Consider the following 285260-nt stretch of genomic DNA (forward strand, 5'->3'; position numbering starts at 1 on the left):
TGGGTGGCTCAGTCCTTAAGCCTCTGCTTTTGACTCAGGCCATGATCCCAGGGTCGTGGGATCAAGCCCCGCGTCGGGCTCCCTGCTCCGCGGGAAGCCTGCTTCTCCCTCTCCCACTTCCCCTGCTTGTGCTCCCTCTCTCGCTGTGTCTCTCTCTGTCAAATAAATAACACCTTTTTTTAAAAGATTTTATTTATTTAATTGGCAGAGAGAGAGAGAGAGAGAGAGAGAGATCACAAGTGGGAGAGGGAGAAGTAGGCTTCCCGCCAAGCGGGGAGCCTGATGCGGGGCTCGATCCCAGACCCTGGGATCATGACCCGAGCTGAAGGCAGTCACTTAACCGACTGAGCCACCCAGGTACCCCTAAATAAATAACATCTGAAAAAAAAAAGAAAATAGGAAAAACTGATACACAGTGGTGTTCAGCAAGGCATTATTTATGATACACAAAAAATTAAAAAGGAGCAGCGCTAATGATTATACCAATCGGATCCTACCAAAAGTAAACTATTATGTGACTATCCACTAAAGTGATGTGACATTGATGAATAATTTTTAGTGACAAGGAGAAATGCTGTGTATATAATAGCAAAAAAAGGCAGATGTAAAAATACATTAAGAGCATGATGTCAATTATGTATGAATACTCATGAATGGAAAGAAATTGAGGCTGTCTAGTAAAATGATGAGAGCATTTATTTCTGTGTTAAGAACTAAGAGTGATTTACATTTTCTTTTTTTATTTTTTTAAAGATTTTATTTATTTATTTGAGAGAGAGAGAATGAGAGATAGAGAGCACGAGAGGGAAGAGGGTCAGAGGGAGAAGCAGACTCCCTGCCGAGCAGGGAACCTGATGTGGGATTCGATCCCTGGACTCCAGGATCATGACCTGAGCCGAAGGCAGTCGCTTAACCAACTGAGCCACCCAGGCGCCCTACATTTTCTTTTAAAAATTTTTTAAAATGTTTTTTTAAAGATTTTATTTAAGTGAGAGAGGGCGAGAAAGCACAAGAGGGGAAGGGTTAGAGGGAGAAGCAGACTGCCCGGCGAACTGGGAGCCTGATGCAGGACTGATGTGGGACTCGATCCTGGGACTCTGGGATCATGACCTGAGCTGAAGGCAGGCACTTAATCCACTGAGCCACCCAGGCACCTGGGGGGCACAGTCAGTTAAGCGTCTGCCTTCAGTTCTCAGTTCATAATCCCAGTGTCCTGGCATGGAGTCCAGTATTGGGCTTCCTGCTCATCTGGGAGCCTGCTTCCCCTTCTCTTCCCTGCTCCTGCTCTCCCTCGCGATCTCTGTCGCTATCTCTGTCTCTCTTAAATAAATAAATAAAATCTTTAAAAAGATTTTATTTAGGGGCGCCCGGGTGGCTCAGTCGTTAAGCATCTGCCTTTCGGCTCAGGTCATGATCCCAGGGTCCTGGGATCGAGCCCCACCATCGGGCTCCCTGCTCAGCGAAGAGCCTGCTTCTCCCTCTCCCACTCCCCCTGCTTGTGTTCCCTCTCTCGCTGTGTCTCTCTCTGTCAAATAAATAAATAAAATCTTTAAAAAAAAGATTTTATTTATTTGAGAGAGAGAGAGCATGCAAGAGAGAGCAAGAGCCAGGGGGAGGGGCAGAGAGAGAGAGAGAGAAGCAGGTTTCCTGCTGAGCAGGCAGCCCCACAGACTTGGGGATCCATCTCAGGACCCATGACCTGAGCCGAACACAGATGCTTCACTGAGCCCTGATTTTCATTTTCTTCCTAATCTTGGTGTACAGCACACAAACTCCTCACCATGAGTATCCTCACCTTCCTTTTGCGATCATAAATAATACTGCATTTTAATATAACAGCTTATTCATCTTTCCCTCTGGGGGCTCTAGGACACTTCAGCCTCTTATGGAGAAAACATCTTACTAGAAAAGCCTCAGCCATGCCAAAAAGTTCTCTAGTGCACAGATAGGCTTTCTAAAGTGCCATGGACATTACAGGCTCCTGTTTATCCAACAAGGATCATACACCTTTAAATCGCCTCCTCTCACTGCCTGTCATCTGGCCAGGCCTTGTGTTTATTATACATTAGCAGAAGGGGCTTGGTCAGTGCAGATGGCAGGCAGCATGCATTTCTCCCTGCCACCCATCTTTATCCTCTTAGTCACTAAAGAAAAACAATCACTAGGTTTGGACAAGAAACAGCCAGGGCCATGAGTGATTTCTCAGGTCTAACACCTCTATAATTCCTTTCAAAGGTTGCAAGGAACGCTTGGGTGGCTCAGTTGGTTGGGCATCTGCCTTTGGCTCAGGTCATAATCCCAGGGTCCTGGGATCGAGCCCCGCATCAGGCTCCCTGCTCAGTGGGGTTCCTACTTCTCCCTCTGCCTCTGCCTGCCGCTCCCCCTGCTTGTTCTCTTCCTCTCTCTCCCTCCTCTCTCTCTCTGTCAAATAAATAAATAAATAAAATATTTTAAAAAATAATAAAAGGTTGCAAGAGAATGTTAGAATTCTTTTTTGTTTCTTTTAAAGATTTTATTTGGGGCGCCTGGGTGGCTCAGCCGTTAAGCGTCTGCCTTTGGCTCAGGTCATGTCCTGGGATCGAGCCCTGCATTGGGCTCCCTGCTCTGCGGGGAGCCTGCTTCTCCCTCTCCCACTCCCCCTGCCTGTGTTCCCCTTCTCCTTGTCTCTCAAATAAATACAAATCTTAAAAAAAATAAAGATTTTATTTATTTATTTGAGATAGTGGGAGCACGCTGGGGGGTGCGAGGGGCAGGGGGAGAGGGCAAAGGGAGAAGCAGACTCCCTGCTGAGCAAGGAGCCCAATGTGGGGCTCAATTCCAGGACCCTGGGATCATGACCTGAGCAGAACGCAGACACTTAACCGACTGCGCCACCCAGGTGCCCTCTTTATTTTTTAATTTTAGCTTTTTTTTTTTTAAACTAATCTCTACACCTAACGTGGGGCTCAGACTCACAACCCTGAGATCAAGACTCGCATGCTCCAGCAACTGAGCCGGCCAAGGTGCCCCAAGAATGTCAGAATTAAATTTTGTCACCTGAGACTAAGCTTCTGATTCAGGCAAATTTCTTGGTAAGTCTCTTAACTTCTTTGAGCCTCAGATCCTTTGGCTAGAAAATGGAGCTGCTGCAAAGGTAAAATCAAATTAAGTTTATAAGGCACCCAGGCCTGACTCTGCCCCTTCAATGTTAGTGTCCCTGAGCCTCTAGGCCTTAGGAAACCAATCAACCACAGGCTGATGCTCTGTGGCGCTGATCTATTTTCAGAGGGCCTCTCTTCCCCACCTTCAACACACACACACCACCACCACCACCATTTCTTAAGCAAGAATGATGAAGAAAAGAAAAGGTAGTGAACCTGTGGAGACTAATTTATTTTCTCTACGTCTGAAACCAAACAGAACTTGAAAAAGTTACAGAGTTGAAGCCAGGGCTGCCCAGGTCTTCAGGAAGAAAGATTTATTTTCAAAAACAGTGGAATGTGGTATATCCAAACAATGGAATACTACCTGGCAATAAAAAGGAAGCTAGGCAAACTATTGATGGATACAATACAGATGAATTTCAAAATCATTATGCCAGATGAAAGAAGCCAGATAAGAGAGTACATGCTAGGGCACCTGGATGGCTCAGTCGGTTAAGTGTCTGCCTTCAGCTCAGGTCATGATCTCAGGGTCCTGGGATCGATCCCCACATAGGGCTACCTGCTTGGTGGGGTTTCTGCTTCTCCTTCTCCCTCTGCCATTCTGCACCCCCCCACACACACATTTGTGCTCTCTGGTTCGGTCAAATAAATAAATGACATCTTAAAAAAAAAAAGGAAGAGTGCATGCTGTGTAAGTCCATTTACATGCAATTCTAGAAAATGCAAACCAATGCATAGTGCTAGAAAGTAGGAGTGCCTGGGTGGCTCAGTAGGTTAAGGGCCCAACTCTTGATTTCCACTCAGGTCATGATCTCAGGATCCTAAGATCAAGCCCCAGAACAAGATCCAGGCTCAGCACAGAGACTGCTTGAAATTCTTTCTCTCCCTCTGCCCCTCCCCCTGCTCATGCTCTTTCTCTAGCTCTCTCTAAAATAAACAAATAAAATCTAAAAAAAAAAGAGAGAGAGAGAAAGAAGTAGGTCAGTGGTTCCCTGGGTCCAGGTGAGGATGGAAGGATGGATTACAAAGGAACACGAGAAATATTATAGGGGTGATAAAAATGTTCTTTGTCTTAACAGAGCTGGTGATTTCACAGGTATAGACAAGTGTCAAATTTCATCAAATTGAGCCCTTTAAATCACTGTGGTTCCTTGTATATAAATGGTACACCTCAATAAAGTTTCTAGTTTCTTTTTTCTTTTTCTTTTTTAAGATTTTTTTAATTTTTTGACAGACAGAGAGAGAGCGGGAACACAAGCAGGGGGAGTGGGAGAGGGAGAAGCAGGCTTCCCACGGAGCAGGGAGCCTGATGCGGGGCTCGATTACAGGACCGTGGGATCATGACCTGAGCCAAAGGCAGATGGCTAACGACTGAGCCACCCAGGTGGCCCTTTTTCTTTTTTTAAAGTAGGTTCTACAACCAACCTGGGGCTGGAATTCACGACCCTGAGATCATGAGTCACATGCTCTATGGACTGAGCCAGCCAGGCGCCCCTCAATAAAGTTTTTTTTTTTATTAACATATAATGTATTATTTGTTTCAGGGGTACAGGTCTGTGTCAATAAAGTTTTTAAAAAAGCAATGGGGTGTGTGTGTGTGCGTGCGCGCACCTGGCTGACTTAATAGGTAGAGCGTAGGACTCTTGATCTTGGGGTTGTGGGTTTGAGCCCCACATTGGGTGTAGGGATTACTAAAAATAAATAAATAAGCTTAGAAAAAATTAAAAAGCAATTATAACAGCTGGGGAAGGACAGAATGGAGAGTGACTGCCAATGAGCATGGGGGTTCTTTTTGGGGTGATAACAATGTTCTAAAGTTAGGTTCTGGTGCTGGTTGCACAGCTCTGTGAGTATGCTATAAACCACCGAACTATATCCTTTAAATGGGCGCATGTGTGGTATATGAGTCATATCTCAATAAAGCTGTTAAACAAAAACCAATTGTATAGTGATAGAAGTCAGAATAGTAGTAGGTAACCTTTGGATAGGGTATTGACTGGAAAGGGATATCAGGGAGCCTTCTAATGTGGTGGAAAATGATGTAAGTGGTAGTTGTAGGTGTTAAGCCTGAAACAATTCTTTGAACTGTATGTTTGAGATGTGTGCATCTTGCCATATATACACATTATACTTCAAGTTTTCAATTTTGTTTTTTTTTTTTTAATTTATTTATTAGAGAGAGAGAGAATGAGAGATAGCATGAGAGGGAAGAGGGTCAGAGGGAGAAGCAGACTCCCTGCCAAGCAGGGAGCCCGATGTGGGACTCGATCCCGGGACTCCAAGATCATGACCTGAGCCGAAGGCAGTCGCTTAACCAACTGAGCCACCCAGGCACCCTTCAATTTTGTTTTTTAAATTTTTGTTTATTTATTTAAAGATTTTATTTATTTATTTTTAAATAAAGTCTTGGCCCAATGTGGGGCTCAGACTTATGACCCAGAGATCGAGTTGTGTACTCTACTAAGTCAGCCAGGCACCCCTCAATTTTTCACCTTTGAATTTGCTTTAGAAAAATTTACATAAAATAACTTGGAACTTTGAAATTGTCCAGTTCTTTGAGTTTTGACAAATGCATACAATCATATAACTATCATGGGATGCCTGAGTGGCTCAGTTGGTTAAGCGTCTGCCTTTGGCTCAGGTCACGATCCCAGGGCCCTGGGATCAAGTCCCACATCAGGCTGTTTGCTCAGCAGGGAACCTGCTTTTCCCTCTGCCTGGCAGTCCCCCTGCTTGTGCTTTCTCTCTCTGACAAATAAATAAATAAAAAATCTTAAAAAAAAATCATATAACCAGGAGCCTGGGTGGCTCAGTCGTTAAGCGTCTGCCTTCGGCTCAGGTTATGGTCCCAGGGTCCTGGGATTGAGCCCTGCATTGGGCTCCCTGCTCAGCAGGGAGCCTGCTTCTTCCTCTCCCTCTGCTGCTCCCCCTGCTTGTGCTCTCTCTCTGTGAGTAAATAAATAAAACAAAAACAACTGATGCCTAAATACTATCCTCAGATTTTTTTTTTAAAGATTTTATTTATTTATTCATGAGAGACAGAGGGAGAGAGAAAGAGAGAGAAGCAGAGGGAGAAGCAGGCTCCCAAGGAGCAGGGAGCCCGATGAGGGACTCGATCCCGGGACTCCAGGATCATGACCTGAGCCGAAGGCAGTCGCTTAACCAACTGAGCCACCCAGGCGCCCTAAATAAATAAAATCTTAAAAAAAAAAAAAAAAAAAGAGGGCCTGTCTGGTCAGCATGAGGGTGATGGGAGATGTGACCACAGAAGTAAGACAGGTCTGATTAGGCAAGGTAGTAATCAGTGGAAGCCATTTTTCTTTTCCTCCACCTCCAGAGGGCAACCCATTTGTGGTTCTAGGCCTGGGATGTTCCTGATCAGCAGGGTCTGTGAGTATGAGTTTCTATTTTTTTTTTTAAAGATTTTATTTATTCATTTGACAGAGAGCGAGAGAGAGAGAGAGAGAGAGAGAGGGAGAAGCAGGCTGCCCGCTGAGCAGAGAGCTGGATGTGGGCTTGATCCCAGGACCCTGAGATCAAGACCTGAGTCGAAGGCAGACACTTAATGGCTTAACTGACTGAGCCACTCAGGCGCCCCGAGTATGAGTTTCTAAATCAGTTTCTTCCTTCAAATGATTTTGAGAACCACTGAATTAGGGGCTAGTTTCTCACTAAATGTTTGATGAATGAATTCATGCTTGTTGGGCCGAACATGGTGGCAAGACATTTTTGTGCAGCCTCTTTGGCTGGGCAACCAATTTACAGTATATGATCTTAGGCAGTTAATTATCTTCCCTTCTTCCTTGCTTTCTCCCAGACTTAAATCAGTAAGCATTTCTTTCTCTTTTTTAGATTTTTCATTTTTTTATTATTCTTTTTAAATTTATTTATTTTTAAAGATAATACATTTTTATTTTTATCTGGTTATTTTTTAAGATTTTATTTATTTATTTGAGAGACAGAGGGAATGAGAGATAGAGAGCACGAGAGGGAAGAGGGTCAGAGGGAGAAGCAGACTCCCCGCTGAGCAGGGAGCTGATGCCAGACTCAATCCTGGAACCAGCATCATGATCTGAGCCGAAGGAAGTCGCTCAACCGACTGAGCCACCCAGGCACCCCCTCCATTCATTTTCCATTAAATTATTTTTTCTTATTTGTTTATAGGTGTTCTTTATTTATTTTGAATATATATATTTTATTTTATTTTATTTTCCTAAAGATTTTATTTATTTATTTGAGAGAGAGAGAATGAGAGATAGAGAGCACGAGAGGGAAGTGGGCCAGAGGGAGGAGCAGACTCCCCGCCGAGCAGGGAGCCCGATGTGGGACTCGATCCCGGGACTCCGGGATCATGACCTGAGCCGAAGGCAGTCGCTTAACCAACTGAGCCACCCAGGCGCCCTGAATATATATATTTTAGATTTTATTTGACAGAGAGAGAGAGAGAGAGAGAACAAGCAGGAGGAGTAACAGAGGGAGAGGGAGAAGTAGGCTCCCCTTTGGAGCAGGGAGCTTGATGTGGGGCTCTATCCCTGGACCCTGGGATCATGACCCCAGCTGAAGGCAGACGCTCAACCAACAGCCTCCCAGGTGCCCTATTTACTGTGAATATTGATCCTTTGTTGAATATGTTGCAGATATTTTATCCCTGTCTTCTGCTTATAAAAGAAAGCAAAGTTAAAAGAACTTTATTGTGTTTTTGTATATAGAGGAGTTTGGAATTTTTTTAAAATTTATTTTTATTTATGTATTTATTTTTATTTTTTAAACTTTTAAAATTATTTTATTTTATTTTTTTTAAGATTTTATTTATTTATTTGAGAGAGAGAGAATGAGAGACAGAGAGCATGAGAGGGAAGAGGGTCAGAGGGAGAAGCAGACTCTCCGCCGAGCGGGGAGCCGGATGTGGGACTCGATCCCAGGACTCCAGGATCATGACCTGGGCGGAAGGAAGTCGCTCAACCAACTGAGCCAGCCACCCAGGCGCCCTTTAATTTTTTTTTTTAAAGATTTTATTTATTTAACAGAGAGAAAGAGCACAAGTAGGCAGAGTGGCAGGCAGAGGGAGAGGGAGAAGCAGGCTCAGGGAGAGGGAGAAGCAGGCTCTCCGCCGAGCAGGGAGCCGGACGTGGGGCTCGATCCCAGTACCCCAGGATCATGACCTGAGCTGAAGGCAGCCCCTTAACCGACTGAGCCACCCAGGCGCCCCTATTTTTATTTTTTAAAGATTTTATTTATTTATTTGACAGAGACAGACACAGCAGAGAGGGAACACAAGCAGGGGGAGTGTGAAAGGGAGAAGCAGGCTTCCCGCAGAGCCGGGAGCCATGATGCGGGGCTCGATCCCAGAAACCTGGGATCATTTCCTGACCCCAAGGCAGACGCTCAACGACTGAGCCACTCAGGCGCCCCTATATATGTATTTATTTTTAAAATAGGCTCCATGCCCAATACGGCGCTTGGACTCATGACCCTGAGATCAAGGTTGCATGCTCTAACTGAGCCAGCCAAATGCCTGGAAGTTTGTGATTTTTAATCTCGTTTTAATTTTAATTCTTGTTTTTGAGTCTTTGGGAGGCAGAATAGTTCAGAGTAGCTCAAAGTACTGGGTCTGAAGTCTGAAGTTTCTAGGTTCCAATCCCATCTCTGCTTCATGTTAACAGTAAGCAGTGGGCAAGTTGGTTAGTGGGAAAGCCCTTTCTGCATGTATAAAAAAGGGAAAATAAGACCTCTCTCCCTCATTGTGAGGATTAAATGGATGAGTGTATGTAAACACCTGAAAATGATAAAGAGCTCAGTAATAGAAATGATAACTGTTATCAATACCATGATGACGACATTTTAGACATTTGGCACAGGGTAGGCTAAAAGGGGGAAGTGACTTACCCAACGACACGGTTTGGGCGACCAAGCCCTAACCTGGAGAACTCAGGTGCAGCGCTGTCCCCTCCCCCGCTAAGCTCCACCCTCTAGGGCCTCACCTCCTCCTCTAGGCCTGGGTTCCTGCCCCGGCCACAGCCGGAAGCCCAGCGCCAGACGCGTGGGCCTGGCGCGTGATGGGCGCGCGTGACACAGGAGGGGCGGGTCTGAGAAGCTGGATGCGCCTGGATAGGGCCTCAGGTTCGCGCGGAAGGGGCGTGGCAGGTCAGGGGGCGGGGCTTAGCTGGAGCAGGCCTTGGGGCCGGGCTTCCGCGTGCGTTTGTCCGGCGGGCGAGGGCGCGCGGCGGGGGCGTGCCCGGCGGGCGGGGCGGAGCCAACCGGGGGGCGGGGCGGCGCGCGGCCTAACGGTGGCGTTGGGGGCGGCTGCAGCGGCCGTGCTGGGGCTGTCGAGCGTCGCGGCTTCAACTCCCGCGGCGGCGCCTGCGAGCGGCCCGGGCCGCGGGTGGAGGCAGGCGGTGCACGGCGGAGGCCCTTGGCGATGGTGGGCGTCCCTGGAGCGGCCGCCTTCCAGCGTAAGCAGGGCGGGAAGGCGGGAGGCTGAGGGGGGCGTGTGAGGGGCCTTCTGCTCCACAGGCGCGGGCTCCTGAGAGGCCCCCGGTGCGAGGCGGGGTTGGGGAAACTGAGGCCTGAAGCAGGCGGCAGATCCAAGGTCACGCGGCGGGTCGGGCCTTCCCGCGTTCTCGAGACCGTCCGGGAGCTTCATGCGCCCGCCGGAGGGCTCGGGGCTAGCGATGTGAACGAAGCTGTGGGGACCGCGGCCTCGGAGCCCAGGCCCGGCCGGCGTCCATCCGATTTCCCGGCGGACAAGGATTGTTTTGTTCTCCCGGCGCTGGGGTCACTAAGTCCGGCTCCTGGGGAAGTATTACACACGCCCAATTTCAAGGGGTGTGTAGTGGATTGTGGAGGAGGCGAGGATGGCCTCTTTGAGGGGGCCTGTTGAGTGCAGGCTCAGGGGTCAGACTGCCTGGGTTCATATTCTGGCTCCCCTGCTTAGGGGATGTGACCTTGGGTCTTTCGGAGCCTCAGTTCCTTCTGCAAAATGGGGGTGTGAAGAGCATTTCCACCCCCATATCCCCCGCCAGGGTTCTTGGGTTTTGTGGGGCCAGTAGAATGCTTGGCACAAACTGGGACATACAGAAGCGTGAAAACTGTAATTACTGGAATCGCTGATAAACCTCATTCGGGTTGAACCTCCTTCGGAAAAGCCCGAAAATGGGCTCTGGTTGTGTATTTGTTTAAGATGTTGTCTTCGGTTAGCCCTGCTTTATGATCCAGTTGTTTTTCTTACCTCCATTTCTTTATTCCCGCATTTGTCTAGTGTTCCTCCTAGAATTTTGAGATCCTTGGGGAGGGGGGTGGTATCTCTTAATAACAACAATAAAATTTTAATTGTTTCTTGTTACAATGACAGTCATAGTCAACAATTTTTGAGCAGCAGGCATTTTGTATTCTATTCATTCAGTATTTATTAAATTATTTATTAAGTAAAAAGTACCATTCTCGACCCTGGGGATATAGCCAAAAAAATGGATAGGCCAAACTCAGTCTTTGAGTTTGGTTTGGGGAGGGGGGGGGGGGATACAAAGTAAATGAGGAAACAAGACCATTTCGCTTGTTTTCTCTTCATTTAATCCTGGTGATAGTGTAAATAAGAGTTTAGTATTTGAATATGCCCATTTTGCAGCAGATGAAACTGAGGAACACTGATCTAGCCTCAGAGCCCTCAGGCTTTCATATAAAAGGGAGGCTTTAGGGCGCCTGGGTGGCTCAGTCGTTGAGCGTCTGCCTTTGGCTCGGGTCGTGGTCCCAGGGTCCTGGGATCGAGCCCCGCATCGGGCTCCCTGCTCCGCGGAAGCCTGCTTCTCCTTCTCCCACTCCCCCTGCTTGTGTTCCCGCTCTCGCTGTGTGTCTCTCTCAAATGAATAAATGAAATCTTAAAAATAAATAATAAATAAATTTGCACAAGTAAAATTAAAAAAAGGGAGGCTTTACCTGGCCTCTCTTCTTTGACACTCATTAAAAGTTGGATTGAAGAAATGCAAAGTAGGTGCATCCAGCAATGCCTCTTCATATCAAGCCTGCAGTTGCTGCTTTTGATATTTTGAGCCTTTCCTCTTGGAGCTTCTAACAAAAGAGAGGCAGGGGTAACCCTTTAGGTCTAAGATGCACCATCTCTGTAAAAGAAAGAACTTTCTTTTTTTAAAGATTTTATTTATTTGACAGAGACAGCGAGAGAGGGAACACAAGCAGGGGGAGTGGGAGAGGGAGAAGCAGGCTTCCCGCAGAGCAGGGAGCCCGATGCTGGGCTCGATCCCAGGACCCTGGGATCATGCCCTGAACCAAAGGCAGATGCTTAACGACTGAGCCACCCAGGCACCTCAAAAGAAAGGACTTTTAAACTCAGGTTTTTTATGTCCAAATCTGTTTTATGCAATTTTTGGTTTAAAATATACCCCCAAAGTACAGTTTTTGGTTCTGTTATGTAACAGATTTATTTATTTATTTTAGTGTTCCTAATAGAATTTTATATTACATTTTTAGCATGCTTAGTACACTTTTTCTTTTAATCTGGAGGCATATATAGTATGTTGCATTAAAATATTGAGAGGATTTTTTCAGTGACGTTTCCATGATACAGTTAGATTCAGCATTGACCATCTGCTAAGCACCAGGCCCTGTGCTATTATAGGGCTTACAAAGATGAATAAAGCAGATTCTTGCCTCTTGGAGCTTACCTATAGTCTTGATTGGTTAATGTGTCTAACTGAAGTGCTGGGCAGAGAGTGGAGGAGCTCACAGTCCTTGGGGGAAGTCGTCTACAGCATTGGCTTCAAATGTTTTTAGTATAAGAACAGTAGATAGGGTTGAGTGTGCACGCATGTGTATTTTTTAAGTTACTATTACAGTGGTAACTGTATTCTATGTTATGTACATTTTATAACATGCAAAAATGGACGTTTTGCAAAGGATGAACTAAAACAAATATAAGAAGTTCCAGTATTGTCTTGTCTTTTTTTTTTTTAAAGATTTTATTTATTTATTTGAGAGAGCGAGGAAGGGGGGGCACATGAGGGGGGAGGGTCAGAGGGAGACGTTTCCCCGCTGAGCAGCAGGGAGCCCGATGCGGGACTCGATCCTGGGACTCCATCCTGGGACTCCAGGATCATGACCTGAGCCGAAGGCAGTCGCTTAACCAACTGAGCCACCCAGGCGCTCAGTATTGTCTTTTCATACCCTGGTGTGAATAATAACTGCATATTGGGGGTGGGGACCATTTACTTTTAGTGGGACCTTTTCAACCCATGAGGTCTATTAGGATTCACTTCTGGAGTTGTGCCTAGGTTGAAATCTTGGGTTCCAGTCCTGTTAACTTTGAGACTTTGGGCACATTATTCAACCTTTCTGGGCACTTTATTTTCCTCATCTGTTAAAATTGAGTTGATGAGAGTCTGCCCCATTTACAGTTTTGTGATGATTGATAATGTGTATATAATAATGTATATAATATATGTAGAGTACTTATACTGTGCTTGACCCAATATTTTGTGCCTGAGGATACAAGGAAGACTTAGGATGTAGCGGCCCTGCACTCTTGCATAGATAATAATAAAGTGCTTTAAGTGCTGGAAGCAAAGTCTTTTGGGAATACAGGGTAAGAATAACTAATTGTTCTTTGAAGGTCCAAGTAAGGTTTAGGAAAGGAGGTGACATTTGAACCAGGCCTAAGAGGGAGAGGGGATTTTTCCAGGAGGAGGAATGGTGGACCTCTTTAGGTACCGAGCAGATACTTGGATTCGCTTGAGGGCTTAGTGTGTAGTTCTCCAGATTTGGACCTGCGGGAACCTGATTAAAGCTTGTATACCTTGTTAGTGAGTTCTGGCTGGAGTTGTTCCTGGCACGGGCCAGATGGGCAAGGAAGCCTATTCCAGAATGTTTCACAGCACTGCAGCTCTTTTCTTTTTTTTTTAAAGATTTTATTTATTTGTTTGAGAGAGAATGAGAGATAGCACAAGAGGGAAGAGGGTCAGAGGGAGAAGCAGACTCCCTGCTGAGCAGGGAGCCCGATGCGGGACTCGATCCCGGGACTCCAGGATCATGACCTGAGCCGAAGGCAGTCGCTTAACCAACTGAGCCACCCAGGCGCCCACTGCAGCTCTTTTCTTTCATGACACTTACCTCATTCTGCCTTCTTGATTGTCTAGGAATATGAACTCCTAAATGTAAGCTCCTTAATAGTTATAGTATCTGCATGTTTTTGATCTTATTTGCCTTAACAGGGTAAGTGGGAAGTCCTTAAACATGGAGAAATGTATATGCCATTGGCCCTTCAAAGAATTCTGAACAGTTACAAGTAAAATGGTAAATGACCATACTTACTAGTGAACAGCTTGATTACAGATATGGCAGATGGGCCCTGTGCATTACTATTCAAAAGGGGTGAGTTTTGGGGCGCCTGGGTAGCTCAGTTGGTTAAGCGACTGCCTTCGGCTCAGGTCATGATCCTGGAGTCCCGGGATCGGGTCCTGCATTGGGCTCCCTGCTCGGCAGGGAGTCTGCTTCTCCCTCTGACCCTCTCCCCTCTCATGCTCTCTCTCTACCTCATTCTCTCTCTCAAATAAATAAATAAAATCTTTAAAAAAAAAGAAAGAAAAAGAATTTGCAGGCCGACGTTGGGTTTAAGGCCCAGTTCTGGGAAGTTTTTCAACTTCTGAGACTGTTTAATCTGTAAATGAGGATAATTCCTGCCTAGTAATAACTTCATAGTGAATGTTTATTTTGGGCTAGATATCATGCATTTACCTTTTGCCTTTTAATCCTCCAGTCTTCTAGGTAGGTATATATCCTGATTTTATAAATTATGAAATTGACTCAGGTGTTATAGAACTAATAAATGACAAAGCCCAGATTAAAATCTAGATCTGACAGCAGAGCCTGAGCTCTTAACATTGAGGTAGCTGTTAACTTAAAATGAGCTGACTGGGGCACCTGGCTGGCTTGGTTGCATGTGACTCTTGATTTCAGGGTTGTAGGTTTGAGCCCCATGTTGGATGGAGAGATTACTTAAAAAAAAAAAAAAATCTTAAAGTTGACCTTCGGGGCACCTGCCTGGCTCACTTGGTAGAGCATGTGACTTGATCTCAGGGTGTTGAGTTCGAGCTCCACTTTGGGCATAGAGATCACCTTAAAAAAGTGTTGACCGGGATGTCTGGGTGGCTCAGTCAGTTAAGCGGCTGCCTTCTGCTCCAGTCATGATCCAGGGTCCTGGGATTGAGTCCTGCATTGGGCTCCTTACTCGGCGGGGAACCTGCTTCTCCCTCTGCTTGCTGCTCCCCCTGCTTGGGCTCTCTCGCTCTGACAAATAAATAAGATCTTCAAAAAAAATGTGTTGACCATCAATGAATGGGAAAATCAAACCCTCATTTCTGTACTCTGATACTGTGAAGTTCCTATATTTGAAAGGTCATCTAAGTTCTCAGAGTATAGCATTTATAAGGGAAGGGAAGCAGTTCTTACAGATATCTAAATACTACTGCACTACAGAACTTTTTCTGGTTGTTTCTCCCCTCTTTGAGGGAGATGTTTAGATCCTTTGTTGCCTCATGTTGTATATACCCAATCGCATCTCCCACCTCTACCCCATGACAGAGCAGTGTGAAGTGAGCTGAAGGCTTTGAGAGTAATAATATTGCTACAAAACTTTAATTACTCAGTCACTTGCTATCTGCATGTTAATTTAAAGTTGATACTTCAGTGAGTTCTTGTGTAGAATTGGGTATAAGTTTTCCTGTCAGTAACAAAGTTATCTGGACACCTGGCTGGCTTAGTCACTAGAGTGTACGACCCTTTATCGCAGGGTCCTGAATTCAAGCCCCACGTTGGGCATGGAGCCCACTTGAAACAAAACAAAACAGGGGCACCTGGGTGGCTCATTCGTTAGGTTCGGCTCAGGTCATGATCCTGGGGTCCTGGGATTGAGCCCACATCAGGCTCCCTGCTCCGCGGGAAGCCTGCTTTTCCCTCTCCCATTCCCCCTGCTTGTGTTCCCTCTCTTGCTCTCTCTATGTCAAATGACTGAATAAAAACTTTAAAAAACAAAAAGTTATTCTTTGATTTTAGCTGTTTTGAGGATTATTGACTGGTTATTTTGAGAATTGGGACTTATTAAATTGAATCACATTTTGGATACTTGTAATGATTTTTGTCTTCATCTTTGACTGTTGAATGCATTTGTGCTGGTTTGGAACTCATTGGCTTTCCTATATATAAATCGACTTTACGCTTGTTCTTGAGTATTAAGCCTGTTGTGGAACATGCAGATCTAGACTTTATGATTAGTTATTTGAATTTAGTGAATGCTTTTAGGCAGAAAAGATCATTTAAAAGATGGTGTACAATAAATGAATGCAGCACTAGGATCAAGATGAGTTAATTCACTAAGTTCATACCTCTTCCAGGATAAGGAAAAACTGGGAGGAAAGAGGTGTGGAAAAAAGATTTCTCACCTGCCAGTTTTATCCTTACTCCTTAGTTTTATTTTTTTATTTTTTATTTAAAGATTTTGTTTATTTATTTGAGAGAGAATGAGATAGAGAGCATGAGAGAGGGGAGGGTCAGAGGGAGAAGCAGACTCCCTGCTCAAGCAGGGAGTCCAATGCGGGACTTGATCCTGGAACTCCAGGACCCTGAGCCAACTCCAGGACCCTGAGCCGAAGGCAGTTGCTTAACCAACTGAGCCACCCAGGCGCCCCTCACTCCTTAGTTTTAGAGTATTGTTTTGAACCTCATATTATAGAAAGCAGTCACTGAATTGTAAAGATTTACTTCAAATTTGTGAAAGCTTGAAGGCTTAATGAGGGACAATCTCTCCCTGGTTGTTGTTTCTGCTTTGGTAAGATTACCAAGAAGAGGGGCCACACTCTTGCTATACTGACTGACCCCATGTGCAATATGAGCTAGTATATGTACATGTGACAGATCCTGTCTCTGGGTTGTATTATGGCTGTTTTTGCCTGTCTCTGGTTTCTTTCTCTGGCCCCTTGAAGGCCTTGAGGCTACCTGGAATTATAGGGGCTGGGGTACCATAAATTAAACTTGTGAAATGAGTCCATTGCAGATGTGTCAACTGAATCAGATTTTAAGTCCAGTTGAATTCTTTAAAAAGGGGGTCTTTGCTAGGTTTTCTGCTGGGCGTTTTTCATGTATGTCATCTCATGTAATTCTTGGAACAACCTTGGGAGGGAGTTAGTATCTCTGTTTGATGAGGAAGTAAGGCTCAGAGCACTTAAATTGCCCAAGGTCACACAGTTAATCAGTAGCAGATGCACTATTCAGACTTAGTTCAGTCCTGGTGTTGAGTTCATTTTCCATTGAGACCTAAGTCCAAAACCCACTGTTTTTTACTATCACATGGCTTCTTTTTACTGACTAGACTAGAGGTTTTTAGACATGTGTTCCTTGGACCCTGGTGTTCCCCTGAAGTTACTTGATTTCCCATCTTTCTTAAGGAACTTTATTCCTCTAACATCTTTTTTTTTTTTTTTTAAGATTTCATTCATTCATTTGACAGAGACACAGCGAGAGAGGGAACACAAGCAGAGGGAGTGGGAGAGGGAGAAGCAGGCCCCCTGCCAAGCAGGGAGCCCGATGTCGGGCTCGATCCCAGGACCCTGGGACCATGACCTGAGCCAAAGGCAGATGCTCAACGACTGAGCCACCCAGGCACCCTTAACATCTCTTGTTTAAAAAAAAAAAAATGTCCTAGGGGGGCCTGGGTGGCTCAGTCGTTAAGCATCTGCCTTCAGCTCGGGTCATGATCTCAGGGTCCTCGGATCGAGCCCCACGTTGGGTTCCCTGCTCTGCCGGGAGCCTGCTTCTCCCTCTCCCACTCCCCCTGCTTGTGTTCCCTCTCTCGCTGTCTTTCTTTCTCTGTCAAATAAAATCTTTAAAAAAAAATGTCCTAGGAATTGGAATATAATTTAGAGGCCACTACTGTACTAGATCTTGGTCTTGTTCAGAGGTATCCTGAATTAGCTTTAGAGATGAATTAAAAAAAAAGCAACAGAAACTCTCAGCATCGTTTACCAATTCATCCCATATGTTTCCTGATCTTAGCAGTGAAACAGATGATGGCAGTGAACATCAAAAGCCCAGGAAATGTCCAGATTAATTTTGCATGGCCCTGTGAGGAGCTGTCAAATATGGATCATCCAATATAGTATATGGACTTAACGAAGTGAACCTTTAGTTTGGAATGTGGCTCTTGAAGATTTGATTCTACTTTTCTGTTTTGTATTCCTTAATTAAATGCAGATAATCAAAGTAAAATTTAGAATAACCCAGAGCTAGGTATCCTTCTGTCTGAATTTATAGCTTTGGAGTTGGCTAGACCTTTCAATTAAATTAGCTGATGGCGACAAATATGTAATCTGACCTCTTCAGCAGCTCAAGTGAGATGTTAATACCAGGCATAGCACAGCTCCCTTGACACGCTACTTTGATCTTTTCCTCTCTTACAAATGTTTCCCTTATTTCTTTGTTAACTTAGCCATCTCCATGCAGAGGTCATGCTTGCTTTTAATTTTTTGAATCCACATGAGAACAGACATTGAACAGCACAGATTTATTCATTTTTACCTTATATCCCTAGAACTACACTAATCAATACAGTTATCTCTAATTCCCATGTATTTTTTATTTTCTATTTTTATTTTTTTTAAGATTTTATTTATTTGCCAGAGATAGAGTACGAGCGAGCGAGCACAAGCAGAGGGAGAAGCAGGCTCCCTGTTGAGCAAGGAGTCCGGTGCGGGCCTCGATCCTAGGGCCCTGGGATCATGATCTGAGCTGAAGACAGACACTTAACTGATTGAGCCACCCAGGCATCCCTCCCATGTATTTTTTTTTTTTAAGATTTTTATCTTTTATTTTTTTTAAAGATTATTTATTTATTTGAGAGAGAGAATGAGATAGAGAGAGAACATGAGAAGGGAGAGGGTCAGAGGGAGAAGCAGACTCCCTGCCGAGCAGGGAGCCCAATGCGGGACTCGATCCCGAGACTCCAGGATCATGACCTGCGCCGAAGGCAGTCGCTCAACCAACTGAGCCACCCAGGCGCCCCCTTCCTGTGTATTTTTTAGGTAGTTTATATCCTTACCACTGCCTGCCCTCTGCCTCCCCTCTCTATAAAATCTTAAATACTAGTAACATTTCTCCCAAAAATGTGCCAAGGTTTTTTGGTCCTTAATATTGAGAAAGTGATTATGCCTTTGTTTCCCTCTAGAGAAGTGGAGCCAACCTTACAGGGAGAAAAGGCAGGCATAAAGCAAGTCTTCGTTATGACTGAGAGTAAAGGTAGGGATGGTTTAGGAGAGGGAAGTTCTGAGTGGTGAGGGAGAGGTATGGGAGAAGAGGGTGATGTTGGTTTTAGTTCCTCCAGCATTCATTCTTTAGCTGCCTAGAGCGGCTTAGGGTCCGCTGCTCCAGTTGTCTTAAGCTTCACCTAATTTTCCCTTGATGGGTTGGTCTGGCTAAGTGTTTATTTTTTTGTTGTTGTTGATTTGTTTTTGTTTTTTTTTTTTAGGATTTTATTTGTATATTTGTGTGAGAGAGAGGAGAGAGCATGAGTAGCAGGAGGGGCAGAGGAAGAAAAGCAGACTTACCTGAGCAGGGAGCCCATTGCGGGACTCGATCCCAGGACCCTGAGATCATGAGCTGAGCCAAAGGCAGATGCTTGAACAACTGAGCTACCCAGGCATCCCTGGCTAAGTGTTTTTGTTTTAGTTTTTATTAATCAATTAAATTTAATTAATTTATTTTAAGATTTATTTATTTGATGGGGCGCCTGGGTGGCTCAGTCGTTAAGTGTCTGCCTTCGGCTCAGGTCATGATCCCAGGGTCCTGGGTTCGAGCCCCATATCAGGCTCCCTGCTCAGCGGGAAGCCTGCTTTCCTCCCTCTCTCTCACTCTGAGCTTGTGTTCCCTCTTTCGCTGTATCTCTCTCTGTCAAATAAATAAAATCTTTAAAAAAAAAAAGATTTATTTATTTGAGAGAGATAGCACACATGTGCGCTGGAGAGGGGAGTGGCAGAGGGAGAGAATCTTAAGACTCCCTGCCCCGTGTGGGGCTCGATCTCAAGATGCATGAGATCATGACCCAAGCTGAAATCGAGTTGGATGCTGAACCGACTAAGCCACCCAGGTGCCCCTATTTATTTTTATTTTTATTTTTTTAAAGATTTTATTTATTTATTTGACAGAGAGAGACACAGTGAGAGAGGGAACACAAGCAGGAGTGGGAGAGGGAGAAGCAGGCTTCCTGCAGAGCAGGGAGTCCGATGTGGGGCTCGATCCCAGGACCCTGGGACCATGACCTGAGCCGAGGGCAGACACTTAACAACTGAGCCACCTAGGCGCCCCGCCCCTATTTATTTTAAGTAAACTCTATGCCCTATAAAAAGGGCTTGAACTGAACAACGACCCTGAGATCAAGAGTCTCATGCTGGGGGCACTCGGGTGGCTCAGTCAGTTCATCTGCCTTGGGTTCACATCATGATCCCAGAGTCCTGAGATCAAGCCCCAAGTCCTCCTGGTCTCTGCTCATCAGGGAGCCTGCTTCTCCCTTTCCCTCTGCCTGCTGCACCCCCTGCTTGTGTACTCTCCTTCTCTGTCAGATAAAGAAATAAATAAATCTTAAGTTGGGGGGAAGTTCTCTTGCTCTACCAACTGAGGCAGCCAGGTGCCCCTGGGTAAGGTTTTAACTATACTCTTACCTCTTCTTAAATATGGTACATAATACTGTAAGTTGCTTTAGAAAAACACAGAAATATTCAGGGATGGTGATTTGCATTATAAAAACATTTTTTGTACTTTTAAGTTTGTATTTTGCCATAATTTTATACTTATGAAAAAGTTGCAAGAGTAGTATTCAAATTCCCATTTGTTCATCTTGATTCCCCAGATGTCAACACTTTACTTAATTTTTCTGTTTCTGTTTATATTGTAGATTACTTTTCTGAACTTCTAGTGTAAGTTACAGCTGCGATACCTTTTTATCCTAAGTAGCATAATGTATTATTTTCTGTAAACTAGGACATTCTCTTATATAACCACAATATACTTACCAAAATCCAGAAGTAGTCTTGATATAATAGTATTATTTAATATACAAACTTCTTTTGAATTTTTGAATATTGCCATTTGTTCCAATAATGTTCTTTATAGGAAAAATTTTTTTTTCTGGTCTAGGATCCAGTCCAGGATATATACCATATTTAGTTTTCTTGTCTTTTTATATAAATATAGGTTCTTAGTCAGTGGGTTATAATCTGTTACTTATTTATGTACAAAAATGTGATTTTATTTTATCTTTATTTTTAAAATACTTTTTTATATTTTATTTACTTATTTGTCAGAAACAGAGGGAGCAAAAGCAGGGGGAGCAGCAGACAGAGGGAGCAGCAGACTCCCTGCTGAGCAGGGAGCCCCATGTGGGCCTTGGTCCCAGGTCTGCGCCAGGATCATGACCTGAGCTGAAGGCCGACTCTTAACCAACTGAGCCACCCAGGTGCCTGTGGACTGGCAGTGTATTTACATAATTAAACATTTAAAAGGTCACGAAGACTTGTTTAGTGAAGTTTCCCTCACCTCTGTGTTCTAGCCACTCTTCCCTTCCTTTGAGGCAATTACCAGTGTCTTCTGTATCCTTTTTTAATAAAGATTTTATTTAAGATTGTATCATTTATTTGACAGAGAGAGAGCAAGAGCAGGAACACAAGCAGGGGGAGTGGGAGAGGGAGAAGCAGGCTTCCCGAGGAGCAGGGAGCCCAATGCGGGGCTCGATCCCAGGAGTCGCTTAACGACTGAGCCAGGCACCCTGTATCCTTTCAGATATATTCCTGTAGGCCACATAATAATATGTATAAAAGACCTTCATTTTACACTGTATTTCGTTGTATGGGTGCACAGTACTTTTTTTTCCTATAGTCCCCTATGGATGGACATTTAGATGCCAGTCTTTTTGTGTTACAAACAGTGCTGCATAATTTTGTTAAAAATGTTATCTCAGCGGTGCCTGGGTGGCTCAGATGGTTAAGTGTCTGCCTTCGGCTCGGTTCATGATCTCAGGGTCTTGGGATTGAGCCCCGTGTCGAGCTCCCTGCTCAGTAGAGAGTGTGCTTCTCCCTCTTCCTCTGCTTGTGCTCTCTCTGTCTCTCTCTCTCTCAAAATGAATAAATAAAATCTTAAAAAAAACACGTTATTTCATAAATTTGTGGAATAAATTCCTGTAAGTAGAATTGCTAGGGTAAGGAAAATACACTTTGTGTAATTTTGATAGATGTTACCAAATTACTCTGGAGATGGTATATCAGTTTTTGTACTCTTACCAGCAAAACATGCGACCCAAGTAAAGAAGGGGTAGGAGATGGGGGAAGTTAAGACTGGACCGGGTTTGGAGGGTACTAAAAGCAGTTACTGAAGGATAACGTACTAGGGGAGGAATGGCAGGAAATAAGAGAAGCAGGCAGGGGTCGGGGTTTTATTCTTGGATTTTATTCTATAGCTAATGGAGAGCAATAGGATGACAGAATGACGTAGTTACGATTGTGTTCTAGAGTTTTCTGGTGGTCTTTTTTTTTTAATATTTTTTTAAAATTTTTTTTAAAGATTTTTTTTTTATTTATTTGAGAGAGAATGAGAGATAGCATGAGAGGGAAGAGGGTCACAGGGAGAAGCAGACTCCCTGCTGAGCAGGGAGCCCGATGCGGGACTCGATCCCAGGACTCCAGGATCATGACCTGAGCCGAAGGCAGTCGCTTAACCAACTGAGCCACCCAGGCGCCCTTTTTTAATATTTTTTTATTTATTTGACAGAGAGAGACACAGCAAGAGAGGGAATACGAGCAGGGGGAGAGGGAGAAGGAGGCTTACCGCTGAGCAAGGAGCCCGATGCAGGTCTCGATCCCAGGACCCCCGGATCATGACCTGAGCCGAAGGCAGACACTTAACGACTGAGCCACCCAGGCACCCCTGAGTTTTCTGGGGGTCTTAATGAAGATGGATTCAAAGGGGCAAGGCAGGAAGAGCAAAATAATTAGGTTAATGCAGTAGCCTTCTTGTCAAACCTTGCATCTCTATTTTCTTTGGAAACTATCCCTTGTGACTCCAAAAGGGATACATTTAAAAGAGGAAAAATATGTATCATTGAAGGTAGCAAGAAAGGCTTCACTAAATAGTCAACTGCATTTTGATGGATGGGTAGATCTTGGATTGGTAGATACGGAGAAATGGGATAAGGAAATGATTTCAGGTCCTGAGAAATGGAGTAAGCCGGGAGTAGGCAAACTTTCTATGAAAGGCCTAATAAATACGTTGGGCTTTGTGGGACACATGGTCTCTGTCATATATCCTCCTCCCTTTTTTAATGTAAAAACTGTTAGCCCACAAGCTTTACTGAAACAGGCTGTGGGCAGGGCTTGAAGAGGGTGGGGTGGGAGATGACTTTAGTTGCCAACTCTTGGAATAAGCAAAGGCATCCAAGCTGGAAGGTTCAAGATATATACTTAGTAAAACAGGGGTAAAGGCAGAGCTATGGAAAACTTTGAATGTTAGGCTAAAGAATTTGTTACACCTGTTCTATTGATACTAATAGTGGTGACATCTTGCCTGGTACTGTTAACTTAATACATTAACAGCTATAAAAATTCTGGCTGGCAGAATTGCCTTGTGTAGATGGTTGTATTGCACATTAGTACTGCTGACAGATTACCATTAGCATGAAATACTGAGGTCTAAACTACTCACTGGGACGTTGAGTGTTTTAGTGAGTGGTTTAACTCAAAAGAATCAAGTTAAGGAGGGGCGCCTGACTTGTTAGTTGGTAGAGCATGTGGTGCTTGATCTCAGGGTCCTGAGTTTGAGCCCCACATTGGGGGTAGAGATAACTTTTGTTTTTTTTTAAAGATTTTATTTATTTATTTGACAGAGAGACACAGCGAGAGAGGGAACTCAAGCAGGGGGAATGGGAGAGGGAGAAGCAGGCTTCCCATGGAGCAGGGAGCCTGATGCGGGGCTCCATCCCAGGACTCTGGGATCATGACCTGAGGCGAAGGCAGACGCTTAACGACTGAGCCACCCAGGCGCCCCTAGAGATTATTTAAAAAAAAAAAAAAGAATTAAGGAAGTAGAAGAATAGTATAGCTCAAAATTTCAGGAATTCGATAGGTATTCCTCACATTTTTTTCCCCCTAGTTCTGAAGACTAGGAAATAAGGTATACAACAATTCCACTGATTGTTCCATTAAACAGTTTCCCCAACTCTATCCTAGTAAGCTTTCCGTTGTTTTAAGTCTCTGGTTCTAGATGACTGGAAGACTGGTTTTCCTCTGGGGTAAGAGGATGGGTGGATTAGCGGTGTGTGATCAGAATTACCTTGGGGAGTTATTAGAATATTAGTGTGACACCTAGATTATGATACATTCTGTGAGAGGGTGTATGTTTTTGGTAATAGCCTCCCAGGTGGATTCTCTACCATGTCTTCCTGGTTAACAGCTATTCGAAATAATTTCTGTCCTTTCCCTCCTGCCATCACCTTATATTCAGTGATGTTGGTAGGATTACACTCCTTTGTGTGTCTTCTAGTGTGAAGGAAAAGTTGAGTTGGAAGTTGGTATCCCATAAAGACTTCTGACATATAATGCATCTTTTGATAGCAAACATGTCTTAACTCATACTGTCAACTTGCTGATCAGCTTTTCCTGAGGAACTCTGGCCTTATGTTATTTTCAGTTATTGTTGATTATAAACTTTGTGCTGTATAAATAGAAGTCAGCTTTCTTCTCATTTTTGTGAAACTGCCTTTTATCAGCATAAAAACATAGACAGTGATTGGATACTCTGCTTTAGCTGCCTCTGTGTGCTTGAACACATTTTCAACATCTATTGTAGTATACAGATTTTTTTGAGAAGGAATGCTCTAAGTACAGGAAAGGCAAAAGATAAAGGGTCTTTGAAGTCCTTCTCATTCCACAGTCTCTGGTTCCATGAATTAAAAGACAATAAATTGAAGGACTCCTAAGAAAATCCTCAGACAACACTGTACATGGTATCTAAAACCTTTAGCAATTGCTTATTTGTTTTGGTGGCTGCAGGTAAAGAGGATAACTGCAGATTATTAGTACATGCAAAGTTTGGAGACAGCAGTTAGATCAAATTTAGTTTATCAGTCACCTTTTTTTTTTTTAAGGTTTTATTTATTTGCCAGAGACACAGCCAGAGAGGGAACACAAGCAGAGGGAGTAGGAGAGGGAGAAACAGGCTCCCCACTGAGCAAGGAGCCCGATGTGGGGCTCAATCCCAGGACCCCGGGACCATGACCCGAGCCAAAAGCAGATGCTTAATGACTGAGCCACCCAGGCGCCCCACCTTTTTCTTTCAAAGATTTTATTTCTTTGACAGAGAAAGAGCACAAGCAGGGGGAGCGGCAGGGAGAGGGAGAAGGAGACTTTCCCGATGAGCAAGGAGCCCCCTGTGGGACTCAATCCCAGGACCCTGAGCCAAAGGCAGATGCTGAACCGGTAGGACCCGTATCAGTCATCTTTTCTAATTAAGGCTCTCATTTCCTTTTTTTTTTTTTTTTTAAGATTCCACTTATTTATTTTACAGGGAGAGACACAGCGAGAGAGGGAACACAAGCAGGGGAGAGTGAGAGGGAGAAGCAGGCTCTCCGCTCAGCAGAGAGCCAGACGTGGGGCTCGATCCCAGGACCCTGGGATCATGACCTGAGCAGAAGGCAGATGCCCAACGACTGAGCCACCCAGGTGCCCCTCTCATTTCCATCTTTAAAGCAATTGAAATTCTCCAATTTTGTTTTATTTTTGAGGTTTTAATTTTTTAAAGTAATCTCTACACCCAGCATGGGGCTTGAACTCACAACCTTGAGATCAGGAGTTGCATGCTCTACCGACTGAGACAGCCAGGCACCCCAAGATTTCCCAATTTTTAAAACTACATGTTGGTTGGTTAGAGTGAAAGCTCTAAATGCAATAATCAAAGCTTTTTTGATAATAGGACATAATTCATAAATGCCAATTTGGAACTGTCCTTTCCCTAAGTGACAGGATTATCTGGATGCTTGATAGGGATTTGTATAAATCTAAGAGGGGTTTATTTAAACTTCTATCAAAAATAGGAAATTGGGGGGCACCTGTGTGGCTCAGTCAGTTCAGTATCTGCCTTCAGCTTGGGTCATGATCCTAGGATCCTGGGATCTAGTCCCATGTCTCCCATGTTGCGCTCTCTGCTGCTCGGTGGGAAGCCTGCTTCTCCTTCTCCCTCTGCCTGCTGCTCCCCCTGCTTGTGCTCTCTTTCTCTCCCTGCCAAAGAAACAAATAAAAATCTTAAAAAAAAAAAAAAAAAAAGAAATTGGTATCCCATTAGGGCTTAATTGGTTGACTTCAGTTTTTGAGTTTGGAGGCTGTTGAAGAGTTAATTTACTGTGTGAGGGTTTAGCCCAGTGTAGAGCACAAACTTGTTTTAGGAAAAGGATCTCTTTGTATATTCATTTGCCAGATCAGTCCTGTTTACATGTGAACTCCCTTCTTGATTCCAGGGAAAACAGGCAGACAAATCCATGCTAATTAAATACTAGAACATGACAGATTGATTTTGATCCCAGAGATTAAGGAGGGAAAGAAGGCTTCAGGTTTTATTAAATTTATCCTGGATGATATTTTAAAGAACTGTCAGTAACGAGTAAATTTTTCTACTAGGTTCTTGTATCTAGGTAGTATGGCATAGTGAGAAAGCATCTTTGGATTCGTTTTCTCAACTCTTGGATTCTAGTTTATAGGTGGCTGAAGGTATGGCTTTATAATTCACTTAATCGTGGATTTTATTTTATTTTTTTTAAGATTTTATTTATTTATTTTGATACGGAGAGAGAGAGTGCACGCACAATCAGGGAGTAGTGGCAGAGGGAGAGGGAGAAGCAGGCTCCCTGCTGAACAAGGAGCCCAAAGCAGGGCCTGATCTCAGGACTCTGGGATCATGACCTGAGCTGAAGGCAGAGGCCTAACTGACTGAGCCACCCAGGCGCCCCAGTCGTGGATTATATTTTTAAATGAAAGGAATTTTAAAAAAATTTTATTTATTTTAGAGCAAGAGTGAGTACTTGTGTGAGCAAGTTGAGGGGGAGGGGCACAGGGAGAGGGAGAGAGAGAATCTCAGGCTGACTCCCTGCTGAGCATGGAGCCCATTGTGGGGCTTGATGCCATGACCCTGAGTTCATGACCTGAGCTGAAACCAAGAGTCGTCTACTTAACTGAGAGCCACCAGGTGCCCTGAAAATAATTTTTTAGTAAAAAATTTTTTTTGCTATAGTTGTTAGTAGAAGGATGTTTATTTTTTTATAAAGATTTTATTAGAGAGAGAGTGAGAACCTGTGAGTGAGCATGAACAGAGGTGAGGGGGTTAGAGGGAGAACCAAACTCCCCACGGAGTAGGGAGCCCATCGTGGGGCTTGATCTCAGGACCCTGGGATCATGATCTGAGCCGAAGGCAGCTGCTTAACCAACTGAGCCACCCGACCTCTGGGTGGCTCAGTGGGCTGAGCCTCCGACTCTTTGATTTCTGTGGGTCATAATCTCAGGCCCTGGTGGGGCTTGACCCTCAGCAGGGAGTCTGCTTCTCTCTTCTTTCTCCTTCCCCTCCCCCCCTTGTGCTGCTCTCTCTAAAGTAAATGAATAAGTCTTAAAAAAAAAAAAAAGAAATGAAATATTAGTTGCAATAGCTGTTTGGAAGATAACTTGACAGTGTTTCTTTTTTCCTGTTATTTTTCTCTTTATGCAAATATTTTATTAAACAAAAAAACCCTAAATGCACAGCTCAGTGAATTTTCACAAAGTGATCATACTTATGTAACTGCTATCCAGATCAAGAAATAGAACATTAGGGGCGCCTGGGTGGCTCAGTCGGTTAAGCGGCTGCCTTCGGCTCAGGTCATGATCCCGGGGTCCTAGGATCGAGACCCGCATCAGGCTCCCTGCTCGGCAGGAGGCCTGCTTCTCCCTCTCCCTCTGCCTTCCTCTCTGCCTACTTGTTCTCTCTATCTCTCTGTCAAATAAATAAATAAAATCTTGGAAAAAAAAATACAACATTAACACAGCTACTTCAGAAGCCCATCTCTCACCCTCCAGTTACTGTTCCTCCCTCTTCCTCAGGGTAGCCAATATCCTGACCTCTTTCACCATTTGTTTGTTTTGCCTTTTTAAAAAAATGAACAGTATATATAAATAGTCATATACTGTGTTTTCTTCTGTATCTGGCTTCTTTTGCTCAACAGTAATGACACATGTTCTTGGGTCAATAATTCATTCCCATTGCTGTATAGAATTCCACTGTAAAAATATACCACAGTTTATCCATTCTCTTGCTGATGGATATTTTTATTGTTTCCATTTTGGGGTTATTAGGAATAACGCTGCAGGGGCGCCTGGGTGGCTCAGTTGGTTAAGCGACTGCCTTCGGCTCAGGTCATGATCCCGGAGTCCCGGGATCCAGTCCCACATAGGGCTCCCTGCTCAGCGAGGAGCATGCTTCTCCCTCTGACCCTCCCCCGTCTCATGTACTCTCTCTCTCTCCCCCCCTCCCTCTCTCTCTCCCTCCCCCTCTCCCTCTCTCTCCCTCCCCCCCTCAAATAAATAAATCTTTAAAAAAAAAAAAGGAATAATGTTGCAGGGAACATTCTTCTATGTCTGGGTATATGTATGTGTGTCTTTCTTTTGGGTACTTACCTAGGAGTGGAATTGGAGGTTCGTTGATTGTGTATATGTTTAGCTTTAGTAGATACTGCCAATAAATTTTCCAGAGTTGTATCAGTTTATATTTGCATCAGCAGTCTTTGAGAATTCCATTTATTCTACATTCTCACCAGTCTTTTAACATTTGCTGAGCCTCTATTTTGTACAAGGTCTGAGGGATATAGTAATGAACAAAATGAAGCCCTTTCACAGATCTTGAAATTTAATGTCATTAAAAATATATTTTATAGGGGTGCCTGGGTGGTTCAGTCAGTTAAGTGTCTGCCTTTGGCTCGAGTCATGATCCCACAGTCCTGGGATCGAGCCTGATGTTGGGCTCCCTGCTCAGCGGGGGTCCTGTTTCTCCCTCTCCCTCTGCCTGCTGCTCTCCCTGCTTGTGCTCTCTCTGTCAAATAAATAAAATATTTAAAATATATATTTTATACATACTTGTTTAATACAGTTAGGTAGCAGTAAAGTAGAAAGGGTGTGTTAGAAGAGGATGATAGTGCTATTAGAGCGGTTGAGAAAGACTTCTGATGAAGTGACATTTGAACAAAGATCTGGAGGAAGTAAGCTAGCCATATGGATCTCTGGGAAGAGGAGTCGTCCAGGCAAAGGGAATAAATGGTAAATGTCATAACCCTGAGGTAGGAGCATGCTTGATAGGTCCACAAAACAGCAAGAAGGCTCTTAAGACTGGAGCATATTGAGTAAGGGCGACGGTGGTAGAAGGTGGTCTCAGGAGGTAAACAGGGCCAGACCATGGAGGACCTTAAGGGGCATAGAAAGGATTTTGGATTTTCTAAATGAGATGGGAAGCCTTTGGAAGGTTTTGAGCAGAGTGACATTATCTCCTTTACCTTTTAAAGAGCTCACTCTCCTCTTGGGGAAAACATTCTTCATGGAGCAAGAGTGGCAGTACGAATGTGAATTAAGAAATTATTACCGGGGCGCCTGGGTGGCTCAGTCATTAAGCATCTGCCTTAAGCTCAGGTCATAGTCCCACGGTCCTGGGATTGAGCCCCGCATCAGGCTCCCTGCTCCGCGGGAAGCCTGCTTCTCCCTCTCCCACTCCCCCTGCTTGTGTTCCCTCTCTTGCTGTGTCTCTCTGTGTCAAATAAATAAATAAAATCTTAAAAAAAAAATTACTACTGTAGGACAAGAGAGAGGAGGTTGGTGGTTTGGACTAGAATGTTACCAGTGGAGGTAAGGAGAAATAGTTGGTTTCAGGATATTTTGAAAGTATAGCTCATAGGATTTCCCTCTGGATTTGATATGGGGGGGGAGGTTGTGTGTCAAGGATGACTCTAAGATAATTGGCTTAAGTTGCTAATTTACTGATTTTAGAGAAGACTTGGGGAGACATTAGGAACCCCAGATAGGTTTGGGATAGAATGGTGAACCAAGAATTTGACAGAGGACTTTTCTGTATGTGAGATGTCTTATGTTGAGTAGATAGTAGAATATACAGATAACATGGTGAATGAACATAGAGGTTGGACCCAACATGGCCTTTGGAGTGAAGTAGGGGGAATAGATAAATTCTCTTCATCATTCTTTCGAATACTTGTAAAGCTCCTCATTTAGAATTTAGATTGTACAGACTTTTCTTCTATTCTTGTGAGAGCTGTTTGACAAGGAAGTAAAATTTTAGGAATTTATTTATTGAGAAAGTTCCTGGGTACTTCTTTGAAAGATTTGTGACTGAAATTTACTAGACTTTGTGTAGATTTAGTCTAGTCTACCGTAGTTTCTGTATCTGTTACTCTATGTAAAATGATCATTGCTATAATGACCTTAGGAGTTCATTATGACTTGTATATAGTATTTTATACATAAACTATGTACAGAGTACATTGTGAATATCTGAAGAAAGCTTTAACCATATAGTGTTTCACATTGTATTGTATTTTATTTTATTTTTTAAAGATTTTATTTATTTATTTGACAGGGAGACATAGCGAGAGCAGGAACAGAAGCAGGGGGAGTGGGAGAGGGAGAAGCAGGCCTCCAGTCGAGCAGGGAGCCCAATGTGGGGGCTTGATTCCAGGACTCTGGGATCATGACCTCAGCCGAAGGCAGATGCTTAATGACTGAGCCACCCAGGCGCCCCTCGCATTGTATTTTAAAGCATATGTATATATATTTTTTAAAGATTTTATTTATTTATTTCACAGAGAGAGAGGGAACACAAGCAGAGGGAGTAGGAGAGGGAGAAGCAGGCTTCCCCACGAGCCAGGGAGCCTGATGTGGGGCTCGATCCCAGGACTGTGGGGCTCGATCCCAGGACCCTGGGATCATGATCTGAGCCGAAGGCAGATGCTTAACGACTGAGCCACCCAGGAGCCCCGTATTTTAAAGCGTATTTGTAATACATACATAGTTTGAAAAATAATAGTTTATTTGGGGATTTCACATATATTATTCAGTGCTCAAAACAGCCTGGGAATTGAGTAGTAGTATTACCACCTACACTTTACCAGTTGCGGAAACAGGTTGCATGGATTATGAATTGACTCATGCAGGGCCTGTCTACTCTGATAAGGTAAAGAGATAAGATTCCATAGCAATATATAGACTGTGTTAGCTACCATGTTCTATTTCTCAGCCACGTTGAATGATTGATCATTTATTTTATAGTATTCTGCTTTGACAGTAAAATTTTTGAAAAGTATTTTACAAAAGTAATTTAAGACATTCTTCCAAAAAATTTGTGACAAATAGTGTAAAAAGTAAAAATTCCCTTTCACCTCATGACTGAAAGTTTGTATTTCCAGACTTTTTTTGGATACCTTTGCATACATCTGTAATACACAAATGTACAGTGTTTTTTCATAAGTGGAATCCTACACTACGTAATATTTTGCAGAGTCTTTATAATTTCTGGTCAGATGGAAAGTCCACAAAACTCTTCTGCCAGATCTTTGCTTTAAACAAGAGCAAAGACATCTCTTCAGTTGTTTACGTACCTTGGAACAGATTTTATGAACGACAGCAACATTCAGTATTGATTTTGTTCAGTGTTAGTAGTGAGATGTCTTTAAAGCGATCACACCTTTCATTTCAGAGAACTTGCCAAATGCTCTGTAAAAAGGCAGATATATGATTGACCGCTTCATGAGGCTGCCAGGCACCACTCAGATCTTTTTCGCTTTCACAGAAAGTGCAAGGTCATCCATTTTGGAGCAGTTGGCTCTTGTAGATCCACCTATTACCTGTGGTTGTAGGAGATGATGTTTCTCCATCCGTCTGATAGTAGAAAGAGGAGTTAATGAGCCTATAACTGGACGGAACTGTACTGGAAATGAAAATAAGTCCCTTCTTCTGTTGGTGACATAGAGGAAGAAAAGCTTCAGGTGGATCAAACTCTCCAGGCTTAAATGATAGAAGCCTTTCCAGTTTTTAGCTCATTTAATGCCACAAAGATATAATATTGGTGGATTTTTTTCCCCCCACCAATGTAAACTGATACGTATGACAGATTATGTATTTTCTTTTGATGTCTAACTTCATGACGCATTCATCAAATTATCATCAAATTCCCATGCTATTAATATTTTCATCAGAAGGAAAAAGAAATCTAACTGCCTTTGTGGGGTAAGTTCAACATTTGCATAAGACCTGCTTTGGGCCAGTCAGGGGACTGAGGAGACAAATTGGGGAGATAATGAAGTAGACTCTTGCTGGAGACAGGACAGACCAAACAGGAAACGAATTTGTATTTCTTTCAGAATTCCAGAGTAATGAAGCTGAATAATGTCAAGTAACTGGTATATGTAAGCTTATATTAAAATAATGACTAATGAGGGAAAAAGTACCATATGCAGTGTACACTTTGGTGTGCACCTCAAGCATCTGGGAAATTCGTTAAATGCAGCTCCTGGGATTTTACCTCCCAGAGATTTAAACTGGAGATTGGGGTAGGACCCAGGAATCTGCATTTTCCTCAGGCTTACTAAGTGGTTCTCTTAAAGGTGGTCTAAAAATGACTTTGGGAACCATTGCCTTAGAGGGTGTAAATCTGACAAAAAGACCATCTAAATCTTGATGGAGGAAGCATTACAGGGAAGAAAAACTTATAGGATGCTTTGTGGTAAAAGTGATAAATGGAGATATTTAAGAAAGTATTAGGGAGAGAGACTAGTTAATCCTGACTGTGATAGGGAGGAGGGACTGATGTTAGATTTTATTTTTCACCTAAGGGCATGTAACTTGAATCTGATTACTTTTTATATACCAGATAATGCTGTGTTGTCTTTCGGTAGCCAACCTCTCATTGTCTGTAGTTTACTGTATTCCTGGGATATCCCTAATTTCCAGTATTTTACACCATTTTCTCCATAAGCCATCAAATACTCTAAAAAGTATAACTTTGCAACATTCAAACTAACTCATGGACTATGGCATGAAATCATGTATCACCTCATGAGTATTTTTGGGTTTTTTTGCACAGGAACTGATCACTGTTTTTAGTTTACCAATATTGATCAATCTTCTTCAATGGGGAGAAAATTCCTCTGATAGAAGAAGTTAATTTAAGGTCACATGGGGAGAATAAAAAATTTCTCAGTTGTAAAGTTTCTTAAGTGTAAAATTCGGAAGAAAGTCTCATTTCTCACATGAGTTTTAGTTTGTGTTTATTTTATTTATTTTTAACTTTTATTTTTTTCACATGATTTTAATTTAGCAGTATCCATTCAGCATATTTACTATACTGACATTACCATTCTTAAGAAAAGTACTGGCTGCTGGTGGTTGAGCTTATTTTACTAGGATTATCTTACTATAAATGTTCTAAATTAGGGAGTTTGGAAAGTGGTTAATGACAACCAAATTTAATCTAGGATTGTCACACTTTATAACAGTTCTTTGACATTATTCCTTTTTTAATTCTTTGACATTATTATTGTAACTTCTTTAACACTGTTGTATTTGTGCTTGGGAATGAAAGGCATATTTAGCATCCTATAGTTGGCCTTAATCTGGGCAATAAATGAAAATGCTGACGGGGCTTGCCTGATCTGCAGCTAGCATTGTTCTAGCAAACTGCATGGAATGGATGTACAGAACCAGGTGTTTTACTTAAGCTGCAGCTGTACCATCTGTGGGAGCAGGTGGACAGATTCTGTGTCATCAGGAAAACACAGCTGGTGAGACTTAGGAGAAGAGCTAATTGATTGCTTTTCCTCAGCTATAGCTCTCCAGTCACATACACCTAAGCACAGCTTTTTTTTTTTTTTTAAACTTGCTTACAGGTGTTGACTCTGGTCAGGATAACAACAAAAGTGAACAAAAACAGTGTACATTTTGGTGGTTTGTGTTTTTATTGGATTGGCACTGAGAAGATAATTTAAAGGTTTTTTTAAAAAAACTTTATTTGGGGCGCCTGGGTGGCTCAGTCGTTGAGCGTCTGCGTTCGGCTCAGGTCATGATCCCCGGGTGCTGGGATCGAGCCCTGCATCGGGCTCCCTGCTTGGCGGGAGGCCTGCTTCTCCCTCTCCCACTCCTCCTGCTTGTGTTCCCTCTCTCGCTATGTCTCTCTCCGTCAAATAAATAAATAAAAATCTTTAAAAAAAACTTTTTATTTATTTTAAGTAATCTCTACACCAAATGTGGGGCTTGAATTCATGACCTCAAGTTCAAGAGTCACGTGCTCTTCCACCTGAGCCACTAGGTAGGTGCCCTGGGTTTTTTAAAACTTAGTTTTCATTTTTGACTCCAGTTACTTCAGGATATTTGCAGCTCTTTATTTGAACTTCTCTGAGAGAGTTCCTTTAAGGATAAGTATAGTAATGTATATATAGTTTATGGCAGGCTCTTTGAAGAGCTGAGAAGTAAGCAAAAGGGCTTTTTTTTTTTTTTTAAGATTTTATTTATTTATTTGACAGAGAGAGACACAGTGAGAGAAGGAATGCAAGCAGGGAGAGAGGGAGAGGGAGAAGCAGGCTTCCTGCCGAGCAAGGAGCCTGATGTGGGCCTCGATCCCAGGACCCTGGGATTATGACCTGAGCCGAAGGCAGACGCTTAACGACTGAGCCACCCAGGCGCCCCCAAAAGGGCTTTTCATTAGGCAAAAAAGCAAAATAAAAGTTCATACATCTCCTATAGTATAAAGGGAAGAATAAGAGGGAAATACAGACACTAGAGTCATAGATTCTTGGAAGTGAGACTAGAAAGCAATCATGACCTTTATCTCTATTCACAGATGAGAAAACTAATACCTAGAGAAAATACTTCTCAGTACCAGGGCTTGGTTCCTTGGAGAATTGGGTTAAAATTCAAACTAAGTTTAATTTTTTTTTAAAGATTTTATTTATATATTTATTTGAGAGAGAGAATGAGAGAGAGCATGAGAGGCAGGAGGGTCAGAGGGAGAAGCAGACTTCCCACTGAGCGGGGAGCCCGATGTGGGGCTCGATCCCGGGACTCCGGGATCATGACCTGAGCCGAAGGCAGTCTCTGAACCAACTGAGCCACCCAGGCGCCCTTAATTTTCTTTTTTTGTAAAGATTTTATTTATTTATTTCACAGAGAGAGACACAGCGAGAGAGGGAACACAAGCAGGGGGAGTGGGAGAGGGAGAAGCAGGCTTCCCGCCGAGCAGGGAGCCCAATGCGGGTCTCGATCCTAGGACCCCGGGATCATGACCTGAGCAAAAGGCAGACGCCCAATGACTGAGCCACCCAGGCGCCCCAAACTAAGTTTAATTTTCAAATCCATTGATATTTAACAAAATAGCAAAGTGAGTAAGCCAGTTTATATAGGGGAGCAACTGGTCATGTACATAATTTCATCTCATCTGGGCCTACAAACTAAAATGAATATTCATGTACCTCGGTTTAAGAGATCTGTGTGGCCAGCATTTGAGAGGGTTCAAAGAAGATCCCCAATTATGATTAAGGAAAAAGCCAGTTGAGGGGTGCCTGGGTGGTTCAGTCATTGAGTGTCCAACTCTTGGTTTCAGCTCAGGTCATGATCTCAGGGATGTGGGATTGAGCCCCACAGCTAGCTCCACACTTAGCACAGAGTCTGCTTGAAATTCTTTCTCTCCCTCTGTCCCTCCCCCCCACTCGTGCTCTCATTCTCTCTCCCTCTCTGAAATAAATAAGTAAATCTCGGGGCACCTGGGTGGCTCAATTGGTTAAGCAACTGCCTTCAGCTCAGGTCATGATTCTGGAGTCTTGCATGCATCAGGCTCCGTGCTTGGTGGGGAGTCTGCTTCTCCCTCTGACCCTCCCTCTTCTCATACCCCCCCCCTCTTTTAAATAAATAAAATCTTAAAAAAAAAATAAGTAAATCTTAAAAAAGGAAAAAAAAAACAGTTGAAAGGTTCAAGAAGCCATGCCTGATGAACAGAAAGCATAGAGGAATGATGAGCCTTTAAGGTTCATTTGGCAGCAGTCCACTTGTTGTAGTTTTTAGAACTAGATCAGAAGGGGTGGGGCAGGCAGCATCAAATTTACCTTAGCCGTGAGGAAAGTAGATACACATTGTATATTCGGGAACTAGCAGCATCACCTAGGAGCTTGTTAAAAATGCAGACTCTCAGGGGCGGCTGGTGTGCTCAGTTGGTAGAATGTGTAGCTCTTGATATTGGGGTTGTGAATTTGAGCCCCATGTTAGGTGTATATTATTAAAAATAACTTAAATTTAAGATGTATTGCGTTAAACCATGGACTTTGTAATGAATTGAGATGACTAATCCTCGTTTGCCAAGAGCACATTTAAAAAAAATGGGATGAAGTTTTACATTTTTTTTTGAATATTTATACTCTCCTTTGAGAAGAAGCAAGTTGTAGAGTGAGAGGATAAAGGGAAATTTTATCATCCTGAGCAAAAGCACAGTAACTGAATATGAAGCTGATGAGGTTCCAAGCAAGGAAGGTAAAGTGGAAACCATTATGAAAACTGGGGGTTATACCATATGTATAGCTTCCCTTTTCTGAGTGATGACCCCACACCAGCTCATCTTCCTGGCCATGAATTCTAAAATAAATCCATTACATTGGCCTTTAGGAGACTTTGAACAACTGTGGATTATTTGGAATTTTAAAGAAAATGGAGGAAAAATAAGTGCATGGTTGTTTACTTATTTCTCCCTCTTAGGTGCAAGATTAAAGTGAAGTTCTATAAAAATTGTAATACAGGGAAGCCAGAGAAAAACATCTGATTGTTTGACTTCATTCACAAGTGTGATTTATTCACAGAACTCAAATTTTACTGAGTGCCTCCTGTGTGCCAGGTACAGTTTTTAAGTTTTAGAGACCCTAGAGCAATGATCAAAATGAACGCCTTGCTCCTGTTGGGTTCAGTCTAGTGAGGAGACAGCTGGTTAACAAGCAAACAAATACATATGGGACATGGAGTTGATACTTGGAGAGTCTTCTGGATTAAGAGCTAATTTATTTCACTAGTCTCCCCCCGCTCCCCATGTTATTACCTGTCACGTTTTGAAGCCGACTTCAGTTAATAGGACCATTAAAATATATATAGATATTATTACTTTTTGATTCAGAGAATTAGGTGTAACTCAGTGCCTGGCATATAGTTGGCATTTAATAAAAATCTGAATGTTTCCTAGTAAACCTCAAGACCTTTTATTAAGAAAATCAAAACTATACTGCCATGAGTCACACAGGCTGAATTCTTGGTTGGGTAGGAAAGAAGGATATGGAACCTAGGTAGACTAAGTGACCTTTACGTGACCTTTTAAAGTTCTTTCTTTTGTTCTCTTTATTATTGTGACTTTTGGATCTTTGAAAAGGTTGCTGGAATTCAGAATCTTGAGAGTTTTTTTTTTTAAAGATTTTATTTATTTATGTGAGGCAGAGAGAATGAGAGAGAGAGCACATGAGAGGGGGGAGGGTCAGAGGGAGAAGCAGACTCTCTGCGGAGCAGGGAGCCCGATGCGGGACTCGATCCAGGGTCTCCAGTATCATGACCTGAGCTGAAGGCAGTCGCTTAACCAACTGAGCCACCCAGGTGCCCCAGAATCTGAGAGTTTGAACAGAGAAGTGGTTTCCTCACTCTGTTGCTTATGTAGCCAGCTAGATGGGTATGACTTTAGAATAACTAAGGGGTTTTCAGACTGTGGGTTCTTGAGTGGTAACATTTTTCTCCCTTTGTTCTTCTGGTTGTTTTCTTCTGGAAGTTGCTTAGATGGGCATGCTACAAACTTACCAATGTTCTTATAGTCAAATAAAAGAATTTTGTTACAAATTAATTTTTTTCTTTATCAAATGTTCAATTACCTTTTTTTAAAGATTTATTTTTTTTAAAGATTTTATTTATTTGACAGAGATAGAGAGACAGTGAGAGAGGGAACACAAGCAGGGGGAGTGGGAGAGGGAGAAGCGGACTTCCTGCGGAGGAGGGAGCCCTATGTGGGGCTTGATCCCAGGACCCTGAGATCATGACTTGCGCTGAAGGCAGATGCTTAATGACTGAGCTGCCCAGGCACTCCATTTTTTAAAGATTTATTAGAGAGAGAGCAGGAGCAGGAGGGGCAGAGGTAGAGGGAGAGAGAAACTCAAGCAGACTCTGTGCTGAGCGTGGAGCCTGATGAGGGGCTCGATCCCACAACCCTGAGATAACAGGAGCTGAAGCCCAGACACCTGACTGTGCCACCCAGCTGTCCCTTGGTTCATTCTTTGAAAAACCAGGATCAGTCCTCTTTTTTTTTTTAAAGATTTTATTTATTTATTTGAGAGAGGGGGAGAGAGAGAGAGGGAACAGCATGAGAGGGGATAGGGTCAGAGGGAGAAGCAGGCTCCCCGCTGAGCTGGGAGCCCGATGTGGGACTTGATCCCAGGACTCCGGGATCATGACCTGAGCCGAAGGCAGTCGCTTAACCAACTGAGCCACCCAGGCGCCCTAGGATCAGTCTTAATAGAGAACTTTGAGCTTAGAGGAGGGTTAACTGTATGCTTTCTCTGCTATAAATGAGCTGGTTAAGTTACACCCAGGTAAGAGAGTATGATAAAGTATATATTTTTGGAGGGTATTAATTTGAAAAAGTCCTGTGTATGACTACTGTGCGTGTCAGGAAATAACGTGAAAGATAGGCGTTTTTTGGTAAAGAGCTTTATTGAGATAAAATTCACATACCATGTTCTTATAAAGTGTACAGTTTAGTGGATTTTAGTATATATGTATGGTTGTGCAGCCATCACCACTGTATACCGGAATGTTTTCATCATCCCTGAAAGAAACCCCATACCCATTAATAATCAGTCCATATCTTCCCCTTTCCCAGCCCCAGGTCTACTTTCTGTCTCTGCATTTTTCTGTTCTCTGTTTTTGACATTTCATCTAAAGTGTTAGAAACATTCTTTGATTTGAATTATATTTAAACTCTCCTGAGTTAATTGTCATTATTTAAAATTGGGGGAAAAATACAATATGTGGGCTTTTGTGACTGACTTCTTTCACTTGGCATTTTTTTTTTTAAGTATTTATTTATTTGACAGAGAGAGACACAGCGAGAGAGGGAACACAAGCAGGGGGAGTGGGAGAGGGAGAAGCAGGTTTCCCATGGAGCAGGGAACTTGATGTGAGGCTCGATCCCAGGACCCCGGGACCACGACCCGAGCCAAAGGCAGACGCTCAACGACTGAACTACCCAGGCGCCCCCACTTGGCATGTTTTGAGGTTTATCCATGTTGTAGCATGACTAAGTACTTCATTCCTTTTTATGGCTAAATAAATATTCATGGTATGATACGCAATTGATTATCATAATCAGAATCAATTTATAGATTCTGGGGTGCCTGAGTGGCTCAGTCGGTTAAGCTCCTGCCTTCGGCTCAGGTTATCATCCCAGGGTCCTGGGATCGAGCCCCGGATTGGGCTCCCTGCTTTTCCCTCTCCCACTGCTACTCCCCTGCTTGTACTCTCTCTCTCTGTCAAATAAATAAATTAAAAAAAAAATCAATTTATAGGTTCTGTATTTGCAGATTTGCCTACTTGCTAAAATTTATCTGTAATCCCCGAGTCAACATATAGTGGTCATTTGTGGATGTGATCAGAGCAGTGAAAATTTTGAGTCCCCTAACACATTCCCAGTTAAAGCTGAACAAGGTGACTCTCTGCCTTTTGCTTCAGCTCTTATATTGTAAACCAGTCTTTTTTATGGTTACTTAGTGCCATATTTTTCACATTTTTGTTCTTTTTGTTGGTGATTTTACTGTTTAAAATGCCCCAGAGTGGGGAGGGGTATGTGCTATGGTGAGCGCTGTGAATTGTGTAAGACTGATGAATTACAGACCTGTACCCCTGAAACAAATAAAAGAAAAAAAATGCCTCAGATTGTGGCTCCTGGGTCATTCACTCCTTTAAGCTGCCAACTCTTGATTTTGGCTCAGGTCATGATCTCAGGGTCCTGCGCCTGCAGGCGCCCTGCAGGCTCCTCACTCACTGTGGAGTCTGCTTGAGGATTCTCTTTCCCTCTGCTGCTCCCCCCATGCTTTCTCTTTCTCTCTCTGTAAAAATAAATAAATAAATCTTTAAAATGCCCCCAAGTATACAGCTAAGTACTGTCTAGTGTTTCTGGGGGGGGGGGGAGGTGGGAGGTGGGGAGAGGATGGGGAAAGGGAAAAAGAATTTTTTTTTAACATTTTATTTATCTCTGAAACCAATAATACATTACATGTTAGTTACTGAACTTAAATATTAAAAAATAAAAATTAAAGATTTTATTTACTTGAGAGAGAGAGTGCATGTATGTGCGTGCAAGTGGGGGGAGGGGCAGAGGGAGAGAAACTCAAGCTGACTCTGTGCTGTGTGAGGAGCCCAATGTGGGGCTCTCTCCCATGACCTGGGGATCAAGATCTGAGCCGAAATTAAGAGTCCAATGCTTAACCAACTGAGATACCTGGGCATCCTACCAGAAAGCTTTTGTTTTTCTTTTTTTGTTAAGATTTTATTTATTTATTTGACAGAGAGAGACACAGTGAAGAGAGGGAACACAAGCAGGGGAGTGGGGGAGGGAGAAGCAGGCTTCTGCTGAGCAGGGAGCCCTATGCGGGGCTTGATCCCAGGGCCCTGGGACCATGACCTGAGTTGAAGGCAGACGCTTAACTACTGAGTCACCCAGGCGCCCCTTGTTTTTCTTTTTTTTTTAAAAAGATTTTATTAGAGGGCGCCTGGGTGGCTCAGTTGGTTGAGCGGCTGCCTTCAGCTCAGGTCATGATCCTGGAGTCCCGGGATCGAGTCCCACATCGGGCTCCCTGCTCAGCAGGGAGTCTGCTTCTCCCTCTGACCCTCTTCCCTCTCGTGCTCTCTATCTCTCATTCTCTCTCTCTCAAATAAATAAATAAAATCTTTAAAAAAAAATAAAAAGATTTTATTAGAGAGAGAGAGAACACAAGCTGGGGGAAGGAGCGGGGGGGGGAGGGGGAGAGAGAGAGAGAGAGAAAGAAAGAAGCTGACTCCCCACTGAGCAGGAAGTCTGATGCAGGGCTTGAACCCAGGATGCAGAGGTTATGACCTGAGCCAAAGGCAGACGCTTAACCAACTGAGCCACCCAGGCAGCCCCCAGCAGAAAGCTTTTTAATGAAACCAAAACTCTGTTTGATGAATAAATTTATTTTATGGCAGAACTAAAAATGTGTTTTTTCCTTAAAGTATTTAAGTAATCTCTACACCCAGTGTGGGGCTCAAACTCATGACACAGAGATCAAGAGTCACACGCTCCTCTGACTGAGCCAGCCAGGCACCCCTAAAAAAAGTTTTAAATTGTCAAATCCCAATTCAGAATTATAAATTAGTTCTTTTTTCTTTAAGTTTTGTTTAAGTAATTTCTGCACCCAACCTGGGGCTCAAAGTCACAACCCCAAGATCGAGTCACATGTTCCTCTGATTGAGCCAGGCAGGTGCCCCATAAATTAGCTTCTTATAGGATACTGATATATTGTTGTGGGTACTCCTACCTTTTTTCAGTAAGGCCAAATAAAAATTCCAAATTGATTTTAATAAAGGAAGTATGCGTGTAAGGCCTATTTCCATGTGGGGAGGACTGTTCTCTGAATACCACTTTGAGAGGAGTATATCCCAATCTGCTGCTTTGTGGTCAGAAGGCCTTGAAAGTTCTCCTAGTTCTGCATTTTACTCATCTGGCTTGCTTTGCAATATTAGGGTAAAAGTTGGGCCACAAAGTCACATCGTCAAGTGAGTGCAGGTGTGCATTTGAATGATCGTCTAAGCAGATTTCCACACCTGTCATTATCTGAGTGTGTTACCATTGCAGTGTTTCCTAATTTTACAGGGTAAGTTGGTAGTACACTGCTTTTGTTCAAGTGCTCAGCTACATTACAAGATTTTTTTGCGTTAGCTCTCTGTTACATATTTGGTAAAGTTTGCTAAATCCAGAAGCCTTACTAAAAATTATTATTCTCCTCGATCTCCTGGGTACAATTATTATACACCATTTAATTTGTATATACTTTATAATAAGTATTTGTTTTCTGGTTATTTTTTAAAGGTTTTTATTTATTTAAGTAATCTCTACACCCATTGTGGGCCTCAAACTCATGACTCTGAGATCAAGAGTTATGTGCTCTATCAACTGAGCCAGCCCCAGAATATATTCATTTTTCATGAAAGGCAGAGAGGCGTTCTGCGTAAGGCAAGTTTTCCAGTTCTTAAGAAACTTGATAGCTTGTGAGAGGTGTATGGACTATGCATTCAAGTAACTGTGAGACAAGTTAAGGTGAGGACATACGAATGGAGTAAAGGAGATGATCAGTAAAGGTTGTATGTGGAAAATGTCATCTGAACCAGGCCTTTGAAGGGTAACAAAATTGATGGAAAGAAGAGCAGATCATGACTTGAATCCTGACTTTTTTGTTTGGCTTGATTTGTTTGGTTGGCTACCTTTCTCTCCTTGAAGCAGAGGCTGAGGCCTTTATCAACCTTTGACTCCAGTGTAAGTTATACTTCTACCCCCAGTTCTTGGATGTGGAGTCAAGGATATGAGTTATAAGTAGTCTCTTAAGCTACTCTACACCTTTTTACCAGAGTGTATATATGATTATGTTTGACCTTCTTTAATATGTCCATCTTTGGGGGGCAAGAAACAAGCCTATCTGCCCAAGAACCGACTTAATCTGTTCCACCCAATACCAAGTTCTGGGCTCATGGTGCCACCAGTTGGCTGGTGTGAGGAGGTGTTGTAACCTTTTCTTTTCCCCACTGGGAGTTTTTACTGCCTACAGCTAAGTTATTTTCATGTAATGCCATTTCTTGTTCTTTTTAATAACCTATTCCTCTTTCCTCTTTCAATCCTAGTGTAACTACTGTAGGAGATCTTCCCATTTCTTTCCCCTTTACTTTGTTCTCTCTGTGAGTGGTGGAAAAAAAAAACAGGCATAAGATTACTCCTAGTATCTTTGTATGAAGAAAGAAGAAAGCAGTAATGCTTTAAGTTTTATTATTTTTTTAAATTTTATTTATTTATTTTTAATGAAAAAGAGTCAGATATTACTTAGGCCACTGTGTAGGTATAGAGGAGAATGTTAGCAAAGACTCAGAGGTGGAAAGGTGGGAAAGCACAAGATAGTTTACAAAATGGCAAATGCTCTCATTTAGGCCAGAATGTATCTCACATACTGTTACTGTATATCCCCCTCATCTTGTATCTGGGGATTTTGATAGTGCATTTTTGTTTTATTATTGTCCCACTAGAAAAAATTCTGATCTATTGCAATTCCACATTTGAAACTGCTTCCTTTTGGATTCCATATCCTTAGCTCTTCCTAATAATTTCTGTGGTTACACTGGATCTCATCTGTTCCTGTGCTAAATGAAAGCTCACAATCACAAAACTGTGTAGGCATAAATGAGAGGCATATGGGAGTGGTGTAAAAGGAAATCTAGGAGTCTTCATATGCCTGGGTGGGCGAGCTAAACTAATAGCTCCCAGCAGTTCTTTTGAATCAGACATTGTGGAGCCAAGAGTCTAGCATTTGGAATTCCACTGCTTGTGCAAAGGGTCTGTCTTTTATCCTCCAAACCGCCATTGGTTAAATGGCTAATGACCCAGTGGACCTGTTGACAACAAAAGGGGGAGGCTGGCAAAGATCAAGTTTAAAGGAAAAAGGAAAGAAAAGTTCAAAGGTAGGAAAGTGAGAACAAAAAGTTTGATCAGTTCTTCATCTGCCTTTTATTATTTTTTAACAATTTATGTGGAGAAATTTGAATATCCACAAAGTAGACAGAATAATGTTATGAACCCCTGAGTACCCATCCTCTTATACCCAGTAAGCTAAAGTTTCCACACTTAATCAAGGGAAACCAGAACTCTGGTGAGCCTTGGGTTTGCTCTCAGCCTCTTTAGGTCTCGTCACCTTTGGTTTTATGCCATCAAACTCTCTCTCTCTCTTTTTTTTTTGTTTTGGATTTTATTTATTAGAGCACGCATGAGTGGAGGTTGGGGGCTGGGGGCAGGGAGAGGTGCAAAGTGAGAGGGAAAGCAAACTCCCTGCTGAGCAGGGGGCTCTGTCCCAGGACCCTGAGATCATGACCTGAGCTGAAGGCAGATGCTTAACCTACTGAGCCACCCAGACGCCCCCAAACTCTTATTTGTTTTAGCACCTAATACATACAGAACACTGTGTTTAGGGTTTGTGATGAATAGGACATCTGTTAACCTCTAATAGCTTAAGGAACTAAGTGCTGTTGTTCAAGGGGCAGAAAAGTGTAATTCTGTCAAGGGAGCACAGTGAGGGAGGGGACTTAGGAAGCCTTTACTGAGAAGGTGGCATTTGTAGGTCAAGGGGGGTAGGGCCTGGATCCCTGATCCAGACAGCAGTGTAAGTGGTCTAATAGCTCTTTTCACTGGGCTGTTTCTTTAGAACAAGACATTTTTGTCACATTTATGACACAAGAATACTTCTGATAAACTTTTTTAAGCAATTTAGAAATATGTTAGTTTCAGTATTTTCTGCTAAGTGATGTGTCTCCTTGAAATGCTTATTATCAAGATGAATTATACAAGGTGTGTAAGACTCTTTTGAGAAATACCATTTCAAAGCAAGCTGAGCCAAGTTTGATTGTCTGGACAGGACCCACGAGAGAATATGGGCTTTGTCTTGATCTCTTGTTTCATTTGTATTTATCAGTGAAATAAGCCAGGAGAGCCGTCTGACTTTTGCATTTTAAAAAGATGACTGGCCAAGGGGAATGCACCGTAAATAGTGTGTTATAGATTAATGAGGTATTGAGCTAACCTGGCACCTTTCTCTGACTTGTGCTTTGTCCTCTGCTCTTTCTCAAGGAATGATTCCTGTTTGTGTTTCATAGCTGTTTCTCACTGCCTGCAGATGATGTTTGGCTTGTTTCACTATCTTAACATCCAGTGGTTTCACATTGCATGGACTCCTCAGGGATCTCTCCACTCCCTCCTGGACAAACAGTGCTTCTTCCTGACTCTTCTTAACCATTATCACTTTTTCCCTTTCTCTATTCTTTGTTTTGTTCTTTAATTTTTTAAGAAATTGAAATATAATGGACACACAGTATACTTTATATGTTTAAAATGCACAGTTTGATAAGTTTTGACATGGATGCACCTGTGAACCATCACCACAATCAAGATAGTGAATGGTCAGTCATTCCCACGTTTCCTCATGCCCCTTTGTAATCCCTCCCTCTTACAATGCTACCCTGTACCATTTCTAAACACTGATCTCCTTTTATCTTTTCATTATTTATTTATTTATTTTAAAGATATTTATTTATTTATTTGACACACACAAGGGGGAGAGAGAGAGCACAAACAGGGGGGAGTGGCAGGCAGAGGGAGAGGGAGAAGCAGGTTCCCTGCTGAGAAAGGAGCCCAATGCGGGGCTTGATCCCAGGACCCTGGGATCATAACCTAAGCTGAAGGCAGATTCTTTTTCTTTTTCTTTCTTTCTTTCTTTCTTTCTTTCTTTCTTTCTTTCTTTCTTTCTTCCTTTCTCTTTCTTTCTTTCTTTCTTTCTTTCTTTCTTTCTTTCTTTCTTTCTTTCCTTTCCTTTCCTTTCCTTTCCTTTCCTTTCCTTTCCTTTCCTTTCCTTTCCTTTCCTTTCCTTTCCTTTCCTTTCCTTTCCTTTCCTTTCCTTTCCTTTCCTTTCCTTTCTTTTCTTTTCTTCTCTTTTCTTCTTTTCTTTCTTTTTCTTTCTTTCTTTCTCTCTCTCTTTCTCTTTTTCTTCCTTTCTTTCTTTCCTTTTCTTTTCTTTCTTTCTCTTTCAGATTTTATTTATTTAACATATAATGTATTATTTGTTTCAGGGGTACAGGTCTGTGATTCATCAGTCTTAGACAATTCACAGCGCTCACCATAGCACATACCCTCCCCAGTGACCATCACCTAGCCACCCCATCCCTCCCACCCCCCTCCTCCATTCCAGGAACCCTAAGTTTGCTTCCTGAGATAAGAGACTCTTACGGTTTGTCTCCCTCTCTGGTTTCATCTTGTTTCATTTTTCCCTCCCTTCCCCTATGATCCTCTGCCTTGTTTCTCAAATACCTCATATCAGTGAGATCATATGATAATTGTCTCTCTCTGATTGATTAATTTCTCTTAGCATAACACCCTCTAGTTCTATCCACGTTGTGGCAAATGGTAAGATTTCATTTTTTTGATGGCTGCATAATATTCCATTGTATATAATGTATATACTATATATATTATATATTGTATAAATATACCACATCTTCTTTATCCATCCATCTGATGATGACATCTAGGCTCTTTCCATAGTTTGGCTATTGTGGACATTGCTGCTATAAACATTGGGGTGCAGCCCCTTCGTTGGATCACTACATTTGTATCTTTGGGTTAAATACCCAGTAGTGCAATTGCTGGGTCATAGGGTAGTTCTATTTTAAACTTTTTGAGGAACCTCCATACAGAATCAGCTTGCATTCCCACCAACAGTGTAGGAGGGTTCCCCGTTCTCCACATCATCGCCAAAATTTGTCATTTCCTGACTTACTAATTTTAGCCATCCTGACTGGTGTGTGGTGGTATCTCATTGTGGTTTTGATTTGTATTTTCCTGATGCCGAGTGATGTTGAGCACTTTTTCATGTGTCTGTTGGCCATTTGGATGATGTCTTCTTTGCAGAAATGTCTGTTCATGTCTTCTGCCCATTTCTTTCTTTTTTTTTTTTAATATTTATTTGTCAGAGAGAGAGTATAAGCAGGGGGAGAAGCAGGCTCCCCGCTGAGCAAGGAGCCTGGGATCATGACCTGAGCTGAAGGCAGTTGCTTAACCCACTAAGCCACCCAGGTGTCCCATCTTTTGCCCATTTTTTGATTGGACTATTTGTTCCTTGGGTGTTGAGTTTGATAAGGGATTTATAGATTTTGGATGCTAGCCCCTGAAGGCAGATTCTTAACCAACTGAGCCACCCAGATGCCCCAACACTGATCTTTTTAGTTACTATAGATTACTTTGCATTTTCTAGAATTTTATATATACATATTTATATTTTATATAAATGAAGTCATACTGACTGTATTTCCTCCTTCACTGTCTTCCTTTCTTCTTTCTGGGTTCTTTCAGTATAACTATTTTAAGATGTTGTATGTATTAGTTGTTCATTTCATCTTATTGTTGTAGTATTTCCATTGTTTGAATATATTACATTTGTTTAGTTTTTATTCACCTGTTGATAGATGCTTAAATTGTTTCCAGTTTTTGGTTACTACAAATAAAGTGACCTTTGTAAATACATAGGAGTGGTATGGCTGGATCATTTGATAGATGTAGAATTATTTCAGAAATTGCCAAACTATTTTCCCAAAATATATATATTTTTTAAAGATTTTATTTATTTAAAAAAAGATTTTATTTATTTATTTGACAGAGACACGGCGAGAGAGGGAACACAAGCAGGGGGAGTGGGAGAGGGAGAAGCAGGCTTCCCACCAAGCAGGGAGCCAAATGCGGGGCTCGATCCCAGGACCCTGGGATCATGACCTGAGCTGAAGGCAGAAGCTTAATGACTGAGCCACTCAGGCGCCCCTCCCAAAATATTTTCAAGTGCTTATTTTGATTTCAGTTTTCAAAAGCATTGAATCCTTGGGGTAGAATTGGCATCTTAACAATATTGAATCTTCCCATCTTTGAACTTAACATGTCTCTCCATTTGCTTAGGCTTTCACTACTTTTTCCTAGCAAAGTTTTGGAGTACAGGTCTTAAACATCTTTGTCAAATTTCTCTCTTAATTTTTGAAATCACTGTAGTTGTTTTTGTTTTTAATTTCAACTTTTGTTTGCTCATTGCTACTATGCAGGAATACAGTTTTTTTTTTAATGTTTTATTTATTTTTTCATGAGAGTCAGAGAGAGAGAGAGAGGGGCAGAGGCAGAGGGAGAAGCAGGCTCCCCGCCTAGCAGGGAGACCGATGTGGGACTCGATCCCAGGACCGTGGGATCATGACCTGAGCCGAAGGCAGATGCTCAGCCATCTGAGCCACCCAGGTGCCCCTACAGTTTTGTTTTTTTTTTTTAATACGGTTGTTTTTTGTATATTGATCTTAACATCCTGCAACTTGGCTGAATTCACTCAAATAGGTTTTTTGTGGCTCCCATTGGATTATCTACACTAAGTAAGGGCAGTTTTACTTCCTTCTAATTATCACTTTTTTTTTGTTTAGATTTTATTTATTTGAGAGAGAGAGAGACAAAGCGAGAGAGGGAACAGAAGCAGGGGGAGTGGGAGAGGGAGAAGCAGGCTTCCTGCTGAGCAGGGAGCCTGATGCAGGGCTCAGTCCTAGGACTCTGGGATCATGACCTGAGCCAAAGACAGATGCTTAACAATTGAGCCACCCAGGCGCCCCGATTCTGTCCTTTTCCATGCTTTCTTGTTATCTTCTTGGTCCTAGGCATTATATATCATATCATATCATATCTTTTTTGTTGTTTGCTTTTAATCAATTAATGGCAAAGTCTTTCTAATACTAGACATTCTTCTCTCATATCTCTCTAGTGGCTGTGGAAAGTTGCCTTCAGAAACACTGCTTGCATTCTGTTCAAGGCCATATCATGGTTCCCAGGTGTCATGAAGTCCTAACATATTTATCCCTCCGCACCGGGATCTTTTCCTTCCTGCCGATAATTGACATCTGTGTTCACCACTCCAACTTAATTCCGGTCTTCTCCCCATCCAAAAAACATAAGGTGGGGCATGAGCATCAGAGTTGAGATTGAGAGATTGGGTTTGAATTCCTCTTTTGCCACTTAATATTGTAATCTTGGGGGCACCTGGGTGACTCTTGTCGTTAAGCGCCTGCCTTCGGCTCAGGTCATGATCCCAGTGGGATCGAGCCCCGCATCGGGCTCCCTGCTCGGCGGGAAGCCTGCTTCTCCCTCTCCCATTCCCCCTGCTTGTGTTCCCTCTCACTGTGTCTCTCTCTGTCAAATAAAATCTTAAAAAAAAAAAATATTCTTGTAATCTTGGGCAAAGTCTTTAACTTCTGGTTACTCAGTGCTCATCTGTAGGAAGAGAATAACAAGAGAGAAATTCCTCACGATATGTTGTGAGGGTTAAAAGAAAATATAGTAATCCTAGCCGTGTGCCTGGAATACAGTGAGAGTAGTCAGTAAATATTTAGCCTGGCACTGTGCAAACACTGAGTGAATGAGTGAGTGCTTGCTTATTTATCTTCTTTCTATACTGTCATTTAAGCTGTTATTCCATCTCGATCTACACTCTGCTTTTTGGGTCTTTTTTTTTTTTTTTAAGATTTAATTAATTAATTTATTTGTCAGAGAGAGAGAGCACAAGCAGGTAGAGCAGCAGGCAGATGGAGAAGCAGGCTCCCCGCTGAGCATGGAGCCCGATGTGGGACTCGATTGAGCTGAAGGCAGACACTTTTAGCCGACTGAGCCACCCAGGAGTCTTCTTAATCCTTACTAATATTTCAGGATCAGTGGAGTCTACTTCAGTTTCTTATTTCCCTGCATTCTTTTCTTCTTCTGCGTTCTTTACATCCCTGTTGAGTTGATAACCTTACTAAACTTCAGGATTGGGACTTTTTGAACATCTTTGTATTCATCAAAAAGCCTAACACAGATATGTCATAGGTAACTATTAATATAATTAGTTGATTCTACGGTTAATTTACAAGCAGTGCAACAGAATACTTTGTAAAGTTTGTTGGATTTTTTTGGATGAGATTAAAATTTTAGGGGCAAATAAATTGAATTTTACATGATATAATGGAAATTTGTATCTGATTAAGGGTAGCTTTAGGGGCATCTGAGCCACCCAGGTGCCCCTCTTCAGTACTTCTTTAAGGGTATACACACACAGACACATACATATATACCTGTATATATATACAGGTTAAAAATGGTAATCTGATTAATATACATGGGAGAAACAGCCCTTATAACATGGTATTTGAAAAATAGCAAAAAAAAAAAAAAAAAGAGAAAGGGGCACCTGGATGGCTCAGTTGTTAAGCGTCTGCCTTTGGCTCAGGTTATGATCCCAGGGTTCTGGGATCAAGCTGTGCATCGGGCTCCCTGCTTGGTGGTAAGCCTGCTTCTCCCTCTCCCACTCCCCCTGCTTGTGCTCCTACTCTTGGCTCTCTCTCAAATAAATAAATTCTTTAAAAAAAAAAAAAAACCGTAGATTTTCCAGGTTCCATTAAGAAGTACTATGGTAAGGCCATGCTTATTAGAAAGATTTACTAGGCTATTTAGCGTTATAAAATAATGGGCTTTAAAACCAGAAGATACAGGTTACTTTTGCTTGTTATGTTAAATATCCACAGCAGTCATTCTAAGCTACTAGAACTTTCCTTAGTGCTTTGAATATAAAGTATGTTAATAAAATCTTGATAGCCAGGATACTTGGGAAACACAACTGGCATATGGCTGGCTGGCCAGTAACTCTTGATCACCATTCACATTATATTCTGGAGTTGTGCTCTAGGGGGTGCCATTCACATAGAATATAATGTGAAAAGTAACCCTAAAGTTGTGCAAATGGGAGGTACTAGCTTCATGCCTTTAGTTCTAATAACTCAGTAAAGCAACTTGAAAATTTCTGAGAGCTAGAGTTTCAGATTCCCTGTGGGACACTGGAAAGAGATCTGGGTTCTGGAACCAGTCACCATCTGATACCTAACCTTCCCTATGGAACCATGATGAACTGTGAGTAGATGTCTCTTTAATGGCTAGTATTTTTAAATTTAGGTGATGGGTTAAGTCAAGACTGTGGTCCAGCACTGAGGATACTAAAGGTGACAGTCAGGTTGTTGAGAGAGGTCAAGTGATTAGAGGCAGTTTAGGCTCAAGTTGAGTCATGATTTTAGTTTAGAATATGAATGGAAATCAGTACACCTGCCCTATCTCCATTGGCTGGAGTTTGGCTGTCGTTATTCTTAGATTATACTGTGGGTACGTGGAAGGGACTTGAAATTCATTTAGCTGAGCAAGGAAAGAAGAGAAATAGCTCAGTTCCTCACGTGTAGACCTTCCTAGGGCTGAAGATGTGTTTCTGCTCCTGTCTAGTGCTAAGTAGTGACTTGATTATGGTGGACCGTATGGGTTATACATTCCAGCCTAGGCTGTTGCCCTGCCACTTTGATATGTTCTCTGTATGAAATCATTTTTTTTTTTTCTTTTCTTAGTTCTTTCCATTTTCCTTGGTTATAGTAGGTACATTTCTCCCAACTCATCTGAACTCAAAACCCACCTGTCTTTTCCACCAACCTTTTCTTGTTATTTGCTTAACTGGAAGAGACTTACCCTATTTGGTACTTTTTACTTAATATCTTAATATCATTTTATCTGGTGCTATGTGTACATTTATCCCCTACTATATTAACAATCATATCGAAGGCAGGGACTTTATCTTAAGCATCTCTTAGTGCCATGATTTCTTAGATTTTAGTGTATAGAAGAATCATCTGAGGAACTTGTTAAAGTTTAGATTTCTGGACCCTCTTTTCCATATTCCGATTTGTTGGGTCTGATAAGGACCTGGGAATGTGCATTTTAAGATGTTCCTCAGGAGAGTTTTATCACGTGGGTTCTGGGCCCACGTGGTTTAAAGCCCTGTTTTGTTTGTTTAATTTTTAGCGAGCGTGCACCTGAGCAGGGGTAGGGGCAGAGGGAGATGGAGAGGGGGAGAGAGAATCCCAAGCAGGTTACTCACTCAGCTCAGAGCCCGAAGTGGGGCTCCATCCCACAACCCTGAGATGATGACCTGAATCAAAATCAAGAGTTGGACATTCAACCAACTCAGCCACCCGGGTGCCCCTGGGCCCTTATGGTTTAAACCATTTATCCAGTACTTTGTTTTGATAAATCACTGGTGAGTCAAAAACCAATAATCTTTAGTATCTCTGCTAGGAGAAATGATCTTAAAATCTCTAAATAACTAGATTTACTTTGTTCCTGGCTACCTGGTATTCTGCATATTTTGGGGAGTTATATGAACTCTTTCTATTCTCCATTTAAGGCACCCTTTGACTTTATTTTTAAGATTTCTGATTAGTCTGTTATCCCAGGCAAAAAGCTAATTATGTACATACATGCATTTGAATTTTGTCTTTAATCCAGTGTGTTTTAAAAATCTCTAGCATGGTTGTCTTACAGAAGGCTATACTTTCAGTTTCAGTCTTTGTAGGAACTAACAGAAGAGGTCTTCCTTACTAAATCTTAATTTACCCTCATTAATCATTAATTTCTAATTTTTAAATTTTTATTGTTATGTTAATCATATATTACATCATTAGTTTTTTAAAAATATTTTATTTATTTATTTGAGAGAGAATGAGAGGGAGCACATGAGAGGAGGGAGGGTCAGAGGGAGAAGCAGACTCCCTGCTGAGCAGAAAGCCTGATGTGGGACTCGATCCCGGGACTCCAGGATCATGACCTGAGCCGAAGGCAGTCGCTTAACCAACTGAGCCACCCAGGCGCCCACATCATTAGTTTTTGATGTAGTGTTCCATGATTCATTGTTTGTGCATAACACCCAGTGCTCCATGCAGAATGTGCCCTCTTTAATACTCATCACCAGGCTAACCCATCCCCCTACCCTTCTCCCCTCTAGAACCCTCTGTTTTTCAGAGTCCATCGTCTCTCATGGTTCATCTTCATTAATTTCTATTGATACAATGTTGTATTAGATATTGTAGGGGGAACAATCAAGTATATACATATTTGAGATTTTCCTGGTACAATAGGGGTGCTTAAGACAAACTCATAAAACAACTAAGAGAACACTCAAGGCAGTATGTGTTGTAGGACCAACCAAAAGGTTTGTATATAGTAAAAGCAGATGATTATTGGAGTTCAGAGAAGAGAGGGATGAACAGAGACTGGAGAACTTGGGAAGTCCTCAAGGAGAAGGTAGTAGGCACTGAACCTGAAGCTGAATTTGATCAGAGGAACAAGGTATTCTTAAAGGGAAGAACATACGAAGATTCATTTTACAGGTGAAGAAAATGGAGGCTTAGAAAGGGAAAGTGAGTGACATACTATTTCCTTGACCACTGTTCTTTGTGGTTTGTGCAATATTGGGAGGTTTCCACTGTTACTAAGCAGAAGACAGTAGTGTTTTGGTGGCCATATGTGAAAGCATTGACAATTCAGGTGTTTGGTGTTTTTTTTGTTTGTTTGTTTTTTACAATTCCAGTTTAATTGTGATAATCTCGAAGTCCAGAGCCAAAATTCTTTTTGTAAAAGAGCAATGAATTTGACAAAGGTGATATTTTATTTGTACATATTTAGTTAACTTGATGCATTTTCAGAAGTATTAAAGAGAATTTGAAATAATGATTAAGTATATTTTGGGGTGCCTCAGTGGCTCAGCCAGTTAACTGGATAGCTTTGGCTCAGGTCATGATCCCAGAGTCCTGGGATCGAGCCCCGCGTCAGACTCCCCACTCAGCAGGAGAGTCTGCTTCTCCCTCTCCCTCCCCCTGCTCATGCTCTCTCTTGTTAGCTTGCTCTCTCTCTCAAATAAATAAATAAAATCTTTAAAAAAATATTAATTATATTTTGCTGTGTATATTCATTGAACACATATTTACTATGATGAGTACATGTCTGATCTTGATAGGGGGATACCCAATAGTCAATTCTTAGTTGTCATCTTGCTAGAGCAATTGACCCTATTGATTTTTTTTTTTTTTTAAGATTTCATTTATTCATATGACAGGGGCACAGCGAGAGAGGGAGCACAAGCAGGGGGAGTGGGAGAGGGAGAAGCAGACTTCCCGCTGAGCAGGGAGCCCGATGCAGGACTCGATCCCAGCACCCTGGGATCATAACCTGAGCCGAAGGCAGACGCTTAACTGAGCCACCCAGGTGCCCCAAAACTCCTTATCTTTTAAAACAATAATTCCCCATTTTTCCCTTCCTCCCAGCCCCTGGCAACCACCATTAAACTTTTGATTTCTGTGATTTTTTTTTTTTTTTTAAGATTTTAATTTATTTATTTGACAGAGACAGCGAGAGAAGGAACACAAGCAGGGGGAGTGGGAGAGGGAGAAGCAAGCTTCACGCGGAGCAAGGAGTCCATTGCAGGGCTCGATCCCAGGACCCTGGGACCAATACCCGAGCTGAAGGCAGACACCCAACCATCTGAGCCACCCACGCGCCCCGTAAATAATGCTATTATGAACATGGGTATACAAATATCTCATCAAGACCCTGCTTTCAATCCAGATGTGCAGTTAATTGCTGGATCAATTTTTAATATTTTGAGGAACTTTCATACTGTTCTCCACAGTGGCTGTACCATTTTACGTTCTCTTCAACGATGTGCCAAGATTTTGTATATCTTCTTAGTAGAAGTGTCTTAAGTCCTTGGCCCATTTTGAATCGAATTGTTTTGTTGTTGTTGCATTTTAGGAGTTCACTGTATATTCTGGATGTTAATCCCTTATCAGATATATGATTTGCAAATATTCCATTCTGTGGGTTGCCTGTTTTACTCTGGATGGTTTCTTTTGATATACAGAGTTTAAAATTTTTCATGAAGTCCAATTTGTCTGTCTTGGAGTTAACCTTGACTTTTTTTTTTCCCCATTACCCACTTCTGATTGGTCAGGAGACGCTGTTTGTTCCACCTTGAGAATATATACAGGATCTTAATAGCATCTTTACTTCACTCCTCCCATTCTGGCCCACCACCTCTGACTGGGCTTATTGGAGCTGCATGCTATTAGTTTTCCCTCCTTTCATTCTTTTCATTCTTGCCCCACCATCTGTTTTGACCATAGCAGCCAGAGTGGTCCAATTTATTTTTATTTTATTTTATGTGATTTCATTTCATTTCATTTTTTTCTCAGAGTGATCCAGTTTAGTCAGGTATTGTAAAATCTCTACTTAGAACCATGTTAACAACTCCCATTTTACTTAAAACCAAAATTTTTTCAGTGACCTTCAAGGTTTCTATGATCTACCATCCTCCCCCACTGCCCCCCACTCATATCCTACTACTTTCCCAGCTCCAGGCACACAGATCTTGAAGTTCTTGAAATCTCTAGTTCTTACCCAGTGTCACGACTTTCACCTAGACTTCTGTTTTTTCTCCATATCCCATGGCTCATTTCTTCTCTTCTCAGTGAGGCCAATCCTGCTACTCTGTTTAAAATGGCACTCTGGGGTGCCTGGCTGGGTTAGTCGGAAGAGCATTAGACTCTTAATCTTGGGGTTGTGAGTTTGAGCCCCACATTGGGTATAGGTTACTTAAAAATGAAGTCCTTTATAAATAAAATGGTACCCTGCCTTCCCCATCCCTCTTTATCAGCTCATCCCCCTTTATCAGCTCACTTTTTAATATATTCTATATTTTAGTTACTTATTTTGTTTATTATCTGTCTCCCCTTGTTGGAATGTATGTTCCAAAGGGGACAGATTTTTGTCTATTTTGTTTATTGATGTGTCTCCATTGCCCAGAACATTGGCACATGGTAGATACGTAATAGCTATTTGTTGAATGAATAAATGAATAGAATAGGAAGCACGGTAGAGACACATGGTCTCTGTTCTCAGAAGTTTACAGTTTGTGGTTTGCTTTCTACAAACAAATGAAGCTAACCATATTTTCCATATTTTTTGTTTGGTTTAAATACATGTAATTCAAAATCTTTGTTAAATAATAGGCATTTAAACGTTGGGAAACATTATCAAAAAGAATGCTATCTTGAGTTGTGCTTTGAATCAAATGAAAACTTAAAAAACATTAAAATAGAAAAGCCATGTGCCAGAAAAGGTGATGACATGAACAATCTTTGAAAAATAGTTATTAGGTCACTTTGGACCTTCATTCATTGCTGTGGAACATTTAATTACAAAAGTGTTCTATTCCTTGCAATAAAAAGAAACGTTTCGGCTTATAAGCGGGATTTATAAACCAAGTGATTTTAGTTCTCATTAGGGTTCTTTTATTTCTTTATCCTTTGTAATCCACCATAAACCCTAAATTTCATTTAAACCCAAAATTCTGTGTTGGAAATCAAATATGGAAGACTTTTGAACAAATATCCAGTGTTGAAGGAAATGTAAATAGTAGATATCATATTGATGCCAACTGAGGGAATATGATTAGACTTAGTCAATAAATAAATCTGTTAACATAATCTGCCATGTGCCAATTTAAATAATGAAACCATTACTGTAGGAGGATGTTTTGTTAAATGTCCTACAAGGCCTGAGTCTTCTGTGCATACCTACCATGTGATAGACTCTTTTTTTTTTTTTTTAAAGATTTATTTATTTATTTACTTGAAAGAGAGAGAACGAGAGAGAGCGCGCACATGAGGGGGGAGGGTCAGAGAGAGAAGCAGACTCCCCGCCGAGCGGGGAGCCCGACGCAGGACTCGATCCCGCGACTCCAGGATCATGACCCGAGACGAAGGCAGTCGCCCAACCAACTGAGCCACCCAGGCCCCCCCATGTGATAGACTCTTAATAATAATTGGGAAATAAGAAGACTGAATTTTCTGCCTCTTAAATTGTTTATCTGAGGGAGGAGATAGTTACTCATACATAAAACTTTAATGGGACTGCTAATATATCTTTATAGTCTATTAGTGACTCTTTCTTTCCTTTTTCCTGAATATTTGCAGTGATATAATAGAACACATTTCTGTGATTATTTTTATATATAAAAAATGAGGATTAATTAGTGCACATGTAAAACTTGGCCTTAGTGACCATGCCCTAAAAACTAAAGGAAAAGAAATTTTCACTTGATGGGATTGAATTTCTTTACTCCAAAAAATTACTTTAGCTCACCAAGGCTTGTTAGGATGTATGTTCTTTGTAATTAAATTTTACCGCTTGTAATAGCAAAGAAAAACAGGTTAATATTGTCTCTCTGTTTTAGAACCAGAATTTGTTAAAAGTGTGAAATATCATGCCTTACTAAGAGAATTTTCAGGGAATGTGGTAAATAACATTTTCTATGAAAATAGAGTAAGGGCTCCTGGGAGGCTCAGTTGGCTAAGGGTCTGACTCTTGATTTCAGCTCAAGTCATGACCTCAGGGTTGTGAGACAAGCCCTGTGTAGGGGCTTCATGCTGGATGTGGAGCCTGCTTAAGATTCTCTCTCTTCCTTTGCCCCTCCACCCCTCTCCAAAAGGAAAAAAAAAAGAGAAAATGCAGAGGAATAATTAGAGTGAACTGAAGAACTTACAGGGATTTTCCAGGAGGATGTATGAATTACATATTTATCTGTAGGTTCTAAAGTTATTTTATAAAAGTAGAAAAATATTAACCTTAAAATTCTGTGTCTCTAACAGAGATGTTGACTGTGTGCTTAAAATACTGAATGGTTTAAATTTTCTTATGTCTCATTTTTCCTGTTCTATCAAACGACAGGAAATAAAGTCTGTTTGGCAGAATGTTAATTTAGGTGCATAAAACACTCCTCCGTATAGGCACTCCCACTGTTTAAAAAATGAAGGAATTCGGACAAAGCTAGTTGTAAAAACTCTCCGAAGCATTTTCCTACTAACTTTTTTTTTTAAAGATTTTATTTATTTATTTGACAGAGAGATAGAGACAACTAGAAAGGGAACACAAGCAGGGGGAGCGGGAGAGGGAGAAGCAGGCTTCCTGCCGAGCAGGGAGCCCGATGCGAGGCTCAATCCCAGGACCCTGGGATCATGACCTGAGCCCAAGGCAGACATTCAACGACTGAGCCACCCAGGCGCGCCTCCTACTAACTTCTGTTACAAAACTAGAAACAGCTTTACTGAAGAGTAAAAAGAGGAAATAATCCCAATATATAAAGCGGGAAATTTATGAGGAAAGTCATATCTCTGGATTATTCTGGCTGTTGTGTATGTGCTAGGCCGGTTGTGTTTTTTGATCTTCACCTAGAGGTTTGCTATACCTTTAGAACTGGGAGTTTGGGTCACTTAACTGTCATGGTATTTGGACTTCAGTTTCTTCTGGGTAATAGGCTTCAGCAGTAGGTAAACGAGTATTAATAAGTTATTTTAGGTATTTTATTCACAAACTTTATATATCAAATTCCATTTTGACTTAAGAATGAATTAGAAAAATCAAACCATGAGAACATAGAAGAACATATGTAGGAGTATGTTTTTATAGTCTTTCTAAACAGGATATCAAAATCAGACAAATTCCTGATAAAAGCATAATCTCAAAATATCAGGAGAAACTACCATTTAAATAAACTTGGCTATGGAAATGTAAGCTGGTGCAGCCACTCTGGAAAACAGTATGGAGGTTCATCAAAAAGTTGAAAATAGAGCTACCCTACGACCCAGCAACTGCACTATTGGGTATTTACCGCAAAGATACAAATACAGTGATCCGAAGGGGCACCTGCACTCCAATGTTATAGCAGCAATGTCCACAATAGCCAAATTATGGAAGGAGCCCAGATGTCCATCAATAGATGAAGGGATAAAGAAGATGTATATATATACAATGGAATGCTACTCAGCTATCAAAAAATGAAATCTTGCCATTTGCAACATTGTGGTTGGAACTAGAGGGTGTTACGCTAAGCGAAATAAGTCAATCAGAAAGACATTTTATTATATGATCTCACTGATATGTGGAATATAAGAAACAAAACAGGATCATCGGGGAAGAGAGGAAAAAATAAAACGAAATCAGAGAGGTATAGAAACCATAAGAGACTTTTAATCATAGGAAACAAACTGAGGGTTGCTGGAGGGGAGGTGGGTGGGGGGATGGGGTGGCTGCCTTATAGACATTAAGGAGGGCACATGATTCATGAACACTGGGTGTTACATAAGACTGATGAATCATGGACCTCTACTTCTGAAATCAATAATACATTGTATGTTAATAATTGAATTTAAATTTAAAAATGGAAAAAATTAAATTAAAATAAAAAAATATACTTGGTTAGAGAGGAACTTCCTGAATGATGGAATAAGGAGCTTGGCAAATTCTTTTCCCACAAAGCAGATTAAAATTAGGTAAAATGGCTTGATAACAACCATTTTAAATTTGTACTGGAGTGTTTCCATCAGTGTTACTCAATAACCAAAAACTGGAAATAACCCAAATGTCACAATGTGATGTGTCCATTAATAGAATATTACCCAACAATAAAAAAGAATAAATACTGATAACATGCCACAACATAGATGAACCCAGGAAACATTATACTAAATTAAAGAACTCAGAAATGGCAAGATCTTTGTCTTTGTTTGTTTTTAAGTAAGCTCTATGTCAGTGTGGGGCCTGAACTTAACAGCCCTGAGATCGAGTTACATGCTCTACCCACTGAGCCCCTAGGCTCTCTAGGACAACATCTTATGATTCCACTTAAGTGAAAAGGCCCGGAATGGCTACTTAATAGGGATCAAGTGAGCAGATTAGTTCTTACCTGGTATTGTTGGTTGTAAATAGGATTTCTTACGAGACATAAGGGGTCTTTGGGCTGATAGAAATGTTCTTAAAAGGGGATTGTGGTGATGGTTGTACAATTATACATAAATTTACTAAAAAATTAAGTTTACAGGTGAATTGAGAACAGGTGAATTTTACAGTATTTTATTTTATTTATTTTTTTGAAGATTTTATTTATTCATTTGACAGAGAGAGCACAAGTAGGCAGAGCAGCAGGCAGAGGGAGAGGGAGAAGCAGGCCTCCTGCTGAGCAGGGAGCCTGATGTGGGGGCTTTGATCCCAGGACCCTTATATCATGACCTGAGCCGAAGGCAGTTGCTTAACCGACTGAGCCACCCAGCACCCCTAAAACTCTTATTTTATTTATTTATTTTTTAAAGATTCATTTATTTATTTTGAGAGGGTGAGAATGAGAGTACATGGGGGGGTTAGAGGGAGAAGCAGGCTCCCCGCTGAGCAGGAGCCCGATGCAGGACTCAATCCCGGGACTCCAGGATCATGACCTGAGCCGAAGGCAGTCGTTTAACCGACTGAGCCACCCAGGCGCCCTAAAACTCTTACTTTAAAATGTTCACTCCATCCCACCCCAGAGTGGCCCTGCAGATGGCATTCAGTTACCTGGCTGCTGCTTTCAGCTTATTTAGTTTAGGTGTTTTGAGAGCTTAAGGCCAGCAGGAAGGACATAGAAAGAGAACACTGGCTTTGTTAGTTAGGGTTCATGTTGTGATAGGCACATCAAAGATACCAACCTCGTTTTTTTCTTTTGTTTGATTGATTGATTTGGGAAAGTACCGGATCGCATGGGGGAGGGGCAGAGCGTGAGACTCTCAAGCAGAGTCTGGAGCCTGATGCAGGTTCCATCTCATGACCCATGAGATCATGACCTGAGCCAAAACCGAGTTCGACTGTTAACTGACTGAGCTACCCAGGTGCCCTACAACCTTATTTGTTCTTAAGTTTATAAAATACAGTTCAAGAAATACCTGACTTAAATTCTTACAAGAACATCGACATCCACTTTTGTTCTTCACATAAAGCCTTCTAAAATACAGTGAGAGCTGTAGCTCGAAATAAACTGACCAGTGCATTGCTTTACATAGTTCTTGTGAATAGGTACATGCCCCTAGGATGAATATCTTATTTGGGACAGAGCAGGGGCAGCAAAAATGGTCACAATGTTTGGGAACACCAGCTCGGGGCTAGTAATTTTTAATTGTTATTAGCAAAGTAGTCTTGAAGTTTTTGCCGTTTCAAAAACACCAGGTCTCAGAAAAATTCTTGAAGAGAACATAATTTGATTTGAATACATCATATCCAATAGGAATTTTATTCAACTTTTTCAGACCTTATCCTCCCCCACCCTATTTTAATTAAATGAAGGAGCTAGATTCAATTCTTCCCTTTTTTAAAAGATTTTAGAGAGAGGGAGCAAGGGCGACAGAGAGCACGAGTGGGGGGGCATGGGAGGGAGAAGCTGACTCCCCACTGAGCAGGGAGCTCAAGACCTTGACCACGCCTAGTGCAGAGCCCTACTGAGTGACCTGAGCTGAAATTAAGAATCCGACGGTTAACCGGTTGATTCATCTAGGTGCCCCGAGATTCAGTTCTTTCTAAAGCTTATATTCTGTGGTTTGATCCTGTTGAATTTGTGTATTAAACAAATAGGATATTTTAATTTCTTTATATAAGAAATAAGCATTGAATATGTTGATCAGGACATACCCCTGCCCTCAGAATGGTAATGGAGGATCAGGTCAACAAATAAGTGAATATGTTAAGTACCAGTGTGGTATTCTATACTCTCAGGCTTCCTGGATAGCAGTAGGTGGGGCCACTATCGACTCGGCTTGCTTGCTTTGGGAATTGTCTCTCCCACAGGGAAAACCCTTGAGGTAAGTTTTTAAAGATGAATAATTTTCCAGGTGTATAGAGAAAAAGCTTATTTGACAGAAGTATTCATAGTAAAGGAAATCGATTGGTAGTCTGATTTGGGTAGAGTAATGATATGATCCCTTATGCCTTAGAATATAGGATTATATGTTGATTTATTCCAGCAAATGAAAATTTCTGCTTCATTTTCTCTGCTTCTGATTCAACTTTTTAAAAATCTGCTATCACAATTAAATTGAATTCTTGATTTTAAATAATGATCCACAGCTGCTGCAGTCTGACTTGTGTCCCATAAGGGCTGATGACTCAAACATCAAGAGAATTGTTTTTCAGTTTTGTTTTCAAGATCACTTGTGAAATTGATTGCTTCTCTTTTTTTTTAATTTGACACAAAATTCTTCCAAGCTTTGTAATATTAAGTATGTAAGGCAAAAAAATCACAAATTATAAAGTTCTTGATAACTGATAAAACAGGAATCTGTATGTTGTCATGTAAATTGGAAAGTTAGAATATCTTGTTTCTGGAGAGCCCCAAACCTCTGTTTTATTTTCAGATTATTTAACTTAATGATATTCTTTTTTTTAAAAAAGATTTTATTTATTTATTTGAGAGAGAGAATGAGATAGAGAAGAGAGCATGAGAGGGGAGAGGGTCAGAGGGAGAAGCAGACTCCCTGCCGAGCAGGGAGCCCGATGTGGGACTCGATCCCTGGACTCCAGGATCATGACCTGAGCCGAGGGCAGTCGCTTGACCAACTGAGCCACCCAGGCGCCCTAACTTAATGATATTCTTAGCATATCACATGGTCAGTTTAAAATAAGACAAAGATAAAAGAAGTTTAAGGAAGAAAGAAACAAAGCTGTAGCGGACTTCTCAGAACACCTAGTCCTATCCTCTCATTTGACAGATCAGTGGGTCAGTGATTTAGATAACTCATTTATAGCTGAATCTGAACAGTTACCCCAGCCTCTTTGTATTGAATGATGAGGGAAAATCAGTGTCTCTTAAACTGTTTGCTGTAATGATCTAAAAAGGAATATACTCCATTTTCTGATCAGTTGTATATTTTAAACTTTAAGCATTAGTTGTAAGACCCTGTGGAACTGAAAGGTGAGTGAGACAGCCTTTGACTTTGGAGGAGTTTGCAAGATTCTCTGACACGTAGAAACAGACAAATTGGTGTATGTTGTCTGCCTACTCGCTCTCAACAGTGTTCTGTGTGGTCTGTCTCTTTGCTTGTCACTCCCTTCCATCTTCTTCCTACCTGTTTAATGCTGTCTAGTCATGGTGACCTCCTTCCAGTTCTTTACTCTAGCCATGTCGCTTCCCACACCTTCTGTTCCCTCTGTCTGAAATATTCTTCATCTCCTTTAAAAAAAAAAAGCCTAGCTCAGGTCTCCTTTAATTTCACTTCATCAAAATATACTCCTGTATAATACACCACCCTTCACTAACCCTCCCTCTACCCCCTGATGTGAGGCTATAGTTCTCTTAATTACTTTCTTTTTTAAAAGATTTTATTTATTTTTCAACAGGGAGAGAGAGAGAGAAAGTGAACACAAGCAGGGGGAGTGGGAGAGGGAGAAGCAGGCTTCCTGCAGAGCAGGGAGCCCGATGTGGGACTCGATCCCAAAACCCTGGGATCATGACCTGAGCTGAAGGCAGACGCTTAACGACTGAGCCACCCAGGCACCTTCTCTTACTTTCTTATGTTGTTTTCCTTTCTAGCATTTATTGTTTATTATACATTTATTTGTATGATAATTAGTCTTTTCTAACAGACTGCAGGCTACCTGTGGGCAGGGACTATATTTTTATTCATTGTTATGTCTTTATTGCTTAGCATAATGCCTGGCCTGTAATAGGTGTTTGAATTGGTCCAAAGCTACCCTATTGGTATAAATCAGAGTTCAACACAGGTTTTCGTAAAGGGCCAGATAGTAAACATTTTGGTTTTGTGGGCTACATAAATCCGTCCCAACTGCTATTGTCATGATACTCTGGTTTCTCTACAGATCGTATAAATCTTTCGCCTTTTACCAACTGCTATTGTCATGGGAAAGCAGCTACAGAAAGACTGTATGTAAAGCAATGGGCATAGTCTTAAGCCAATAAAACATTATTTACCAAAGCAGTAGGCTATAGTTTGCTCATCTCTTTTGTAAATAATCATCTCTTAATGCTGTAAATAATCGTTTTGTTAGACTTGAAAACTCTCTTATTGAGCCACCCAGGTGCCCCAAGATGGTTTCATTTTTGTAGTGTAGATATTAAAGAGGTGTTTATAAAGAGGGAGTGGGGGGATGGGCAGAGGGAGAGAGAGAATCTTAAGCAGGCTCCATGCCCAGTGCAGAACCCTACTGAGGATTCATGACCTAACTGAAATCAAGAGTGGGACCCTTGGGGCACCTGGGTTGCTCAATCAGTTAAGCGTCTGCCTTCAGCTCAGGTCATGATCCCAGAGTCCTGAGACTGAGCCCTGCTCAGCGGAGGAGTCTGCTTATCCCTCTCCCTCTCCCCCTCTACCTGCTTGTGTGCGCGTCCTCTCTCTCTCTCTCCCCCAAATGAATAAATAAAATCTTAAAAAAAAAGTCAGATGCTTAACCACCTGAGCCACTCAGGTGCTCCAAGAGGTGATTTTTATTTATTGATTTGTAAATATTTTATTTATTTATTTGAGAGAGAGGGGGAGAGCACCGGTGGGGGGAGGGGCAGGTGGGGAGGCTGAAGCAGGCTCCCCTCTGAGCAGGGAACCTGATAAGGGGCTTGATCCCAGGATCCTGGGATCATGACCTGAGCCGAAGGCAGTCGCTTAACCAACCGAGCCACCCAGGCGCCCCCAAGAGGTGGTTTTTAAAAAGACTAATCTTAAAGTGATTTTTGATTTAAAATATAGTCTTTAAGATTTATTTTCTTCTTATTTAATGTTTTTCTTTACTTTCTGTACTTTAACCTGGTACACTATACTTTTGTTAATTTTACATTTCTGTTTAAGTAAAACATGATTGTTTTTCATAAAGATTTTATTTTTAAGTAATCTCTACACCTGATGTGGGGCTTGAACTCATGACCCCTGAGATCAAGAGTCATGTGCTCCACTGACTGAGCCAACCAGGTGCCCCAAAACATGATACTTTATAAAAAGATTGCTTTGGTTCTTGGGTAAAGTATAGATTAAAATTTTAGAATGTGTTATGATTTCAAAAAACCAAGCCTTTTATAACCTGATGCTTGAAATAATTTTAAGATTTATTTATTTTAGGGATGCCTGGGTGGCTTAGTTGGTTAGGCACCTACCTTAGGCTCAGTTCATGATTCTGGGGTCCTGGAATTGAGTCCTGCATCGGGCTCCTTGCTCAGCGGGAAGTCTGCTTCTCTCTCTGCCTGCTGCTCTGTCTGCTTGTGCTCTCTCTCTCTCTGGCAAGTAAATAAATAAAATCTTTTAAAAAGATATATTTATTTTAGAGAAAAGAGCTTGCATGGGAGAGTGGGGGGTGGGACAGTGGGAAAGAATCTTTCAAGAAGACTCCCCACTTAGTACAGAGTCCCATGAAGTTGTTGGTCCCATGACCCGTGAGATTGTGACCTGACCTGAAACCGAGAGCTGGTCGCTCAACCAACTGAGCCAGCCAGGCACCCCGATATTGTTTTTTTGTTTTGTTTTTAAAAATTTTATTTTTTTGACAGAGATAGCAAGAGGGGGAACACAGGCAGGGGGAGTGGGAGAGGGAGAGGGAGAAGCAGGCACCCTGCCGAGCAGGGAGCCCAATGTGGGGCTCGATCCCAGCACCCTGGGATCATGACCTGAGCCGAAGGCAGATGCTTATCGACTGAGCTACCCAGGTGCCCCTGTTTTGTTTTTGAATGACAGACAAATTAAGGAAGATTCCAGGTATGTATGTAAAGACTCCACAGTGAAAAGGAAAGTGACTGTAAGCATCAGTATTTCTTTTTTTTCTTTTTTTTTTAAGATTTTATTTATTTGACAGAGAGAGAGAGAACACACAAGCAGAGGGAGAGGGAGAGGGAGAAGCAGGCTCCCCGCTGAGCAGAGGGCCTCACATAGGGCTTGATCCCAGGACCCTGGGATCATGACCTGAGACAAAGGCAGATGCTTAACCAACTGAGCCACCCAGGCACCCTATTTTTCTTTTTCTTTTTGACATCATTGAAGATCTAGAGTTACCTGTATGTGCTCAAGAAATTTGATCTGATGAATCCAACTCAAAGGTCTGGATCTAAAGCATATTTGTAGAATAGTTTTTATTAATTAATATTTATTAATTTATAATTTATATTTATGCATTCTATATTTGTTTCTTATGCTTTGTTTTTTTAGCAGTGGCTCATTATAGGTATAAAATGAACATTATGTGACTACAAATAACAGTGTAAAATAACTCTGATGTCTAGAGTCATCATGGCAGTAGTGATTTTGAAAGAAACGAGAGATTGTCAGCAGCATCTTTGTTAGAACTGCATGAACTGCCGCACATGTTCACTTAATACTCCAAAGGGAAGTTTTCAAATTGTGTTGTTGCAAATGGGGACTTTTTTTCTTTTTGATAAGTATTTATTTTATGTAATTGAAAACTTAAAGGTGCAAGAATCTTTTTTTTTTTTAAGATTTTATTTATTCATTTGACACACAGACACAGCGAGACTGGGAACACAGGCAGGGGGAGTGGGAGAGGGAAAAGCAGGCTTCCCGCCGAGCAGGGAGTCCGATGCGGGGCTCGATCCCAGCACCCCGGGACCATGACCTGAGCTGAAGGCAGACGCTTAACAACTGAGCCACCCAGGCACCCCAAAGTTGCAAGAATCTTAAAAGGAACTCTTGTTCACCAACTGTTTACACAAATCATAAAAGGAACTTTTTACTGTTTACACATTGCCCATTTGCTTTATCAGTGTGTGTTATGTATATGTAATTTTTTCTGAATCACTCTGAGAGTAAGTGGAAGTGTGCCCTTTTTGCCCCTAAATACTTACATGTACATTTCCTAAAAATAAATGCATTCTCTTACTTAGCCACATTATCAAAATCAGGAAATTTAATATTGATAACAATATTGCCTAATCACAAGTGTATTCAAATTCCATCAGTTAGTTATCCCAGTAATGCCTTTTATAGCCCCTGTGCCCTGGTCCAGTCCAGTCTAATCTAGGACCGCACAGCATTTAATTGTTATCTCTCTTTAATTCTTATTCTGAAATGGTTCCTGTCTTTTTTTTATATCCTCCTTTGCCCTCTATCTTTTCAGTCTTCCTTGACCTTGGCAATTTCGAAGAGTACAGAGTGTACGGAATGTCCCTCAGTTGTCTGATGTTTCCTTGTGATTAGATTTGAATTATGGACTTCTGGCAAGAATGCTATATAAGTTAATACTGTTTTCTTTCTTTTCTTTTCTTTTTTTTTTTTTTAAGATTTTATTTGACAGAGAGAGACACACGAGAGAGGGAACACAAGCAGGGGGAGTGGGAGAGGGAGAAGCAGGCTTCCCGCGGAGCAGGGAGCCCGATGCGGGGCTCGATCCCAGGACCCCGGGATCATGACCTGAGCCGAAGGCAGACGCCCAATGACTGAGCCACCCAGGCGCCCCTAATACTGTTTTCTTAATGCTTCATTTAGGGAGGCACATGATGTCCGTTTGTCCCAGTATTGGTTATTGATGATGTTAAATAGCCTTGTTCTTATTAAGGGTGGTCTGCAAGGTTACTCTACTGCAAAGTTAGTTCTTTTCCTTTCTGTGATCAATAAGTAACTTGTACAGTATATTTTGAGACAGTGTTAGATATCCTGTTTTTTATGAATTTTCTATTCACTAGTCTGTGAGTGGTGGTTTTCTACTTCGGTCATTCTTTTTGTATTTGCAAGTTGGCATCCTTTAAGAAGGAATAAGCTTTCCTTTCTTCCTTGATGGATTCTTTTTCTTTTTAAGTAGGCTCCATGCCCAATGTGAGGCTTTAACTCATGACCCTGAGATCAAGAGTTATGCTCTATTTGACTAAGCCAGCCAGGCGCCCTGATTGATTCATTTTTTAATATTCAGTTTTTATTTTACATGTCATGCTTCAATCCATTACTGTCATTTTTTGTGGTGCTCAAATTGTCCCACAGTTGGCCATGGCAGCTCCTTCTAACTGGCTTCAGTGTCTTTTTGACATATCCCCATCATTTCTGAGTAGTCCTTTACTTTTCTTGTATAAGATACTGCATACTTAACTTGTACCTTCTCTGCCCCACCTGGTATCAGCCATTTCTCTTAAGGAGCCAGGGTTTAGTAGAGAATGTAGTTTAGAAATCAAGCTTTGGATGTAAGATGTGTTCATTACTACAAGGTGTCATTGCTTCTTGTTTTTTCTTTTTTTAAAAGATTTTATTTACATCAAAAACTAATGATGTATGGTGATTAACATAATAAAAAAAGAAAAGATTTTATTTACTTATTTGAGAGAGAAATGAGAGAGAGTGAGCATGATCAGGCAGGGTGGGGGGCAGAGGGGCTGAGTAAGGAGCCCTACATGGGGCTTGATCCCAGGACCCCAGGATCACAACATGACCCAAAGGCAGATGCTTAACTGACTGAGCCACCCAGGCGCCCCAAGGGGTCATTTCTTCTAGACGCACTCCGTAAACAGCTAGGAAGTGTATGAATGTGTGTTTCTATGTATATTTTTAAGGTAAAAATATAAATATAACCTAAATAAAAATCGTGAGGTCATATTTGATACCTCTAGTTCAAATCCAACATTCTAGGTATATTACAGTTTTCCCATAGGAGGACATTAAAAAACAAAACTTTACAAATTCTGTTGTAAAGCAACCAACTTAGCAGTTGCATTCGCTATGCTGGATATATTGCACTGTTGGCTTTGCATGTTTTATTTTTAAAAGTTGACAGTGTATCAAAAAAAAAAAAGTTCGGTGTATCAACTCGGGATGTGGTCAGTGAGGTAAATGAATGTTGGTACCACATTAAACCTCATGCCAGACTTAATTCCTTTTGTCTGAGTTTCTTTCTTTCATTCTTTTTCTTTTTCTTTTTCCTTCCTTCCTTCCTTCTTTCTTTCCTTCCTTTCTTTTCTTTCTTTCCTTTCTTTTCTTTCTTTCTTTCTTTCTTTCTTTCTTTCTTTCTTTCTTTCTTTCTTTCTTTCTTTCTTTCTTTCTCTTTTCTTTTCTTTTCTTTTCTTTCTTTTCTTTCTTTCTTTCTTGATTTTATTTATTTATCTGACACAGAGAGAGGGAACACAAGCAGGGGGAGTGGGAGAGGGAGAAGCAGGCTTCCCGCCTAGCAGGGAGCCCGATTCGGGGCTCGATCCCAGGATCCTGGGATTGTGACCTGAGCCGAAGGCCGACGCTTAATGACTGAGCCACCCAGGCGCCCCTTGTCTGAGTTATTTTAAAAAAATTGTGTCCATCTGCCAACCTCACCCATAATTTGGCATACTGCTTAAAGAAATCCAGTCTTTTTTAACTTTATATTGTGGAAATAACAAACAGCTCTAAAAATGGACTTAAATACTCATGTACTTAAACACCCAGCTACAATAATCACCAGCTCAGCTCATCTTGAAGGAAATCCTAGATGGCATGTAAATTTATCAGTAAACATTTCTCTATGTAACTCTTAAAGGATAAGGACTTTTCTTCTTTTTTTTTTTTTAAAGATTTAATTAATATTTTGACGGAGAGGACAAGTAGGCAGAGCGGCAGGCAAAGGGAGAGGGAGAAGCAGGCTTTCCTCCAAGCAGGAAGGCCGATGCGATGCGAGGCTCGATCCCAAGCCCCTGGAATCATGACCTGAGCTGAAGGCAGACGGTTAACTGACTTAGCCACCCAGGCACCCCCATAAGGACTTCTCTTAAAAAATAATCACAAATCTATTATTATGGCTAAGAAATGTTTTTTGTTTGGTTTTTTTTTTAAAGATTTTATGTATTTATTTGACAGAGACACAGCAAGAGAGGGAACACAAGCAGAGGGAGTGGGTGAGGGAGAAGCAGGCTTCCCGCCGAGCAGGGAGCCCGATGCAGGGCTTCCGATGCAGGGCTTGATCCCAAGACCCTAGGATCATGACCTGAGCTGATGGCAGATGCTTAACAACTGAGCCATCCAGGCGCCCCTAGCTAAGAAATGTTTTTTAAAATATTCCTTAATACAATTAAATATCTGATGAGTTTTAAATTTTTCCCAGTTATCCCAGGTCATTTTTTACAGTTGGCTCAAATCAGAATGCAAATAATGTTCGCACATTGTGTTTAAGTCTTTTATTTCTCTCCTGATGTATAGCTTCTATTCCAGCTTCCTTCCTCCACTCCCTCTTTTTTTCATACAAATCTGAGTTGCTTACAGTATAAATTTTCTCACATTCTGGACTTTACTAATTGCATTCCCATGCTGTTGTTAACATGTTTCCGTGTCTCCTCGATGTTTTGTAAACTGGTTGTTAGATCTAGAGGCTGAATCAGATTCAGATTTACCTGTTAACTTCGTAAGTGGTATACTTTCATTGGGCACATTAATGTTCATGTATTTCTCATCTCATATTTGTGTCAGTTGATCATTACCTAGATTAGAGATTAGCAAAATGATTTTGCAAATATACAATTTTTTCATTTTAGTTGGGTTATTTCAATAGGGAGCAGTTTTCACCAACTATGCATTTACTTAGAGGTACAATTCATATAGAAAGGTAGGTAAAATGCTCAGTTCACTAGTTTCAGCATAATGAATTGGTTCTCCAGTATCCTCCAAAAAGTGATCAGTTTTTTTTATAAGTACCATTATATGTACTCATGAATCCAAACATTTTTGCTGTGTTCTTTTTTTAAAGATTTATTTATTTATTTTTAAGAGATTTTATTTATTTATTTGACAGACAGCGAGAGAGAGAGAATGCACAAGCAGAGGGAGGGGGCAGAGAGAGAGGGAGAAGCAGACTCCCGGCGGAGCAGGGAGCCCGACGTGGGGCTCGATCCCAGGACCCTGGGATCATGACCTGAGCCAAATGCATAACGACTGAGCCACCCAGGCGCCCCTTATTTATTTATTTTAGAGAGAGAGCATGAGTGGGAGGGGCAGAGGGAGAGGGAGAGAGAATCTGAAGCTGACTCTACACTGAGTATGGATCCTGACTCGGGATTGATTTCACAACCCTGAGATGATGACCTAAGCTGAAACCAAGAGTTGGATGCTTAACCAACTCTGTCACCCACGTGCCCCCATTTTGCTGTGTTCTGATCCATTGCAATTATTGTTTTTTATTGATGTTAAATTATCCCATGTTAGTAGGAGCCTTTTCAAGTTGGCTCCTGAGTCCCATGGATACAACTCCAGAAGTCTTTGATAGCTTAATTGCTTTCTGACATATAACAAGTTTTATACATTCCCTGCCCCATACCTGGAGTCAACTATTTCTTTAATCAGCCTGGCTTCCTTGTAGTGGGAAATGGTATTTAAGGTCCATAATTTGGGAACCAGAAGTGAAAGAACCATCCTTTAAAAAAAACAAACAAACAATAAATGCTTACTCTCATGTAATTCGTATGGGTCAGAATTCCAAGGCAATTTAGCTGGGTGGTAGTAGCTAGGTATGTGAGCAAGTTGATGCTGGCATTGGCAAGAGATTTCAGTTACTTAACCATGTGGACCTCTTTTTATGGTGTCTCCATGACATGGTGGCTGGTTTCTCCCAGAGTCAATGATCCAGGATAGCTGGTAGCATCCTTTGATTCATTTTTTCTACTAGACAGTTCAGTATACTGCTCTAGCTTTGGATCCAGACCACCTGATGCTAATACCTACTAGTTTTGGGGGTTAACTAAATTACTTTTTGTGTCTTACTTTCCATAGCTATAACACTGAGATAATGATACTACCTACTTTAGAGGCCCTATATTATAGAGTCTCTTTGAAGATTCTGACAATTAGAACAGTTTCTGACACTTAGCACTGTTGGTAAGCATTCAGCCCACTGCTGTTGCTGTTATTACCACCACCACTGGGATGAACTAAAGACTCAAAACCTAGCCAGTAAGTTTCCCTTGACAGAAATAGTCTTTCTATTTGCCAAAAATTGCCATGACAGAAAAATTGTTTACAGATTCCAGATATCCAAAGTATGAAAGAAGATTAAGGGCTAAAGAATTATACCCACACCTGTTTGATTATGGAGGATCTTTCATTCCTGATCTATGTTCATGGAGATTTTTTGTGCAGGATATGTGTCCATGTAATGTGACCTCAGGAATCAACCAAGTACCCCCCCAAACCTTTTTATTTTAAAGTATGGATCCCTAGGAAGTCCCCCCCCCAAAAAATGTACAGGGAGGTCTGGTGGACCCTTCACCCAGTTTATACCCCAGTGGCAATTATTGTAACTATAGTATAGTATCAATTTTCATTCACTAGAAATTGAGCAGCTCTTATATGCTAGGTTTTTGAAGGCATTAAAACTGACTTTGAGCCGTTCAGTCCTTCTCTCTGGGTCCTCATTGTTTCATTTCTAAAAATGTTTTTTTATTTTGGCTCTTCATTGTTGAAACTTGCATTAGGAATTTCTTTAATGCCAAACATTGTTATTTCTCACATTCATATTTGCCTTGTTTTAAAACAATCTTTGCATTGTGTCCCCATCTTTCATTTATAATCTTTACAGCATCAGAACCGTGTTGCCTGCATTGTCTTATTTTAATCACGTGCCAGTTTTGCAGTGCTACCAAGTCTGGATCTGAGAGGCAGCTTGTGTGAATCATTTACATACATTTCTGTTTATATCCCCCAGATTAATTTGCAACTTTACATTTTTTATCCAATTATTCAAAGCAGAGTCTTAATAATTCATTTTAAGAAGGAATTTGTCAGAAGTAGGATTTTAAAATTGGTTCAAAGAGCAGAAGCTATTAAACAATAGCAGAAACCAGACAATATGTAGGACTTTAAATAGTAATTGTTAAGCATTTGAATGTTCCCAAAAATATGAATCTGTGTATCTATGTGCGTCTCTACATGTTATTTCACTAGGGACTTGCACAGATAGGTTTTGCACAATATCCTTGCTGTTATTGTCAGCCATAAACAAATTACACGTATTTAACAAGTTAATGTCAGATTGGCCAGGAGCCACTGGGAGGTGTGTACTTAGTGACATCAGCTGGCAAAGAGCCCTAGTAACAGGGAGGGTTGGAAGGGTAGTGGAGGGAGAGGGAGCAGTAGGGAGGGAGAAAGAGAGAGAGACAGAGAGACTGACTGTATCTGGGGATTCTGGCAAGGTGAAGAGCTGGTCTGTTTGGCAGGACCTTCCCATCTGGGATCCATCTGTGTTTCCCTGGAATGGGACAGGCAGCTCTAGTCAGTGAGAAATCGCAGATGTGAGAGAGCTGACACATGTCCAGCTAATGAAAGGAGGAGGAAGGCTGGTCTCAGATTGGGCTTTGAAGATTAGGAGGAGGAGAAGAGGAGCTTTTTTATATTTATTTCAAATAAATTTGGTATATTAAGAATCTGGATTGTTATAATCTGGGCATTTGAGGTAAGTACATTTTAATTTAGTTTTAGGGGCTAAAGTGGGCATTTGCCTTTCAAAGCTTTTTACTTCAGATTATGAGCATATGAATTTTTTTATATTTGATGTGAGTTTAGCCTTTAGCTACTCATTGTTAACTTGATGCTTCATTTTGTTCATATTTCTGTTTCATTTTTCAGTTGCCACCTTTATATTTGAATACCATGCTTTCTGAATGGAAACTTGAATCAGATGTAACATGAATTCTATGGCTAGGAAGGTAGTCTCACAAATATTTCTGTAAGGTATTCCACATAGAAACTATGATATTTTGAGGGAAATTTTTTCTCCCTTAGTATGCATAATACAAATAGGCAGTGTTAAAAAGATGGCTCATAAAATACTCTTCCTTACTGTCAGATTTTATTTCAGTGTATTCAGGTAAATTACAACTACAAGTGAATTACAGTAAAACTAACAGTATCTTTTAATTTTAATATAGTCGGCTCTTTTTTTTCTTAATTACATTTTATCCCTATGCTGTTTTCTTCTATTTACTTCCTATATACAAAGTAAACAAGTAACATTACAAATCTGACTTGAATTGTGAGTTTGGAGTAGTTTTGTCATAAAATAAATTCACATATACATAGCTACTGTATTATAGTCCTTGTTATTTGTGAAGATGGTTTAGCTTTTTGCTATTTCTGTACATTGTATTCATGTCTTCCAGGCCTCCAAATCCAGATACCTAAGGGAAGAGCATGGGTTTGGGAGTTAGACATACTATACAGCCATTTTTCACTGTTTTTCTGATTTCAAGCAAGCTATTTATTCTCTTTAAGTTTTTATGTTGTGCAATTCCTGCCTGTTAACCATTATTGGGAAAATTTGGCACATAGAAGGCATTCATGTTAGTTTCAGAAGTTTCTAGATGTTTATTATTTTGTTGTAATTGGTTCCTAAACCTTTTGCATCTTTTTTAAGATTTTATTTTTAAGTAATCTCCACACCCAGTGTGTGGCTCGAACTCACAACCCCGAGATTAAAAGTTGTATGGTCCAACTACTGAGCTAGCCAGGTGCCCCATAAACTCTTCGCATTTTTAACTGTCAGGCTAAGAATGGATCTTTTCTAGAACTCTAGTTTTCAGGGTGCCTTACTCTCACTGTAGCTACCTCCCAGATCATCTGTATCTGTTATAAATGTTATGTGCTTTCTTTGTTAAGCCTCGCTATGATTATAAATGATCTGGAAAGCATTTTAAGTATTGTAATGTAAATGAGCCCGTTATAGCAGAGCAGAACTTCTGAGAAAGTCAACAGGAGTGAGATACTGAATTATACTGCTTTGTTACAACACTGTTCAAATTTTTTTTGTTGAAAATTCTAGTTCTCAAGTAGGAACTTAAGAAAATACATATTAAAGTTCTTCAACCTTCACTTATGTCAGTTGGGTAATTGTTTTAAGAGGACAGTACAATTCAGTTTTTTCTTTTCAGTGTTGGCAGTCAGATTTCTTTTTTCTTTTCTTTTTTTAAGATTTTATTTATTTATTTGACAGAGACACAGCGAGAGAGGGAACACAAGCAGGGGAAGTGGGAGAGGGAGAAGCAGGCCTCCCGCCAAGCAGGGAGCCTGATGTGGGGCTCGATCCCAGGACCCTGGGATCATGACCTGAGCCGAAGGCAGATGCTTAACGACTGAACCACCCAGGCACCCCTGCAGTCAGATTTCTTGAGGTGGGGGAGACTTTTTAAAGAATCTTTTTATAAGTATTCTATTTTACCAGATTGGCTAAATGATGCAGTAAGCATTTTCGAGTTTCTGGGTTTTTGTTTGTTTGGGGGTTTTTTTGTTTTTGTTTTCTCTTTTTTCTTTTTTTTTTTTGAGTTTCTGTTTTGATAGGGGAACAGTTGAACATCTTTAGGGACTTGTCTGAATAGTTGAGAAGGGCATATGGAATTTACATAATACTCCTTCAGTGAGAAAGCACTAATTGCACCCTGGGAGATATGCTCCTAGGTTGAGTGGGGAGAAGACGACTCCCTGCTCAAGTGTAGGGTAGGCTGTGTCCACTGTCAAGGGCTTACAAAAGGGATTTGCATATGCTATATGTCCATACTAGGAATACTTTTGATGCTAGAGTTTCAAGAAGCATTAAAATATGGTAAATGATACATATTTTAATATGTGAAGGTTACTCACTGCAGCTAGGGGTGGTTGATTAAAAGTCCTAGGAGGACCACATAGTTCAGGAGACTAGTTGCTTGTTACTGAGGTAATAACCAAGATAATCTTTGAGTTGAATACTAAAGAAAATCATAGTACTTTCTGAAGACTGTGAAAACATTGTGACCAAAGAAGAAACCTTTTTCTTTCTTTCTTTTTCTTTTTAAGTAGGCTTCTCACCCAGTGCGGGGCTCAAACTCATGACCCTGAGATCAAGAGTTTCATGCTCTACTGACTGAGCCAGCCATATGCCCCACAGAAACCTAAATTGGTTTCCAGGAATGACCCAACCAAGGATTTTTTCATATCAAGGGACCATGTTGGACTGAAATTATGTAATACAAAATGTCAGTAAACTGGAGATGAGGATAATGACATTTAAATTAAGTTTGAATAAACATCTTATACAACTGGAAGAATTCAAGCGAATCTGAAAGATTGGTTGAATCAGTTCATTGAAGGTTACTTTAAGTCCACTCAGTGCTAGAAGTGCTCATAAGTCCCCACTGATGGCCTATGAAAAATGTTAGATTGAACATGATCTTAAGGACAATCTAATCAAATATTATTTTGTAGATAAGGAAAAATGAGGGAACGGTAGTGGAGTGGTAAAAAGTCTGCCTGGCCTAAAGTTTAATTACCCTAGTTGGTGGTTTAGCTTGGACTGGAATTGTCTAATGAATTTCCAGGACATTCAGTGTGCAAACATTTTTTGATTGCCTGTTGTATGTGATGATATAGTAAGGGATAAAAAAGTCACATAGAGGAGATAAAATGTACATGAATGCACAAAAGTGGGTAAGTCCTGGAAATACCTGCCAACTCAGGCAATCACAGCACCTTTACGAGGCACAGTATTTGATCAGAACTTAGGAGAGAAAGAGACTCCATGTCCAAAGAAGCATGGTGGGTGGATAGAAAGGTTCAGTTTCCATTAGACCGCAGTGTCTTAAACCAGACTTTGTCAAATGCATAGCTACACAGTGTTAATTTGTACAACGCTTTTGATTTTTTTTTTTAAGATTTTATTTATTTATTTGAGAGAGAGAATGAGATAGAGCATGAGAGAGGGGAGGGTCAGAGGGAGAAGCAGACTCACTGCTGAGCAGGGAGCCCGATGCGGGACTCCATCCCGGGACTCCAGGATCATGACCTGAGCCGAAGGCAGTCGCTTAACCAACTGAGCCACCCAGGCGCCCAACACTTTTGATTTTTTAAAAAAGATTTTATTTATTTGAGAGAGAGAGAAAGCACATGAGAGGGGGGGAGGGTTAGAGGGAGAAGCAGACTCCCTGCTGAGCAGGGAGCCGGATGCGGGACTCGATCCAGGGACTCCAGGATCATGACCTGAGCTGAAGGCAGTCGCTTAACCCAGGCGCCCTTTGATTATGCCTGGCTGCTGTTACCTTTCTAAAAATCTAAGAGTAATTGTGTGCTTTGAGATACTTATCTGTATATATACAGATTCCCCCACCCCTTTTTTAATCAGCAAGGTGTAATTTAAAAGGTTTTCTACTACGGACTGTGTGGGTTAATTTTCCCTCCAAGTTCAAGTCCATAAATACAGGAATTCTCTCCAGCAGAAAAATAACGCGGTATAACTGGCTTTTATATTCTCACTGGTTGATGGGCTTTCCAAACAGTGTTTAACTTTTTAAGACTTAGGTGGTGTCACATTTATGCTGGGAAACTTAAAATGCATATGGATTTACTTTTGTAAAAGCATGCCTAAACCTGCAAAAGAAAAAGAAACTCTTTGTGCTTTGTTGAAAGCAACAGCTAGTGGAAATCCTGTTATTCAGTCCTGAGCAGCTTGTTGGAGATACCTAGCAAGGTACAATTCTGTATAGTATATGTACGTGTGTGTAGTTGCTTCTCATAGCTGGAGTTCTCAAGGACATAGAGTATGTATTTGCATTTGGTTGTGGTAGTTAGGACTGGTGGAGGAAAGGCACTGAAAAGATTGTGTATAGACTTGGGCATTAGTAACCAGGAGCTGACTTACCCTTCGCCTCTAAGCCCCAGTTTGCTCACAGGTAAAATGGGAGTAAAAAAAGATGTTATTGTGGGTTCTAAGAATTAAATTAGAAAGTAACAAGCATGATGCTTCCTGCATGAATACTAAGATTTATCTTTCCATATGATTTTTCTTAGTCTCTCTTAAACATCAGAGTCACAATAAACCAACAGACTTAGTTAAAATGTGTTTTTTGCGGATTTTCAGTAAGTCTCTGACAGTTCCCTGACAGGGAACCAACCTGCTTCCTTAACTAATTCTTAGTCATGGGAGAAGGGTGTGTGTGGAGAATGCAGCAGCCTTAAAAACTCAAACCTGTTGCTGTGTGGCAAGCTGTTAATGTTTAGGGACCTTGCATTACTTACCCTGCTGGAAGAGCTGGGGGATGGGCCGCTTGGAGGGTGACAGATGTGCCCTCTGCTGCCGGCGGGCGCGTGCCGGCTCTGTCCCTCTGCTCCCAGCACCAGGTGCAGCCATTGTTCTGGCTGGTCTCTCTTCATCCGGCCTCGTCTGTTACTCTGCTCTTTCTAGCTCATTGTTTCTGTAGGAAATTAGCATTAAAAACCCATCTGAAACCCCCATGTCCCTCAACTGCAGGTGACTGTTATTGGCCCCAGCTGCCACCCTTGCGCTTGATTACTTCCATATGGGTCTGTGCAAAGAAGTAGTAGCCATTTATTGATTTCCACCACAACCCCCACCTCTATTACTCAAACTATAATACCCTGAAATCTATTAGACCCCCAATAGGCTGTATAGCTCAGTTGGCACTACAACTGTGATGAACGTTTTACAAGCAAAACTAATTACACCCTCTCCCCCTTTACCACCTCCCACCTAAATATTAAATGTAAAAAAACCAGAGTATCATAAGTGGAATAGTAAATCTTCTAAATGTCTGGAGATGAATCTTTCTGAGTGGTAAAGCTTTTTAGACTTCGGAGGGGCTTCTATGGAAAATTTTAGTCATTGGTTTAAATATTTCATATCACACCCATAACATTCAAGCAAACCATGCCCACTAAGCTCCTAGGGTGGGGGGGGGACACACAAATTTGGGCCATTTGATTTTCAGTTTATTAAATTTAATTGGGGTGGGCAGTATGTTAGGAAAGGGGCCTAGTTTAAAATGATAATATGTTTTGTGGGAAAACTGCATGCAATTAGAATTAGTGAAAACCTTTAATTTTGCATTTTGTTGTTTGACTTCTGTGTTTGCACAAATGGTTGTTCCAGTTTATTTATTAGGATAAATACCACAGTGAGGAATTTGGTGTCCTAGACTTCTTTCTTCCTTCATCCATAAACAAATTTAAGTGTTCTATTTTGGTTATTGGTCTAGATCAAGATTGTAATTTCAAACAGGTTACCAGGCTTAAAAACTCTAAATCAAAATTCTTCTTGGCTCCTGCTTGTGACCTTGACAAAGTCATTACTCCTATCAATGAAGAGAATCTGTTACTGGTAGCTTTTACAAGTAAATAGCCCAGAAAATCGCGGGCGAGGTAATTGACTAAGATCTTTTTTTTTTAAAGATTTTATTCATTTATTTATTTGAAAGCGAGAATGAGAGAGAGAGAGAGAGCATGAGAGGGGGGAGGGTCAAAGGGAGAAGCCGACTCTCTGCCGAGCAGGGAGCCCGATGGGGGACTCGATCCCGGGACTCCAGGATCATGACCTGAGCCGAAGGCAGCTGCTTAACCAACTGAGCCACCCAGGCACCCTTGACTAAGATCTTTTGATTGCTCAGTGTTTAGCTGTGCAACACAGTCTTAAAGTACAATCTTGAGTTTATAACTTTTCAAATTAAGGTTTTTAATAATTCTGATATGATATTTAAAGCAGCAATTCAATGTTTTAAGCTTAGCTATTTGGTACTTATAAATAATTATAGACTTTAAGGCCGTGTCTCTTGGGAAAATGTCTTTTTACCCTTCTCCTCCTTCTCTTCCCCTTCCTTCTCTTCCTTCCTTCTTCCTTCTTTTCTTTTTCTTTCTCTTCTGGAATTTGGAGTTTTAAAAGGTCTTAGAATTTGAAAAGCCCCTGGCAGCCAGCATTTTACCTGACAGCTCCTATGAAGGCAAGCCTCCAGGTAAAGCCGTGTGATTGCATTTAGAACAGGTTAGGATTTGTAGTTTTTGAAGAGCCTTCTATGAGCTTTTAAATTTGCTGCCTCATTTAAGCAGTGGAGATCAGGGATGGTTAAAGGCGCCTGGGTGGCTCAGTCATTAAGCGTCTGCCTTCGGCTCAGGTCATGATCCCAGGGTCCTGGGATCGAGTCCCACATCGGGCTCCCTGCTCAGCGGGAAGCCTGCTTCTCCCTCTCCCACTGCCCCTGCTTGTGTTCCCTCTCTCGCTGTGTCTCTCTGTCAAATAAATAAAATCTTTAAAAAAAAAAAAAAAGAGGTCAGGAAAGAGGAGAGTTGAGATGTGAAAGTCTCCTGGGCACCGAATTAAGTGCCTTCTTTCGAAGTTTGGAGTTAGTAAAAGTTGGGACTGATTGTAGGCATGATACTGCATCAGATATTATTGTCTTGAGGTGTGTGCAGGTGTTCTTAAAAGTTTTTTTTTTTTTTTTTTGTTCATGAAGAATGGGGTTTTCCTTTAGTGGCCTGTCTGAAGAGAAATATAGTTCTTTTATTTTTTCAAAGGAAAAGGAGTGTGAAGTCCAGTGTGAGACTGATTTTCTCTCATCCCTTTAAATGAGATGAGTTGTCCATACCATTCCTGGGTGTAAAGCCATGATGAAACTGACAGTGGCTCTTTTTTTTGTTTTTGAATGGGAACTATGTTTTCAAAAGCAGAGCATACTTCTGTTGCCCCAAATAGGGAAGCAGGGCAAATAGCCATATGTGCTTTGATTGCCCAAAGAACATTAATAGTAGAGATTCTTCAACAGAGCTGGGACTGGAGTGAGGCATATGAGGTACCTCAGCAAAAAATTTGTGGCCTCACTTCCACAAGTTGGCTCTGCACTTAAATTTTGGGCCACAAGCACCTCACTTCCACCTTCCCATCCTGGCCCTGCTCTTCAGTAACGTCTAAAGTAGGAGGAAGATGGCACATTTGGTAAATGATACAGAAATACTGTTTTCCATCTTTATTTTGGAAAGTGGATAAAATTAAAGTGTTTCTCTGTCTTACTAACCAAGGGAACAATCTCTTTGAAAAGTGTGTCTGGAGGAGAGGCAGGAGAACCATTGACTTGTCTTGGGAATTTTGTTTTCTGGAGTCACTTTCAAACACTTCAGTGCAAGTATTTGACGGTCCTTCAACTCTTTGGTTTGTTTCTTTTTACTGTGCCACTTTCTATTTTCTCACATTTTGCCTATACAAATCGATGTATCCACCTAACTGGACAAATAAAAATAGTGGAGTTTGAAGGTAGACATTAAGAGGATATTCCATACTCCATATTTTGTGCTCTTTTGAGGGTGATTGCTCATTACCCTTTAACTTTATTCTGCAGTCTCATCTTCCTGTGGCTTTACCCACATCTATATGCTGATGACTCCTAAATTTATATTAAGTCGTATTTGTCTTTTGAGCTCCAGAATTCTCTCACTGCCTAACGAACATTTCCAATTGTCACACTTGTATGTTGTTCAGATATGGTATAGTTACACTAACTTTTCAGTCTTACTGGTTTTTAAGAAAGATGTATTAAAACTTTTCCACTGTGATTGTGTGTTGTCCATTTCTCTTTGCAATTCTATCAAAATTTTGTTTTTGAACCCGTGTTGTTGTATATATTATATTTTCCTAATGAATTATTCCTTTATCATTTGGATAATGACCTTTTTTATTGGTCCTGAATCATGCTTTTTGGATTAAAGCCTATATTCGATAATATTAGAACATTTGCTAATCCATTTGCCTTTTTTCATCATTTTTGTTTAACCTTTCAGCATTTAGACCCGAGTCTTATGAATATATCAAATACTTGGACTTTGTTTGAATTCAATCTAGAAATATTCTTTTACTTGATAACTGGTCTGTTGATGTTCAGTGGGTTACTGCTATATTTAGACTATTGGTATCATTTTAGGTTTTTTATTTTCCTTTTAATTACTTTCTCTTTTCCTTGGAGATTGAAAAATGTTTTCTATATTTCTTTTTGTTTGGCTGTTACATTTCCATTATTTTGGTGGTTATTTTAAATTTTAATATGTATACAGTACTTAAAATCTAAAATGTTAACATACGCGTCCTTTTTTTTTAACAGCTCTTAGAACACTTCATGATTCAGCAACTTCTCAATGTATTACCACTGTCTAGGATTTTCACTTTGTTTTATACTCACCCCTAGTTAAGAGAATAATTATCGTAATTATTTTTACAGCTAACGTTAATTTAGGTTTATTATCAAATTATCTGCTCATTATCTCATGTTTATTATAATATTTCCTTCTAGGTTAATTTTCCTTCCTGCCAAACTACCTCTGTTAATAGTTCTTAGAGAAACAGTTTATGAATGGTAAATTCTTTTTGTTGGTCTGAAAATATCTTTATTTCACTTTCATTTAAATGATGGTTAATGGAGGTTACAGGGTAAAGGCTGACACTTTCCATCAGCACGTCGTTGGTGATTTGTGTTGTTCTGAAGATGTGAAGTCTGCTTCCAGTCAGGTTGGTTTTTGTTCCTTTGTCGTGTTATATTTTCCTCTGTGGTTATTTTTAAGATTTTCTTCTTTGGCTTTGGTGTTCTGCAGTTGTACTATGGTGAGGTAAGTTGTGGATTTATTTGTGGTAATCAGGCCTTAGTGTACTCCTTTAATCTGAGGATTCAGGTCTTCACTTCTGGAAAATTATTATCTATGACCTCTTTGAATAGTGTCTTCTTTCTCTACTCTCATTTGCTCTTTTATCTCCTAGAATTTTGCTAGATGTATGTCAGATCTTCTTACACTATTCTCTGTTTCCTATCTTTTGTATTTTTTTTTTTTTTTTTTTACCTTATGTCTCTGTGTTCTGCATTCTAGGTCATTTCCTCAGCTCTATCTTCTAGTGCTCTACTTTTAAACTCTGATATGTGCTTCAAAATGTTCATTGGGCATATCCTGTCTAGAAATTTTATTTAATTCTTGTACAACTAGCTTTAAAGAAACCCAGTTCTCTCATTATATTCTTTATCTCTGTAGTGACTTTTTAAAAGATTGAGGTTATTTATATGCAGTAAAATTCATTCTTTTAAAAGTGTATAGTTTTATGAATTCTGAGAAAAATGGATAATCACATAGCCACTACCAAAGTCGAGGTAAAGAATATTTCCATCACCCTCAAAAAAGTCCCTTGTGCCCCTTTGTAGGTAATCCCTTCCAGGAACTCCCCTCCAGCCTCTGGCAAACAATCTGTTCTCTGTCCTCATAAGTTTTGCCTTTTCCAGAATGTTATATAAATGGAATTATATGGTATGTGGCCTTTTATATCTGGCTTCTTTCACTTAGCATAATGCATTTAAGATTCGTCCTTTTTTTTTTTTTAAGATTTATTTATTTATTTATTTGACACACACACACACACACACACACACACACACACACAGAGTGAGTGCACGCGTGCACAAGTAGGCAGAGCTGCAGACAGAGGGAAAGGGAGAAACAGGCTCTCTGCTGAGCAGGGAGCCCGATGTGGGGCTCGATCCCAGGACCCTGGGATCATCACCTGAGTCGAAGGCAGACGCTTAACGACTGAGCCACCCAGGTGCCCCTAAGATTCGTCCATGTTACTGCATGTATCAATAGTTTGTTTTTATGGCTGAGTAGTATTTCATTAAGTAATAAAGTGACCAACCGTTCCACCTTGTCCTGATCCTCAGACACCCCTCCGTTTTGCTTTTCCATTTGGATTTTAGAGGAAGTCTGTAGATAGTGCTATGTTGTTAATGTCAATTATTTTGGCGATGTACTATAGTTATGCAAGTGAATATTCTGGCTCTTAGTAGTTACACCCTGAAATATTTAAGGGTAGGGGGGTATGATGCTGTTACTGCTTACTCTCAAGCAGTTTACACAAAAAGGTAGGTAGGTAGATAGGTAGATAGGCTGGTAGAATGAGTGGATAGTAGGTAGGTAGATAATGAAAAAAAAATAGGTCAAATGATAAGTGAATTCAGGTGAATGGTATCGAGGGCGTTCTTTGTACTGTTTGTGAAAGTTTGATGTTTTTTTTTTAGGAATATTTCTAAGTTGAGATAAAGGAAAGCACTGAGCAATAGATACCATTAACAAAAAAAAGAGTATTGATGGTGAATGGTCAGTTTAGGGCTGCCTGAAGAAGTAAACTGAGCTGTTGTCTGAATGACAATAAACAAGTTAGCCTAGGGGATAGCAGATGCAAGAATATTCCAGACAGAGAAAAGCAGTGCAAAGGTCTTACAGTGGGAATGAGTTTGATATGTTCAGTGCCTAGAATAATGGCCAGTTCAGCTACAGTGTAGTACATGAAGAGAAGAGGACAGAGAAGTTAAGAGATAGGAGACGGCTCCTGTAGACATTTGTAAGCCGGAGTGAGGAATTTGGATAAGAGTGATGGGTACCCGCTGAAGGGGAAGTAACATGACCTCATTTATATTTTATAAAGATCACTCTTCCTATGGTATAGAGAAAGAATGGTATGGGGACATGGCTGAAAGCAACAAAACCAGAAGTAAAAAATAGTAAGTTTGGATTAGGTTCATGGTAGTGGAAGATAGATGATTTTGGTATGTTGTGGTGGTAGGTTGAGTTTTCTGAACTTGTTGAAGAATTGAGTATTGAGAGAGGGAGAAGAGTACTTTCAAATAATTAGCACATCTGCCCTCATTGTTATTCATCCATTATTTAAATATTATTAAGTGCTCACTCTGGGAGAGACAGTAGATGATTAATAAGTGACATGTAATCTACAATATATATGTTTTATATATTTTTTAAATGCTTGATATGTATACAAAAATGAGAAATGCTGGGGCACCTGGGTGGCTCGGTTGGTCGTCTGCTTTCGGCTCATGTCATGATCCAGGGGTCCTGAGATTGAGCCCCACATCAGGCTCCCTGCTTGGTGGGGAGTCTGCTTCTCCCTCTCTCTCTCTGCCCCCTCCCTCTGCTTGTGCGCTCCCTCCTCTCTCTCTCAAATAAACAACTAAAATTTTTTAAAAGATGAGAAATGCTAAGGAGAGAGGAAAATCCAGATTATGTTGAGGAACGTATAGAAAGGGTGGGGATGGTCCCACCTAAAAAGGTGGTGATTTTGAGCATGCAAACAGATGATGGGTATAACGTTCAGCACTTTATGTGACACACTGTGCCTCTCACCTTTTGAGTACATGTTATGATGAAGGTTGGGGATGATAGTTCCTTGTGGGGTACAGTCTTGACTCTACCTGTGATGTGGTGTATATCTTTTAGAGCATAGGCAGGAAATAACAAATGAATGGCTAAAGAATTTGGAGTAAGGTGTAAAGAAGTAAAGCTCTCAGTGAGGCATGGAAAGTTACATATGAAACATTCATATGTAGTAGATAGAGTACTTTAATAATGAAAATCTACTCTTCTCTACAAATAATTTGCAAGGTCTTTTTTTACTTGTATCCAGATAGATTTTGAGGTGGCATATGATAAAAGATTTAAAAGCCCTTAAAACCAGCAGAGGATCAAGAGCCAAGAAATTTGAAGAAGGATCCTAAGTGAAATGAAGCTATTGCCACTCAGCCCTATGCTAACCTTTTAGCTAAAACAAAAAGTAAAAAACTTGTGTCCTTGTTCCCATCATCTGATTAGAGAACACCCACCTAGAAGAGTCTTTTATCCTAGCCTAGTGAATCAGGAAAGGGTATGCACTGAAGAGGTGCTACCCAGGTCAGCTGTTCATGTATGAATAAAAGTTAGCCTGGTGAAGATTAAGAGAAGGGTACCTGTAAAATACGAGGTCAGAGTAGAGGATAATAAGTCTGGAAGGGTAGTCAGTGTCTTGGTCATACAGCATATTCTGTGCTATGTTCAGGAGCATTGACGACTCAAGAGTTTGTTATTATCTTTGTTTTTGTTCTTAATCAAAGAGCTGTGACTTGATTGGTATTTTGGATGATGGAGGCTTCTGGGCAAGAGGTGAATTTCGTAGGGGGAGTCTTAGAGTCAGGGAGACCATTTTGAGATGAATAATCTAGGCAAGAGATAGTGACAGTCAGAATTTTGTGTGTTGTAGGTTGAATAAAGAGGGCCAGAGGGTTTGAACTGAATTGGGAGAAGGGTGTGATGCAAAGTAATGATTGGTTTTAAAATACACATGAAAATGAAAAGACTGAGCTGATAAATTGTTGGTTTTAATGTGGCCTGTAAATGGTTTTTGTGCTTTCAGAGGGGGGTTTAAAAAGGATGAACAAACTTGGGTGCTGTATGCATTTTATTAGACATTTGGGGGTGGCAGAATAATTTCTGAAATATTTCTAGCAACTTTATTTTCATTTTTTTTATCTGCAGGATGAAAAAGTAAATTCTGGGGTTCTTTTTGATTAAATTAGCAAACCATATGGTGTTTACACAGACTGACTGCTATGCGAGGTGGCTGTGTTATTTTTCTCTTTCAGGATATGATGCTTTACCTGATGCCAGTGTTCTGAAGCATTTATTTTCTAGTGAACAGTTTGTGAAACAATTATTCTAGTCATATTCTTTCTTTATCTTACTTCATTTTATTTCATGTATTTTTAAAATTTTAATTCCAGTGTAGTTAATGTACAGTGTTACTTGTTCCAGGTATACGGTATAGTGATTTAACAATTCCATACATTGCTCACTATTCCTCAAAATAAGTGTACTCTTAATACCCTTTACCTACTTTGCCGCCCCCCTACCTCCTCTGGTAACCATCTGTTTGTTCTAAAGACTGTTTTTTGGTTTGCCTCTCTCTTTTTTTTCCTTTGTTCGTTTGTTTTGTTTCTTAAATTCCACATATGAGTGAAATCATATGGTATTTGTCTTTCTCTGACTGGCTTATTTCACTTAGCATTACATTCTGTAGATCTGTCCATGTTGTTGCAAATGGGCAAGATCTCATACTTTTTTTTATGGCCAAATAATATTCCATGACACACACCACGCACAGACACACACACCACATCTTCTTTATCTGTTGATGGACACTTGGGCTGCTTCCATAATTCAGCTATTGTAAATAAAGCTGCAATAAACATAGGGGTGCATGTATCTCTTTCATCCCAACACTTAGTGTTCTTGTATTCTTTGGGTAAATACCCAGTAATGTGATTACTGGATTATAGGGTAGTTCTATTTTTAATTTTTTGAGGAACTTCTATACTGTCTTCCACAGTGGCTGCCCCAGTTTGCATTCCTACCAACAGTGCATGAGGATTCTTACTTCTCCACATCCTCACCAACATTTATTGTTTCCTGTGTTTTGATTTTAGCCATTCTGAGCTGTGGGAGGTGATATCTCATTGTGGTTTTGATTTACATTTCTCCGATGAATGATGTTGAGCATCTTTTCACGTATCTGTTGACCATTTATTTGTATGTCTTCGCTGGAGAAATGTCTGCTCGTGTCTTCTGCCCATTTTTAATTGGATTATGTAGGATTATTTGGGGGTTTTTATTTTTATTTTGTTTTTTGGGGTTCTAAAAAGATTTTATTTATTTTTTTATTTAAGATATTTATTTATTTATTTGACACAGAGAGAGACACAGCGAGAGAGGGAACACAAGCATGGGGAGTGGGAGAGGGAAGCAGAGAGCCCGATGTGGGGCTCATGACCTGAGCCGAAGGCAGGTGCTTAGCGATTGAGTCACCCAGGTGTCCCTTATTTATTTATTTGAGAGAGAAAGAGAGAGCATACACAGAGGGAGAGGGTGAGGGAGAAGCAGGCTTCCCGATGAGCATGGAGCACGGATGTGGGACTCGCTCTGGGATCATGACCTGAGCCGAAGGCATCCTCTTAACTGACTGAGCCACCCAGGTGCCCATTTTTAATTTTGTTTTGTTTTTAAGTCATCTCTATACCCAACGAGAGGCTTGAACTCACTACCCTAAGATCAAGAGTCACATGCTGTACCAGCTGAACCAGCCAGGTTCTTTATATATTTTGAATACTAACCTATTATCACATAGGTCATTTACAAACATCTTCTCCTATTCCTTAGGTTGTATTTTAGTCTTTTTGGTTGTTAGCTTTTTCTTTTGATGTAGTCCCAATAGTTTATTTTTGCTGTTGTTTCCCTTGCCTCAGGAGACATACCTAGAAAGATGTTGTTATGGCCAGTGTCAGAGAAGTTACTGCCTGTGCTTTCTTGTAGAATTTTTATGGTTTCAGGTCGCACATTTAGGTCCTTAATCCATTTTGAGTTTATTTTTGTATATGGTGAAAACAGTCCAATTTCATTCTTCTGCATTTTGCTTTCTAGTTTTCCCAACACCATTTGTTGAAGAGACTCGAGGCTTGATGTCACCATTTGTGTAGTGTTTAACCCTACTTTTCTATTAGTTTAGTATTTATTTTACTTTTTAAAAATTTTATTTATTTATTTGACAGAGATACAGTGAGAGAGGGAACACAAGCAGAGGGAGTGGGAGTGGAAGAGGGAGAAGCAGGCTTCCCGCGGAGCAGGGAGCCCGACGCGGGGCTTGATCCCAGGACCCTGGGATCATGACCTGAGCCGAAGGCAGACGCTTAACGACTGAGCTACCCAGGCGCCCCTTAGTTTAATATTTTAAAAAAACGAAATCTTTACTACATGTTTATATAGTGCTTTCCAACCTTTCCACATCATAGCACACAGAGAAATCGGTAAATTCTATAATTGGCCATCCCAGGCTGAGGAAATCAATATCTCAGTACACCCAGTCATTCACACCTCTTCATTGTTTCTTGGCATACAGCTTGGGAAATTCTGCTTTAATAGAAAAGGTGTAGAAACCTTTTTGTATTGCATTTTAGTTAACTGGAATTAGAAAAAGTGTTCTAGGCTATACTGTGCATCAGATGTGCTAGGTAGTTGGTATGGTTATAAAAGCAAAGAGCTGTAGGAACTCCATGGACTAGCGGAAAGAGACAGGGACAAACAAACAGAGGTACAATATGACAGATGAGATCGTGCAGGTATTTATAAGGGGCAGTGAGAGTGCAGATGTGGGAGAGTTTAATTCTGTAAGAGTGCATTGAGTCTCTGGGTGTGGGCTAATGAGGTGAGGTTTGAGTTGGGCCTTAAAGTAGTAAGTTTCCAAAGTGACTGAGTCAAGGAAGTCAGACAGTTTTGTGGAGAGGAAACAGTCTGTTCTATAGGCTATATGCCTGTTTAATTTCTACTGGAGATCTCTTAATCTATAAGTAGTTACTGGAACTTAGACGTTTGCTGTGATGGCAGACGTGGTTATTTGCCCTGCCAAAGCGCCCATCTACCTTCCATTTATGTTGTTTGGATTCAGTCCGCACTATATTAATAGCCTTATATTTGCATTGTGCTTTTAATTTTCAAAGCTTTTTATCTTCATAATAGCCCCCCAGGGATGGGGAAATAAAAACCAGGTGGTAGTATTTTTATTTCTGCAGAGGAGAAAACTGAGACATGTCATCATATCAGCATTTTTTTCCTCCAGGCTTGGTCTTCACAAGAGGCAAGAATATAAAATCTTGAAGAGAAATTGCTATGATGACTGTCAGTTCCCAGATAATTTCTTTTTCCTTTGCTTGATTCCAAAGGGTGCTTAGAACCTCTCACAGTTTTCTGGGCACAGCCATAGTGCTGACTGATGGGGCAGTGACCAGGAGGGAGCCAGCAACGAATACAGCATGGTTGCTGATGACAGAGCTAACAGCCTGACATCTGCAAGGTGCAGCTGTAGGCTTTTGCTGCAGCATATTCGTATTTCTGCTCCTACTTGCTGAAGAAGCACAGGGTTTGGAAGAAGAATGCAAGATAAACCATTCCAAACATAAGAGTATGCTCCATCTCTAGGACTTATATTCTGTATTGGATGGAGTTGTCCATAAGATCCTGGAGTTGGTACTTTGCCCAGTTCATTTATTGCCATGTTTATTCCATCTTCCCCCATACCAATTTTAGTTTAATGCCAAAATAAGATTGAGCTATCTTAACAGATGAATTGAGTTAGGTGCTAATTGCATCACTAAAATGTTTGCCAAAGAGATACTATTTTCTAACTGGTTTTGACCTGTTTCTATCCTTCAGCCTTCTTTGGAAAACAGTAGAAATACCTGGTTATGTTTTAGGGTCTCATTGTTAAAATAGTAGTTTTAATGAGCAGTGATGGCTGTTGACCCTTTATATTTGTGCCTATACATCGTATTTACCCCCTTTTCTTTTGGAAATCAGGAATTTTGGAAATACTGAAGGAAAGAATTTTCTTTAGAGCATTAATTTTGAGGACCTGTACTGCGAAGAAAAGGATGATCTTGGTGTGGAGCGAACATTTTCAAAATTATGGTTTAATTTTTCTTACTCCTCAGGCCGATTCATTTGATGGAGTGGGCCTGCTTTGTCAGAAGCCTCTCTGATTGTCAGTTGAGGACATAAATGGGTTCCTACATAATAGCTTCCACTTTTCAGTGTTTTAACTTCCCCTGGGCCCACTTCAGCTGTAGACTCTACATTTACCTTCACATTATTTGTGAAGAAAGACAGAAACCGTAGAGAAATATGAAGTCTCTTTGTGCTAAGATCAATGTTCATTTCTTTTCTCTTATGAAATCCTTGGTCACAATGTACAAACTTGACTGAGTCCTCGTCCTATAATAATTTACTCTTTCGGCATCATTCAGTGTAGATTTCTTTTGCTATAGTTACAGACTCTGAAGTCCAACAGAGCTGTCCCATCTTCTTAACTATATGACCTTGAACATAATTTAACTTCCCTGAGCCTTATTTTCTGGCTGAGTAGAGTGTTAATCATGATGGTACCTTCCATTGTTTTGGTGTCGCGTAAATAAAATATTAACAGAGTGCTTAGCACCATTCTTTGCACATAGTAAAGAAATCTTACGTTATTATTTACAAGTGAATAAATGGAAGTGGGAGTAATATTAGCTATTAGTATTATTGTAGTTGCTTCCTGACTTCTGTTATCTTTCTGTGCAAAAAGATTGCTCTACTCAAATCTTTAAATCTGAAACCTACTTTATCAGTATGGATTAAGAAAAGGTGTATTGTGTTCATGAGTAATGAAGAAAGGCTTTTAAATCAGTTGGTCACTTTCTAATGCTCTAGAATAAATGGCTGCATAATACAAATAACATCAAAATGTCACAACTTACATAAGCATAAACAGTTGCGGAAACAATGTAAGATCAAAAATTAATGGCCTGCCAACACACACACACACCCCCCACCCACCACCCACCACCCACCCACACCTGACTTTTTCCTTTATAGCTGACTACCTTGGTGTTTGTATACCGAATTTTATAAATTCAAAATTTTCGACATCTCTAAAATTTTGTGGTGCTTCCTAAGGCAGTTTATATAGGATTGAATTGATTTACATTGAGTGTTAGTTTCCTTGGGAGTATTAGTTGTTGTTTTTTTTTTTAATAATTTTTCAAGGGGAAAATGGTAGAGTTGAAAAGTCAAGGGTATGAATAAGTAAAGAATTGGGGCCCAAGTTGCATATTGAAATGAGATAAGCAGTTCCTATTAGCTAAGTTCGGGAAGAATCCCAACCAAGGGAATTTTTATTAAATGAACTTGTGCTTGCACCCATTTGATACTACTTTCCCCTTAATCAAGTCTTTTGCACTTTGTCCATATTACCAGCTTGTGGAGTTACTATACTCTGCAGTGTCCCATGAGGCTGGCACGGCAACCCTCTGCTTGCAGTGCCTACAGCTATCATCCAAAGGGGCCAAACACATGGCATTGTTGTGTATTTCCAGATGTCATTCTCTGTTTGGTTGACTTAGAGCTTAAGAAGGGCGTTTGCTTTAGAATAGAAGAAAAATTGTTACTTTGGCATAAGGCCGACCCTGGCACCATTCCCACATCTGTTATTGATTAGAAGTGAATGCTGGTCAGTCAGGATGCAAGAGCGTGGGTCTCATTATCAAGCTTACCCTTCAGGGATGAAAAACTGCAGGAAATTTGAAGGATGGCCTAAGCTGCAGTACAGAAGAGCTGAAAGAATATGCTTTCATAGCTATTGTACAGAGATCTGATGTACAGATAGCCTGAGTCATTTCTACATGCCAAAAAGACATATCATGAGAAATGTCCTGTAGAGGAGGGCAGCAGAATAGGTAGTGGAATCCCTTCAAGCTGATTTTTTTTTTTTTTAAAGATTTTATTTATTTATTTGAGAGAAAGCACATGAGACGGGGGGAAGGTCAGAGGGAGAAGCAGATTCCCTGCTGAGCAGGGAGCCCTGTGCGGGACTTGATCCCGGGACTCCAGGATCATGACCTGAGCTGAAGGCAGTCGCTTAACCAACTGAGCCACTCAGGTGCCCCCTTCAAGCTGATTTTTAGAAAATATATGTAATTCAGATAAAATGCACAGATACTGTGTTCAGTCTAATAAGTTTTTTTTATTGTTGTCTACTCTTGTATAACCATAGTTTTAAATAAAATTTAGGGCACTTAAATTTACCAGAAAAGCCATACTTAACCTCCTGCAACCAGTATTGCATTTCTTCCCCTGTATTTCCGTTTCATGTAAATGGAATCATATAGTATATATTCTTTTGTTTCTGGCTTTTTTGTTTTTGAGTTTTATTCAGTGTAACTGTGTGAATTAGTGTCTTGTTCCTTTTTAATGTTGTAGTATTCCATTGTATGGACATACATCAGTTTATCCATTCACCTGTTGGGTTGTTTCCAGTTTTTTGTTATTACGAATAAGACTGCTGTAAACATTTTTGTAGTTTTTGTGAACATAATTTTAATTTCTCTTAGGGTAGAATTACTCAGTCATTGTGTAGATATATGTTTAACTTTATAGAAAACTGCTAAGTAGTTCTCCAGCAGTCCAGAAGAGTTGTACCCTTTACACTCCCATCAGTAATGTATGAAAATTCCATAACATTTTTTTTAAGATTTTATTTATTTGTCAGCGAGAGAGAGTACAAGCAGGGGGAGTGGCAGGTAGAGGGAGAAGCAGGCTCCTCGCTGAGCAAGGTGGCTGACGTGGGACTTGATCTGGGACTTGATCCCAGGACCCTGGGATCGTGACCTGAGCCAAAAGCAGATGCTTAACCAACTGAGCCATCCAGGCATCCCTTAACATTTTTTATTTTAGTATTTTAGTGAGTGTATGATCATAGCTCATTACAATTTTAATGTGCATTTCCTTGATGATTTGTGATGTTGACTACCTGTATGTATTGGACATTGCTATATCCTCCTTTCTGAACATATATTAATCCGTTCCATCTAAACATTGTTCAAATCTCACTTTCAGAAATTAGGATATTGGGGCGCCTGGGTGGCTCGGTCATTGGGTGTCTGCCTTCAGCTTGGGTCGTGATTGCAGGGTCCTGGGATCGAGCCGCGCATCGGGTTCCCTGCTCGGCTGGAGGCCTGCTTCTCCCTCTCCCACTCCCTCTGCTTGTGTTCCCTCTCTTGCTGTGTCTCTCTGTCAAATAAATAAAAAATCTTTAAAAAAAATTAGGTTATTTGTGTTTTTATTGATTGTCAGAATTCTATATACATTCTAGATAAGAGTCCTTTGTTAGCTATATGAGCTGTGAGTGATTTTCTTTTTTAATCTATGGTACATCTGTCCATGTTCTTAATGGTATCTGTTGATGAACAGAAAGCCTTAATTTTCATAAAGTCTGATTTATCAATTTAAGAAAAATTTATGGTTTGTGCTTCTTTTGTGACGTGGCCAGGAATTCTTTGCTTACTATAAGGGTCATGAAGATACTCTTCTATTCTTTTTCTAGAAGCTTTCTGGGTGTTAGTCTGTAAACCATTTTGAAATAGTTTTTGTGGATGGAATGACAGGATTGAGATTAATTTTTTTTCTAGTGGTCTATACAGCTTCAGCAATATTCATTAATTTTCTTTCCTCATTGAATTGATTTGGCACCTTTACTAAAAATCACTTGCTGTTGTGTAGTTTGTTCTCTAACTTGCTTCTTTTTTGAGGTTGTTTTAACTATTCTGTATCCTAAATATTATCACATAAATAACTTCTAGGTGTATTTTTCCCTCTTGTCTTTTTTGCTTTTTAATGCAGAGATAGTCTTGAATTTCTAAACCTTTTACAAAATTGGAAATACACATTTTATGTAATTTCAATTAAAAGTTGAAGAGTAATATATGTAAAAGCATGGGAGAAAGTATTAAATAGAAGAGTGCTTTGGGTTATCCCGTTAGAAGCAAAGCCAGCATTTACCTTGTTTTTATTTGGGTTTAAATCAAGATTGAAATTTTGGTTCTAATTTCCCATCCAGATTGTTTGTTTTATCCTGATTGTTTTTTAACCTAATTGTCTTATTATTAGGAAAGCATGTATAGGGGCGCCTGGGTGGCTCAGTCGTTAAGTGTCTGCCTTTGTCTCAGGTCATGATCCCGGGGTCCTGGGATCGAGCCCCATATCGGGCTCCCTGCTCCGCGGGAAGCCTGCTTCTCCCTCTCCCACTCCCCCTGCTTGTGTTACTGCTCTCGGCTGTCTCCCTCTGTCAAATAAATAAATAAAATCTTAAAAAAAACAAAAAACAAAAAACAGAAATCATGTAAAGCCCACTAAGAAATACCTAAGAGTTGACTTAAACAAATTTTAAAAAATTAAAATCAAGTGTGTACTGTGTTCTGGCCACTGGACTTGGCACTGGAATACAGCAGTGATAAAGACAGACATGGCTCCAAATCTCAAGGGGCTCATCGCACGAGAGCTGGAGGCTGGCCTCTTTTGAAACAGAAATGAACAGATTATGCATTTGTGTTCTTGCGATGTGAATGAAAGTTTTTGATGTTCTTTATTATGCAGCAGCTGATAGACATGTCAAAAATATCACCCAATGGGGCACTTGGGTGGCTCAGTCAGTTACGCATCTGATTCTTCATTTCAGCTCAGGTTGTGATCTCAGGGTCTGCTCAGGGTGCAGTCTGCTTGAGAGTCTCTCTCTCTCTCTCTCTCTCTCTCTCTCTCTCTCTCTGCCCCTCCCCCTGCTCATACTCTCTCTCAAAATAAGTAAAATCTTAAAAAAAAATCATCACTCGGGATAAGTGATACAGCTTACCATTTGGGTAGGACTCATCTGCAGCATACAGATAACTGCTAATTTTCGGTTTTGTTTTTTAATGAAAATATGTCCTGAAGCCTTAGTATACAACTTGAACATTGGGATGAGTTGAGTATGGTTTGGTTTTGTCAGTTATGTAGTTTTCTGAGTATTACCTTCTAAAATTTTCTCTGCAAAGATTTGTTTTGTACCTGTGCTCAGTATTGTAACTCAAGTTCTTTTTTTTTTTTTTTTTTTTAAATAAGGGGGGGATGTTTTGTTTTAATCCAGAGGAACCAGAGGTGTTAGCCTGTGTTTTAGAACTCACATTTGATAGTGGCACAAACAGCTGTCACACTGAATAATTGTCAAGTCATTATGAGGGTTTCTGTTGCTCACTAATCTGTAGGTATAAATCTGGATTTTTAACAAGATGTGATGGGTAAAAATTAGTTATTGGGAGAGTTTATGCTGTGTGGGCCATCTGTTGCCTCTGCTCAAACAGAATGAAAAGTTAGACTAAAAATTTGTAAGCCAGTGAACTAAGATGTATGTTAAGAGGGTGGGCAAGTCTCTAGAGGAGACACTCCTGGATTTGGTTGCAGAAGCAGTATATGTGGATATACTCCTTATCTGATGGACAAGAGTCTTTGTTTTTACCTGATTCTCCACAGTGGCCATCAACCTCTTTTATCATCTAATACCATATGATTTCTTTTATAAGGATTTTTATTTATTTATTAGAGAGATAGCGAGAGAGGGAACACAAGCAGGGGGAGCGGCAGAGACAGAGGGAGAGACAGGCCCCCTGCTGAGCAGGGAGCCTGGGACTCCATCCCAGGACCGCGGGATCATGACCTGAGCTGAAGGCACTTAACAACTGAGCCACCTAGGCTCCCCTAATACAGTATGATTTGATTGTTTTTATAAGATGCAGCTAAATCTTGCCTTTTTTGTGTGTCTCCACTTCCAGTCTACTTAAGGGCCCCTCTTTTATTAAAACCAGCTCTTGGGGCACCAGGCTGTCTCAGTCGGTTAAGTGTCCGACTCTTGATTTTGGCTCAAGTCTTGATCTCAGGTTCATGAAATCAAGCTGAGTGTTGGGCTCCATGTTGGTGTGGAGCCTACTTTAAAAAAAAAAAAACAAACCAAACCCAAAAACCAATTTCTTAGTTTTTCCACATTCCCTTTCAGATTGCCTATGAATGTATATGCTTTTTACATGTTATTTCGGTGAAGTTATTATCTCCTGCTTTTTCGCTGTATATTCTATCAAGGCTTTTTCTGTGTTGCTATATAATCTGTCATTATTTCAATGGAGAAGTACACCCAGAATGTGCATTGTTTTAATCATGTAACATTTACAATTAGATTGTAAAATTTTTTTATGATTTGTGATTAGATTGTAGGTTAATTAGATTGTGTTGCCATCTTCCAATCCTTTATACAAGAGCACTGTTGTATTAATTTGAGGAATCTGTTGTTTCAGTTTAGCCATTACTGTAAAGTTGTTCTAGCCACATGATAATGGGCCTTTTCCCAGGGCCACAGCCCAAACTCCTTACCCGTTTCTGGTCTCATTTTCTGAGCATTTGGTTTTGTAGATTAAAGGTCTTCAACTGATTGGGGAGATATAATTATTTTTATGAACCAATACTTTGAATATAATGTTTGATTAGGTTTGGGGTGTGTCTTCTTTCTGAGTTCAGTATGTTTAATGAAAGGTCTTAGTATTTTATATTAAGTAAATTGTATTAGGAAATACCTTAAAATCATTCTGAAAAGGATAAAATTACAAGTGAGAATGAATTATTTGTTGAATTAAAACAGTCGTTAAGCATCTGCCTTTGGCTTGGGTCATGATCCTGGGGTCCTGGGATCGAGCCCCACATCAGGTTCCCTGCTCCGTGGGAAGCCTGCTTTTCTCTCTCCCACTCCCCTGCTTGTGTTCCCTCTCTTGCTGTGTCTATCTCTGTCAAATAAATAAAATCTTAAAAAAAATATATATAGAGGGATGTTGGTTAAATATATTTAAGTCCTAAGTCACCTTGTTTGGATTTAGGTGGTGAGCATTTCCTCAGTTGTCTTTCTTCTTCAGGGAGTGCTATTGTAGCATGCATTCATTTTCAGTACTTTCACTACCAGAGGACAGCTGTCTAAGAATGCTAGAAACATTTTCCTGTACCCTGTCTTCTGCCAACTGTACCATGCATTTTTTTTTTAAAGATTTTATTTATTTATTAGAGAGAGAGAGAGAGGGAGAAACAGCATGAGAGGGGAGAAGGTCAGCGGGAGAAGCAGGCTCCCCGCTGAGCCGGGAGCCTGATGCGGAACTCGATCCCAGGACCCTGAGATCATGACCTGAGCCGAAGGCAGTCGCTTAACCAACTGAGCCACCCAGGCATCCCTGTACCATGCATTTAATTATGGACTTGCTCTCTATTTTCTTTCTTGATTGCATAGTCTCATCTTTGCCATTAGGTTTAAGTGACATTTTTGGTTTAGATTTTTCCCTCAGCCCATTCGTTAAACTCTAGATCGCTTCTACAGCTGGCTTCTTAGTAGGTGAAGTAGAGTTATAACCTCTACTAGTGGATGATGGTGGGGGTCGTATGTTTCATGAAATGGTTTGCAGTTTAGAACAGTATTATTAACTTTATTTCTTGATGACAAAACAAGTTGGACAGAGAGGCAGACTTAACTGCTTATTTTACATAGATTCCACCGTTTTAGATGTTCTTGGTTTTTTCCCCCCCCAGATTATTTATTTATTTGACAGGGAGAGAGACAGCAAGAGAGTGAACACAAGCAGGGGGAGTGGGAGAGGGAGAAGCAGGCTTCCCTTGGAGCAGGGAGCCTGATGCGGGGCTGGAGCCTGATGTGTGGGGCTCGATCCCAGAACCCTGGGATCATAACCTGAGCCAAAGGCAGCTGCTTAACCGACTGAGCCACCCAGGCGCCCCTAGATGTTCTTTGTTTAAACATACACTGTATACCAAAAAATGGTATCTTTTAAACTCACGGTGGGATTTCTTTCTTTCTTTCTTTCTTTCTTTCTTTCTTTTTTAAGATTTTATTTACTTATTTGACAGAGACACACACAGCGAGAGAGAGAGAACACAAGCAGGGGGAGTGGGAGAGGGAGAAGCAAGCTTCCGCGGAGCAGGGAGCCCGATGTAGGGCTCGATCCCAGGACCCTGGGATCATGACCTGAGCCGAAGGCAGACGCTTAACGACTGAGCCACCCAGGCGCCCCTCACGGTGCGATTTCAACAGGTTAACTGACATGCCTTTGGTCATAGAACCAAGTTCCTGGGATTGTATCCTAGGGCTGTAGGTCTAAATTAAGAGCATGTTTTTACCTTAAACATTCCTCTCAGGTGGAGTAGGACTGGAATTCTAGGGCTTCTGACTTTCAGATTTTGGTTTTTCTGTCATGCATCCTATTGCAAATAATCTGTGCCATTTTTCCTGACCCTAACTACTTGTCAAAATTTTGGTTTCAAAAATGAGGTCACTGTAACTAGATCATACTGCTTCTGTGTGAAGAAAGACTTACATGTTAGGAATGTTTGGCAGCCTAGTGGATGTCTTACAGTTCTCCTGTAGAAAAGGAAATTTAGTGAGAGAGCATATGAGCTTATTTTATAAGGAGTGTTCCAAAAGGATTTGAGAAAATTGGTATTTACCTATTATTCCCTCGTCTTCAACTCCATTTTTGTGTTCCTTTCCATACTGTGACCACATGTATCTATTTTTAATAAATAATTGTAATTATACTGTATATATCATTTTTGTAGGAGGCCTCCCCTCACCGTTTTGTACTATATGCATTTCCTCAAGTGTTGAATGATTTTCATAATTATAATTTTTAATGCCTTTACAGTTCACATTGACGTGAAGTTCCACCATTTAACCATTCTTCTGTGGTATAAATTGCTTTTTCCCTTGAGTTTTTTTCTAAGGACAAATTCCCGGGAGTGAGGTCACACAGTCAAACTGTATGAAACGTTTTTCTGGCAGAGAAATCGTTTTTTTAACCACACTAATTGAATGTCGGTACTTAACCATACATTTATTTCTGTGCCTTTTCATCCTCGTACATTAGTAATCAGATACTGTAACTAATGGAAAGAAACAAGCATATAGGTAAAGCCTTATGGTTTGAATTGGAAATACATCATTATTTTCTCCCAAAATTCACTATCCCGTTTTGTTATGCGAGTGGCAGAGTGATGGAGGACTGCCTTAGGGGATATGGAGAAATTGATATTAAAACCTTGGCCATGGTAAATTTCAAAGTAAAGTGTAGGAGGAAAGCTTATCTATAGAAGAAAAGCAAGATTACTCTTTGTGGATAGCTATTGAAATATGAGTTTAATCCTTTTGTCCTTTGTTGTACACCAGTCTCAATTTGATACTTGCTCCACTCCCCTAAAAAGGCAGCTAATTAATGTGTATGATACTTACGTTGCAAAAGGAGTGCGAGTACATGCTCATGTAATCCTATCAGTATTGCAATTAGTAACCTTTTCCCCCTTATTTTAAAGATGAGTAAACAGAGATGGCTGTTAATGTTGCTTCTTTAACCAAAACAGTGGAACTTACTCATCTTACCCTCTCTGAAGGTTTTAAGCAGAGATGGGATTCATGAAAGCCATTCATTATTCTATAACACATTCTTGAATTGAATATGAGTTACAAATAGATAAAACCTTAAGATCCTTCACAGTCGGGAGTTTCTAAATAATGAAAGTACTTTGTGGAGCGTGGAAGGCCAAGGGCGCTTAAAAAAAGTAAAGACAGAAAAGGAGCTCTGAATCAGGAAAAGGTCCTGTGATCCTACAGAGGTATATATTTTGACTGTTAATTTTTTTTTCCGGGGAGGATTCATAATTAGGGCATAGAAATTCAGGATTGTCCTAGTCTGAAACTGGGAACTAGATTGCTAGCTTTTTAGAGTTATATAGGAGAGTCTCTAAGAATTGTCTTTACCTAAATCTAAAGTTTACTACTTAAATGTAATATTCTTTGCCTTTGTTAATTGAAATTAGTTTTAATTATATTGCCTTAGGTAGACCTGTATGGAAAACATCCTGGATGTTTCCAAGACCAAAAGTTAAATCATTTTACATGTACCTAATTTTAACTTGTTATGTCTGGGCTGTTTTGGCATTTAAAGCCATTGATCTTAACTCATGATTTCTGTCCCAAGGCGAAAGAGAGGCAGATGCTCACATCTGGACCATTTATTCTAAGCGTTGTTTCACATAGTTTAAATTGCATTAAAATTTTTGATAGTGATGATGTCATGAATTTAGAGTGAATCATTGCATCTTCCCATTGAAACGGGAAGATTGATGCTTCCAACTTAATGTAGACATAAAGACTTAAATATTATTTTTGTAGGTGTCTGTGTTTTACCTTTGTTTAAGTGTTAATTAAAATGATGAACTTTCAGAAGAAAAAGTGAATATTTTGAAGTATTTTCTGTAATCAGAATAGAAAGTTAGAAAATAGAATAGAATAGAAAATAAAAATCCCTGCAAATGGGATGCCTGGGTGGCTCATTTGGTCAAGCATCCAACACTTGATCTCAGCTTAGGTCTTGATCTCAGGGTCATAAGTTCAAGCCCCATGCTGGGCTCTGTGCTAGGTGTGGAGCCTACTTTGATAAAAAAATAAAAAAGCTGGTGCAAATAAATAAATGTGTGTGTGCGTGTATATATATGTGTGTGTGTGTGTGTGTGTATATATATATATATATATATATTTTTTTTTTTTTTTTAAACCAAGAAAGTACCATTGCTATTCAGTTTATCATGATACTTTTTTCATTTTTGGCTCATTCAAAAGACTTAAACAGGGACGCCTGTGTGGCTCAGTCAGTTAAGTGGCTGCCTTTGGCCCGGGTCATGATCCCAGGGTCCTGGGATCGAGTCCCACATCAGGGTTCCTTGCTGAGCAGGGAGTCTGCCTCTCCCTCCCTCTCCCTCTGCTTGTGCTCTCTCTGTCAAATAAATAAAATCTTTAAAAAAAAATAGACTTAAACAGCATTATTTTTTCCTTTATTCCTTGGTTTGTTATAAAGAACAATACAGTATTTAAGAGTAACACAGCCTAATCAAGTAAGATGATCCCATAATGCAGGGATGGTTCAACGTTAAGGAGCTGAAAGGAGGAAAAAAAAAATTTTTATAAGTAGATCCCTTCCCCTCATTAAAAAGCTTTTGGTTAAACTGAAGACCTATTTTTATTTCATTTTTTTAAAGATTCTATTTATTAGAGAGAGAGACACAGCAAGAGAGGACACAAGCAGGGGGAGTGGTAGAGGGGAGAAGCAGGCTTCCCGCCGAGCAGGGAGCCCGATGTGGGGCTCAATCCCAGGACCCTGGGATTGTGACCTGAGCCGAAGGCAGACGCTTAACGACTGAGCCACCCAGGTGCCCCTGAAGATCTATTTTTAATAAAAACAAGTAAAAAGTTAGTTTCTTTTTTTTTTTTTTAAAGATTTTATTTATTTATTTGAGAGAGAGAATGAGATAGAGAGCATGAGAGGGGAGAGGGTCAGAAGGAGAAGCAGACTCCCTGCCGAGCAGGAAGCCCGATGCGGAACCCGATCCCGGGACTCCAGGATCATGACCTGAGCCGAAGGCAGTAGCTTAACCAACTGAGCCACCTAGGCGCCCAAAAAGTTAGTTTCTGATAGATGAAAAATTCAAGGGTGTAAATGGAAAACATATGGTTTAAATTAGAGCTGAAACTTAAAGATGGTGAAACTCAGTACAGGATGGTTTAGGGCGGTGGGAAATGGACAAATGAGTGAATCTGACCTAGAGCTTTGGGGTTGGAAGTCCAGCCAGGCGCAAAGAACACAAGGAGGCTGAGGAGACACCTACCTGGGTCTTTTATCTGTTGTGGAGATAATATCTGCTATCACTTCTCCCAGATTCATTGTAATAAAGCACCTCAGTTACATATGCGTATGCATCTTACATTCCTCAAAGATTGAGGCCCATAAAATGATTAGTTAATTGGAATTCTCTTTTTAGCTTACATTCTGAAAAGGAAGAATAAACCAAAACTACCCTTAATTGTTCAGCCTTAATTGTGTGAGGTCATCATTGTCCAGATTTTTTTTTTTTAATTTTTATTTATTTGAAAGAGAGAGTGAGCACAAGTGGTGGGGAGGAGCAGGGGGAGAGGGAGAAGCAGGTTCCCTGCTGAGCAGGAAGCCCGATGCGAGGCTCTATCCCAGGGCCCTGAGATCATGACCCGAGCCGAAGGCAGACGGTTAACGACTGAGCCACCCAGGCGCCGCATCATTGTCCAGATTTCCCTTGAAATGACAAAAAGATGAATTTGTTCCTATGGTTTGCACTCTGTTCTAGATTATTCTATTATTTGATTTGATTATGAACCGTAACCTGGCAGCTGGACAGTATTGACTGCATGTTATATGCAAGAAACAGACTTTGATGAGGAATGATTTCTACTGTCAAAAGAGCTAGAAAAGTAGTAGAGCCTCAGTTTGAATGATCTGTCTGAATCCAGAGACCATGTTTTTTTCTATTACTATATCATATTCCTCTGTAAGAGCTGTTCATGTGAAATATAATGCAAACCACAAGTAGGGGCTACATATGTAAAATTTTCTTGTAGCTCTATTTAAAAAACAGGTGTAGTTACTTTAATAATACATATTATTATTTTATGTCTAAAATACCATTTCAGGGGCACCTCGGTGGCTCAGATGGTTAAGCGTCTGCCTTCGGCTCAGGTCATGATCTCCAGGTCATGGGATCGAGCCCCATGTCGGGCATCCCAGCTCAGGAGGGAGTCTACTTCTCCCTCTCCCTCTGCCGTGCTCTCTGTGTCTCTCTCAGATGAATAAATACAGTCTTTAAAAAATAATAATAAAATATAATTTCAGGGGCGCCTGGGTGGCTCATTCAGTTGGGTGTCTGACTTCGGCTCAGGTCATGATCCCAGGGTCCTGAGATTGAGTTCCATATCAGGCTCCCTGCTCAGCGGGGAGTCTGCTTCTCCCTCTCCCTCTGCCCCCCCACTTGTATTTCCCTCAAATAAATCTTTTAAAAAAAAGATTTCAACATAATAAACATTCTTTAAACAATTGTTATTTTATATTCCTTTTTTTTAGTACTAAATTTTGAAACTTTGTATTATTTTACCTAAAACCTATCTCATTCTAGACTAGCCACAGTTCAAGTGCTCATTAGCCACCTATCGCTAATGGCCACCATATTGAGCAGTATAGCTCTGTATTATGCAATCCTATGCAAAAATCTATACTTAAAAAATGTGAATTCATGTTAATTTGTATAATGTTTGGGAAATATCTTTGTAGTACATACGGATTTGCCAGAAGCTTTCTCTGAATAACCAGAATTAGGGTATATTTGTTGACATGACTCGGAGCACTTCTATTTATAAACTCAAAAATGTCCATAATCTCATTGTCCTGCCCACAGAGAGCTTCCAGAAGGTAGTTAAAAGAAACCATCAAACCCTCAGCTAGTTTTTGTTATTCCTTTAAAGTCCATGTTTCCCCAGAAAGAGGGTTTAATAAGTAAATTGTTAGAAACTAGATTGAATCAAACACATAGACCTTCTTCTTCTTCTTTTTTTCCCCCCTTCTTCTTGGCATCTTATGGCTGTGTGCAGCAGGAGTATGTATTTTGATGGGTTTGCACAACCACTTGTCTTTTGATTACTCTTGATAAAATCGTTTTCTTCAGATATTTGACAATGAATGTTAAGACCCCAGGAGAAAGAACTATTAGTGACGATTGCCCAGAACCACTTCTTAGTTATCTAGCAGTGGCATGTGCTGTCTTTGCAGTAAGGCAAACCCCTCAGTGCCCAGGGGTTCTTAAAAGAACCTGGGTGTCAGCCATTCAGGGAGGATGTCTAGAAGCTTCCCATTTGGAAGAGAGCTTGATCTTTGGTCTTTGATACTCCTGAGTCTGCAGTTCTGTTTTTGTGGTTATCTACCCTACGGCCGAAACTAACAGGCTTGATGGTTATTCTTCAGAGTGGAGGAACATTTGAACCAGTTACTCAAATATTAAGGGGATGGGGAACCAAATTGGAACCCTAGCACTGGCAAGCTTTTTGTAAGGTTTGAAGAACAACTATGTACAGAAAAGAGTAACTATGTACATCCAAGTTAACTCAGTATGGTAATGTATTCTAGAAAAACACCTTTTTTTTGGTTTTTGAGTCAAAATTACCTTGGTGGTTACCTTACCAATATTAGAAAGATAGGGCTGGGCACATTTACTTAAATATAAGTAAAGTAGCAAAAAATAAATAGTAAAATAGTAAAAGTTAACAGCCTTTAGTATTTAATATTTTCAGACTGAAAGAGTAACAGCCGTGTGTGTATATATAAATATGTATGTGTGTATGTATATATATGTGGGGGAGATGGATCTAGGTAAATAAAGCATCTTTGGGATGGAAAGGCCTATTGAGAGTTAATATGAACAAAAGATTCGGTGTCTGTGATATTCCCCAGCAATTTAAAAACATAGATACTCAGCTTCTTCATAGTTAGCAGGATTAATTGCTTCATGATTTTTTTTTTAAAGATTTTATTTATTTATTTGAGAGAGAGAGAATGAGAGACAGAGAGCACGAGAGGGAAGAGGGTCAGAGGGAGAAGCAGACTCCCTGCTGAGCAGGGAGCCCGATGCGGGACTCGATCCCGGGACTCCAGGATCATGACCTGAGCCGAAGGCAGTCGCTTAACCAACTGAGCCACCCAGGCACCCTGCTTCATGATTTATATAACATTATACTGTCTTTATTGTATGTGTGTTGATGCGTTAGTAGTATGTGCATTTTTTTTTTAATGCGTTAAAGTGGGTTTTTATTGTTCTGGAGTGTCCATCCAGGTGAATGAGTTAACTAGACGTATTTTAGAATTCAGGGGTCAAAGAAAACATATTTTTACCGTTGTGGCAAAATACACATAAAATTTACAATTTCATCCGTTTTTAAGTGTTCAATTCGGTAGCATTAAGCACATTCACAGTATAGTAGTAAATGTATTTTTGAGGGGTGATTTTTTTTTTTTTTTAAGATTTTATTTATTTATTTGACAGAGAGAGACACAGTGAGATAGGGAATACAAGCAGGGGGAGTTGGGAGAGGGAGAAGCAGACTCCCCGCTGAGCAGGGAGCCCGATGCGGGGCTTGATCCCAGGACCCTGGGATCATGACCTGAGCCGAAGGCAGACACTTAACAACTGAGCCACCCAGGTGCCCCTTGAGGGGTGATTTTTAAGTAGTACTGATGGAACCATATAATTTTATCTTCATACTTAGTGTCTATTATCAAGTGAAATTGTATGAAGTTTTGAGATTACTGAGACAGTCTGTGGCCTAGAGTTAGAGTAAGTATAATTTGCTTATACTTGTGCTATTAATATTAACATCATGCTTTAACAGAACTACATAGCATAATTACCTTTTACGTCTTTTTTCCCCTTGTTCATCAACTAACAGTTGTTATCAAACTACTATTCTTGAGCTTGTAATGTCCTAGACATGGTGACAGATGATGAAAGTAGGACCAACAAATTGGAACAACAGCGTTGGGGAAGATTTAAATGTATCTAGAAAAAGGAGAAGGAAAGCGTTCTGGGTAGTGGAGGTGGTATGACCAGAGAATGACCATGACTTATTGGAGACCCACCAAATGGGAAATAGAACTGTTCATGAGAACGGTTGTGGCTGGTATTGGAGTTTAACAACTGAGAATCATGAAGGCCACTCTAAGGAGCAAAAGATAGAGCGATTCTTGGGGCACCTGGGTGACTCATTCGCTAAGCGTCTGCCTTTGGCTCGGGTCATGGTCCCAGGTTCCTGGGATCGAGCCCCGCGTCAGGCTTCCTGCTCGGCGGGAAGCCTGCTTCTCCCTCTCCCACTCCCCCTGCTTGTGTTCCCTCTCTCACTGTGTCTCTCTCTGTCAAATAAATAAATAAAATCTTTAAAAAAAAAAAAGATAGAGGGATTCTTGATGAAATGGCTGCTGGTAGGATAGTGCATAATAGTTTGAATCCCAAAAAGAGTCCAGTTAGAGAGATGAGGGACTAATTTAAGGCAGTGGTTCCGAGAAAAGAAAAGGGGTTGAGGATGAGTCTGAGGAGGTAGAAATGACTAAGTCTGTACTGACTCATAGGAAATGGGTAGGTGTGAGAGGTGCCTGTATGGCCCAGTCAGTTAAGTGTCCGACTCTTTATTGCAGCTCAGGTCATGATCTCAGGGTTGTGAGATTGAGGCTTGTGTCGGTGTTATTGTTGGGCATGGAGCCTGCTTAAGATTCTCTGTCTCTCCTTCTGTGCCCCCACTCTTAAAAAAAAAAAAAAGGAAAATGGGGGTGAGAGAAAAGATAATTCATGTGCAGCCAAACTTTGGAGCGTGTGCCACTTTTGATCATGGTGATTCAGTGTTACCTACTCTAGGTGCTGAGGGTATTTTAAAGAAACAGACAAGGCCTTTATTTCCCCAAAGATGGGCATCAGTCAGGCAACCAAGTACTTGTTTATTCTCTTTATTGCATTTATTATTGTACCAGTCAAGCAAGGACATGGGATAGTCTGGTAGGGAGAATGAAGAGCAACTTCAGTTAGGGGAGCTGCCCCTGAGAAAGTGACATTTGTCATGACTTCTGAGTGATAAGGACTCAGTGGTGCAACAACTTGGGGGAAGCCAATTCTAGGCTAAAGGAATAGCCTGAGTTACGGCCCTGAAGTGGGAGTTTTGGTGTATTTAGAAGTAGAAAGGTGGTCAGCATTCCTAATGTAGAGTGAAGACAGGACAGCTAGGCTATGAGATTGGAAAGATAGGCATGGGCTAGGTCACCAAATTCTTTAGTTTCAGGATCTCTTTGCACACTTAAGTTTTTTTTTTTTTAAGATTTTATTTGTTTGACAGAGAGAGACAAAGTGAGAGAGGGAACACAAACAGGGGGAGTGGGAGAGGGAGAAGCAGGCTTCCCACGGAGCAGGGAGCCCGATGTGGGGCTTGATCCCAGGACCCTGGGATCGTGACCTGAGCCGAAGGCAGATGCCTAATGAGGCTGCCCCAGAATTTTTCTTAAAGGTATTTATTTATTTGTCAGAGAGCGAGAGCACAAGCAGGAGGAGCTGCAGAGGCAGAGGGAGAAGCAAAGGAGCCCGATGTGGGACTTGATCCCAGGACCCTGCGATCATGACCTGAGCCTAAGGCAGATGCTTAACTGACTGAGCCACCCAGGCGTCCCCTTCTTAATAGAAGATAACTGGATTCTTATTTGCTTTTGCATGGAGTCTCTTAACATTCATTGTGTAGTCCCTGGAAAAGGCCACTGTACACTCATGAAAGAGTAAGGGTGAAGAAATCAGAGAACCTCCTATTATGAAAATTGTCCCCACACACCCCCCCACACACCCCAAAGGGTCCAAAATCCCCTAGAGTTCCCAGACCACACTTTGAGAACTGCTGAATAGATCGTTGCGTTTTAAGCCAAAGTAGAGTTTGTGTTTTATTGAAAGAGCATTTGGAAGCCATTAGAGCAGTTTAAATAGATGTGTAAAAAGATCTACTTGAGGATTTTTAAATTTCTAAAAATCTTTTATTTTTTAAAATTTTAGGTAAGTTCTATGCCCAGTGTGGGTTTTGAACTCGTGACCCTGAAATCACGAGTCCATGCTTTGTCGACTGAGCCAACCAGGCACCCCTACTTGAGGTTTTAATTCAACACTTTGGCTGCTACATGCAGAATGGCTTGGAAAGGACAAAAGCAAACGCAGGATGACTAGTTAGGCAGTTGTAGTAGTACACGTGAGAGATGACAGTGCCTTGAGCTAATGTGGAATAATGGAGATGGGATGAGTGATTTATAGTGATGTATTTTAGAGTAGACTTGTCAGGATTTACTGATGGATTATTCTAGAAGGTTCTGTGCTCCAGAGAAATTGTAGCCCAGATGGATCAGGATTTGGAACCAGAGAGACTGGGCTTTGAATCTTAGGAAAGCCATTAACTAGCTGTGTGAGAAATTTTTATCATTTTTCCTTGTCTCCAGTAAAACATGTAAGAAGGATTTTATTTAACCAGGATTACAGTTAGCTTATCCTCTGACAGTCTCCGATCTCTTGAGTTATTCGACTTGGGCTACATGTGTTTGGCCAGAACAATAATGCTACACATTATTCAGAGGCTGATATTCAGTAGATTTAGATTGTGGTAGGGGTAACCTCCATGGGAAGGCTAGATGCTAATGAAATGTAGTTTTAAGTCATTTTTGTTCATGTGAGAAATATTAACTTGGTAGAGACTTGAAACAGATGGTGTGCAGTTGGAGTAGATAACTGTATTATTCCAAATAAACATTTGCTGGAGCTGGGAAGCAAAAATCCATATTTCACTTTTCCCTATTTACATTATCAAGTCAGCTGTGTTGCTGCTGCTTTTAACTTGCATTAAGGTTATCAACAGGGTCTTGATGTTGGCAGGCAATTACAACATATCTTTAAATATTAAAGTCATTAGCATTGGAGGAGACCCGTTAGATACTTTGAACATACAGTGGCATAATGATTGTTAATACATTACTGATGGATAGCTGTCTAATTATCTCCTATTTCAATAGTGTAACAGGGCACTTTTTTACTGGTTACTTTATGGGCTTTCCACATCTCTCTTTCCTCCATGTTACAGAGGAGGAAAGCAGGACTCTGGAGTGACTTGTCCAAGGTCCCACAGCTCATAAATTGGTAGAACAATCAGGACTCAAGTTGTATCTTCCAGTTTTTGTTCCAGCTTTCTTTCCTCTGCATCTGAGGCATCATGAAAGCAATCGTGTCCAATACTGAACTCATAATCTCCCCCTTCCAATATACTCTCCCTCTCGTGGCCTCTGTCTTGGTCAGTTGTCTTATCTTCCACATCTAATCAACCAACAAAGCCTATTTATTCTAACTCTAAATATTTTTGAAATTCCACCCCCCCTTCCCATTTCTATTGCTACTACGATCTCATGCCACAATCTTCTCTCACTGTAACAACCATGGAAATAGTCTCTTCCTGCATTATGATCTTAAAGTTTTTCTCATTGCAGCCAGTGATCTTTCTTTTCTTAGGAAATATTTCAAGCTTACAAAATAAGAAAAAAGCACAGTATAGCAAATACTCATGTATGCACTCTTCGCTCTATCAAAATTTAGTGGTTTGTCTTTTATTTTGCTTCAGATCTTTCAAAGAATTAAAACATTAGAACTACAATTTCTAACTGCCCGATCTAATTAATTTTCTTCCCTGTGGAGTAGTCATTATCCTGAGTTGGATATTTATTATTCCCTTGTTTTTAGGAAGATTTTACTATGCATAGTAGTAAACGTACCATATGTAAATTGATCCCTTATCATATGTAGATTTTTGTGGTTTTAGTATTAAGCTGTCCATCTTTTTCTTGCAACCTGTTCTTTTTACCCAGTATTACTACATTGTTTTGGGGTTTATCCTTTCAATACATATAGCTCTAGTTCACTTATTTCAGTAGTACTGACTATTTCATTTTTTAAAATGCTGCAGTTTGTGTGTTCTTTTTTTGCTGGACATTTAACATGTTAACTTTTGAACCTAAATTTTAGTATTTGCTCATCAAGTTACACTAAAAATCTTGCTGGTATGTAATAAGAATTGCATTGAATTTATATATTAAAATGAAGCGAAAATATTGGTGACAGTCTTCCCATCCATAAGTGTGATAGATGTTTCTATATGAATCTCTTCTTATGTCTTAACTTACATTCTTCATAAAGGTCTTATATATTTTGTGTTAGGCTTACTTCTAGATCATTTATAAATTTTTGTTGTAATTCATATCTTTTTGAAATTAGTGTTTGTTTGCCAGGATATAGGAATACAATTAATTTTTAAAATATTGAACTTTTTTTTAAAATTTAATTTTATTATGTTACGTTAGTCCCCATATAAAATATTGAATTTCTATCTAGCGATTTTGCTGAACCTGCATAACCTAATAATTAATAGATGGTAGATTCTCTTGGTTTTCTTTACAGAAAGTCATCTGTGTGTACAGAAGGACAATTTCATTTCTTCTTTTCGAATCCTTATACTCATTATTTCTTCTTAACTGTCCTGCTGCTATGGCTTAACTCTTGAATAAAATGTTGAATAGAAGCATTGATTTATCTCCATTCTGAGCTGAATATCTTGTTGCAAGCACTGCTTGTAATAATACTTCACCAATATGTATGATATTTTATATGGGTTTTTGGAGGATACCCTTTATCAAGGAATTGATCTTCTATTTCTATTTTGTTCATATCCATGAGTGGAAATTGGGTCTTATCAAGTGCTTTTTCTGTAATTATTGAGGTGATTTTAAAGGGTTTCTTTTAATCTGTTAGCGTAGTGAATTATATTGGATTTTAAATTAATAAAATTAACCTTGCATTCTTGGATAAACTCACCTTGATTGTGATTATAAAAAAATTCATTGCAGTATTTGGTTCGCTAATTTTTCTCACCTTCACTGTGGTGTAATTTCACTCATTTCATGTATACAGTTTGAGTTTTAACCATCGTATATAGTTGTGTTAGCATCATTACAATCAGGATATAGAATATTTCCATCACCATAAAAAGATTTATCATGCCCCCTAACATGCCCCTCTGTATTCCATTTCTTTCCATCAGTCCCAGACAGCCACTCATCTGCTTTTTGTCACTAATTTTGTCTCAAGTTTTGTATAAATAGGATAATATGGTATGTAGTTTTGTTGTGTGTCTGGTATCTATCACTTAGCCTAACACTTTTGACATTCATCCGTATTGTTGGATATAAGTATGAGTAGTATGTTCCTTTTTGTTGTGGTATTATAATTTGTGTTTCTTTGGTAACTAGTATGCTGAGCATCTTTTAATGTCCTTATCAGCCGTTTATAAATTTTCTTTTGGGAATTGTCTCTTTAAATGTCTCTTGCTCATTCTGCGTTGTTATTATCTAGTTATTGGGGTTATTTATATACTCTGCATGTCTCTGTGTCTGGGATCAGATGGCACTGGTAGAAGATAGAGAATAGAGAGATGCCTAGGGAGGAAATCAGCATCATCATGAAGCAAGTGATTCTTCACAGTTTGCTAGTCATCTTTGAGGTTCTTCTTTTAGGTCTGAGTTTTGGAAGAACATCAGATAACTAGCCTCATCTTTGCAACTCCTCAACTAGCTCTGACTTCATGTTTTTTTTTTTTTTTTTAAGATTTTATTTATTTATTTGAGAGAGAGAGAATGAGAGAGAGAGAAAGCACATGAGGGGGGTAAGGGTCAGAGGGAGAAGCAGACTCCCTGCTGAGCAGGGAGCCCGATGACTTCATGTTTTTTGTATTCTGTCTTAAAATAATGTTTTTTTTTTTTAAATAAATTTCTGTATGTTATTTTCCTTGGAGGTCACAAGTAAATTCTCTTATATCTAGTCTTTTTTTTTTAATTTAAGATTTTATTTATTTATGAGAGAGAGAGTGTGTGCGAGGGAGAGGGAGAAGCAAGCTCCCTGCTCAGAGGGGAGCCCGATGTCGGTCTGGATCTCAGGACCCTGGGACCCTGGGATCATGACCCGAGCCAAAGGCAGACGCTTAACTGGCTGAGCCACACAGGTGTCCCTCTTATATATCTAGCCTTTTTTTTTTTTAATTTTTATAAAGGATTTTATTTATATGAGAGAGAGAAAAAAAGCACAAGCAATGGGGAGGCAAAGAGGGAGAAGCAGGCTCCCCACTGAGCAGGGATCCCGACACAGGGCTCCACACAGGGCCTGATTCCAGGACCCCGGGGTCATGACCTGAGCTGAAGGCAGATGCTTAACCGATTGAGCCACCTATGCGTCCCTGTATGTAGTCTTAAGAGAATAAAAATGTTACTCAGATGAACCACTTCAATGGATGCTGTAAAATAGATTTTCTAGGCATAGAAATAAACTAAGAATTAGAACTTTAATTTTTCCAGTGTTTTAATCAGCTGTTGCAGGGGTCAGTAAACTATGGCCCACTGCCCATTTTTGTAAATAAAGTTTTACTGGAACACAGCCAAGACCATTCCTTTGTGCATTGTCTATATGTGCTATAACAGTAGAGTTGAATAGTTGTGACAGAGACCATATGGTCCACAAAGCCAAAAATATTTAGTCTTGCCCTTTGCAGAAAAAGTTTGCTGATCCCTGACCTATGAGAATGTATTTGATAAATTAATTATCTTTATGTATTTATGAATGTGGAATGGAAAAATTTGTTTTTTCAATCCCTGTTGTTTGTATAAAGTAAAGCATTAATTTTATTTTAACTGAGCTATGTTTTCCAAGGTCCCTTATAAAACATTTTCCGGTAATTTCTTTGAGTCCTTATGCCTCAATTTTTGTTGAAAGATAAATTATCTGACATCATAAACAGTTATTCCTGGCTGTCTCAGCATATGAAGCCTGCACGTTATTAGAAAGTTGGATGTGTTGTTGGGCTCATGGCAGAGCTACACGGATGGGAAATGCTCATCCTTAAGCAGGTGCTATGCCCACAGTCAGTTTAGCCAGCCTTACAAGCCTACAAGTGCAACAGTAATTTTGATGTTCTTTCCTCTAACTTTAGCAGATTAGAATTGTCAATTTTGGAAATGTTTCTCATCTGACAGTAACACATTCAGAACATTTCCCTATCCTTGGCAGTGGTTGAAGAGAGACTGTGGGCAAGGAAATCTTTTTTCTGATTTTTACCTTGGTTCTGATCCCAACTTTAGGGGCACTGTTTAAACTATATCTTTTATGCCTTCGTCCTTTCGCGCTACCTGGCAAGTTCATGTAGCCTTCCCACTGAACTACTTAATGCTCTGTAAAGATGTCCTTGGCCTTCATACATGGTAATGTTTCTACTTCTTTATTTTCTTAGTACTTTGCAGACATTTCAATGTATGTGTTTCCCATAACTCAGGGCCCTGTCTTCTTTTATCTCTTCCCTAAAGCTTGGCAAATACAGTGTGGTCATTAGCATGGGATCTAGAGAGCCTCAAAATTCAGCTGCAAGTGATTACAGATAATGCCATTATTTGTCAATAGGGAATTGTTTAAATAAACTATGGTATGTCCACACAGTGGAATATCATGCATCTGTTAAAGAAAAAGCGTTGTGGAATTAAGAATTTCAGGACATACTTTGAAATTGTAAAACAAAAGAAAACAAAAAACTAAGGAGAAGTACAGCTTGTGATATGTGATAAAGATCTGTTGCCTAGTAGTCTATTGCTGTATAACAAACCACATTAAAACTTGGTGGCCTAAAACATTTTAAGTTTTTTATTTTTTGTTTTTTTGCTTATGACTGTGAGTCATGGATTTGTTCTGCTCTTGGTTGTTTGTATTCATATGTCTGTAATCAGCTAGCTGCAGACCAGACTCACTAGGTTAGGCTCTTCATAGGTTTAGGGATCAGCTGGCCTTAGGTGTTAGAACTCATCTCTTCTCCATGTGGTCTCGTCTTGCAGCAGATGAGTCTGGATGTGCTTTCATGGCAGGGTCAGGTTTCCAAGAGAGGCTCAGAACTGGCACTCTGTCACTTCTATCACATTACATTGGTCAAGGCAAGTCAAGAGGGGCCTGCCCAGATTCAGGGGATAGGGAAATAGATCCCACTTCTGATGCAATGCAAAAGGTGTGGCTGCAGAGAGGCCATTATTGGGGACATTCAGCTTAACATCATTATACTTTCTTTGTATAACTGGGGGTAAGATAGGATTTTATATTTGTGTTGGCTCTTTGTCCACAGAGAAAGAATGGAAGGATACATAAGAAACCAATTAAAATGGTTATCTGTGAGGTGTGGTAGGTAGGGACAGGAGCAAGGAATATTTTTATATCATACTGATTTCTGAACCATATACATATATACTTATACATGCAGAAAAGACAATCATCTGTTTTTGCCTCTGCCCTCAAAGATAATTAGTCTAAACCTTCTCAATTGTTTCTTAGTTAGGAGTCTGATTTTTATTTATTTGTTTGACAGAAAGAGAGCAGAAGTAGGGGGAGCAGCATAAGGAGGAGGAGAAAGAAGCAGGCTCCTTGCTGAGCAGGGAGCCGGCTGCGGGACTCAGTCCCAGGACCCTGGGATCATGACCTGAGCTGAAGGCAGACACTTAACCACTTAACTGACTGAGCCACCCAGGCACCCCTGATTTTTTTATTTTTTTATTTTTTTTTTTAAAGAAGTAGATGTAATGACTTCCTTGGTCAACATGTTTGGAATGATCAGTAATTCTGTTCTGTGCATCTGAAAAATCTATATTCATCTCATATTTTTCAGTGATGATAATCAGGAGCACTGACCATATTTTCTTCTGCCCAAAACTCGGCCTAGATAAACATCTCAATGGCCAAGGAAAGTTAATAATTAAATTTTTTAATCTAATCCAAGTAAACATGGACGAGTGTCTACTGTCTATTGGCCATTATTATATATATTAAGGTACTCCTCACAGTAACTTTGTGTTGAAGTATTATCTTGAGGGACAGATGAGGAAGATCATTATCATACAAAATTAGTAAGTGATAAAGCATTTTTCACATCAAATTCATTTTTTACCTAAACATGCTTTCTCCTTGCAGTCCTGGGAGTTTCTCTTCTTTCCGGTTGTCTGGAAAGTCCTTTTTCGAACATAATTGCATTTTTCTTATCTCATATTTATACCTCTTCTATTTATTGTTCCATTGTCAGCCTCAAAGTAATTTTTTAAAACTTTAAAGGCCTTTTATAAAGATTTGTTAATGCTCTCGTTTGTGGGCACTTTAGCGTATAGGATTCTTCTCAAGTAACATTTGTCTGTGATTTATGTTTATGTTCAGTATTACTTTTCTTAGAGCTACAGAAGAGTTCTACTCTTTAGTTTTATGTCTGATTCTTTAAATTCCTATGTGGGGAAAAAAAAGCATTGCTGTCACACAGAAAGCTCGTTTTTTGTTGTTGTGGTTTTAACATATAATGTGTTATTTGTTTCAAGCGTACAGGTCTGTGATTCATCAGTCTTAAACAATTCACAGCGCTCACCATAGCACATAACCCTCCCCGATGTCCATCACCGATCCCTCCCACCCCCTCCACTCCAGGAACCCTCATTTTGTTTCCTGAGATTAAGAAGTCTCTTATGGTTTGTCTCCCTCTCTGGTTTCGTCTTGTTTCATTTTTCTCTCCTTTCCCCTATGATGCTCTGTCTTGTGATAATTGTCTTTCTCTGATTGACTTGAACGCTTAGCATGTTCCATCCACATGTTGCAAATGACCAGAGAGCTGTTTATTAATGTGGTCTCTCTTTCACCGGTTTTGTGTTTTCATGACATGCATAGCATATTGCATGATGAAGTAAAATCATTATTCAGACATACTTTTCCATGTTCGCTCCTCCTCTCTAGGTCAAATTGGTTCTACAGGGTTAGGTGTTAAAGCATCAGTGATCTTGGAAATGCTTGTTCAGATTTTATTTTTTAAGTTATATATATCCAAGTCTTCAAAATAACCAAAGCACAAACTCATATGACTAAATTATCAGTTACTTTAAATCTTAAAATCTATGTGTGTGTGTTTTTTTTAAGATTTTATTTGAGGGAGAGGGAGAGAGAGCGCACAAGCAGGGGGAGCAAGAGAGGGAGAAGTAGGCTCCCTACTGAGCAGGGAGCTTGCCGCAGGGCCCCATCCAAGGACCCCAGGATCATGACCCGAGCCGAAGGCAGACGCTTAACCACTGAACCACCCAGGTGCCCCAAAATCTATGTTTAGAATCAAGTTGAACCTTTATGACAGATTAGGTTATGAATTTCTAGGACTGAAGACGTTATTTCTCTTTGATAATCCAAGTAGTGGTGTTTATGGGTTCAAAGTCCCCGTTGAGAGAAAGGAATTTCTTGTCTTTGAAGTGTGTCTAAGGTTCTCTGGAATTGAAAAGAGCTCAAGGTATGGTTCGTTCTTTCAAGGAATTTAGCTAGAATATAATAAAACATGAATATCTGTTTTCCAGCACAATTTAGAAATAAAGTCACTGTAACAGTGATGACATAAAGGCATGACACAGTCACCAAGCAGAAGGTGAAAATGCCGACTTTGTAACATACACCTTATCCACCATCTGAGCAGCTTTTGAATTTGTCAGGGTATAAACCACTTGGATGTATCTCTCACACCATGAAGTGCCTTCATGCCACCCAGCTTCCAACAAAAATACCACCTTACATTGTACTTGGTGCTTTTGCAGCTGTTAATTCTTGAATCATTCCATGTAATATTGCTGAGAGGTTAGATGGATTAACTGTTAATAGTACACCCATTGTCCATGGAAATCAAATGATAATGTAACTCGGATATGGTCACATGGCTAATTAGGTGGTAAATGCAGAACTTGACACTAGGCTTCCTATTTTCTAATCAGTTTTCTTTCCTGAGTACCTTCTTTAACCTAGCACTAGTCTAGGCATTATTTCTTACCCTTACATCTTTCCTAACAGGTCGGATTTATTATCTCTCATTTTACATTTGTTTAAAGTGACCCAGAAAGGTGAAATGATTTGATAAAAGCCATGTTGTTTGTAACAATGATAATTCACACTGAATGTCTCAAGTCTCCATAGTTATGCTTTTTCTACTAGATGATGTTATTGAAACATAAGGAATGACAGTAGTGTTGCAGGTTTGTGAGTAGTAATGTGAACAAGAGATATGAGTAGTTTTACTCCGTAAACAGGACTCTGGGGGCTGGGTTTTGCCCAGTATCTTAAGGTTACAGTTGGTATATAATTTAGTGTTCTGCAGTTGGGCTCAGGCTCCTCTCCGTTTTTCGTTCTGCCAAGTGCTGAATGTTAAAACACATCTTGTTAAGTCCTCCTCAGGCCTTTGGCGCCCTTGCTGTAAAGGCAGGTGGTCTGAAGAAAGGCTCCCTCTAGGTTGTTGCACACTATACACAACACATTATAGTGTGAGACAACTGTCAGTTCCTTCCTTCCCTTCTCCCCCACCCTCCAGAAAGCTGGGCCCCAGATGGAAGAGCTGGAAACGTGTCAACCATTCTTTGAAGGGCATTGAGAAAAATACTGTCAAGAAGAAAAAGGCAAACGCAGCAGCTCATTAGTCCACTAATCAGACAGGACGACCATCAATTTCACAAAGAAAATGTCCTGGACAGAGAGATGGGAAGAGCTGGCGGAGTGTTGCCCGCATGGCTCTCAGACAGTTGAACATTTTGTAACTTGAGGGTATTACTTCCTTGATGGACTTTATGGATTCATTATATCTCTTACCAAAATAGGCCACTGCAGACTGAAGCATAAAAATAATATTTGGTGATATTTTCCTCACTAGGACATGATTATGAATGTGTGAAGACGTGCCTTGTTGCCAGTGTCATGAATATATTGTGTCTATGGCTCTGATCTCACAGAAAGAAATCTTTGATTTAACATTCTCGCTTGAACCTTTGGTGTGTGCATTTCTTATGCTTTGAATTCACCATTATTGGAGAACAGATTCATAGTACTTAAGCGAAAAGCTTAGAGGTTACTAAAAGGAACATAGTTCAGTTTAAAGATGATTATGGTGACCCTGGCTCTGTTATTAACCAAGTATGTAACATGTTCTCTTTAATGGTGAAAAATAACTGTTAAGATATTACTCCCCGGTACCAGGTCCTATTGATACTAGCTCAAGACTTTTTTTTTTTTTTAAGTCCGATGCAGGGCTTGAACTCCCAACCCTGAGGTCAAGACCTGAGCTGAGGGGGCGCCTGGGTGGCCCAGTTGTTTGGCATCTGCCTTAGGCTCAGGTCATGATCCCAGGGTCCTGGGATCAAGCCCTGCATCAGCTCCCTGCTCAGTGGGAAGCCTGCTTCTCCCTCTCCCACTCCTTTTGTTTGTGTTCCCTCTCTCGCTGTGTCTTTCTCTGTCAAAAAATAAGTAAAAAAAAAAAATCTTTAAAAAAAAAAAAAAAAAAAAGACCTGAGCTGAGATCAAGAGTTGGACACTTAATTAACTGAGCCACCCAGGCGCCCCAGCCCAGACCTGTTTATAATGTCATTAAGTTTAATCTGTCAGATTTCTCTTTCTTGAATTTGTTGTCCACTGTTATCAAACAGCTACTTATGAATTCTCCCCATGGTGATGTAGCCTGTGCCTAGTTTAGATTCAGCTCTACTTTTCATCTTTTTGATATTGTATATCATAAATGATATTTACATCACTGATGTCAGCGATGTTGACTCCATCTCTTTTTTTCCTACTTACATATATAAAAATTTAGTACTTCATCATTTAATTTATATATATAACTGATGATGATTCTATTTCCATGCCATGCAATTGATGCCTGCTGGTCTAGATAGTCCCACATTAGTTTTTTCCCCCTACAAATTGGATTGATTTATAAAGAGAAGTAAAAAAAAATGCAGGGGCGCCTGGGTGGCTCAGTCGTTAAGCATCTGCCTTCGGCTCAGGTCATGATCCCGGGGTCCTGGGATCAAGCCCCACATCAGCCTGCTTCTCCCTCTCTTACTACCCCCTGCTTGTGTTCCCTCTCTCCGTGTCTCTCTCTGTCAAATAAATAAAATCTTAAAAAAAAAAAAAATGCGGGCGCCTGGGTGGCTCAGTTGGTTAAGCGACTGCCTTCGGCTCAGGTCATGATCCCAGAGTCCTGGGATCGAGTCCCACATCAGGCTCCCGGCTCAGCGGGGAGCCTGCTTCTCCCTCTGACCTTCTCCCATCTCATGCTGTTTCTCTCTCTCTCTCTCTCTCTCTCAAATAAATAAATAAAATCTTTGGAAAAAAAAATTAAAAAAAAATAAAAAAAAGTGCAGTTCAGATGAGTTTGTAACCTGGTTTCTTCCTTCCTCGGCCACTACTTCAATGTTAACTTTGAGGTCATGTTACCCCTTGACCTTACTGTATTGTTTTAGTTTCCTTTGATTGCCATAACAAAGTTCCTGCAAATTGGGTCGCTTAAGACAACAATAATCTCACTGTTCAGGAGGCCAGAAGTCCAAAATCAAGTAGGGTTGATTCCTCCTTGGGACCTTTGAGGAAGGATCTAGTCCATACCTGTTCCCGAGCTTCTGGTGGTTGCTGATAGTCCTTGGCATTTCTTTGCTTATAGATGCATCACTCCAGTCTCTGCCATTGTTGTCCCATTGCATTCTCATGTACAACCACATCTTCTTTGTATAGTCTTCCTTCGGTGTATGTCTCTTTCCAACTTTTCTTGTGAGCGTGGATAGCTGAAACTGCAGATAGTACCAAACCCTGTGTGTGTGTGTGTGTGTGTGTGTGTGTGTGTGATACATGATAATATATTTTTTCCTATACATACCTGTAAGAAAACTTATAAAATAGGCATAGTAAGAGATTAACAACAATAAGTAATAATAGAAGTTACAACAATATACTGTAATAAAAATTATGTGAATTTTGTTTCTCCCTCCCTCTATCACAGTGTCTTATTATACCATATTTACCCTTCTTTTTGTGATGATGTGAGATAATAAAATGCCTATGTGATGAGGTGAAAGACATAGTCATTATGGCCTAGTGTTAGGCTACTGTTGACCTTTAGACTATACATCAGAAGGAGACTCATCTGTTTCTAGACCATGGTTTCCATGACCGCAGGTAACTGGAACTGTGGAAAGTGAAACTTGGCTAAGAGGGAATTACAGTAGATATCTTTTGGGGGCTACCATTCAGCCTATTAAAATAAGCATCTTCTTTACTTCTCAGTCTCTAGGAAAATATGTTTATATTTGAAATTATTGTCTTGATTTTTATTATAGAAGACTCTGACCTGCATTACTTTTATTCTCTATAGTTGGTCCTGAGAAAAGAGTGCCAGCAATGCCTGGATCTCCTGTGGAAGTGAAGATACAGTCAAGATCCTCACCTCCCACCATGCCACCCCTTCCACCAATAAACCCCGGAGGGCCCAGGCCAGTGTCATTTACTCCTACAGCATGTGAGATCTCTTGATTTACTTGGGTTTGTGGTTCAGACTGACATTTAGATCTAAGTGACTGATTTTAAGCCTTCTGCATAAACTGTTCAACATTTTCAAAATAACTAAGATATTTTATGTATACACACACACGTATGTACATATACATATATACACACACATATGGTTATTTCTTTTCTTTTATAAATTGCTTTTGCCCTCTGAGAATAGTACTTAGCAAATTTAGGCATATGGAAATTTAGTGGTCTAAATATTTTGTTTTCATACTGTAGCTGGTAAGTAGCTATTTTAATTTCTTGGCTCTAAAATGAATTAAAATTTTTATATTGAGGGTGCCTGTGTGGCTCAGTTGGTTAAGTGTCTGACTCTTGATTTCCACTTAGGTCTTGATCTTGAGGTGTTGAGTTCAGGCCCCATGTTGGGCTCCATGCTGGATGTGGAGCCTACTTGAAAAAAACCAAAACAAATTATTATATTGATTTATAGGAGTCAAAGTAAATTTCATGTAATTACCAAACCACTTCTAAAAGTATGCTAGGGCTATCATGGTAAGCCTTTTTTTTTCTTTTAAAGAGAGGGGAAAGGAGGGAAGGAATAGAGCGAGAGAGAAAGAATCTTAAGCGGGGTCCATGCCTAGCACTGGGCTTGATCTCACAACCGTGAGATCGTGACCTTTGCCGAAATCAAGAGTCGGAGGCTTAACCGACTGAGCCACCGTGGCGCCCTGGTAAGGCTCTTTACAAAAGTGCAAGAGTATTGTGTTAAGTTTGCTAGGGCTGCCACAACAAAATACCAGACTGGATGGCTTAAACAACAGAAATTTATTTTTTTCACAGTTCTGGAGGAAAGAAGTCCAAGATAAAGGTGTCAGGAGGTTTGGTTTCTCCTGAGGCCTCTCTCCTTGGCTTGCAGATAGCTACCCTTCCTGCTGTGTCCTCCCATGGCCTTGCCTCTGAACGTGTATACCAGCTGTTCTTTCCTTTTAAAAGGACAGTAGTCATATTGGATTAGGGACTACCCACATGACCTCATTTAACCTTTCCTCTATCTCCAAATATAATCAAATTCTGAAGTACTGGGGATTAGAACTAGAACATCGGAATTTGTGGGGGACATAATTTGGTCCATAAGAATTATATTAGCCAATAAATATATAGTAGATTTTCAGCCTTACTAGCCATCAAGGAAATGCAAACTAAAACCCAGTGTAATACCATATACATCTGAAAGAATGTTCAAAATTGAAAAGAATACCAAGTTTTGGTGAGCCTGTGTGCAGTTACCTGAACACTCCATGCATTGTTTGAGTATGAGAAAATTGTTTGGTAGTATTTACCAAAGTTGAATTTTCAGAAACCCTTTAACTCCGCAGTCAGTCCTACATATGTGTATACTTAAACAAACAAATAAAAAGTTAGAAGAAAACCCAATGTGAAATCTAAACATACATACATACATGTCTAGATTTTAATCTGAGTTTTTCTGCGTTTCCATGCCCATGATACCTCCAGTGCATGTTGACTCTCTTACAGATATTTTGCCTCATAAAGCAGAAGACACTTGCTATTTGTGGAGTGCCCGTAATTTGTCAGAGCACTGAGCTAGGTGCTATATGACATTTTCTTTTTTTAAATGTTGTTACATAAGTTTACACAACTGTCTTCGCTCAAACATTACGGGTTTTGCTTTTATTATCTTAAAAGGCAAGAGAAGAATCTAAGAAGTACAGCTTTAACAGAAGGTTTAATTATTATATTTCCAATACATTTGAAATTGGGTGGCAACTGCAACAGTCTGAGCCAGAGTGGATGAAATTAAGTTTTATATCCTTTTAAAAATTCCGTTTCTATCTTAAAGTCATACATCCTTATATAGGTACTATCTTGAAATGAACAGATTTAAACAACTAGGCTATCATTCACATTTCAAGATACAGGAAGTAGGAATATGTATATGTAAACTCAGCCCTTTTTACCTCCATAGTTGACTACTTGGTGGTAGATATGTTTTATTTTGGAAAATGTGCTCATACACTTGAACGAAAGAGACTGAAAAAGCCTGTCTTATTGTCGGAGTGGCTAAAAAAGCACAGTAATATATTATTTTTATGGGTTTCTTCCAAGGGGGCAGTTCTTCAATGGCAATTGACCTTTCTGTGAACACAAAGAAATAGCAGATCATTGCAACTAATTTTCTGGATTGCTGAGGTTGTTGAGTGTTAAGCTTTCCTTTCCAGTAGTTCTAGTGATCTTTTTTAATGGAAGATACAAAAAAAAAAAAAAAAAATTAACCCTCGCTTTCTCAGCCTGTTAGTCTTTCATGTAGTAAATCATTCAGCAGCTTTTTCCTCAACACACTTTGCTAGCTAATGAGCAAAACCTATATATATATATTATATATATGGTATACACAGTTTACAAAACTCTGCTAATTATAGTATATACAGAGGTATAACATAGTGTTCATCAAGAAGTGCACAGTCTATTAAGACAGTGCAAATACAGAAAGAACTAAGTAACATAGTGGAAGCATTTATAGGCAGCACAGAGAAGAGTTATTAAATCTACCAGGGTTTACCTTAATGTGCTGTAACAGAATCTATTAAAGGAATGTTTTCTTTTTTTCCCCTTTGATTCTATTTATTTATGTGAGAGAGAGAGTGAGAGAGAGCGAGCACGAGCAGGGGGGGAGGGGGAGAGGGAGAAGCAGGCTCCCTACTGAATAAGGAGCCTGATGGAGGGCTCTAATCCCAAGACCCTGGGATTATGACCGGAGCTGAAGGCACTTGCTTAACCAACTGAACCACCCAGGTGCCCAAGAATATTAATTAATACCGGTGATATCTGAATGTATATAGGTTGAGGAAAAGTTTGCCAGATCAAATTTCAATCAGGGCCAGTCAAGAAGTAGGAACAGTAGGACTGACCAAACTATATCTGGCTTGGAGGAAGAAGAAGGGAAGTGAAAGATTTTTCATGATTAAGGACTTGGCGTTGAGCCCAATATAAGTAAATGTCAGTTTTCTAAGTTAAGTAAAGATTAAATAATTTGGCTTAAGTCTTGACTTAAATGTTTCTGTTTTTAGACATATATTTTAATTTTACCTTCCTAGACTTTCAAGTCTGTGTATGATTAAGTGAAAAATCTACTGACACTTGGGCACCAGGTCAGTGAAGGAGATTTTTACTTAATACCTCTGAGAACTTAGCTTTAGGGTGGTGTTCCAAATTAAAACTTAGCAACAAATGACTAAGAACAATGGGAAAGTAGGAAAACTGCAATTAATCACATGTAGTATAATTTGTGCAGAAACAGAAAATTGATATGTTCTGTGTAGTATCTAGAAAATGCTTTACTGAATGACCAAGAATTTGGCAGCATTAATATAGCACTGTCGGGGCATGGAGAAACTGACTGATGGGCGTGAATATCCTCAATGGTCCATGAGGTATATATCTTATTGCAGGAATAGGTCATTAAATCTATAGCCTAGAAAAAACATTTTTCAAAAAAAAATAAAAAAGAAAGAAAAACCATTTTTCACTTAAAGAGATCTCTGGTTTCTGGTTGTCTGTTCGCATGCTCCATTTTAACTCACTCCTTAACTTCTTTGGAGCCCTAAGATTAGGAAGGAACATAAAAGATGTGTGCAAGTGTCCAGTCAATGGAAATATGTGTTCTTTTATTTGTTTATTTGCTTTTAAAGATTTTATTTGAGAGAGAGAGAGAGATATATAGGGAGAGCAGGAACACAAGCAGGGGGAGTGGGAGAGGGAGATGCAGACTCCCCGCCAAGCAGGGAGCCTGATGCGGGACTTGGTCCCATGACCCTAGCTTTATGACCTGAGCCGAAGGCAGACGCTTAACAACTGAGCCACCCAGGCGCCCCGGAAATGGGTGTTCTACCAGACTCATGTCATGTAGTACCTGTTGCGAGAAATCTTAATACTACCTACCCCTGCCCACAGGAACTGTAGTTAGATACCCGTTCTCTGTATTCTTAAAACAGTCCATACTCTACTGTTTTAACACGTCTTTGTTATTTGGTTACCAGGTTTTACCTGGTAGTCTGTCTCATTATGCAGTAGTCTCACTGACAGCAGAAAAAATTTCTTGTATACTCTTAATATGTGCGTTACAAAATTCAAATGAATAAACGATGGTTAATGCAAACACGAAGAAATTAACAAAGACCCATGTGTTTTGCACTTAAAGAGTCTTTCCTTTTGGCTTTCTTTTATAGTAAGCAATGGTATCAACCATTCTCCTCCTACCCTGAATGGTGCCCCATCACCACCACAGAGATTCAGCAATGGTCCTGCCTCTTCCACATCATCTGCACTAACAAATCAACAGTTACCAGCCACTTGTGGTGCTCGGCAGCTCAGCAAATTGAAACGCTTCCTTACCACTCTGCAACAGTTTGGCAATGACATCTCACCTGAGATTGGGGAGAAGGTGCGGACTCTTGTTCTAGCACTGGTGGTAAGTACAGCGTCACTGTCCACAGCTACTTAAGTGTGTGGCTCAGAACCAAAGCCAGCAAACCTGTAGCAACATGGCAAAATCTACAGACAATATAGTTATATAACTTGTATAAAAGTGTAGAATTGTGGGTTTCAGCTATGGATAACAATGTTTATTAAAGAAACAAATCTAGAATGTTTACCTTATTGTTTCTTAGGGTATTGATTTAATTCCAATAAGCAGCTTTGAATTTGTCTAAAGACTGAGTTTCAGCAGGCCACTGAGGTTCAACCAAGTTAATGCAAGGTTTTGTAATATAGTATATTCAGTGTCCAGTGCATTGTTTCCAAACCTGAGAGAAAAGAAAAGCAGGGAGTTTAATTTTCAAAATAATAATTTGTGAAATTATAAATCTCATAGTCTAAATAGTATCAAAGGGATTACATTCTTCAGCTCCTCATGTGAATGGAGTTTCTTTTAGAATTTTCAATGCACATCTAATTTTTCTTTCTATAGTGAGTGTGGTAATGATTTTCTGACATAGACATCTGGGTGGGGTTTGACTCTCATGTATATAAGGAAAGTACTGAGAGTTCACTATGTTTGTAAATTGAATTCTTCAAGATAACACCTCTTGAAAAAGCACCCCATGGTCGTGCATGTTGGCTTTTACCTATGATAAATGTAAATCACAGTACTAAACCTTAATGTTGTAGTTCTCGAAGTGTAATCAGGGACTCCTGGGATTTCCCCAAAGCCATCCAGGAGGTCAAAATTATTTTCTCCGCGCCCCACCCCCTTAAAAGATTTATTTATTTTAGAGAGAGAGCAATCGAGCCTGGTTGGGAGGGTCAGAGGGAAAGGGAGAAAGAATCTGAAGCAGACTATGTGCTGAGTGCAAAACCCAGTGCAGGGCTCCATCTCACAACCTTGAGATCATGACCTGAGCTGAAACCAATAGTCAGATGCTAAACCAACTGCGCCACCGAAAATACTCCATTGTAGGCATATACCATATTTTGCTTGTCCATTCATCTGTTGTTGCCTCCCTGGGATGCTTCTACCTTTTTGGTTAGGGAAGGTTTTGCATCCATATGGGAAACTGTTTATCAGCCAATTTCATAGATTCCAGCCAGTGGCCCAACCTTGTAAGCACCCTTTTCTTAGGATATCGGTTTTAAACCTGCTGTATTAACTCTTTTTCTGTATAGGCACCATTGCAAATAATGTTGCTGTGAGCATTCTTATACATGGTATGCATATGCTAGCATTGCACTGAACAATGGAATTGTGATTTCATAAGGTATGCATATATACCAATTTAGTATGTAAGGCCATTGGTTTTTCTATGTGTTATACTAATTTATACTCTCATATACTGACTGGCATTTTTATTAAGATTAGTGTCCCAGTCTGTTGGGGCTGTTGGAATACCAAACATAGGGTGATTTATAAACATGGGGTCATTTATCTTACAGTTTTGGAGGCTGGTAAGTGGTGCCAGTAGATTTTGTATTCAGTGAGATCCCACTTCCTGACTCTTAGATGGCTGTCTTCTAACTGTGTCTTCACAGGGCCGAAGGGGCAAGGGAGATCTGGATTTTATTTATTTATTTGACAGAGAAAGAGAGCACAAGCAGGGGGAGTGGGAGAAGGAAAAGCAGGCTTCCTGCAGAGCAGGGAGCCCGACGCTCGGCTCAATCCCAGGACCCTGGGATCATGACCTGAGCCGAAGGCAGCCGCTTAACTGACTGAGTCACCCAGGTGCCCCTCAAGGTCTCTTTTATAAAGGCACTAATGGCATTCCTAAGAGCTCTGCCCTCATGACCTAATCATCTCCCAAAGGCTCCACCTCTAAATGCAAACACATTGGAGATTAGGCTTCAATATACAGATTTTGAGGCGTCACAAACATTCAGTCTAGAACAATTGGTATTGAACGTATAAATTTGGAGAAGATGCAGAAAAAGAAATACTTTTTAAATTTAACACCCATTCATTATTTTAAAAAACACTTAAGAAAACAATCATTGCAGGAACTTCCTTAATCTGATTATAGTTATTTTTTTTTTTTAAGATTTTATATATTCATTTGAGACACAGAGATAGAGAGCATGAGCAGGGGAAGAGGCAAAGGGAGAGGGAGAAGCAGGCTCCGCGCTGAGCCAGGAGCCTGATGTGGGGCTCAATCCTAGGACCCTGGGATCATGACCTGAGCTGAAGGCAGACGCTTAACCATCTGAGCCACCCAGGCGCCCCCGATAGTTATTTTCTAACAAAAAATCTATAGCAGGGCTCATACTGGTGAAACTTTGAAAGCTTCCCTCTGATAGCAGGAATCAGATAAGAAAGTCCCTTCCAAAAAATAAAAAATAAAAAATAAAAAAGAATGTCTCTTCTGTCTTCTATTCAATGTGATCCTGAATATTCTAACCCAGCAAATAAGACATAAAGGTTGGTGAGAGATTAATAAAACTGTCATTATTCATAGATCAAATGGTTATCTTATGTGTGTGGCTTTTGAAGTTAAAAAAATTTTTTTAATATTTTGTGTGGCTTTGCTGCCATCTTGTTGAACACTTTGTTTAACTTGGAGGAGAATGAACATCTTTAGATTGTTTATTTCCCTATTCAAGAAAGTCGAATTTCAGGAGCACCTGAGTGGCTCAGTCAGTTAAGCATCTGCCTTCAACTCAGGTCATGATCCCAGGGTGCTGGGATCGAACTCTGAGTCCCGTACCCTGCTCAGCAGGGAGTCTGCTTCTCCCTCCTCCTGTGACCTTCCCCCATGCTCTCACACACAAACTCGCTTGCTCTCAAATGAATAAATGAAAAATCTTTAAAAAAAAGTCTTATTTCCTGTTTATAAAGGTTAAGATTTAGGCAGGCATATATGAATGGAACACTTGTTCCATGTGGAGGAGACTTTGTTAGCCAAGTACGAAAAGACTACACAGTTAGGTACCTGGAGTATAGTTCACTTGTGTGAATTTCATGTTTGTGGTATGTAAGAAGTAAAGTGCTGATAGTCCCTAACTGTACCAGGAGGCACTCATGCTCAATTTCTAATTCAGGTTAAAGGGGAATGTTCCATATTCCACCTAGATAGGGCAGTTTGGCAAATTTCAGTTTGGCAGTTCTTTTGGCTAACCATTTTCTCACCTTAAAACTCTTCTTAAGAAAATAATCATTGTACACAAAGATCATCGGTTGAACATTATTTATAATGACAAAAAAATTGAAACCAGCTAAATGTTTGTAAAATCCTATGTAAATTGCAATACATCAGTTCAATTGGATATGACATAGTCATTAAATATCAAGGTTGGTGCTGAAGCACAACACGAAGGTAAACTTCTTCCTATTCCTCCTGACAAATAGAGCATGAAATCTTGGACATTATATAGAAAACAAAAATAAAGAAGACTTAGAAAGATGGCAGATATGCTAGTGACCTTGTGACCCAAGGAAGTACATAACAGTGAGTTCCTTAAGTTCTTTGTTTTCATCATATATCCAGGACTGTGGTCTGCAGAAGCTAGTAACCTGGAAACACTTAGGAGCACTAACTACAATAATAACGAAAACCCTTTTTCCTGCAAGGACCACGAAAGAAGCAACCGAGCAAGGTTGAAAACTTTCAGACAATAAGCACACTATAGCAGCCAAAACCTTAGGAAGAACTGCAGTAATGGGTAGCCTTCCCTTTCCCATCAGAGGCCCAGTGGGAAACCCAAACTCTCACCCCTTTCCAGCAATAATGTGTCCCTCTTCTCCTCTCCCAATCAACAGAGGTTGAGTGGGGACTTGGGATTATACTCTAAAAAGGATTCTCCTTTTTCCAATGGTGCAAGTGTCAGACTTCCAAAACAGAAGTCAAAGATAAGAGCCAGAGTCTTATAACATAGAACCCAAAATATCCAGGATACAATAGAAAATAACTTATCATATGAAGAACCAGGACCATCTCAACTGGAATGAAAAAAAACAACCAACCAACAGACTTGAACTAACTGACACAGATGTTGGCACAGCATCATAAAATGCTTCAGTGAGCAATTATAAACAAATGAAAAAATAACAGGCTCTGCAAAAAATAAAAATAAAAATAGAAGATAGAAAAACTAAGTGGAAATTTTAGAACAAAAATATAAATTAAAAACAGCAATGGACTCAGCAGTGAAATGGAGAGGAAAAACAACAAAAAAATGACCTATTCTGTACAATAGAGTGAAAATGACTTGTAAAAAATGAACTAAACCTCAGGGACCTAAAAGAATAAAACAGAAGATCTGAGTCACAGAACAGAAGAAAGTATGGGGCTGAAATAATGACTGAATTTGCTCAAATGTGACTAAATCTACAGATTCAAAAAAGTAACGCAGACCTCAAACAAGGTCCCCCAAAAAAGAAAAAAATCTTGAAAGCAGCAAGAGAGAAACATCTAACTTATAAAGGAAAAATTCTAGTGACAATGGCCTTTTTCAAATGCTGAAAGAAAAGAACTGTCAACCCAGAATCTGACATGTATCAGAAATGTACTTCTGGAGCAATCAAAATATTCTCTCAGATGAAGCAAAACTAAGAGAAACTGTCTCTAAGCAGACCTCCTCTGAAAGAATGGCTAAAAGAAGTTCCTGAAGCAGAAAGAAAATGATAAAAGAAGGAATCTTGAGATATCACAGTAGATGAACGAAAAATGGAAAGAGCAAAAATAAAAGTCGATACAATAGACTTTCCTTCTTGAGTTTTCTAAACTATGGTGGTTGAAGCAAAAATTATAACATTGTCTGATATGGTTGTCTATATATATATATAAAGGAAATATGTAAGACAATTCTAAACCAGAGAGCATAAAGACAGATAAGGTTTATACACTGTATCTTTTTAAAATTTGAGAGGGAGCTAGTGACAGAGCACAAGCAGGAGCAGGGGGAGCAGCAGAGGGAGAGGGAGAAGCAGGCTCCCCAATGAGCAGGGAGCCCCATGTGTGGCTCAGTCCCAGGACTCCGAGCCAAAGGCAGATGTTTAACCAATTGAGCCACCTAGGCCCCGTCTACACTTCTGTATCTTGACTGTAGTGGTGATTACATGGAATACACACGTGCACTAAAGTGACACAGAACTATATACACATTTCACCAACGTTCTTCCCTCATGATACTACATTGCAAGTATAGAAAATGTAACCAGTGGGGGAACCTGTCTGTATTGCCTTTATAACTTCTATGATCATATTTATCTCAAAATTTTAAAAGAAATGTTAATCGATGGCCTATCTATACCCATTGTCTTCTAAGACCACTGTAGGTGTTGCCCTTGTGATCCAGAGACCAGATCCCCTGATGTTTTATATTCTCTCTGTCAGAAGCATCTTTCCCAAAGCTGCATATTCACTTCTTAGGGTGGACACTTTTGTAAAGCCTTCCTTGTCCCTCTAAGTCTGATTCAAGCATGTCTTCTCTGTGTGCCAGTTGTCTCCTGCTCACGTATGTCTTGATCATACTGTGATGAATAGCTTGCTTGTTTTCCTGCTACACTGTGAGTTCTTATAAAAAAACCACCATGCTCTTATTAATTATCTGAAGGAGAGGGAAAGATAATGGAACAGTGGCTTATCATCCCTCTCAGATAGAGGATTGCCTTGCATCTACAGTATATATAGTCCTGTGTCAAGTTTCTGTGGCCTACGTCACTGTTTCTCTGGCCACACAACTCATTCTTTCCCTTCTTTGTCCATCCACAAGAAAATTTAAAAATCATTCATACAGTTTTTTCATGTATTTACTCTATTCGTGTTTACTTTTTGAGCCTGATTGCATTCATTGCAGTAGAGAAAGAACGTTCTTTTTATTCCCGATTAGCCGTACCTTTGGTTGCATTGTACAAATGTCATGTACTTAAAACAGAGAATCAGTTAAATCTTAAAAGAATCTTGGTGTTGGGTGAGGACCTGGGTGGCTCAGTCTGTTAAGCATCTGACCCTTGGTTTCAGCTCAGGTCATGATTTCATGGTTGTGAGTTTGAGCCCGCATGGTGCTCTGTACTCAATCAGGAGTCTGCTTCCCCTCTCCCTCTTTGCCCCCCCCCCCCCCCCCCCCAGTTCATGCACTCTTTCTCTCTCTCTCTCTCTCTCTCATAAGTCTTTTAAAAAATAAATCATCTCAGGGCACCTGGGTGGCTCAGATGGTTGGGCGTCTGCCTCGGCTCAGGTCATGATCCCAGGGTCCTGGAATCAAGGCTCTGCATCATGCTCCTCATTCAGTAGGGAGCTCCTTATTCCCTCTTCCTCTGCCTGCCACTCCTCCTTGTACTCTCTGTCAAATCAATTAAAAAAACCTTAAAAAAAAAAGTATATAAATGTGTGTGTGATTTCCACAAATGACTTACAGAAAACCATACTATTCTTTTTCTGGTTTTTCATTTAGCAGTATGTTATAGACACATTTCCTTATTAATGCATACAAATCTGTCCCCCCTCCCTTAATATTCTGATGTATGACTACCATAATTTTTTTAAGATTTATTCATTTGAGAGAGAGAGAGAGACGAGAAGGGGCAGAGGGAGAGAGAGTCTTAGGCCAACTCCATGTTGAGTCGAACACAGGATTTGATCCCGTGACTCCGACATCACGACCTGAGCCAAAACCAAGAGTCTGTTGCTTAACAGACTGTACCACCCAGGCACCCCTGTACCATAAGTTTTAAATGCAGATTCCTGGTAGTCAACCTACATGCTTTCTATTTCTTATTGTTAAGAAGCAATATTGTACAGGGCACCTGGGTGGCTCAGTCGTTAAGCGTCTGCCTTCAGCTCAGGTCATGATCCCAGGGTTCTGGGATCGAGTCCCACATCGGGCTCCCTGCTCGGCAGGAAGCCTACTTCTCCCTCTCCACTCCCCCTGCTTGTGTTCCTGCTCTCGCTATCTCTCTCTCTGTCAAATAAATAAATAAATAAATAATCTTAAAAAAAAAAAAAGAAGCAATATTGTACTGATAAATAATTTGTAGAGTACTTGTTAACATCCTTGAACTCCTGATGATTTTGTAAAAATAAATCCCTAGAAGTGGTAGTTGTGCAAGAATTCAGATTAATGCTCAGTTTTGTTTTGTTTTTAACTCGTTATTACACTGTGTTTTAAGGAATTGAAATAAAAATATTTTGTGAACTTTGAAGAAAATAATTTTATTTGTACATTCCCCTTAGCAGAGGAACTGACAATCTATTTAAAGCTAGACTTTTGTTGGAGCTCCTGGATTGTTTAGTTGGTTAAGCGTCTGACTCTTGATGTCTGGTTAAGTCTTGATCTCAGGGTTGTGAGTTCAAGCAAGTGCCTCGCTGCGCTTCACACTGGGCATGGACCCTATTTGAAAAAAAAAAAAAAACACAAACAAAAACCTACAGTGTTGGAAAAATACAGGGGAAGTGCTAATAACCTTATTGGAAATTAAAACCTTCCCAATATGAGTTTGTCTGTTTCCAGGTACTGTAATATGCAAGCCGACCATTTGAAGGTAGAAGGCACCTATTGTTCTGCTTTGTTTGTTTGTTTCTTTTTTTTGTTTTTTAACTTCTATTTAGAGGATTTAGGAAACTGATACTAGTAGGAGGGCAGAACCAATGAGGAATAAGTTGATATCCTAGACTCATTCAGGATTGTTCCATAAGGGAACATTGTAGGGTTAGTTTTCTGTACCTGAGGTGACTTTCCCTGAACTCCTCAATACAAAGGACCTGAGTGCCTCTCTTACCAAATAGCGAGGAAGGGAATAACCTATTCTGCCCCCCAGGCTGCCACTGAGTACAGAGGAGAATTTAGATTTGGAGTACAAGAGAAAAGAAAATTAATGAGGCCAAATTTCTTTCATAAGGGAAACAGAATTTGGTTAATCTTTGAGAGGGATCTGAGTCTATAGTAGTGTTCTTAGAATTATCCTTTTCCTTGATTTTATGTGATTTAGCAGAATTAGATTTATATTAAGGGGACAGTATCCAGTTTTAGATGTTGAGGATGTCATTTATCTTTTCAGAACTCAACAGTAACAATTGAAGAATTCCATTGCAAGCTCCAAGAAGCTACAAACTTTCCTCTTCGTCCTTTTGTGATTCCATTCCTCAAGGTAAATTTTATGAGATAATTACTGAATGTAATTTATCTTCAGCATTTCCTCAAGATCTGCTGCTGATCCCTGTTCTGTGATCTTGGGGTGGCTTGCCATATTTTTATATCTTACTTTATTTGGGTCTGCTAGAGAAATGTGAGTGGTGTGCAGATAAGCCTTACTTATACTTGGTGGCATAAGAATTGCAAAAGCCTTGAGTTGTGGTCCATATGCAGATACTCCTGGTAACACACAGGAGCAGGTGGGGGTAGCAAATGAGTGGGCTGGAGGTGAGTGTGGGGATGGTGTGGAGACTAGGCTCTTAGCAGAGGAAGTAATTGGGCACTAAATCTTTCATGTGTGGCCAGGGGGTGAAGTGTCTGTGTTTTTCCCACTTATCCTAAGGACAGAAGATCATGTGGGAAGGCAGTGTTGCTGTCTCCCCAACCCCAGGTAGTCTAGCTTCTGATCATGTCCTCTGGAATTCATGTTCCCTAGAACATAACTTTTGGAGACATTGTTCAGAATTGTTATAACTACCTGAGAAATCAGGCAGGATTAACTTTATATCTAATATTCCTTCTTAAAAAATTTATTTGAAAATAATTTCAGGGGCGCCTTGTGGCTCAGCAGTCAGTTGGGCAACTGCCTTATGCTCAGATCATGATCCTGGAGTCCCATCATCCAGTCCTGCATCAGGCTCCCTGCTGAGCAGGGAGTCTGCTTCTCCCTCTGAACCTTCCCTCTCTCATGCTCTCTTTCTCTCTCTCTCAAATAAAATCTTAAAATAATTTCAGACTCATAGAAAAGTTGCAAAATGGTACAGTAAAATTCCTGTATACCATACCATATCTTCATTCACATTCTCCAAATGTTAGTATTTCATCACATCTGTATTACTATTCTCTTTGTCTTCTATTTATCTTTTCTTCAGAAATATTTGAGGGGTGCCTGGCTGGCTCAGTCAGTAGAGCGTGTGACTCTTGATCTCAGGGTTATGAGTTCAAGCCCCATGTTGGGTGTAGAGATTACTTAAAACTATCTATATCTATTTATTTATTAATGGTTATTTGAGAGAGAGAGTGACAGAGACCTTGAGCAGGGGGTAGTGCAGAGGGAGAGGGAGAAGCAGACTCCCCACTGAGTAGGGAGCCCGATGTAGGGCTTGATCCCAGGATCCTGAGATCATGACACCAACTAAGCCACCCAGGCGCCCTCCAGGTCAGGATTATTAATATGAATGTGTGAACGGAAGTAAAATTGGCTTCTATAGAGAGGGCAAGGGAAGTCAATTTAACCTCTGCTGGACATAATTTTATGCATGTTTATAGATACCAATTATTTTGCATTGCTATCAATTATTTTTAATTAGCAAAGATATAAATTAGCTAAAACGCAATGAAAGACAAGAGTCAAATACCAGTGTGCTCTAGACCAGGCATAGTTTGGAAACCTGTGTCCCAAATCCAGCTCACTATATGGTTTTAAACAGCTCTGGAGAGGAGAATTGTTTTTAAACTCTATGCCCAACTTGGGGCTTAAACTCACCATCCTGGGCACCTGGGTGGCTCAGTTGGTTAAGCGACTGCTTTCGGCTCAGGTCATGATCCTGGAGTCCCGGGATCGAGTCCCGCATCGGGCTCCTTGCTCGGCAGGGAGTGTGCTTCTCCCTCTGACCCTCTTCCCTCTCGTGCTTTCTATCTCTCATTCTCTCTCTCTCAAATAAATAAATAAAATCTTAAAAAAAAAAAATCTCACCATCCTGAGATCAAGATGAAATGCTCTACTGACTGAGCCAGCCAGGTGCCCTAAGAAGAATAGTTTTTATAGATGAACATTTGTAATCAATTTGTGATAGGGAGCACAACTCTGAGCCCCAACTAAGGTAAATGTTATCTTCAATCCAACCCCCCCAACAAAATGAATTCCATTCTTTCTATTAGCAGTAGACTAATATTACAAAAAATTATTTTCTGTTATGTTGTTTGACTTTTGTCATACAGTGTTGTAGAAATTTCTTTTCTCTCTTGTATGTGAGTTACCCACATAATATCTTCAGTTCTGCTTCTTGACTCACAAAGCCTAAAATATCTGACCAAATAATTATGCCCCTTTTACCTGCTTTTATCTTGACTTCCTAAAAAAAATACAGTAGCATAGGGGCACCTGGCTGGTTCAGTTGGTGGAGCATGCAGCTCTTGATCTCGAGGTTGTGAATTTGAGCCTCATTTTGAGTGTAGAGATTACTTAAAACACACACACACACACACACACACACACACACACACACACACACACACACACACACACACACACACACAGCATCAAAAAGATGGGTCATGTTACGGAAGTATTGATACCAGTTTCTTAAATCTTTTAAAATTAGAGTAGGGGTACCTTGGTGGCTCAGTCAGCTGAGCGACCAACTGTTGATTTCAGCTGAGGTCTTGGTCTTGGGGTCCTGGAATCAGGCCCCATGTCAGTCTCCCTACTCAGCAGGGAGTCTGCTTCTTTCCCTCTTCCTCTGTCTCTTCCCCTGCTCGCATGCGTGTGCACTCTCTCTGAAAAATCTCAAAAAAAAAAAAAAAAATTAAAATTAGAGTACAGCAAACAGGAAAATGTGTAGGTGTCAGGTACCCAGGCTGTGTGTGGCTCTGTTCTGATAGGATTGAAACCTCGCCTCTCAGAGCGGTCTGTAGCGCCTTTTTCAGGCTTGAAACAGCTGTGCTGGTTCTATCTTCGTCTCTTTGCTGTATGTCAGAGCCAATAGACAATTATTTCCCCTAAGACTCTGGAACCAAGAAAGATTTGTGAAATTTTTTTAATAGAAAATAATTAAGGGGCGCCTGGGTGGCTCAGTTGTTAAGCATCTGCCTTCGGCTCAGGTATGATCCCAGGGTCCTGGGATCGAGCCCCACATCAGGCTCCAGGGAGCCTGCTTCTCCCTCTCCCACTCCCCCTTCTTGTGTTCCCTCTCTCGCTGTCTCTCTCTCTCTCTCTCTCTCTGTCAAATAAATAAATAATTTTTTTTTTTAAAAGGAAGTTAACATTTTTAAAAATTCCATCAAAGGGCACATGTCACAGATGTAAAAATCTGACGTATTTTTTTAATTAAGTTTTTTTTAATAGTTGCTACAAGTTTGAGGTTATAGAACAGACTTAAAAAGTGTTTTATATTGTCAAATTCCCTATTCTTAACTCTGTTATTTTGAAAACAGCATGAGGTGGGTTGTTATGGCATTTCGTTGGCTAACATTTGGATTTTGTCAATTTATATCTGCTTTAACACAGTCACTAATTATGGTGCCTCCTAAATTAACCCTTGGTAAAGGAATGACTACTTGCATGTGTTAAAATTCTCTTGTATTTGTTCATCTGTTTCCCTTGAGATAAAGAGTTCTGTTATGGGCTCAGTCTGAATTGTTTCTTAAATTTGGGGAGAATAATATAATTATTTTCTTTTAATAAAAGGAATATAGGAAACATACATTTTACATATGAAGGAGTTACGAGTGAAGTTTATAAATGTATAGGGTTTTTTATATGATTTGTCCCCATTAAAGATTTTCTAAGTTTGAGAGGAAAATACAATCAGTATATAGTTAATTACCCTTTTACAATATAAGGAAACATATCCAGCTAGGGTGCCACAGTAAGAAAAAGATTTTGCCCATGGGTCACCTGTGCATCCTCAGAGCCTAGTCTCATGCTTCCAGAATTCCAAGACAGCTGTCCTAGAGAACATGAAAGGAAGGTTGAGCAGTACTACCAGTGATCGGTTGGAATTTGAAAGAGCGAAACCAAGACTTACTGATAATGATAGAGGAAAGAGTGAATTTCTCCTACCCCTTTTTAGACAGGGCTAATTCTCTAATTGACCTTTTCAAAAATACATGTTAAAAAAAATTTCATTTTTTTTAAATTTTAAGTTTGCTCCACCCAACGTAGATCTTGAACTCTTGATCCTCAGATCAAGAGTTGCATGCTGTACCAACTGATTCAAGCCCAATGCCCCCAAAATGTATAAAATTTTAATTTATTATGTTAAACAAACCTTCATTGAGCTTTGACTCTGTACTAGGCCACAAAGGTAAATAAAGCACAGTGTTCCCCATTAGGGGATTTACACCTTGTGGGGGCAAAAGTCAAGTTAACCAGTAGTTCAAGGTCTGTATTATAGATGTCACTTTACTCACAGAGAGGCATATAAAAATCAGGCTGACAAGGAAAGAAGGGCTTTTGTCTTGTGTCATCTTCTTTGTTAAAGCCTGTTCAGGTGCTGAGTCCTGTTGTGTGGGGCCCAACACTTGGAAAACTGCCTTCCAGCCCCTGCCTCTTCTTTTCAAGGCCAATCTGCCCCTGCTGCAGCGAGAACTGCTGCACTGCGCTCGAGCTGCCAAGCAGACCCCATCCCAGTACCTGGCTCAGCACGAACACCTTCTGCTCAGCACAAGTATTGCATCGCCTGCTGATTCTTCTGAACTGCTCATGGAAGTGCATGGAAACGGAAAGAGGCCCAGTCCAGAAAGGTGAGTAGAGAAGTGATTTGTTGTCCTTGCTTTTCTAGAATTATTCTGAGCTTCCCCTTTGCTTGTGAAAGAAAGAGAATTTGATTACTGTGATTATATATAGGTATGGACTCAGAATTTCCAAGGTTAGTTTTGCTTTTTCCCAACATCTGACAGCAGAATGTTTCTCAAATCTATACGTATAGTTCCCAGACACAAGTATTTTTCAAAAACTCTTCAGATGACTCTCTATGCCCCTGCTGAGAGACTCCACTCTAGGGCATTCTGTGGGTCCACTGTTCCAGAACCATAGGAAATACAGTCTGGGGGCGCCTGGGTGGCTCAGTCAGTTGAACGTCTGATTTAGGCTCAGGTCATTATCTCAGGGTCCTGGGATCGAGCCCCGCATGGGGCTTCTTACTCGGTGGTTAGCCTGCTTCTCCCTTTCCCTCTGCCCCTGCTCTGCCTGCTTGTGCTCTCTCTCTTGCTGTCTTTCTCTGTCAAATGAATAAATAAAATCTTGGGGCTCCTCAGTGGCTCAGTCATTGAGCATCTGCCTTTGGCTCAGGTCATGATCCCAGGGTCCTGGGATCGAGCCGCACATCGAGCTCCCTGCTCCACGGGAAGCCTGCTTCTCCCTCTCCCACTCTCCCTCCTTGTGTTCCCTTTCTCCCTGTGTGTGTCTCTGTCAAATAAATAAATAAAATTAAAAAAAAAAAAAAAAGAATAAAAGTGTCTTTAAAAAAAAAGTCCAAGGCATTTTTTCTGATGTGTGAAATCTAATAATAAAGTATAACAATAATTGATGCTTGTTAATGAATCACCTTTATTTTGATGATTGAAATTGTATCAGTTTCTTCTGGAAATTCCATGGGGTGCCTGGGTGGCTCAGATGGTTAAGCATCTGCCTTTGGCTCGGGTCATAATCCCAGAGTCCTGGGATTATGACCTCCCTGCTCAGCGGGGTGCCTGCTTCTACCTCTCCCTCTCCTTCCAACTCCTTCTCTCTCTCACTGTCTCTCAAATAAATAAAATAAAATTTCTTCTGGAAATTCCAGTATGAGTTGAAAGTGTAATTCAAGGAAGCAATATTTTAACACAGTGGAAAATGTGTGAAAATTGAAGCAAAATGACTGGAAGCAGTACCAATTCACAAGTGTATTAATTATGTGAGCGTTTTTTCCTCGCATGTGAAGAATTGTTTTTTTGCATAAACGGACCTCCAGAGCAGCACATTTGACCTCGAAACATTGCTGAACATAGTTGAGCCCATAATCCTTTGCATCCTATCATGTAAGAAAATGCTATAATCTCTACTTTGCTTCATGAGGTGTGAGATGTTTCTGCCTGGTTGTGGATAGATTTAACCTCTCTTCATGCTGGAATAAATCACAATTTTGCTTATCTACCTGGCCCCTGGAGAAATTTCAGTGCATGCCTCATGTTACACCTTTCTTTCTTTCTTTTTCTTTTCTTTTCTTTTTTTTAAGATTTTATTTATTTGAGAGAGAGCACAAGTAGGCAGAGCATCAGGCAGAGGGAGAGGGAGAAGCAGGCTCGCTGAGCAGGGAGCCTAACGTGGGGCTCCCAGGACCCCAGGATCACGGCCTGAGCCGAAGGCAGCCGCTTAACCAACTGAGCCACCCAGGCGCCCCTGTCACATCTGTCTTTATCATCTTCCTGTTTGTGAAAGATGGGCTCAGATATGTGCTTCTGGTTCTTCTACAGGAGGGAAGAGAACAGTTTTGAAAGAGAAACAATTCCTCCCGAGCCTCCAGCCAAGAGAGTGTGCACCATCAGCCCTGCTCCCCGGCACAGTCCTGCCCTCACGGTGCCCCTCCTGAATCCTGGGGGCCAGTTCCATCCTACTCCCCCACCTCTTCAGCACTACACCTTAGAAGATATTGCAACTTCACATCTGTATCGTGAGCCCAACAAGATGCTAGAACATCGAGAAGTTCGTGATAGACACCACAATCTTAGTAAGTGACTAATTGGTAATGTTTTAAATTCAGATTAAATCTTTGGGTTTCCTTCCTACTCAGTTATAAAGCAGAATGATACATCATTGCTTTTTTCCTCTGATAAGATAAAACAATATTATACATAAACAAGGATATTAGAGTTGTAGTGATCTTGTTGCTATTACCCTTATGATAAAACTGGGCTTGAGTAAATTTTTAGGAAATGCATATGAAACATTTAAGAATAAAGAGGTATCGGGCGCCTGGGTGGCTCAGTTGGGTAAGCAGCTGCCTTTGGTTCAGGTCAAGATTCCAGAGTCCCAGGATCAAGCCCCCACATCCGGCTCCCTGCTCAACGGGGAGTCTGCTTCTCCCTCTGCCCCTCCCCCCTCGTGTGCGCTCGCTCTCTCTCTCTCTCTCTCTCTCTCTCTCTGTCACTCTGTCAAATACATGAATAAAATTGTAAAAAAAAAAAATAAAGAGGTATTTATTTTCATGGTGCAGAAAACTAGCAAATGTTAAAACAAATGAGCTAAAATACTAATATTTCGGAGATCTCGGTGAAGGATATATGAGAATTCTTTATACTATTCTTGCATTGTTTCTGTAAATCTGGATTTATTTCAGAGTAAAGTGTTTTTAAAATTAAGATATGAAATATGTGTCTTAAAAGTGAATGTACTGGGGTGCCCGGGTGCCTCAGTCGTTAAGCATCTGCCTTTGGCTCAGGTTATGATCCCATGGTCCTGGGATCGAGCCCCACATTGGGTTCCCTGCCCAGCAGGAAGCCTGCTTCTCCCTCTCCCACTCCCCCTGCTTGTGTTCCCTATCTCACTATCTCTCTCTCTCTCTCTCTCTCTCTCTCTCTCTCAAAAAAAAAAAAATCTTTAAAAAAATTGAAAGCGCATGGATGTTTAGGTCAGGAGCTGAGGCATATCTAAATTTAAATCTTGGCTCTGCATCCTAACTAGGTGTGTGATCTTATGCAAGTTGTTTATGCTCTCTGAGCCTCAGGTTATTTGTTTCTAAAACAGAGATGATACTACCACTTGTGCTGGGTCATTGTTAACATGTAGAATGCCTGGCGTGTGCATCTTTAGTATCCATAAATTTAGGAAGAAGCAAAACAGCCCCTAACAAGCATTACCCAAGATCAATTTTGAACAAAGCTTATTGTCATATCCTCATACAAGTTTCCTGTAGAAGGTTTCTTTGGAGTAACTGCTGATCACGTGTCAGAGCAGAGAACCAAAGGGCTGCTAACTTCCAGAGATTTCCCTACATTTCCATTTGTGGGGTACCCCAGGGAGTAAAAAATTGCAGCACATTTGCTTGTCCCCATTTTGACTTAGGCTCAGCTCACTGGTAGTTTTCAGAGGAATGGACCATAGTAGGGCTTGGGTTCACGCGGTGGTAGCTGAATGGTGAGGGCCATGACAACAGTCTCAGCTACCAGCATTTACAGGTACTGCTTAGATTGTGCTACATGCACATCATATGTACATTGTCTCGTTCAGTCCTCACGGTGGTCCCATGCAGTTAATACCCCCTTTTTGCAGATGAGAGGTGAAGGAACTGTGGCCAAAATCATGTAGCTAGAGTGGCAGAGACAAGATTCAGACCCCAGCTATCTGATGCCCTAGGTTTGCCTACATTGCTGATTTGCTGTGGCACCTCCCTTGGCCATTGTTCTGTGTAGTCTAATCCGTTTTCTCCCATGTCCCTCTTTTTATGTTAAAAACAAGGCTTGCTGTTGATTTCTTCTGTATTCATACATACTTTTAACTTGTTTGATCATAACTTTTTGAGAAAGAAGTGTGCCAGAATCTAGCTGTAACTGCATTATGGTCAGGTTTTCCTTTCATTCCTAACAATTCCAGAAAAACTTTTTTTTTTTTTTATCTTGAAGCATTCTGTTTGAAAGATCTTCAGTCCTCTTCTTACATGGTTCATTTTAGGTTTAACCATTTGTCTTCTGGGCTGGTGATAGATTCCTTAATTTTCCCCAGTATTCTCGAGAGCATATGCCCTAGTTCTCAATTCTTACCAAACCACTTATTCCCTCCGCTTTTTAAACAAATACATTGCAGCCCCTCCCCTTTGCTCTCCTAAAATGAAAGTTAGGGGTACTATAGCCTGTCTTAGACCCATAATTGTAGGATCAGTATTCTAAAGCATAATACATAAGAAAGTATTAGAATATGTTAGCGCTCAGGCATGACTTCAGAAGAAGATACAATAAAATAAGCAGATGCTTACACAGATACAGGATCACTATCAATACAGCACTTGTAAATTTAGATTGATAACAGCTGTGTTATATTAATGATTTTAGTACTTTGAGCAGTGGTGTCATATGTGACAGGATTTGTCAAAATAGTGGACAGCTCTTAATTCAGTATACCCTTGATTCACACAGTCATTGCAATCTTGCAAATTTCATTTTAAATTAATGCCATACAAAAAAGTATTTTATGGGGGGCGACTGGGTGGCTCAGTCGTTGGGCGTCTGCCTTTGGCTCAGGTCATGATCCCAGGGTCCTGGGATTGAGCCCTGCATTGGGCTCCCTGCTCAGTGGGAAGCCCGCTTCTCCCTCTCCCACTCCCCCTGCTTGTGTTACTGCTCTTGCTGTCTCTCTCTCTGTCAAATAAATAAAATCTTTAAAAATTTTTTTGGTGGGAGGCCGCTTGGCTGGCTCAGTGAGAAGAGCATGCAACTCTTAATCCTCAGGGTTGTGAATTCAAGCCTCAGGTTGAGCATAGAGCTTACTTAAAGACATGTATACTATTTTTTGGTAATACTAAGTTGTTTCCAAGTGTTTGTACTGTACCCATTCTAGTTGTGGTGGTTAAGTATTTATTTGCATTATGCCAAATACTTGCCAACATTTAGTATTACCTCACAATTTAATTTTTTCCAATGTATGGATATGAAATGCTATCTTAGTGAATATTTTATTTGCATTGTGACTACTTATAAGTTTGAATGTCTTCATGTTTTTATGGGCCATCTGTGCTTTTCTGTCTGGCATACCTCTTTATTTCTTTTGCCCAGTTTTCTTTTGGGCTGTTTGTTTCATAAGTGATTTGTCAGAGTTTTTTATATATTCTAAATGGTGATTTTGTTGTTGTTGTTGTTTTATGTCATTTTTGTGGGTTCCACACTTCATTGTGAATCATTGCCCTAGTCGTGTGTTCATATTTGGTATGGATGTGTGTGTAGTGACTTGCTAGAATTTTGTTTATTGTATTCTTCCTCTATAATCAAATTTAATTTCTAATTTCTAATAGGTCTAAATGGAGGCTATCAAGATGAGTTGGTAGACCACCGTTTGACAGAAAGGGAATGGGCTGATGAATGGAAACATCTTGATCATGTAAGAATCTTAATGGTGTATAATTTTCCTATTAACATTTAATTCTTAATATTACCAATAATAATGGAGTATATATGCCTGAAGTGAGCTTCACCAGAGCCACAGTTTCTTTGCAATAAAATCTTAATTTATCAGTGCGCCTGGCTTGCTCAATCAGTAGAGTATGTGACTCTTGATTTCAGGGTTGTGAATCCAAGCTCTTCAAGTCCCATGTTGGCTGTAGAGCTTACTTAAAAAATAATGATAAAATAAAATAAACTTGATTTATCTGCTACTCCCTTAGCTAGAGAGCTAAGAGTAACTCTCACATCTTTGCAGTGGGGTAATCACTTCAGGTTATAACAAAATGAAATCCGAAAGTATAATGGTTAAAATCGGGTTTGTCAGTTCGGGTCCCAGCTTTGTCACTTCCTTTACCTTTGTGCAATGGGCAAGTTGTTTTTACGGTTTGTAGCCATAATTTTTATATCTTAAAAAAAAAATACTGTATTACTTAAATTCACAACAGGGTGGTTATAATATGTAAGGTGCTTATCACAAGATCTAGTATATAGGAAATGCTAAATAAGTGGTGCTTCTTCGGGGCGCCTGGGTGGCTCAGTCTGTTAAGCGGCTGCCTTCGGCTCAGGTCATAATCCTGGGGTCCTGGGATCGAGCCCCACGTCTGGCTCCCTGCTCAGCGGAGAGCCTACTTCTCCCTCTCCCTCTGCCTGCCACTCTGCCTACCTGTGCTCTCTATCTCTCTATTAAGTAAATAAATAAAATCTTGAAATTAATAATAATAATAATAATAAATGTTGCTTCTCCAAAAACAAATGAGAGGGTGGTTTCACCATAGTGTTTAAAGGACTATATTATGGTGAGAGACCCTGGCTGCTTGAATCTGGAAGAATCCAAAAAGTGTTATTTTGAAATAACATAATTTTGAAAAAAAAAAATAATAATAATTTGCATATATATATTTAAAAAGAAGCTGTCGAGAGGCACCTGGGTGACTCAGTCGGTTACACGTCCCACTCTTGATTTTGATTTTGGCTCTGCTCATCATCTCAGGGCTGTGATATCAAGTCCCGTGTTGGGACTGTGCTGGGCATGGACCTGCCTAGGATTCCCCCCACCAAATAAAATAAGTAAAAAGAAGCTGTTAAGCAAGGCATTCATATGTAGGCTTGATATTGCTAAACCTGAGATAACTTAAGCCTTCATCCTTTACAGCTTACCCATCCTTAATTTTCAGTATTGGTTATTTGAAAGTTCTATTCTTACGCCTGCCTGATTTCCTCTCTGGTTTAGGCTCTGAATTGCATTATGGAAATGGTAGAGAAGACAAGGCGCTCCATGGCAGTTCTGCGGCGCTGTCAGGAATCTGATCGTGAAGAACTGAACTACTGGAAAAGACGATGTAATGAAAACACAGAGATGAGGAAGCCAGGGAGCGAGTTGGTCTCCAGGCAGCACAGTCCTGGGAGCGCCGATTCTCTCAGCAATGGTAAGGGGGAGAGTCTCACCTAAGATGACACGGAAGGCTTTTTGTATTTTACTTCAAAGGAAGATGGTGCTAGATTGTGGAATTAGAAAGACCCAGGTGATTATGAAGAGTAAATGATAAAATATGTCAAGGATTCAATACCTGGCATGTTGAAGAAATACTGTCTAACTCGTGGATAATGAGAATATTTGTGATTTTGTTGTTTTTAACTCTCTATGTGCTAGGTGATGATTAAGGAATAGTTGTTAAAATTACCCTGGCTGAATGTCCTAGGTACTCTCATGTACCTCCCAATTATTCCTCATCAGTAGCCCTGAAAATCTAAAAATGGTCCCCTCACCTTCCCTCCTTTCCCTCCCACTCCCCATCCAGGAAAATACCATTTATCGACCTCTGTCTGGAGGCCTTTAGTTTGTTTTGTTTTTAAGATTTTATTTATTTATTTGAGATAGAGCGAGAGTGAATGAGAGGGAGCACAAGCAGGGTGGGGGAAAGGGCAGAGGGAGAGGGAAAGCAGGCTCCCCACTGACCAGGGAACCCCACTTGGGCCTCAATCCCAGGACCCTGGGATCACGACCTTTGTGAGCCAAAGGCAAACGCTTTACTATCTGAGCTGCCCAGGCGCCCCGGGAGGCCTGTATAAAAAGTTTTACTATACCAAACTGGGTTGTCCCATCTTGCCTTTTCTCAGCCTGAAGCAGCAAAGATATGAACAATTACTCTCTCAATCCAGGGTACATGCAGGATGCCACAGCTTTTTCTTTGAAAGTGTCCCATCACATTCATCTAGTAACTAAAAAGATTGCCCTATCCAAAGACACAGCTAGATGAGGGGCCATCTGTGATCAGACGTTTTCCCCACACACCCACTTCAAGCTCCCTCTTTTTACCAGGGAGAATGAATCTCTCATTATGACAACCTAGCATGTTCCACAGATGACAGCTGTTAGTCTAAAAAACACTTCAAAAAAAATGAGGGGAAGTCATTGGTAACCAAAGGATCCCACTCCCCACCTCTCCCACAGAGCTGATTTTTGAGGCCATTATAGATTAGCAACATTGTGTGGGTTATCATAGCAAGACATCAGGATATTTGTAGCTGCATTGGAGCTGCACTTTCATAAAAACTTAAGCGCTTGGGGCACCTAGCTGGCTCAGTCAGAAGAGCACATGATTCTTAGCCTCATGGTCATGTGTTCAAGCCCCACATTGGTATAGAGATTACAATCATTCCATCCACTAAACGACACATACATACCAACGTACGAACAACTTCAGAGCTCATCCTCAGGTATTCCGCGCCGTCTGAACTTTCACAAATAGTCCCCATAACAACATGCAGAAATATCCAGAATTCACCTTCCTAATCACAAACCTTCCCCCTGTCAGTCTGCATGTGTTTAGGTGAGAGTGAGTGTGATCCTGAGGCAGCTCTTTAGCCCCAGTGGCAGGTCGTCCTAGGGGGCATTTATTTTTTTTAAAAAATTTTTATTTATTTGTTTTACAGAGAGAGACACAGCGAGAGAGGGAACACAAGCAGGGGGAGTGGGAGAGGGAGAAGTAGGCTTCCTGCGGAGCAGGGAGCCCGATGTAGGGCTCGATACTAGGACCCTGGGATCGTGACCTGAGCCAAAGGCAGACGCTTAACGACTGAGCCACCCAGGCGCCCCTTCTTGGGGGCATTTAAACATGGCTCTGGATTAGCTCATATTTTTCAGTGTCTTCATTTATGCATAGTATATATATTTCATATTTTTATTTTACTGTTTATTTCTCTTATATCATGTTTGTTGTAGTGTAGAAAGAAAGCATCATTCATATCCTAAGTAATCATGCTATTCAAAATGTGGACCAAAACCATTCCAAAAGAATTTGTTACTGGACCATGATCAGTTGAGGGGCCTGCCACAGCATGTACTGGGTGCTGTTTGCTTACTTTGACAAGAGTCCTCTACATTAAGCAGTGTGCTTAGAGACACGGTGGTTCTGTATTCTGGCCTATGTTCCCTATCTCTTTATGGACCGTAGCAGTTTGTAGACTAGCATTTGGAGCAGCACTGTGCTACACTCGGCAGTGTTCTTGGGCATAGCACACAAACATACCAGTGACTTCAAAATAATTAGATAATTTGTGATTTGTGGGTGTTTTTGTTTTTTGGGGTTTTTTTGTTTTTTGATAATTCGTGTTTTAAATCTTCGGTGTATGCAGAAACCACTCATGGATTATTTATTTAAGTGTTTAGTATTTAAGAATTTTGGTCATTTGGAGAGAAATTGACTATAGAGACTGGATAGCATTATTACTTTTCCCATTTAAAATAATGAAATAAAGGTTCCCTCTCTCTGAACTTTGGTGATTCACAATATTTCAGGGATAAATTTGGTTCAGAAGACAATGGATGTATTTTGGTATTTTACTTAAGGATGCAAAAATAGGTAGGAAACGCATAATGAAAAAGAAGAAAATGATCCTGGTTTTCTCTGGGGTGTGGTGTAGAGGCTGTGGGTGATGGGGAGTACAGAGTGAGCACTCATCATCTTTACCAGCTCTTCTGAGGACAGGATTGCAGGTCTGACTAGCATCCTTTAATCAGCACTGTGGCTTACTACTGCTCATCTCTTGGGGATTTGGGGTTGCTAGAAGTGTCTTTTCTTGACCTGAAGGTTTACGGATGTTCACTTTATAATTTTTTCACCAAACCACGAATTGATTTTTAAAAAATTTTTTTTAAAAGATTTTATTTATTTACTTGACACAGAGATACAGCGAGAGAGGGAACACAAGCGGGGGCGGGGGTGGGAGAGGGAGAAGCAGGCTTCCCGCCGAGCAGGGAGCCCGATGCGGGGCTCGATCCCAGGACTCTGGGATCATGACCCGAGCCGAAGGCAGATGCTTAACGACTGAGCCACCCAGGCGCCCCCCACGAATTAATATTTTTATGAACTAGTTAGTCATCTAATCTAAATCAAATGAGTTTGAGAAACAGTGACTAGACAGCGAAGATAGTGTAGTTACTGGAAAAAAAATTTACTCAGAACTGAAAGGCAAATATTCCAAATTGAACCAGTCTACCAATCAGACAACACTGTGGAAGAAACAAATATCAGTTAGCATCATTGAAAGTTAGAATACAACTCTGAAGGAAAGTCATCTTAACTTAGAATTCTGTGCTAGAGCTGGGTCGCCTAGGTGGTTTGAACATCCAACTCTTCAGTTTTAGCTGGGCTCATGTGTCACAGTCGTGGGATCAAGCCCCAAGTGGGGCTTTACACTGGGCGTGGAATCTTGGGATTCTCTTTCCTTCTCCCTCTGCCCCTCCTTCCCAGTTTGATTTCTTTTCTTTTCTTTTCTTTTTTTTTAAGATTTTATTTATTTGACAGCACAAGCAGGAGGAGCGGGAGAGGGAGACTCAGACTCCCTGCTGAGCAGAGAGTACAATGCAGGACTCAATCTCAGGACCCTGGTATCATGACCTGAGCCAAAGGCGCAGGCGTTTAACCGACTGAGCCACCCAGGTGCCCCTCCTTCCTAGTTTCGAGCATGTGCTCTCTTTTTCTCTCTTAAATAAATGAATAAATCTTTTTAAAAATTCTGTACTAGACCAAAACCATTAAATGTTTAACAATCCAGTTTTTCAAAAAATGTACCTCTTGGGGTGCCTGGCTGGCTCATTTGGTTGGGCGTCAGGCTATTTGTTTCATCTCAGGTCATGATATCATGGATCGTTGCATTGAGCCCCATGTTGGGCTCTGCTCAGCAGGGAGTCTGCTTGATGGTTCTCCCCCTGTGCCCCCTACGTACTGGTGTGTGCTTGCTCCAACGCTTATGCTCTCTCTCTCTCTCTCTCTCTCTCTCTCTCTCTCTCTCTCAAAAATAAATCTTTTTTAAAAAATATGTCTCCTGTCTACCTGATTGTGGTACCTACCACAGTTGAGTAGGATATACCCTAAAAGAGGGAAGTAAACCAGAGTGGAAGTTATGGAATTGATTAAACAGGACCCATCTTAAGAACAGGAGGGGCGCCTGGGTGGCTCGGTTAGGCAGCTGCCTCCTGCTCAGGTTATGATCTCAGGGCCCTGGGAACAAAGCCCAAGTCGGGCTCCCTGCTCAGCAGAATCCTCCTGCTCCCTCTCCCACTCCCCCTGCTTGTGTTCCCTTCTCGCTCTTTGTCAAATAAATAAATAAAATCTTTAAAAAAAAAATGTTTTTTTTCCCATAAAAATACAAGACATTGGTAATAGACCACTTCTAACCCTGTGCTGTTTACCCCTTTTGTAGATCCGCAGCGGGAATTCAACAGTAGGCCAGGAACGGGATATGTGCCTGTGGAGTTTTGGAAAAAAACTGGTATGTATCTGTGTGCTTCTGTGTCACATACTCACTTTGTGTGAGCCTGGAGCACATGTTTAGGGGAAAGGTCTTTGGCTCCTAACTTTCTCCTCAGAACTCTAGGCTCCTTCCTTTCCCCCTGCAGCTTTAACATACACCTGGACTGCACTTCACAGGATTTTTTGTGGGCCAAGAATTTCGAATGACTTCTTAGAGTCCATCTGAGTTCCTTGCATACCCTTCTGCTGGGTCTTCCTGAAGCATTAAGTAACCAACTTTTCCTTCCCTATTTATATTCCTTATTTCTGAGCATATAGCTCAGTTCATTTCTGCCTGTTGTCTTCACTTGAATCTTCACACACTCTGTTTACACACTACCACATTTGGCTCATTCTGTCCTTGGAACAACCCTCCTTTCACCTTCCTTGTCCCCAGCTTTGTCAAGACTGTTCTTGGTGGACCTCATTTTCTAGAAGACTAAAAGGAGGGTGGGTCTGCCTGTTGCATTAAGGTAGTGGATAAAACTAACCTCATGTCCCTAGATCTGCCCTTGTCCAGACATGAGCCTTCTTTTCCTTGTAGACTCCCTTTTCCAGGACCATTTTTTTGTAGTCCAGTACAGTTCTTGGTGTGTGGTTTTTTTTTTTTTTTTTTTTTTTGGAGATAAAATTTACTTTTGCAAAAATTAATACTTGTCTCATAAAGACTCAGGAGCATCAAGATCATAAACAAATGGACAAAAGATATGAACAAATTGTGAGAAATACAAATAAACATACTTCAGAGTGTTTGTTCTGACTGGCAGTTTAAGAGATTATAAGATAAAGCAACCCTGATCGGTTAGCCCCCAGAGTCTTTATTGACATATATTTGTTGACCTATTTTTAGATGACCTTGTTAATGACACTAAATAATTCATTAGAGGTTTATTTATGAAATTATTAAGTAGACCAACCTTGAATGTGTACAAATTTTTTAAGATTTTCTTTTACTTCTTTTTTATTAAAGAGCTAGGAGCCTGATGTGGGGCTCAGTCCCAGGATCCTGGGACCATGACCTGAGCCGCAGGCAGATGCTTTTAGTGACTGAGCCAGCCAAGAACCCAAAGATTTTATTTTTTAGCATGGGGCTTGAATTTACAGCCTTGGGAGGTCAAGAATTGACACTCTTATGACTGAGCTAGGCACCGCAGTACATACAAATTCTTAAAATCATTGCTGTTTCTCAGACTTAGCCACACAAAATATTATTTTGTCATTAAAAATAATTTGGGGCCACCCAGGAGGGTGGCTCAGTTGGTTAAGTGTCTGACTCTTGGTTTCAGCTCAGGTCATGATCTCATGGGATGTGAGATCAAGCCCCAAGACAGGCTCCCTTGAGCCTGCTTGAAGATTCTCTCCCTCTGCTCCTCCCCCTGCTCACACTGTCTCTCTCTCAAATAAATCTTTAAAAAAAAAAAAAAAAATTTGGACAACTACATAGCGGCTTGGAAAAACCTTTTTGCAGTTGGAAATGGGGAAATACGTATTACCAAGAAGTGGAATAGAATTATTTGAAATGAAGATAGCAGTTCAGGTAAAGAGGAGGATGACCATGCACAAGATCTCCTTGATAACTAGTAATTTCCCGCTTGGGAGGTACCTTTGGTTAACTCTGATTAAGAGCCAAACTTTGGTTTTGAAGTGGCTGGATTTGTGTCCTTCCTCTGCTATGGTGTCATCTGTGACTTAGGTGACTGCAAGGTACTTATTCAAACTGTGACTCTGATTGACCCTTAACCTGAGAGGATAAAATACATGTCAGGGCATTATTATGTTGACTTAAGAACCCTATCTGGAAACTAATAAGAGTGTTATGAAGGGCAGTGATGGTGGTCCACAGTGGACCTGTGTAGATACCAAGAGTAAAAGGAAGCATGGAGTTCACACACTGTGAAGTCAACTGAGCATCATACTTGTCTTTTGGAGTGAAAAGATTTTTTCTTAAGGCTGGAGTGGTAAGATGAAAAGTTTTAGGATGGCAGCCTAGAACACTTTAAAATTTAGATCTTCTTTGAGCCTAGGCCATGTGAAAGAACCAGGCTATAAAGGAGTTTCCCTAGGCTTTTGGGTTTTCCAGTCTTGTGGACCCAAGAAGGCGGTCACTCACATTGGATTTTGGAGATGAGGCTCAATGCATAGTGTATGCCATTTGGAGTATCCATTCTGTGGAAACCAAGCAGGATGCTGGTGATGGGAGGAAGTGATCAGGAACCAAGTGGGGTGATACTGATCGTGTACGGGCTTTGGAAGCCCAGGCTCTCGGCGTGCCCAAATCCATATCTTTAGCCCACGTTGCTCTGCTGAGTTCAGTCTTCTTCTTCTTCCTCTTCCTCTTCTTCTTCCTCTTCTTCTTCTTCTTCCTCTTCTTCTTCTTCCTCTTCTTCTTCTTCTTCCTCTTCTTCTTCCTCTTCTTCTTCTTTCTTTCTTCTTCTTCTTCTTCTTCTTTCTTCTTTCTTCTTTCTTCTTTCTTCTTCTTCTTTTTTAAAGGTTTTATTTATTTTACAGAGAGAGATAGCAGAGAGCAGGAAGACAAGCAGGGGGAGTGGGAGAGGGAGAAGCAGGCTTCCTGCTGAGCAGGCAGCCCGATGTGGGGCTCCCATCCGAGGACCCTGGGATCTTGACCTGAGCTGAAGGCAGACACTTATCAACTGAGCCACCCAGGTGCCCCTTGAGTTCAGTCTTCTATACCTAACTGCCTCCTGGCCATTTGTACCTGGATGCCCCAGAGGCACTTCAGTCTTCCCACTTGCCTCCACATGGCATTTTGTTTATTATGTTTCATTTCATAGCACTACCATTCATTCCTCATCTTCACCTCCAGACTCTTACATGCTACCAGCCTCATTCTGTCTCATCCCTTCCTCTATGCCCTTGCTCCTGCCTAAATTTAGAGTTTCTTCTGTCAGCTGGATTTCTCCTTCCCCACCTCTCGCAGCCTATCTCTGCCTTCAGTCTTTTCTCCTTGCATAGAACCCTTCAGGAGTTAATGTTTCCTTCAGAAAAAGAGCCAAAGCCCTTAGCATGGGATGTCAGACTTCACAAATACTCATTTCCACCTACCATTTCAACCAAGACACATTTTCTTGATCTTCCACTCCACTTGTAGAGCTGACCACTTGTCTCCTTGGAACTCTTAGCTCTTGTACTGATATGTGTCACAGACCCCCAAGCCACCTTTGTACGTGATGACAAACGTGTAGGGGAAAAGGACTATGTCCTAGGCCTCTAGGTATCCCCAGCCCTTAGCACAGTGCTGCCTATCTACACACCCAACAAAGGAGTACATGAACAGACAAATAGTATAAGAACAAAAGTGAATGTGTATGTCATATGTTAAACCCTGTATATTTTTGGAAAAGTCCTCTTGTTTCAGTTCCATCCCTTCTCGCAGTTGATAGGGAGTGGGAGGGAAAAGATTTCTCGGCCAGTTGATTTTACTGTCACTTTCTTCTAGAAGAAGCTGTGAATAAGGTGAAAATTCAGGCCATGTCAGAAGTACAGAAAGCTGTTGCTGAGGCAGAACAAAAAGCCTTTGAAGTGATTGCAACAGAGAGAGCCCGGATGGAGCAAACGATAGCGGACGTCAAACGGCAGGCTGCAGAGGATGCCTTCCTCGTCATAAATGAACAAGAAGAGTCAACAGAGGTCAGAGTTCTGTTAGCCCTGGGGGCTGGGGGGTTCATGTCTGGGGCAGCTGCAGTCCCCGAGCCCACTGTTTTCTTCTTAAGTGCTGGGCAGTAAGGTAAAATGGTCAGCTCTTGAACTAGATGATTATAATTTTTATCTAGTACCAGAAGAATTTTGTTTCTTAATTAGTATATTCTTAGATAAATCAGCTGATTTCATCAGTTTTCAATTTTGAAAACTCACCCTGAAGACAGGGTGGAATTACATGATTATGAAGGCCACCTTCGTCTAGTGGGCTCACCAGGTGCCAGAGACACACAGTTAAGTGTATGTGTTGCCTTTTTGATCCCCACAGTGACCCTATGAGGTAGGTATTGTTGGGTTCTGGTTTTACACAGAGGAAGCTGGGGCTTAAGGAATTTTCACTAATGTGATCCCTTGGTGCTGAAGCCAGGGTAGGGGTAAGGAGACGCAGGGCCCTATAGCATTTGGTCTGTTTATAAAGAGGATAGTTCTTGCATGGATTGAAGTGACATACCGGGCAGACCTGCCTACCTCTCCAAGACCCAAGGTCCAGCACATGGTGATGTTTCTATCCAGGACACTTGTACCACAGTGAGGACAAAAGTAAAACTGAAAAGAAAAAAGCATATGACAAAAACATCATAACAGTCCTTTGGAATATAATAAAGTTCTTCTGTAATTTTCATTTCACTCATTTTTCAGTTTTGAGATAAACTTTTAAGTCTTGAAGCAAGCCTATTTCTCTAAGTAGGCAGATCCATCTACCAGTTGAGACCTAAAGAACTGGGAGGTTTTGTTGGTTGGTTTTGTTGAAACAGCAGCAGTGTTAAAGTTTCACTCCATGTAAAGGGTGCCCTGCAGGATAGTAGTTCCAAGCACGGCAGGTGAAGAGGAACGTCCTTGCATATCATGGGGGCCCTCACAGAGGATGTGGGAAGGTTCCTTGTCCTAGCACCCCAACAAAGACACTGAACTGTGAGAAAATAGTTCCATTAACCCTCTTGTCCTTCTTCCCTCCTACTTTTTCTTTAGAATTGTTTTTGAGCAGTGACATCTCTCTTGTGTGTATTTAATTCTCTATCTGTAGCCATCCACAGCTATATCAGTATCTGGTCATATTTACCTGTTTTTATATCTGTGTTTATCTTTTACTGCGTCTGCCTCCAAAAAGGGAGTGGAACATTTTGGCTAAGAGCATCAGTTCTGGATCTAGACTGCGTGTTTTAATCCCAGCTCTCCATTTATAGAATTGTGCTCTGAAGGACCTGTCATTTTTAAAGAGAAACGCAGCCAGGGGGATTGGGGGAGGGAGAAGCAGGCTTCCCGCAGAGGAGGGAGCCCGATGTGGGGCTTGATCCCGGGACCCTGGGATCATGACCTGAGCTGAAGGCAGGTGCTTAATGACTGAGCCACCCAGGCGCCCGAGGACCTGTCATTTTAATCAGTGCAAAGTGAGGTACACACCGGCACCCAAACCAGCAAACTTTCTTTCCAAAATGGGAGTGATAGGAGGACCGAAGCTCTGGGTTAGTTTGCATTGGACCAGAAGGGATGAATTCCCTTTATTTTATCCAGAAAATCCTGAAGTCCAGCAGGCATCTCTGGGGTTTCTTATTCAGAGAAGTGGTGGGGAATAATGAAGGGAGCCCAGAACGGGAGGTTAGGGACCCTGAGTTCTAGTCCCAGTTCCCCCTCACAGTGGCAGCATGCCCTTAAGGTCTCAGTTTCCTTCTCTGTGTAGCGAGTGTGTAGCAGCCCCTGTCCTGCTGGTCTCAGTTTTTACAGAGTACAGTGAGGTCAAGATCATGGTTGTGGGTGTGGTGGTAAACGGCAGTGCACTGTAGACAAAGGGTTTTGTGACTGTAAAAATGTACGTGTGTCAGCTGTGGTAGTGCCTGCCCTTGCAGAACAGCTGCCGCTTCTGAGGCCAGACCCCAAGAGTCTCCAAGTCTGCCCTATAATGCCTCGGGCAGAGGGCTGGAGTGAGAGGTCACTTCATCTCTGCCACAGGACACCTTCTGTCTCAGCCTGGATTTCCTTACCAGTCTAATGGGCTAGCAGTTGATTTTCAGATGGGGAGTCATTTCTCCTTTGGGTTAGGTTTTTGCAGTAAGGTCAAGGAGGCTTGGGAAAGGTCCCAGGGACTTGAACAATCCCAGGTCATTCTGAGAACGTGATCCCCAAGCCACACTTAGACTCTGTACTACAGGTATCTCTCACTTTTTGAAAGTTCACATTAGGCCTTTGGTTTTAGAAAATGCCTGTTAGTACCTGTTCTCACTTGCTGAAAGAAACCTGAAGAGGATTTTCACTTTAATGAGAAACGGGAAAACCCAAAAATAGCATTCAGTATTTGTTCTGTAGCAAGCCCAGCACACAGCCTGAGAAGCAAGACTGGCCCCACCCAGCTCCTTCCCCAGGAATTCCACTCTCAGCAGCTGGCTGTGAGAGCTTTGAACTGGGTCTGTGCTTTATCTCAATTTATTTTATGCATCCATTAGCAAACTGTGTCCTATGGAAAAGCCTAAGAAAAGTTATTTTTTGGGTCTGGGAATACTGAAAATTTTCCCATATAAATGAATGGTAATTGTTTTTCCGCTTTACACCATTTCAGCTTATGAAAGGTTTCATAGGAAGGCTCCACCTCCGGATAGCAGGGGAACCTGTTAATAGTGGCAGAAACTGATGATCTGTGCTTAAGAGGAAGGTCTAGAATCCATAAGCAGTGACTCAGGAGGTTTATAACCTTCTCCCACTAGCTACAAAGGACTGTTTTGGCCATATGTGTTGCTCCAGCCTTGAGGAATGCTGATCTGAAGGGTGATCACAGCAATAATACACCTTTTGCCTTATATCTTGGCAAAAAGCCTCATGGTTGTCAAGGGGAAGAAGACACAGGAAAAGAAAACCTGCAAGTGTCCTTTTCACCCTGGCTGCTCTGATACCAGCCATGCTGTTGTTGATTTTATGATCCTGCCTCTGGGGGGCCTGTTTATCTTGTTTTATTTTGTCCTATAAATGATGAAATAATCTATTATAAACGTATATGGCAGCCAAGGTGAAAGTACTAGTGGTGTAATACTCTGTCCTGGTTTGAGATGCCTTTTCAGCCTGGGACAGAGAGGGAGTAGAGGCTCTCCCATTCGGCTGGGGCTGACCATGGGGCTGACACATTGGCCTGTGTTTCCAGGGCGGTCCCATGTGGGCAGTAATCAACCGATTTCTTCCCCACAAGTGGTAATGTCCTGCCAAAGCATCATTTGGAGTCAGCCTATCAGACTCAAAAATATGACATTCTCTGGAGTGTAGTTTGCTTTAGGATCCGTAAATGCATCCTGGGAAAGATGTCTCTTCCCTATTCTGGTCCTCTGGGTGTTGGTGCTGGGCAAGTTTGGGCAGTCCCTAAGTGTATTTCCTGAGAAGCCTGTTGTGTTAGAAGGGAGTCTGCAATCCTTTGTAACCTTGAGTATAGTAGAGTCAGGGGGTTCCGCTTCTAGGCTTTGCATAGCCATGTAATCATTTTACAGCTTTAGGCCACATCCCTGCCTCCTGGCTCTCAGTGTCCCATCTGCAAAAGGTGGGCGGGATGGCTGCAAGCCCTTGTCTGTTGTTTTATACTTGAGTGGGTGTCCAGATTTCATTGGGGACAGTATCTGTCTTCCCTGAGGGGATTATGTAGTGATCAGGCCGCTGGTGCTCAGGTCCTTCCTGACACCTAAGAGAGCCTTGCCTCTTCCTGCTAATTTCACCTGGCCAGTGCCGGAGGCTTTTTCTCCTCTGAGGGGGTCCTGGGGGCCTTGGGTGCAGGCTCACTCGTGGAGTCCTCAGGGGAGCCTCCAGAAGGAGGGGGCGGGTGCTGGGAGCTGAGCCTCGTGGCAGCCTCCATGCTGCTGCTCCCCTCCTTAGCTTTCGGACGGAAGTGCAGTGCTGTGTGTTCACTGGGTGTCCTGCCGCTGCGCTCGTGGGCCTGCCACTCGGAGCTCTCCCGAGTCTCACTGGCTCCTCACGTCTGTCAGAATTAGTGCTCTCCCTTCCTCACCTCCCCCCCATGCATTTCTGCTGAAGCCCAGCAACGCCTGCCCCTTGTGTGGCAGGTCCAAAGAGTAGCAGGAAAATGTCCCGGGGCACTGAGTTTGGAGGTGCTGGGTGGCTCCCTGAAACAAGCCCGAAGTAGTCCTCTGATTGCCAGCCCACCTGTGACGAGACACATCACCGAAAGGAGAACGGGCACAGAAGTTGCACAACTGCCCGCACTCCTGGTCCCCTGGCAGGGGGCTTTTTTAAAGGATCAGGTGTTGTCGGTAAAAGCGATCAAGATCATTCCTCTGTTGAGAGCAGCAAGAACACACGTGTGCATGTGTCGTGTCAGGGACCCTGGGACAGTGTTTGGTTTGGTCACTGAGGATTAAATGTGAGTCAGAACCATGAGTAGGTGCCTTCGGCAGGAGGTGAGAGCTACCACCGCCCTTCCGTGGCACCCTACGTCCTGCTGTCCTGCCAACCCATGGCGGGTGGTTTGCTTCTTCTTACCGATGAAGGAGATTCAGAGAGGCGTGTGTATCTGCCACACATCAGCACAGAGCAGTTGAAGCAGGACAAGCCCAGGTGTATGTAGCTCCGAATGCCACGCTCTCCCCACACAGGATCCAAGCAACTAACCCTTGCCTGTGTCTTGCAGAACTGCTGGAACTGTGGCCGTAAAGCCAGTGAGACGTGCAGCGGCTGCAATATTGCGCGCTACTGCGGCTCCTTCTGCCAGCACAAGGACTGGGAGCGCCACCACCGCCTCTGTGGCCAGAGCCTGCACGGCCAGAGCCCCCACAGCCAGGGCCGGCCACTGCTCCCGGCAGGGAGGGGCTCCTCAGCTAGGGCCGCCGACTGCAGCGTGCCCAGCCCAGCTCTGGACAAGACCTCGGCCACCACCTCACGCTCCTCGACGCCTGCCTCTGTGACAGCCATCGACACCAACGGACTCTGAACCCAGACTCCCTTCCCTCTGATGACCTCACAGTGCAGCAGGATGTGGCACCACGGGCCTGGCCGTGGGAACCAGTGCAATGAGCTGTTGGGTCATCAGCCAAAAGTGAAGTGGAGGCAGGAAGAATGCAAGCCCGGCAAACACTGCTCCACGGCCTCTCTGGACACTGGCCCCAATTTCCTGTCTGTGGCCTTCGGGGACCTAGCGTGCCATTCTCTCTGCACACAGGCAGCTGGCCAGAGCGGCCGCCTCCTTCCTGGGCTCCCGGGTTTGTTCCTGTCCCAGCTGAAACTGGCATGGCCAGCCCCTTTTCCATGTAGACCACCAGCTCCCCTCCCTGCCTCTTGAGGCAGCAGAGACTGTCACTTGCGCCCCACCAGGCTGGAGGCAGCTTGCCCCCCAGGCACTGCCTCCCACTCGGCCATCCTGCAGCAGAGGCCTGGAGGCTGACAGCAGACTGTGGAGGAGATCCCCTCTGATGGGGTAGCTCCTTTAGCCCCATTTCCACCCTCAGCAGATGCCACTGAGGAGCCCCACCAGGACTTGGGCCGGCAGAAGCAGCACTCAGGACTCTCTCCTCGACCCTGCTGTTCAGACTTAAGATCATCAGATGTCACGGGAAAGAAGGCGTCATTTCACTAAAAGCACCCATCACAATGAAAAACAAATAAAACTTCTTCAAGCATCACAGATCATTTTGGGACAAGATTTTCCAGCCTGGCTTGCTTACTTTAGTTTGGGACCCATTTTTTTCTCTTACTTGATTTTGCTTATGCAGAAAATAGTTTCCAGCGCATGGATTGGTCTGCAGGAGAATGAGACTCAATTGTGGATAGTCTGTTCTCTCTGAGCATGTTGGCCAAACTAGTATCGTCAAATCATTGAATGGATGATCTGTTGGAAATGCAGAACCTTTTGTCACCGCTTGACTGTTCGCACAGTCGTCTTGTTCTGTGTCCCTTTTATCTGAGGCCACGCATGTCCAGATCACTGTGTGGATCTTCTCGTGGTCTGTGTTTGGTCCCTTCTAAGCATGGTTGTCCCATAGGATGTGATGTGTTGTGGCTAGGTCTTGCCTCAGCAGTCAAGGCCTGGTCACATCCCAGCAGCCTTCCTGGACCTGAAAGAATTCTTCAGACCTCGTCCATAATACATACTACGTCAGCTTATTATCAGGCATACTGTCTCGGTTTCCCTTATGTTATCTATTTGATCGCTTCCCTCTTTGAGCTAAGAAAAGTTCCGTGAAATGTGACAACCATTTTGAGAGAGGCTCACCAATTTTTCTTCCCATCATCAGGGAGTTTTCCAGATGTTTACCTGGCTCTCCAAAGATGATATCACCTATACCCCTTCTAAAATGTTAGGAACTGCCATGCATATTTTTCCCTGCCATTTGCATTTTGCTGGCAGCCCAATGACCCTGACCCTCTCTCTGTTCACCTCCAGGCCTCCAGCACCCTCTTGCCCCAAGGAATCCATTGGGGTGAGTTGGTTGGCCCTGCTCCAGCTGGCCCACAAAAGCCCAGCTTTAGATGGCTACCTTCTGTGTGCTGACCAGAGTGAAATAAAAGGTCTCCATCTCATCAAGGAAAAGGGATCAGCATAGTAGCATTGTCCTCATATACATGTGTAGCTTACCGTGAGAACTTTCAAGTCTTTACTTTACTTTACTGAAAGATTTTCTATCTTACAAAGAAACTCAGTGCAAGGCACCTTTAAAATACCTGGATTTCCATTGCATAAATTAAGGTATACCCAGAGAATGAATAATGTTACTTTATTGTGGAATTTTGTAAATTGCAGCAATTGGTGGGGCATCCTGACTTCCAACAGGAATGAAATGAGGACCCCAGACAGGACATGGGATTCCATTAAGACATGGGATGTCCCATGAGGAGGTGACGGAGCCTGTAAATAACAGCAAGAGGTTATCTTATGGCGCCCACTGGATCTGCCCCCAGTTCACTGCCTTTTCAGCGGGAAGATGCACACGTGGGCAGCTTCTTTAAACCTTCAGTGGCCACAAGACCCCCAGGGTAGCCCAGGTTTTTCCTGGTTGGAATAAAAAGCCAGAAACAGTAGACTATTCATCAGGGCTCAATGTCAGTTTCTGTAGCTAAGGTTTGAGTTTGGTGTGCAGGCCCCCGCTGACCATTGTGGGCTGTGGTTGTAAGGACAGCCAGGTTGCAGAGGTACTGTGATGCTGTTCTAGACTGCTTTGCTCATGTATTGCCCAGAGGCCAAGCTGGAAATCTGGGCAGTACTCTACACTGTAGTTCGGTTCTCAGACCTTTTGCTATTAATTTTAGTCACTTTCACATCTAGGTAGCTAGGGCATCTGTTCAAGACTTCCTATTTAGATGTAAAGAACCCCATTCTTCATCCTCCTCCTCCTCTCAAATGTTCCTATTCTCTGGTTGGGAGGAGGAGGGGCACTGTCTTGGGGTGGAGCCGGCGGAGGGGTTGAAGGGGCCGGCGTGAGTCCAGCTTTCCACTTGGTCTCCACTGTTTGCTCACCATCCCAGCTACCAGGTTTGGAGTACAAGTTCAGGCTTCCCACTTTTCATGTAGTTATTAGACTTAAAATATCTTGATATAATCAGGTTGCTTAGAAAGGACCACCTTGATAGTTAATATCTGGGGGAACAAAAAAGACCAAGGAGATAAGACTGAAGATCTTGTCAGGGCAACCCCAGGCTCTTTGATATTATTGTAGAAATGAAAAGCAAAGGCGACACGTGCCTGTCCACCCATCAGAGGACATCTGGAGGATGAGGCCAATGCTCAGCATTGCCCACTGAGGGACGCTGAGGAGTGATGGGACTTCATTGTCCTCTGCGTGCAAGGAATGGTTGCAGGAACCAGCGAAGGCCGAAGTGGCCAAACTGGGAGCCATCTTTAAATGTTCTGAGGGATGCTTGAGGGCTGGATCTTCATACCCTCCATCCTCCTTTGGGTCCCCACCACTTGCATCATGCCTGACTCCATTCAGTGGTGAAAATGGACTCGGGAAGAAGTTGGTTAATTACACCCGCTCAGGAATAAGCAGCCCACCCTATGAGTTGTGTGAGTGGGACTTGCACTTTGGAGGGTCCCTGAAGTTCCAGGGGTGGGCCTCTAGCAACTGTGCTCAGGCACATTCCTGTGACCCTGAGGTCACAGAACACGTGGAACTTGGACAGTGCTGAGTCATACATATCTTAGCGGATCTAAGTCTGGAAACCAGACACATCTACCCAGCACAGGTCGGTGTCGTGTTGGCTGCAGTGCGGACATCCTTTGCCCATCTGGGCCTGTTAGCCCACCAGGAGCTCCTCACTTCTTGGTGTCAGCATGAGCATCTTCAGCTTCTAGACAGAAAATCTACACTTTGTATGACCTTGTTCCAAAGTCAGATTGATCCCCAGGGCTGTCACCTGCTTGCAAAGGTTATAGACCTTGTTCTGGGTAGTTCCAGAAGATATCTCAGCAAATGGAGTTGAAGGTTCAGCAACACTATTGAAATTGTATGGTAGTGAGCTCTTCAGCATGAAAGCATAATGACCAGGTAGCCATTTGTCCTGGAAACTGTAGGAGGTATTATGGATTGAATGAATCACTGAAAATAGAATACATCTTCGAAGCCTTCTTCAGAACTGGTGTCAGAACCAGGTCAGTAGACCAAGCCAAGTTAGATTTGGGCGGGGGGGAGGGCTGGTTTGGTTTTTGTTCGTTTTTGTTTTGTTTGTTTTAAGCTATTTGCAGAGAACTGGGTGGTGGCATGTTTGAACCAAATGTAAGAAAAGCCAGAGGGACGTGGACTGTTCCAGCATGGGCCAGATGGCCGGCTTGTCCGGGGTGGGGTGGGGGGCTGGGCAGGCTGCTGAATAGGGTCCTTCCAGCTCCGAGTGTCTAGTTCTTGTGAAACCAAAACGTTGATTACCTGCCTCTGCCCACGTGCATTGACATGCTCATTTCCAAAGATGATGGTGCAGGTGACCGTTTCCATCGTGAGCCAGGAGAAGGTTAGGAGGCCTGAGGGCGTACCTTGGATCCCCCTTGCCCTCCACGGCCCCAGAAATGACACTTCCTGGAGGACCCCATCTAGTCCAGCCCACAACTGCCCAGTGTACACTCATTGATGCTTATACCAAATAGGGCGTGTGTGGCTCGCAGCTGGCAGAGGCAGCCCGTCCCTGCCTTCGAGTTGGCAGAGAGAAGCAGCAATAAGCATTAGGTGAATGATTGAAAGTGCTCTTTGGCTCAGCAGCCTTCAGGCCACTTTCATGGCTTTCCAAGTTCCTGATGAGGCTACAAAAGCTCCATCCATAAAAGAAAGCCAATAATGTAAATAAATAGAAAACTATGCCTCTGAGCGTGGTCTTAAGGGGGGATGAGGAATGTGAAAGCACCCACAGGATATGCGGTAGTCTGGTTTCTCTGTGCTTCGCCATTTTACTCAGATCGGAATTTTTGTTACTTAACTCTGTGCATAACTTATTTAATGTACTGTATAAATGAACCAAAACTGTTAAATATGTATTTAGTTTGTTCTACTTAAAAGTAGTCAATAAAAAGGCTATATTCCTTTTCTGGCTTGGGCTGGAACGGGACGGGGAGGGAAGGGGGTGTACACACTGAGAGGTCCTGTCAGCGGGCTTCCGCGGCCACTCCCCCTCCTCCTGGGGGCCCTCCAGGGGTTCTTGCCATGGTCTAGAGAGCACCCAGGGGAGTGAAAGCCGGAGTTACTGCTGAGGAGCTGGTTCCAGCTGCTAGGCCTCTAGGAAGCCAGCGGGGGGCCCAGGCCCAGTCAGGCCGGCTTCATACTCTGGGCCTGCGGTCAAGGGCAGCAACAGCTTACAGGCACTCCCGCTCCTTCACTGTTAAGTGATCTTCCACAGAAAGTGCAAAATAGGGTAGTGGACTTGTAGGTACTTTTTTCTCATAGTTCTTAAGTATTTCCTTAGAAATTTTTAACATACCTGGACTTGTGATTATTCATTCCTGTTCTTTTACACTGATGTTAAATCATACATGAGTTCACTGTTTCCTTCATGTTTATTTGCTTAGTGGTTGTATGATTTAATTGAGGCTGTAATTCTCTTAACCCTTCTCCTCCTGTCGGTGGTTGGATTGCTTTCAAGTTTTCCCTGTCCAGCATACTGAAGTGAACCTCTTCCTTCGCATGATTCATTTCTTTGGGATAATTTTCCAAGGCGGGAATTCTAGGACTGAAGTCTTAAATCCATGGAGCATGCGTTCAGACTGCTTTCCCTGAACACCCACCAGCTTGCAGTGCCTCCGGCAGACCCAGTGTAGTACTTAACATGGCACTGACGTGGTCTGCCCAGCAGTGACATGACCCACACTTGTGCGGGCATACCCATGCACACCTGTATGTATGGAGTCTTAGGCTGTCAGTCCAGTTTCCTAGCTGGTGACCTGAGGACTCACTTCCCAAGGCCCTGGCCCCATCCTCACTCCTGTCACCTGAAGAATACCCATCACCTGAATACCGATCTGTGGCCTCTGCCCTAGACCTACTTTTTATTTAAGATTTTATTTACTTGGAGAGAGAGCGAGTGAGTGGGGGAGGAGCAGAGGGAGAGGGACAGGTGGATTCCACCTGAGCATGGGGGCTGACGTGGGGCTCCATCCCACGACCCTGAGACCATGACCCAAGCTGAAATCAAAAGGCAGATGCTTAACCAACTGAGCCTCCCTGGCACCCTGCCCTAGACCTACTTCTAAGCAGCCTTGCCCTAGAGGCTTCTTGGCACCACCAGCTTCACAGGCCTCCAAAATGCAAAGGGGGTGATCTCAGGGTAGGGAGAAGGGGTTGGGCTGTGGCCATGGCCCCAGAAGGCAAGGTGGGGCTTTGCTGTATGATCTTTCATGCAGATGGTGCCAACTGCTGGTCTCTCGGCAGCTGCCCAGCGCTGCAATCCACCACCTAGAACAATAACAGGATCTCAGCCTTGTGACTGTCAGCCTAGCACAAAAGCACATTTGGTAGACAAGTCAGCAATCCAGTCTGCCTTAGCTGTGAAAAAAATCCTAGGGACTCAAGTGATAATATAATACTAAACTAATTATAGAAATCGCAGACCAAAATATTTGCCATTGCCATAAAAAACCCAGATGCTGGATAAATTCCAGTGAATGTACTTTTTAATTGCATTGCTGAGGTCACAGATGAGAAAGTATAGGAAATCCCCAAAGGTCGGGGAAAAAATGAGAGGAGTACAGTAAACCAAAACCACAGAGGTGGTTGAATACAAAAGAGGAAACATGTACTGCCTGGGGTCAGGAGAAATTTCAAAAAGTTGAAGTGTGAGGGATTAACTGCCTCTGGGAGCCGTGTAAGCCTCTACAAAATAGAGAAGCAAATCTAGGACCTTTCCAGGAAGCCAGGTCACTGGCTTTGGCCTGAGCGAAAAGGCAAGCAGGGTAAAATCTGTCTGCAGAGGGAACTGAGCAGAAAACCCTGCCCCTCTGAAGAACAAGAATCTGACTAGACTCATGTCTGCCTTCTCCTGGGGCTGAGGAATTAAGATGATTCTAGGCTTGGATGCAGTATCTCCTGGTGTCTGGCAGAAGCAAACATGCAAATCCTCTAGAGAAAAATCAAAATATCAAAAATACTGATATGTCAATTATAAAGTGTCCCCCCCAAATTACTAAACATCCCAGGAAATGAGCCACTATGAGCAAGAGTCAGCAGGAACAGCAAACAATTGATTTAGACCCCTGGGATTTCAGATACTAGGATCAGGTACAGAATGTAACTACGAAACCTCTAAAGATGGTTTAAATAAGCAGGCAGATTTGAAAATCGAATTCTGGAGCGGACAATCATTGAAATTCTCAGTACACCACTGACCAGCATAGCAGATGCATCTGAAAATGAGTGAAGCCTAGACTAGGAGATGGAAAATAGGGAAGAGTTGTTCCTTCTGGAAGGTAGGTAAGTGGAGAGCCCTTTCAAATTTTACAAAAGTATGGAGTCAAGGAGCCGACTGATGTGTTTTCTCAGTATAAAGGGAAATAATTGGCCTGAGATGACAGTACAGTCTCCCAAATGAGCATACGCAGCGGTCTGAACTCCTCTGGCCTGTCTGTGCTGCTTTCTTCCTGCTGGAATTTCAGGGTCCTGAGTTGGGTGTACCCCCTCTTCAGCTGTCCTCCCTCCCTAGAGGTTGGGGGAGCCCACAACCACCCACCCGCCCCTCCCCCCATGCCCCAGGACAGCTTCATTGCCTGGTGCCGGGCGCCCTCTTGTGGAAAGAGCCAGACTTGCTCCCTCTAGTGCCTCCAGCCTGCAAGCAGATTCCTATCCAGGGTGCACACCCCAGCAACTTTTCCTCTCCCCCTTGCACCAACCTTTTCCGAAGCTGCCTTTCTGCCCCAGAAGTTCAGCTAACATTATCTGGGTGCCTCCTGGGGAGTTCCAGAAACAAAGAGGACAACCCCCACCACCTTCTGGTGGCTGGGCCCTGTATAGCCCCTTCCAGATCACCCTCCACCTCTGTACACCCATGGCTCTTCCTTGCTGCCCCAGCTGCCATCCTGCAGCCCCAAGGTTTGGCCTCCTTTCTTCCTTTGTTATAGCTGCTATTGTCTTCCAGCCCTGGGCTGGCTTCTATTACTAGAGGATGCTCGAGATATCCCTGCTTGATAGCAAGCAGCCGTTGGTGCCCGGGAATCAGTCAGCTGTGTGACTTGGAGCAAAGTACTTGCTCGCTGAGCTTGTTTCTTCATCCATAAATTGGGAGTGCTAACGATGCCTACACCATTAGGTTGTTGTGAGGTGAAATGTGATCATATGGGAGTTGTCCCAGCACAAGGCCTGGCGCTTAGGAAGCCTTTGTAAACGGAAGCTGTTCTCATAGTCTGCTGCTGCTTCTGCCAATATGTGATTTCCTTGAGGATTCATCTTTGTTTCAGTATCCTGCCTGAAGCATGGTGTCCTGCTTACATATTTGTTTTGAGAATAACTTCCTAGGGGTACCTGGCTGGCTCACTTGGTAGAGCATGCGACTCTTGATCTTGGGGTTATGAGTTCAAGCCCCATGTTGCGGGGGATATATATAGGACATATATAGAGAGAGTAACTTTCTGAAGGCCCACCTAGTTCTCAGTTCCTTTGTTTTGACCCATCAGAGGCTGTGTTAAGGAGATTTCGTGTATGTGTTGCCCTCTAAGAGTTAGACTGCAGTGGCAGCCATTTAGACTGTGTGCACCTGGCCTGGCACTGGGCCAGTCCCCAGGACAGGTTTAAATGTGTGCAGGTGAGTCACTGGCACAGATGGGAGGAAAGTGAGGAGGCAGGTGCAAGGAGTGGGTGAGGGTGAGGGTGAGGGGGTGGTAGCTGGTGGAAGGAACTACAAGTTCTCCCAGCATCTGTACTCTGCCGGCCCTTGAACTGGGTACTGTTAACCAGCTCAGGACACTTCACTGTCCCCAGCACCTGCCACAAAACAGGTGCCCAGTGGCTGCTGAAATGAGCTGAAGAGTCACCAAGAGCAGGGCATGGAGGGTGAGGCCTGGAAAGGTGACCTAAACCTGATGGCTTTGACCTGCTACTTCAAGGCTGAGGAGGTGTGTGGCGGGGGGGTGGGGGGGGAAGCCATGGGGGAGGCCAGGAGGGAGTGACTGAGGCTGCCCGTAGCCCAGCTCAGCTGGTGTGTATTTTAGGGAGTGGAGGCTGTACACACCAGGAGTGGGGCTGATAGCTCAGGGCTTTGAATGCCAATTCAAGAACTCGATCTTGATGCTGAAGGCAGTGTGGTACCATTGAAGGGTTTTAGCAGACTCCTGTGGTCCCCATGGCAGTGTTTTGAAAGCCCCTTGTCTGTTCCGTTATGGGAATAGACTGGGCGGGGGGGTGGTGGACTAGAGATGGGAAGCCCAGTGAAGAGGCTGCCAGTCTCCTAGGCCAGAGGTGATGGTGGCCACGAGCTGGGGGTTAGGGTGAACACAAGATGGAGATGAAGGTGGAGTTCACTAAACACAACGTAAAGGCCTGGCCACCACCTCTGTGCCCCCCCAGCCCCGCTGAAAACTTTGCTCTCGTTGTAGCCTCCAGGTCTGGGGTCCAGCCCCCACCTCCACCCCCACCCCTACCCCCAGCGCTCCCCTGACAGCTTCCTGGCTCCTCGTTACCTGCAAGACATCACACAAATTCCCTGTGGCCCGGCCTCCTGGCTCACCTCCAATCCCTTACACTTCAGGGTCCGCCTTCTGCTCCCTCTGCGCCCCAGCCACCCCTCAGCTGTCCACACCCCGACTGGACTGGGCTTTCACAGCTCGAGCCCAGGACACCCTCCCAGCGGCCACATCCCGGCCCCTTGCGGCGCTGACCGCACTCCCCTCCCCCTGCAGTACCCTCCCCAGCTCCTCCGAGCTTCAGGAAATTTGGGAGGACACACACAAAAAAGGTGTTAACTCCGCAGGGAGGCAGGCCAGGGAACAAAGGCTCTGGAGGCACTCCCTTCCAGAGCTGACAGCCTGGGGATTTCCGCATCTTTGTTCAAAGATAGCAATGGGAAGTTTTTAGTTTTGAGGGTTTGCTGTCGCTGTTATTTATGGAGGAAACAACAGAAGCAATCAGAACACCGGGCAGAAAGCAGGATTATTTCCTCCTGGGAGGGCTTCTCTAACCAGGACACTAAGCCCTCCTCACGCCCACCCAGAGCTGTGTGCCACTGTGCTGGCTGCACCTTTTAGGAGCTGCCACGAGTCTGGGGAGAGAGGGGTGGCCTGAGCACAGCCTGGCACGGTGCTGGCCAGCAAACCTCCAGCGACCCCTGTGCTGTGGGAGCAGGTCTGTGACCCCCCAAGTCTGAACTCCTGTGGGGGTCATTAGGGAGAAACCCCAGGGAAGACCCTGCCTAGAGTCCCAGACCAGGACGTCCACCCTGAGCTGGTGCCATCTGAGTCATTTTCTTGGCACCACCAGGTCATTCAAGAACATTGGTGAACTGTCACTTAGCCCACTGGCCGCTCACTGCTGGCTTAAAACCCACCACAGCTTCCTCGGGATGAAGCACATTTGAGGCCCTGCTGCCTCCCCACCCTCGCCTCCGCCCACTGGCCCCCTGCCCCAGCCTCAAACCACTGCCGGGCTTCCTTCAGTTCCACGAGGCAAGCTTTCCTCCGCTCAGAGCCTGAGTGTGTGTTTTCCTTCCTAAAAACTCCCAACCCCGACACCCTCCAGACCAGGTCAGAGGCCATCCCGTGCCCTTGTGGTACCATGTGCCTCCCCTTTAGAGCCATGTAGGTCAGTCACCTCTCTCTGTGCCCCCCAATCCCTTCTCTCCAGATGGCTCAAAGTAGGTCCCCCCAGTGCCTGGATGGACCACGTTGGCCATTCCGCACCTGGTTCTGTCAGGTGACAGGGGTGGTGACAAAGCCAGTCTGGAAGGGGCTCGGGGAGGAAGGTTCTGTCAGGGGACAGGACTTCTCACAGGCATCCAGCCACACTGTCTGGGACCCTGAGAAGGCTCTGTGCCCCCAACTCCAGATCACACCCTGTTGGCAAGGAGGGTGATGGTGAAGCTAGAATAGCCAGCCAGTTTTCAGGGAGCTGAGAGCAGAAACCCGATCCAGTTCACTTCCTTTCCCAGGCAAGACCCCAGAACCAGGGTTTGTGGAGGTGAGAGGGCCCTGAGTTGAGGAAACAGGTTAGCTGTGAAGTTCCCACCGTCTGGAGAGAACGGGAGCCCAAGATGAGAAACAGTTGATTTCTAAAGAAAGGTTGCCAGCCCTGAGTGGCTGGTGTGATATACAAACCAACCCCAAAGCCTGGCCTTCTTGCCGAGGGAGAGAGAGGACACACCACCAGAGGTGACCACTTCCTTTATTGCCTTTGGGCTGGGGTCCTGGGCTGGGGCTCAGAGGTATCTCAGGGGGAGCAGGTGACAGTGGGCCCAAATTATTGCTACTTGGCAAGGTCACCTTGGGACTTCCCATAGTGCCCTGAGTACGGGTGGGCATGAGCATGCAAATGATATGCAAATGACATGCAAACCAACCAGGATCCTGCAGAAGGCTCTGGTGCAGCGGAAGGTGCTGGAAGAGTTGGGAGCCTGCCAGCCCAGGAGGGTGATGGGGACACCCAGGTCCTTACCCCACACTGCAGACGGATCCGGCCCAGCCTCAGGGGTCGAGGTTTGGTGGGGGGGTGGTGTCCCTGAGCATCAGCCCTGGTTCTGCGGCTGGTTGAGGAAGAGCAGAAGCCTGGCCCCAAGGCAGCAGGAAGAAAGCAGGGTACCCACTAGGCAGCCAGACAGCCCAAGGCCCACCCAGAGAGGGAAGCGACCTGCTCTGTGTCCCACAACAAGGCTGGGACAGAAGGGGACCAGAATCCAAGCCTCCTGAGCCAGGCAGAGGCCAGAGTGCCTCAGAGGCTAAAGATTCAAATAGAATACACTGATAAACAGAAAGCAAGCAGCCCAGTCCCTGATCCCTGGGCTGAGGGACTCTCCACCGGCTGGGTCGGGGGGAGGGGGGGCGGGGGGCACCTCTAAGAGCCCAGCCCCAGGTCTAAGAGTGGCCACGTCCTTGGTCTTGGTGCTGAGTTGACCAGTCCAGAAGCTCCAGAATGAGGCAGGGAGGGCCCCAGGGCCTTGGCTTATGCAGGTCAGGCTCAGTTATTATTCATAATCCACCAGGAGGCTAGGGGTCAGAGGTTGAGGATCAGAAGGCATCAGGGGCCCACTGCCACTCCATACGGCTGTAGAGAGGGTTGGGGGCCACAGCATACCTGGGAAGAACACAGTGGTGAGGGTGTCCGGAGCCCGAAGGTAGTCAATGAGGATGCGCTGGAAGGCCTTACTACAGGCAGAATGCTGGTGCCTGGGGAGGTTCATGGAGTGACCTGAGGCTGGAGCTCGTCCCCCAGAGGACAAGACCACCTGGTTGAGAGCTCCCCACTCCCTCCCCAGTCCTGCCTCCTACTGGCTCTGAGCCTCAGCTCCCCCTGTGAACTGGGGGCAAGAGTGCATACTGTAGCAGGACACGCGGAGGATTACATGAAGTGTAACCCATGGGTGCCTGGCACAGGCTGTGGCGCAGTTCCCCGAGTGCCTGCTCTCTACCCTGCCCCCAGCGCTGTGTTCAGGTCTTCATCTGCTGTCTCATTTGGCTCACAGGAGGGTGGACCTCTTACCACTCTCATTTTGGAAAGGACACCGCTGGGGCTCGGAGGGGATAAGTAACCCTCCCAAAGTCACACAGCCAGGGTCTGATAGCGGATGATTGGGACCATGGCCTGACTCACTCCAGGGCCCATACTCAATACACGTTAGTTTTCAGACACCATTCATACCTTCTCCAGGAGGCCTCATCCTGCCAGAACTCATACAGGGTGAAAGAGGCATTGTCTAGCATCTTCTGGGCAGACACACTGTGGGACCAAAGAGATGGCCAGGCCAAGCCCAGGCTACCACCACCACTGCCCACCCAGCCGGGGTGTCTAATGGGAGTCCTGGCCCAGGATGCCCAGCCCCCCCGGCACTTTGCCCTACTCACCACCCCCGCCCCGACCTTGGCCAGCCCACTAGCCAGCTGGGGACTCACTGCAGGCAATGGCTCTGGGCCCCTGTGAAGTCCACGTAGCAGCACAGGGCACGGTGGAAATCCTGCAGGGCTTCCTCCGCCACCTGCACCTGCCTCTGGGCCACGAGGATGTGCTAGCAAGAGAGGCCACCTGGTCAGCCAGGGTAAGGCAGGGCTCAGCGAGGGACGGGATGTGGCCTTCAGGAAGACCCCGCCCTGTCTGACTTGCACCAGCGCTGGCCTGCCATGAGATCAAGCTCCTGCCCAACCCGCCCCTCCGCCCCCCCCCCGCATCCCTGACTCCATCCTCCTCTCCCCACGGCCAAGGTCACTGCCTTGATCCTGCCACTGTCTCTCTCTCCTGCAGTATGCCACCATTTCCTCCCTCCAACCTCCAACCATGCTACCCAGACCAGCTTTCAGGGATGCAGATGAGGGAGACTAATGCCCAGAGAGGGGCCGGGACTTATACACGGTCCCACAGCAAGGACCGGGCCTGGCGCCTGCTGCCAGGCCTGGGGGACGAGGGCTGGACCAGCCTGGGAAAAGGGCATCTGTATAACCTAGAGGCCAAGTGGGCAGCAGGCCCGTGAGTCCCCTCACTTAATGAGCACCTCCTCCTGGCACGATGCCCAGTTGCCTGTCCCTCTCCTGGACTTACCGAGTCAGGCCCCTTGGTAAGCTCCTCTTCGTGCAGAGGTTCCAGCCTGGGGGCCTGTGAGGGACGCAGAGTGTGGGCAGGGCCCCCACCGTGTCTGGCTCAGACGGATTCCAGGAAGGTCCTCCCCCTTGGGGCACTGGCCACATGACCCTCACCTTACACTCGAGCTGGTCAATGAGCTCCTGGAGACGGTTGACCTGGAGCCGCCACCGCATCTCGGCTCCCGAGCTCTGCCCTGGGGTGGGAGACCCATGGTGGGGAAGTCTGGCACGGGCCCCGCACGTGGGGAAGCCTCTCAGGGACAGTGGAGGGGTGGGCACTGCGCCCGCCCGGCACCCTCCTCAGCCAGACCTCCCACGCTGCCACAGGCCCACCTGTGTCTGAGGCGGAGGAGCCAGGAGACCAGGTGGGTGACCGACCGATGCTCCGCAGGGCCCTGCGCCCTACCCGCCGACTGCCGTGGGGCCTGCTCTGCACCCCCACACTGTCTTCGTCTGACCTAGGGAAGTGGAAGGTCGACCGGCTGCTCCCAGACCCACAGGCCAAGGACTGGGGCCCCAGAACAGGGCCAGGCCTGGGTGGGGCAAAACAGGCTTCCGGGGACATTGAGACCCAGCCTCAAAGCCAGCCACCCCCTCTCACCCCTTCTTGGCCTCCCTGCCAACAAGAATGTGAGCTCTGGGATACTGGAGCTACGGAATGTGATGGAAGCTGAGGGCCCTGGAATGTGGCGACGGCGACCAGCGGGGCACCTCACATACCGTGGGCCCCGGGCCTGGGCCTCCAGGGTATCTGATGCCCCTTCCAACGAGCTCTGCAGGGCTTGTAGCTGGCTCACCGTCTCCCGCAGGAGGAAGCGCGTCACAAACTGGTCCACCTTGGAGGCCCGCTCATACTCCTGGGGGCAGAGGGGACATGGTCAACATTTCCTGGTCTCAAGCCTATTATTTCTGAACGGGGAGCCACTGCCCCGTCCCCCTACCCCTTGCCCATCAAAGCAACGGAGACAGCATGAAGAGCAGAGAGCATGCAATGGGAGCAGAACAGTGTTGGGACTGGGAGCCAGGCCTGGACCCTCCTCGTCTGCCTGGCTTTCCTTCCTGGGAGGTGTGAGGCCAACTTAACAGGGAGGCATCTGCCGTTTTCTGGGCCCCAAGGCCCCTTCCCTGTTGGGACGCCACCTTCAGCCAGTGTGGCCCCACATACAGGTAGGCAGGTGAGGGGTAGGGCAGGTCACAGGGCATCCAAAAGCCAGTTTTGACAAATGAGGCAAAATGATGGTGTGATGTGGCCCCATACTCACCAGCTGGCCCTAAACTCATAATTATGCATGCATTCATTCATTCACTCATCCATGCAACAAAACTTTTACCTTCTCCTAGGAGCTGCAGATACAAGCCAGCCAGCCAGGTCCCTGTCCTTACACACACACCAGCACTGATCCCTACATCACTAGCCTCCACTCAGCCCCTCCCATCGTGGGCAGAAAGACAAGGCTGACATATGCCAGGCCCTATGCTGCTCATGTGGGATGCTCAGAGACTCTCCAACTACCTTCACCTCCTTGTGCCTCAGTTTCCTCACCCAGAAAACAGGGATGATAGCAGCCATCTCACTGAGCTGTTGAAAAACTTCAATGAGTTAATTCCTACACAGGACACAGAGCAGGATGGGAGTCCTGAGGACCCATGGTCCAGCCAGGGGCTTGTCCACCCTCCACGAGGGGCTCCAGAGGCACCATCCATAGGGGGCTTCATCTCCTGTCCATGACCTGCCTCAGCTCAGCCATCAAATGAGCCCTGCTGGGCCAGGCTTATGAGCTGGGAGGCGGGAACAGAATGGGGGCTGAGTCCTCACTCTTGAGCTGATGGCCTCTGTCCTGTCTCTCCAAGCCTGGTCTCCAGACTTCCTGGCCATGCTCTGAGCTCCCTGAAATCCTTCCAATAAATTCCCTTTTGAGCACTTAAGATGATGAATCAGTCTCCGTTACTTGCAACCAAAAAACCTGGCTAACATAACAGTACCCCCCCTTTGCCAGGCCATGTTCAAAGGAGAATTTCATTTAATCCTCATAGCAATTTACAGGAACCATAATTGGCCCCATTTTGCAGGTGAGAAGACTGAGGCCTAGAGCAGTTGATTACCTTGGCCAAGATCACTCAACTGTTAGTGGCAGAGTCAGAATTCAAACCCAGACCACAAAAATTCCTCCCTACTCAACACTAAGCACTTTACGAGCATTGCCTCATTCGTGATTATTAGCCGAGTTTTATAGTTGAGAAACCAAAGCCATAAATCACAGAATAAACCGAGCCAAGATGTGCCTGTGGGTTCTGGGAGGAGGAGCTTTTGAGTCTGGAGCTGGTGAGGTTTACCCATGAGGTCACAATGTGGCCTCCACGGGACAGAGCAGGGGCAGGGCCCCCCCCCCCGCCCCACCCAGCCAGAAGGCAGGGCAGAGGCAGCATGGGCTGTGGCCCCCAGTGGTGACCAGCCCTGCCATGGGAAACAACAGTTCTCACAAGAGGACCAAAGTGCCCAAGGAGGCCTGCAAGGAGAGGCCGCCCGATATGGACAAGGCTGGGCGGAAACAGCAGTTCTTCAGCCACCTCAAGCGGAAGAAGCCAAGCGTGAGTGCCAGGGTGCTGGGGGTAGGTGGGAGCCAGGGGTACTTGAACAGGTGGGCAAGAGGGAATGCTGGGAGTCTAGGCCTTGTGGGCATAAGTCCGAGGGCCATAGAAAGGCTTGGATAACCCCTCCTGAGGATGAGGGTCCCAGGAATCTACGTGGATGTGGTTGGGTCCTAACAGCCCAGAAGGGAGGGCAGGGATTCAAGAAACCAGGAGAAACCAGGAGACTTGGGAGTCCAGGAGGGTGGGCAGGAAGGGATTCTCCCAACTCTTAACAGACGGGTAGAGGGCTCAGCAATGAGAATCAGCCCTAGTTGGAACCACAGAGGCTATGGGCACAGGGTGTTCTCTTATGCCCCCTTTCCAGCTTCTAGCCACAAAATGTGCTATTCTTCTGGGGTGGGTTAGAGTCCCAGCACCAACGCTAGGAGGGCAGGCAAAGAATCCCATATACGTCGACGGTGCAAGGTCTCGGGAGGTCAACCTCGGGTGGGTAAGGGTATCCAGAGGGAAGGCAGGGGTCCTGGGCGATGGGGTAGGGGGAGACCCACTCCCGCCCCCTGGAAACGTAAAGGGAACAGAGTCCCAGGAGACAGGACCTGGTGGGTAAGGATCCTCAGCAAGAAGACGCGGGGCGCTCTTCCCCCAGGCCAAGATCGTGCTGCTTTTCCCCTTGGACAAGCGGCAGCAGCTAGCCGAGGTGGCGGCGGGCCCCAGCGCGCGGCCTGGACGACCAGGCGAGGACGCAACGGGCGGCCCGGTGGGCTCCCCGGCGGCGGCGCCCATGCTGCGAGGAGCGGGCGACGGCGCTGATCGGCGCGAGGGCGTACGCGCGCGCGAGATGAAGAAGATCTTGGTCCTGCTGCTGCTGCTGGACGCGCGGCTGCAGGAGGAGGGGCGCTGCGCGGCGGGCGCGCCCGGGGGCGGGACCGGAGCGGGGGGCGGAGCCACGGTGGCGCCGGGCTGGCAGCGGCTGTATGCGCGCCTGCTGACCGAGAGCGAGGTGGACCGCGATGCCGACCCCGCCGAGGAGCAGCCGCGGAAGCGGCGCCGCTGCCGTCGCCCGCGGCCCTGAGCGCCCGGCCCGGTCCGCGGCCCCCGGCCCAATAAAGAGCGCATAGCAACCCTGGCGCCCGCTAGCTCTGTCCGAGGCGGCGCAACACGGAGCTGGGTGGAGGAAACTGAGGCCCAGAGCGAGACAGGGATGAAATGGGAGTATTGATGGCAGAGCAACGGCCACGGCCTGGAGCCAAAACTGTTGGTGCCTTCTCCTTGTGACCGAAGCGACAGAACCCCCACCCCGAGCTGGGGAGGGGCACCCAGCCACAGTGGAGGGAAGCTGTTTTCCTCCTCCCAGCAACTCCAGGCCCTGGTCAGAACCTTCAAGGTCTGCAGGCCCAAGGGAGGTGAGTTTGGGCAAACCCCAGCTTGGCCAAGCTAGGAGGAGGGGCCTGCTTCCCACAGAAGTCTAACATCTCCAAATGTCCCCAACATTCACAAGTCCTTAGGCACGGGGAGGGTTCCAGGCAAACAGCCACCACCCTGGAAAGAACTGAGAAGGCCCCACGATCAGCAGGGCTGGGGCCTGGGACTCACAGTCTGCCCGTGAGAGCACCCAGGTGGAGAGGCTGGGCTCTGTGGGCCTCTAATCCCTCACTCCTGCCCCAATGTGCTTGGTAACCCCCAAGTCACCTCAGTCACTTGTCTCCCAACCTACCCTGTGCCATCCCTTTGCCAACACTGCAGCCAGAGACTTCTTCCAAACCACTTAGCCAGCTGTAGGACAGTTCACTCTCCTCATAAGCCCCCACCGGTTCTCCGTGGCCCACAGGGAAATGCCCAAACTTACTGTTGTCATGTGCAGGCCCAGCCCCCAGCCTCAGTCTCTCCTTCTAGGGCTTCTGAGTGACTCCTATCCTCAACCCTGCTCTAGCCATATCACCACTGTGCTCTCCAATGCAAGGTTCACCTCCCTCACTCACCCAGGAGGGGCCGGCATGCTTTCTGTGAGAAGGATCCAGCTGCTTGTTCTCATTCTCCTGGGTCCCAAACCCAGCTCCAGACCTGAGTGCTGCCCCAGCTCTACCAAAACTGTAGCCAACCTTCTACTTGTGACCGCCTCAGAAAGTCCCAAAGGGGGCAGATGCAGCAGGGGTGAAGGTCCCAGCTTATTAAAGACATAGGCCCAGCTTCTGCTGAAGATGCACTTTCGTTAGTGTCAACACAATCGATATCCCTTCCATATCCCCCTGCATCAGGCTGGAGGTTGCATGACCCATAGCATCTCTCCAAATGCTTGTAAGAACAAACCTTTTCCTACCATCCATGTGGTCACAATCATGGTAACCATGTTCCTCAATGTGGCCACACATCCTGGCCATACGTGATTGGCCAAGGCTGGTCTTACCAGCCTCTTCCCTGGGACTGTAATTCAGGAGCTGTGAGAGACTGCTACATAAACATGCATGGGCTTAAGCCGGTCTTTGGAAGAATAAAAAAAATAATGCAGACAGTACACATCCTGGAGTCAGGCCCTACTTCCAGTCTGTTCCCAAAACCTGATTTCATCTTTGCCCTTGGTATCCATAAGACATACAAGATCCTTGGGGCGCCTGGGTGGCTCAGTCATTAAGCGTCTGCCTTCAGCTCAGGTCATGATCCCAGGGTCCTGGGATTGAGCCCCGCATCGGGCTCCCTGTTCCACGGGAAGCCTGCTTCTCCCTCTCCACACCCCCTGCTTGTGTTCCCTCTCTCGCTGTGTCTCTCTCTGTCAGAGAAATAAAATCTTAAATATATATATATATGTATATATAAGACATATCCTTGTAATAAAATCCCTATTTTAGCTTAAGTTCACCTGAGTAGCTTTCCTACTTGAAACCAAAATGGTCCTAAGGAGAATAGACTCTGCAGAGACAAGTGGCCTAGGAAATTTCCTGTGTGAGGATTAGAACTACCTTTTGGTGGAAGAAACTGAGCCCAGAGAGAAATTAGGACTTGCTCAGGGGCAAACAATGAGTCGTGGTCTTCAGAACTGAGTCACAAATTCAGGTCCACAAGAGTCCATACATGGAAGCCCCTGAAGGTAGGGTCCCTATGTGGACTGTCTGGGCCCCTCAGGGCTGAACACAGAGGTCCTCAGAGTGGCTGTAGATCTGTGATTAAGAGCTTTCTCGTCAGCACTGGATTGGGGCAGGGAAGGGGGAGGGTGGTTGGCTGTACATCTAGCCAGAATACATCAGATAATCTGAAGGGGTTTGGGGAGGGAATCAGATTGGTTGTGCAGCTGAGGCCAGATACCCCAATGCCAAAATCACTGCTCTTGGCCTTGTCCCAGGAGAGTAGATGTGTCCAGGAAGTTTTCATGGATGGAGAGGGCTGTGGGGAAGGAAGCACAGCAGGTACTGAGGACTGAGGTCACAATGAGTCCAATCCAAGTTCTTTTCCTTCCTTCTCTGACCACCCCGTTCCACCAACACAACCAGGAAAGACTTAAGGCCAGGAGAGAGGTGTCAGGAGACCGCCTGGGGCTCAAGGACTGGGCTGGACTCCTGGGTCCCCACGGGAGGATATATGTCCCCAGAACATTGCCACAAGGCCCCTTAATTGTTAAGAGTTATGCTGCTCCGGGCAGCTTCTCCTTATTTAGGATTTGATGCGGCCCTCTCATCATCCACCTCCGCCAGGGCCGAATGAGTGGGCCGCGCAGCGGAGGTGAGTCCTCAGGCGGGTCTGGTGCAAGGTGGAGTCTTGAGTCTGGAGCCACAGGAGGGCAAAGAAGGTCTGAAGCGGCGGAAGCCCGCTGAGAGCGGGAGACTGGCCCTTGAGCCGGGGGCGGGGCCTCGGGCCCGTGGGCGGAGCCAAGAGCTGAAAAGGGACGTCCAGTCTGACGGGAAGAGTGGGAGCTCCAGACCAGAGGCTGCAGCCAAAAATTGAGAGCCCTAGTTCTGTAGCCAGAAAGGCCGGGACTTAGGCCTGGGGCCAGAGCCAAGAGCTGAAAGGCGGGCGGAGCCTCAGGCACGCGGCGGGGCGGAGCCCAGAAAGCCACGGTGGCATCGGTGTCCGGAAGCAGGCGGGTCCGTCGGCCGCCCTCGCTGGGCCGCGTGGCAGTGGTCATAGACCAGGGCTCGGGCTTCATTAAGGCGGGCTTCGCGGGCGAGCACCAGCCGCGCCTGGTGCTGAAGAGCTCCAGCCTGGTGCCCAGCTGGGACCGGCCGGTGCCGCCGGGGGCACTGGGCGGCGAGCTGATGGGTGGCGTGGCGCGGGCGCACCCCATCAAGCACGGCGTGGTGGTGGACTGGGAGGCGCTGGAGGGGCTGTGGGAGCGCCTGCTGGTGGGCGGCCTGCGGGTGTGCCCGGAGCAGTGGCCCGTGCTAGTGAGTGATTCGCCGTCGGCGCCGCCAGCGGGCCGCGACAGGATAGCCGAGCTGCTGTTCGAGACCTTGGCAGTGCCCGCGTGCCACATGGCCAGCACAGCGTTGTTGGCGCTCTGCTCCACTGGCGCGTTCAGCGGGCTGGCTGTGGAGGCAGGCGCGGGCGTGTGCCACGCCACGCCCATCTATGCGGGCCACGCGCGGCACGAGGCCACGTTCCGGCTGGACGTGGCAGGCAGCACCCTGTCACGCTACCTGCGGGACCTGCTGGTGGCAGCATGCCCCCACCTACAGCTGCAGGCCCTGCCCCGCAAGGCCATCACACAGCTCAAGAAAAGCTACTGCTATGTGTCACTGGACTTTGAGGGGGACCTTCGTAACCCTGACCGCCACCATCCGGTCAGTTTCTGCTTAGGCAATGGGTACTCCGTCTGTCTCAGCAGCGAGCGCTTCCGCTGCCCAGAACCCATCTTCCAGCCGAGTCTGCTAGGCCAGGCCAGGCCGGGCCTGCCCGCACTGGTCTTCCGGGCACTGCAGAAGGTTCCCGCAACGCTCCGGAAGCGGCTGGCTGACACCGTGGTGCTGGCCGGTGGCTCCACACTCTTCCCTGGCTTCACCAAGCGCCTGGAAATGGAGCTGGAGGCGCAGTGCCGGAGGCACGGCTACGGGGCGCTGAGGCCGTGCCTGGTGGCGGCGCCTGGGCGTGGCACAGCAGTATGGACAGGCGGCTCCATGGTGGCCTCGCTGCGCTCCTTCCAGTGCCGCTGGATAACCCGGGCCATGTACCAGGAGTGTGGCTCCCGGCTGGTGCACGAAGTGTTCGACTGAGTCACGCTGTACTGGAGAGGAGGCGCCACCGGGGGGGCTGCGGAGGGGGAGGCTCGGTGGGCTGAGCTATACTCCGTCGGAGGCACTGAGTTCCAGATAAAAGTCTCAAGTGATCAGAGCTGGCAGAGTCCTCATGTGCCGATGGGTGGCCCCTAACTCTTCCTGAGCCAGGAGGAGGTGGTCCGGACCTCTAGGACCCTCACTTCGACCTGCAGTTTGAATCTACCCTAACCAGTGCCAGTTCAGAGAATACCAGTCCAGGTGCCTACCCCCAGGGCCCTGTTTCCATGGCAACAAGGAATGCAACACCCGCACTTGTGTTCAGGCCACAGATACGGAAATAGTTACAACACGTCAACCCCTCACCCAGTACTGCTTGGATTCCCATCCTATGCCAAGCTTCAAGGGGTGACCCTTTGAAAACGGACAAAATCGCATGTGGAAGCAGCCAGAAAAGGAAGCCCTGTCCTCAGCTGATCATTGACTCACTGAGGGCCTCAGTTTCCCCTTCTGTAAAAAGTGAGGTCAGGCACAATCCTGGGCCGCCTCCCTGTTCCCTCCTTGCCTCGTTATTAAGAGCTATGGGACAAAGCGGGGTGGAGACATTTCTTTTTTTTTTTTTTTTTAAAGATTTTATCCATTCATTTGAGAGAGAGAGAGAGAGAGAAACAGCATGAGAGGGGAGAAGGTCAGAGGGAGAAGCAGGCTCCCTGCTGAGCCGGGAGCCCGATGCGGGACTCGATCCCGGGACTCCGGGATCATGACCTGAGCCGAAGGCAGTCGCTTAACCAACTGAGCTACCCAGGCGCCCCGGGGCGGAGACATTTCTTAAAAGAAACACACAAAGGGAGGTGTGGCTTGTGTTTTCGAAGTCACTATCCAAGAGCCTAGAGCCCTGGCTGTGAGCACTGTTTGTGCTTATACGCACAGGTGGCCACACGTGCATACAAACACTTGGGGGAACACATACCAGCTTTACCCATGTCCTTGGGCGAGGCCCTGCCCCCCACCCCCAGGTTCCACACACCAGCGTGGGCCTGTGGCCGTGTGTGAGCATGCCCCACCTCCCACCCCATCCCTGCTGGGTCCTGGGCACCATACCCCACAAGAGTTAGGCCTCGCCAATAACAGAAACAACAGCAGCAGCAGCTCTAGGTATCAAGTGGCTTCTGTGTGCCAGGCACAGTGCTGGGTGCTGGAAATAAGGGCCGAGAACAAGAAAGGCAAAAATCCCTGCCTTCACTCTCATTTAACTGTCACACCAAACGTATGCAGGTAAGCTCTATTATTATCCCCAGTTTACAGATGAGAAAACTGAGGCCCAGAGAGATAAAGGTACACAGCTAGGAAGCAAGAGAGTCATGATTTGAACCCAAGCCCTGAGCTGTGGCAGCAGAGGCTCCCACAGCACAGCAGACACCCCTGCCCTTGTTCCCAGCCTTCCAGCATCAAGCCCTCCACTCACCAGCTTGGTGGTGTCCATGGCAGTGAGCACTGCACAGTTCAGCGACTCCAGGGCAGCCAGCACGGGCCGGTAGACACCCAGGTGTTCTGAGAAATAGTCTGTGGGCAGAGGAGGTGCTCAAAGGTTCCCGGACCACCCCCCACCTGCTCCATGGCCTCATTTACCCCAACCTGGAATTCCTCTGCAGCCAACCAGGCCTCATATCCTGAGCCAAGCCCATCCTGTTACATTAGGAGAGGAGGAACAGCCTCTCATCTTGCCCACCTGCCCAGGGGTCCCAGGAGACCGGAGCTCCCGTGGGCCTACTCACCACACAGTCTCTCTGTTTCCAAATTGCTGTGGGGAAAAGAGAAGGCACCCTTCAGTCCCACAGACGTAAGCCTGTGACCTGGGACTCTGAAGCCAATGCCCCTCCCACCGCCTGCCCAGCTCAGCCTGATCCTGCCTCTACCCCAGGTGAAGTGGCTCAGTGGGCCGAGAGGGGCAGCGAGGGTACTACGGAGGGTAAAAATTCAGACCCACTCTTGGCCTCCAAGGGGCTTTCAGGCCCAGGGAGAGAAATGTGGACACAGGCCAGAGAGGAGGGGTCAGAGCTGGGAAGGGGAAGCCAGGTCTGGGGAAGTCCAGAGAAAGCACAGGGTATTACTTGGTAGGTTAGGGAGGGCTTCCCGGAGGAGGCTGCTTTAGTTAGGCATTGAAGGACAAGGGATTTGACTGGAGTGTCTGGTGGTAGGGAGGTGGCGGCACTGCAGACAAAAAGGTCTGGCTCAGGCTCCAGAATAGGGAAGGGCACGGCAACCTTGAATGCTGACCCAGAGTCTGGAATTATTTCTAAGGAGATGCGAGGGGACAGGGAGGGACAGCTGTGTGTGCATGTGCACGCATGTGAGGAAGCACAGGGAGGAAAGCGTGCAGCTGCCGCTAAGGAACACACACGGGGAGGTAAGTGCGTGTTGGTGCACTTGCATCCACGGGTGGAAGCTGGCATCCTCTGGTCCCTGCAGGAAGCGGGAATGGGGAGGGGGGACACTGTGGGCTGAACCATGGGCGGTGACTCAGACCTGGCTATTTTGGGGTCCCAGCTGGAAGGAGTGTGATGGACAAGGCTGGAGCCAGGGAGGGGGGTGAGTGGGCGGGTGAAGTTGGCATCGGGCCCCGGCACCTCTCTCCCTATGCAACCCCCCATCCTCCATAAGGAACTGAGGCAGCAGGGGACACAGTGCGGCTGGGATAACCTAGCCTCACATCTACCCACGGCTCACCCACCCCCTCTCGTACTTACTTGGTGGAGTGCCCATCAATGCCGTTGAACAGCTCCCGCAGCTCCCCAGGGCTGAGAACCCCATCAGCAAAGTAATTCTGGAATTCCTCAAATGAGAGCTTACCATCATCTGGGGGGGGGGGCAGGGAGCAGAGCTGGTATCCCTGACCCCTGCCACCAGATTCAGACCCCCCCTAACGACTACTCAGCCAGGTGGAGTGGAATTCTGAGCTTGGTGGGGGGACCTGGCTGTTGGAGACAAAAGGGTCCCTGGAGGTGCCCACCAAGGCAGCAGGGTCCACTTTCCAGGCACCTAAGGGACAGGGCAGCGTACACGTCACATTACATCAGGACTCAATACATGTTTGCCAAGTGAAGATGCAAATGAACAGCCTGGGACACGGCCAGATCATGGCAGGACCTAGACGTCACTCGGAGGACTTGGGGGCTGAGTCTCTGCCAGCCAGCCTGGCTCCAGGCTGCTCAGGACCCACGCCCTTCACAGAGAAGCCACTGGGAGGCAGATGAGATCTTCCTAAGAGTTGGAGCCCCTGCAAGAAGCAGCAGGGAATAACCTCCTCTATGCAGGGACCTCGTAACAGTCTAATCAACGGTGCAATGGCCAAAGACACTGGGGATTTGGCCTGTAAGGTCTGTAAGCAGATGGGGTTGGGGGAGCAGGGCTGGGGGAGGGTCTGAGCCTCCCCAGGCAGGACGCTGTGATCCAAATGTCCTGATCAGTGAGTTGGGACACGATCCTGTCTCTAGGAGGCTTACACAAAAGGGTCTGAAGACCCCAGACGGAAGTGAGGCCGAGGCTGACTGGCTGCCTCAGCTCAGACCCTCACCCGGCCAATCAGGGCACAGTGGGCTGCTCCAAGTCACCTGTGGGCAGCAACTTGCTTCCGGGCTCCCTTGAGGGCTCCTGCTTTAGCTTTCAAGGTTTTCCCAGACCCGGGTCTGAGACTGCCCAGGACCCAGGGCAGGGGAAGCGGATTCTCTGGACCCAGCACCATCCTGTGCAAGCCCTCCCTGGGTCCAGGTGGCTGGTCATACAGAAAGTTACTGAGCCCTCTAAAGATCTAGGGCTTCATCTCCATCACCCCACCTTTCCAAGCCCCTTACACAGGGAACCTGGGACAAAGCATCACACAGACCCTGGTTCAAGCCCCACCACTTAAAAGGCTTTGTGACTTTAGGCCACCCACTTCACCTCTCTGGGCTTCTGCTCCTTCGTCTGTGAAATGGGGTGAAGAGTTCCCACCTAGCTGACAGATGTGAGGACAACATGAAGTCATATAGAAGAGTTACCCACAACTGTGCCAGGGCACTGTGTTAGAGTACACCCCCACCTCCAGCCTCTGACTAAACCACATTCCCTCCACTCTCCATCCTGCCAAGCTCAACTCCAAACAGCACTCCCTCTGGGAAGGATGCCTTGAGTGATCTTCCTGATTTGGGTCTCCTCAAGAGTCTTCTCCATTCTAGGCTGTACCCCCAAACCCCACACTCCCCTGAGCCTCCCTGATGTCTCCCACCCTTCCCTATACTGTGGACCCAGGGGAAGACACACTTACCATTCTTGTCTGCTCTGCGGAAAACCTAGAGGACAAAGGGGCACAGATGGGAACTGTGAGTGCTGCCTAGGAGGCAAGAGGCCCCCCCACCCAACTCATTAGGGCCCCAGCTGGCCAGGCTGCCCCCACCTCACCCTTCCTCCTGCCCAGCCTGGTCCCAACTCCCTGCCCAGATCAGCCCTGCAGGAGGTTTTCCAACAAGAGGGGCACAGGAAGATCACACAGCAGGTCCCACCACTTGCTCACTTCTCCTGCAGGGAGACCTCCTGGGTCTCCCAACAGCCAGGTCCCCCCACCAAGCACCCTCATGGCAGGTGCTCCAGGCCAGCTTCCGGCACCCCCACCTCCCATACCTAGAGTCTATCCTGGATTCTGTCTGATGCATCAGCCCTTGGCACGGTCCCAGCTTGAGGAAGGAAGGGAGATGGGCCCAGTTCCTGGGCCCTTGTCCCAGATCTGAACCCCCCAACTCTGCAGCATGGCCATGGTCCATCCCACATTCTGCCTGTTCAAGGCTGTTTCCCTAGGTGCTTGTTTAAGACCCTGATATGCGGGCAGTGGCTAGTCCTTTCTTTGTGGATGCCTGGGGTTAACCCTTTCAGGGCTGGGGCTTCCTCTGAGTCTGACTCAGTGTGAAGGCCTCGGGCAGGCTCACGTATATGTGTGTGTGTGTGTACGTACATGTGCAAGGGGAAGTGAGTGGCAGAGAGCAAGGGTGGACAGACTGCATTTACAGAGAAGCAGAGATGAAGGGCAACAGAGGCGGACAGAGAGGAGCAGAGTCAAGACATGTTCAGGGACCAGAGACTCCCACGTCACCCAAAGCAGCCCAGCAAATGGGAGACCAACACACCTGGCGAGAAGGGGCAGGCCAAAGCCTGGACAGAGAACGCCTAGCAGCTCCAGCTCCTGAAAGCCACTCCTCTCCAGCTGTTTGCTCTGGGCCAGTGAAGCACTGGCATGAATCTAACCCCTGGCCAGAAACCTGACTCACAGAAGGCCTGCCACTGGCTCAGGGTCACACAGCAGCCCAGTGTGGCCTGACTGGGGCAGATGGAGATGGGGTGCGACACTAGGAGTGAGGACATCTGGGGCCACGCCCTAGCATCCATCTGCCTCCATGTGTGATCGCAGACATAGTCTGAACTCATCGGGCCTTGGTTTTTCCATCTGGGAAGCAGGACAGACAGGTCCCTTCCATCCAGGAGGACTGTGGTCAAGGTGCTGAGTCACTGGGGACAGCAAGCAGGGAAGGGACAGGAGCACCAGCTTCCCCACAGGCGGAGACCTCTGAAAGTCGGGGCATGAGTGGGCCAGGAGGGGCTGAGCACTAGGGTGAAAGGGAGGAAGGGGCTTGGGGCAGGGACCGAGGCCCCGCTAGGCTGCTCCATGTTGGTGCCCCCAGGGGGCTGCAGGCCCACCTGCCACCCACAGGAGGGACGTACAGACCACTGCGCGCAATCCTGACCAGCTGTGGGACCCCACGGCCCCTGGGTCAGATCTGAGGGACTCCTGGGGTCAGCACTGGGTCAGAAGTCAGGAGGCTGTTTATTCTTCCGGGCTCCCGTGCCCGGGTCAGCCCAGCCTAGGGTTGCCATAGAGAGGACTGCTCCTGTGATCGAGTGTTAACCGTCCCCACGGCATCAGACACATAGACAGGGTGGACGTGGGGGTGGGGGGACAGCAGGGGCAGTGACCCCGAACCAGGAGACAAGGGGAGAGACAGAGAACGGACACAATGGAAACGATGAGGGAGAACAGAGACAGCAGGGTCGGAGAGAGACAGCGAGAAGCAGAGACCCCGGGACCGAAGCAGGGGCCCAAACAGACCGGGAGGGAGAGACATGCACACACAGACGCAGAGCCGGGGGCAAGGAGAGACAGCGAGAGACAGAGCCCAGCGAGACACCGGGAGAGAAAGGACAGAGCTGGATAGACAGCGACAACCCCAGAGCCACAGGGCCCGCGACCCCCGCCCGCGCCCCACTCACGTCCTGGAAGAGCGCGTGTCCGGCGGGCCCGGCGGCGGCAGGCAGGGGCGCGGGGGGCCGCCGGGGCTCGGGTGCGGGCGGCCGGATCAGGCACACGGTGAGCAGCCCCGCGCACGCCATGGCGCCGCTAGCCACTCGGCAACGGCTCGCTCGGCTGCGGCTCCCGCTTCTGGACGCCGCCGCTGCCGCTGCCGCCGCCGCCACCACCGCCGCCGCCGCCCCGGACCTGGGGGGCCGCCCGCCCATTGGCGCCAGCCCGGACATCTAGGGCCCCGCCCCCCCGCCCCGCCCCGCTTGGCTCCACCCCCCACCCCACTCCCCGCCCCGCCGGCCACGGAGGCTCCCTCCCCCCCACCCTTCCCGAGGGCCTCGCTTTCCAGACTGGAAAAGCCGACTCCAGCCTTCAGGTGGGCAGGAGCTACACGTAGTAGAACTCCAACACTTTTTGCCTCCGCGGTTCTGCTACCAGAGCCTCCCGGAGCGTTGGCGACTGTGGAGCCAGGAACCACCCGGGGGTCGCTTCCAGCTCGGACTGGCTGTGCGCGTGCCTGGCGGCTCGGGAGTGCTCCACAGCCGGGAACAGAATGGAAGGGGTCGCACCGCGTGCCCAGCAAGGGCAGGTCCCACACCGCTGTAGGGTCAGCAAACTGCGGTACAACAGAGTGACACCTTGTGCGTGAGACCTGCAAGGGACTTCACCTCTGAGCGTCTGCATCCTTTTCTGCAAAATGGGGGTAATCCTAGTAATCCTGACCCCCGCAATCCGTAAAGGATGATTGTGGGGACTCACCTACGGACTGTAAAGGGCTTAGAATAGGAACTGGCTCAGAGGAAGCTCACCTAGGGGTTAAACAGGTCCGTGTGGACTGCCTCCCAGACCCCCTCGGCTCCCCCTTTCAAACTCAATTCAGCCCTCTCTCCCCCCTCCCCTCTGCCATTCTGGCTCTTCATCTTCCACACAGCAGCCAAAGGGAACTTTTAAAATACAAAACAGGATGTCATTGCTATCGCACACTCACCAATGAGTCTGAACTTCTCTCTACTCTGACCCTCACCTCAGGACTCCACACTGGCTTCTCTCCCGTCCTCTGTGCCCTGCTCCCTCCTGCCCCAGGGCCCTTGTCCACATTGCCCTGTCTGCTATGTGTGTTCCTATTTGCCTCCTCTGTTAACTCTATCCCACAGCTCTCAGCTCAAGCATCACCTCTTCCAGGAAGCCCTCTGATTTTCTCATTGGTCTAATAAATCTCCTCCAGACAACCCTGAGAGGCCCAGGAAGGAACATGTGTCCCCAGAACCTGTGTCAGGTTCTTTCAACCTGACACAGAATCATCCTGTTGTAATTATTTGTTGCGGGTTTTCAAATGCCCAGAAACATCTGGAAGGAACACAGCAATCAGAGTGGCCTCTATGGGACTCTGGGGAAAGGAGGGGAGTTCGCTTACTACTTCACTGGATCAGTTTTTAAGATTAGGACAAAAATGGTGACAAAGCCTAGCTTTCCTGTGGCTGTGGGGCTCAAATGAAATGAAACCAAGCAGGGGCAGGGAGAGGAAAAATAGACAAGGGGCGTTTTCCCAGCAACCAGGACCTCTCCCACCCCCAGGTCTGCTCCCAGTACATAGTCCCGAAACCCAGCCCAAACACCATCAAAATATTTATTAAAACCAAAGCAGGAGGGAACAGAGCGGTTAGGAAGGTAAATCAAAGTGCAGATTGGGGGGGGGCAGAGCAATGAGTGGGGCAGAGGGGCCCCTGTGGTCTGGGCTAGCGGAAGCCCTTCACCCACCCCTCCTGCCCACCTTGTCAGTGAAGGTCCCCCACTCACCTTTCCCATCTCACATCCATCCTGGGGGGCAGTTGGGGCCCTGCAGTGACCCCCTGGGGAGGGACCACCCCCTTGATCCACGCATGGCTGTCAGTCAGTCTCCCTCCCTCACTTTCCCAATAAATAAACCGCTCGGGCCTCACCTCCTTCGGAGTAGGGCAAAGAACAGCTCAGGGACCTCCGCCCCGCTCAGGGGTATAGGGAGTTGGGGCATCAGTCCCACATCCCTCCTACCCTTTGCTGGTGCCCCAGGCTTGCCAAAGAGGCCTTGATAAATAAATAACGCTCCATTAAAGCTTCGATCAGAAAAACCTTTAAGACGACAGAAGTGCTCTGGCTGTCCTGCAAACAAGCAGGCCAAGGCCTCGCCACCTGGCCTGGTCAGCACACAGGATTCTGGGGGCAGGTGGCCACCCTGGGCCTCGTGGGGCCCCTGGAGCAAGGAGACCAAAAGTGCAGTTAGAGCCCCCACCACGCGCACACATGGACTCATGCACACACACGTGGACACACTGGGGCGTGTTTTCAGTGCACGCACAGATGTGTTCACCTTCATTCCCCGGTACATGCACACACACATGCTCACACACCACTCACCCCGTGTACACACATGTTGGGTGTTGGGTGCATGCACATACACACCACAAACAGAATCCTTCCCTTCCTGGCTTGCTCAGCCTCCTGGCAAGTAGCCAGACTCCAGAGCTAGAGGCTTCTGGAGATAGGGGAGAGGGGTATAAATTAAACGTTTCCAATTGGGCTGGGAGGACGGCCAGGGGCAGGGGGCTCCAGGGCTGCAAAGACAGGGTGGGCATCTCAGGAGGCCCTGGTCCCCCCCAAGCCCCGTCAGAAATCCAGAGGGGTAAGGTCCCCAAAGTCACAGTCGAAGAGGTCTCTGATGCCCTCACCCTCCTCAAGGCCAAAGTGGTAGTCGAGGGCCTCCTGAGGGGGGGACAGGCTGATGAACTCCTCCGGGAGGAGGCCGGAGAAGTCCTCCCGCACATGTTCCAGGAGCGAGTCGGCCGCCACCAGCGGGGACAGGCGGTCCGCGTCCGCGGGGGCCCGCAGGCCGCCCATTCGGGAAAGCAGAGGTTCTGGGGAGACGGGGGAGCATCACAGGCCGGGGACGGCCCGCAGGGAGGGCAGGGAGGGTAGAGGGGGCTATCGTGGCTGCCCACCCCGCTGGGAGAGGGACCCTGACCCACCCCCCCCACCCCCCCTTCACCCACCTTGCTCCAGGCTGAGCAGGGACTGGCTGGGATCCGCGGCGGGGGACGAAGGGGGAGATGACGGCGGTGGCACGGTGGTGGCAGGGTGAACTGCCCGGTCCTCCTCCCCAGAAGCTGTCCCCTGGGACGGGGTCTTCCCAGGGCTGATCCCGCCTGCAGTCTCCTCAGGGCACAGGAAAACGTCAATGGGGCCTTGTTTGCTCTTAAGGGAGATCTGAAAGGTCTGGGTGGAGGCAGCAGGCAGGGTAAATGGAGGCTCAGCTGACTACCAACCCCGCCCAGCCTGTCCTGGGCAGATCTGGAGTCCTGGGTCTCACCTCTGAGGAGTCTACAGCTTGGAGCTGGGTCTCGGGAGGGGCCTTGATCACCATGACCATCTGCTCTGCAGGGTCTGCGATGCTACGAAGGTCCTGGCAGGTCACGTAGGCCAGGGTTGGTGGAGTCAAGGACCATATGACCTCTGACCTCTGTGGTCACCCACCCAGACAGTTCATTAAGAGCCCATACCTACTTAGTTTGTTCTGTGCTCTCCATACCCCACCCCAGGGCCTGGCACGTAGTTGGTGCTTGAGACCGTCTCACGCCCTTGAGCTTCAATTTCCACATCTGTACAATGAGATCATTCTACCCACAAAATCCCAAAGTAATGATGGCTGCCTGCAATAATTTCATGTAAATTACTTAACGCAACGCCACACCTGGTGCTGAGAATTTATTCTGACCCGTGACCTTGGTGTCAGTTGGTGGTTGTCTCCAAAACTTATAAACATAATTTGGGGGGCGCCTGGGTGGCTCAGTCAGTTAAGCATCGGCCTTCAGCTCAGGTCATGATCCCCACATTGGGCTCCCTGCTCCGCGGGGAGTCTGCTTTTCCCTCCCCCTGCTCTTGTGCTCTCTCACACGCATGCGCTCTCCCGCTCCCCCTCAAATCTTAAGAAAAAACAAAAACAAAAACCCCACATAATTGGGTATTCACTAAAAAAAGCAAACAAACAAAAAAACACTTATTTTAAAATAAAGTTTCTAGCGGCGCCTGGTTGGCTCAGTCAGTGGAGCGTGGGACTCTTCTCGGGGTTGTGAGTTTGAGCCTCATGTTGGGTATAGAGATTACTTAAAGATAAAATCTTAAAAAGTTTCTATTTTTGCGAATGAAAGGCAAATAAGAACTTAGATCTCTAACTTTGAAGCTACTGCCATGTACCAAATCACTACTAAATAAATGTTTGCTACTGTTCATACTAGGGTTTCTTGTTTTAGTCTGCACAGTTTGGGGATTGATTACTTTCCCCTTTTACAGATGAAGCTGAGGCTCCGAGACGTCCTGTAATTTGTCCAGCCTAACACTGAGTAAGTGTTCAGCCCAGAGCTGGCATCCAAAGCCAGAGCCCCTTCCTGAATCCAGGGCCCGGGGTCGCCTCCCTAGTCCCACTTGGATGGGGCCCCACCGCCAGTTCTGTCCCCCGCAGCAGCACCCCCCACAGTCCAAGGATATCGCTGGCTGTCGGAGTCCTCAGACAGCAGCCGCAGCTGTGTGGTGCAGACGTGGATCAGGTGGTCCAGCTGCCGCTCACTCTCCTGCAGCTGCCGGAGGTCCTGGGTCAGTCCTTCAAGCCGCCCACCGATCCCTACTGCCGCGTGGCTGCCTCTGCAGGAAGCAAACGGAGGGTTTGCAGCTCCTGGCCCAGGAGCCCTAACCCTCAGCACCTAGTCTGCTGCCGCCCATTCTGTAAGGCCCAAGCAAGCCCTCGTCCCTCTCTGGGTCTGGCTCCTCGGCTGGGAAATGGCAGAGGGCGGAAGCTGGGCTCCAAGTCAGCCCGGCTGGGCTCCAAAGTCGGGCCTGAATGGCTGTGAATACCGACACGTCCCTCACAGGGGGCAGGCTAAGTAGATGACGGCACAGGCATGCCTTGGAACACTATCCGGTTGTATAAAAGGCCGGGAATATAAGATATACAGACATGGACGCACTTCCAAGACGTGTGGTCGAGTAGAAAGAAAAAAAATGGTGCAGAATGGAATGATCCACCAAAAACTGAAAAGGAAGAGGTGTCAAAGAGAAGGGAGTAGGAAGGCCAGGGAAGGAGGTGAGAGGGGAAAACTGAAACAAGAATTAACAAGAATCAAACAGTTGTGTTAAGACAATCCCACTGATGGCAACAGAGGGCAGAATAGTCATCACCTAAGGGGAGGAGGGGCGGGCAACAACTGGGAAGGAGCACAGGGAACTTTCGTGGTGCTGGACACGTTCTTCACCCTGATCTGGATGGTGGCTCCCCAGGCGAAGAAATACATGACGGTGCATTGAGCTGCAGATGTAAGATCTGTGGACTTTCCTCAGAGAAGCCACCTCCCCCTCTAAGCCTTGGTTTCCCCAGCGAGATGACGAGGATGTGGACAAGTCACGGTGGAGATCGCTATCAGCTCCTGCACGCTGGCCTGGCCCCGGGGCCTCAGCCTCTTGCCTGCCCTCCAGAGTGGCTGGTACCTACAGCCACTGGATGTGGTTCTTGGACTTCTTGGCAATGAGCTGGATGCCCTCGAGGACATTGGTGATGTCGTAGATGCGCCGTTTCTGCACCTTCAGCACCTCGGCCGCCCAGTTCAGATCAACAACGCCATCAGCTGAGCGGCTCAGCAGCTCCAGGAAGCGTTTCGTGGTCAGATTCAGCGAGGTCTCATAGCGTGACTTCTCCCCTGGGGATTTCACACCTGGGGGTCCAGGCAAGGAAGGTTCCCTCAGCACCACCCCCACACCCAGGCAGGCTAGCCTTCCCGGCAGTGCAGGGCAGGAAGATGGGGGTGGGATGGGCAGATGGCTCCTTCCCCTTGGCGAAGCCAACAGGGAGGGCCTGGGCCTGCTGCCTGCCAACCACACGACATTCCTCTTCTGGCTAGGGAACTCCCCACCCCCCAGGGCCTAGGGAAACCATGCCAGGCAGCCACTCCAGCTGCCCCTCGGGGCCCCCAGAGGCCTGGCTCAGGTCCAGGCCTGACAGACCAGAGCTTACTTTGCAAGCATGTCTGTCTGTCCACACCCCCAACTTGGGCCCGGTCAGAGGGCCTGCCCGAGCCCAAGCTCTGTGGGTACCTTTTCCTGGGTGGCGGCCTCTGCCCCGGGCTGGCCCGCTGCTCTCAGCTAGGTACTGATGGTCAGTTTCCAGGTCCAACCTCCGCTTTACCTGTGGCAGAGACAACGGGAGGATGCCCAATAACCAGGAGCAAGGCCACAAGAGACCTGGCTCGGGCTTGGTGCTCCTGGGCCACCCCTGCCCCACTTTCTCTACCAGGCCCCCAAGTGTGTGAGGGAGGGGGAGATCCCAGGGGACACAATCCTACCACATGGGACAGATACTCAACTGGAGGGCAAAAGACCCGAGTTCAAGTTCTAGCTCTAGCTCTACCACTACCTCCTGGGTGTCTGTGGTGGTTTTAAAGTAGGTCAGCAAATTTGATACTCTTCCTTTCCAAAAATGGGGCCTAATTCTCCTCCCCTTAAATATGGGCCAGATCTGGTAACTTGCTTCTAAGGAGCAGTGTGATGGAAGTGATGACAAGTCACTTCTTGGACTGGGTCAGAGACGCACTGGAGCTTCCTCCTCCTTTTCTATGTTGGACAGAGCCGCGGCCATGTCACACAGGCCCAAGTGGCAAGGCACTGAGGCCTCCTCCAGTAGCAACATGAGTCTTAGAAACAACCTTGGTCATGCCTTCTGATGACTGCAGCCTGGCCCAACATTTTGGCTACAACCTCAAGACCCTGAGCCAGAAGCACTAGGCTAAGTCTCCTCTGAATTCCTGCCCCACAAGTCTGTATGAATAATAAATGTTTGTTACTGGGGTTTTATTTTAATTAAGTTTTTAATTTCAATTCTAGTATCATTAACATACAGTGTTGTATTAGTTGAGTGCTTGTTGTTTTAAGCCATTAGGAGCCAGGTCCTTTGGGCGAGTCACCTCCTCTCTGGTTCTATGAACATGGTGGCAGTTAGCGCTCACCGCATGCTTTGCACATGTTAATTCATTCCGTCCTATGGACCAGCAGCACAATAATGGCTGTTTCGGGGCGCTTGGGTGGCTCAGTCAGTTGGGCATCTGCCTTCGGCTCAGGTCATGATCCCACCCCGCATCGGGCTCCCTGCTCAGCAGGGAGTCTGCGTCTCCCTCTCCCACTCCCCCTGCCTTGTGCTCTCCAGCGCTCTGTCAAATCAATAAATACAATCTTTAAAAATAATAATGATGGCTCCATCTTACAGATAAAGTAACTGGAGCCCAGAGAGGCCCAAGGTCCGACGGCCAGGAAGCGGCCGAACCAGGACTCCCGGCGTACACACTGGGGGATGGAGACTGCCCCAGAAGTCTCACAGGCATCTCGGGCCCGTCCTGACCCACACCAGCCATACCTGCCCCTCTCTCACCCACAGGGTTTCCTGAGCTAGAACCTCACTCGGCAGCCATGCCCTCGTCACACCTGGTTGCCAAGAAATCCCATCACCACAGCCACTGTCTCCTCCCATCTGGACCACTCAGCCATCTCCCCACCTCCATCTGTCCCTCTCCAGCCTAGTACCCCCTCGGCCACTTCTCCACATGAACTTCCGCTCAGACGGGTTTTCTCACAGACCTCTGCCTCCAAGCCTTAGCCCACGGGGGCTCCCTCCTAGCAGCGCCCTCCCTGCCTCCCTCCACTTCGCACGGACTCTTCCCACCTCTGTGGGCTGGCACCTTACTTACTTAGGTCCTTCTGATCCTGCAACAGACCGGGCCGCTTCTCCCGCCAAAGCGCCTCAAACCCGACCTTTCCCCACATTATCTCTTGCTACAAATTTCCGAAGAGGTGTTGGCCTCACCCGGAAGGGCAGTGCCCCCTCAGAGGCAGGCGCTGGGCCTGAATCGTCACTGTCCGCCGTGGTGCCTGGTGTTAACTAACGTGCGCCGCCAGGCCCAGACCCCCCTCCTCACGGGCGCCTTGGGGGATGCCCTCGAGTGTCCCGGGGACAGAAGCGCTCGCACAGGCCCAGTGCCTCTGGTGTACCAAGCACTGCTAAAGAATGGCTTTACCTGCATCCAGTCATCAAACCCTCTGCCCAGGCCTTGCAACAGATGCCATGGTGACCTCCCCTTCCCAAGGGGCCTGCAGCTCAGAAAGGTCGGTGAGAGGCAGGGCCAGGATGTGAGCCCTAACAAGCTGGCACAGAGCCCACGTTCCTATGGACCATGTGCCCGACCTCCGGGCAGCCTTGTCCAGAAGCCAGCCCCCCAAAAGCCAGTCTTGTCCCTTGGGCTTGAACCTAGCATGCTCCTGCCAACGGCACCCCTCATCTTCTCCCTGTTCCTCAGGCCCCTACCCGCCCCTGAAGACAGGTCAATGCCACACCGCAAAGCAAGGGCTCAAGCAGAGGTCCATTTCTGCCACTGCTCTCTAGAGATCTTGGCACAGGAGCCTAAAAAGGCAGAGGTGAAGACACACAGAACACTGGTGAAAAAATCTGGGCCACTCCAACAACCACCTGTGGAAGGGGAGCCACAGAAAGTGTGGCTCCCCCAGCCCCGGAGTACCACGTAGCTGTCGAGGACTAAGGCAGGGTGACACAATCCTCTCAGAGACATAATGACAAGAAAAACGTCATTTGAGGGCAATGCATTTATGTGATCCCTTTTTGGATTAAAAAACCTCATGAAACATTTTTCTCTGCTTTAGTTTCTAATATTTTAGAATCTCTTCTAGGAGTAACCTCTGTATGGTGTGTGTGGGGACAACCACAGGGGACTGTTACGGTATCTATAAAGTATGGATGACCCACTGTTTAAACATAGAAATAAAGGAAAAACTACAGTTTCTAAAAATTAAGAAAAAGAAAGCTGTCGCTACCACCTTTAAAAAAAAAAACAAGCTTAGGAAAAGAAAACAGAAGGAAAAATGGGGTTGGCATCCTTCAGCTTTTTAGTCTCTTAACTCTTTTTCTATAGCAAATGTCTATCATATTTAACTGGTTTTTTAAACAGCCGTGACAACAGCATAGAAGTGGACGGGAAGGGCCAGGAGAAATGGCTGAATTGTACAGGGCCTTGTATATGCAAGAGGTGCTCAATGAATGCTCACTGATGCAGAAGCTGAACCTGCAGCTTGTTTCAAAGACTGCCCCAAACCAATGCCAGTGCAGAAGGTCAGTGGAGGCCACAGCTCAGGGGTACAAGAGGGGGGAGTGTTGGAGGGCCAAAGCTGGGCCCATGTTTCTGGACTTTGGCTCCAGGATGGTGCCAGGCCTCACCCCCACCCACTGGCAGAAAATGGCTCCCAATGCTTCAATGCTGTGAGGGCAGAGGCTCCTTGCTTGCCCGTGTCTAGTACCTCTTGGGTGTTCACTAACGCAATAACAGTTGAATGAATGGAAAGCTCAGGCCCACAAAGGCTGCCCCTGACACCACTGGGGGTGAGGTGGCGCACATTTCCTCAGCCCAGTCTCTGGCAGTCCCTCTGAGGTTGGAGCTCAGCCTCTACGGTCCTGGGGGTCAGCTAAGTACTGTCAGTTAGTCAGCTAAATGCAGTTTTCAGGTCCAGGCCCCAGGCTGGCACCTGCAGAGAAAAGCCACTGGGATATAGGTGACCCGCCCCTTGGTACAATCCTCCTCCCTTGACCCATCAGTAGGGTCCCTGAACTTCCTTCAACCTCTATTAGCATCCCCAGGAGGCAAAGCATCCCAGTGGCTAATTGGTTAACCCCTCAGGAAGTCTGGACTGGTCCCACCATTTCACTAGCTGAATGACCTACCACCTCTAGGTCTCAGCTTCCCTATCTGTAAAACGGGATGGTTGCTGAGTTAAGTGGGTGAAGTGCTTGGCACACAGCCTGACACACAAAACAGTCTCAAAACAATGGTGGCTCCCATTGTTATTATTATTAGCATCTTGGTGATTCCGGAAGGAAGGCAGCACTGGGCGAGGGGCCAAGGGAGTTAGGGGAGACTTGCCGGGATGCCTCAGGGACCAGCTGCCACCCAGGCCCCTATAAGCAGTTGGACAGCTTCCACCTCCTTGCCCTGCTCTGCCTCACCCCTCCCACTTGCTCCAAGCCCCCTGCTGAGACCCCATCCTGCCAGGCTGGCCTGGCCCCCCTGCCAGCCTTCCACACCCCACCTTCACCCACAGGCTCTGCCAGTCAAACTGGTCTCCACACCCAGTCCTGCAGCCCACAGGTCCAAGCTTCAGGCCTCTACACCCTTGTCCCCTGTAATTCAGCAACCTCTTCTGGGCCCCCCCAGTCCAAATTGGTCTTGAGCCTCTTGCTGCTCAGGGAACACTTTATCAAGCCATCTCCCTGGGATGTTTACTCTCTCCTGGCACTGGGGGCCTCTACTCCAGCTCCCAAGAGGCCCAGCCCACCCAGGACTTCCCTGGGGGCCTAGGGGTCTGCCTGCCTGCCTAATGAGGCTCCATGGCAACCAGGGCCTGTGAGGGTGGAGGGTGGCAGATGGAAGGACAGGCAGAGGGAGGGGATCAGCAGCTGGCCCAGCCACCCCGCCCCTGCAGAGAAGGCCTCCCAGCCAGGAGGCCTGTCCCCAGAGGCCCAGAGGCCCAGGCCTGCACCTGGCAGTGGAGCATCTAGGCAGGAAGGAGGGTCTCCTCAATGACTCTTCAATAGTCTGGCCCCAGGACACCCCCCTTCACCTCCCCAAGGAGCCATGCCCACTACCCTGCCACGAGTTCTGGTCTGGAGCCAGCAGGCCTCAATTCAAATCCCACCCTCACCACTTGCAGCCGTATGACCGGGGGCAAGTCACTTCCCCTCTCTGGGCCTCAGTTCAGATGGGCACAGTGACAACACTGCACTCACAGCATGGTTGTGAGTTTTAGCTGGCTCGAAGTCGCCCAGAGACCTGGCATGCAGGCAACGCCAACTGAATACACGTGGGCCATTATTACCGGAGTCTGACCCTCGAGCGGCTCCGGGAAGCTGAGGCCCAGGGAAGAGGAGCAAACAGGGACTGGCCCGAGGTCACCCCGCACCCCGGGGCGGGGCCCGGAGGCCCAACCCAGGCTCGGCCCCGCCCAGCCCGGGAGCCTCGGCCCACCCCCTCCCCCGCCCCCGTTGCCTCCGGGCCAAAAACCGCGCCCCGCCCGGGTCTGCACGGGGGTCCAGACGCGCACTCGGCCCAGTGTCCCTGGTGTCCGTACCGGCGGGCGGCCCAGCGCAGGGCGCGGCGCGCTGGGTGTGGGCCGGGGCGCCTGCGGCGTGGCGAAGAGCAGCAGGTCGGGGTCGCGGGGGCCGGCGGCGGGCGCGGCGGGGGCCGGCGGGGCGCTGGCGTCCTGCGCCGTGGAGATGATGACGATCTGCGAGGAGTCGAGCAGCCGCAGCGCGCCGGCCCCGAGCAGGGCCTCCAGCGCCGGCGCGCATGGGCCGCCTGCGGGGGCCACGGCCATGGCGCTCACGGCCCGCGCGGCCCGGGTGGCAGGCAGCGGCGGCGGCGCGGGCCCATGGCGGCAGGCCGCGGCGAGGGCTCGATCCCGCTCCGCCCCCGGCCGCCGCTGCCTGCAAAGTCCCGGCCACTTTTACGCGCCAAATCCTTTTTGCCGCGAAAGAGCCACGAGCCGCCGAGCGCTCTCACCATTGGCTGTCCGGACTGTGACGTAGGCGACGGCGACGGGGTCCATTGGCTGCAGCGCGCCGGACCGGCGGCGGTGGGCGGGACGGGGCGTCGGCGCGAGGTGGCGCGGCCAATCGCGCGACCGGGCGCGCGCAGGCTTTGTCGGGGCGGTGCCAGGAGCTTTCGCACTCCCCGCCCCCAGCCGGGACTGTCCCTACCCGAGGCGTGGTGGCCCCGCTCCCACCCCGATGCACCGCATCCTGCTGATCCCTGTATGGAGACCTTTAGGACAGAGCGTCCGTTCTGCACTTCACACCGTACTTAGACCTCACGTGACCCCTAGACTCTGCCACCTGTAGCCCCAACAACCTCAGTTCGGATCACTAGAAACTGCCCTTCCTCTTTTCTAGGTTCAGCCCCACCTCCAAAGCCCCAGCTGCCGCTCCCATCTCAACTTGCCCCACCTATACCATTTACTTTCAAATCCTGCACCTGCCTTGTCCCTCTCACCCTGAGCCTGAGCAGAAGGGGGCTGCTAGGAAATGGGGAGGGACATCTGGCCCAATGCAGCTTGGGGCTTTCCTGTAAGCCCCCTTTTAGCCGGAATCTCTTCAATAGCCAATGCACAGCTTCTGCTTTGAACTCATTCATTCACCCACTTATTCAGCAAACGTTTTGAGAGCCTGCTCTGTGCCCCATTCTTAGTTCAGACCTTGAAGAGCTCAGTCTAGTGAAAAGATGAGAGGAAGAGAGGTAACAAATGTTTGGAATATGATGAGGAATTTCCACCATTAACTCCATGTTAGAACTCGCAAAGGGAGGAGGTGAGGGTGCTGAGCATGAAAATGCATTTAATCCGGAGGCCCTGGGACATCTCCATCAGCCATTTCTCATTGCTCAGGTCAGCTGATTTGACCAATATTGTCCTCTCCTCTGTGCCAGGCCTTGTGCCAGCTCTGAGGGCAGAGATGTGAGACTTAATCATTTCTATGAACTTGCCTGCCATCTGGTGGGGATGACCCACAGGAAAAAAAAAAAAAGGGGAGCTAATACACAAACAAGGATCAAATCCCTAGGCCCAGAATAAACATGACTTCCTCCAGAGAGCCCTCCAGAGTCGTAATTACTCACTTCCTCCATTGCCCAATGCTGCCTCTGTTCCAACACTGACCACACATTCAGCTTCTCCATCTGCCTCTCCTACCAGACTGGGAGCTCCAACAGGGCCTCCTCCCAACACTGGTCTGGCCCAGAACAGGTGCTGAGAAAGGTTAGGAAAGGAACAGGCTGGTGCCTGAGGCTACACAGAATACACCAAGGAGGCCCTGGCTCTCCAAAAGGAGTCCTCAGCCCCTGGTTTCAGAATCACCTGGGCACTTGTTAACTTTGGGCCCACCCCAGCCTTGCCAATTTAGAATCTCTAAGTGCTCAGGAATCTGTATTTTCACCAACAATCCCCTACCCACCCCACCCCCCCAATGCCAGGTGACTTTTATGCAGGTTCACATTTGAGAACAAATAGTATACCGGTATAACCAAAATGTGTGGTGCAGCCCTGAATTATAGCCCCTTTAGGACGATTCTCAGCTCCAGTTTCCTCATCTGTAAAATGGGCACATTGCCCTGGCCTCTTCCTGGGTCGCCATCAGGATAAAAAACATAGGGGATCTGCTGTAAGTGTTCTATAAACTATGAGGTGGTTTAGGAAAGCAGCAGGAGTTTCCAAAGCCGTTTTTGAAATTACTCATTGTAGGGGGCACCTGGGTGGCTCAGTTGGTTAAGCATCTGACTCTTGGTTTCGGTTCAGGTCATGATCTCAGGGTAGTGAGATCCAGCCCTGTGTCGGGCTCTGCACTGGGCGTGGAGCCTGCTTAGGATTCTCTCTCTCCCTCTCCCTCTGCCCCTCCCCATCCTGCGTGCGGGGGCATGCATGCTTTCTCTCTCTCTCTAGAAAGGAAGGAAGAAAGGAAAAGAGAAAGAAAAAGAAAGGAAGGAAGGAAGGAAGGAAAGAAAGAAAGAAAAGAAAGAGAAAGAAAGAAAAGAAAAAGAAAGAAAGTAAAGAAAGAAAGAAAGAAAAGATTGCTCTTTGTAAATCCTAGACTCAGCACTAGAAGGGACCATAGAGACCGTGTAAGCCTTTTGCTGTAGAGATGGCAAAGTTGAGGCCCATTCCGAAGTAGGGAACTGTGGGGTCAGCCAGTGATGGAATCTGGCCTGCACTGGATTCCCAGCCACGGGATCAGCCTGTCCCCTTCTCCCCAGATAGAGAGGCCACCATTATTAGAATGGTAGGTTTCATCTGAAATAACCAAGCCAGACTCTGACAGAGAGTAAAAAGCCAGCGACATTCCCCTTCCAGATGGAGTTTCCTTGCTCCATATCTTCCCAAAGAGTCTCAATAACGGTAACATTTGTTTTGTAAAGTACTCTCATACCCAATAGTCATTCGACAAACAGTTACTGAGCACCTGTCTTCTGCCAAGCACTGCACTGGTTGCTGGAGAAGCAAGACAGATATTGCTATTATTGCCCCATGTCATGATGAGAAAGCTGAGGCCCAAAGGGCATGAGCTTACCTAGCAGATGAAAATGCTTGGTGGAGGTCAAAGCTAGGGGTTTACCAAAGCCCTGCCCTCCCCAAAGTATTCAAGTACCCAACCTCCCAGGTAGAAGCAGGTGCCTTCTTCCCACAATCCCTCCGGTCCTGCTGCAGCAGAAAGGAGTGAAGACCAGAGTTCCCAGTGTGAAATCAAGAAAGAGAAAAGGGCCTTCTGTATCTATTAATACCCACTTGAAAGCAGCAAAAGTTTGAAAGATGGGGACCCTTGGCCTCAAGCCTGGGAGATACTGATAAGGCTGTTCTCTACATCAACACTTCTCTTCAGGCTGGTAGGCTTCCAAAAGCTCCACAATTACTGGGCAGCCACTTCCAATGATGATCTCCTTTGAACCAATAATCCCTTAAGTGAAGCTGGTTTATCCACATGGTGCAGGAAAAAGGAGGCTCAGAGAGGGGCACTCACAGCTTAAGGTCAGAGAGCAGAAATGAGATGGGAACTTGGCCTGTTCCACTGCCAAACCCTAGTGCCTGCCCTTCATACCTCATCACTTCCTGTAAATACCCCAAGGGCCAGGCTCAGGGCTGTCAAGATTATAATGTGTGGTTTCCAAAAGATATTATAATGGATAGTGGTTTAATTAGGAGATGCTCACCCCCATGACCACCTCCACCAACATCTAATTCTAGAGGAGTCCAAAAGGGTGGAAGCTCCTGGACCCAACATCATCCTCACTGTGGAGATATCTTTCCCTTGAGTTTTTCCAGGAGTCAGCATTGTGGAGAAGTGATAGGAAGAGCTTCTGAATCAGGTGGATGTAAATGGGAACCGCGGTCTGTGTGACCTTGGACAAGTCAATTCATTTCTTGAACCACATTCAATCCACAGATATTTATTGAGCAATTGTGTCAGACATTGTGCTAGGTGCTGGGGAGACAGCTGGACACAAAACAGACCTCATTTCTGATACCTGGAGCTCATAGTTCAGGGGGAGAGTCAGAATTATTTACATGAACCTGCACCACATGCTCATTAAGAAGTTTGACAAACAACACAAATAATTCAAGCCTATTTATTCCACATACACCACCTCGCCAAAGCATACATTCTTACGTTTAAAAAAATTTTTTTTTCAAAAAAAAAAATCTCCAAACAAGAACATCTCATCATCATGACTGCATCATTGGGAGAAATGATTCTGTGGTGACTTAATTTTATTAAGGGGCACAGAGACGTCCATTGTTGAGTTCTGGCAGAGGGAGGCGGGGCTTTATGTCTGCAACATCACATTGGTATCGAATGATCCCTCATTGCTACACTGAATTCTCTGACGCTTTGCTGTCCCTGGAGGTGTTCTGTCACTGTACCAGTTCTGGCTGTGTCTGAACACAGGGTTCTTACCCATCTGAGAGGCCATTAAACATAAGGAGCAAGCCTTAGGAGTCAGGCAGACCCCAACTATGTGGCTTGGCTAGATGACCTTGAGTAGGTGATTCACGCTCTTGAAGAGCTTGGTTTGCCCCATCTGTACAACAAGGGGCAAGGGCTCCCTTATAGGATGTGTGTCAGGGTTAAATGAGAAAATAAGCAGATTTTGCAAACTGTCCCACAGGTATGATTCCATTTGCCCACAGAGTATTTTGTTTTTCTGAATTGTGAATTAGTTTAAAATTTTCTTAAACTGGGAAATGCTATATAAAAATTCAAATATCCGGCTTTCCTTTAAAACAGTAATATCTGGGGTGCCTGGGTGGCTCAGTTGGTTAAGCAACTGCCTTCGGCTCAGGTCATGATCCCAGGGTCCTGGGATCGAGTCCCATATCAGGCTCCCTGCTCAGCGGGGAGTCTGCTTCTCCCTCTGACCCTCTTCCCTCTCATGCTCTCTATCTCTCATTCTCTCTCTCTCAAATAAATAAATAAAATCTTTAAAAAAAATAAAAAAAAATCAAACAGTATTATCTGGCAATACTAGGCAGGCCATGCTGAGCGGTTGCCGTCCCCTGCTGAGCCAGAGCCTTGACCCTCTAGGCCACCGTAGTCCCTGCCTGGCCCACCTCACTCAGTGGCCTTACTTGCCCCGCCATTCAGGGATTTGAGTTTGCAATCCCCAATGCCTGTGCCTGGCACAGAGTAAGCCCCCAATAAATGTTAACTACTACTAGCGATATTCTTACTGCTGAGGAACTAACCAGCACCTGCACAGCTCCTCTGCTTTGCAGGTAACTAAAGAGAAGACATGGGCAAGGCAGAGTAGAGAAAGTGGGCAACTCATGGTGAAACAGGAGATACGGGGCTTGGTGCCAGCCAACAGCTGCCCGGCTGTGTGGCCTTGGCTAAGTCCTTGGCCATCAATCGGTCCATATGTTCAGTAGTGTGTGGGGCCAGAGGGTCCAGGGTATGGCCTAAGTGGATAGGTCTCAGGTCGATAAGCCATCCTCCCTTCCCCCAAACCCCATTACCCACTGAACTCATGGTCTGGGGGCCTCTCCTTTCTCCAAGGCTCACCCAGTGCCACTTCCATTCTCTGCATCACCCCCCAACCTCTGAGAACCATTTCTGCTTTTCCAGGGAGAGGAGGAAAACCATACAGAGTAGCTGTGCTTGCCCGGACCAGGGCCGCAGAGCCAGCAAGGGACCCTTAGAGCAGAGGGGCTCTGCGTTGTCATCTGTAAAAGGAGAATGGTAAAAAATAGTGTTTACCGGATAGGGTTGCCGGGACATTAAAGTGCTTAGGACAGTAGCGGGTACATAGAGAGTGCTCAGTAAATGTCAGCTGCTGTTAGGGATCAAAGAGGAATCACTGAAGCAGCTTGCTTACATCTCCTCTCAAGGCGGCAAGGGGGCAAAGGAAACTGTTCGAGAGAGGCTGCAGAATAGGAGAATTTTCATGAAGCAATCCCTGCACCCCCACCCCCACCCAGTAGGCACAAAGATAAGGAGAAAAATATGTTCAGAGGGCAATGAAGTGTAATAGATGAGATGATCCCATACTCCATAGATTCTAAGATTCCCCCCCATATTTTAATATCTCTGAAGTTGAGGGGCATCATACAATCAACGGCATGTCCTAAATTGTAGTTGGTAGCTCTTTTCTTTCTTAGGGGCTCCAAATAATGTCGTAGCTCATCTTTGATGGCACCTTAGAAGTAATGAGACCTAGTGTACAAAACGCACTGGGCATGGTGCCTGCCATGTCACAAGCCCTCAGATTATTCTCATGATCTTCAGCATCACCAGCACATTCGAGGTTGGCCATGGCGGGGCAAGCAGCTTTTCTTCCTTTTTCTCGTTTTCTCGCTGACACCTGCTGACCTGCATTTGGTCCCCGGGGTTGACAGGCACATGGCAAATGCGGTTAAGGGAGGGGAGGGAGGGAGGGAGACCTCAGGATAGGAAGGGAATGGCTTTTTATAATATATTAAGATATTCAGAGAGGAGGAGCCAGGGACTTTTTTTTTTTAACAAAAAAATCCCTGCTGGAAGCCAGAGTTATATATATGCCAAACAGGCCAGGAAACCCAGCAGGCCTCCTGGAGCTGGCAATGAACCGAATCAGGGGCATTGTGTCCAGGCCACTGGCTGGCTGAGGGGGCATTGTTAGGGCCTGGCCCTGTCTGGGAAGAGGGGGCTGGAGGGGGCAGGGGGAGTGTGTTCCCATGACTCCCTGGGGAGTAACAACAATTGGGACCAGCTGGGAAGCCCGCATGCCAGGGGCCCCAGGACTGTAGGGGGCTGAAGAGGCAGGGGGGGAGCAAGGTCAGGGCTTCCCTTTCTCAGGTGGGGGAGGCAAGGCCTAAGGAGGGGGAACATGGGGGCCATTCGCTACACCTCTCTTCCTTACGCCCCACAGCCCTGGGCCACAGGGTCTCTCCACATTACACCCCATATGTGCCCACTTCTCTCTACCTCACGGGCCCACCCTGATCCAGACCGTCACGGTCTCTCACCCAGACCCCCACATGGCTTCCTCACTGGATCCTTACTCCAGCCCGGCTGCTTACTTGTAGCGAGAAGAATCTTTCCAAAATGTAAATCACATCACATACGCCCCTGCTTAAACCTGCCAAAGGCTGCCTACAACACTTATAAGAAAACCCAAACCACTTAGTGTGGCCCCCAAGGCCCGCCTGATAGGCCCAGCCAGCTTCTCAGCCTCCATCTCCAGCGCTCCAGCGCTCGGCACACCGACCCTGTGCTCTGTCCCAGCCACGCGGGCCTCCTGCCAGGCCTGGGAACGCTTTCCACTGGTTCCCTCTTCTGCGCCCTTTGCAGTTCCTGTGCCGGGAACACCCTTCCTCTGTATCTTTGCATGGCTCTCTCCTCATCATGGGTCTCACACAGGCCTTCCCTGGAAAATAGACCCCTCTTGTTCTCCCCTTCCAAGTCATTCTATTACACTGCCCTGTACTACTGACTTCTAGCACCCACGGCTCTCCAAAATGATATTTGTGTATTCACGTGTCAGCCTTCCCTCCCTAGACTATAAGCCTCCCGTGGGCAGGAGCTGGCCCTTTCATTACCGAGTCCTAGTGTCCAATATCACAGGGAACTTGGTACTTAGTAAGGACTCAGCGAACATCAGCCAGTATTTTTCTTATTCCTGTGCTCAGGGCTTGGTAAACAATGACACCTGCCATGTGGTCAGGCTGGGAAGGTCACTCTCAAGCAAAAGTTCTGAATCTGATCCATGAACCCAAGTTCCAGGAACTTGGACAGAAACAAAATTCCATCTGTATATTCACCAGCCTCTGACTGCAGGGCAACATCTTGCATTTCAGGCAGGCCACAGACCAGAGGCCTATTAGCAGCACCAGGCCTTCATTGGCAACAGAAACCACAGCTACTTCCATGCCCTGTCACAGCTGCTGCAGGGTCTTGAGGTATTGTTTATGCCTAAGGCACCTATGAAATTATGACACTTCTAGACCGGCCACTGTTTATTTAGTGTGTTTTTTAAAAAAAGGCATATTATTACTAAATTACAAATTTAAAAATATTTTGATAATTATCTCAAGTCCATATTTTTTTTTGTAATCCTATGTATTTTATTTATTTAGAGAGAGATCACGCACGCATGAGCAGTGGGGGAGGGGCAGAAGGAGAGAGAGAATCTTTAGCAGGTTCCACGCCCAAGACTCAGGGGCTTGCTCTCACAACCTTGAGACCTGCGCTGAGATTAAGAGTCAGAGGCTTGACTAACTGAGCCACTCAGGCGCCCCCTACGTATTTTATTTAATGAGGTGTTTTTTCTTTGTTTTGTTTTTTTAAGAGAGAGACACAGCGAGAGAGGGAACCCAAGCAGGGGGAGTGGGAGAGGGAGAAGCAGGCTTCCCGCTGAGCAGGGAGCCCGATGCGGGGCTTGATCCCCGGACCCTGGGATCATGACCTGAGCCGAAGGCAGACGCCTAACCAACTGAACCACCCAGACGCCCCATTTAATGAGTTTTAAAAACAGCATTCTGAAGCGGTTCACAGGCTTCACCAGATGCCAAAGGGGTTCAGGACACAGACTAAAAATACCCCCCAAAAACGAGTCTTAAAAGAGCTGATGCGGTCTGGCCCTGGTCCTTCTCTCTGCGGACATCTAGCCCATGAGGAGAGTCTGAAGAAGCCTGGAAAAGCAATGGGAACGAGGCTTCCCACAGAGACCCCATGACCCACGTTTCCATTTTGCCTCGTTTCCTGTCTTGTTTGTGAAATCGTGACACCGACAGAGTTCCGGGCGCAGAGACCCAGCACAGGAGGCGGGAGCCCTCCGTTAGGAAGCCCTCTCTAAAAGCCATCCTCAGAGGAGAGTCCAGCTTTCCCTCTGTCCTCCAGGTGGCCCAGGGCGGCCTGCGGCTCACAGGAGCGAGTCGTGCGGGAGGCCCTCTGGTTAAAATGAAACCCCTCTCACCCAAAATACTCTTCAGGGCTGAAGTAAGACAAACTCTCTCCCTATCCATCTGGAACATGACAAGGGGAGGGGGGAAAATAATGTTTCTTTTTATAAATACTCCCTAATTCGTTAAAGAAAGCAAGGCACCTGAAGTCCCAGATTGCGGCGACATGGGTTCGCTCTGGGAGGTGGAGCCCCGCACAGTGTTCTGGTTTAGGAGGGCATCAGGTTCAAAGCCCGATTCTCGAAGCAAGCGGACAATGCAATGCCATCTCCAGCATTCTTTCTGGGGCCTGTGATGTGAAAGGCGGGAGCAGGGAGCGTCGGGAGGCAGTTTCTTGGCGTCTCTGCCTGTGAATCATTGCTCTCACATGGGCTCACTGAATGATCTCTAATTTGGGAGCAGAGCAGCAGAAGGTCCCAAATTAACCTCAGTTTTGTCCTCTCCATTTCACTCGGAGCTCCGTGGGCCTGAATGTCTGGTGTCAGCGACCGGAAGGCTCCGGATGTCTAGGGCGGTTCATCTCAGACGCTGATCACAGTAAGAACCTGCCTGAGATATCTGGCGAGTCAGGGAGTGGAGTTGGGGTGGGAACCAGTTAAAAGAAAGGACTTCCTTTCGTATTAGATTCTGGATCAAAGAGAAACTAAACATGCAGAGCGCGAGGAAGAAATGCCAAAGACTTTTGGAGATGACAATGTGATGTGAAAGTTTCTCGGAAGACAGGAGCATCTGGCCGGCTCAGTCGGCAGAATGTGCGACTCTTGATCTGGGGGTTATGAGGTTGAGCCCCACATGGAGTAGAGAGATTACTTAAAAATAAAATCTTTAGGGGCCCCTGGGTGGTGCAATTGGTTAGGCGCCCAGCTCTTGATTTCAGCTAGGGTCATGATCTCAGGGGCATGGGATGGAGCCCCATGTTGGGCTCTACACTCAGCAGGCAGTCTGCTTGAGATTCTCTCTCCCTCTCTCTCTCTCTCTCTCTCTGCCCCTCCCCCACTTGTGCTCTTTCTCTCTAAAATAAATAAATAAATAAATAAATAAATCTTAAAAAAAAAAGAAATCAAATATTTAAGGGCGCGTGGCTGGCTCATTTGGTTAAGCATCCGACTCTTGATTTCAGCTCAGATCTTGATCTCAGGGTTGTGAGTTCAAGCCCTTGTTGGGCTCTATGCTGAGCATGGAGCCTACTTAAGGGAAAAAAAAAGGTAAAATAAAATCTTCTAAAACAGTTTCTCGTAAGACAAAGACAGGTGGCTGTGCACAGAATATCTCAGAAAGCCTACACTAGAAAGTACTAACAGTGAGTGCTCCTGGCAAAAGGGGGGGTTTGGGGGTGGAGCTTGGGTGTAGGAGGAAGCCCGACTTTTCCTTGTGATACACCTTTTGTACCATGTAAGTTCTGTACTATGAGCATGGGCTACTGATGAAATATTATTTTTTATAGTCTTGCATGTCAGAAGACTTCACAGGAATGTGACAGGTGCTTAATAAACATGTAAACCATTGTACAATTTCAGGAACTAGCGTTTATAGAGTGCCTACTGTGTGCCAAGGGCCCTTCGGCAATGCCAGTTTTACAGATCTTAGGAAATGGAAGCTCAGCTAGGAGGGAGGCAAGTGGGGACTCCTCCCAGGTCTGCTGGAAGCAGGGCTCTGCTCCTCAGCAGAGGACCACACAGCCTTGCTCCCTGGAGTGAGCAGTTGGAGGCACCAGATGCTCTGGCAGGATCCAGAGAGATGCCATCTGTGAGGGAAACCTATTCTTAGAGAGCAGAGACAGTCGGTGGCGCAGCCGGCCAGCCCCCCGCAGCAGTGGGGGGATGCTAGGCAGGCAGAGCGCCAAGGCTGTACCTTCAGCTGGGGGGCAGGAGAGGCTAAAAGCAGGGGGGTACTCAGTTCTTAGGACCACACTTCCTCCTACGTTTGGATGCTATATTACAAATAACAGCAAACATTTACTGAGTGCTTACTTTATACTCATCATATTGTCTAATCCTCCAGACCATGCTGTGAGGTGAGTGATATTAGCATGCCTAGCTCATAGATGAAGAAACAGAGGTACTGAACGGTTAAGTCACTTGCCTGAGCAAACAGGGCTGAGCCCAGGCACTCTTGCTCCGAAGTCTATCTCCGTAACCTCCACTGACTCTCAGCTTGCTGCACCAGAGGCCAATTTTAGTTTGGATTTTCCTCAACAGCAGACCCCAAGACAAGGATTTCAGTGCAAGTGGTTTATTTGGGAAGTGATCCCATGTTAGGGATGAAGGAGACAGGGAAGGGTGGGGGAGGAGTTATCAAGCAAGTGACCACTGTGGGTCAGTTCAGTCCTGCTAGGGAACTCCAGGAGCCAGTGTGGAGCATGCGCCTGGGAGTTATCAGATGTGTTACTCCTCCAGACCTGCTGTGGGTGGCAGAGCAGGTGCCAGGGGCAAGCGAGAGCCCTCAGGCAGAAAGACACAGGGGTGGCAGTTGGAAGAGTTGGCTGGTGTGCAGTGAAGCGAGAAGTTAGTGGGGACTGGGTGAAGCACCCCCAGCATCTGCTTGCTGATGGCCACCCCCTTCCTCCTCATAACCTGGGGATCTCATTCAGCCTCCACACAGTGAATTCAGGGAACCTTCCAGATCACCTTCTCCAAGTGTGCAGGTCAATGTCATAGCTGAGAACACTGCTGTTAAAATCAGGCCTAATCCCACCATGATTACCTAACAGCTCTGTGACTTGGCTTCTTCATTTGTAACAAGAGATTATGGTTGGCTGCACATCATTCCCTACTACCTTGTTACTAAAGGTACGGGTCAGACCAGCAGCACCACCAGCAGCACCTGGAAGCCTGCGAGAAAGGCAGAATCTCTGGCCCAAACTCACTGAATCAGAATCTGCATTTTAATAAGATCACCAGTGACACATGTCTACTAGTAATTTCTAAAAAGAGACTGAAGTATTCCTACTAGACCAAGGGTCTCAAATTGATGGGCCATGGACCACATCTTCCTGGAGACCTGGTTTGATTTGTCCAGCACAGTGATTTTAAAAATCGGACTGGCACATGAGTCTTCAGTTCCCCAGGTTACCATCACTCCTGAGTGCACAATATTTTCATTTATGCCCCTTGCCAGAACCCTCCAGGCATTTGAATTTGCACCCCGTTCTGGAGCCCATCCTAGAACTCGTTAACATTTGCATAGCATAGGTTAGGTTTCTAAATTTAACATAAGGCACTGAAAAAAAAAATGGGTATTAAACTCAGACAGCTCTGGGTTCAAACCCTGATTTGGCTATCATACTGGTTGTATTATCTTGGGCAAGTGACTTCCCCCCTCTGATTCTCAGTGTCCACATTTGCGAAATGAGGATCAAAATACACACTGGCAAGGTCATTGTATGGGTTACAAATAATATGTGCAAAGCACCCGGGAGGAAGTAGGAGCTCACTAAATGGAAGTAATTAGTAGTAATAGCAGCTCTTGTAGTTACACAAATCCAACGTGGACCTGGGTGTGTATTATGATTATCCTCATTTTGCAAGAAACTGAGGCTCTGAGAGGTTAAGAACCTTCCCCAAGGTTACACAGTGGTGGAGTGGGGACTTAAATCCATGTCCCCTAGCTCTATATCTGCACTGTCCACTAGAATTTTCTGCAAGGATAGAAGTGTTCCATATCTGTGTTATCCAATATGGTAGCCACTAGCCACATGTGGCTACTGAGCACTTGAAATATGGCTGGTCCCCATTGAGACACACTGTAAGGAGACACTACATACCTGATTCTGATGACCTAGTACAAGAACAAAGAATATAAAATATCTCATTAATTTTTATATTCATTTTTACATGTTAAAATGATAATATTTTAGAAATACCAGGTTAAAATCTATAACTAACATTAATCTCACCTGCTTCTTTCTACCTTTTCTCATGTGGCTACTAGGACAAATTTCAATTACATATACAGACCACATTGTGCTTCTATTGGACAGTGGAATTCTAGAGCTTCTCCACTAGAGCAACACCTGAGTCCAGGAATTTAATTTTTTCTAAAAACATATTTGTAACCCACTGCCCCCCAGCAAGGAATCCTGTTACATAGAATGGTCAAAGACCATAACCCACCAGAAAGAGACTTCAGGGCCCTCCTCTGAGCTCGCTGACCCCTGACGTCCGGGGGCGGGGGGGGACCTTTCCCTGGTCTCACAGTAGCCAGCAGCACAGCCGGAATCACGTCGAGGCCCCGCAGCCCAATTCACCACTCGTTCCGCCATTGGAGAGCACCTAATGGTCTTGGAAATCAGTGCTTTTGCTTCGGCAAATGGAACCCTGGGGCAATAAAAGTTGGAGTCTGAGAACCATGATCTTGAGAAGGCAGGATCCTTTGGGGGTGATTCATTCACCGATGGGAGACAATCTCGGCTGTGGAAGCCCCCATCAGCACCTCGGGGCTGCATTACTTCGAGGGGAGGCTCTTGTTGTAGAGGAGGAAGTCTGAGATGTCATGCCAGACATTGCTGTCCTGGTACAGGTAGGTCATGGAGGACTGCAGGGACGGCTGCAGAGTGGGCCGGTGGTACTCAAAAAGCCACAGCACCAGCCCCCACACCAGCCCGGTGAACAGGGGGAATGGGTCCCACCTGGGCTCGGGAATGTAGCCCTTCTCCACGCCCAGGCGGCACAGGGCAAACAGGAGGCGGGAGAGCAGGTACATGTTGATCTGCAGGGAGGGAATGACAGGGGATTACAGGAGGGCACAGCCGCTGAGAACCTTTGGCCCAACCCCACATCCTGGGGCACAACTGCACACAGGATCAGGGTTTTTCTTTTTTCTTTTTTTTCAAGTTTGTTTATTTTAGGGGCGCCTAGGTGGCTCAGTTGGTTAAGCATCTGCCTTCGGCTCAGGTCGTGATCCCAGAGCCTTGGGATCCAGTCCCACATTGGGCTCTCTGCTCGGCGGGGAGCCTGCTTCTCTCTCTCCTCCCCGCTTGTTCTCTCTCCCTCTCTCTCAAATAAATAAATAAAATCTTTTTTAAAAAAAGTTTATTTATTTTAGTAATCTCTACACCCCATGTGGGGCTTGAACCCACGACCCCAAGTTCAGGAGTCCCATGCTCTTCCAACTGAGCCAGCCAGAAGTGCCCAGATCAGTGTTTTTCAAAGCTAGTGTGCAAGATGATTTGAAGTGATTTGATGATCCGAATGATATGTAGGTTTTTTTTTTTTTAAGATTTTATTTATTTATTTGACAAAGAGAGACACAGTGAGAGAGGGAACACAAGCAGGGGGAGTGGGAGAGGGAGAAGCAGGCTTCCCACTGAGAAAGGAGCCCGATGCGGGGCTCGATCCCAGGACCCTAGGATCATGACCTGAGCCGAAGGCAGATGCCTAACGACTGAGCCACCCAGGCATAGGCATTTTAAAGATTTTATTTATTTATTTGAGAGAGAGAGAGAGAGAGAGAGAAGGGGGGTGGAGAGGCAGAGAGAGAATCTTAAGCAGGCTCCACACTCAGTGCAGGGCGTGACACGGGGCTCAGTCTTAAGACCCTGAGCTGATCATGACCTGAGCTGAAATCAAGAGCCAGATACTTTAACAGACTGAGCCACCCAGGCACCCCTGTAGTAGGTATTTTAATGTTGCTATTCATTTCTGTAATTTATCATTCTTGTTCATTAAGATTTTTAGAAAATGAATATATTCACATGGTTCAAAACTGAAAGGTAACCTGACACCAAAAACTACAACCCACACAAAAATAAAAAATTGGTAAATTGGCTCTCATCAAAATTTAAAATTGTTTGGTTGTGAAAGCCCATACAAAGAGGCTGAAAATAAAAGCTACAGCTGGGAGAAATATTTGCAAACACATATCTGACAAACACTCGTACCTGGAATATATTTTTTAAAAAAACTCTCAAAATTCAATGGTAAAAAAAGAAACAATCCAATTAGAAAATAAGCAAAAGATGCGAACAAATGTTTCACTGAACTAGTTCTACAGATGGGAAATAAGCACATGTAAAGATGTTCAACATCATTAGCCGTTACAGAAATGCAAATTAAAACCACAATGAGAAGAACTACAGACCTATCAAAATGGCTAAAATTAAAAATGCAATAAACCAAATGCTGGCTAGGATGTGGAGAAAATGGATCATTTGTATATTCCTGATGGGAATGTAAAATAGTACAGTCACTCTGGAAAATAGATTGGCAGTTTCTTAAAAAATTAAACATGCATGGGGGTGCCTGGCTGGCTCAGTCAGTTAAGCATCCAACTCTTGGTTTCGGCTCAGGTCATGATCTTAGGGTCTTGAGATCGAGCCCTGCGTGGGTCTCCATGCTCAGCGTGGAGTCTGCTTGAGATTCTCTCCCTCTCCCTCTCCCTCTGCCCCTCTCCCCACTTGTGCTTTCCTTGAGCTCTTTCTCAAGAAAGGGAGAAGCAGACCCCCTGCTGAGCAGGGAGCCCGATGTGGGACTCGATCCCGGGACTCCAGGATCATGACCTGAGCCGAAGGCAGTCGCTTAACCAACTGAGCCACCCAGGCGCCCTGTTGGATTTTTTTTTTAAAGATTTTATTTATTATTTGACAGAGAGAGAGAGACAGCGAGAGAGGGAACACAAGCAGGGGGAGTGGGAGAGGGAGAAGCAGGCTTCCCAAGGAGCAGGGAGCCCGATGCGGGGCTCAATCCCAGGACCCGGGATCATGACTTGAGCCAAAGGCAGACACTTAACGGAGCCACCCAGGCGCCCCTAATCTTTTTTAATCGCACTCGTTTCAGTGGCACATAGACTAAAACTGGAATGACACAGAGATTAGCAGTCCCCTGTACAAGGATGACGCACAAATTCACGAAGCGTTCCGTATTAAAAAGAAAAACAAAACAAAAAAAACTTTGCTCTACACACATGGACTTGGGGAAACATGGCGTTTCAGCAAGCTGCTTGGTTTACAGATGGGGAAATGGAGAGAAAGTGACCCTCCCAAGGTCACACAGGGACCGGTGGATTACAGACACCTGGACATGGAAGGGAGCAAAGAGTTCCTCTTCTTTGACCTCCACCCCTAATTCTATACCTGGACCATGTCCCTCCCCATCCTGGCCTCTGATCCCTGAGCCCTATCCTGGGGAAGGGTCTTTACCTGGCTGTTGATGTTATTGTTCTCTCCGAACACCAGCAAGCCCCCGATGAAGGCAGCCAGGAACGAGTGCACCTGGTAGGTCTCGCCCTGCATGTGGGCCTGCAGGGCGCAGAGCCCCTTATAGGTGAACACAAAGCAGGCCAGGTTCCGGGAGTGGGTGTATGTGGCTTGCAGGATGGCCCGCAGCTTCTCCTGGAGGCTGAACAAACACCGGGAACCCCCATGAGTGGTGGCCCAACTACTCCCAGGGCACTCCCCCACTGGGCATGCAAACCTGAGCCAGCCCCAGGCCTCTAGCTTCCATGTCCTTGGGGGCTGCTCCCCCACTGGGTTCAGGCCTTGACTCCATGTCACTTCCTCAGAGAGGCCTTGCCCGACTACTCTGTCCCCTTTTCCCTCACAGCTCTCCCACCAGCTGACATTAATAGGCTTAATCTCTTCCCACTCCCACCCCAACCCAGTGGAAGCTACCAGAGGGTGGTGCCTACACCTGGCTTGTTGATCCCCAGGGCCCAGAACAGAGCCTGGCACGTAGTAGGTGTAAATGTAAATGACTTTTTGGCATAAGCGGGTGAGGACATGAACGAGGGAGTAAGGGAGAGCCTACTACGTACTGGAATTGGGGATAGGATTCTGAGGAAAAAATGCTTGCTGCCTTCATAAGGTATGTGATCTGATGGGAGAGAGAAACATAAATAATCACAAAGCAAGGATCAAACTTTGACCTTGACCAGAGATGATCCTAGGATCAGAAGGATGAGTCGTCAATGAGGTGGAGAGGGGAGAGGGCTTGCATCCCAGGCAGAGGGATCAGCACATGCAAAGGTCTGGAGGAGGGACAGAGAGTGGGGAGTAAAGGAACAGCAAGAAACCATCAAGGCCTGAGCAGAGAATGTGGGGGGGACAGAATGTGAGAAGTGAGGACATGCAGTTTTGTCTTTATCCTGAGAAAAGTGCACATTTAAGTTGGGGGCAAGGATTCTTTTTTTTTTTAAGATTTTATTTATTTATTTGACAGAGAGAGACACAGCGAGAGCAGGAACACAAGCAGGGGGAGTGGGAGAGGGAGAAGCAGGCTTCCCGCTGAGCAGGGAGCCCGATGCGGGGCTCGATCCCAGGACCCTGGGATCAGGACCTGAGCCGAAGGCAGACGCTTAACGACTGAGCCACCCAGGCGCCCATGTTGGGCAAGGATTCTATTTAACTTTTAAAATTAAGTCACTAGGGGCGTGAGAGAACACAGGGAGAAGAGCAGCAAGTACTCCCGGAAGTCAATTCAAGGATCACACAACCAAGTGCTCTCAAGGCTCGATGAGGGCCTTGGAAGTGGGTCTAACGCAACCTGTGGAAGTCTGCCAGGTGAGTGAGGACAGCTAAGAGTCAGCTGGTTCTCGCCTCAGAGGAACATGAGCGCGGTGTTGCCAGTTTTTTCTTGTTGTTGTTAATTTTTTTTTTTTAAGTACACACTATGCCCAACATGGAGCTCAAACTCATGACCCCAAGATCAAGAGTCACATGCTCTACTGACTGAGCCAGCCGGGTGCCTCTAGTGTTGCCAGTTCTAATGCAAGAAAGCTGGATTTTCCAGTTAAGTGTTGGTGCTAATCTTGCCTTCACAAATGCTTCTAGGGGCGCTGGGGTGGCTCAATCAGTTCAGCGTCTTCCTTCAGCTCAGGTCATGATCCCGGGGTCCTGGGATCGAGTCCTCCATCGGGCTCCATGCTCAGCGAGGAGCCTGCTTCTCCCTCTCCCTCTGCCCCTCCCCCTGCTCGTGCTCATACACTCTCTCTCTCTCAAATAAATAAAATCTTAAAAAAAAAAAAGCAATCCTAAATAAAAACAGAAAAAGAGAAACTCTTGCAAGCTGGATTTGGCCAGTAGGCTGTCCATGTGTGCTTCTTACAAGAGCCAGGTGAGGCTACATACGTTAAAAACCAGGCCACAGAGTGGTTTCTGAGAAGTGCCATGAGGGGAAAGCTATGGGGGATGGAGGGAGACCAAGCAGTCTGAGCGAGTGAAGGAGGTCACGGACAGTTTTCCCAAGGAAGTGATCCTCACATGACTGGTATGGGCTGCCAGGAAGGAAATAAAGGTAGGGTGAAGAGGAAAGGGTGCGCCCGGCGGAGGTTACCACATAAGCAAATGTACGGCGCTGGAACAACACGCGGCGTGCCAGGCAGTCCTGTGGGCCCGGGACACTCCCAGGTGGACGTAGGGAGGAGTGTGGGGATGCAGCTGAGCCCAGGCAGCAGAGGGCCTTTGGGGTTTTGTGTTTAATTTATTTTAATCCCAGTATAGTGAACATAGGCTGTTATATTAGTTTCAGGTGTACAAGACAGTGATTCAACAGCTCCATACGCCACCCAGGGCTCGACACGACTAGTTGCAGAGGGCTTTTTAAGGAAGGAAGCTGGGCTTTTTTGGAGGACTGTGGCAGCCCGGGGAGTTTTTGAGCAGGAATAATAGGATCAGAGTTGTACTTGAGGAGATGGTGGTGGCAGGGGGGCCGGCTAGACCTAGCTAGGAAGGTAGTGCAAGCTTCCTGGCACTGAGGGCTGACCATACTCTCCCCCAGTCTGAGGGGTGTGCAGAGGGGGTGGGTACCTGCCACTCCGGAAGAGAAAGGTCATGACGAGCGCGTGAGGGGCCCGGATTTTGGCTCCATAGCTGCAGAAATGAAAGGAAACAGTTATTACGGCATCACTGCCTCACAGTTTCTTTCTAGGCTCTCTGACGCCTTTCCCCACCCGCCTCCAGCCCTAATCTGAACGGCACCCCGGAAGGGAAGATAATGCTGGCTTCCAAGTTAGATATGGGTTCAAACCCCAGCTCTGACACCTTCGTAGGAGTGGGGCCTCAGGCTTGCTACTTCACTTCTCTGAGCCTCGGTTTGCCTAACAGCAAAAGGGGACGTCAGGCTAGAGGGCCGGTTATAATTTCAATGAAAGGGGACAACGTGTGTCAAACGCCTCCACCGACCCCCTCCAACCCCACCGGTGTGGAGTTGCTCCCTCGGTTCTACCCTGACCTTCCCGTTGCAGTCAGACCCAACTTTTTTAACACTGAAATCATATCACATCCCCTCTTCAAAGTGGCCAATACCTTTCCAATACTCACAGAATAAAATCCAGGTTCCTCCCACAGCTTTGAAAGTGCTGCAGGATTTGGCCCCTGCTTACTTCTCCTACCTCCAGCGCCCCTCCTCTCCTGCTCCAGCCCCATGGCCTTCCCCTAGTTCCTCTGACCCACCAGCTTCCTCCCTGCCTCTGGGCAGGCTGTTCCCTCAGCCCGGACCGCTCTTCCCTGCTCCTCACGCGGCAGCCAACTCCTCAGCCTTCCAGTCTCAGTGGGCACCTCTGTGGAGGCTTCTTACCCACCAGACGAGGTTTAGGGCAATATTTTCATTGCCATGGAGCTCCAACCTTCTCTGCAGTGGTTTACAGTCCTGGGTTAATGGCTCGATTACTCGTAATTACTTATTCTATTCTTTTTTTTTTTTTAAAGATTTTATTTATTTGACAGAGAGCACAAGCAGAGGGAGAGAGAGGGAGAAGCAGGTTCCCTGATGAGCAAGGAGCCCGATGCGGGACTCGATCCCAGGACCCTGGGATCATGACCTGGGCCGAAGGCAGCCGCTTAACCGAGTGAGCCACCCAGGTGCCCCTATTCTATTCTAATTATCTCTTTCCTCCACTAGACCGTGGGCCTTGTGAGGGAGGGACCGTGTTTGATTTGTCTTCTGCAGAGTCCCCAGCACCTTGCATGGTACTTGACATATAGTAATGTGCTCCATACATGATTGCTGACTGATTCTAGAACTGCCCTTAATTATTTGTGAGGGAAGGTAATTTCTGGAAGGTTCTACCTTTAGCTTGGTCTATCTTAAAGTTAACAAATTCCCTAAAACAGTTGCTGAGTAACATCGTACCTCCTTCTACTTATTCAAAGTGTACCTCTTTCCAACTATGATACACAGGAGGACCTCAGCTTTGTAAAAATGGATTAAGAAAAAAAAAGACTGGAAGGAAATATGCCACAATGTTATTAGCAATGTTCCCTGAGCTGGAGGAATATGGGAATTTACTTTTGTCTTTTTTTAACTTTTCCGTATTTCCAAAATGATCTGTAATGGTTAAGCATTGCTTTTAAAATTAAAATAATTGAGGAGTTCCTAGGTGGCTCAGTCAGCTGAACGTCCAACTCTTGATTTCGGCTCAGGTCATGACCTCAGGGTGGTGAGATTGAGCCCTGCACTCAGGACACTCAGACGGGAGTCTGCTTGAGATTCTCTCTGTCCCTCTCCCTCTGTCCCTCCCCACCCAGTGCTCTTCCTCTCTCTCTAAAATAAATAAATCTTGGGGCGCCTGGGTGGCTCAGTCGTTAGGCATCTGCCTTCAGCTCAGGTTGTGATCCCAGGGTCCTGGGATCGAGCCCCGCATCAGGCTCCCTGCTCAGTGGGAAGCCTGCTTTTCCCTCTCCCACTCCCCCTGCTTGTGTTCCCTCTCTTGCTCTCTCTATGTCAAATGACTGAATAAAAACTTTAAGGCCCCCACTGAGGTGACTGGAGAGATGAGAAATGACCTGTGCAAATTCATCCCTACCACCGAGAAAACAGCAGCAGACCAGAACTATCCCCTCTCTGCAGGAAATACACATTACTTTCCCTTTCCTTCCTCATCTTCTTCTGCTTTATTTTCCTGGGAATCTGTGTACAGGAGACACTCTATAGTGGCTATCAGTAGATTCAGTTGGCCTAAAAAAATGAAAACTAAAATAGCTTAGGGGCGCCTGGGTGGCTCAGTCGTTAAGCATCTGCCTTCAGCTCAGGTCATGATCCCAGGGTCCCAGGATCGAGTCCCACATCAGGCTCCCTGATCAGTGGGGAGTCTGCTGCTCCCTCTGCCTCCTGCCTCTCCCCCTGCTTGTGCGCTTTCTTTCTCTCTGTCAAATACATAAATAAAATCTTTAATTTTTTTTTAAGATTTTATTTGCAAGAAAGAGAATGAAAGACAGAGAGCATGAGAGGGAGGAGGGTCAGAGGGAGAAGCAGACTCCCTGCTGAGCAGGGAGCCTGATGTGGGACTCGATCCCAGGACTTCAGGATCATGACCTGAGCCGAAGGCAGTTGCTTAACCAGCTGAGCCACCCAGGCGCCTCCATAAATAAAATCTTTAAAAAAAAAAGATCACACAGGTAGGTGGTACCAAGATTCGAGCAGAGGCAGTCCAGAGGTACTCTCACCACATGCCATGCTGCCACTAGCATGTCAACTCCAAGAGGACAGGTCTTTGTTCAGTTTGTTCTCTGTTGCATCCCCAGTTCTGGCACAGTAGGTGCTCAACAAAAGATACTGTTATGCATGAGTTTTAAAGGAGGGGGAGCTCCCCTGCAGTTACCAGCCAGGTGAAATGACCCCAAGACCTCCTTTCCAGCAGATCTGATGGCCAGGGTGGAATCAATTTGCCCAGCAAACAGCTGCACCTTCTTTTACAGTCGTTGTCACTCCTCAGGCTTATGCCCCAGGAGTCCCCTGGGCCGGATGGGGACTTAGAGCTAGAGTCATACGGATGGGGAGTGAGATGTGGGATGTGAGCCCACAGGCAGCTTAATGGTGGGAGCACGCACACAACGCGCCGCTGGCCTGCTAGATGCCAGTGGCCACTTCTCATTGTGCAGATAGGGCCGTTGAAGCCAGACAGACCCAAGGTCACAAAGCAGGCGGGGTGGGGTGGGGGTCGGCCCCAACGAGGGGATACAGAGGCTGGAGTGGGAGGTGGTCAAGGCAAGTGCCCCAGGTTGCAAAGCACGGAGGACCCAGACACAGCTTAATGGGAGCCGCAGCTCAGAAGGCGCAAGGAACCCAAAATCCCCAGCGCCCACTGAGCAGATGGTGGACACCGAGTCCTAGAAACACACTAGGGCTGCTCAAGGGCACACAGGGGGGCAACGCGCCCAGAATCCGGTCCTCCTACCTCAGCCGCACCCATCCCTCAGCCCACGCCCAGCCCAACGGCCCCACTCACACTGCCCCGTTCCGGAAGCCCTTAAGCATGGCCAAAGCAGCGTGGTAGCGGCGCTTGCGCAACAGTTCGTTGACCGCATGGAGCAGGGCTCGTAGCTGCGGCGGGACCGCCATAGTGCGAGGGACGCCCGGGGTGAGGAGAGAGCAGCAGCACCAGCACTGACAGCCCCGGGTTCCGGCGGCGCCGCTGGCCGCACTGGACCGAGCAGCGCGTCTTTGCGCTCATAGGCTGCGTCTGCTGCCACTCTCACGGGGAGAGCCGATCAAATGGCTCACTCGTCTCACACGGGGAACGAGATGCACGCACTCTCCCGAATAGCGGTCTGATTGGAAGAGTGGAGAGTTTGTAACCAATCACAACGGGCTCCGCCCGACCAGCTCTAAGAAAGCCCGAATCACACACGTGGATTTGTCCAACCAGGTAGCCTGTTTCCTTCGTGCTTGGCAGGAGGTATGTCACCTGAGAGCTTGAAAGGACGTTCCTTGAAAGAGGAGCCGCCCTCCCTAGAATCGGGAGGGTGACCCTGGGAGGAGCCAGGCCTCACAAGTCTTTACACAAAACTGTTCTGATTGGGTAACAGTGCTCCTAGCAAACTTATTAGGGCATAAATCATATGAGATCTCAAGGGCTTCCATTTATTCTTCAAATCCAAACTCCTTCCCACAGTCCACAAGAAAGACTATAATCTGGCCCCTGCTTCCTTCTCTAACCTCATATCCTGTCACTTGGCCCCTCACTCACTCCTCTCCAGCCAAACTGGTCTCCTTGCCGTTCCTTGAGCATGCCAAGGCGGCTCCTGTCTCAGCGCCTTTTCACCTAGTATTTTCCTGACTGGTATGCATTACCCCTATGGTGGGCTCCTTTTCAATCTTCAGGTTTCAGATCAAATGCCACCTCTTCGGAGAGGGCTTCTTAGATGTCCCATCTAAAGTAGCACTGCCCTCTCTTTTAGTTCCGTCATACAACTTTTCACTTTTTGAAATTACTTGTTTGCTACATTTCCATCGTCCATTGCCCCTACCGGGCTGTAAATTCCATGACCGCAGAAACCTTGTCTGTCTTGTTTTCTGCTGTAACCCCAGCACTTAGCACATGGTGGGTGTCCAACATATGCTTGTTGAAGCAATACAGTTTGGGGTTGACATCTCCCAGAGTACTGGTGGGTGGAATTTATGTGTGTCACTATGTGGAGTTGTCATTGGATCACAGCTACACATTGAGTGGTGGCTGTGGCTTGTGAGGGTATCCCCCAGGACTTGGGCCATGTGGTATTTATCTGGGATATTATTGCCTGGGTCAGTGTCAGAAGATGGTGTCAGAGGTCAGTGAAGGAGGAATTATACTTGGCCTATTTTAGCACCGAAACTGGATTTTCTTTCTTCCTTCCTTCCTTTTCAGTAATAGTGGACTGGTTTATTCAGGTAATCCTTCCTCTGAAAATAGTGGCAATGTTACATAAAATATAAAAATTTTCCCCTGAAAAACACTGAAAGGTTTATAAGTGACTGTCTTCTCCTTGTGTCTTCACATGGTCTGTACATACCTGTGTCCAAATTTCCTCTTTTTATAAGGACACCAGTCATACTGGATTAGGACCCATTTATATAACCTTGTTTAATCTTAAATACTTCTTTTAAAGGCCCAATATCCAAATACAGTCACATTCTGAGGTACTAGGGGTTAGAATGTCAGTCTATGAATTCTGGGGGGAAACAATTCAGCCCATAGCAACCACCATGTTTTGCTGTCTCCTACCAATGCCAATGAACAAGATGTCAGGGCCCAGCATTGCTATGTGTGTCCTTACTTCCTTTCCCTTGTAACTGGGACTCTGGTTTAAGCTGCTCATGATTTCTCCCCTCCGCATGGAGAAGTTAACTTTTCTGGGGTGGCAGGAGCACTCATTGTGGAGGGGGACACTGGAAGTTTCCCAAACTTTCCTTCTTCCCTACTTGGCTCCATGCCTGGAATTACCACATTACTTATACCAGGAGTCTCTAAGCTGTGATTTGATTCAGTTCAGTGCCAACCAGTGGGCCTTAAGGAAATAGGACTGACATATTTGGGTGGAGGAAGAGATGGAGGAGAGGAGCAGAAAGTTCAGAGCAGGAGTCAGCCTGAATGGGGAGCCTGCTGGAAATGGATTCTACATCCCTGAAACCTCATTCAGTTATTATATCAGCCAGGTGTCAATTTTTTTTAAAGGATTTTATTTATTTATTTGACAGAGAGAGACACAGTGAGAGAGGGAACATAAGCAGGTCGAGTGGGAGAGGGAGAAGCAGGCTTCCCGCGGAGCAGGGAGCCCGACACGGGGCTCGATACCATGACCCTGGGATCATGACCTGAGCCGAAGGCAGACGCTTAATGACTGAACCACCCAGGCGCCCCAGCCAGGTGGTCAATTAACAAGCATTTCTCAGGTTCCTCTGTGTCTAGCTCTGAGTTCCAACCAGAATGGATGCAGTACCTCCCTGGCTCGGAGAGCTCCTATTGAGGGGTTGGAGGAAAGGGGAATTTCCAAGAAAAGTATCACAAGACAGCAGTAGTACCAGGTACTGTGAGAAACGGGAACAGCGAGGGAGGGAGGGATCCCATCCAGGCAGATCATGGAAAGCTTTTTAGAGGAGGCACAAAGGCAAGCTTGTGTTGTTCCAATGAGGGTGGAAGAACAGCATTTTGGTAAGAGAGAACAGAATTTGCAAAGTCCCGAAGAAGAGATAAAAATCAACTATGTGCACATACACCTGGATATATGGAAATATATGGAAAACTGTCAAGACTGTATTAGTGGAAACTTTTACTGTCCAGTGCCTCCCATCACCCTCAGAACTAAACTTCGACCCTCACACTGGCCTTGTCTGTCTCTCCATCCTCATCCTCATCCCTCACTTATTATCCTCAGTTGTTCCTTTACATTCTTTGGCCTTCTTTCATTTAGGCCTCAGGGTCTTTGCACTTGCCCAAGATGATATAGCTAATAACCTCTGCGTGTTTCCTTTTCTCCATGTGACTCCATATCATTTCTCAAGTCCACCTCCTCAGAGAGGCCTTCCCTGACCACCCTGTCCAAAGTAGCTTCCTTTCCTGCAGAGGAAAGAAAATATATAATCACAGAATATTTCTTTTTTTTTTTCTTGTTTATAGTCCATCTTGCCTGCAGGACTATGACTCCACGAAAGCAAGGATTTTTGTCTTTATGTTCATGGCTGTGTCCCCAGCATCTAGAATGATGTCTAACACAATATGTATATAATAAATATTTTATTTATTTTATTTTTTAAGATTTTATTTATTTGGGGGAGAGAGAGAGAGAGAGAGAGAATGAGTGGAGAGAGGGACAGAGGGAGAGGGAGAAGCAGGCTCCCCGCTGAGCTGGGAGCCTGATGTGAGGTTTGATCTCAGGACCTTGGGATCATGACCTGAGCCAAAGACAGAGGCTTAATCAACTGAGCCACCCAGGCGCCCCTGTAATAAATATTTTAAATTACAGTTAACCCTTGAACAACATGGGTTTGAACTGTGCAGGTGAATTTTTTACAGTACAGTGCTATAAATGTATTTTCTCTTTTTTTTTTAAGATTTACTTTATTTGAGAGAGAGAGCATGCACAAGTGGAGAGATGGGCAGAGGGGGAGGGAGAGAGAGAAACCCAAACAGACTCCACGCTGAGAACCAAGCCTGATTCAGGTCTCAATCTCACAACCCTGAGACAGTGATTTAAGTGAAACCAAGAGTCAGAAGCTTAACCTACTGAGCCACCCAGGTGCCCCCTCCATTTTCTAAAGATTTTATTTTTAAGTAATCTCTACACCCCATGTGGTGCTCAAACTCACAACCCTGAGATCAAGAGTCACATGCTCTACCAATTGAGCAAGCCAGATGCCCCTCTTCCTTATGATTTTCTTAACATTTTCTTTTTTCTAGCTTTATTATAAGAATACAGTATATAATACATATAACATACAAAATATTTGTTAACCGACTTTATGCTATTGGTCACAGTAGGCTATTAGTAGCTACATTTTTGAGGAGTCAAAAGTTGTATACAGGATTTTCAACTGTGCCCCAAGTTTGGTGCCCCAACCCCCATTGTTGTTCAAGGGTCAATTCTAATTAAATGAGTGTGAATGTATTAATATAGTACTTGAATAATTTTTAAAAAGAACAGTTATATTGAGAAGCTCTTGAAGGGGGGAGATGACGAGAATCTGAGGCCATTGGATCAATGGGGATGTTAAAGGAAAGACATGGAGGTGGGAACCCTGGCCTGACTCCTGTCAGAGAGGCAATGGAAAGGGGGGTTTAGGGCTTGAGGAGGGCCCTGGGTCTCCAAAGTTCCCCCGGAAAGAGGGTGAGGCATACAACCTGGGAAAATGGTAGGTTCTCTGTGGGGGACATTTGCTCAAGGCTTGCTGTGCAAGGGTAAATAGGAAGGGGAAGGGGTGTAGTGTTGGGGGAAACAGGGGTGGTATTTGGGGCAAGATGGGGAGTTCATCAGTAGAAATGGGCCTTGAGGGGGTGTGTAGGTGGAGGGTCTGTGAGGCAACTCATCAGGAACAGTGGCTAGTAATGTTCCATAAGGGCAAAGGACCTTTGAACAAAAAAAAAAATTTTTTTTTTACTCTTAGGAGTTACATATTTATTTAGTGAATATGAGAAAATGAAAATTGTGATTCTTATGGTTATTACATTGGATGAGACTAAAATAGGTATTTAAGAAAAAACAATGAGAACATTTAGAGTCAAATCCAATAGCCAATTGGAGGATTTGGCCACATTCATAGATCATGATTGAGGGCACCTCCCTGGTTGCCTCTCCCCTCCAACACATTTCCCAACTCTTCCCTGTGGTCCAAGTGTACTTCTTTGGAACCACTGTCACACCTGGTAATTAATTTTTAAGATTTAATGTCTCTCTGCTTCCCCCACCCCTAACTCCAAGGGAAAGGAGCACTGGATCCTGGAGCTGTTATAGGACTTGGTGCATAGTAAACTCCCAATTAGTGGCTAATGGAGCATGAACTATGAAGAGAGAGCGGTGTTGGATGGGGGGGGTGCCCCAATGAGGACTGGAGTGGGGGGAAATCCCTGGGAGACCTGGATAGGCTTTCTGTAAGGCTGGGCTGAAGGTTGCTAAGGCGGGATCGGGGTTTTATTGACAGAATGGAGTCCCCAGGAGGCAGGGTTGGAGGTCTGGATGAAGAGGAAATGGAGGTCCCCAAAAGGTGGAAATGGAGGGTTAAGCAACAGCCATGGGTGAACGTCTGAGATGATCGGGGATTAAGACCAGGTTGAGATGGGAGGCACTTCAGGAGATAGGTGACTCCCAGTAGGTGTGATGGATGGGGCTCACTGTAGTTGGGGACAATAAGTGTATGATAAGGAGTGAGAATCAGTGTTGCACAGCTAAGGCAGGGGTCTTGGGTTAGGTGGAAGTCCTTGTCACAGAGTTGGGTGGTCCGGGTTAGGTGGGGGATACTGTGTGCGGTGGAAATAAGTTCCATGTTGCATGACTGGGGGTCTCACGTGCAGGGGCGGGGGTGGCAGGTCCAGATAATATTAGGGGTCCAATACCCAATTGGGAGGTCTGCTGTGTGCGGCTGGGATGGGGCCCGTGTGCAGAATTGGGGATTCAAGTGAGACAGGGATGGGGCTCCACATGCCGGTGACTGGGTTATCCGGGGGAGCCATGGCTGAATTTCCCGGACGGGGGGGCTCGGCGGCAGTACCCGAGCGCCCCCTGGCGGCCCTGGCCCCGCCGCGGTTCCCACAATGCTCACGTAGCCCCGCATCGGCTCCCGAGACGGCGGCAGCTCCAAGATGGCGCAGACGATTTTCGAGGCCCTGGAGGGTGAGCGGCGGCGGGGCCTGGGGAGGCGGCTGTTCCGCGTTGCGCCCCCTCCCGCCGCGTCCTCGCAGCGCCGGGCCCAGGGCGCGCGGCGGCCGCGGGGCGGAGGGCGCCGGGGCCGGAACAGCCGCGGGGCGGGAGGGGCACGGGCGGGAACAGCCGCGGGAGACTAGGCCCGGCGGGGGGGTGGGCACCGGGACCGGAACAGCGGCGGAGATAAGGCTCAATGGCGGAGGGCGGGGGCATGGGACCAGAACAGCCGCGGGAGCCGAGGGCCGGCGCAAGGGGGACAACGGGACAGGAACAGCGAGGAGAGAAAGCCCTGGGGGGGGGGCGGGGGAGCACCGGGGCAGAACAGCTGGGTAGGCATGGCTGGGGCGGAGGGGGGAAAGGCCTTGGACAGGAACAGCGTCAACCGCGAGGGCCTCGGGCCGGCGCGGGAGGGGCTTCCTGGAGGGAACAGCCGGGGAGGCCCCAGCGTGGAAGCCAGGCCCCCGCCAAGGCTGCGCTGAGTGGGGGACGGTGGTGCGGGGGCGGGAGAGGCTTGGCGCCTGAAGCAGCCTAACTGATCACGGAGACCTTGTATCGAGCGCCAGCTGTGCCTCAGGCCTTGAGGTAGTTCCTCAAAATCAGACCAGGAAAGGATAGGTGCTACCTGTGTGCAAGGCCAGGACTCGGTGCTCACAGACCCAAAGCAACAAACACTAGGCGCCTATTTTGTGCACCGTGCTGGGGTGCAGAGTTTTATACACCCAGACCAAGAAACGATGGGTGGCAACGGTGTGCTTGGCTGGGACACAGTGCCCTCAGACGGAAACCTATAAACACTGGGCGCCAACTGATTGCCCTGTGCTTTGGAGGTTCCTAGCATGGAAGTGAACCCCAGGTGCAGGGAATTTGGGCTTTGGAGACAACCGACACTGAAGGCCTGCCTCCCTGTGCACCTGCGGAACATAGGTGGGTGGGGAGGAGTCCGTGACTTTAGGACCGTGGCACAGGGTAGATGCAGGCGGATACAGACGAGATGTTCTTAGAGGGGTGTGATAAGATCAGTGTACACATAATTAGGGTGAAGGCTGAAAGTTGGCCAGACTAGTAGTATGTAGCTGAGACTTAGTCCTGTAGGACATCTCAGCCATGTCTCTTCACTTCTTAGAGGATCAGAGTTCTCACCATAAAATGGGGGTAAACCCTACCGCCATCCGGAGAATTTTAATCTCAGGAATACTCACTGAGCCAGACACAATTCCTGCTCCACAGTCAGGGCAGGGGACATGTGAGGGGAGGGAAGCATACAGAAATTATAGAACAAGCAACTCTTGAAATTACAGAATTGTAGAAAAGGTAAACCATAAAAGGTTGCCTTAGCTGGCATTTGGTGCTATTATGGGTGATGGACGTGGGGGGCCAGGGTCAGTGTGGTTCCCTCCAGGAGACCAATAGAATAGGGTGAGGCCTGCTTTCTCTTTAGTTTCCATGGACGTCCTCCATGTTTGAATTTTCACTACAAGAATGTATCCACGTATTGAGTGATGAAGAAATTAAAAGAAAAATCAGTTCCTAGGACAGTGTGATGCATGCTGGGCTAGAGCAAGGACAGCAGAACTGTGGGGAACTCAGAGATGACCCAGGCAGTAGGAACTGCATTTACAAAGCCCTGGGGGAAGAGAGGTCTTCAAGGATTCACAGAAGTTCATGTGAGTGAGGAGCTAGAGATGAGACTTGTGAACTTTATCTTGGAATCACTGTGGAGCTGAGAAAGGGTTTTCGGCAGGGGAGCAGCACAATCTGATGTATGTTTTATAAAGTTCACTCAGGCTGCTCTGAGGACACACTGGAGGGGGCCAGAGTGGCAGCAGGGAGGTGAGTGAAGTAGCTGCAGTTGTCCTGCTGAGAACCGATGGTGGCCTGAGCCAGGGGGACAGCTGCGGGATAGAAGAAAGTAGATCTGAGAGAGACAGTGGAGGCAGAATAGGCTAGACTTGCTGAAGGACTAGAAATGAGGAGGAGCAGGGAAACAGGTTGGGGAAAGAATCAAGGGGTGCCCCAGGGGCTGTGGCTGGGTGGGCATTAGTGCTTATTATTGTTGAGGAGGATTACTGGAAGAGGTTAAACTGAGGGGTGAGGGTGACACACTTAGTTTGAGCTCAGTTTTAGACAGGCAGCATTTTTAAAAAGACTATTTTTTACTTTTAGCAGCTTTAGGTTCACAACAAAGTTGAAAGGAAGGTACAGAGATTTCCTGAATAGCCTCTGACCTCACACATGACTAGCCTCCCCCATTATCAACATAACTTGCCAGAATGGTACATTTGCTACCAAGGACGAATCTACACTGACACATCATAGTCATCCAAAGTCAATGGTTTTTCTTTTTCTTTTTTTTAAAGATTTTATTTATTCATGAGAGAGAGAGAGAGAGAAGCAGAGGAAGAAGCAGGCCTCCCGCTGAGCAGGAAGCCTGATGCGGGACTTGATCCCAGGACCCTGGGATCATGACCTGAGCCGAAGGCAGACGCTTAACCATCTGAGCCACCGAGGTGCCCAGTCAATGGTTTTTCTTAATGTTCACTCTGGGTGTTGCACATTCTGTTGGACAAATGTACAACGACATATATCCGTCATTACAATATCATCACAGAGTATTTTCATTGCTCCAAAAATCCTCTGTGTTCTGTCTGTTCAGCTCTCCCCCAAAACCCCCGGCAATCACTGATCTTCTGATTGTCTCTATAGTTTTAACAGACAGTATTTTTTGAATCAAAATTAAAAAAAATTTTTTAAAGATTTTATTTATTAGAGAGCGAGTGCACAAGTAGGGGGAGTGGCAGGCGGAGGAAGAGGGAGAAACAGGCTCCCCGCTAAACAGAGAGCCCAACATGGGGCTCAGTCCCAGGACCCTGGGATCATGACCTGAGCCGAAGGCAGACACTTAACCAACTGAGCCACCCAGGCACCCCTTGAATCAAATTTTTTATTTTGAGATCGTTGTGTTTTTTTTCTGTATATTCATATATACCCTTTACCTAGTTTCCCTCAATGTAACATTGTGCAAGACTATTTTATATCACAACATACTACAGAACAGTTCCATCACTATAAAAGGCTGCCTTTTGGTAGCCATACCCACCTCCTTCCCCTCTCCCTGTCATCCCTGATGTCTGTCAACCACTAATCTGTTCTCCGGTTCTAAAATTTTGTCATTTCAAGAATGTCATGTAAATGGAATCGTATAGTATATGACTTTTGAAATTGGCTTTTTTCCACTTATCGTAATTCCCTGGGGTTTCACCCAAGTTATTGTGCATATCAGTAGTTCGTTCCTTTTTATTACTGAGCTGTAGTCCATGGTATGGATGTACCACAGTTTATTCACCCATTGAGGAACATCTGAGTTGTTTCCAGTTTTTTACTATTATGAATAAAACTGCTGTGAATACTCATATACAGATTTGCATACAAATGCTAATCTACTCACAATTTTGCCTAAAATAGGAGAAGATTTACTGAAGCTCATCCAGGGGAGCAAACCCCAGGTTTGGGACTCTAGATTTTGGGGAGAACTAGATGGGAGGTGAATGAGTCTGCCCAGGGAGAGGAGAGAGAATCCAGACTGAAGGAACCTTTCAAAAACAAACATTTAGGGAATGGACAGAAGAGAGCTTAGCAGTCTGTGAAGAAGTGAGCAGAGAGGTGGGAGAAGACCCAGGAGGGAGGTATCCTAGAGTCACAGAAGGAGTGTCTCAGGAAGGAATGTCCAATGCTGCCAGGCATTCTTGGGTGATTTTGGTGGAATGCTGGGGGCTTAAGCCCCATGAGGTGGGTAGAGGAGGATTGGGAGGTGGGTAGAGGAGATAGAAGGATGATTCATGTTGAAGGGAGGAGAGATGGGAACACGGGTTCAAGAGTGGGCATTCTAGAGAGACCTGAGCATGTGTAGCTGTTGATGGGAGGGAGAGGTTGCAGGCATACCGTGAAGAAAGGGACCAGTTGGTGGAGAGTGGTCTCTGAGGGAGCAGGAGGGGTTGGAGGGGAGAGCTGGCCTCAGGAGAGACACAGTATGCATTGTGACGAGAGAAAATACGGATTCACTTCGGCTGCAGCAACTAATGGTTCTAATTTCCGTTGCCTTTAGAAGCTGGAGCAGGTGTCCAGGTAAAAGCTGAGAGGTTGGAAGCAGAGCATTGGCTGTGGGGACAGAGAGAAGGAGGCATCCTCTGGGTTTTTTGGGAGGGAGGCAGTGTGCTTTGGTGGCCACTTAGATGTGAGGAGACCTGTCCTCCAGCTGGTGACATGGCTAGACAGTGTACTACTGTGAACCTCAGCAGCAGTGACAACTGATTGGAAAACATGGAAGTACGCAGCCTCTCATGGGTGCCCTGACCGTAAATTCAGATTTACACTGTTTACTGAGGAACTGAAAAGAGCAATACACATTGGAAAACAAGGGAAGCAAGGACGCCCAAGTGCAAACAGATTTGTGGGATTTGTAGGGTAGGATGGGAAGACTCGGTAACATGATTTGTGGAAGGGCTTATGATTTAGGACCAGACTGTTCCCTGAGGAAGAGAGAAGTCCAATCTAGCAGTGGTTTAAGCAGGGTAGAGTTTTATTTCTCTCTCTCTCTCTCTTTTTTAAATATTTTATTTATTTATCTGACAGAGAGATAGAGAGCATAAGTAGGCAGAGTAGGAGGCAGAGGGAGAGGGAGAAGCAGTCTCCCCGCTGAGCAGGGAGCCGGATGTGGGGCTGGATCCCAGGACCCCGGGATCATGACCTGAGCCAAAGGCAGACGCTTAACCGACTGAGCCACCCAGGCGCCCCTAGAAGTTTATTTCTCTATGGGAAATTTCTGTATGGGAGTCCAGAGGAAGACGGTCCAGAGCTCCAAGGATGGCTGTGTTCTACAAGGCTCTCAGAGGCCCAGGATCTTTCCAGCTTTTGCCCTGCAATTCCTAGGGTATGGCCCTTTACTTTATGATATGGGGTGGTGGCTAGACTTCCCCAGTATCATATTCTTGTTGTAGGAAGCAGGATGGAGGATGGAGCAAAAAAGGGCATCACATACTAGGCAGTTTTAAGATAACTTCCCAGATACCACCATAAAACACCTTTCCTTAAATCCCATTGTCCAGAATTTAGACATTCTTTAGCTGCAAGAGCAGTTGGGAAATGTAATCTTTTTTTTTTTAAGATTTTATTTATTTATTTGACAGAGATAGACACAGTGAGAGAGGAAACACAAGCAGGGGGAGTGGGAGACGGAGAAGCAGCCCTCCCGTCGAGCAGGGAGCCCGATGCAGGACTCAATCCCAGGACTCTGGGATCATGACCTGAGCCGAAGGCAGACGCTTAACAACTGAGCCACCCAGGCGCCCGGGAAATGTAATCTTTATTGTGGGGGGGGCCACATTTTCAGTCAAAAATTTTGGATTCTATTGCAATGGAAGTAGGAGAGAATGTATATTGGGGCACAGCCAGCTGTCTTTGCCACAGAGAGCTCGTGTTGGGTCTGGCTCATAAGGGGGAAGTCAGAGACTCCGTTTCTTTTTTCAGGAATGGACAATCAGACCGTCCTGGCCGTCCAGTCATTGTTGGATGGCCAAGGAGCAGTCCCTGATCCAACAGGCCAGAGTGTCAGTGCACCTCCTGCTATCCAGCCATTGGGTGAGTATCTGCTCAGGTTCACGGTTCACTGGTGGGAAGGGTGGGTAGCTCCCTATGAAAAACAGGTGGGACTCATGAAGGGGTATAAGAGTGAATTGCCAACTGGGGTGCCCAGGATACCATCTGGTGTCTGAACCTTCTCCCCTTCCTCCCAGCCTGGGTCTTCAGGCTCATGCTTTTCTCTGCTTAGCAATGAGGACACACTTCCTCAATCACTTAGCGAATGTGAGGATCATGACATAGGGAATGGCTAAGAACTTAGTAATGCATGTACCTTTGACCCAGAAGTTATTTCTCAACCTCCCCTCTATGGAAAGAACAGGCTGAACGTGAATCTCTAATTTCCAGGCCAGGCCCCTGAGACACAGAGAAGGCAAGGAACTTTAGAGCCCTGTGTGAGTCTGTGTATTCATTTATTCATTCCACAAACATTTTTGAATGCTTAGGAACCATTCTGGGTACAGAGATCCCCACCTGGGTTTGAATCCTTGTTCCCGTAGTTAGTTCCTGGCTCTATGACCTCAGGCAAGTAAGTTAACTTCTCTGTGCCTCAGTTTCTACATCTGTAAAACAAGGATAATAGTCTTACCTCGTAGAAACCTTTTGAGGATACTTGGGACTCACTTTCAGTTGTTTTGTAAAAAAGGAACGCAAGTTTCTTGGGGTTTGTACAGATGAATGCTTATTTCTCTCTTACATGAAGTCCTGATGTGCATTTGGGGGTGGGTATGGTGAGACTCAGACCCTGTCTTTCTTATGGTTCTATTGCCCTCTACCTACAGTCCAGGTTGGCTGCTCCAGCTTTCCACTTTCATTTCCACATTCTAGCCAACACGAAGGGAAGAAAGAACAAAGTGGAAGTCATATACCTTCCTTTTTTTTTTTATTATTTTAAAAGATTTTATTTATTTATTTGAGAGAGCGAGAGAGCAAGCGAGCACGAGTCGGGTGAGGGGCAGAGGGAGAAGCAGACTCCCCGCTGAGCAGGGAGCCCGATATGGGACTTCATCCCAGGACCCCGGGATCATTACCCACGCCGAAGGCAGAGGCTTAACCGACTGAGCCACCCAGGTGTCCCTATAGGCCTTCCTTTTATTTTTTTTTTATTTTTTTCATGTAATTTTCTTTATTAATAGAATAAGAAAGAACAACACGTATCATTCACAAATAAGTATAAAGTGCTTGACAAATTCAACACCCATTTGTGATAAAAATCATTCATCCAGCTAGCACTAGAAGGGGGAGATTTTCTCAATTGAATAAGGGGCATTTACACAAAATGTACAACTTACGTTGTTTTGTTTTTTTTTTTTAAAGATTTTATTTATTTATTTGACAGAGAGAGACACAGCGAGAGAGGGAACACAAGCAGGGGGAGTGGGAGAGGGAGAAGCAGGCCTCCCGCAAAGCAGGGAGCCCGATGTGGGGCTCGATCCCAGGACCCTGGGATCATGACCCAAGCCGAAGGCAGACACTTAATGACTGAGCCACCCAGGCACCCCTACAACTTACGTTGTACTTAATCGGGAAACGTTATGCCTTCCTTTTAAAAGGAAGTTGCATAGACACTATACTTTTGCTCTCGTCCTATTGGTCAGAATTCAGTCGCATGACATGTCTAGCTGCAGAGAAGGCTGGGAGATAAAGTCTTTAGTTAGATGGTCATGTTTCCCACTCTTACTATCTAAGAAGGAAGAGTGGATGTTGAATGACAAATGAGACATTTTTGCCACAACATGTCGAGTGCTTGGCACCGCTCAGTGGCTGGTGTCCACTATAGCTAATCATTCATTGAGTTTTTCACTCATTCAGTAAATACCCATCAAGGGCCTCCTGTGTTACCCAGGAGATACTGCAGTTATGGTAATAAGTAAGCCTCATTTCCTCCCTTTCGGAGGACTCATGGTTTGCTCGTGCTGGGAAGAGTGTGAGATGAGCAGTGCACCCAGCGGAAGAAACTATGGCAACTAGCTTTAGGAAGGCTTCCTGAAGGAGGTGACATCTGACCAGAGTCTTGTGGAGTAAGTTGTTCTGAGAGAAGCAGCTTGCAGGGGGAACAGGATGCAGAGACGTAGAAGGTCATGTAGCCCATTTGGGGACTGATGAACAAATTCAGGCGGGATAAAGATTCCGAATTTCTCAGCTTTGAAGCGTACCCACTCCACTATTTCCTGAGTTCTAATTTTTCGATACCTGGGTAGACATGGCTGGATATTCCTGCAGTTGCCTATTTGGTTTTGAAATCTCCTTTTGGAAGCGCAGAGTTGGCACTTGACACAAGCATGCTGGGTCACAGATTGCTGTTAGGTTTTCCCGTTTCTCACTGTGATGCCCTCTCATGTATCTTGCTTTTTATCAATGTTCCTCTCCCTCTGCTACCGTGTGGGTGTGACCCTTAGATGATGAGGATGTTTTTCTCTGCGGGAAGTGTAAGAAGCAGTTCAACTCGCTGCCGGCATTTATGACCCACAAGCGGGAGCAGTGCCAGGGGAACGCCCCTCCCCTGGCCACGGCCTCCTTGGCCACTAACAGCATCTACACGCCTTCGGCGGCCCCCACAGCGGTCCAGCAGGCCCCACCTCCTACCAATCGCCAGGTATTCGTTCATTCATTTGTGTGTTTGTTCATTCATTCATTCAAGTCTTTTTTGTGCATGCACTATGTGTCCGGCACCGTGTGGGCACTGGGATGGACAGATATTCCGCATCACTGCCCTCATGGAGGTGGGTGAGATAGTATACTATAGTATAGTATACTTTTTTCAGGGGATGTTAAGTGCAGAGAGATGGGGATGCCGAGACAGGGATGGGAGGTTTTGTCATTTTGTATATGGTGCTTGGGGAAGAGCTCTGTGAAGAGGTGACATAGGAGTGGAGGCCTAAGGTGATGAGGGAATGAGTCATGCTGCTAGTATCGGGAAGAGTATTTCAGGAGAAGGGATCAGCAAGTACAAAGGCCTTGGCATGGGAGTGTGCTGGGTTTATTCCAGGACCAGCAAGGAGGTGAGTGTGGCTGGAGCTGAGTGAGTGAGGTGGAGGATGGAAGATGATAAGTTCAGACAGGCAACAGGGGTATCCTGGCGAGCATGTGCGCCTCGTGGGCTTTTCCTCTGAGTCAGATGCGAACCTTAGGAAGGTTTTGAACAGAAGAGGGACATAGTCTGATTTACACTTAAACTAGATTACTCTGGCTGCTGTACAGAGAATAGATTTTGGTGGGAGTCAAGAGAAAAACCCAGGAGGCTTTAGGGGGCTGTTGTACCAATCCAGGCAATAGGTGGTGGTGGCTTGGCCGGATGGTGGCAGTGGAGGTGGAGAGAAGAGATGAGATTTTGGAAATGTTTTGAAGGTGGAGCCAAAAGAGCTTGCGGATAGGCTGGATGTGAGGTGTGAGATCAGGAAGAGTCAAGGGGGATCCACTGCAGAGGTGGAGTTGCCATTTACTGAAGTGGGGAAACAGCAAGAAGAAGATTCGGGAGGGATGTCAGGAGTTCAACTGGTCATGCTGGATTTGAGATACCCATTGGGCCTTTAAGTGGAGGTGGTGAAGATGCAGACAGATCTACAGGTCTGGAGGTCAGGGGAGAGCAGAGACACCCTGGGTCAGGGACTCTTGGAGGGATTAAAGAATCCTCGTAAAGGAGGCTGGACATGTCTCAGGACGCCAGGTCAAGGGGTCAAATTTCCTTCTGGCTTCCTCTTGTCTCCTTATTCCTTTAAAACGTTATCTCCATCCACTGTATAGACATAATTCCTGCCGTCAGAATAAAAGCATTCACCCGCAGATCTGTAGGACTTGAATACTGATACTTCTCAGGCTGCCACAGGCCTCTCCTAATACAGAGCATGGTGATTCCCACAGGAATTCTATAGTGCTTTTGTTTTAGAATTTTTGAAGTAAGAATATATAATCTGCATGTTATTACATAATTTGGTTTTTCATGCAATACCTTTTATCTGTTGTGTAGTATTCTATGGTATGACTGTATTGTATTGTTTTACTCCGTTTCCCCTTTGATGGACACTGAGGTTCTTTCCAGTTATTCGCTGTTTGAAATAAAGCTATATAGGATACTCTTGTTCATGGACTCCCTGTGGACATGTGTGAGTGTTTCTCTAGGAGAGATACCAGAAAGTATTATTGCTGGGTCACAGGGTATTTCTCTTACAGAGAGTTATGGCTTATTCTCATTTCGTAGATAAGGAAATGGAAGTTCTGAAAGGTGGAGTGACTTGCCCAGGGTCACACAGCAGGGAGAAGTAGAAGTGGAAATGAAACACGGGTCTGTGGGGTTCCAGAGCCCGAGTCTTTTGCATCATGCCCTGTTTCCTTCCAGAGCCTCAGACATATCTCTTCTCTTCCCTTCCATTCTCTCTCTCTCATTCACACTACCCAGATCTCCACGTACATTACAGTGCCCCCATCCCCGCTGATCCAGACCCTGGTGCAGGGGAACATCTTGGTGAGTGATGATGTGCTCATGTCTGCCATGTCGGCCTTCACGTCCCTGGACCAGCCCATGCCCCAGGGCCCCCCGCCTGTGCAGGTAAGGAGGGGGCCGGCTTCTCATAGGATCTTAATTCCAGACCTGTATATTGACCGCCATGGATTTGGAACCTTGTAGAAAGAAGAGTGGATGGCCTCAGCTCTCACGCTGAAGAGAGACTGTCAGTCTCCCCTTGGCCTCCCCTGCTCTGGGTAGGGAAGGGGTCACTTCAGTTGGGACCTAGAACATGACTTTGGGGTTTCACAGCCATAGTCTGGCTATTTTGACTCCTATTTTTATTCCTTTTTTTTTTTTTTTTTAATAAGTAGGCTCCATGCCCAACGTGGGGCTTAAATTCATGACCCCACAACCCCAAGATCAAGAGGCACATGGTATATTGACTGAGCCAGCCAGACACCTTCCTATTTTTTCTTTTTTTTTTTTGTAAGATTTATTTATTTGAGAGAGAGAGAGTGAGCCCAGGTGTGCGTGGGGGCAGGAGGGGCAGAGAGAGGGAGAGAGAGAATCTCAAGCAGACTCCCTGCTGAGCACAGAGCCCCATATGAGGCTCAGTCCCGTGATACTGAGATCATGACCTGAGCTGAAATGAGGAGTCGGATGCCTTACCACCTGAGCCACCCAGGCATCCCCTCCTAACTTCTTAACAAAAGTGTTCCATGTCCATTGGAAAACATTAGAAAATACACAATAGAAAAGTAAAAACAAAGTTTAATTACTCATAATCTGGAAACTAGAGAGACATGGCAACCGACTACAACGTGCGATTCTTTTTTTGTGTGTGTGTTTCTTTTTCGCCTGTACTTCCCACTCCCCTTCACCCATTTTGCCCCCCCTTCCCCCGGCAATATGCAGTTCTTGGTTGGATCCTGGATTGAGGGGGGGAGAATCTAAAGGCATTATTGGGACACTTTGGGGAAATGAGAATAGGAGGCATTTGAATATTTTAGATAATAGTATTATATTAACAGGTAGTTTCCTGAGCGTGACTGTCAAATTGTGGTTAAATAGGAGAATATCCCCTTCTTAGGAGATGCATCTGAATACAGTATTGAGGAAAAGAGTGTTATGATGTCTGCAGCTGACTATCAAATGGCTTGCTAAAACACAAATATAACCTTGGGCGCCTGGGTGGCTCAGTTGGTTAAGCGACTGCCTTCAGCTCAGGTCATGATCCTGGAGTCCTGGATCGAGTCCCACATCGGGCTCCCTGCTCAGCAGGGAGTCTGCTTCTCCCTCTGACCCTCTTCCCTCTCGTGCTCTCTGGCTCTCATTCTCTCTCTCTCAAATAAATAAATAAAATCTTTAAAAAAAACCACAAATATAACCTTGAATGTATGTACGTATATACACACACACATATGTACATTGCAGATGTGGCAAAATGTTAACAACTGGTAAATTAGATAAAGTTTAAAGACTGATTGGTATGTTCTTTTTTTTTTTTTTTTTAAGTAATCTCTATGCCTGTGTGGGGCTTGAATTCACGACCCTGAGATCAAGAGTCACATGCTTTATTCACTGAGCCAGCCATGGGCCCCTGATCACTGTATTCTTTTTGCAACCTTCCTATAGGTTTTGAGATTTTTTCAGAATAAAAGTTGGGGGACACCTGGCTGGCTCAGTTGGTAGAGCATGTGACTCTTGATCTTGGGGCTGTGAGTTTGAGCCCCACATTGGGTGTAGAGATTACTTAAAAATAAAATCTTTAAAAAAAATTTAAAAAAAAGAATAAAAGTTGGGAAGTCAATCAGTTAATCAACCACCCCTACTCTCTCCCTCCAAAGAAAACACTGTTAGAATTTTGGTGTCTGGCTTTCCTGATCTTTAAATGCAAATAAAGAAATAGCTTTTTATTTTATTTTTTTAAAGATTTTATTTATTTGTCAGAGAGAGAGAGCGCATAAGCAGGGGGAGTGGCAGACAGAGGGAGAAGCAGGCTCCCCGCTGAGCAAGGAGCCCCATGTGGGACTCAGTCCAGGACCCTGGATCATGACCTGAAACGAAGGCAAATGCTTAACTGACTGACCCACCCAGGCATCCCGAGAAACAGCTTTTTATATAAATACATTTATAAAACACATATCTATATCAATGGACCATGTTAATATGCACTGTTCTGAAACTTGCTTTTTTTTATTTTGCCTTTTGCTTAAAATCATTATCTGTGCCTCAAATTCTATATCAGTGTTTTCTAAAATGTTCCTCAGAAGAGTGGCTCCTTGGGATGTTCCATACAAAAAGAATCTCTGGTCAAACCAGTATAGGGTGGAGGCATTCTACTGCTTTCCTTGCCCTGTCCCTGACTTTTTTTTCCTGCAGTGAAACACTTTTGATTTTTGTCACCCCAGATTTTTCCCCAAACACGTTTGACTGTGGAGCCCAAGGAGCAGCGATTAAGAGGTGCATCCTTTATAAAATACTGATGACCATCATTTTTTTTTTAAGTAAGCTTTTTGCCCAATGTGGGCCTTGAACTCACTACCCAGAGATCAGGAGTTGCATGCTCTACTAGCTGAGCCACCCAGGCACCCCTGATCACTATCATTTTAATAGCTGTTAAAGATTTCATCATGTGGACGGACCATCCTCTATATAGCCAGCCTTCTGTTAACAGACCTGTAGGTCATTGCCATTTTTTGCTGCTATAAAAACTACTGGGGAACCGTCCATGTACGCATATCTTTGCCCACCTGCTTGATTATATTTCTATGGAATAAATTTCTAGAAGTCAGTGGCTGTGTTTCAGGGGTCCACAGCCCCCACAGTTTGGTGACTCTCTAGAAATACTCCTAGGACTTGGGATAGTTATACTCATGGCTGTGGTTTCTTCCTGACAAAGGATGCACAGCAGGATCAGCAAGGGAAAAAGACATCAGTTGGAGTCTGGAGAAATCCAGGCATCGGTTTCTACTGTTCCTCCTCTTGGGGCAGTGGGGAGAGATTGCACAAAATACTTTTTCCTCCAGCAATGAAGAGCAGCAACGTGTGTGCGTGTTTCTGCCCAGGGAGCATATCTAAGATTCGAGGCTCAGGGCTTTTCTTGGGGATTGGTCATGTAGGTGCCACAGTGACCAAAATTCCAGACTCTTAGAAGGAAAGGAGGTGTTCGCCACAGATCACACTGTCTGTACAAACAATCTGGGTGACCTGGTACAGAATGGGCAGTGCCCCCAGATGATCAAAACAGCCTTATCGATCATAGGCAACCTTCCACAAGGTAGGTTCTCAGAGGCCATTCAAGAGCCGGTCCCACAAGCAAACCCTCCTAAGACAGCAACAGTGGGGCTGCTGGATCAACTCAGTTGTGTCCAAGCTGGGCCTTTTTGTCGACTTTCCTAGAGAAAAGGGGTAGTGGCACCTGGCTAATGCTTCCTCTCTATTCTTCCATGACTCTGTTGCCATGCCTCCCGTCAGCCCTGTCCTCTGAGCTGCCTTGTGAGGGGCTTTTCTTTCCACATGGCTGGCTAAGACAAATGTCCTTCCTCACTGTAACAAGACAGCTGGTGTCAAGAGGGTATGACACTTTAATTCTCTCTTCTGATTTCAGAGCAGCCTGAACATGCATTCTGCACCCAGCTACCTCACCCAGCCTCCACCACCTCCTCCCCCACCTCCACCACTGCCCCCACCCCCACCACCCCAGCCCCCACCGCCCCCACCCCAGAGCCTGGGCCCCCCTGGGCGTCCCAACCCTGGCGGAAATGGTGTGGTGGAGGTGTACAGTGCCACGGCGCCCCTGGCTGGGAGCGGCACGGTGGAGATCCAGGCATTGGGAATGCAGCCCTACCCACCCCTGGAGGTGAGCAGAGGTTGGGATTTGGGATGGAGGGGGAGAAACTGGTTATGATTATCATGGGTAACCTGAACCTTTCCCAAGCACCAGCTGTGTGTCAGACACTGTGCCAGAGGTAGCATGGGAGACAAAACCAGATCAGAGGGGTAGCCACACCATAGGAGAGAAGGACTTTAATCAAGCCATCATACCTATAAAGGTAAAATACAAACCATGACAAGGTGGTTTGAAGTAGAAGTTAGCAGAAATACAAGCTACCCTCAAGGAGTGCTCAGAACATTCAGAGAACACCAATGTTTTAGGGAGAAGTTTCCAAAAAATTATCTGTGTGAACGTCTCTTACATTTTAAAAAATTTTATTTATTTTTTTTTTAGAAAGAGAAAGAAGGAGAGAGCAGGGTGGAGGGGCAGAGGGAGAGAGAGAGGATCTCAAGCAGACTGCGCTCTGAAGCTTGATCCCACGACCCTGAGATCATGACCCAAGCCAAAATCAAAAGTCAGATGCCTGACCGACTGAGCCACCCAGGAGCCCCAGTCTCTTACATTGTTAACAGGCTAGATGTATGGGTTAGCTATGGCTATGTAAGAAATATCCCAGAACTCAGTGGTATATGGCAAAATGTGTTTATTGTTCTTGCACCTACATGGCTTGCTTGGCAACCTGCTGATCTTGGCTGGGCTCTCCCAGGTGTCTGGAGATGGCAGCTATCAGCTGCTATAGGATGGCCTGGGTGGGATGAGTTGGGTGACCCAGCTCTGCTCCGGCCATCTCTCATCCTCCAGTGGGCTCGCTAGGCATGTGCTTACAGCAGTGCTAGAGGTGCAGTCACCCAAGCAGAAATGGTCCTGGCCTTGTGGAGCTTAGGTTTGTGACCGGGTCTCTTCCGTTGGTCAAAGTAGGTCCCAAAGCCAGCTTAGATTTAAGGAGTAGGGAAACCGATGCCACATCTTGATGGGGAAAGCTGCAGAATCACGCTGCGAAGGGCACAGGTACTGGGAGGGGTAGAGAATTGAAGCCACGAAGTCGTCTGTGCCACCCTCATTGCCTGCTACAAGCTCAAGTGCTCAGAGTTCAGAACCTGCCCCAACCCCAGTGCTAGGAGGCACGGTTCTGACAGCAAGAGCCTGCCTGCACTTGAGGTCACATTAACCCCCCCTCACCTTACAATCTGGCCATACAGACATTCCATGTTTAGAGAGCATGGTTCTCTCTAAAGAGAACCAGACCAGTGGGGAAATCTACCACCAGCCATGTGATGTTATGAGAGCCTGTGGGGGATTTATCCTAGCCTGAGGGAATAGAGCAAGCCTCCCTATGTTGAGTTAAAAAAAAAAAGCAATTAAGTCAGTGAGATGCTGAGAGGGTGATGGTGGCCTGGTAGGCAGAGGGGGCCAGAGCAGAAGGAGCTGCTGCTGTTTATTTTCCATGTAGACGAGGGTGCTCTTTGAGGGCAGAGCCTGAGTCTCCTTTGATTTGGCATCCTTAGCCCCTAGCAGAGTCCCTGGCCTGTGGCACACCTATAGTAGGTGTCTGAAATAGGGCTCTCTGACCTCAGTCTCCTCTCCTCTGAAATGGGAACTCCCCTTGTAGAGCTGTTGAGGATAAAGAGAGCAAACCCAGTGGCAGTCATGTAATTACTCAGTAATGACTTGCATGATGGGTGAATTCATCCATGTGATACTTATTTATTGAGTGATGTATTGGTCAGGAAAATAGGGACCACTCTAGGTATTTCTGGCAAAGGGATTTAATTTGCTAGAGCAGCTCATAGAACTCAGGGGAACATTTACATTTACCAGTTTATTAAAGGATATAATAAAGGATACAGATCAACAGCCCAACGCAGAGATACATAGGGTGAGGAGTGGGGAAAAGGGCATGGAGCTTCTGTGTGCCACTCACCCCGTATCTCCCTGTGTTAACCTGGAAGCTGTCCAAACCCAGTCCTTTGGAGTTTTTATGGAAGCGTTATTACATAATCATGAGTAAGTCATTGGCTGTGGCTGATTCAGCCTCCAGCCCTTCCTCACTCCCCAGAGGTTGGGGGATGGGACTGAATGTTCCAACACATCAGTCACATGGTTGGTCATCTCTGCAACCAGCCTGCCCTTGGATCAGGGCCAAAAGTCACTTTCATTAATAATAAAACAAAATAGTAAGATACCCATTTCACTTTTATGGCTCTGAAGCATTTCTAGGAACTGTGGATGAAGACCAAATATATCTGACAAATACATTTTGGTCATCTGAATGAACAAGTGTATATTTTTTATGTATCATTATATTATATTATAATATATTGTAATATATAAATGAATTCACTGGTTCAACAAATATTTATTGAATGCCCACTCTGGGCCAAGGATTACTGTAGGCTTGGGGATAGAGCAGTAAACAAAAACAGACCAAAAGTCCCTGCCTTCATGGAACTAGGCAGATAATAGGTAAGTACGTAAAACACATAATTTATTAGATAATGGTAAGTCCACAAAGAAAAAAAAAAAAGCAGAGAAGGATAGGACGTGAAGTTTTGGATAGGCCAGCCTGGAAAACCCAATGAATGACGAGTATATCAATCAATTAATGAATTCTTCACAATGCCCCAATGTCATGATGTAAGCTTAGTGTTAGCTAGGTTTGAGTGTCTCAGAAGTCGTTTGGTATGAATGAATTTCTTGGGACTTCAGTGTCAGTTCTCAGTTGAGAGATGCATGCTGGTGTGGCATCAGGCAGGGCCAGTTAGGAAGTGGGGTTGCTGGTGAGGCACAGACTTTTCTGATTTCCTGGTTCTTCTGTGCTAACAAACTACTACTACCAATAAAGCAGTAACAGCAGCTAATGTTTATTGAGTATTTACTGTATGCCAGGCACCATTCTAAGCTGTTTACATGTTAACTCATTTTTTTTTAAAGATTTTATTTATTTATTTGACAGAGAGAGACACAGAAAGAGTCATTTAATCCTCACCACAACCCAAGGAGAGGAGTACTCTGATTATTCCCATTTTACAGATGTGAAACTGAGAGATGTTGAAAGACTTGCCCACGATCACTTAGATAATAAGTGGCAGAGTCAGGATTTGAACCCAGACTGCTGGCTCCAAAGCTGCTTCTAGCCTACTGGCTCCATGAAGTTCTATAGGGTCTTGGGAGTGACTGGGGTGTCTGAGCCAGATGGAGGGGTTAGGATCGTGATTCTGGCTGCGATTAGCCGGGGCCACAGTGAGGGTACCCCTGGCTGGTATAGCTCTTTTCTATCCTTCCCAGGCCTCTCTCCCTCACTGTGCTGTCCTTCTAGGTGCCAAACCAGTGTGTGGAGCCTCCAGTATACCCCACCCCTCCGGTGTACAGCCCCGGCAAACAGGGATTCAAACCGAAAGGACCAAACCCAGCTGCCCCCATGACCAGCGCCACGGGGGGCACGGTGGCCACCTTTGACTCCCCACCAACACTGAAGACCCGCCGGGCAAAAGGGGCCAGTGGACTCCCAGAAGGTAGACCTGCCGCCTGCCAGGGGCATCTTTCCTCAGCATTCTCCTGTCCATAAGGCTGCTTAGGTCTGGTCTTCCTTTTTATGATGGTTAGGATTAAGTGTGGTTGCATGTAGTGGAGTGACTTTAAAATGATCGAATTTTATTTTTCTCCTGTGCAAAACAAGGCCAGTGGCAGGCAATTTGGAAATTGTGTGCTTGTATGGTCATTTCTTCTGTCTTTCTGCTCTGCTACCCCTAGGGCATAGCTTCTGTTATCAGGGTGCCTCATCATCTAAGACGGCTGCTGGAGTCCCAGTTATCAGTTTCATATTCCAGGCAGTAAAAAGGATAAAAGGGGCATCTTCCAGCTTCCAGAAGTTCTGCATGATGCTTTTACTTTCATCTCATTGATCGCAATTTAGTCACATGACTCTAGCTGCAAAGGAAGCTGGGAAATGTCTTTTTTAGCCAGAAACATTGATGTTCCCATTATTCGGGGGATTTGTGAGGAAAGAAGGCAGGTAGTGGATATCAGGCAGGCAGGCAGTGGTGTCTTCCACTCCTTCAGAGATGCTAGCGATGGGACAGGGGCGGTGTTAGACAGTGGTGGTGGAGGAGGGCACAGAAATCAAGAATCTTTCAGGGGCTTTCCAGTCAGCTACTTTCATCCCTCCTTCCTTCCTTCCACAGATATATGTTGAGCATCGGTGTGCCAGGCTCAGTGTCAGGTGCTGAGGATCCAGCATCGTGGTCCATGATTTCTCCGCCCTCGGTTATAGTTAATGGGAGAGACAGACAGGGAAAACAGGATAACTATGTATGGGTTGCTCCAGGAAGGAGCTTAACAGGGTACTATGATTGAGAATACTGGGGAGAGACTGGAAAATGATGCTACCTCTCTATCTAGGGATGAGAAGGAGGCAGCTTTGTGGCTATCTGAGGGATGAGCAGGAATAGCAGGTCCTGAAAGAGGGCCACGTTTGAGGTCTTTCAAGGTTAGCAAGGAGTCCACTGCAGCTGGATGGAGAGAATGATGAGGTTGGCAGGAAGAAGAGGATGCACAGCCCTGTAGGCCGCAGCAGAGAGGTTGGATTTTTATCCGAGGGCAGAGGGGAGCCTTTCAGAGGTGGTTCTGCTCTTCGAGGCAGAACGTTGCCCGGGCTTTCCTCCTCCAGGCACTGTGAGAGGCTCTGTGCTGCTTCTCCTGCCTGTCTGCAGGTAGAGACCTCCCTTGGCTTTCTGGCCCCATGTCCAATGGGTAGAGTGGTAGGAGGCTGATCTTGTTGCCTTCAGTTATGCCCCCAGCCTCACCGTTCCCAACCCCCCACCCCACCTTGTTTTTCAGCTGCAGGGAAGCCAAAGGCTCAGAAACTCAAGTGCTCATACTGTGACAAGTCATTCACTAAAAACTTCGACCTGCAGCAGCACATCCGAAGGTACCCAGGCATGGTGGGGCCGGTGGCTCCTCAGCAGCCCTGGCTGGAGGGCCTTCCACAGTAGAAGCAAGGCTCCCTTCTCAGTCCCCTTGCCAGGGTGGTGACCAAGGCCCCATCCATCCTGTCATGGTTCTCAGACCTTCGGTCCAAGTCAGGTCGGTTTTCCCTCTTCTGTCGCAGGAGCAGTAGGAGGGATCTGTGAAAGTTGTGGGACCTGCTCACTATGGTGGAGAAGGTCCAAGCCAGGCAGGGTCGGGGAAGAAATGTACTTGAACTGTGGGGCCTTTGAAGGAGTGAGGTGCCTCAAGGTGCCTCAATCTTCACCTCTGCAGAAAGGGCTGACCTCAAGGGCTGCCATGCCACGCTGTGTGAATATGACCACGAGTTCTGCTCACTCAGGACTAACCGTGATACCTCCTGTCCCAAGAACATGCAGGGAGCCCCTCTGGGCCTCGGCTTTTCCATCTTTGAAGTGCGGGGTGGGGTTGGGTCCATGTTTCTCACAGAAAGGGATACATTGGTACCTGATTTTAGGTGGTTTGTGGTTATGGTGTCAAGAAGTTCTGAAGGATGTAGAAAATTATTCTCTTTTCAAATTCTTTCAGTCCTCGGAGAGTCAAAGGAGAAAGCCTAGGTTTGGTGCTAGTCTGTGTTGAACACCTTTCACATACGTGCTCATCTTTTATAGCAAAGAGAGAAAGAAGGAGAGAGCATGTTGATGCATGCACATGTGCACACCTCAGATTCCAATCGTGACAGGCAACAGCTTCTCATTAGACCAGGGTTTCTCAACCTTGGCACTATTGACTTTTATTGTCTTATTTATTTATGTATGTCTGTATGTCTGTATGTCTGTCTGTTTGTATGTATGTAAAGTAGGCTCCACACCCAGGGTGGAGCCCGGTGTGGGGCTTGAACTCAGGACCCTGAGATCAAGACCTGAACAGACCTGTACCTCTGAAGCCAATAATACATTATATGTTGATTGATTGAATTTAAATTAAAAAAATTTTTTAGTTAAATTAAAAAAAAAAAACACCTCACTAGTCTACACTAGTGCTGCTCAATAGAACTTTCTGCAGTGATGGAAATGCCCAAATTGGCAGTGTCCAGTAGGGTAGCCACTGACCATATGCAGCTGCTGAGCACTTGCAATGTGGCTAGTCTAAGAAACTGAATTTTTTTTTTATTAACATAATGTATTATTTATTTCAGGGGTACGGGTCTGTGATTCATCAGTCTTACACAATTCACAGCACTCACCACAACACATACCCTCCCCAGTGTCCATCAGCCAGCCACCCCATCCTTCCCACCCCCACCACTCCAGGAACCCTCAGTTTATTTCCTGAGATTAAGAGTCTCCCTCTCTGGTTTTGTCTTGTTTCATTTTTTCCTCTCTTCCCCTATGATCCTCTGCTTTGTTTCTCAAATTCCTCATATCAGTGAGATCGTATGATACATGTCTTTCTCTGATTGACTTATTTCGCTTAGCATAATACCTTCTAGTTCCATCCACGTCATTGCAAATGGCAGGAAACTGAATTTTTAATTTAATTTAATTTTAATGAATTTAAACAGCCCCATGTGGCTTGTGTCAACCTTATTGGACAATGCAGCTCTATAGATCTTAATGACATTTTATAAATTATTGCATTTTTGGTTACTTTGTATTTATGATAAGTGGTTTTCCATATAACAACAGGAAGCTTAATTTTTTTAATTATTTTAAGTTTCAAAAGAACAGATTGATTTGAAGGAAAATATTAAATAATGGTACAAGTTCTGTGCTGTGACTGTGCCATTTCTCCTTCAGAGAATAAATCCCTGTTCGAGAGGGCTTAAACAATTAGGAAATGTTTCCTCTCACCGTATGGAGAAGGCCCACAGGGAAGGTGAGCTCCAGGGCTGGTTGATTCAGCAACTCAGTAATGTCACCAAGAGCTCAGGGTCTTTCTGCCTGTGGCCTGCTGGCTTGTCCTCATGGTGTCACCATGATGGCCACCAGCATCCGCATGCTCTGTCTGGGCCTTCTTGGGGGTTGTGAGCTCCTCTGCTGAGGTCACATCCCAGTTCCACATGAGGGTGCTGACAAGCTTTGTTTCCCATAGCCACACCGGTGAGAAGCCCTTCCAGTGCATTGCATGTGGCCGTGCCTTTGCCCAGAAATCTAATGTCAAGAAACACATGCAGACTCATAAGGTGTGGCCTCCAGGGCGTAGCGGTGGCACTGTCTCTCGCAACTCTGTGACTGTACAGGTCATGGCCCTCAACCCCAGCAGGCAGGAGGACGAGGAAAACACAGGTAGGTAGAAGTGGGGAATGCCATTGTTCCCATACCTGTCCTCTGAAGCTTCATGGGTTTTATTCCTAGCTGTGTGACCTTGGGCAACCTCCTTGACCTCTCTGGGCTTCAGTCTACTTTATCTATAAAATGGGGCATAGCATGAAAGGAGGGATGACAAATGTACAGTATGCCTGGCCTTACTCTAATACTGTACCCTTGGAAGACAACACTAATCAATCACCTGTCTTTTGCTGTGCCTGGATCCTGCCTCAGAATCTACTTTCAATCTATTGCTCCAGGCAGTCACTATCAGTTACCTTGAAATTGAAACCTGTTTGACTTCCATGGGCTTAAGTTTCCAAAGCCCCTTACACTTTGTAGAATTCCCATCCGAGCCATCACTTGTCCCTGAGCTAGTGATCATGTTCCTGATATTGGTTTAATTCCTGTTCTGTATGGGGCTTGAGGAGTCACTAGGCCTGGAGCAGTGCTGTTAACAAAAATGTAATATGAGCAACATATACAATTTAAAACCTTCTAGTGGCTACATTAAAACAATACTTAAAAAAAGTGAAATTAATTTAATTTAATTTTTTTTAAGATTTTATTTATTTGAGAGAGAGAATGAGATAGAGAGAGAGCATGAGACGGGGGAGGGTCCGAGGGAGAAGCAGACTCCCTGCTGAGCAGGGAGTCCGATGCGGGACTCGATCCCGGGACTCCAGGATCATGACCTGAGCCGAAGGCAGTCGCTTAACCAACTGAGCCACTCAGGCGCCCAAAAGTGAAATTAATTTTAATCATATGTTTTATTTAACCTAATTATCATCCTAGTATATAAGGAAATTATTAATGAAACATTTTATATTTTTTTATGCTAAGTTTTCAAAATCCAGGGTGTATTTATGTGTATAGCGTATCTGGATATGAACTAGCCATATTTTGAGTTCTCAGTCACCACATGTGGCTTGTGGCCACTCTATTGGACAGTGTAGGGCCAGAGCTAAGCCTTTCCTGTATAGTCCCCCGGGTGAGCAAAGCCTGCCACATACCGGTGAGCGAAGGGGGTGTTTTGCTGCATGAGCAGCCTGTGGCCACTTTTATTTGACCCTCCTACTGGAACTAGCCCTACAGTGTGTTTAGTCAGTCTCTGTGTGCCCTGTGCATTTTTTTGAGCTCCTGGGGAAGAATCTGTTTCTTATTTTTTTTTTCAAAATTCCTACAGTGCCTAGCACCAGGGGTTCAACCATATAGCAGATATTTATGGAGGCCTCTGTAGAGATGAGGTCAGAGGCCCCTGTCCTCATAAAGTGAGAGAAGGGCAGCTAAACAAATGATTGTAATTGGAATGGGGAGCTGGGGAGGTGTGATGAATATAGGCAGGAGTAGTGTCCAGGATTTTTAACAACCGTGGAGAGGCCTAGGGAAAGGCCAGTGAGGGGAGATTTGAGGCAATAGCTGTTTACCAGTCAGGATGTAAGTACTCAGGAGGTGAGCATCTGGAATGGCTGTATCTGTGTGCAAAGCAGAATGTGAGTGTAGGGCCTTGAGTACAGTGTCCAACACCAAGCACGTGGTAGGTGGCTGGGTAGACCCAGCAACACACAGGAGGTGCTCTGTGGGTCCTTCCTGAATGTCATGGCCCTCTGTCCTGGCTCTTCCTCTCCCCTTCTCAGTGACTTCTTCCCTAGTTTTCTCCGCAGGGTTGGGTCAGTCCCTGTCAAGTGCCCCACAAGCCCAGGCCTTGCCTGCCGCAGGGGAGGATGAAGGGGACAAGCTGGAGGCCAAGCAGGTCGTCCTCATAGACAGCTCCTACCTGTGCCAGTTCTGCCCCAGCAAGTTCAGCACCTACTTCCAGCTCAAGTCCCACATGACCCAGCATAAGAATGAGCAGGTAAGTGGGTGGTGGGCAGCGGGAGGCCACAACCACCCGAAGTGTGAGCCTTGGCTGGTGCTGGGGTCTTGAACACTGTCTAGAAAGGGACAGGAGTGGGCCCCAGTTGCAGTGAGCTACCATCTAACCACCCGAGATAGGCCAAGCTTTCCCTCTGTAGGTGGGGCCAGCTTACTGGGCTATTATGGTGCTAGGCCAAGGGAGGAAACCCACCTCTTATGGGTCATATAATATAGAAACTGGACATGAGAAAAATTCTCAATACCCCAAGAAAATCTCACATCTAAACACCCACCTCTGGGGGATTGACCATAGTCTTTTTTTTTTTTTTTTCAATCGAGATATAATTTGCATCCCACAAAATTCACCCTTTTTAAAGTGTACACTTCAGGAGCTCCTGGGTGGCTCAGTCAGCTAAGTGTCAGACTCTTGATTTCGGCTCATTTTGGCTTTCAGGTCATGATCTCAGGGTGGTGAGATTGAGTCCTGCGTCTAGCTCCACACTGGGCTTGGAGCCTGCTTAGGTTTCTCTCTCATAAATAAATAAATTAATAAATTAATTAATTAAAAATTTTTTTTGTAAAATTTCAGAATAATCTAAAGAGTACATAGGTTGAAGAATGCATTTATTAGATGCTGGACACCCTGCTAACTGCTTTACATTCAATATTTTGTTTAATCTTCATAGCAACCTTATGGATAGGCATTTTCAGTATATCTAAATGAAGAAACCAAGGCCCCAAGGGGTGAAGTGACCTATCCAGAGTCACACCACCAGTAACTGACTAGGTCAGGGCTCAAAGCCAAACCCCATGTCATTAACCACCTTGCAATATGTCCTCCCCAGAATGCAGCAACAAAATCCAGCATATTTTGTAGAGTTTGTGTTTTTTTATTATAATTGGGATCTGTTCACTATATTCAAAAGTATAATTTTGAATTGTACTTTTTTTTTCCTGATAGCTTACTTTTTAAACTTTTTCTTTTGGAAGCATTGTAGATTCCCAGGAAGTTGCAAAGATAATAGGGAGAGATCCCTTATGCCTTTCAGTCAGTTTCCGTCGATGATTACCTCTTTCCTAACTACAGCCTGATAGCTACACCAGGAAACTGACATGGGTGTAAAGCTATGTATAGTTCTTTGCCATTTTACCATCTGTGTAGGTTTATACTGCAATCACAGTATAGAACTATTCCATCACCACAAAGATCTTCCTTGTTCCCTCCTCATTATTACACCTGCTCTCCTCTTCCCCAAAATCCTCAGCCTCTGGAAACCACTAATCAGTTCTCTCTCTTTATAAGTTTGTCATTTTGAGAACATTGTATAAATGGAATCGTCCGTATGGGGCCTTTTAAGATTGGGTTTTTTTAATAAGCATAAATTCTCTTGAGATTTGTACTTTCTATTTTTTAACCTAATTTTATATTCTGAGAATTTTCTCATGTCACTGTTTAAAAAATAATTTTTAACAGCTACATTTAAAAAAAATCCCATTGTTTTAACATGTAGGATATGAACTATGTTTTGCTATTGTAAGCAAAACCGTGGTGAACATCATTATAATCAAATCTTCATCCAAATCTCTGACTTTTCCCTTACCCTAGATTCCCAGCAGGGGGGTTGATGGAATTAAGTTAGGATACCCTTGGGGAAAATCACAGAAAACTTTGACTCCGGCTGCTTAAACAATTAAGAGGTTTGTCATTGCACATAATAAGAAAACCCAAGATTAGGCAGCTCAAGGCCTGAGACAGTCAGTTGACTCAACCCAATATCAAGGACCCTGTGTCCTTCTAGCTCTTGTCTCTGCCACCTCAGGATATGATGTTGTTTGATACTGATGGCTTACCTGTGGTCTTGGGATGGTAGTCACTCTTTCTAGGCAGTAGTCCAGTAGTCCAGACACAGCAAAAACGCACTGTCTTCTCTGTGTCTCTTTCCTAGAAGCCCTCTGTAGATCTCTCATTAGTCAGAGCCAGTGGATATGCTCTATCACTTAGGAATTCATTATTACTCTGCAAATAATAGACAACTAGCTTACTAGTTAGGGTTTTATTTCCCTTATGTCACAAGAGGTCCATAAGTAAGCAGTGTTGGGCTTGTATAGCAGGTCAGATATGTCATCGTAGCCTCAGGCTTTTTCTGGTTTGCGGCCCTGCCTCCTTAGCATGTGACTTCCATCCTCAAGATTGCATAATAGTTGCTGTATCTCCAGCCATCAATCTGTATCCCAGTCAGGACAAATGAGAAAAGCAGAGGGGATTTCTCCTAGGATGCTTTTGCGTTTTGTGTTCTGGAAGTAATGCCTTCCCTAAAGACTACTGCGTGCATATCACTGACAAGAAAGGAGCCACCTGGCTGACACAGGGGAGCCAGGGAGATCAAGTGTTTTAACTGGGTATGTTGCCACCCTGAACAAATCAGGGTTCACTTTGTTAGGAAGGAGGAGCAAGTGGAATTGTACAGGCAATCAGGATTATGCTTGTCAAAGTATAATTTTCAAAATTTAAAAATCTAATTCTCATATAAATAATATAGTGAACATGAGCCAGAATTTTACATAACTCATTAATAAGGACACTAGAAGGATAACAAAGCCGGTGCAAAAGAGGATCTAAGATACTAGTACTTCTACCTACATATAATTATGTCAGTGAAAGAAAGGAACATTGAAATAAGATTGTTACGGTAGATACCCGTGACCTTTGGGGATATCTTTTCCACCAGACGAAAATCATTTATATTGGATCTGTTTTCCGCAAGTTAATATTCAACTCTAGAGTCTGGATCCTAATCAATAGTAAATAATCAAAACAAGGCCCATCCCCCAGAGAGTGGGATGACCCTAGGCAGGCTTGTTAGATAGCACTTCTCAAAGTGAGGTCCCCAGAGCAGCAGCTTCGGCTTCCGTCACCTGGGCACTTGTTAGGAATACACCTACTATGTTCCAAGCTCTGACTTATGGACATTGATCCCTCCACACCTGCTGAATCAGATGCTCCGGGAGTGGTGCCCAGCAATCTGTCACTGCAGTGGACGCTCAAGTCGGAGGGCCACTACTCAAGTACAACACTGGAAGGACATGATGTCATCTTTTCCTTGTATTTCCCGGCTTGGGGTAATTTTCCTAAATATACCCAGGTCACCCAGCACCTGAGGGAAAGGTAATGGGGCCTTGTGACTGGCTGAGAAGAGAGGGCTCTATCATCAAAATAAAACAGAGCTCCAGGAGCGGGGGAGCAGGGCAACAGTCTGCCTCCCCTCACCTGATCTGTGGCTTCCCTCAAGGTTTACAAGTGTGTGGTGAAAAGCTGTGCGCAGACATTCCCAAAGCTCGACACATTTCTGGAGCACATCAAGAGCCACCAGGAGGAGCTGAGCTATCGCTGCCATCTCTGTGGCAAGGACTTCCCCTCGCTCTATGACCTGGGCGTGCACCAGTACTCCCACAGCCTCCTGCCGCAGCCCAGCCCCAAGAAGGACAGCGCTGTCTACAAGTATGTGCCGTCCCCCTGCCCCCGCCCTTTCCCCGCTGGGACCCCACAGGGCTCGGCAGCCTTGCTCGTTCTGACTGCTAAGGACCTGGGGGAGAAGGTGCTGGCCCTCCTTACATCACTCTTCAGTTTGGTAGACATTTATCCTAAAAAATAATCTGAAAGAAAAGGGAAACCCATATTTTTTCATTCATATTAGTAAATAATCAAAACAAGGCCCATCCCCCAGAGAGTGGGATGACCCAAGGCAGGCTTGTTAGATAGCACTTCTCAAAGTGAGGTCCCCAGAGCAGTAGCTTCGGCTTCCATCACCTGGGCACTTGTTAGGAATACACCTACTATGTTCCAAGCTCTGACTTACGGACATTGATCCCTCCACACCTGCTGAATCAGATGAATTCAGTTATGAATCAATTCATAACTAAAAATATTATGAAAATATAATTTTGTCTGATCTGCAAAATTTAGGTTACACTCAGAATGGTACACCGATTCTTAGAATGAAAACAGAATGAACAAGCACATACTGGAAAGCAAAAATCATAAAAATAAGATTCATTTGTTTTATAATCTATAAAATTCAGGTTAAAGTTGAAGCTATAGGCTGATCCTTAGACTGGACAAGGAATGAACCAAGTGTAGGTTTTCTTTGGGGTAGTTTTTTCCGCCAATCCTTTACAGTGCTTTAGTCTTCCATTGTAGTCATAGAGAGCATCCCTTTGGCAGAAATGAAAAAAGGCTCCCTCAGTTTTGTCACAGGCTTTTAATCCTTGAGTCTTCAAATCGTTCTCATTGAGCTATCAGTCCCGTGACCAATCCTCATTGAGTTTCTCTTAACTTGGTTGTTTCCTGGTCCCCCTTCCATACCCTCCTTAGTCGATGGGTTATCTGCAGGTGCCCAGTATCACTTTGATAACTGTGAAATCCCACATTTTTGCCCTGCAGCCATTTTGCTGTGCATTCACCCAGTCATCTGGAGCAGCTGCCTCACAAAGCCTAGCACATAGTGCGTGGGGATAGGTGTTAGTGATAAGCAAGGAAGGGTATTTGTCAGGAGACTCCTCCCAGTTCTTAGTGAGTATTTTCGTGTTGGAATGGTTTTGCTTCTCTGTACAAACTTGTGTCGGTAGGGATTTCTCCAATAACCTCTGTTAATGAGATGTAACTCCTGGGTGACGCTTCTGGGCTTCAGAGATAAGTAACAACAGACCCTGAGTTTAGAATGCACAGGCTTCTTAGGGAGACAAGTGTGTAAATACGCTTACAGGTACTGTGATAAAATGCTAATATATACATAGATAAAAGGTATATAAGTACCACAGTGGGACGTAGGACAGGGAAGGTGTCCCTGAAGCAGTGATATCTGAACTGGGTTTTGAAGGATGAGTAGGAGTTGGCCAACTAGGTAGGGTAGAGTGCATTCCTAGCAGAAGGAACAGCAAGCGTAGAGATATAAAATGAAATAGCAAGTGGTTTAGAATGATCATTGTGTAGAGTGGAAGTGGGAGAGGATGTTTAGATGTGGCCTAGAGGAGAAAGTAGGGCCAGGGTGAGGGTAAGAAGGGCCTGTAGAAATCACAAAAGCTTTGAGAAATTGGCAGGGGGACTGGGACTTAGATGGGCCTAGGGCAGCTTGTCCTGGAGGAGATTGGGAAGTGGAGCCAGAGAGGCAGAAAAACCAGGCAAAACTTTGGCCAGTCAAGGGGTGGAAATTTCTGGTTAGTGATGGATAATTCCCATTTGTACTCAGGGGGCATTTTTTTTTGCTTTTGCCTTATGGATTTGTGGATTATTTGTGAGTTCCTGAGACTATGTGGCTTTCTGGGGTGAGATGCCAAGTAAAAGGAAGGGAGCACCTACTATGTGCCAAGCTCTGACTTAGGGACATTGATCCCTGCAATCCTGGGAGGTAGGTAGTTGTATTAGTCAGCTCCAGCTATAACAAAATGCCACAGACACATGGTCTCTTTTTATAAGGGTGCTTTGTCATCATGAGGACCCCACCCTCATGATTTCGTCTAAACCTAATCATATACACACACACCCCTACCAAAGGTCCCATCTGTAAATCTGTAAATACCATCACATTGAGGGTCAGCACCTCCACAGTCTGGAGGGACATGGTTCAGTCCATGACCGTGACGTTCTCCCCATTTTGAAGATGAGGACACTGAGGTTCAGAGAGGAGAAGTGCCCTTGTCAGTAACAGTGTCAGCACAGAGCTGAGATTCAAATTCTTGTCTGGAACCTTGGAAGCCTCACACCTCTGGTCTTGGAATTTGTAGGCTAGGGGTTGAGCCCAATGCTGATGGCCCTGTGTCTACAGTCAGTCTCTTCTCCTGGGTTCTCATGTGAGGGTTACAGTGCCAGTAACCCTTTGTAGCCATCGGATCTCCTGGCCTAAAGGTAAGACCCGAGGAGGCAGGCCACCATCTGGATGACCAAAGGGTGGAATGGTATCTTGAGTAATGATAAGGAGCCACCTGCCTGTGCTCAAATCCCAGCTTGACTACAAGCCCAGGAGATGACCTTGGCAGGGTATTTGGCCACTCTGAGCCTCAGTGTCCACATCTTTGAAATGGGGATAACTATAGTGCCTACCGTATTGGATTATTTATGAGGATCAGGTAAGACAACTATGAGGCTCTTGAACATGATACCTGGAACATCATAGGTGCTCAATAAATGTTATTGCTGCAGTTATTATTTGTACAATTTAGATATAGGTTTGGCTGCATGCAATAGAGGCTCCAAATAATAGTAGCATAAATGAGTGAGAATTTATTTCTCTCTCACAGTAATGTTTGAGCAGGTATAGTGGCTTCATCCTATTTCCAGGTGTCTAGGCCCCATTGGTCTATCTGCTCTGCTTCCTTTGGACCACATTGCCTTGGCCTGTCTATGCTGCCTCCCCAAACCCTTCAAGTGAATTTTATGCTTGCTGCTCTATATATGCTATATATTTACTTTTTCTTTTAAAAATAAGATTTATTGATTTTTTCCTAATTATAAAAGTTCCTAAGTTCAATGCAGAGAAAAACATATTTTTTTTTTTTAAAAAGGCAGGAGAGCCCATTCTTTTTTTTTTTAAGATTTTATTTATTTATTTGAGAGAGAATGAGAGAGAGCACGAGAGGGAAGAGGGTCAGAGGGAGAAGCAGACTCCCTGCCGAGCAGGGAGCCCGATGTGGGACTCGATCCCGGGACTCCAGGATCATGACCTGAGCCGAAGGCAGTCGCTTAACCGACTGAGCCACCCAGGCACCCGAGAAAAACATATTTTTTAAAGATTTTATTTATTTGATAGAGCGAGCGAGAGAGAGCATGAGTGGTGAGGGGTGCAGAGGGAGAGGGAGGAACAGACTCCCAGCTGAGCAGGGAGCCCGATGCGGGGCTCGATCCCAGGACCCTGGGATCATGACCTGAGCCGAAGGCAGACACTTAACCGACTGAGCCACCCCGGCAGTGGACCTGAGAAAAAAAATTTTTTTAAATCACACAAAAACCAAAACCCTGCCAAGCAAAAAATAAACCCTATTAACTTCTTGGTACATGTTATTTGGTCTATGTCCATAATAAGCATGTTTATAGATATAACCACAGGCTACACTGGGATCAGGCCATCCCAAACACAGTTACTGACTGGTGAAAATTCATCGTGCCATCTCCATGTCCCACAACTTCCAACAAACTGACTGAAACTTAATGGGATCACTCTGTACACGTGGTGTGCGTTATCACCTGCAACTGTAATATGGACATCTTTGCGTCTCAGTACAAACAGACCTGCCCCAGCCTTTTCAATGGCTGCTTACCATTCCAGTATACATGTCACATTTATGTAACTGGTCCTTGATTGCAGGATAGTCAGCTTATTTCCAGTTTCTCATTATTACATACAACACTACAGAGAACGACTTTGGACATACATCTTTGCTCACTTATAAATAAGCTCCTAGAAGTGATTTTGCAGGTCAGAGATCAGTGCGGGAGGAGCATCTGGCTGGCTCAGTCAGAAAAGCGTGCAACTCTTGATCTCAGCGTTGTGAGTTCGAGCCCCACATTGGGTGTAGAGATTACTAAAAAAAAAAAAAAGCAATAATAAAAATTTTAAATCAATGAGGGCTTTTAAAAAGATTGATTACCGAGCACTGGGTGTTATGCACAAACAATGAATCATGGAACACTACATCAAAAACTAATGATGTAATGTATGGTGATTAACATAACAATAAAAAAGTCAAGAAAAAAAGATTGATTACCTACTTCAAAAAATAATTATGTGTATACAGTACAATATTTAATTATTAAAGAAGGGCATGAGTGAAAAGGAATCTCCCGCCTACCCCAAGCCCCTTCCCCATACCTCAGTCACTTTCAGGAACTTATTTTGATGTAATTTCAGACTTCCAGAAGAAACGTAAGAATAGTACAAAGGATTCCCATATATATCCTTCACCTAGATTTTCCAAATGTTAACTTTTCACCACATTTGCTTTATTATATTCTGAGCTATTTGAAGATAATTTGCTGATGTGATGCTCTTTTACCCTTTGTCTTTATAGTTTTTGGAAATAAGGACAACCTCTTACAGAAGCACTGTGTAGTTATCAAAATCAGAAAGTTAAATCAATACAGTTCTGTTTCCTAATCTGCAGACCTTATCAGAAATTTCCAGTTGCTTCAATAACAGCCTTTATAGACAAAGTAAATGTTTTTTTCTGGCCTGGGATCCAAGCCAGGATCACAGGTTGCTTTAGATTGTGTCTCTTTATTCCCTTTAAGCTGGAACAGCTGCTCATTCGGTCTTTGTCTTTCATGACCATGGTGTTTTTGAAGAGTATAGGCCGGTTATTTTGTAGAATGTTCTCAGTTTGGGTTTGTGTGATTTGACCTCAGGTTAGATGCAGGATTGGCACTCTTGGCAGGAAATATCACAAAGTAACGCTCTGTCCTCAGCACGTCATATCGGCAGGCACATGACATTGGTTGGCCCCCATGCTGAGGACGTTACCTTGGGTGACTTAGGGTGGCATTTCTGGCAGGAAGTTTTAATTTTAATGGTTCTGGCTAAGCTACTCCTGCGGAAATTGGTGTCTCCTCACTGCTGAAGCCTGTGGAGTCCTTGCCCTCTCCTACCTCACCAGCTTGCAAGGTCTCTGTCCCCCCGCTAGCTCCACTCCCACCTGACCTGCTCTTTCTTTCTTGTCATCTGGAGGCATTTAGCCTGTGGTTTTCAGAGTGTGGTCTGAGGGGCTTCTGCTGGGCCTACCACAGGTGCAGGCTGCCTGTGCGTTTCCCATGGTGGCCGTGGTGTACAGATGTCAGGGCCCATGTTTCTATTTTTGGCATGAATTGCCCACCTACCTGTGGCATTCCTCACTGGAACCTCATCATAAATGGGCCCATTTGCTAGCAAATGTTTTTATGGTCGGGAGACTGGAGGGATCTTTTCTTCAGAGTGGCTTGTAACCTGAAACTACTGTTTGAAGGCTTGTCAGCCAGTGATGTTAAGAGTGGAGACCCCGTTTATAATGCTTTGGGATTTATGAGCTGTTTGGCACACTTGTGTCCTTTGACTCTTGTGACAATCTTAAGAATGAACAAGGGGCATGTCCATTTGGGATTCCTACCCCATTTTGTGGATGAGGAAACTGAGGGTCAGAAATAAGAAGGTGCCAGGCCTGGATCCTTGCCTATCTGATTCTTTCACATAACAAATCGTCACTGGTGCTCAAATCAGGTTATGACCAGGACAGATATGGTCCCTGCCTCCAGAGCCCAATTGCTGGTGAAAGAGACAGATCAAATCAAGTAAGCAAATACAAAAATAATAATTATAGATAGTAAGTGCTAAGAAGAAAACAAAACTGGGTGATGTGGTAGGGAGTGCCCAGGGGTGGGCCATAGGGGACAACTTGAGACAAGGTGCTCAAGGAAGATATCTCTAAGGAGGTGACACCTGAAGGATAAGAAGGTGCTGCCCAAGGGAATATTTGGGGAAGAGTGTTCCAGGTAGCAGGAACAGCAGGTACAAAGGCCCTGAGGTAGGAGAGTTTGGTGTGTTCAAGGTATATTAAGGAGGCCAAGGTGGCTGGAGCAGAGTGGGGTGGGCCATGGAGAAAGGTGAAGTCTGAGAGGTAGGAGTGGTCAAGCCACTAGAGCCTTGTAGGCCAAGGTGGGGACTTTTAAGCAAGGATGTGACATGGTCTGATTTTCTTTTCTTTCTTTCTTTTTTTTTTTTTTATCAAAGACTCTCTCTGGGGCACTGGGCTGGCTCAATCAGTAGAGCATGTGACTTTTGATCTCAGGGTCATGAGTTCAAGCCCCACATTGGGTGTGGAGCCTACTTTAAAAAAAAAAATTTTTTTTAAAGGAAAAGAATGAATTAAACATAGAATTTTGCCTCCCAGTGTTGGCCCTGGGGGAGGAGAATGGCTGGGCCAGTCCAGCCTCCTCACACTGCTCTTTCACCTCTCCTGCTCCTTCCCATATAGGTGTGTCAAATGTGTCAACAAATACTCTACCCCCGAGGCCCTGGAGCACCACCTGCAGACCGCCACTCACAACTTCCCCTGCCCTCACTGCCAGAAGGTGGGTACCTCTGCCCTTTCCCGGCTGGGGCAACCATAGAGGGTGAGAGGTGGTAGAGCAGACACCTCACACTCTCCTGGGCTTGTCTCCATAGACGACGCTTCACCTTTGAAGAGTAAGAGCCCTGCCATCTGAGCCACTAGGTAGCACACGTGTCCATCCTGCGGATGGGCCAGGCCAGGCCAGGCTGCGCCGATATGGGGTGAGGCCTCTCCTGGGCCCAGGCCCAGCATCTGAACAGTGGCCTCCAGCTTCCTGACCTGTTATTATCCTTCTTGTTATGGGTTCTTTTCAATGAATCTGAAAGCCATCGCTAAAGGCTGTCCTTCAATATCATCAGATATCCAGGCCATGTTCTAATTGTCTCAGAAACATCATAACTTTTGTCAGGTTTGTTTGTTTGAATCAGGTCCACACACTCCAGTTGGTTTATACAACCAAAGTTTCTGTTCATCAACAGGTTCCCACCAGTGCTGCTTTTTTTTTTTCCCCTTTTAATTTATTTGTTGAAGAAACTGGGCCATTGGTACTGTGGAGTTTCCTGAATTCTGGATTTTGCTCATTGCATCCCCCTGGTGTGTTTAACTGGTTTCTTTATTCTACTCATTTTCTCACAGCCTCACATGGCAGATTTTCCAGGACAGCCCTGGTTTCACTTCAGCCTCATGGTAGATGTTTCTAATTATGTAGGTAGCCTAATTCGGGGCTTTGGAATTTGTGTTCCAAATAAAAAGTATCATGAATTGAACAAGAACCACGTGCCAGATGCTGTTCGCAGCATTTTATCTGAATTGAGTCATTTAATTCTAGAAAGCATACCATTACTGTTCCCATTTTACAGATGGGGAAATCGAGGTGCAGCAAGATCACCCAGCTAGGACATGGTGGGGCTACTAAGTAGTTGGGTCTGTAACCCTAACTACTTCTTTGTAACAAATGAATGAAAAAATGAATGAATGCTTTTCTTAAGGCCAGAGAGGAAGGAGATTTCAGCTTCCATGTTTCCTGGCTCTTTTTTACCTTTTCATTCAGTTCTTCAGTTCTGTATTCATTTTGTCATTCATTCTTTTGCATGTAAGTCCTTGGACCCAGGCCCTGTGCTGGTGAATGAAAGCTCCTTTGCCCTCATAGAGATTTCGTATAAGCAACAGGTTATATAATTCAGTGGGTTAGATGGTGACTTTAAAAACGTAGATGAATAGGGGCACCTGGCCGGCTCAGGTTGTAGAGCATGTGACTCTTGATCTCGGCGTCGTGAGTTCGAACCCCACGTTGGGCGTAGAGTTTACTTAAATAATAAACAAGCAAACCAAACGTATATGGACATTCAAGGGCAGAGTTTGTGTTGCCTTGTTTGGTGTTAGAGAGTCAGAGAGGGCCTCACAGAAGCAGTGACACCTGAGCTGGGCCTCGATGGCCAAGTGGGAATTTGTCAGGCTAAGAGAGAAAGGCCTTCTGGGTAGAAAAAGCAGCCTGGCAGGAGCTCAGAGCATGCGTTATGGGTGAGTTGTGGGAGCCGTGAGGTTCTAAGGGCGGAGCCTGATGCTGGGCCCTGATCCCTGATCCCTGGTGGCCAGAAAGGAAATTGTTTCTCCAAGTGTGGGAAATGAGGGGCCCCTTAAGCTCAGAGGGTGGTGAGGGCTAGTGAGTCAGGCCTAAGCCAGCTCCTCTCTTCTGCCAGGTGTTTCCTTGCGAGCGCTACCTGCGGCGTCATCTGCCCACGCACGGCAGTGGTGGCAGGTTCAAGTGCCAAGTGTGCAAGAAGTTCTTCCGGCGAGAGCACTACCTCAAACTGCATGCTCACATCCACTCGGGTGGGTACACTGTCCCCCGTCAACCCCTGCCCAGACCCCTCACTCGCTCCCCCAACTTCCTCTCTCTTCCCCTTCCTATCCCTTTCCGACCTTTGCCCCTGTCTTTCTTTAGCTCTCTTCTCCTTCCCCATCCAGTTCCTCCCCCACTCTTTCTTCATCAATTCCCCCATCTCCTTTCTGGCCCCCTACCAACCTGCCCTCTCAAGTGAACAAGGAGTTTCTGCCAATACTAGAGTAGAGATGTATGCCCTAGGGGTGGAGGTGCAGTTCTCATTGCAAAGTTACCACCCAGACCTGGACAGAACGCCCCTCCCCTTGGTTCCCCAATTGGGACACATTGACATTTTATTTTCTTTTAATCTTTAAAAGATTATTACTTAAGGGGCACCTGGGTGGCTCAGTCAGTTAAGCATCTGCCTTCAGGTCAGGTCATGATCTCAGGGTCCTAGGATAGAGTCCCATGTTGGGCTCTCTGCTCAGTGGGGAGTCTGCTTCTCCCTCTCCCTCTCCCTCTGTGCACTCGCCCTCTCTTAAATAAATAAAATCTCAAAAAAAAAAGATTATTAGCTAAAAACTTTTTTTTCACTTAAAAGGATCCAAAGATTGCAAAAACCTGAGTAGAAAATCCTTGACATTACAAAAGCAAATATGAAAAAAAAGAAAATAAAAAGCAAATATGAAAAATAATCCCATCCCCTCACCTCAAATGGATAATCCAAAAAAAAATTTTTTTTTACTATGACCTGTGGTAAAAAACATATTTTATACTGCAACCCAAGAATCACATTTATATACAGAGCATATACTGAAACAGAAATTTCATAAAACAATATTTTCTATTCTGTTCCATTTTAGTTGTTAAAATAACCACCAACAGGTTGTGACTTGCAGTTCGAAAAATACCCCCGGTTCCCCTCCCCGAAGATAACTGCTGCTAGTGGTCCTAGTCTGAGTTTTTCTGGTTTAACTTTATATCTGTAAAACACGCTTGCTTACATTCACACAGTGGAACACATACTATAACTCTATTATGTACCTTTTTTCTTCACTCATCAGTATACCTTGAAGATGTTCCTAGCAGTACCTTCTTTTTCTCAGCTGCATAGAATTCCTCTGTATTTACTATCTTTTATTTAACCAGTTCCTATGGATGGATACTTAGATTATTTTTCAGCTGTTAGTTTACATGCAAAATGCTATGTGGGTCCCCTCGGCATGCTTTTGGGCGTATATCTGTAGTTGCATATTTCTCTCAGTGGAAATACTAGGTTCGAATGTATATGCAGTATAGTACTGAGTTTCTGTTTGGGATGATGCCAAAGTTCTGGAGATGGATGGTGGTGGTGATTGTACAACAATGCAAATGTACCTAATACCACTGAAATGTAGCCTTAAAGATGGTTAAAATGGTAAATTTTATGTATATTTTACCATAATAAAAGAAGAAAAAAGTATACGCCTTGGTAATTTTGATAGATATTACCAAATTACTCTCTTTATAGTTTTTTTTTAAGATTTTATTTATTTGAGAGAGAGAGAGAGAGAGAGGAACAGCATGAGAGGGGAGAGGGTCAGAGGGAGAAGCAGGCTCCCCGCCGAGCTGGGAGCCCGATGTAGGACTCGATCCCAGGACTCTGGGATCATGACCTGAGCCAAAGGCAGTTGCTTAACCAGCTGAGCCACCCTGGCGCCCCCTCTTTATAGTTTTAAAAAAATAATTATTCAAAAGTAATACATGCTTATTTAAAAACTGGAAGCAGCATGGGCACCTGAGTGGCTCAGTTGGTTAAGCGACTGCCTTTGGCTCAGGTCATGATCCTGGAGTCCCGGGATCGAGTCCCACATCGGGCTCCCTGCTCAGCAGGGAGTCTGCTTCTCCCTCTGACCCTCTTCCCTCTTGTGTTCTCTATCTCTCATTCTCTCTCTCAAATAAATAAATAAAATTAAAAAAATGGAAGCAGCATAGAAGTGCATAAGATTAAACTTTAAGTTCCCCCTTTAAATCCTAATTGCTCCCGACAGTTTGGTATGTACCCTCCCTCAACTTTCTCCCTGCATCATCTTCTATGTATATACAACTACCTATGGCTAGGGCTGTTTTGGAATATGAGGATTGTGTTTTTTCTAACAAAAGGGGGACTGTCTTAAGCTGTTCTACAGTTTTCTTTCCCCACTAGCAGTATGACCAGCAGCATCTTTCCAGATCAGGAAACACAGATGGACTCTAATCTTTTTAATGACCGCAGAGCATTCCATTTTAAGGACCAGAATTTCCTTAATCCCTGGGTTGGCATTTTTCAAAAGTACTTTATTCATTCCAGAGGGAGAACAGGGAGGAAATAATGGCAGGCAATCAAAAACAGCCCAGTAACAGCCCTTTTCCACAGGGCTGGTTGTGACCCCTGGCCCCTGGCCCCTGTCAGGTGAGAGCTGCTCTTCTCCGGCTCCTGGTCCCCACCAGGGTCTGCTGCAGCTGATGCGGGGCGACTCAGGTGGACTGTGCATCACACTGCTGGGCTGGCATCTTAGCTCACTAGGTGCAGACCATGACCTTCAGTTTTCTCATCTAGTACTTACCTTGTAGTTTGTGGTAACAATTCCATTAGATGAGGTGTAATTCCCCTCTCCCCTGTGGTGGACCCCATTTCAGTAAATGCCACAACCATTCATCCGTCCCTCAGCCCCGCCTTAGATTCGTCCTTGACTCCCTTCCCCTCACACCCCACAGTCAGTCCACTGGCAAAGGCTGCCAATTCCGCTTTCCTAACATGGTCTGAACTTGGCCACTTCCCGCACCTCCACCCCCACCCCCACCCCCTCGGTCTGTTCTCTGCATGCAGCTAGAGGGAGCCCGTGACACTCTTTTTTTTTTTTTTTAATATTTTATTTATTTATTTGACAGAGAGAGACACAGTGAGAGAGGGAACACAAGCAGGGGGAGTGGGAGAGGGAGAAGCAGACTTCCACAGAGCAAGGAGCCTGATGCGGAGCTCGATCCCAGGACCCTGGGATCACGACCCGAGCTGAAGGCAGACGCTTAACGACTGAGCCACCCAGGCGCCCGTGATACTCTTAAGTCAGCTCTCTCCCCGGTCCACTCAGCCCCTCTGGTGGCTTCTCATCTTGCTCCGAGTAAAAACCTAGGCCTTCCAGGCCTTTCCTGTTGGGCCCAGCTGTCTCGCTGACCTCCCCTTCTGCCTCATTCTCCCTTCCCCACTCTCTTCCAGCCACACTGGCCTCCCCACTGCTCTTCAGACATACCACACACTCCCCACTTTTCCTTCTTCCTGGTACCTCACTCCAGTTTCCATCATGGCTCTCTCCCCTACCACCTCAGGTCACCCCTCTTGCCTCATCAGAAAGGCCTTTCCTGACTGCCCTATTTGAAATAGCCCCCTCTTCTTGGAAAAACAAATTGTGGAATGGGAGAGGCTGTTTTCTCCCAGGCCGCTTCCCTAGAGGGGCTGCTATCCTCTAGTATACCCCATATTCAGACTCCATCTCATGGGACTCTTGGTCCCTGCTCCCCATCTGTGTCTCCTCCTACAGGTGAGAAGCCCTACAAATGCTCAGTGTGCGAGTCTGCATTCAACCGTAAAGACAAACTGAAGAGACATATGTTGATCCATGAGCCATTCAAGAAATATAAATGCCCCTTCTCGTGAGTAGAGACTGGCATGAGTGGGAGGGGCAGATTTACCCAGCAGTGGGACAGAAAATTGTCAGGGCTGAGGTTCTGAAGGCCCTCTCTCCTTTTATCTCGTCGTGGGCCTTGCCTGCCTGCCTCACTCCCCACCCCGCTTCCTTGCCTGGCCTTTGGGATAGACAGGGAGTCCCTCACGCCCAGGCCTAGCACAGAGACCAGCAAGAGAGTCCAAGTCTGATGAGCTCCCCCAACCAGTGGTTTTGGGTTCTAGGACACACACGGGCTGCAGTAAAGAGTTCAACCGGCCAGACAAGCTGAAGGCTCATATCCTCTCCCACTCCGGTAAGTGACTGCTGGACCTACCAGGAGGGTCTGAATCCCTGGGGCAGGCCACCTAGAAAGAACAGACACATCCCATGAGGCTTATTATCACTGCCTGGTATATTCCAGCCAACAGACTTTTGCTCATGTGAGCCATGAGCCAGGTCTGCGTTAGGGTCCTCACGATCCTACAGAGGTGAGTCAGATACAGTCCCTCAGGCTGAGAGGGAAGCCGACCTGCGAGGAGATAGCTGTAAATCAGAGAGGTGCCCAGTGTGATAGAGATGTGGATCAGGCATGGAGGGAAATCAGATTCTAACTGGGTCCAGGACACGGCCAGGAAGGTCCCTTGGTACCCTCAGCAGAGCAGGGCAGCTGGTGCATGGAGCAAGGGTCTCCACCCGACTCCTCAGTTTCCCAGGGGCTCCATGGCACTTCTCTGTCCCCAGAGCAGCTTGGCTGGCTTTCCACATACCATTTGGTCTAGAACACAGTTTCTTGGAACTCTTGATATTTTGCAGTAGCTGATGCTTTGTCATGGGGGCCGCCCTGTGCATTGTAGGATGTTTTACAATATCTCTGGTCTCTACCCTCTAGATGTCAGTGGCATCTTCCCCACAGTTAGGACACAACCACAGATGTCTCCAGAGGACAAGCCAAAAGTCTCCTGGAGGGTGAAATTGCCCCTGGTTAAAAACCACGGGTTTACAGAAAGGATTCAGTGGCTAAAGGAAGTTTGAAAACTGGGAGAGTAGAGAGTTGAGGACTTGAAGACAGAGGGCCCGAGTTTGATTCTTAGCACTACCACTGTCCTGCTGCATTGCCTCATGCAAGTCACTGCCCTTCTCTGAGCCTTCATCCCAGGGAGGGTGAGGGGAGCATGGCTCAGGCTGAGTGTGGGCTGGAGTTGACTTCATGGTAGACATGGAGGCACCAGTGAGTGACTGTTGAGAACCTATCACATGTCAGACTCTGGGGGAATCAGATGGGCAGAGCCCACCCTGCCTTCCTGGGGAAGCTTAGCATTTAGTGGCAGAGATTGAAAATGAACAGCAAACAAGTAAGTATATTACTGTGGGGTATGCAGAGTGCAAAGACAAGAATAAACAGAGTGATGGGACAGAGAAAAATATGAGGCAGGTATCAAGGGGGGCCTCCTAGAGTAGGTAACATGAGACCTGTCCTGAGGGATAAGAAGAGCCAGGAAATAGCTTCCAGAAGGAGGGAGCAAGTGCAAAGTCTTGAGGCAGGGAAGAGACTGGAGGGTGTTTAAGACAAAGAAAGGTGAGTGGGAGGGTGGATCTCATAGAGCAAGTGCGGGGAAGGAGGGAATGGGGCTGAGAAGTGAAGGGGGTGGTCGGACTGCACAGGGCTTTGTGGGAAACTTAGGGAATCTCTGGAGGGTTCAGAGCAGAGAATGTCAGGATCCTCTGTATATTTCATGAAGCCATCTCTAGCTGCCCTGTAGGGATGGTCTGAGGGGGCAAGGGTGAGGCAGACAGACCAGAGAGGAGAGAGATGATGGTGACCTGGCTAAGTTAGCCCAAGTTTCGGGGCTGAACATGCTAGTCTAGGCAGAGGGGAAACAGCAAGTGCAAAGGCCCAGTGGCAGGAGCCAGCTTGGTGGCCTGAGGAGAGCAGGTGTGGCTGGCTGGGCGTGAGTGGCTGGGCGAAGGTGGGAGATGAGACTGGCAGGAGCAGAGCCCAGATTGCACACATGGTCAGAGGCCAAGCCGAGAGACTGGGTTTTATCCTGAGCGCAGAGGCACGGTTGCAGAGTAAGGGGTCGGGGTGCCTCTCATGGACTTCCCCTCGCTCCAGGCATGAAGCTCCACAAGTGCGCCCTGTGCAGCAAGTCCTTCAGCCGCCGTGCCCACCTCGCGGAGCACCAGCGTGCCCACACGGGCAACTACAAGTTCCGCTGCGCCGGCTGTGCCAAGGGCTTTTCCCGACACAAATACCTCAAGGATCACCACTGCCGCCTTGGCCCCCAAAAGGATAAGGACCTGCAAGCCCGGCGGCCCTCCCGGAGGAGGGCAGCACCCCGCAGCGGCAGTGGTGGCGGGCGCAAGGTGGTGCCCCCCCTGCCGGACCCGCTGGGGCTGGAGGAGCTGAAGGACACTGGGGCTGGGCCAGTGCCCGAGGCCGCCCCAGGCAAGCCGCCCTTCTCGGAGCCAGATGCAGTGCTGTCCATCGTGGTGGGTGGCACGGTGGGGGGCGAACCGGAGCTGGTAGTGCCTGGGCATGCAGAGAGCCTGGGCTCCAACCTGGCACTGGCAGAGCTGCAGGCAGGGGCCGAGGGCCCATGTGCCATGCTCGCTGTGCCCGTCTACATCCAGGCCTCAGAGTGATGGACCCAGGGTGTTTGCTTCCAGAGCCTGGCCTGATGCTCACCTGTGGGTCCAGGCCTCAGGGGCCAACAAGAGGTCCTTCCCAATGGAAGTGAGCCATTGGCCAAAATCCTTCTGGAGTGTCCTATGAACCCTGGCTGTGGCCAGCCTGCTGTGGCTCCTATTCTGCTGGCTAGCCCTGCAGCATTCTGGAATGTGAGGCAGGGCTGCCTACAGCTTCCAGGTAGGGGCACTGGAGATAAGAGAGCTGGCCACGCCAGCAGCCCAGGGTCTGGCTGGTCCAGGCTGGTGTCAGCCCACCTCAGAGAGAAGACAGGGTAGTCCTCCCCACCCCTCCTCCGGGCTGTCTTGGTGTGACCTCTGGTCAAGCTGCTTTTCTGGGGGCCTGAAATGGGTAGAGCCCTTATCTGCTGGACCTTTTCATATACAGTTCCACATGGTTTCCACAGATGACTCTGTGATGTAGGCATTTAGGCGGCACTCGTGTCACAGCTAGAGTGCAGCTATCACTCAGATTTGGCTTCAAATCTAAGCACTGCTACGCACTTGCTGTGTGACCTTGGGTATGTCACTTTACTTCTCTGAGCTCTCATCTGTACGTTTCTCATCTGTACAATGGGACATATGATATTTCGACCTCATAGGGCTGTCATGGGGATCCAATATGGCGAAATGTGCAAAGGACTTGGCATAGTGCTTGGCACTTGGAAAGTACTCAATAAATGTTTTTATCTAAATGTGTGTCCAATGGCTCAGGCCAGAGCCTTGGCAGTTTCTTTCTTTGCCCCTAGGTGACAGCACTCCCTCCAAAGTGTTGGGGGACTGAGAGGTCCCATGGCCTCTTGCACACAGCTGTGCTGCTCCATCAGCTATGAGAGGTTTGGTGCTCCCATATTTCAGAACATGGCCATGGAAAGGGTCTATACTCACTTTTGAAAGTGCAGGATCCTGGGCCTTGCCCCAAATCCTTTGGCATCAGAGGTCCATCTCAAGCAGGTCTCTAGAATCCGTAGTTGCCCCCACTGCCAGCACTCTGTCCCCACGCCCCAGCTAGCCCAGAGGAGAAGCAAACCAGGCTTATTAGGAGGCAGGGAAGAGAAAAGGGGCCTTGGCCAGTGTTTCCTCATTTCTATTCACAGCCACACTGCCTCAGTGATAGGAGAGGAAACTGAGGCTCGAGAAGGGACAGGGCAGGATGCAGCAGAGCTGTTGGACTCAGTTTGATATGTTCCCTTGAAGGCTGGCATGTCCCTCAGATATCTGTGGTGGGGCTCTGGGCTGGAGCTCAAAGCAAGCCCAACTTCCCCTCAGGAAGGGTATGATGCAGGAGGAAGGACCAATGAGGAAGTGGTACATGGCTGAGGCCGTGAGAGCTGTTAGGTGCACCTAGCCTTCAAGGCCAGAGGCCACTTCAAGGAAGTGGTGAGGACAGAAAGTCTCTTCAGGGGAGGTCGCATTTGAGCTGGTCCTTGACACAGAATGTTTTGATGGATGTATAAATAGGGAAAGGCATGTCAGGGATTGCAAACCATGAGCAAAGCCTTCAAGGTATGACAATTCTGGGGCTGGTGAATGATCCAGGATGACCAGAGATCTGAGGGTAGTGGTTAGATCATCATAATCGCTAATATGTTTCAAGCTTCCACATGATGGGACACTGCACATAGCACCTCAGCCCCATCAGGTGAGAATTGTTAATTTCCTTATTTTACAGATGAGGAAACAGGTGCAAAGAGGCAGAGCTCCTTGCCCAAGCTCACACAGTTAGTAAGTCACAGAGCTGGGATTCCGGCTGGAGTGGCCTGCGTCTATGTGCTGTTAGCCATTTTGCTGTATTGAAATATAAGTTGATGGTGAATCAGAGATATCCTTGGATGTTGGGTTAAGGAATTTGGACTTTATTCTCTACAAAATGGAGGAGTCATTAAACATTTTTAAAAATTATGACATTAAAGAAAATGTTAAAAAGTTTCCATCCTAATAAAACTATTTAAGTTGTATTTCTGTCTCTTCCTGCCAATGTACACATGCATGTACATTTATCAATAATCATGAGGACTCATGTTTACTAGGCACTTACACCATGCCTGGCATGTCCTAAGCACTTTGAGGTAGGTGCTACTTTTAATTCCATCTTACAGCTGAGATGAGGCAACAGGCACAGTGAGGTTAAGTAGCCCCAAATCACACAGCAGTAAGTGGTGGAGCCAGGCCACAGAACAAGGAACATATCAAGGCCTAAATTTGATAGATACATAGTTGGACTGCAGGGAAGGAAGCTGGGACCATATTGGGGTTCCCATAACTACATCCCTCCTAGGTCGACAGGTGGGAAGACAGGCCGAGAAAGGGGAAGGCCCTTGGTCAAGGGTCACTCAAAGTTGATGACAGAGCTGCTCCAGGAACCCAGAGTCCCCTATAGTCCCCCTCCCCCCGCAAGATGCTGGAGAGGATGAAATGTAAAGTGGGGCTGTCCTGAGCCTCCAGGGTACCACAGATTTTGACATCGAGGAGAGCTAGTTTTGAATCCTGGTTCTGTCCCTTCCCGGGTATGTGGCTATGGCAAGTCACTTCACCTCTCTGAACTTCAGTGTGTTCATATGTCAAGTTGGGGAGAATAATAGTACCTATCCAATAAGGTTATCACAATTCAGAGAGAGAATTCGGGTAAAGCAGAGATCACAGATTGGCAGCCCATGGGTCGAATGCAGCCTATAGACAGACTTTGTTTAGGTTTCACAATGAGAAAAAAAGAAAAAGCCAACATTTAAAAATAGGGAAATTAAAAACCTACCACAATGGTGAAAAGTGAGATATATTCCCTCTGTGTCAGGAACAAGAAAAGGATGCCTGCTATCATGATTCCCATTTTATGTTGGAGGCCTAGCCAAAGCAATAAGGCAAGAAAAACAGTATAAGGATCAGAAAGGGTGAAATAATGGCAAGAATGCTGAAATAATAGCAAGATCAATATACAAAAATTTACTAGGTTCTATGAATTAAAAAAAAATGCTGTTCCTATACTCCAGAAGCAATAAGAAAATGTAAGTAAAAATTGGGAGATTTGGGGGGCACCTGGGTGGCTCAGTCAGTTAAGCTTACAACTTGATTTCAGTTCAGGTCTTGATCTCAGGGTCATTAGTTCAAGTCCTATGGTGGGCTCCATGCTGGGCGTGGAGCCTACTTAAGGAAAAAAAAAAAACAAGTTGAAAAAAAATTGGGAGATTTCGGGATGCCTGGCTGGCTCAGTTGGTGGAGCGTGCGACTCTTGATCTTGGAGTTGTAAGTTTGAGCCCCACATTGGGTGTAGAGATAACTTAAAAATAGAGTCTTTTATTTTATTTATTTATTTATTTATTTATTTATTTTAAAAAGATTTTATTTATTTATTTGACAGAGAGAGACACAGTGAGAGAGGGAACACAAGCAGGGGGAGTGGGAGAGGGAGAAGCAGGCTTCCCACGGAGCAGGGAGCCCAAGGCAGGGCTCGATCCCAGGACCCTGGGATCATGACCCGTGCCGAAGGCAGATGCCTAACGACTGAGCCATCCAGGCGCCCCAAAAATAGAATCTTTTAAAAAATGGGAGATTTCATATAAAAATCTGGATTCTGACTTCTGTTGAATATAAGGATGTCTGGCATAGGGAGACAGCAGTCAGGTGGAGGTGAGCTAGCCAGCCCCTTTCAATGGGCACATGCTTTCCAGATGCCATGGTCCCTGTTTTTTTCTAAGGTCTCCCTGATATTGCAGCTGAATGTCAGTTGCTACTTACTGTACTTGTGTTGATTGATCTTAGAGAAATATTTCTAATTTCACATGTCTTTTGAGAGTAGAAAAATAAGATGGCCAGAGAGGGTCACATGAATTTTTATGTTCCTTGCCTACTCAACCATCTTTCTGTCTGGACCTGAGGTATATGACTTGAGGAACCCTGTAATAGTGCTTTCTTTTCTCCCTACCACTGCCAGTCCTCTGTTTGCCTCTAAGCCAGCTGGCCTCAGTTTCTCTATCAATAAATGTGGGGAATTGAGTCATAGCTAACTTTACTTTCTATTAAGTGCCAAACCTTGTGTTCTGCATCTTATTTACATGTCACTGAGTCCTCAAAACACCCTTGGAAGCAAGCTCTCTTATCACACCCAGTTTATAAATGGGGAAACCAAGGCTCAGCGAGGTGTAGCAACCTGCCCAAAGATTCTCAGCCAGAATGTGTGGAGCTGGGCTTCAAACCCAGAACTGACAGACTCCAAAGTTCCTGCCTTGTCTTAGGATCACTAAAGCTCTCACCAGCTCTGAGAGGCCAAGGTTTTGGTTTTGTTGTTTTAATCACTTCTCCAAGGCTCCAACCACTTTTCATCTCCTCAGCCATCACTGCCCTGTCCAGGCTGCTAGCCTCTCTTGCATGGATGATTGCATCAGCCTTCTCTTTGGTTTCCGTGATTTCTCTCTCACTCCACCATGATCCATTCCCTTGACAGCATCCCAAGGCATCTTTCTAGATTATGCCACTTTCCTGTTTAAAACCCTCTAGTGGCTTCCAACCTCTCCCAGAATGAAATCTAAAGTTTTCCTGGTAGATTTCAAGGTTCTGCATGATATGACCCTCGTCTTTTCTTCTCTCATTCTACTCTAGCCATACCTGTCCTCTTGCTGTTCCTCCATCATGTTAGTTCCTGCCTCAGGGCCTTTGTATTTGCTGTTCCCTCTGTCTAGAATGCTCTTCCCCCAGATTTTCATATGTCTGGCCCCCTCCCTCTATTTACCTTTGTCCAATAGTTATTTCCTTAGGACTTCCCTGGCCAATTTGTCTAAAATAGTCCCACCCCACCCTCATCACAATCTAGTCCCTTACTCTTCATTTTTATTCATCATCCTTGACATTATATTAGACATTTCTTTATTGTCCATTCCCCTCATTTGAAACAAAAGGTCCACAAGGACAAAGACTTTTCTCTGTTTTGTTCAATATTTGTTGAATGAACCAACAACAGCACTTTGAGAGAAGAAGACCCGCTCTACCCATCCCCTTTTCCCTATCCATGGAGGCCAAGGGTAAGTTTCCCTCAAGAAGAATCTGTCGTGTAGGCTGAGAAATGGCTAACCTAAAGCCCTGTAAAGCTCCATTTTCCTTGTCTTAAGAAGCTGAGAGTATCTGGGACAAATGAGAGGCAATGGCTTGGAACTTTCAGATGATGCAGCAGGTATTGGTGTGGCCCAGGAGAACCAGTTGGACCAGTTTTGTCTCCCTTGGGGAGGCTAGAGTGGAGGTGCTCCCAATCCCCAGGGCAGCCAGCAAATGAGACCCATGGGTTCTCAGGTCCTGTAGGTTGGTAGAGCAGATTCCACCTCAGGGTTGGGGGTGAACCCCTGCTCACCAAGGGTGGCTTGTGTAAGGTCAGGCACAGAATCCTGAGGCCAGGGGCTAAGGCCCAACTTCAGGGCCTTGGGCCCTTTGTAGAATCGCAGAGAATGAGGCCCAGAGAGGGAAAGGGTCTTGTCCAAGGTCCAACATAACAAGGCTAAATCCAAACCCAGTTTTCCTGCCCCCCAAGTCACTGCTACCTCAGCCCATTCATTTATCCATTTGACAAATATTTATTAAGTGCCTACTATATGCTGGGAATTGATGATACATTGTGAACCAGAAAAATAATGATCTGTAGAGATCCTCTGTGGAAGAAGCAGAAGATAAACAACAAATAAGCAAGTTATATAATATGTTAAAAGGTGATGAGTACTGTAAAAAAAAAAAGAAAAAAATGGAGGAGAGTAGTGTGTGTGGGGTGGTGCAGGTTGCAGCATGATATGGGGTGGCCCAAAAGCCTTACTAAGAAGGAAACATTTGACCCTCTAGGGCACAGAGGGTCATAGCCTACATGTTCTCAGATGAATAGGTATGGAATAGGCAGGTGCTGTAACCCACCATTGGCTCAAGTGCAGGGGCCCTTCCAGTGCACAGTCTCCCCCATCTCCCCTCTTGCCACTCTTCTACCCCTACTGCTAACTTTGCCCTATTCCCCAGGGAGTTCATACCTGCTCCCAGGCTCATCACACTTCATTTATTTGTGTTTATTTGTGCATATCTCTGTACCCATTCATTCATTTGGATAAAGGCAGTGTAGCATAGAAGTTAAGAAGGTTATCCTACAGTGAGAATCTCAACTTTGCCCCTACAAGGCATGCAACCTTGGGCAAGCTGTTCAATTTCTCTGTTTCTCCAGTATCTAATACATAAAATGGGGACGGGGCACCTGAGTGGCTCAGTCAGTTAAGAGTCTGCCTTTGGCTCAGGTCATGATCCCAGGGTCCTGGGATCAAGCCCCCTGTCGGGCTCCCTGCTCAGCTGGGAGTTTGCTTCTCCCTCTGCTGCTGCTTCCCCTGCTTGTCCTCTCCCTCTCTCTCTCTGTCAAATAAATAAAATAAAATCTTCTAACAAAATAAAAAATAAAATGGGGATGATAACAAGGCCCACCTCACGCAGTTGTGTGGGCTAAATGAGGTGATAGATGCAAATACTCAGCTCAGTGTCTTGCTTAGCATAAAGTTCTCAATAAAGATTTTCTATCGTTTGCTGGGGGTTCAAATGCCAGCCACATCATTTATAATGGGATGACCCTGGGCAAGTCATTCAACCGCTCTAAACTTCTGTTTCCTTAGCTATAATCTGTACCTACCTCATAGGGCTACAGTGAGATAATGAATGAAATAGTCTTTGTAAGGGCGCCTGGGTGGCTCAGATGGTTAAGCGTCTGCCTTCGGCTCAGGTCATGATCCCAGAGTCCTGGGATCGAGTTCCGCATCAGGCTCCCTGCTCTGCTGGGAGCCTGCTTCTCCCTCTGCCTCTCTCTCTCTCTCTCTCTCTGACTCTCATGAATAAATAAATATAACATTTTTTTTTTTTTTTTAGAGAGAGAGTGCAAGCATGAGCAGGGGGGAGGAGCAGAGAGAGAGGAGAGAAGCAGACTCCCCGCCGAGCAGGAAGCCCCATGTGGGCCTTGATCCCCAGACCCCGGGATCATGACCTGAGCTGAAGGCAGACGCTTAACCATCTGAGCCACCCAGACGTCCAATAAATAAAACATTTAAAAAAAAAAGAAATAGTCTTTGTAAGCCGTCTGACTCAGAGTGAGGGCCCATAGATGTCAGTGATTGTTCTTTTTGTAACTATTATTGTTTATTTATTTTATAAATATTTATTGGATGCATAGTCTGTGCCAAGCCCTTTACCTATGTTCTTATTGAATCCTCAGAATGGCCTGGTAAAGAGGGTAGTGTCTCTCACAGTTGGGGAAACTGAGTCAGATGGAGCACCTTGCCACATGGTTGAATGACAGAACCTCAGTTCTAATCTAGGTTTGTGTGGTGGGCACCAAAACATGTTTTCATTACTTCAACACACTTTTTTTGGGGAAATAGAATTCACATAACAAAACTCACCATTTTAACTATTTTTTAAAAAATTTTATTTATTTATTTGAGAGAGAGAATGAGAGAGAGAGAGAGATAGAGCACATGAGAGGGGGGAGGGTCAGAGGGAGAAGCAGACTCCCCGCTGAGCAGGGAGCCCAATGTGGGACTCGATTCCGGGACTCCAGGATCATGACCCGAGCCGAAGGCAGTCGCTTAACCAACTGAGCCACCCAGGCGCCCCATTTTAACTATTTTGAAGTGTACAATTTAGTGCTTTTTAATTGAGTTGTTTGTCTTTTGAGTTGTAAGAGGGTTTTATATATATATATACACATATATATATATTCTGAATATTAACCCTTTGTTGGATATAGGACTTGTCATTATTTTCTCCCATTTCATGGGTTGTCTTCACTTTCTTGATGGTGTACTTTGACGCACAGAAGTTTTTAATTTTGATGAAGTTTGATATATCTATATTTTTCTTTTGTTGCTTGTGCTTTTGGTGACATATTTAAGAAACTGTTGCCTAGCGGCGCCTGGGTAGCCCAGTTGGTTAAGCTTCTGCCTTCAGCTCAGGTCATGATCCTGGGGTCCTGGGATCGAGCCAAGCATCCAGCTCCCTGCTTAATGAGGAGTCTGCTTCTCCTTCTCCCTCTGCCGCTCCCCTGACTCATGCATGCCTGTGCTCTCTCTCTCTCTCAACTAAATAAAATCTTAAAAAAAAAAAAAGGGTGCCTGGGTGGCTCAGTCGTTAAGCATCTGCCTTCGACTCAGATCATGATCCCATGGTCCTGAGATCGAGCCCTGTGTTAGGCTCCCTGCTCAGTGGGAAGCCTGTTTCTCCCTCTCCCACTCCCCCTGCCTGTGTTCCCTCTCTTGCTATCTCTCTCTCTGTCAAATCAATCAATCAATCAATCAATCAATCAATCTTAAAATAAATAAATAAATGAATGAATGAAGGCATAAATAAATAAATAAATAAATAAATAAATAAATAAATAAGAGGGGTGCCCGGGTGGCTCAGTCGGTTAAGTGGCTGCCTTCAGCTCAGGTTGTGTTCCCAGGGTCCTGGGATCAAGTCCCACATCGGACTCCCCGCTCAGTGGGGAGTGTGCTTCTCCCTCTCCCTTTGCCCCTGTCCCTACTTGTTTGCTCACTCTCTTTCTCTCTCTTAAATAAATAAATAAAATCTTAAAAAAAAGGAACTGTTGCCTAATTAAAGGTCATAAAGGTTTATACCTACATCTCCTTCTAAGAGTTTTATAGTTTTAGCTCTTACATTTATTTTTTCTTTTTTTTAAGATTTTATTTATTTGTTTGGGAGAGAGAGAGCAGAAGCGGGGGAGCGGCAGAGGGAGGGAAAGAAGCACACTCCCCGCTGAGCAGGGAGCCCGATGAGGGACTCGATCCCAGGACCCTGGGACCATGACCCAAGCTGAAGGCAGATGCTTAACTGACTGAGCCACCCGGGCGCCCCTAGCTCTTACTTAGATCTTTGATCCATTTTGAGTCAATTTTCATATATATATATGATGTGAGGTAGGGGTACACATTCATTCTTTTGCATTTGAATATCCAGTTATCCCAGCACTATTTGTTGAAAAGACTATTCTTTCCCCATTGACTGGTCTTGGCATCCTCACTGAAAATCAACTAACCGTAGATATATTGGCTTATTCCTGAACTTTCAATTCTATTCCACTGATTTATATGTCTGTTCTTATGCCAGTACCACAGTATTTCGATTACTGTTGCTTTATAATAAGTTTTGAAATTGGAAAGTGTGAGTCCTCCAACTTTGTTTTGGTTATGCAGGACCCCTTGCAGTTCCATGTGAATTTTAGAATCAGCTCATCCATTTTCTGCAAAAAAAGCAGTTCAGATTTTGATAGGGATTGTATTGAATCTAGATCAATTTGGAGTGTTGCCACCTTAACAGTAGTAAGTCTTCTAATCCATGAACATGGGCTGTTGTTTCCATTTATTTAGGTCTTCTTTCATTTCTTTCAACAAAGTATTGTACTTATCAGTGTACGAGACTTGCATTTCCTTGGTTAAATTTATTTCTAAGTATTTTATTCTTGATGTTATTGTAAATGGAATTGTTTTTTTTAAATCTTATTTTCAGATTATTCTCTGCTAATATATAGAAATACAACGGATTTTTATTTTTATTTTTTATTTTTTTAAGATTTTTTTTTTGTTTATTCATCTGAGACACAGAGATACAGAGAGAGAGAGAGAGAGAGAGCATGAGCAGGGGGAGAGGCAGAGAGAGAGGGAGAAGCAGGCTCCCTGCTGGGCCAGGAGCCCAATGCAGGGCTTGATCCCGGGACACTGGGATCATGACCTGAGCTGAAGGCAGACGCTTAACCCTCTGAGCCACCCAGGTGCCCCTACAACGGATTTTTAAAAAGATTTATTTATTTATTTGAGAGAGAGAGAGAGAGAGAGAGCATGGGGGGAGGCAGAGAGAGAGGGAGAAAGAAACTTTTGCAGATTTCTGGAGCCTGATGCAGGGCTCGATCCCAGCACCCTGAGATCAGGACCTGAGCCAAAAACAAGACTCCTATGCTTAACCGACTACACCACCCAGGGGTTCCTCCCCCTTATTTTTGAGAAAGAGAGAGAAAGCATGCAAGTGGGGGGAGGGGCAGAGGGAGAGGGAGAGAGAGAATCCTAAGCCCAAAAGACCGAGCCCGATGTGGGACTTGATCTCACAACCCTGAGATCATGACCTGAGCATTTGGTGCCCCAAATATACAACTGATTTTTGTGTGTTGATCTTGTATCCCACAACTTTGCCAAATTCGTTTTTAGCTCTAAGAGTTTTTTGCGGATTCTTTTAGGTTTTCTTTTTTAAGATTTTTATTTATTTATTTTGAAAGAGAGAGAGAGAGAAAACGAGCAGGAGGAGGGGCAGGGGGAGAGGGAGAAGCAGGCTCTCCAATGAGCAGGGAGCCCGACGTGGGGCTCCATCCCAAGACTCTGGGATCATGACCTGAGCTGAAGGCAGACACCTAACCAACTGAGCCACCCCAGGCACCCTCTTTTAGGTTTTCTATATAGAAGAGCATGTCATCTGCAAACAGAAATAGTTTTACTTCTTTTTTGATCTGGATGGCTTTCATTTCTTTTTTCACTTAATTGCCCTGGCTAGAATCTCCAGTACAATGTCAAATAGTGGTGAGAGCAGCCATCCTTGCTTGTTCCTGATTTTAGGGGCAAAACTCTGTCTTTCGCCATTAAGTGTGATGTTGGCTGTGGTGTTTTTGTTTTTGTTTTTTTTTCAGATTTTATTTATTTATTTGACAGAGAGAGACACAGCGAGAGAGGGAACACAAGCAGGGGGAGTGGGAGAGAGAGAAGCAGGCTTTCCGCTGAGCAGGGAGCCCGACATGGGGCTCAATCCCAGTACCCTGGGATCATGACCTGAGCCGATGGCAGACGCTCAGTGACTGAGCCACCCAGGCGCCCCAGCTGTGGGTTTTTTCATAGATGTTCTTTATCAGGTTGAGCAGTTCTTTTCTATTCCTAGTTTGTTGAGTGTTTTTATTAGGAAGGGAGTCTTGGATGTACTTGTTTTTTACAGTTAAAAATCAGCAAATCCTCTATTTGATTTGGTAAAATTACCTGAGACCAAGTTTCATAAGAATTTTTTTATTCATAATTTGAAACCTATTATAAGTTTTATTAACTCAATTTTTCTTGACATTTTTAAGGAAGGTTACGAATAAACATATGTTTGAGAGTCTTTAACCATGTGACCTTGGGCAATTTCTATTCTCTGGGCCTCAGTTTCTTCAACGGTAAGATGAAGATTGTATAGTAATGCTTATTTCTTAGGGCTTTGGTGATTGGAGATATGAGATTTTGTATGCGAAAGTACTTTGCAAACAAAAACTGTATGCTTCTGTTGCTGTTTTTACCAGAGAATTTTTTAAAAATTGCAATATAACATTTATTTAGTAAAGTACATAAGGTATGTAAAGGGCAGTGATCTTAATTATGAAGACAGGTAAATTTGTATACACCCACATAAATACCACTAGATCTTGATATAGAACCTGTCCAGCACCCCATAAAGATCATTCTGCTTGTTCTATACCACCCCTGAAGATAACCATTATTCTTTTTTTAATGTTTATTTATTTAAGTAATCTCTACACCCAGCGTGGAGCTTGAACTCACAACCCAGAGATCAAGAGTCACAGGTTCTTCTGACTGAGCCAGGGCACCACTATTCTAACACCTATCACCATAGATTAGTTTTGCCTGTTTTCGAACTCTGTATAAATGGAATTATACAGGCTTGTGTCTGATTTTTTTTTAAAGATTTTATTTATTTATTTGAGAGAGAGAGAATGAGAGATAGCACGAGAGGGAAGAGGGTCAGAGGGTCAGAGGGAGAAGCAGACTCCCCGCTGAGCAGGGAGCCCGATGCGGGACTCGATCCCAGGACTCCAGGATCATGACCTGAGCCGAAGGCAGTCGCTTAACCAACTGAACCACCCAGGCGCCCCTTGTGTCTGATTTCTTTCACTCAGCAGAATATCTAAAAATCTTCCAAGTTGTTGCATGTAATGATTGGTCATTCTTTTCACATAATTTTTTTTTAAAGATTTTATTTATTTATTTGACAGAGAGAGACACAGCGAGAGAGGGAACACAAGCAGGGAGAGTGGGAGAGGGAGAAGCAGGCTCCCCGCGGAGCAGGGAGCCCGATGCAGGGCTCGATCCCAGGACTCCAGGATCATGACCTGAGCCGAAGGCAGACGCTCAACCAGCTGAGCCACCCAGGCGTCCCTTCACATAATTTTTAATGCTAGTCAGTCATGGCTTGAAAAGGCTGTGCATTTCCCCAAGAGACCAAAAAAAAAAAAAAAAAATGAAGTCCAAAGAAATTCAGGGCTCTCCTGTGTTGAGTCAGCCCACCATATGAATTTCTACCAAGGCAGTTGGATTCTCAGCCAGGATCACAGCTATCGTGCCCTTATATCACCACTTCCTATCCCACACTCCCGACAGACATCACAAATAGATCTCAGCACATTTTTCAGGGAGTCCTAATGCAGCCTCAAAATTCTTCTCAATCCAGTAATCTGAGTAGCCTACACCAACTAATTGGGGTTGATACTCAAGATTAAATCTAAATGTTCTGTTATCATATCCCTAAGATGTTTTTCTGGGCTCTCAATGTTATGACATGAGGGATTCTGCTATCATCCTCAGTTTATCCCACAGCAATATAAGACTGGTGGTGGTAAGGCCTCTCATGTCTCCTGTTCATATATTCTTTGGGTCATGGCTCAAACCTAGCAAATCTTTTGCTACCTGTATGTCTGATTACAGCATGACTTAAATAAGAGGGGAGGAGGTAGATTGCTTAGATGTAGAGGAATTGCTGTACCCGTGAGGTGGCTTGATTGAAGTTTCCTTATTTATATTTTTTATTTTGATAAAAACATTGCAATACTTCAATTACAAAACAAGCACAAGTGTGACTTAGTTTCACAATTTATGCTGCTGTGAATCTTGACAGTTCTGGCATGTCTCTCACTTTGAAAAATATCTTCCAACCTGGAAAGTTGGGTGAAATAAACTCTCCCATCCTCTGGGAATTGTTCCCTGTATATGCAGGCTGGGATTGTCATTGATTACAATAAGAACAACAACATCTGAGGCATGTTTTTATCTACATGTAGATCATAGTCTGAGGAGACAAGACTTGTATGTGATATAATAAAAAAAATTCAGTCAAGCTCTCATTTATTGGAAACTGTTCCCAAGCAACTTCACATATTTGGAAGGTCCAGGAAGGAATAAAAAAGGGCTTTGAGAAGCTATGTTTTTCTTCATTGGAGAGCACTTCAGACCCTCACTCAGAACTGGTTTACTCTTTGCTTTCATACAAATCTAAGTGACAAGTAACAAGGCTTCCAAATAAAAGATTGGAAGCAGCAAATTTAGAATGGTGGCTTGGGCCAAGTATTGGCTACTAGACACTGCCCTACTGTTAATGGATGAAGAAGTGATTCTTGACAGCAAAGGACAAGGGAAAACAATAAAATGTGGCCCCACAACTACAGCGGCCTGTAAAATGCAGGAGCAAAAAACTCTTCAATGCTTCTACTACTTTGGAAGTTTTGGGTCTCCTCCTAGTTTAATTATTATTGTGTATAACGATGACCAAGATAAGGAATAAATTTTTGAGGACCTGCAGTGCTAGGCCATGCTCAGTAAGCATTTTACATTACCTGTCTCACATAAGCTTGGAGGTGGTCTTGTTATTATCATCTCCAGGGAGGCACACAGAGTAGGGGAAGTAACTTGGCCAAGTAAGTCATAAAGATGCGTTTTGAGCCCACGCACTCCAGTGCCAAGGCTGTTAGCTTCTACTAGGTTTCGAAGAATCTGTTAGGCGAATAGAAAGGCATTCTAGGTAGAGGGTACAAAATATGTAAAGACAGGGCTAGTCAAGCTAGTCAGTCACTCAGTTTCTCTGAGTCTTGGTTACTCACCTACAAAATAGGAACAGTATTATAGGTTTATAGGTTCATAGTTTTGTGAGAATTAAATGGGATAATGCGTGTAAAGCACTTTGTACAATACCTGGATCATAGAATGTGCATAGCGCTAATTAATGTTTTAAAAAAATACTGTTATTTCTCTGCTTGTCCTTCTACCACTACAGAACGGGTTCCAAGGAGACTACATTTCCCAGCATGCCACCTCGCCCTTTGACTCTAGCTAGACCAAAAAGACGCGCCGACGAGAGCCTCAAGCCGGAAGACTATAGTCTCCCGGCGTGCACTGCGCCCCCTTCCATTAGATTTGAGGCACGGCCAGCGCGTTGCTCACCGGGAGTTGTAGTCAGCGACGTATTGCTCTGACGCCGGCCGGGCCGGGCGTGGGGGCCTGTGGGAGGTGGCGCGGCGGGGCCCGGCTGCGGGGCGGAGGCGGCGGAGAGGCCTGTGGCAGCAGGGAGCAGCGGGGCCGGGAGCGGGCGCTGGAGCCGAGCCGAGCCGAGCCGGAGTGGGCGGCGCAGGCCGGCGCGGCGAGCAGCCACCATGTCGGTGTTCGGGAAACTGTTCGGGGCAGGAGGGGGCAAGGCCGGCAAGGGCGGCCCGACCCCTCAGGATGCCATCCAGCGGCTGCGGGACACGGAGGAGATGCTAAGTAAGAAGCAGGAATTCCTGGAGACTAAGATCGAGCAGGAGCTGACCGCCGCCAAGAAGCACGGCACCAAAAACAAGCGCGGTGAGTCGGCCCGGTCCCCTCAGACTCTCCTTAGGCTCCCCGGGCCCGGACTCCTCCTTCATCAGACACGCCCCAGGGTCTGCCCCGACCCTAGAACTCTCCCCGGTCACACTCCCCTCTAGGCCGTTCCGGACAGCTCCCCGTCTGGCTCCCTTGAGTGTCTCTTGGGGCCTTGGACTCCTCCACCATCAGACTCGCATTCCTGCCTTTCCCCCTCAGGCTCTCCCCTCTCTGCCAGGCCCTTTCAGACCCTGGTTTCACTGCACTGCCGTCGGCCCTCCCTGGAGTCCGTTCTCTTCCGCCTTCTCCTCTCTCAGGCCTGCCCTCACCCACCTTCGAGAAACTGCCGTCTTTTTCTTATTGGCTCATTTCTGCTCCCCACCCCCCCATTCTAACTCTTGTGTCCTTCCTTGTCCTACCCCTGCCTTCTCCTGACCCCTCTGTGGAGTCCATGAGCTGCCCCTGCCCTCCCCTCATCCCCCTGACTCAGAATTCTCCTTGAGAAGCCTTTTTGGTGGAGAGGAAAGGGGCCTGGGGGAGAGGAGACCCCTGGTTCCGTCTCTGTTTACTTGCTGAGCGAACTTAACAAGTTGCTTTCCCTTTGAGGCCTCCTTTTCCACGTCCATCAGCGAGTGCCTTCCAGATTCGTGATTCACTGCTTGTTGCCTCATAGCCAGGTCTTATCAGAGTTTCTGGTAGCATAAGCCTTCAGGGGTGACTCACGGCTTCCCCATCCCTCTGAACCATAAATAGGGACGCCATTCCTCCATTGGCAGTGACTCCTTCCCAGTCCCCACTCCTGGGGGTCAGGGTGGGGATAGTGAACCTTGAGGCGTGCTTAATATACTTCCTGGCGCTGTATGGCTTTCTGGGCAAGTGCTTTGTATTCTTAGGGTGAATGTGACAATGCTTTAATAACTGTAAAGCAGTTTAGAAGTATTTGATCCTTTTGGTGTTATGGCAATATGAGAGTGAACCACAGAGTGACAGTGCCTCCCCCCAGAGAGGGAGGCAAAGGTGAGAGGAGTTGAGGAGCTGCACAAACAAGTATTTAATTTAGAAGTCGGCTAGTCATTAGCCACGTGACCTTGAGCTGGTTATTTTACCCCTTTAAAAGGAAGATCATGCATTTACAGTGCCCAGCACCTAGTAGAGGCTAAGTAGATGTTTTTTTCATTCTAACAGAAGAACAAAATAGTCCATCGCGAGGATGCTCCTTTGCTGATAGTCAACAAATAGTCCGGAAATTTTTTTTGAGTGCTGGCTGCATATTGACAGGGTGAACAAAGCAGAGTTTCTACTCTATGCAAGAGAAGATAGAAACAGGAAAATAAATGAAGAAAATATTGTCTAGTGGTGGTGGGTGCTTAAAAAAAGAAGATGACCTGATGGGGAATGATGGAGTGGGTAAAGGGGTGACGCTTTAGATAGAGTGGTCGGGAAAGGCCTCTTTTAAAAAGTCAAGTTTGAACTGAGCCTTGAGAAGGAACGAGCTCTGTAAAAAGCTAGAGGAGGAGCCTTCCACGCAGGGAAAACAGCATAGGAAAAGGCCCGGAGGTTGGCCTGTTTTAAGAAACAGAAGACCTCTGTATCAGGAATGTAGCAATCGAAGGGGAAAATGGGTGAGGAGTGGACCTTGGACTTCCTGGTAGAGTTTGGATTTTATTTCAAGTGAGTAGAAAGATGTTGGAGGGTGTTATCCAGGAGTGTGTCCTTATCATTGATAGAATTTAAAAACACCATCTGGCTGCTCTTTGGAAAGTAGACAGGTGTGATGAGAGTGGGAGCAAGGAGACCTGAGGTAGTTGCTGTCATCCATTTGTGGCCTGGACTCCAGTTATAGATAGCCCTGGAGGCAGAGAGTAGGGTTAGATTTTGCTGCCTCTAGCTTTTTTTCTTTGATGACTCTCCCTCTGTCAGGATCCTCTGTTGTTCATTAGAGTCATTGTTTTTACCAGTCTGCATTTTGGAATGCTTTGCCCATTGCAGGGTGGTGGGGAGGAAGGTATCACTTTACCTCATCTCTCATCTGAGAGGGCAGTTCTTCTGAGGTCTTTTGGTCTGGAGCTGGTTTAGTTTTTGCAGTTTCAGAGGTGATTGGATTTGCTTTCAAGAGAGGGTACCAGCAGACAGTGGAGGACCTATCTTAGTTGTAATAATTTTGCTGGAAGCATCCCATCTTCTTGAGTTTGCCTGAGAGGACAGGAGCTACTATAAGCTTGCCCTACTCTTTAGCGTGTTTTGGGGGAAAGGTCTTATCTGCTTATTGGGGTAGAGCTGTGAGGTATTGACACCACCACATGCCATTCATTTAGTCACTTACTAACTCGCTACTGAGGCAGGAACTGGAGAATCAGATGAAAATACACTGTGCCTGCCTTCCAGGAACTCAGGATTGGTAGTGGGTGTGTTTTTGTTGTAGTTTTTGTATGTATGTGTGTGAGAGAGAGTGAGAGAGAGAGGGAGGAAAAGGAGGAGGAGGAGGAAGGGGGGAGGGGAACATACCAGTCAGTGCTGAAATGTATGTACATGGGTCTGCAGCTGCATAGGAGGAGGTTCCTGTCTGGAAGGGAAAGGGCAAGGGATGCTTTACAGAGCAGGGAGGGTCAGCAAAGAGTTTGGGGAGCAGTGAGGGTGTTCGTGGGGTGAGACAGCAGAGAAAAAATATTGCAGAGTGTCCTGTAGCCTCAGGCCTCAACCTGGAGATGCTGAGGAGCCACTGGCTGTCTTAAAGCAGAAGAAACAGATCAGCTTGGGTTTCCAAAGAGCACACCAGCAACAGAATAAAAGTAAGGAGTATAGACCAATCAGGAAGGGGCTGGAGGCAGGAATCCATTAAAACGTAAGGATAGACTCTCATAGACATGATTTGAGCCATAGATTTATCACTTACTAGCTGGTGCCTTGGGGCTGGTTACTGCACCTCATATTCCTCCTCCAAGAATAGGGGTACTAGTATCTCTCTTATTGGGTTAAATTGTGTTATGTATGCAGAGCTCTTAGCACAGTGCCTGCCGTATGGTAAGCGATCAATAAATGCTTGCCATTATCATTATTATAAGGAGACTCGTAATTTTCAGGTGGAAACAAAGGGCTTAGAATAGAAGCATGGAAAACTAGATGAGAAGTAATACATGTCAGACTTTTCTGAAGGAGAATCAAAAGAATCTTGGTGATTTATGGGAATTGTGGGTAGGATGAAGGAGGGAGGAGTTGAGGACAATTCCCAAGTTGGACAGTTGGGTGGATGGTGATGTCATTAACCAAGTTAAGAAACCCAGAGGAGGAGCAGTACCTCATAACTGTGTTGTCCTTTGAGGTTTGTAAAACTTTTTTCCTGAGTCTCAGAGCATCCACGGAAACTGAGCTCCTCCAGGCAGGATGTGATGGTTATGTTCATCACTGTGTCCCCTAGCATAGTGCCTGACATATGGTTATGGTTCAGTAAATATTTATTAAATGAATGGAAACCATCTTTTGAGTATATTTTGTTACTCCCATTGTACAGAGAAAAAAATGAGGCTCAAGAGAGGATGTAACTTGACTCAGAGACCAGTTCTTCTGGTGGCTATGGGTATCTTGTGTTCTGTGTACTCCCGTGATGGCTGAAGGCATCATCATTACCTTTGTCATCACCTATCTCATTAAACACTCACTTGTGCAAGGTGTGGTGCTGAGTTGGGAGGAAAGAAGTGAGATAGGACCACGCCATGCCCTTGTGGTGTATACATTGGAAAGATGATAAACTGTCCTTTAAAACAAATCTCTGAAGCTCAGGTAGATTATTGCAGTGTGCAAGTGCGTTCCAGGAAGTGATTTTAGTTAGGGTCCTGGAGCAAAATTTGGATTGCGTATTTTTTCCAAATTCCTTTTCCTTTTCTTTAGTCATGTATTCATTCTTAAGCATATAGCATGCTCTTGAACTGTGTCCCAGGCCCCAAGCTCAGTGCTGGAAATATAGAGAAAACAAACATGGTCCCTGCCATTCAAGGGACTTAAATATCATCACTTTCCTTTTCTATAAAGTAGAAATAATATTTATCTCACATTACTATGGTGAGGATTAGCTAAGAGAATATATGAAAGTGTGACACATTGTGGATATGAAAGTATACTTTTCTTTCCTTTTCTGATAAAGTTATTGCTGCTCAAATTTCTTTGGTTTGATTGTCAAAATGGAAAAGTTCTTTCACTGAGAACTGGATGGAAACCAGTGTAGGTGAATTGACAAAAATCACTCAAACTTAGGTCTTTTTTGGTACTTTTCTAACAGTGCCCTGTTAGTTTTCTCTAAAACAGATGGTCAAATATCAAAGATTTTTTTCTTCCTAAGGTGTTGTAATGAGTTATGAAATATCTACCTAAGTGATTCAGATTTCCTTTTTCCCCTGTTTAATAAAATTGAAAACAGTTTGTAGAAAGGGTCATATTTTAGTTTAACAAGAGAACTGTATGAGGTTGGGAAATGGGTATGAGACTGGTATCTCAAACACCCTATACCGATACATTTCTATTGGATTTATGGACGCAAATCAGTTCATTTACAGTTTAATTTAGGTTCAGTGGAAAATGTCTGACGGATGCAGAGAGGCTATGCACTCACAGGAAATACATCTTCGTTAAGTCCTGTTAATTGCTGGAGCCAGGGTGACTCTCTCATGTTTAATAAAATTGCTTTGAAATGTTAGCATGTGGGAAGACATCTTAATAAGTTACATTTATAATGAGTGTGGCCTTCTGGTTCTCTAGACTCAAGGTATCAGGTTGAAAAGTACAGCATCTTGGGGCACCTGGGTGGCTCAGTTGGTTAAGCATTTGCCTTGGGCTCAGGTCATGATCCTGCAAACCCTGCTCAGCAGGGAGTCTGCCCCTCCCCCTGCTCTCTCTCTCTCCCAAATAAATAAATAAAATCTTAAAAGAAAAGTACAGTATCGTAATGGTGCATGTGTCAGCAGGATCTCCTCTTCCAGAGGCCCTGGGATGGAAAACCCAAAACCCACCCAGGGAACTGAGCAGTGGGAATTTCCCTTGGTGATGCTTAAGCTTCTTGTTTGAAGAAACGCTTGGCCAGATTGGGTTTGGTTTACTTTTTAAGACAGATGGAGTGTCAGAGAGGCCTCATGTGTTGGCTCTCCAAACATGCTGGTGCCTTTGATTCAAACGACAAAATCTTTTTTGCCCCATTTGGCAGGGAGATTAAATATTTTTAAGTGTCTGCCAGTAGGTTTATAATGTGGTTTGAAATTCAAGATAGATTTTGTTTGGAAGTCGAGCTAAATGTGAGGACCTTTGAGCCTGGACTATTTTGCTCAGGGAAATTTAGTGTCCCTGGTTGGGTTTGTGTGCAAAGAGCAAGGTCTTGGAAAACAGCCTGTGAAGATGTGTGCGAGCCCTACATCCCTGAGGCAGAAAGCCAGGACCTGATTTGTTTTCAGTGGTCCAGAGCCCTGAGGTGGAGCCAGGGCCTGCTGGGAGAAGGGAAGCTCTTGGGGTCTTGCGGAATTCCTTTGGATAGGAAAGGTTTATGAAAACTTCGTTCTCTTGCCAAGAATTGTTTTGTGCTGTGCTGTTGTCTTTAAAAGAGTGAGAGAGAGGATATTCAAAAACAACTTTAGATTGGTCATTTTGAGGATAGAGGGTATATTTAGAAGGAAAATTTGAACTTAGCAACAGGAAATAAGAACAGACCTAGTTGGATATAATACTAGCCTGTTTTTAAGGTGTTTGGCTCAAACCAGCAGATGTTTTTTGAGTTCATTCTAGGAGGAAAGCAGCGTGATGGTTTAGGCAAAAGATTTCTCAGTTTGAATGCTGACTTCACCACTCACCAGCAGTACCTTGGCAGTTCCTTATCCTCTCTGAGTCTCAACGTCCCCATCTATAAAAAGGGAAAAATAATACTTCTTAGGGTTCTTGGGAGGATGTGGAATATGATATATGTAAAGTGCCTAGCAGAGTGCCTGGAACATAGAAGAGATGTAAATGTGCCCTTGGTTTCCCAGGTGTAGTTTTAGGCACAATAAGGGATATAAAGATGGATGAGACATTACTTTCTTCCTACAAGGGCTCACAATTCAGTGAAGAAGACTCATACAGTTACAAGTAACTGATAAAAGGCAAACCATGGTAAATGTACAAATGAAGTATTAGAGGAAAATACAGCTGGAATAGATTAATTCATCTCTGAGGGTTGGCAGGTTCATTTTCACCCAGCCACCCATCCAATGCCCAAATTCCCTTTGCAGTGTTCCTGCCAAGCGATTAACCTTTGATTGAACCTCTTTGCTGACAGGATTTGTATTAGCTGTTCTATCCTCCCATACCACAGCATCGTCTGTCTTTGGATCGCCCTGACTATAAAACCACCTTTTTTCTTTGGAATGATCTTTCTTCCTTTAGTGCCTACTTCTCACAGGTTGAGGCGGTAGCTCTGTAGGGAAACAGTTTGGGCTAGTGGAAAGAATGTGGGATCTGGAGTTAGAAGGCTTGGGGCAGATCCTCGCTCCGACAGTAGAGGGTTGTGAACAGTGTTTCTTGCATCAGGAAAGCTAACTGCTAATGCTCTTCTGGGGGCCAAAGAGAACAGGACATACCGGGGAAGATGGTGCGTAATGTTTCAAGCCTGCACTTCTCTGGGACAGATCTCTGTTCCATTGACTGTCTGTTGCCAGGCATTTCTCTTTTCTTGTTACCCTCCTCTGAATGTTCTCCTTTTTATCAGTGTTGCCTTTAAGTTGTGGAGTGGGCAAAGCTGAATCTCTGAATATTCCAGCCAAGGTCTGAGCAACATAGCCCAGAATATGCAGGGCTAGCCATTTGTCTAGGAATTAATTTGGTTCTATGTACTGAATGGCCCTGATAATTCCCGTATCACTGAGACTTGGTGTTTTGTTTTGTTTTGTTTTTTAAGCAGATTTTGCTTTCCAGTGGCCTTTCATTAATAAAGGAATGAGCATCTAGTAACTAGTAAAAGTTTGGCCTTTAAGGAGCCTTAGCTGAAGGATTGAATGATTTAAGTTCTTAATAAAAGCATCTGGCTGGCTTGATTCTCCCATAGCTGATATTTCTAGTTCTACCTCCTCCCTCTTCCATACAGGCCAAAGCTGGCTGGAGGGTTATTTGAGGAATGCAGGAAAACTATACATCTTTGTGGTCATGGCTCAAAAGGTTAATTGTATGGTATATTGGAAAAGGTGATAGGCTTAGGATCAGAAGACCTGCACTCATATTCCACCTCTGCTACTTGCTAGCTTTGTGATCTGCAGCAAATCTCCTTATATCTCTGAACATCAGCTTCTTCAGCTGCAAAAACAGTACATAGTATTTACGTTATAACTTTGCTACTCAGAG

At 45.0% G+C, this 285260-nt stretch overlaps 8 protein-coding genes, 1 non-coding gene and 1 pseudogene across 15 annotated transcripts in view; 7 read left to right on the forward strand and 3 right to left on the reverse strand.

Annotated features, from left to right (window-relative positions):
* The first annotated feature begins 9476 nt into the window (after positions 1-9476).
* Positions 9477-160109, forward strand: CBFA2T2 (CBFA2/RUNX1 partner transcriptional co-repressor 2). 2 transcript variants are annotated; one of them, XM_028118809.2, is made up of 11 exons: positions 9477-9595; positions 118485-118628; positions 122872-123113; positions 131127-131216; positions 135546-135727; positions 137435-137688; positions 140962-141047; positions 142341-142536; positions 146816-146884; positions 150362-150552; positions 155237-160109. In XM_028118809.2, exons 1-11 carry the CDS (start codon positions 9562-9564, stop codon positions 155534-155536), a joined length of 1788 nt encoding a protein of 595 aa, XP_027974610.1. In that variant the 5' UTR covers positions 9477-9561; the 3' UTR covers positions 155537-160109. The 2 variants fall into 2 exon arrangements, with proteins under 2 accessions (XP_027974610.1, XP_027974611.1); XM_028118810.2 differs by having other exon boundaries at positions 150365-150552.
* A 6264-nt stretch (positions 160110-166373) lies between these two features.
* Positions 166374-183051, reverse strand: NECAB3 (N-terminal EF-hand calcium binding protein 3). Its single transcript, XM_028118766.2, has 13 exons — positions 182866-183051; positions 180875-180899; positions 179319-179427; positions 178347-178372; positions 178037-178134; positions 169502-169638; positions 169115-169239; positions 168896-168975; positions 168741-168794; positions 168101-168213; positions 167850-167927; positions 167286-167377; positions 166374-167197 (listed from the first exon to the last, which is right to left on the reverse strand). The coding sequence occupies exons 1-13, from the start codon at positions 182983-182985 to the stop codon at positions 167169-167171; spliced, it is 1086 nt and encodes a 361-aa protein (XP_027974567.1). The 5' UTR covers positions 182986-183051; the 3' UTR covers positions 166374-167168.
* On the forward strand, positions 171242-172445 carry CUNH20orf144 (chromosome unknown C20orf144 homolog). Its single transcript, XM_028118821.1, has 2 exons — positions 171242-171370; positions 172020-172445. The coding sequence occupies exons 1-2, from the start codon at positions 171242-171244 to the stop codon at positions 172443-172445; spliced, it is 555 nt and encodes a 184-aa protein (XP_027974622.1).
* Positions 175834-176571, forward strand: ACTL10 (actin like 10). The gene has a single exon (XM_028118820.2). It carries the CDS (start codon positions 175834-175836, stop codon positions 176569-176571), a length of 738 nt encoding a protein of 245 aa, XP_027974621.2.
* A 1469-nt stretch (positions 183052-184520) lies between the features above and the next one.
* On the reverse strand, positions 184521-194356 carry E2F1 (E2F transcription factor 1). Its single transcript, XM_028118824.2, has 7 exons — positions 194096-194356; positions 189011-189101; positions 188412-188631; positions 187415-187567; positions 186240-186354; positions 185923-186145; positions 184521-185787 (listed from the first exon to the last, which is right to left on the reverse strand). Exons 1-7 carry the CDS (start codon positions 194339-194341, stop codon positions 185540-185542), a joined length of 1296 nt encoding a protein of 431 aa, XP_027974625.2. The 5' UTR covers positions 194342-194356; the 3' UTR covers positions 184521-185539.
* Positions 194357-197939: 3583 nt separating this feature from the next.
* On the reverse strand, positions 197940-216341 carry PXMP4 (peroxisomal membrane protein 4). 2 transcript variants are annotated; one of them, XR_003611611.2, is made up of 5 exons: positions 216104-216341; positions 212685-212747; positions 210081-210279; positions 207058-207652; positions 197940-206722 (listed from the first exon to the last, which is right to left on the reverse strand). XR_003611611.2 is itself a non-coding variant. In XM_028118728.2 (4 exons), exons 1-4 carry the CDS (start codon positions 216214-216216, stop codon positions 207389-207391), a joined length of 639 nt encoding a protein of 212 aa, XP_027974529.1. In that variant the 5' UTR covers positions 216217-216341; the 3' UTR covers positions 197940-207388. The 2 variants fall into 2 exon arrangements, 1 of the variants encoding a protein (XP_027974529.1); XM_028118728.2 differs by having other exon boundaries at positions 197940-207652.
* On the forward strand, positions 209706-209808 carry LOC114220860 (U6 spliceosomal RNA). The gene has a single exon (XR_003611640.1). It is a non-coding gene; the product is annotated as a U6 spliceosomal RNA (small nuclear RNA).
* Positions 216342-221869: 5528 nt separating the features above from the next.
* Positions 221870-265235, forward strand: ZNF341 (zinc finger protein 341). Of its 5 annotated transcripts, none has more exons than XM_028118542.2 (16): positions 221870-221957; positions 227511-227621; positions 230021-230217; positions 232018-232167; positions 235676-235927; positions 239220-239415; positions 240740-240830; positions 242942-243135; positions 244809-245011; positions 248011-248133; positions 248304-248512; positions 255007-255103; positions 256785-256917; positions 260467-260578; positions 260835-260905; positions 262706-265235. In XM_028118542.2, the coding sequence occupies exons 1-16, from the start codon at positions 221927-221929 to the stop codon at positions 263233-263235; spliced, it is 2700 nt and encodes an 899-aa protein (XP_027974343.1). In that variant the 5' UTR covers positions 221870-221926; the 3' UTR covers positions 263236-265235. The 5 variants fall into 5 exon arrangements, with proteins under 5 accessions (XP_027974343.1, XP_027974344.1, XP_087882878.1 ...); XM_028118543.2 differs by having other exon boundaries at positions 244821-245011; XM_088026752.1 differs by lacking the exon at positions 248011-248133.
* Positions 265236-277571: 12336 nt separating this feature from the next.
* CHMP4B (charged multivesicular body protein 4B) overlaps positions 277572-285260 on the forward strand; it is a 51200-nt gene continuing 43511 nt past the window's right edge. Inside the window, exon 1 of the mRNA XM_028118548.2 lies at positions 277572-277910. Coding sequence (XP_027974349.1) covers positions 277721-277910 — 190 coding nt within the window. The 5' untranslated portion in view covers positions 277572-277720. The remainder of the gene's footprint in view (positions 277911-285260) is intronic.
* LOC114220738 (eukaryotic translation initiation factor 1 pseudogene) overlaps positions 279529-285260 on the forward strand; it is a 9110-nt pseudogene continuing 3378 nt past the window's right edge.

The sequence above is a fragment of the Eumetopias jubatus genome, unplaced genomic scaffold, assembly GCF_037043125.1.
Source record: "Eumetopias jubatus isolate StellerSeaLion01/CBP00866 unplaced genomic scaffold, mEumJub1_p1.0 scaffold_9, whole genome shotgun sequence".
Taxonomy (NCBI): Eukaryota; Metazoa; Chordata; class Mammalia; order Carnivora; family Otariidae; genus Eumetopias; species Eumetopias jubatus.

Excerpts from the sequence above, each read along its gene's own strand:
- E2F1 (XM_028118824.2), bottom strand. The coding sequence starts at position 194,341 with ATGGCCGTGGCCCCCGCAGGCGGCCCATGCGCGCCGGCGCTGGAGGCC. Across the intron at positions 189,102-194,095 it reads CTGCGCTGGGCCGCCCGCCG|GTAAAGCGGAGGTTGGACCT; the intron begins GTACGGACACCA and ends TCTCTGCCACAG. Across the intron at positions 186,146-186,239 it reads AAGCTGTAGACTCCTCAGAG|ACCTTTCAGATCTCCCTTAA; the intron begins GTGAGACCCAGG and ends GCCTCCACCCAG.
- CBFA2T2 (XM_028118809.2), top strand. The coding sequence starts at position 9,562 with ATGGTGGGCGTCCCTGGAGCGGCCGCCTTCCAGC. Across the intron at positions 9,596-118,484 it reads TGGAGCGGCCGCCTTCCAGC|TTGGTCCTGAGAAAAGAGTG; the intron begins GTAAGCAGGGCG and ends TATTCTCTATAG. Across the intron at positions 142,537-146,815 it reads CGCCGATTCTCTCAGCAATG|ATCCGCAGCGGGAATTCAAC; the intron begins GTAAGGGGGAGA and ends CCCCTTTTGTAG.
- CUNH20orf144 (XM_028118821.1), top strand. The coding sequence starts at position 171,242 with ATGGGAAACAACAGTTCTCACAAGAGGACCAAAGTGCCCAAGGAGGCC. Across the intron at positions 171,371-172,019 it reads TCAAGCGGAAGAAGCCAAGC|GCCAAGATCGTGCTGCTTTT; the intron begins GTGAGTGCCAGG and ends CTCTTCCCCCAG.
- ACTL10 (XM_028118820.2), top strand. The coding sequence starts at position 175,834 with ATGGCCAGCACAGCGTTGTTGGCGCTCTGCTCCACTGGCGCGTTCAGC.
- ZNF341 (XM_028118542.2), top strand. The coding sequence starts at position 221,927 with ATGGCGCAGACGATTTTCGAGGCCCTGGAGG. Across the intron at positions 227,622-230,020 it reads TCCTGCTATCCAGCCATTGG|ATGATGAGGATGTTTTTCTC; the intron begins GTGAGTATCTGC and ends TGTGACCCTTAG. Across the intron at positions 248,134-248,303 it reads CTTGTATTTCCCGGCTTGGG|GTTTACAAGTGTGTGGTGAA; the intron begins GTAATTTTCCTA and ends GCTTCCCTCAAG.
- NECAB3 (XM_028118766.2), bottom strand. The coding sequence starts at position 182,985 with ATGGCGTGCGCGGGGCTGCTCACCGTGTGCCTGATCCGGCCGCCCGCA. Across the intron at positions 180,900-182,865 it reads GACACGCGCTCTTCCAGGAC|GTTTTCCGCAGAGCAGACAA; the intron begins GTGAGTGGGGCG and ends TTTGTCCTCTAG. Across the intron at positions 169,639-178,036 it reads CCATGGACACCACCAAGCTG|GAGTATGAGCGGGCCTCCAA; the intron begins GTGAGTGGAGGG and ends CTCTGCCCCCAG.
- PXMP4 (XM_028118728.2), bottom strand. The coding sequence starts at position 216,216 with ATGGCGGTCCCGCCGCAGCTACGAGCCCTGCTCCATGCGGTCAACGAA. Across the intron at positions 212,748-216,103 it reads GGCTTCCGGAACGGGGCAGT|CTATGGAGCCAAAATCCGGG; the intron begins GTGAGTGGGGCC and ends TCATTTCTGCAG. Across the intron at positions 207,653-210,080 it reads ACAATAACATCAACAGCCAG|ATCAACATGTACCTGCTCTC; the intron begins GTAAAGACCCTT and ends CCCTCCCTGCAG.